At 32.2% G+C, this 288358-nt stretch overlaps 1 protein-coding gene across 1 annotated transcript; it reads right to left on the reverse strand.

Annotated features, from left to right (window-relative positions):
* Positions 1-85884: 85884 nt before the first annotated feature.
* EYS (eyes shut homolog) lies at positions 85885-222676 on the reverse strand. The gene is given in 8 exon segments (XM_033103634.1): positions 85885-86067; positions 94363-94506; positions 103525-103686; positions 126316-126430; positions 141953-142097; positions 142987-143184; positions 217589-217702; positions 221917-222676. Coding segments are annotated over 8 exon segments (1821 nt in total).
* Between the last annotated feature and the right edge of the window lie 65682 nt (positions 222677-288358).

The raw sequence follows: 288358 nt of genomic DNA on the forward strand, positions 1-288358 counted from the left end.
TGTAATACAATGATTGCACTAGTATTCATTTGATTAACGCCATCTTTTGAACAAACGTCATACTAGACATTGCTAGTGATTCAATTCAACTTTGAAAAGTAATACATAGAAAACATCTCTTAAAATGTGTACACTATTTTGGCACCCACAGTATATTTATATTGCATACTTAATATAATACAGGCTATATTCCTTATCTTATATTCATTATTATCAGACTTATGTTTTCTTTTGGTTTTTAAAATAACTTAAAATTAAAACATTTTCATGGGCTCATAAAATTACCATAAAATCCTGCACTGTGCCTATGGTGTCTGATGGATAAGTTGTCCCTGATTTATAACATCTACTAATGTCAACAATTCTGTGCCCATTCATATTTCTCCAATTCTGTATTTTTGATAAATCAAATTAACCCTGCTAAGAATATAGGGAAACAAATTACTTAAACTTCAAAATATGAATGCCTTCTGAATAAATTACTTATATGTATGCATTAAAGTATTAACATACTTGTTAAAGCCATTGAATTTGCTCCCCTCTCTTTAGCCAAAGTGTTTGAAAATACATTTAAAAATAGCAAATGTGTATTTTATGAAACTATTCTACAATCTGCATGTATCATCTCTCCACCAAACAAGTGAACATGGAAAATGACTACATTATTTAACGCGAGGGATGTACAACAACTATAAGTGCAGAATATTCCTCATACAGAAATTCTAAAAACTTCCCCATGTCACTCTGTAAGGTATACATAAGGAGCTGAAAGAATGGGGAGTGGCAGTTCATATGCTGATCTGAAACATTTGCACTGACAGAAATGGCTTGGGAAGATCGAATTAACTCTGCTTCTGCCTGAGTGAAATTCTTCATCAATGTGATATGCTATAGTTAAGTTAGGAGCTAGAAACCCTTAGAATCTAGTCTTCATTCTGGGACAAAGCAATATGGTCGACATTTTTCTCTAGACTAAAAATATTTATTGAAAATGATCTGTGGTTTTGGCGTATTATAAGTTTTGCCTTACTTCTTCTGAATTAGAGTGACTATGTTAGATTTTGTTAAATGTACATGTTTAGGTTTAACAAAGTAACACTTCCTAGGAAAATTGTAAAATGTGATCAGAATATCAAATATGTTAAATGCAATTTGACCCAATGTATATTTGTTTTGTTGTGGCTAGAGTACAAAAATGGGATGAGTATTTTAGATCGTATTAAAAACTGCTGCTACACAGACGGATAAATAACTGTTATTTGATTTTCAGCATATTGCTTTTCTTTCAGGGAACTTAGGGAAATATGCTCACATATCACCTGTGTAAAAAGGAACAATTTATGTTCTTTCAACTGTGAACACCAATCACACATAGATATTTGTAAATTTACATGAGATGGAAAACAATTTCAAGGCAGTCAACTAACCACGACAATCATTACACATGCATCAAAGCATTTGGAGACATAAAACTGACTTGCCCTCAGAAAAATCAGGGTTTACATAACTCTTGCTGAACACCACCAGTGTCCTGAACAACAGAATCATCTCTAGGCAAAGGACACTGTGAATTGATGTGCTAACAGCCTTCAGTAGGGCATTTAGGTGCCCAGGGATGCAGTTTGTAAAGGAAGGCCCTGACCCTGTGGAAATAGGTCACCTGCATGCTGCTTTGTGCCATTTTGTAAGTGCTAACTAGAAACAATCTGGCCTATCTTCAGCAGCGGATTTAAGGGTCACAGAAATTGTATTCATTTGTACATATTTCTCCCAAATTTAAAAGAGCTCCAAAATATCTATTGGTTTTGAAATCTAGTTAAGTGACCTCTCAGGTTTAAAATGAAAAGACCAATTTAAAGGAAGGAAAATAAAAGATTAAATAGTATTTTTAATTGACTATGTTAACATGCTCTCCATATCCTTCATGTTAGAAATACAGTATGCTTTACGTGTTTTAAAGATTAGGCTTTCGATTTTCACATTCGAATAAATAATTCTTTACTCATTAATTATTAGTGTAAAAAATGCAAATAAGCAATTAGAAAAATATAGCTAGGATTAGACATTTAATCACTATGTTTTTCCTAAAGTTGTTTTCTATTCTGTTTTTTTGAATGCATACTATACTTAACATATACTCTTTTAAAACTTGTCTCTATAACTTGATAATCACTAATTATTACACATTGAGTTATATTTATGTCATTTAAGAGAAAAGTAAATCTTAGCAAAACAGGGATTAAAAATTTTTAAAGAGAGAATCACATAATATTTTTTCCAATGAAAACTAAGTAAAACTGTATGAAACATATATTTAAAAATGCTGATTTGATGAAAATGCAGATTTTTAGAAATCCACTTTTTAAGGGTCCTTAATAAACACCTAATACTCATATAGTTAATACTCTGTAGCTGATGATATTCTAAAGCCTTTACTGATTAACTCAATTGCACAATAACTCAGTGAGGTAGGTCTGTTTTTATATTATTTTATACATGAGGAAACTAAAATACATAGATTTTAATAATTGCTCAGATTCACAGAGCTAGTAATTAAGGTACTCAATATCTGAACCTATATAGTTTGTTGCTAAAGTCTATAGCTGTCACTAGTTTACTATAATATCTCTTCTTTTGTAAACCTGAAAATAATTTATGAGAAAGCTTGGATAGTCCTCACACGTTTACTTATAAAAAAGGGCAACCGTTAACGTGTCTCTTCAGAAAGATGGAGTGAAAGCACAAGGCCAAAGAAAGACAGATGATATCATGATGTGTAAGTGAGATGCAGTATTTTTTTCGGCTGAAAGTTTGAAGTTGTCTTGGGAATATGAACAAGTTCTATATAACCTAGGTGATATAGGTTATATATGTTGTCATCCATTCATTTATTTGTTCAACAAATATTTACTGAGTGCCTACTCTATGTCAGGCACTGTTCTGGAAACGTATGGCATATCAAGAATAAAAAATCTGTACCCTTACCTAGTTTATGTACTAGCAGAGGAGAGAGTGAATGATCTAGTATATAAAGGGCTTATAATAATGCAGAAAATAATAGTTGATACTCTGAGGTAAGAGGTTGAGTCTTCTAGTAACCTGGGTCCATAGGTACACCCAACACAAACACTGGGTACCAATGAAATCATTGTCTCAGGACACCTGTACACCTGCGGGCAACCCAGATTAAGGTACATGCAATCACACCGCATTTGGAACTCCCTGGGAAAGAAAATATTTCAATTAAAGGTGGTTTTAAAAGAAATTTTTACTTGTTCTTTATGAATAATATAAATCAACTTATTGGAATTCATTAAAATTCTTCACCGGATTAGATGAATTATTTCCCCCAAATTTTGCAATAAATATTGCTTAGATCTAATGCCTAAATCAAAATGAATTCCTGTTGTAGTGAATTCAGAACATGCTGAAATACATTGTTTAAGCTGAAAATTTCTGAAACACAGTTTGTTTTGTCCATTTTACCTTTTTAGTTTAAGAGAAGTTTTTAAAACAAATCAAATCAACATACAACAAAAACACTTATTTTCTCTTTTTATTTTATCCTATTGCTTTGCTAAATTCTGATATTTCTATTTGTCTGAGGGTGAGGAAAACAATCTGTGAAAGCAACTTATAATTACACAGCTAAAAGAAGTAACAGAGTATTCAGAGTTATACTTATTTCATGTCAATTTTAAGTTTTAAAGTTCAAAATATTAATTTTACAACCATACTTAGAATACTTTATTCAAATACTTTATGTATTAAAATGTGATCTGGTAACTTTGGATACTAATTTATTTTATTTTTTTTCCTGTTTCCCTCTTTCCCCACTCCATTTATGCTGAAAGTAGGCTCTGTGCTGCTTTACAAAACAGGGAAATTGTGACAGGACTTCAAGAAGAAATCATTATTTAAGCAAGTTGCTCACTTTCTGATAAAGCTTTTGTCTACTAATGGCACCATATCTCAAAGGTTGGGTTTGCTCTTTTGAGAACAGGGAAGTCAGTAGAGGAGAAAAGATGCAGTACCATGAACTCAAAGAGCAGGAGGGACCCAGGCCCAACCTCCTGAAAGTGTGTTGGCCTATGGTGTTGGTACAACTTATAAAATCAATGAGCATCTCAAGCTTGCCAAATGTTTATTTTAGACTTCGATTGTTAATGAAACTTCATACCATTTTAAAGCTAGTTTCACTCACATTCTCTTGGGTGGTCTAAGTTTCCAGTGTTTTCTCTTATTTCATTTGATTACAATAACTATAAATCAGTTAATATTAGTGATTGTGAAAAATTGTCCTAATACTAATTATATAGGGATTATCGCTAATCACTCACATTTCAATGGGACAGTACCTGTAAGCTTAATTTTTGTTGGTTGTAAATTTGATTTGAATATATTTTATTATATTATGGATGTGCCCTACTTGTACGTTTTTTTAAAAAATGAAATGAACTTAGAGTTTTATCAACTAATCTTTATATATCTTTCAAAATCACCATTTGTGTTTTTTTCTTCATTTGACCTATTGAGATGATGCATTAATTAATACAATTATTTTACAATTCCATCATCAACTTGAAAGTTCTTCTGCTGGATAGTACTTGTTGAAATATTTAACATATAATGATCTACTTGTATTCATAAGAGATATTAGACTGTATTTTCCCATATATTAATATGGTTTTATTTTTATAGCTATGTGTGAACATTTGTTGATAATTTATATACTGTTTTAAAATAAAAAGTAGTAATCAAGTAATCATACTATTTCATTGTTATACTTCGTGCTTTATTTTCCCTTTTAGAAAATTCATTAATGATGCGATAGCTGTGTCTACAGAAAGTGTTAAATTGAAATTAGATTGAGAAATTCTGGGGTACTCAAACATTAGAATGCCATCTCTACTAGATATATTGAAGGGAGCTCAGCAATTTATCACCATCCTCCCTAGCACTTGGTTGAGAGCAGCCAAGCAATTTTTCATTTTACTTGTGAGTACAGTATGAGCACATCACATCCATGTATCACAAAAGAACTGTGCAAATGCCTCTCTGCCTATTATTCAGAATAGAGATCTTTTCTCTAATATTAATGGAAAAATATACCAAATAAAATTCTGTCTCTGTGTTTAAAACGACTATGAAACAATAAATCACACAATATGAATATCTCCAAAACAGACTTCTGGAATAAAAATTGCCATCTCAGAGACTAGCTCCAAGGAACATCATCAACCTAGCATGCAGTGCAAAGGAGATAATTTCAACCTACAGTGGATATTCAGTATTTTGATACAATCTATTTCAAAAGATAATTGTACACAGTTTTCTAAACAGACTATAGGTAAGTCAATAACTCTAATCATGCTATTTCACTAACATATTTTTTGCTATTTTTTGTTAGTTTGCTATAATTTTGTTCACTCACTATGCTATTATTTCACAAAAGAGTACCACTGGACCTTAAGATATTTTCTAAACAAGCCAAATTATCTGAATCATGACTCACTTTTAAAGATGAGCTACACTTGAGAAACATTATACTTTCATATACTCAAGCACAAATAAGCTTTACTAATGCCACTGTCTCTCATTTATACTTCCAGTCACCATCTATTATTTACAGTATCAAATTAAGAAAATTATATACATATACATACATATATATACATAATTATTTAGTTCACTTATTTATTGAGCAAATATTCATTAAGCTCCTAATCTTCACTCATTCAGTCAACATTCTTGAGCAACCGTTTTGTTACTCAAATACTAGGTGCTGTGGATACAACAATGAACAAAACAAATTCCCTGCCCTCATGGTACTTAAATTCTAGTGTGGAGAGAGAGAAAGCAAATACATAAATAGACCTGATGTGTTGAGAACTAGTATAAAGGAAACTAAAGCAGCAAGGGGATAATGAGTAAAGGATTTTTGGTGATGATGGTTATTATTATTTTTTTTCAAATAGATTCATCATCTATTTGATGATCTTTCTGTTAAGGTTACATTAGAGCAAGGGAGTGATCGATGCAAGAGCTTTATGTTCAGAGAACAAGTAATGAAGTAAGCTTTGTATGCTGGATGAACAGCAGAGAGCTCAGAAGTTTCACCAAACTGGAGTCAATAAGGGTGACTGTAACTGGGTTAGGGAAGTAAGTTAGTCAAATAAATGTAACATCATGCTCTATAGAACTTGTTTTGGTAGGACTTTGAATTTAATTCCACGTAAATTGAATTTTAAACACAGATGATTAGAAACATCACTCTGATAGTTTTGTGGAGAGTAACAATAGTAGATTTAGTTGTGGACACTGTTTAAAGTATATGGGAGGTTGAATACAGTACAGTGTTGAACAAGATAAAGATCTCCCTTTCATGGAGTTTACATTATAGTGTGTGGACACATAATAAGAAAGTTAAAATAAATACGTAAAAAGGATATACAAGGTAGTGATAAACACCAGGACGGAAATCAGAATGGTGTGATGAGAGTGATGATAGAAGGTTCTACTTCTCTATAAAACATCAAGTGTCTAATATAGAATTATATTTAATCTGAGACCAGAATGACCAGAAGGAGGCAGCCATGGAGAGACCATAAAGAAGAGAATTCTGGAAAGAAGAACGGCATGGAAAATAGCACTTATGCAAGAACAAAAGAAGGCTGGTGTTTTTGGAGTAAAGGGAAACAGAGGGATATTGATATTAAGGGAACTGGAATAGCAGTGGTAAGATGATATTATACCTTATAGGCCATAGTGAAGAGTTTAGATTTAACTCTAGGGTCTCTGAGAAAGCCACTGGTGACTTGTGCTCTAGGAAAGTAACATAATATGATTGATGCATTTAGAAGTTTGACTGCTCTTTGGAAAATTAATTTTGGTGGAAGGGAGTAGAAAGAATGGAAGCAAGGATGCCAGTTTGAAAAGCTATTTCATAAATCCAAGAGGGGGATTGGTGGATTAGATTAGATGGTAGCTGTGAAGGTGACAAGAAGTGAATGAACTGGAGATATATTTTGGCAGTAGAAATGACAGGACTGACTGCCTTATATTAGGTTGGTGCAAAGGTAATTGAGGTTTTTGCAATTATTTTTAACCTTTTAAACCGCAATTACTTTTGCACCAACCTAATAGTTATGATTGGGGTGGGAGGCGATGATGAGGTTAGAGGACTCAGAGATGTCTCCTATGTATTTGGTTTGCGTAAATGTGTGACTAGGAAGGCCTATTAATTAAGATGTGAAAGATACAGGTTTTAATAATTGTGGAGATGGTGTTAAAAGTATCGTTTCTCTTTCGGTAATGGCAAATTAGAAACACAAATTGGACATCCAAACAGTTATATGAGGTAGGTAGACAAGAAGACAGCGCTCCTATTCTGATTTACTCTAAAGGAACATTTGCAGTCTACTTCAGTGAAATACTTTCATTTTATTGATATAAAAAAACAAACTATATTGGTTTTATATCAATCCCCAGTTTCTATCAATTTCCTACTTTTAGCATGTGATCTAAAATATTTCTGGAGTAATATTTTTAATTTAAGACCAAGATCAGAGGTTAAGGGGTTGCTGATTGTGGCTTGACAGTTCAGGTTCCATTGTGGCTTGTTTGACTAGAGTGGTTTCTACTTTAATACTTAAACCCCTAACCAAAACTTCAAGACACTGGCCTGGCCCAAAATGGTCACTCCACAATGACCTCTCTGCCAGAAGTTTAAGTAATTCTTCTCTAAGAAGAAAGCAAAGTTTTCTTTTCTAGTTGTATAAGACATATTTTTGAAGCTTCCAATATTTATTTCATATTTCTCCAACAGCAGCAAAGTATTGAAAGCTGTATTAAAAATTGAACAAAGGCTTAGTCTTTAAAGTAGCCTAGAATTTATTTGGAAATAAAACCATCTGCTAGACCACTAAATGCTAAAAAGTATCTATCTGCCATGGCAAATGGTCTTTAAGTGATATGTTAAGGGGAACACGGATATGGGGAGTGTTCATTCTGTTCAAGAGAGTTAAACAGATAATAAAGGATATGAAGCATCTGAGATATATCTTGAAGTGAGAATAGGAATTTCTAAGGGAGAAGCAGAGGAGTGATAACTTGAGTAACAGGAACAAAGTATGAGCAAAAGTAAGAGAAAATGAAAATAAATTAATATTTTCATTATAGCTAGTCATTATTTGAAAAGCATACAGGATGCATGAAAGTTACAAGACATAAAGTTGAAACATTAAGTAGGCTACATTGTGAAAGATAATGGAATCTCATACAAAGAGCTTTGATTGTGGACAATAAAAATGAGATGAGAGTAACATAATCATATTTGGGTTTCAGAAAGAAAAGTTCATTACTTCCTTTACAGTGCAATAAAGTGGACAAAAGGATAAGATTTAAAGAAGATGTTTCAAGGCAGTAATGCATGCTCTGGACTGGATGTTTGTACCCCACACCCCCAAAATCATATGTTGAAACTCTAACACATAAGATAATGGCATTATAGGGTAGGGTCTTTGGGACATTATTAGGTCATTAGGGTGGAACCCTCATGGATGGGATTAGTGCCCTTATAAAACAGGCCCAAAGAGAGATCCCCAGCCTCTTCTACCGTGTGAAAACACAGCCAGAAGGCACTGGCTATGAATCTGAAAGCAGGCTCTTACCAGACACCAAGCCTTTGGTGCATTGATCTTGAACTTCCCAGTCTCCAGAAGTAAAAAAAAAAATAAATTTCTGTTGTTTATAATTCACCCAGGCTACAGTATTATGTTATAGCAACACAGATGGACTAAGACAATGAGGTTGAAAAGAACAAGATAGAATTGTTAGAAAATCTACAAATTTACAATTATCACAACCTAACCACTAGGTGGTTGTATTAGGTGAAGAAGACATGTCAAAGATGAACCTGAGATTCTTTTCATGTATGATTGAGTGAATGGTGATGTTTTTTGACTGGGAAAGTTAATTAGATGAAGGAGTAGTGACATTATAGGAAGAATGTAGTATTTGGAAATATGGTAGAGAGGATCAGTAAGAGATGGGAATAAAATGGGTTGGTCAAGAGAGAAATCAAAGAACTGAGAGTCATTAGCCAATACAAGAAACTGGAAATTTCTGGACTCAATGAAGTCACTAGCATACATTAAATTGAGAAGGAACATAAGCATGAAACTTTGGGGAGCCTGGACTTTCAATGGATAAGCACAGGAAACCAGAGTGAAAGAACGAGAAGGATTTATTAGAGATATCATGGAGAAAAGAAGAGGGACTAGCCAAGAGGAGAGGCGGTTGAGAAAAGCAAAAGATAAAAACTGACCATAAAGTTATCATGCGTAAATGTGTATTTATTAGGCGTATTTTTCTTTTCTCATTTTTTTAACATTTTTATTTGAGAATTTCCATCTATCTCTCTGTTCTTTCCATTGCTATAACTCCATGTGCATTTCTAAAAATCCTGAAAGAAATCAATCTCAACACTTCCTTACACTTATTTGCATTTAAGAGAAAACTCAAATAGTTAGAAACACAAAACTGCTTAAAGGACAAAAAAATAAGACTTGAAAGAGAATAAAAACTCCTGTAATTCATTTTTTCTCAAACTCAGAATAAATACATTTCCCAAAGGTTGCTTTTCATCATTTTTATGTCCAAATGACACTTTTAGAATCTTCTCTGGGGGCTCTACATATAAGCTAGATATTAGAATATAGTGATGATTTATTTGTTTTGGAGAAGCACTCTGTGTTGGGTAATTCAGTCATTTCCAAATATTTATTTATCATGTATTATCTGTTATAACATTGAGTAAGACTGGGTCTGAGCCTACAAGATATTCTCAATTTAGTGGGAATCACCTCATGACAGTGAATGGCTGAGGTGATCTACTGCTATGAAAGGTACAGATAAAAACCTGGAGTTTTCTGGAAAAAATATTATTCTGAAATACAGGAAAGAATATCTTAGCTAACATTTAAATGAAGTTATTTTTTTTTTCTTTTAATTAAAATTTATTGGGGTGAGAATTTTTAGTAAATTTACAGAGATTTCAGGTGTACCATTCTGTAATACGTCATCTATATATCACATTGTGTGTTCACCACCCAGAGTCAATTTTCCTTCCCTCACCATATATCTGATCCCTTTTACCCTCATCTACCATCCCCCTCCCCTCTGGTAACTGCTAAATAGTTGCTTGTGTCCATGAAGTTAAATTGAAATGTTAAATTTAAAGGCGTGTTGTTTTTGTGCTTATATGTTGAAATAAAGTACAGTCATGTTCTACTTAACGATGAGGATGCATTCTGAGAAATGCATCACTAGGTGATTTTGTCATTATGCTAACATAATAGAGTACACTTACACAAATCTATATGGTATAGCCTACTATAAGCCTAGGCTATACAGTATGACTTACTGCTCCTAGGCTACAAACTACATAGCATGTTATTGCACTGAATACTCTAGGGGATTTTAACACAATGGTATTTGTGTATGTAAACATATCTAAACATAGAAAAGGTAGAGTCAAATTACAGTATAAAAGATAAAAAAATGGTACACTTGTATAGGGCACTTATGAATGGAGTGTGCAGGATTGGCAGTTGTTCTCAGTGAGTCAGTGGTGAATGCATGTGAAAGTCATTACTTTACATTACTGTAGACTTTATAAACATTGTAAACTTAGGCTACACTAAGTGTATAAAATAACATAAGATTAAATCAAGCAGAAGGGAAAATGAAGCAATCAAGAGATGCTGTAAACATGAGATGCATGAGGGTGCTGCCAGCTTAACATGACATACTGTTTTATAGCAAATATTTTTATTAGTAGAAAGAATGCACTCTAAAATAAAGATGAAAATTATAGTATAGTAAATGCATAAATAATTGACCTAGTCATTTATTACCATTATCAAGAGCTGTATGTAATTATATGTGCTATACTTTCATACAAGTGGCAACGCAGTAGGTTTGTTTACATAAGCATCACCGCAAACATGTGAGTAATGCATTGTGTTATGATGTTAAGAAGACTATTACATCACTAGGTGATAGGAGTTTTTCAGTTTCACTATAATCTAATGGGACCATTAGATTGTCCATATCATATATATCATATTAGATTGTCCAATGTCATATATATTGTCCATTGTTGAACAAAACGTCATTATGCAGCACATGACTATAAGGGAATGAAAATCTTCTAATAGCCTTGTTTTGACTTATTTCCAGAGATTTTTTATTATAAGAAAACATACACAATATAAAATGAATATATCTGACATATTTTAACAATGTGATTAATTTCTTTTTATACATTAACTTAGTTATAGTTTGTAATAGTCCTGTAATGTACTCTAATTGGATAATTTGGTGGTCAGGTTATTCATTAGAGGGCGATTACATTAAAGAATTCTGGAACACTAACAGTGAGAATGATACTGTCTTCTACCTTAATATAAAAGCTTATAAAAATTTTATGATTGTTTGCTTTCATTTTTAAAATTCATATATTGTCTCCATTCAGTGTGAGTTACCTATAAATATATGTGGATTTTTTATATTAATATTATGCAATGGAGAAAGTTTGTGTTCTTTGATTTGGTTTGTTTTCCTTTCATAACCAGCTCAAAGTGATAATGTAGCCCATAAAGCTGATAATGTCATTCCTTGTGCTTCTAATGGCAGGGACATTGGTAAAGCACGAACAAAAATTTGAACCTTGGTTTATATTCTGTGACATATTTAATGCTAGAAAAATAATGTGGCATGCTAATTTTATTTTTAAAAATGTAAAGCCCATAACAGATCAATATCAAAGCAGATTAAGTACAACATATTGATATACAATATCTCGCTATGTATTTTGTTAGCTATTATTTGATATTATAATAAAAGCTGGTACAAAATAACTTGGAAAATTCTGAAGAGATATATAATTCCATTATATATGTGTGTGTATATATATTTATATAATATTATATTATGTATATTATATTATATATATTATATAGCATTATATTATATAGCATTTCAGACACATCTTTTTTGTCTTGTTTATTGTGTTGGTTAGATTCATAACTTTTATAATGGCTGATTCATGCTGACCTTGTGGTCAGTGAATGAGTAATTAGCAATCATTCAGCAATGAGAAAGAAACAAAACAGTGATTCCATAATCATGAATTTTTGTATCCACACATGGTGTCAGAAAAAATATTCATAATATCTCAGAAAAGTAGGACTTTGAAGTAAAACATGAGCCCCAATAAGTTGGAAATATTTACAAAGAAGGTAATGTTCGCCAATTAAGTTGGTGTTACTTCAGTGTCTTACTAAAGGCTGTCTGGCCCTCTGAAATAAAGCCTTGCCTTTGTTTCTTTGGGCACTTCCTTTAATGCAGGATTGCTTTAGAATTTATAAAACAGGAATAATAACTTGATTTTTTTCATAAGATGTTTGTGAGAAGTAAATCAGAGATTTGTGTGAATGATATAAACAGCAAAGCCCAATATGTAGGGAAGTTATTATTTTTATTTGCACTTTTTTAGTTGCATTTATTATTTTACTCTCCGTAAACTGAGCTAACATAACACTCTAAAATTTTTACTGTATTTTAAAAGACAACATACGAAATGGATTGATGGTAATAAAAGTTCTATCACTTAGGTTTGGCTCATACCATCCTTCTTCCCCTCTTCATACGCATATGCCCACACCCACTAATGATTACTGCTTTTCTAACACAGGAGAGAGGTACAGAGAGGACAAGTAAAGTCTCATTTATGTTTGTACCCCTAAGCCCTCAGTTTGATTCCCTGGCCAAATTAAATGTTATATATATTCATTCATCCAAAAATATTTATTCACTTAATTTCCATTGCATGTCAGGCACTGTTATTGGCACTGGGGATACAGTGGGGATTCGACAGAAAAAGTCCCTCTTCTGTCTAATGGAAGGTACACACTTGTGGGGATGACATAGAATTTAAAAACATATAACATGCATGTTCAGGTGGAGATAAGTGCAGGGAAGTAAAGGAAATTGACTATGGTGATAGAGGGTGACTGGAAGGAATGCCATATATACTGCGTTCAGGGATCATCTCTCTGTGGAAGTAGGAACTGAGCAGAGACCCAAAAAGTTGAAGAAAGTAGCCATGAGAAGATGTGGGGAAGGTAGGTCCTTAAAAGAGGGAACAACATATACATACCTCCTCAGGCAGGAAACAGATTACTTATTTTAATACAAAACAAGAAAGTGTGTATTTTTTGAGCACAAGGAGCAAAGAGAAATAGTAGGAGAAAGGAATAAGGACAGTGGGAAGTGCTCTTAGCATGTGGACCATTAGTGACTTTAATTCGGAATGAATTTGAGATTAGAGAAGAGACCAAATGCTAAATGAATAGGGGGAGGAATGAAAGTGATGGCAGCTGAAAAGAAAAGGCAAATAGAGTGAGATATGTTACCACACAATGACTGTTCAAGACACAAAAACATAAACACAGGCATAGAATGGATTTCTAAAAACTTTAAGTGCTTTAGAATTGACATATCACATTTGCATGCATAATTTCGTGTTGCATCTCATGATAATTTCAGAGACTTACTATTTCAATCTGGGTCCTTGTGGAACTGAGTGTTTGTTTGGAGTGATTACATGAGAACTTTCCCATTGGAATTTTATTTGTCTTTTCTGATTTAGGGGTATTAAATAATGAGAGACTAGGGGAAAAGTTGCATAATGTATAAATGATCTCCCCACTTATGCATGTATACATAATAGCTGGTATATTGATTCTGTTTAATGATCCCATTTAATAATTTCATTTAAAATCTAGAGGATAATTTTCAAGTGATATAAAATAAAGAGAGGCGGCAGTTACTGAGCACACTAGAGAATAGTTCCACATTAAGAAATCAATTGGCATAATCTCAAATTTGGGAACATTGGAAGGAGAAGGCAGCTTTGTAAGTGTATGGCAAAAAAAAAAAACACATAAATAATAGTGCGTGATAAAAGAAAACCACATGAAAGGAAGCATGAATAAAAAGATAATAGTGGATAAAATATAAATGTAACCCTGACAGTTGCAAAAATGGAAAATCACTTGTAGCATAAGCAATATAGATTTTGCTAGATAATTTTCTAACATTTTAATAAGATTTGAAATTTATTAGACAATAATTTTAGCTATAAATTTTTAAAATAAGTAGTTTGTACTTCAGGATTACAGTGGATCTGCCTAAAAAGCCCTCGTAGCCTCTTCCCATATTCTCCTAATTTACCTATAGAGGCAGGCACACATGCAAGTACACACACACACACACACACACACACACACACACACACACACACAATGACAAAGCACACAGTGTCCCTGAAAACTGAGAGATAAATATACCAGTCAGTGTCCAGTTAGAAACATGGAAACTACACTAGGTAATTCTAAGTAAACTGAAAATAGGGAACTGGATAATCAGATATTAAAGGGATAGGAAAATAAAAATGGAACCCTGAGTAACCAAAAATAATAACTGAGAGTAGCATTACTTCTAATGACAGGAGAACAAAGGGAGAGGTAGGTAGAGGTACCAAACCTTAAATCACAGAGGGACTCCACAGAGTAAATAGTCAGTCCTCCTAGGAAAGGGTTTCTATAGCTGCTGCGTGTACCTTTGAGGGTTTTCAGATCATATTAGGAAGTCAATGGCAAAGGAACCTGAAACAATGCAGTAAGCAGAGTCCAAAAAATGACTATCACAAAGCAAAGTATACAAAACTGGCTACGTCTCTGAGAATTAAAAGCAAAAAAACTGGAAAACAACCTATGAGCATAATATGAGAGGAATTTTTAATGAAACAAGACTATTAGACACCTGTGGTTTTACTTCATAAATAAAATGTCTAAAAACAAATAAATAATACATAAATACAGCAAAATACTTTACATGTCCTGACTGTCCCATTGTTCCAAGTTATAAGACATTTACAGGCAGCCAAGGCACTGACTTTACAAAATTTCTCTCACCAAAATATTCTTTCATTTAACCATATCCATTTGGGTAGGGAAACTATCAGGAATCAGAGGGACAGGAAAGCAAGAGTATGACTTGCTGTATGAATTGTGTCCTGGTAAACTCAAATAGACCTGCATATCCCCAGGAAAAGCAGAGACAAGAATAGTCCTAATAGCAATTCAAACTTAGGGTTGTGATTTTTTGTGTACCACAAGGCACAAAACCACAGATCCTGGAAAGTGATATATCCTACTCAATACAATAGAACTATACTAGGTGAATGCCTGGCTGGGCAAAAAATTAGACCAGGAACCCTGAATATTATCTCACTCTACTGTCTATATGAGAAAAGGCTCAATTATTACTCAGTGGAAATTCAAGAGTAGGTTAAAATAGCCTCCCCAGGTACAGTTGTTTGAGCTGAAATGAAGGTATAAAGCGTAATGCATATCCTGGTGCCTAATTTATGGACAAGTGAGTAGAAAATCAAACACCACTGTATATATGGAAAACACCACTGTTTACTACAAATCAAGGAAAAAATAACTGAGTCATAAAGACTCAGATAGAGAACGTCATCTATGCCAGATGAACAATTAAAAAGAAAATCATCAAATTTTGGGATAAAACAACAACAACAAAATAATGGAAAAATAACTGGAGATAAAGTTATATTATGATGCCATTAGAATGGAGATAGACATTTCATCAAGTATGTGGATAATTTGAGAAGTTTAGAAGAACTCAGCTAAAATGATGTGAGATAAGATGATAATTGGAAAATAAAGAATATGGTAAAATAACAGGTTTTCTACGGGAAGAAATAAAAAAGAATTGAAAGGGACAAAATAATTAAATAACAATTTAAGAAGAAAGTAGAGGGTATCTGGGATGTATGTAACCCAATCCGAAATTTTAATTACAGCTAAAGAAAACTTGAAACACTTTGGACTACTGTTTTATATTCTACCACCTTTTTCATATGGCACTGCTGCTCTAGAAAATCACTTTTAGAAAACGAGAAGAGGTGGTCTTGAGATTTATGTAAAAGGGGTGTTATCTTATTAATATGCTATGAAACGGAAACTAAAAAGAAAAGCCAATTATATTATACGATTTAACTGAGTTATAGTATACCCATAAAATTATAAACCATTTAAAACTATGATTTGGGAGAAAATGTCATTATATTAGAAAACATCCCCACAGTATGTGAAAAAGTACATATAATTAAAAATTTGGGGTGTTCCCAACATTGGAAAGTAAGAATGGGCTTATATGTATAGTTGAAGTAGTTTCAATGTATAATATCAATGCTAGTTATCTGTAAGTGGTAGGATTATCTAGCATTTCTCTTTTTAAAAATTTTTCTTATTTGTCCAGATGTACAGGTATTATTTATAGACAGATACATTATTTTATAGCTCCCATTAAAACAAGATGAACATACATAATGCAAATAAAATGAACAGAATATGTGAAATTATTCAAAATAGTATTTTGAAAGGGAGGCAGTACTGTCTGTGGAGCAATGGTGCTGACAGAACCTGTGGGCATTTTCCCTATACCAACACTTGCAGCAGATATGTGGGGGCTTGGAGTGCACTGCACCGCAGTGGCCTTCAGGGTTCTTTCCTTAGTATCTATACTAGAATTTTGAGAAAAATATCCCCTTGCTTTTACAGTAATTTGAATTCAAGTCTCTACAACTAGTATTCCTTTGTCTGTGTGGTAATCTAAAATAGATTTACAAGTAAAATATTGTAACTTTTTCATATATATATATTTGAAAACTATGTAGTGAAATGTTCAAAGTTCTTAAATTAGGGATAAAAAGCAAGATGATAGATTTACACTCATCTTTTAGTTTATGTTTACATATTTATGATCTAGATTGCACAGTAACCTATTTGGGAGGTTTGTCTTAAATGAACAAAATGTTGCTAATATAAGAGGAATGTGTGCATCTCTATACACCTATACTTATACATATATGCCTATATGACAAAAGTTCACAATATGGGGGCCGGCCCTGTGGCTCAGGCGGTTGGAACTCCGTGCTCCTAACTCCGAAGGCAGCTGGTTCCATTCCCACATGGGCCAGTGGGCTCTCAACCACAAGGTTGCCAGTTCAACTCCCGCAAGGGATGGTGGGCTGCGCCCTCTGCAACTAGCAATGGTAAGTGGACCTGGAGCTGAGCTGCGCCCTCCTCAACTAAGACTGAAAGAACAACAACTTGAAGCTGAACGGCACCCTCCACAACTTAGATTGAAAGGAAAACAACTTGACTTGGGAAAAAAAAAAAAAGTCCTAGAAGTACACACTGTTCCCCAATAAAGTCCTGTTCCCCTTCCCCAATAAAATCTTTTAAAAAAAAAAGGTTCACAATATATCAATATCTATTTACATATGTATAAATTATTAGTGTCAAGATAAACACTGTGAAACAAAATATTAATTTGCATAAATGTATAACAAATGCTGCAAAAATGTTACAAATTGTATTACAACCATACAAAATTAATATAGACAGATATATACAAATGATAGGTTAAAAATAAGTAAAATTTGTTTGATTTCTGAAACGTTGTAGTTTTAGTACTGTTTGTTACAGTGGCAAAAGCACTTTTTTCACATTAGAACATTTTGAGTAAAAAATGATACATTTCTAAAGTGTAGGAGCAAGCTTTATAAAATTCAATATAAAAACAATATAACCAACAACTTCAATATTATTACATAATCAGTACTAAATAGTACCTTGTCTATAAATAATACATCAAGATATTTTATTAAATGGTAATACTTTTTTGGCTATAAATATTCTATAATCCTAACATCTATATTAATTATAAATATAAAATTAATTTTTGAATTTATTTTGATGACATTTCTATAACCTATATATTATGACAAATAAACATTAAAATCATTTTCTAATTCATCTAACGTGCAACATATATATCTCAAAATTACTGAAATCCTTATATAAATAAAACTTACATTTCAATGAGAATTGTTGAGCCATATTTATCATTAATCAAACAACCTTTCTAAAATTTGTTGAGCAAATGCCACTCAGCTGTATTTATGGTCAATTAAGCAGGACCAGGTGAGCAAGGCAATCAAACTGTTTTAATATTGCACCTGATTAGGAGAAATAGAAGAATACTAAATGATCTGGGATCTATCTTCAACAACATATTATGCTCCTGTGAAGTAAATTAAGCTTACAGGAATGTCAGCTAGAATCCAAAGAAAATTATTCATTTTGAGCATATCACTTAATTTCTCGAATGTTTTTAAATGTATAAATTTAAGACTGCATCAACTTTAAACAATTATCCAAATCTAATATCTATGGTCATTCCAGAAAGACAGAAGTCTCATGGATAGCAATGCCTCTCTCAAAAAAAGTGATGAATTCTAAAATTCTGGAAATTATATATACTCTCATTACGCTAAGCAATTTTTACAGTCAATTTTGTACTTACATATTTAATACAATATTAAAAGTAATAATACAATCTCCAGTATTTTAGAATTTAGGTAAATATATACATGTATGCCAAGGGTGCCAAAAAAACACACATGACTTGTATTCATCTTTTGTTGTTGATATATATGTGTATATATATATATATATATATATATATATATACACACACACATATATATACACACATACACACATATATATATATATATAGAGAGAGAGAGAGAGAGTATTACAATTTTAATACAGTTTTTTCCCTTCCTAAAATATGCATAACTTTTATTTGCACCCTCTATGTGTGTGTGCATGTGTGTGTGTGTGTGCATATATATACATTTTGAATGTGCATATATATATATACATGTATATATGTGTATATATATATGTATGTATATATATACATACATATATATATATACATACACACATACACACACATTTTTCTTTCATGTATTTAAAAATCATACATTATTATTAAGGGAATTATTCTTAAAATGCCAATAAATATTTACCACACCCTCTATTAATTACTCATTTTTAGCGGAGATCAAACCAGACCTGAAACCAACTAATGTGATGGAGAGTAGCAAAGGAAGGGAGGTCTTTTAGTTAGAATTGTCATAGAAGATATTTCTTAGGAAGTGATGGTTCAGTTGGCACATGACTAGCAAATAAGAAAAGTCATGGAATGAGATATGAAAAGCTTTCTAGGTCAGAAGAATAAGGAATGCAAACAATCTTTATGACCAAAGGGGTAACGGGTGTAAAACCGAATATGGAAAGGTAAGTCAAGGACAGAACATATGGCTTCCTGGGCCATAGTAAGAAGCCTGGATTATCTGATAAGGATTCTAGTTTGCCGCTAGATTAGTAACATTGTCTGATTTAAAAACACATTAAAAACACTCTGACTGTTATGTGGAAAATTAATAATATGGGAAAGAGTGGAAGCCACTCTTTTAATCTAACTAGGAGCTACTTTTCATTTCCTCAGTTGAGAGATGTTGGTAACCTTGAAAAGGGAAGCTACCGCTGAATTGAAGAATAATGAACAGGATGAGTATATATTTTAAAATATAATAAACTGGGTTTGCTGGGGTATTTTTGTGGGAATCAAATGAAAGGAAGCCATCAAGTAAACTCCATAATTTTGTCCTTGAGGTTTTAGGTGACTTATTAAGTTAAGAAAAGTAAACATGAGAAAGTATAGTGGAGCATCAAGTGTTTTATTTCTGGCATTTTTTTGTTAAATGCATCTGCTAAATATATTCAGATAGACACTGATGATATGGAAAGAAGGCTATCTAATTGTAACAGAAGGCAAATGTGCAGGTTGGTATAGATGTAGGCATTGTATAGTTTGGAGGGGCATATGGGTAATAAATTCATGGATGATTTTCTTTTCTTTCAAAGAAAGTAGCAGAATTTAGAGGAGGGTGAAGAAAAGTGAAAAAAAAATATATTGCAAAAAGTGACAATGAGTGAAACTAAGAATTTTAGTAAGATATCTGGGAAATTTTGGGAGTCCATTTTAGATTGGGAATCATAGATTTATTATAAGATAATTTACTTTATTCTGAAATAATGCAGTTTTATGTAACTGTCCAAGTAAAAGCACAAAAAAAGTTGAGAGTAGGATTTTGCCAGAGATCTGTGAAACATTCTGTTTCCTTGAAAATAAGACCGAGTCTTATATTAATTGTTGTTCCAAAAGACGCATTAGGGCTTATGTTCACGGGCTGTCATGCTGAAAAATCATGCTACAGCTTATTTTCCAGTTAGGTCTTATGTTCAGGGAAACACAGTACCTAAATCATCAAGGTGTTTCAGAGGAGTGTTCTTAAAATGATCAAATGAGAATAAAGGAAAGGTTGATGGTTTGGTAGAAACATAGGGGTCAATGAACTATGAAAAGAGAGTATTTGTACAATAGCTACTTGAGGAATAAAGGGCAGAATACATCACAGATTACTTGTAGTTTAAACATCTATTCTTCTCATAACACAATAGAAACAATCTAAAGACAAATTAAGTGATCAAATACTTAACAGAATGAGTCACAGGTATAGTTTTTTTACTTTACTCTCATATTATTTTCTCTACATTGTATTCCTATATTTTGTTCCATAACTGGACAGATTTTAAATTCAAAATATAAAAAAATATATACAAATCATTACTGAATAACAGAGCATTGAGGCATCTACATGGATTTAGCAACTATGTAGTAAAACAAATGAATTCAATTAGTCACGTTTATCTCCAAAAGACTATTTCAATAAAGCATCATAAGTTTTAATAACTCTTTTTAAAATTAATATTACTTATTAATCCCCATGTCTTAAAAAACATTTTGAGATTGCAAAATACACCAGGTTGCTTAAATATGATTATAAACAATGCAAATTTTATTTTCATATGTCTATTTCCTAAAGTTCTCCAGATTTGAATAATGAGCCTACCTAACATGTAGAGGACCATTTCCCATACTCCAGAGCTACAATGTTGACACACAATTAAGTTCTTTTGAGTTATATCTTTTTTAGAGAGTAAGGTCTGGAATTAACTATATATCGTTTATATAAGTATATATTTAAAAATTTGCAGTAGTGATATGTGTTTCTAAACTATTGCTATTTTTGAAAAAAAAAAATATTAGTATTGTCCAGGTCAGTGATTTACTCTAAGTGATGTTTCACTCATACTACTGGTAATGATTAAAGAAAACAAAACTAAATATCAATTCATAAAGAATTTTTTAAAAAAATTCCACTTCAAAACTGCATACATGTATTTGTGTATGTATGTACTCATATATTTAATACACATACATCCAAACATGTACGTATAAACACCAGATGTTTCAAATATTCAGAAGAAAGAGATTCCTAAAACTAAACAAGACAAAACCAAAAAAATAAAAAAAGTTTATTTTAATGAAGTCCAATGGTTAAAAGGTTAAATTCTAAAATTGGCTTGTATAAAGTAAATTCCATCCTTGTGTTATTTCTCAAAGGAGATGATTTTAGAGTGATCTTTAGCTGATTACTAAATAATAATAATATAAATAATGTTGGCAGAGAAAATCATTATACAGGCTCAAAATCCATGAAGTCTATGAGTATCATAAATTTCATTTTTCTGCCTTGACCATGAATACACAAAAATGAATGGCGAGGATGAATTTGCTTTTGAGCTATTAGAAAATTATGTGTACAGGCCCATTTTTCTTCTGGAATGTGGCTTCATAATTAGATTTAATAATAAATCATTAGGTAATATCTTCTTAGTGAAAAGATATTACTTCCTTTGAAAGACTGCAATCACAGAATATATTTATGATTTCTTAAAATCTTTAGTTATCAAAGAATCTGAAACTAGCCATTTGATTTAAAGACAAGAGACATTTTTAAATCAAGAGAAGTCAAAAAATGCAAGGGATATGTGAGTACAAGCAGTTCCAAAGCGCTCTGGATGAAAGAATAAGAAGGTTTCTCCTGATGGTAAGCTGGAAAACTCATGCATCAATTAGTAAGTCCAATCTATATGGTAAAGCTAAAAGACAATATTTAATTGTCTATATTTCTTTTTCAAATGCTCTGTACTCATTTCTGCTTTACCTATAAAAGACATAGGTAAATAACAAAGCATGTCTGTAGAAAATATGGAATATTATACACAATATTCTCTATTATTTCTTTACAGAAGTTCCAACAGAAATATCCCTAAACAACCACACTCTGTGTGTGTGTGTGTGTGTGTGTGTGTGTGTGCGTGCATGTGCATCATTGCATGGGATAAGCTACCAGAACTATAGATATGAATATAATATAAAAAATAAAATAAAATACCTACATTTATTAAATTACTACAGATCATAAAAAGTAAGATAAAAATTTTTTGATTTCCCATAATTGAGGGATATTTACAGTTAAATTACCACATTTTCTTGAGTTCTGAGAAAATCGGGTGATTTAAATATTTTAATGTTTTTTGTTAATTTTTAAATGTTTTTTCCACTCTGTGCATTTACATTATTATTAATTTAGTCTTTGACTAAATGTAATGCACTGTTTAAATGCCAGTTATGGTGCTAAAATCGGAGAGTAAAATCATGAAATTTTTATATCCTTTACAAGAATTATATACAGACTACATTGACATTTTATAGAATAATAAATAATGCTAAAATGTTTTATCTAATTTTATACGATAAATATATAATACGTGGTAAAGATACTTGAATATAGTACATAGTAGGTTGCTATGCTTTTTAGTATGTATTATTTATATAGAGAGATTTATAATAAGATTTTAAAATTAAAATGTATCATTTAAACATTTAAATGCAATTATGTGTAGATATTTTAAATAAAAATATATAGGGCTAATATTTAACATCATAGGTATTAATAAAAAGTACGAAATTTATTCAATGTCATACCTAACCAATGTTTATTCAATCAACAGGACACGTCAATGTACATTTGTTCAAAGAAAGCCTTCTCCTTTAAAAACACCCAGACAGAAGCATCCAGAATATCGTTTGACTAAATCTCTGGTCATTATGGCCCAGCCAAGTTAACACTTAAAATTAATCACCACAACAGATATGAAATAAAATTTTAATCTAGAGCAAAAGGTAAATTATAAATGTATTCCGAGTAAAAGTATCACTATTTACTATAAACATTTTGATTAAAAAAAAATAAATATAACGTCATTAGATCAGAAAAGATAACTACTACTATAATAAAGCTAGGGTGTATTTCTGATGATTAAAAAAAATATATACTTCTTAGAGAAAACGGATTACAGTTCAAAATAAAGGAGATACAGCATGTGAATTATCAAACACCAGAAAGCATCTACAATGACTCTCTTCTATTATATAAAATGTAAAATTGGTCTAAATATCTGTAACAAAATGGAAAAAGACTCATATTAAAAAATAAAAAAAACTCTCTATTCATATTCTTTTTAAAACAAGTGTCTCTAACATAGCAGAATTCAGCCAATACCAAAGAAATATGGTGAAAAACTTTGAATAAAAAGAAAGCCTTGATCACAATATCAGAAAAATTATAATTTAAGGTGATATTTTTAAATGGGCCAATATATATTTAAGCTATCCCTCAGAATAATAAAGAAAGGCTGAGAGAAACTGGGAAGTTGTTTGCAATGCAACGGGAGAGAGAAGGGGTCTGTTTTACTCTTCTGAGTCTTCTGTAATTGCCATAGAGCCTTTCATTCCAAGGCAAGCTAACCCTTCTGCAGAGCTGGGGGTGAATAAATTAGTCAGGAGTGTCTCACAGAAGAATACATTATAGATCAGTGACTAAACATCAAAAGAAGATGAGGAAGTCAGAGAGTGTCACTGAGCCTCTGAGGAAGGCTAGACAGATGAAACCATGTGTTAAACTGTTACCAGCTTGAGTCACAAGACAAGCAAGGCACTAGTGATCAGATGGAGAAGAGGTATCAGTCCGGATACAAAATTAAGCACAGGCTACTGCCAATTTAGAAACAGTAATGTATGCAGAAGACCAAGAAATCTGACTTATCAAACATGTTTATCTTTTGTGGCAGATTGCATCTGGTTCCAAATTTATGTTGAAGCCCTTATCCCCATGTGACAGTATGTGGCGACTGGGCTTTTAGTTAGGAGGTAATTATGTTAAAGCATCAGGTTGGTGCAAAAGTAATTGCGGTTTAATAGGTTAAAAATAGTTGCAAAAACCGCAATTACTTTTGCACCAACCTAATAGATCCTAAAGGTCGATGATATTATAAGAAGAGGACAAGAAAAAGTTCTCTCTCTCTCTCTCTCTCTCTCCCCAGACATCCATGAGGGAACCACAATGTGAGGACACAGCTGGAAGGAGACAAGCACCTGAGAGCCAGGAAGAGAACTCTAACCAGAGCCAAACTATGCTGGTAGCCTGGTTTCAGACTTCCCAGTTACCAGAACCGCGAGAATATAAATTTCTGTTGTTTATACCACCCACTCTACAGCGTTTTGTTATGACAGTCTGGGTAAACTAAGACACCTGGGAAGATTTTGCACTTGCCAGAGGGACTGTTAAAATTTTTACATGTAAGCATATTAAAACCTGTCTGATTTGTTTTCCTTTTCTCCAATTTTTAAATACATGAATCAGTTACACATAATAAATTACATTTTTCTATTTCAATCAGATACAATGTGCCTATTTGTGCATTTACTACATAAATAATTGCACAGATACTATGAACAGTGGTTAAAGAGAAGTATGCATGGGCTGCATACTTCTAAATTTAAATACTAAATTTAAATAGATCCATCAAAGTAGAGATCAGCTGTATCTGATCAGAGAAGTAATGGATAAAGGTTTTAGAGGTAAAGGAGTACTTTAGCTAAGTCCAAAATGTAAATAGAACTCAGCATCATAGACTAGAGAAAAAAACAGCATGGAAATAAAACTGCATTTTGTGTCCTTCAAATCGTACAATTTTTACATGGATGGATAGAAGATACATAAAGAGGAGTGGTAGGGGATACGCCAAGAGAGACAGACATTAGACATCTTCACACATAAAGGACTTTACATGCTCTTCTGAAAGGTTTAAACTGAATTCTGGGTTAAGAGGAACAAGAGACTGATATAAAACATCGGAGTGAAAAAGCCAGATGTGCATGATAGTAAAAATCCTTTGGCAACAATGTGGAGATGGATTAGAAGTGTGTTAGATCCTGGGTAGGAAAATCTGAAGTATTTCAATGATCTAAATGAAAACTGAGGTAGGCCTATGCAAAACAACAACAATATTGTTGGAAGGAATGGATATGCGAGTGATTCAAGAGTTTGAAAGAGGCCAATTGGTAAATGACTAATTGGATGAAAGGAGACCATTCAAGAATGACCCCTAGTTCTTGGGGCCAGCGTGACTTTGGTTAGTTACATCATCATTGAAATAGTGCCAAAAGAAGGATATGGCTGAAAAAAAGTGAAGTTAGTTTAGGACCAGTTGGATTTCAATATTTTATCTTTATCTTCTGATATATTTTCCAGAATAAATCAAATTACCCCACTTACTTGAATTTCAGATAGAGCTTCTTACTGCCAATAGTGTTAATACAGTAAATGAGTCATTTTATATAATCTCTAGCCAGATGGCTGCTTCAGTCCCTTGTGGGTGAATCTGTCCACCTTTTCTTCTCATAGAAATTACTCAGGATTTCATATCTTCTCTTTCATATCTTCTTCTCTTACTAAAAATACCTTTGAAAGTGAAGGTAGAAAATGAACATTTCATTTTCCTTAAAAAAAAAATTCCCTCCTTTTCTGCTAAAATCTTTTATTTATTCTGCTTTACAGGACTCATTGGAAAGTTCTGCTGAGGACATGGGAGAAACACAGAAGTTAATAGTTCTCTAAGCTAGATTCAGAGCCATACATTCTCACTTTTTTCCTACCAATTTTGTTTGGATTTATTGGTGTTATTGATTAGTTTTGTTTTATTTTCATTTTTGAAAAATCAGACACAACATGGCTTGTAAACTCAAGTCGAGCAGTCAGACTAAGAGAGGGAATCCGAGAATTCAAGACCTTAAGAGCCATATGCACATGATTGTACCAATGGAGAGAACTGATGCCACAAGCCCTATGTACCCTGGGAGAAACTAAAATTTAAATAGATGAAGCGAATGCCTACACTTTTACAGAAATGCAATTGCTGTGCTTTGAATGCAGGCATGTCTATCACTTTAAGTCACAAAACTTAACCTCAGAACAAAAATGAAGCCAAGTTTTCTAATTCTATTCCAGGACTTTTATCACTAACACACAGCACCTCTCTTCCTTTCCTCTCCTCCCCCACTTCTCTTCTTTCACTTTTCTTCTGTTACTCTCACTGTTGCTCTCCTTTTCTCCCTTCCTTCCTCCTTTTTCTTTTCTTTCTCTTTACTCCCTTTTCTTCTTTCTCTCCTTTTTCTTCTTTCTTCTCTTCTCTTTTCTCCTTCTTCTCCTTCTCCTCCTCCTTCTCCTACTCTTCTTTCTTTCTTCTTCTTCTCCTTCTCCTTCTCCTTTTCCTGCTCCTCCTCCTTCTTCCTCTCTCTCTCTCTTCTTTTATCTCCTTTCTTTTCCTGCTTTCTTGTCTTGTGAAGTATCGCTATCCATTTTAATTTTCTATTTCTTAAATAATGTTGTGAAATTGCTTTTTTAGCTTTTCTTAAATAAAAATTAACAGATACAGTATTTTAAATATGAATTCTGGAGAAATATTTTCATTTTGTATTTTTTAAGCTTCCCCCGAAAGGTACCACATATATCTCTTCTCTGGATTAATAAACTGCTCAAAAATAATTATTTTATTTTCTGATAATTGAAGTCTTTCATTTTTTTTCCAAAAATACTTGAAGTTCAAATTTCTTAACATGCTGTACAATACTCGAGATAATCTCCCCATAGTTTCATATTCAACCCTATTTTTTTAAATAAACTTTTAATTTTAGAAGAGTTTTAGATTTACTGACAAGTTGTAAAGACAGTACAGAGTTCCTATATACCCCACACCCAGTTTCCCTTGTTACTATATTACATTAGAATGTTACATTTCTCACATCTAAGGAAATAATATTGATGTATGAAGGCCCGACAATTAAGTTGACAAACTCATTGCAACGATGTTGCTAACCTTTTTTTGATATCAGAGGGATTATTTATTATAAATTTGTATCAACTGGACAAACAGTTAACCAAGTTTACTACTGGGAAGTGCTGAAAAGGCTACATGAAAAAGTTAGACGAAAATGACCTGAACTTTTCACCAACAATTCATGGCTCTTGCATCACCACAATGCACCAGTTCACATGGCACTGTCTGTGAGGGAGTTTTTAGCCAGTAAACAAATAACTGTATTGGAACACCTCCCCTGTTCACCTGATTTGGCCCCTAATGACTTCTTTCTTTATCTGAAGATAAAGGAAATATTGAAAGGAAGACATTTTGATGACATTCAGGACATCAAGATTAATGCAATGACAGGTCTGATAGCCATTCCAGAAAAAGAGATCCAAAATTGCTTTGAAGGGTGGACGAGGCACTGGCATTGGTGCATAGCTTCCCAAGAGGAGTAGTTTGAAGGTGACTGTAGTGATATTCAACAATGAGGTATGTAGCACTTTTTCTAGCATGAATTCACAAACTTAATTGTCTGAACTTAAATGTTTGTGTGTGTGTGTGTGTGTGTGTGTGTGTGTGTGTGTTTGACGCGTTTTTCTTTCACTGAGCATGTTTTCAAGCTCCACCCACTGTAGCATGTGTCAGTACTATTTATCCCTCTAGTGAATTTTTTTTCATTTCAGTTAACATTTTGCATTTACAAAATCCTTGTTGTGTCTTTTTTAAATCCATCTCTTATTGATGTTCTCATTGTCATCATGCTTTTCTTTAATTATTTAATCTTAGTTTCCTTTAGTTCTTTGAACATATTTATAATAGCTGCTTTGAAGTCTTTGTTGGCTAAATCCACCTTCTGGGCCCTTTCAAAGGTAGTTACTATTATTCGCTTCTTTCCTGTGTATGGGTCACATTTTCCTCTTTATTTGCATCTCTCATATTTTTTGTTGCAGATTGGACATTTTAGATAATATGTTATAGTGCCTCAATACAGATCCCACGCTTCCACTCGGTGGTGGTTATTTTTGTTGTTTGCTTCGTGATTTATTTCTTTAGTGACTTGCCTATATTAACTCTGTGATGTATATTTTTCTTACATTCACCCAGAGACTATTAGCTAGAAGCTTTCCTCTCTTATCACTCTGTAGAGGGTACCACCTGGTGCATGTGCACAATCTTCCAGATTGCTGTAGATAAATGCTATTTTTATTTTTATGCTGGATCCTTTAGCAGTCACCCCCTAGATTAGGATAGCTAACTGTTCAGTCAATGTTTCCTTAGAAATTGTGTTTAAGCCCCTGGAGCCAGTGAGATTTCTGCCCTGTGTGGATGGGTTAGTTTGTAGTTTAGGAATGTTTTCAGTCCTACCCCTTATCCTGCTCTAATGCTCTGAATGGGAGCAACCCTACACACACACAGTCATCCCAAACCCCAGGGTTCATCGTGATTTCAGGAGGGCTCTCCTGGGCTGTCTCTCTCCCTGATTCTATTAAACTTCTGACTGCTTTGTTGTTTTCCTTGTGTTATGGACCTATTAGCCTCTTCTTAATTGCTATCCACCAAGGTCACCATTATTTTTGACAATACTCTTAGGCATGGAACCCTCCATTCTCCCTTCCAGGTAAATGTGGCACCCTCAGGCAAAGCTACAGCACTCTGTGCTGGGTCCCGCCTCGCCACGGGCAGGACCCCTTGCTAATGCACCAGAGCCGGAAGTGGAAACCCGTTTCTCTCTGAGTGAATGTCTTGCTCTAAGAGTGAGTACTGACTGAGGGAAAGTGGAGTGGTAGCCGCTGCTCTTTTTGGCCTTCTCCTTCTAGCATTGAACCTTCACCTTAGCACTGATCTGGGACATGGGCAATCAAGGCCTCAGATTTCTGCAAGCAATCCGGAAGAACCTACCATCCCTCAGGGAGATCTTCCTTCTTATCACAGGAGACTGTGAAGAGGAAGGGAGATCGCTTCCTCTCTACCACACCTGCCTGGAATAGAGCTTTGAAAGCACTGGGCTGGATGGTATGATGAGAAGCAAGGACATCTGGTTTCACTGGGAACTGGGGAGAGAGTAAGCCCAGGTCTTCATGACTATACCTGCCTGGAATGAAGTGTCTAAGGGAAAGATTCTGTAAGTAATCCAGAATTGGGTGGTAGTGGTGGTGGTAGATGAAAAAGGGTATGTCTCAAATGCCACAATTCTTGCTGTTCTTACCAATGTTTAGTAGAATATTTATAGAATATCTCTCTATTTGCTGCATATATATTTTTGGTATCCTTTTAGGACAATTTTCAGAGACATTAAATCATTGACTTCTTGTAATTTTTGCCAGCTTAGTCTCCACCAAGCTCCTTACTCTAAAATTACAGAAGTCCCAGCTGTTTTTAGTTTTTTGTTATTAATTTCAAAAAAATGATCATTTATTGCTGGTCCCAACCTCATTTTCCATTATTCTTCCTCTTGCTATTTTCTTCAGACACACTAAACTTCCTATCTTCACAAACTTCCTCACTTGTGCTCTTTCTTTCTTTATGGTTTTCTATGTTTTCTGACTGGAATGATCTTTGTCCACCCTCTACGCTTCATCTTACTCACGTCTACTCACCCTTCAGATTTTCTCATCAACAACCTTCTTTGGCCCTGCAGAGGTAAAACACTGCCCTCAGAACTTCACATTTGCTGCTTTTTTTTTTCTTTTGAATGGCTGCCTTAATTCATTATTTGTATCAGTATATTTATTTCTGTCTTCTGGTAAGACTGACAGATCCTTTAAGGTAGAAACCTTATTTCCCTTATTCTATGCTGTATTCCTATCTTTTTCCCAATCTTTATTCATTCCCAGAATCCAGTAGTACATCATAAATGCAGTGGGTACCAGAGCTAATGAGAGCCACCAGAACAAAAAGATCATATATAATGAGATTGACGACTGTCTCCCACTCTCCATCCAACCTTTGTTCTTAAAATAATAAGGATGAAAGCTTTTATCATAAAAGTCATGTCCATATGGGCAAATAACAGAATGTCTGCTCTGGAGAGGGGTGGAAAGTAAGGGGAGACACTTTCAGTGTCTCTAGCTTAATCTCCCTAAAAGAGAGGACAAATAACAAGATTATCAGAATTACTACCAGTGACCTGAAAGCTTCCCACCAGTGTGGAAACCATAATCATCCCAACTGGTATTGAAGCTTGGTGAACAATCTCTAGGTGGCCCAAAACTACAGGTGAGATAGGCCAGGTTAGTCCGGGTCATTTCGGAGTCTTTCACTGATTTGCCACGCAGGCTCACCTGAGGTCTGTCAGTTCATCTCGTAATTACACGATCCTTTATTTTAAAGTAATTGTATCTATGGATCTTGTTTACTACAGTATAGCAGAATATTATTGCTATATTTATTAAATTGATTTTAGATATCTCCTCAAATCTTAGGGCATCTGGAATTGTGATAAACCTTTTTTTTATTCATAATGATGAATTTCAGTAATCTAATGTAATTTATTTGGACACCTCTCCTTCTTTTCTCATTTTAAAATAAACACCAGGAAGATTTCTAAGAAACAAGGCACTATCAAATGAAAATATTTTTGTCTTTATCTAGCACCTTTATATAAATTTATGACTGAAATGTTGTTTTAGACATTGTTAATTTCTACTTATAACAAATTATGTAATTCTTTAAGCTCTTGGGTCAAAATTGCCATCATTTTTACAGCATTAAACGAGATTTTTCCAATTTGAGTTAGATGAATTTGTCGAAATTTTATTTAATTTCTCCTTTCTACCAAGCATTATATTACCCATTGGAAATGCCAAGTCATAGTATTTGAGTTTGAGCGATTTACAGTCTGATGAAGTAGATAGATATAAAAACTCATAAACTACATAATTTACTTGGTCAGTTAATAAGGGTAGATATGTGCAAAATGTTGGTGTAGTGTACAGATAATTGTATGAAATATTTTGGAATGAAAGAAGAACAAGCCCATAATTTGGACTACCATGAGCAAAGAAGACATATTATAGCTAGTGAGGTTTGATATGTTTTGAAATTTATGAAGGTGTTCTAAGAAATTCGGAGTGGGATGCATAGAAATGTGTGCAATTAACGATTTGGAATGCATAAAGTCACAGAGTAATTTGGAGCTTGGTGTATTAAAATAACTAAAAGTAGTTCAGTATGGAAGGAGCAAACATTAAGGATCTGTGAAGGATATTGTAAAGTGCTTTGTACCCAATCTTTGTAGCACTCAAATAGTCATAGAAACCAAGATTGCACTGCAAAAAAATATGAGTTTGAGCCCGACCTTCTGCTTTAATGTATTGGTGAAGAATTTTGTCATGGTTATTACAAAGGATGTCAAGATGTCATTCTTTAACATGGAAAATAGTATAACTGATTTACATTGTTCAAGTTTCTCTTAGATATGCAGGGAGGTTGTCATCCACGGTCGTGCTATGACTGAGCCACATTTAATCTGCTAGAAGTAAATTGAAATAAATGGAATATATATGACACTCTGAAGAGTGGAATGCATAAGTGTGCAATAAAAATATGTGGCTAAACTGCATAATAAGGCATCCAAAGGGAAGAAGCCATAAGAAAAGTAGTTAGTATGAAGGTTGGGCAATTTTTCTACTATAAGTATTTTACATATTACATTTTATTTTTTATATCATTAATAATGCTAAGGAATATAAGCTGAAAGTGATATTAAAATGAAATATGAATTAGGAGATGTGGGCCCCAGTCCCAGCTCTTTCATAACAATTTTGGTACTTCAGACAAGTCCCTAATCTTCAGAGTTTAAGTTTTAATATTGTAAATGAAAAAATCATGTGATTTCAGTAGTTTATATTAGAGATACGTTAGCAAAACTGTTACTTGTTTATATTTGAAATGTGTGTACACCTCCTAAGTGAAAAAGCAAGATATGTAACATAGAATTTTATAATAAATATTATTAATTTGTTAGCTGGACTATGTCAATATTTCTTTAATATTATTAAAAGCACCTTAAATGGAAAATTACTAAATACCCCAGTTGTTGATTTAAACTTTCATAATGCTACCAAAACTTCTACGATGTTACTTAAAATGTACATACATAAAATTAGGCATATGTTTCTAAGGCTTACATAGTTAACCATAAACTAAAATAAAATATAAATAAATATGAAGCTAATAAAATGAAAATTGTAACTATTATTTTAGCAGATGATAGTTGTGGCTACCAAATAAGTGTTTGCAACATCCGTGTGGGTTTTGATTTCAGTGGTATAGTTTCTCTAAATTTTAGTAGGTTGGCATTTCATGAAGAGAATGAATATGTCTCAATACTTTTCTCAAAGCAAATTACTATGAAATGTTTTTTTCATAAAGCAAGCTGGGACAACTTTTGATCTGTGCCTCACATAAACTAAACGTTTGTAGATTCAATCTCCCTTTATATTTTCTCACATACAATACAATTAATGTAGTTGTTTTTCTGCTAAAGTGAGTAATCATAAACACCAATTCAAATGAATATATTAAAATTGAGTAAATGGTATAAGGTGGACATCCTGAAGATCCATTTTTCTCTTCTTTTCATCTGTCAATCTCAATCTCTCTGTCTCTTTCTTAAACACACTCAAATACATTTTCCTATTTATATTAGATGTAAAATACAAACCTAAAATATAAAGAACATAATACAAAACTAGTTAAACCTGGAATAGAGAGGTTCCCAATAGTGAGCAGAATTCTTTCTGAGATGAAACTGGACTTATATAATAAGTAGCTTTACACTTTGTTCACTATATATGTATTTTCAGCTAACCATATACATATGTATATATATATACATATATATAACTTCAGCTAACCAAAGTATATAAAACTCATTGGCCTCTAATAAAGTCTGTCATCATGGATACATATGGAACTACTGAAAGCTCCAATGTATAAGCAGTGTGAAAAAAGCATCACTAATTTTAGAAAACTCTTTGGAAGCTAGAATAGTATGGGCCTATATAATTATAATTAAATGTAGTGTTCTAGTAGACATTTCATATTAGTTTCAGATACCTAAAAGGAGTGGCATTTGTGCAATTTAACAAAAAGGGAATTGAGAAACTTCAGTAGAAATTTTTTTAAAAAGTGGAGTATGATAAAGCTATATACCACATTTGTATAATTATGTGATCTTAGGCAAATGTTTTATGCTCTCCTTATCTAAATGTCTTCATCTGTATAATCATGATAATAATGGTATGCCCATCTAAGGTTATTATGAATTTTAAATGAGGCGATGTTCATAAAATGTCTAAAAATAGTGAACAAAGTCTTCTATTTAGGACTCGTTAATACTGGAATACTGTCATATATATTTTCATTTTCTGAACTAGTAATCATACATGGAATGATGCATGGGTGTGAAAGAAATAGGTATGATATACAGTATTTGATGAAAGAATGAACCACTACATTTAACTAGTTAGAATAAATAATGTCTCATTTTGGCTAGAGTCACTGCATGATAAAGACAATAAAAAATATTAAAATATCTCTAATAATCACCAAGGGAATCATGTAAGACCTTGGAGACAGAGTTCCCTTTCAATTATCAAGATTAGGTCATAGTATAATGGCTTTAGATTTCTATATATTTGAAACATTTCTTTTATACTAATGCTTAATTTACATAGGTTGTTAATATTTTAAAATCTCAGAACTTTCAAGACTGACAATATGATTATTGTCTTACAAAAAGTATTTTTCTGTTTTTTATTCATTTTATTTTAATCCATTTTTGTTACATTTTCTTTACTCAAGTAGTATTATATAAAGATGATTACGAGAAAAGGTGTATAATTTTTATAATATTATCATTTAATATTGTTATACTCAATTATAATACTGTTACATATTATAGTATTCGAGATAGGCACACCAAAATACTAATCAATAATACTAGAAGTAATTTTCATCCATTTTGAATTAATATATCACTGTATCCCTTGACAGAAGAAATAATCCAAAACAGCATCGTGATTTTGCTGAAAATATATCAGATTTTGGTATCTGAATTCCTGAGTTTGAATGCTAGGTGATGTTTACTGATTTTGTGATTTTACTCAAATTATTGGACTTCTTTGATTATAATTTTCTCTTTGTAAGACAAAGGCTATTGCCTGTGTGTGTGTGAGAGAGAGAGAGAGAGACATAGAGACAGAGAGACAGAGAGAGAGAGAGAGAGAGAGAGAGAGAGAGAGAGAGAGAGAGATTGGCTCATCAATAAATGTTTGCTGAATAATGAAAAGAGAAAGACTGTTTTTTTTTTAATATTATTCAATTATTCATGTCTTCAGATATGTCAGAGGACAAAACCAGAACAATCAAGAGGATGTCATTTGGCTGTAGACTTCTATTTAGTTTTCTATCAATAATCATAATTATATCCAGGATGAGTCAATATGCCTCACAGAAGCTCAGTGGTCCCTGGGGAAATGGCCCCTACCTACAATATTCTTTATTTTCCTTTCTTTTGTCTACACTCAATATCTTCTCATTTCCTCATATTGTCTTTTCTGAATGCAGCTGAAAGATAGTATATTTTACTATAGTTTTCTGGCATTCATATTGGAGATGTATACACACACATATTTCTCAATCAAAATTTTTAAAATATCAAAGAGCAATGGTTAAGCAGATAATCAACTTTTGGGACATCATCAACAAGCCATTACTTCAGTTCTCCCTGCTTTTTCATTCCCTGTATTCTGTGACAAGCATATTTCCAAATACATTTCTAAAATTTGAAACAGGAAAATCAAAAGCCTAAAATTAATTCTGAAATGAAGACAACTAAAGATCTCCACTATTTCAGGTTGTATTCTCAATGCCTGATTTCATGAAATAACAATATAAAGAGATGAAGTAGAAAATAGACAAATAGTTCACAGGGTGATTTTATGTTTTATATAAATGTATTCAAAAGCAGATTAATCATTCTTGTAACTGAAGCCTGTGAGTAGGATGTAAACGGGGCAAAAAAATAATCCCTGCCGTAGACTCTCTATATTTTAAAAAGAGAAATGTTTTGTACTAAGAAATACATTGGGAATAATTGTCTATGTTTTTCCTACACAGTCAGAACCAAGTCCTTAGGACAATGAAGCATTTAATAATGAAATTTTTTGTAATACTTGAAAGTTGGAACATTTTAAATGTAGGTGCCATATTCAATCTACATGTTTGCTAGTGCTTCTGGGAATCATTTAAACAAACTAAAATGTTCTAATTTAGATTCAAGTGATTTTTTTGCCCATATCTGTCAATGATTTAAAAAAGTATTTAAGAAAGTTAAAGGGAAAATAGCATTGGTTTTTAAATATCAATATTGTACGTACCCTTAAACATTAGAAAAATTCTTAGTAGACTTTACAATCATACTCCAAATCCTGTATATTGAGGCAAGGAAATAATAAATAGGAAAAAAAATGTTTATTAACTCAGCTTATTTTGATTGTTAATTTATGACCTGAAATCTAGTATCCACCACCAGAACCTGTTAGTAGGGCTAGGTCATTTAGTCATTCCACCATTTCATTAGTATGAATAAAAAAAAAATATATATATATATATATATATATATATATATATATATATATATATATATATTATCTATTTTGAGAGAAAAACAATTAACATGCATGCTCTGATTCAAGTCTTGGCTTTTCATGCCTCTATAGTACATAGAGAATTATGTGAATGAGCATTTTACTTCAATCAGCACATAAGATCAGCATCATAGTTTATGTAAACCAGTTCTAAAATTTTTCATTCACAGTGCCTAATTTTAATTTCTATTGATATTATTACAATTTACCTAACCATATTTAACATCAATATTTTTGGACATTGTCCCACAGGTCAATAATTACTTTGTACTTAAGTGCTAATTTAAAGCGACTATACCAAATTTCATGGAGGTAGTGTGAAGGTACTTTTATGGGTTTTATCAAATAATTTAGAGTGCTATTGAAAATAAGCTTTGTAATTTGGGTGTATATGTGATCATTAAGAGTAAATAATAAAACATTATTTATGAAGGATTCCATAGTGACAGTTTATTATGTTAACTTATTATTATACTTTGGCATCCAGCTCTTTGAATATAGGCTCAAAATCTGATTTTCATTGGCATAATATAATAATAATAATAATAATAATAATAATAATAATAATAATAATCACAGCAACAATTAGTGACACATATTAACATCAGCCAGTAGTATTACCCTCACTTTACACATGAGAAAATTTAAACATAAAGAGGTTAAGCAACTGTCCCTCTCCTACCTCTCCCACCCTTCCCAGTTACCTTCATTAACTAAGAAATAAAAGAACCTCACAGTATTTTGTCTTCTGCCTCCATCTCCATTATTATTTTTTTTTCTGTGCTAGTGAGCTGGATGTAAATAGAGTCATTTTCTTTGTCTCCTACTTCTAATTTAATAATTATCAGATAATACTTTAAAGACCATTGTATTTAAAGTACAGTTTTCAGTCTCTTCTTGTCCCAGCCTTCAAGGAACTTGGGGGGTGTACTTTAATTTCATCCGGTTTAGTTGTGGTCATTTGCTTATTTCACTGGAGATAGATATTGTCTTTTAAAGTGTAAATCATAGCTTCTACAATAGCTTCAAATTTCATAATAAAGAATAAAGTACTTACTATTGCCTCCAGAGGTCCCCCACCTCTCTAACCTGCTCTCCTACCACTCTTCCTTGATCACTTATGTTCAAACTTACAGTCTTCCTTGCAAATTCTTGAACACATGGACCTGTGGTTTATGTCTGGAATTTTCTTCCTCCAGATATCTATTTTCTTATTTCCTCACTTCTTTCAAATCTCTTCTTAATGTCAACTTCTCTGAGATGCCTTCTCTGATAACCCTATTCAGATGGAACCCAAATCCTCTTATTCTTCTTTATTTTTTTCATCAGCATCTTTTGATTCCTAATTTATGATAGGAATATGTGGTTTTACTTACTCTTTGTCTCCTCCATTAGAGTGAAACCTCCATTAGAGGAAACTGTGCAGTCAGTCTCCTGTTACATTTCCAATGCAGAGAACATTGTGTACAATGATGATCACTCAAAAATATTTGAAGAACCAATGAACTATAGCAGAAAATGCATTCTTATTCAATAACCACATCGCGATTTAATCTAATTACAAGACACTGTGGCAAATATATAACCCACATAAGAAAACAGGAAGATTAGAACATACTACATTTCCTTTTTTTTGCCCTCTTCCTTCGTCTAGAATCACTCCAAAATTTTTTGTCCATAGCCGTATATCAATTTTTCTTTATAACTAGTTACTCAATAACTAATATTTTTCTATGTTGGAAAGAAAACATTAAATAACAATATTAGAATACATTTTTACTAATATTATTTTTATGTTTTTATAACTACACTAGTTTGAGAGATCTCAATCATGTTTATTTTGAAAAAAAGAAAGGTTACATGTATTATGAAGTTCATACAAAATATCAAAGACTATACATTTATGGTTCTAGGCTGCTTACATTTATCCTTACAATGTACTCTTTAAAAAAAAGGAAAAGAACACTCAGATTGCTCTACGTACCCCCACGTGTTGGTTTTGGGAGCTCGATTTTAACACTCTCCAGAGAGCTCTCAGACATTTATGTGATTTAACATTCTGCTATTATGAAACCAGAGATATTTTATTTTATGTTGTGATTGCCATAACCATTGCATTAACATTTGAATAAAAAGCAGTATCACTAAGAATGTGTCAGTGTATCTTTTAGTGAATTAATCTATAGCCTTTGCCTAGGACTTTCTTATTGATGCATGATGAATGTAATAATAACAAGGATAAGTCATCAAACATTCTGGCAGAACTGCCAGGGACGGGTGGTGGGAGGGGATGCATACAGTTGAGCTTGTTGAGAGGCAGATCAATGCAAGAGATCATTGCATGTGTCATATTGTCCCACAGTGAAACGATACAGCACATAGGGATGGGATGGCCTCTTGTCAGCAATGTGTACAATTCTGGCATGATTTGAGTCTCTGGTTGTGTTGCTGGTTACTCTATATAACAACATGCAATAAATCATTAAATCAGTAGTCAAATCCTACAGGAACTGCATCATCTGGGATAGAAGAAAAAGGATGTGAAAAAGGAAAATAAGTCATATTCCCTTGTAAATCACATCTTCCAGCAGTCTATAAGTAGCCCAAAAATTAGGGTGATACATATCCACGGCAGAAAGAAAATTCAATATGAAGAAAGAGAATATGAGAACCTCCCTTTATATGCATGTTTATCTAAATATAAGAAAAAGAAAGAATCACATCCTAAAAATGGTTATTCAGTATGATGTAGGTGTACTCATTCATGCTACAGAGTATTCACGTAGCACATATTGCACACAAGATACCCTGAAAAGGCAGAAGGAGATCCGCAGTGGCTGCCGAATACCTTTGTGGTGCCCAAGCTGCTTGTTACATTTCAGTATATCATGATGCCTTTCATTGTTGAGTATGTTCAAATAATGTTTTAAAGATTTGATAAATTTATCCTTACAGACTTGACAAGCAAAAACAAAAAGGACAACTGTAGAAATAAATTACCAATAAGAACATGTGTAAAAATAGAAAGGCATTGCTGATATTTCTCAAAGTCTGTCTATAAGAGCCACATAATGGAGTAAAATTAGTAGTCTAATATGATTACAACACCAGTCCCTTCCAAAATATTCAAAACCACCACAATTTAAAATACAGATATTTATCTTAACACATATGATAAATCATGCTTTGAGATGTTAACTAATAAATTGTACAAAGCAATAAACACCAGTAAGAAATATGATGGTTTTCTTAGTTTAGCGTCTTAATATGAAAATAAAAATGAAAAAAAAGTTCAGCAATATTTAAAATTATGAAACTTTCAATTTCATTGTTTTATACAATTTCATCACCAACAATCCTAAACACTCAGGATTCTACTTGAAATTTCTCACTTAATAACAAAAAGAGATCTACAAATAATTAAAAAAACATCTATTTTTTCTTGTTGTGGTAAATGTTTTAAATACTATTAGAAAAACAATAGAACAACAAACAGAAGTCTATTGTCTGTAAACACTGACAAAGAGGATGTATAGAAAATGATAAAAATTTTGTAAAACAAGCATTAGAACAAATTTCTCGGTGTGAAAGACATGTTCTATTTCATTTTAAAGTGCCACTACTTGTAACATGTTTTGCCTCTGGCATATTGTATAGAAGACTATTGAATGAAAGATATATCTACTAGAGAAGATATATTCTTCACAACAAATGACTTCTACATAGAAAACACTGGCCCCTGATAGTGTGGTTGCTTTGACTGGAATGGAAAGAAAGGTCAGATCACTGAGATAGCCAATATGTTAAAGGAATTTATTGAATCAATAACAAACAAGAAAGCAGTCTACTGCAGCAAAGGAGTTGATAACCAAAGGGCATCATTGATGATATATAGTTTTAATATTTATATTATTAGTGGAGAGACCAATTGGGAGAATCATGCAGGAACCACACAGGAGATGTTCAAGTGTTAGGTCAAGGTTTAATAAAAGCAATAGGAGATGTCAGCATTCAGAGATATTTGAGATGGAAAGTTCAGAGATATGCTCATAGAATGTATGTGGATTGTATGGAAAATATTGTTAATCGAGGATGGCACATGGGTTGAAACTGTGTCCTGAGCAACTGAGTAGATGGTGATGCCACCAAAGGTTTCTATTAAGGGAGAATCAAACATATGTGAAATACACTCCGCTAGCAGCATGATGGATACTGGAGAGTGTTCTGGAATATCTAGAGCAATATAAATAAGTGTCCCTATCATAGTTCCCACATTTTCTTTTCCTAGTAAATTTGGCTTAAAAATTAACCCTAAGGTAAAACTATTAAGTGACTCTCCTCAACCATCATCAGTTGGTATCATTCCCACATTTATGACACAACAGCTGTAATAGAAAACATCAATCCTTTATGTATCTTCTTGGGGGTAGTAGTGAGCAGTGTAGATTGTGTTCACTAAAATTCTCACAAGAAACAACAGTGCCTTAATAAATTGATGTCAGGGTGACCACAAATCCAAGGCTGAAAATGTACTCTCTATTCTATTTTTTTGTCCCAACTTATTTCCAACCTTACATCAGAAGCATTCTCAAGCAGATAAAATGTCATAAAATACTCTCATGATAAAAATGTCGATAATATAGATAACAAAATTTAAATAGGAACACATGCACATTGTCAAAAACATTGGTAGATATTTTAGTCCAAGAAATAAATCTCTTTGTCTGTTAAAGACCACGAATAACAACATCCAAAGGAATTAGAACCTATCAGAGTGAGTCCGATTATGCCTCTGGATGGAAAGACTCAGTATCAATAATACTTTCAGTTCTCACACATTAATGTAAAGTGTTGTGCAGTTCAAGTTATAATGCCAATAGGCTTTTATTTATTTATTTTTTTGGAAGGTGGTTGGTAAATATGATTTTAAACGCATATGGGAAAATGCCTGAAAACAGACAAGAGGAATGTGAACAATAACAGAAAAAGTGAGAACTAGCCTTAACATACACGTAAAAAAGCAAAGTGTTTGTATGAATAGACACATACTGTTATAGCATTAAGAATCCTGATATAGGTAGTGTAATTAAGAAGAAATAATTAGAACTACTTAATAAATTAAAAAGACAAAATGGACTATTCAACTGGAAAAAATAATTATGAATCAGTAAATAAAATGAATAGATACCTTATAAAATAAAATTAATTTAAAATATATTCCAAAGACTGCATTAGAAAGAAAAATCATTGTTGTATGATCACATTATATAAAACAAACCTTGAAATACTGTTACATTTTAAATTAAGTATTTTATCACATGATAAAATTTTCCATACTAATGGGTCAAAATTATTTTCAATATCTTGTGAAAATGCTATCAATACCTAGGATATGAAAACAAAACAACAACAAAAATAATTGCTAATGGGAGGCGAACTAAAGACAGAGACACTGTTTTCAATAAGATGACAGTAGACCAACTCTGGTTCCATGCAACATGGAAAGCTCAATTTCTCCCCAGTCTTTCCATTGAATACAGCTATAAAACCTGGACAGAGAGCATGCAGCTACTGTTTGACAACTCATAAAGAACAGCAGGTGGGATGCGTAGAAGTTTACAGCTCAAAATATCACTAAAACAACAGGGAGTCTACCATTTTTCCTCCTGTGATATTTACAGCCTGAATGCAATGCCTGAGAATTGGGCATTAGGTAGAGACAGACAATTACAATAAAAATCTCCTCAGAGTGAGACAGGAGATTCCTAATGCTCAGAGAGAATACAAAAACCCCGCCCCCATGCCCTTTACCTTTTTTTCTCAGTCTACACCCTAGCCCCTAAGCAAGTCTGAGGAGGTGATGGTAATGGTAGCCTACCTTAGCATTAGCCAAAACTCTGAGGGTGCAGGAGGACTTTGTTTGCTAGAGCTGTGATTCCAAGAGGGTGGGGCCAATTGCAGTTCCTTTTTTTGTTTTTTTTTTCTTTTCCTTTTTCTGTCCTTTTACTGCTTGGTCCCAGATGTGAGTGCAGTTGCTGAAGTGTAAAGCACAGTAACTACACCCCAGATTTATGGCAAGAGGAATTAAAAGAGTGATTCCCGGGAAATAGAATGTACAGGGGAGATGGCATTAGAAGGAGTAAGTAAATATAAGTGAACTCATCAAATTTTTAATGAACTCCTGGACTCATTTCTGAGGTGCACAGATGTGACTCTGACTCTATTCAGCACACTAAAGACAAAGAGAATTGAATTAACAGACAAACCACCACTCACATCCCAGACTGGCCACTGGTGGCACACACCAGGACAGATCTGAATAATAAAACAAAGGCTTTGAAACTGAACGAACATTGGAAACACAACCCACAGGTTGGAACTTGTGGCCAGAACCTAACCAGATCAACTTCTTACTAAAACAAACAAACAAACAAACAAACAAACAAACAAACAAAAATACCAATATTCTCAATAGGATTTAAATAAGCAACCATTAAAAAATGCTCCAGTAATTAATATAGAGAACACTATTGAAACTAATAAGAAAAAGAAAATCTCAGCAAATAATTAAAATATAAATGATGAATCAAATGGAAATTTTACAACTAAAACAATGAAATAAAATGTTTCACTGCTTGGATTCAATTCAGAATGAGGAAGGCAAAAGAAAAGAGTGAACTTAAAGACAGATTGAGAAAAATCATCCATCTGAATAAGGAGAGAAAAAGCAGTAAAAAAAAAGTGAATAGAGCCTCAGAAACGTGTGCAGTGACAACAGAAGTATCAGCACTTCTGCCATCATAATCTCTTCACACACAAAAAGAGCAAGGAATGAAGTACTAAAAAATAAAATTGGGGAAAAAAAATGCCTGGAAAGATAGCCATTATGCTGAAAGACATAAATCTATAAATTCAAGAAATGCTGTGAACTTGAAACATAAAAAATAAACAAAAACCTAAAGTAACTATACTAGACATATCAAAAGGGAAACCACTGAAAACTAAACCCAAATGTGATAATATACATTGAGATATAGTTATACTGAAGCTCTTAATATTGAATCTCCATATAATAAATTTGATCTACTTTGATCTGGCAGAGGGCTTCGAACAAATTTTCTTATCCTGTCCTATTCATTCCATATTATATATGCTGTATCTGTTTCTTAGTTCTAAGAGAATATAGTGTTGTAACTCCTGCCATTTTTTCACATTGAAATATCTGCAAAAAGGATAATATTAGTGACCCAAGGTTATTTTCCTTTACTAATTTTATATCTTAGTAGAAAAAATATAATATATTGTAATTTTCTGTGCATTGGAATTATTTTTTTAAATGTAGTGTTGTACTGTATCACATAAAAGTAAATTACTGTGTAAATCACATATCTTTTACTGTAAATGACACCTATCATTAAAATTAGTCTAAAAGCAATATATTCATGCACTACAATTCATGAGAGTCTTCAGAAGAGAAATTATTTTAGGGTACAGTTACATTTGTGAAGCAGACTCATGAAAGTAGAAGCAATAGAAAGTTCTGGTTAATATACTAATATAAAGTTCGGCTACTTCAATAGGTTTACATAGATATAAAATTATAAATAGAAAAGGTTTCCTTTTGTTTGTGAGTTGCTATTAAAATTTCCAATATCCTACTTTTTTTTTTCTGATTTTCCAGGATCTCTGAAACTACAATATAAAAGCTACTATCTCAGACACAGATCTCAATAAAGCTTAATCTCATTGAAAAGATTAAGAGGATTTTAAAGAATTTAAGGTAGGAAGCTTAAGAGTTCTTTATAAAGTCATGTTAAGAATTTCAAAAGTTCTAAGTGTTACTAAAAAGAAGCACTTTAAACATACACAAGTAGCATTTATTTTAACAGACAGACAGGTTTACTTTTATCTCTTAGAGCATTTCAAATCACCTGGGCAATTGAGCACTGCTCTTCCCTACTCATTCCTTAACCACACACATACAGACACACGTGTGTGTGCATACACACACACACACACACACACACACACACAGACACCTTGTTTACCTATTGATTTAATGATGAAATACTTAGGCGGATGGAACAGATTTGAATAAGCATATTAATCAGACCATAAACACTCCATCTCCATCTCTTTTTAAATAAAGTAAAAAAGTCCTCAGTTAAGGTTTAAGAAGAAGGAAATAATTCCATTTATACAGAATAAAGTAGAAGCAGTTCCAAGTAATACCCAGCATCTAGTCATTTAGAAAGTTTGCTGGTTGAATCAAATATTACTTATAGGAAGAAAAATTGCTGTCTTTTGAATATCTGATGAATAAAACTTTTTTAAAAGTTTAGTAAAATGAAAAATTGATAGAAGTGGAACTACAAATGTTAGATTTCTAAATTATTTTGGAAAGATTTATTGATATTATAACATGTTTTTTTTTTTAAACTACCGTTTATTGGGGTGACACTTGTTAATAAAGTTACATAGGTTTCAACTGTACAATTCTGTATTACATCATCTATATATCACATTGTGTGTTCACCACTCAGAGTCAGTTCTCCTTCCATCACCATATATTTTATCCCATTTACCCACATCTAATCCCCTAACCCCCTTACCCTCTGGTAATCACTAAACTATTGTCTATCAGTATTTGTTTGTTTGTCTTGTTCCTTTATTGCTTTCAGTTTTATATCCCACGTATCAGTGAAATCATATGGTTTTCGACTTTTTCTGTCTGATTTATTTTGCTTAACATAATAATCCCAAGATCATCCATGTTGTTCCAAAGGGCACTATTTCATCTCTTCTTAGGGCAGAATAGTTTTCCATTGTGCATATATATCAGATCTTCATACAATCACCTATCGAAGGACACTTGGACCTTGGGTTCAAAAAGGATTTTATGAATTTGACTTCAAAGGCAAGGGAAGTAAAAGCTAAAAGAAATGAATGGGACTATATCAAACTATAACATGCTTTAAAACAAGAATGTGTTGAAATGTATAATAGTATAGAATTTTCCATATTTTTGTTGCAGAATCCAAGACCAGAAAGAACCCAAGCGGCACTCAGAGAGTTAGGAGAGTCAGCTTTATTATGGGGGTGGGGGGAGGGGGGAGGGGGCTCAGCGGGATCCTGCCCAAAAGACTGAGCCCCTAGCAAGGTTTTGAGCAAGTTTTTATGGGTTAGGGACTTCCTTGACTTGGGGAAGGGGTAGGTGTCATCTGGTGATTGGCTCAGGGGGTGGCTTGGAGGGGGTTATTCGGAAGTGGGGGGGGCTTAGGCTGGGGACCTCTTGCTCCACTCAGGCCACCGTTTTAGGTCAGTTCCACGTGGCAGGGAATCATTTTAAGGTCAGTTTCCCTATCATGTTAAAGAGCCTTCAAATTTATTACTGTTGAAAATACTACCATGTTTCCCCGAAAATAAGACCTAGCCAGACAATCAGCTCTAATGAGTCTTTTGGAGCAAAAGTTAATATAAGACGTGGTCTTATTTGAATATAAGACCAGGTATAGGTATAATATAATGTAATGTAATATAATATAATACCAGGTATAATATAAAATAATATAATATAATATAATATAAAATACCGGGTCTTATATGAAATAAGACTGGATCTTATATTGATTTTGAATCCAAAATACACATTAGAGCTGATGGTCCAGCTAGGTTTTATTTTCGGGGAAACACGGTAGTTAAAAGTTATGCAGAACTACTAGGTTGGTGCAAATGTAACTGTGGTTTAAAAGGTTAAAAATAATTGCAAAAACCGCGATTACTTTTGCACCAATCTAATATATATTTATCTAAGTGAATACTTAGTGTCATGCAGAAAAATCTGTTTCTTTTAATATTGTTTTCCTTCCAAAATTAAAGACACTGATAATTTGAAATGGTGCAAAAGTGTAGTCACAAGTCTTTACAACATGAAGGCACATCCTGTTAAATATATTAATATGGTTTCACTTCAATTTCACTTTTCAAAAGGAAAACATACTATTAATATTTTATATATTTTTAAATAAACCATGCCTGTAGTATTCAAAAATTCATGTTGAATATACCACTTGAATTACTTTGAGTAAGATAACTTTCAAGTTCAAAATGAGAAGATATCATTTACATGGATATCATTTTAAAGTAAGTAATAGAAAAAAAAACATAGTTGGAATTTAAGAATGGAAAAAAAACATTTAGAATGGACTGAAAGAAAGAAGAATAAATGCATTAGAGGATGTAGCAGCACTTTCTATTTAAAGCTATTTAGTCCACAGTTTCCACAATTTTAAGTTTTCCTGGGATATACGTGAATTCTTTTGAAAATGTGTATTACTTTTGTGGGAGTAAATATTTCTTGTGGAGTTTTGATTACTGGAAGAATGAAAATTTGCTTTTCCTATTTTGTGTGGTAATTAGCTTTACTTAATCTCAAAAGAGAAAAAAAAATTGTATCCCTTTAAACATTGGTGAAATATATATCACAAGGTGTTGGTGATACAGAGGTAGATAAGTATCCTGACCAATAAGTAATTCTAAAAATTATGGAAAATGTCTTTCCTACATATGAATAGGTCAAAAACTAATAAAATTCTTATCAGGTATTATAAAAGCAACATGGCCTGAGTCTCCTGGTACCTACAGAGAAGTTTTGTGACAGAATATGATAAATGAATGTTATTTTTAAATTTTTATTAAATTTATTGGGGTGACATTGGTTAGTAAAATTATATAGGTTTTAAGTATGCATATCTATAATACATTATCTATATGTCACATTGTGTGTTCAACACCTAGAGTCAATTATCCTTCTATCACCATATATTTGACCCCCTTTACCCTCTTTTGCCCCCATCCTTCCCTCTTACCCTCTGGTAACCACTAAACTTGTCTGTGTCTATGAGTTTTTGTTTTTTTTGTTTGTCTTGTTCCTTTGTTGCTTTCAGTTTTATATCCCACATATGAGTGAAGTCATATGGTTCTTAACTTTTTCTGTCTGACTTATTTCACTTAGTATGATAATCTCAAGATCCATCCAGATCACAAATGGCAGAATTTCATTCTGTTTTTCATAGCCAAGTAGTATTCCATATATACGTATTCCATATATATATTCCACTCATCTATCAAAGGTAACTTCAGTTGCATCCATGTCTTGGCTACCATGAATAATGCTATAATGCTAATATAAATGTGTTCATGCAGGAGATATAATGAAATGTATACTTAGAGTTTCTCAAAACCTGTGTCTACCATATATGTAAAGCTGAAAGTTGAAGGAATTATTTCTCTATTTTTTTACCATTTGTAATTAAAATTGGTAAACCATTTATGAAATGACATAATAGTACCAATCTCCTATAAAAATTATTTTGAAATTTCTAGAAAAACATAAAATGATAGAAGTAGGAAAATCCTGCCTATGGAAATACATACTGAAACAGAAAATAGAAATAGTTAACTTTTATGATGTTCTGGCTACCTGAGAACTGGTATCACACATCTATACAGGATCAGGAAGGGTGAAATATCCTATCATGAAGGATACATTCAATATGTTATTAAGAAATGGTTGATGTGTTTTTACACTGGACTATAAATTTAAAATGGCCGTGTAGAAATAGAACATAAAATGGTATTATGGAAAAGTAAAAATTCATGTTTAATGTTTTAAAATGACACACAAAAACAAAACTGTCATGTATCAAAATTTCCATTGGCTCCATAGGACTAATCAGTGAAAACGATAAACCTTTGCATGAAATTTATGTCTCAACACACCTTTCCATTTTTACTATTGGTGGGAATGCTCACCCACTAATCTTCCTGTGCTGTAAGATTTGACCAAAAGTGCAGAAAAAAGAAAGCTGGCTTAGAACTGAGACACGTGGGCAGCATTCTAGCTCTGCTTTGTGTAATGACTCACCTTGGACAGCTCACAAAATCTCTCCGTGACTATTTCTCATATGTAAAATTAAGGGGGTAGATAGCAAGATTTCTATCTATCACTCAATTCCCATGGACGACCAGCAGCTCCCAGAATATCTGCTCTAATTTGCCACACAGTGGCCCTTGTGTCTATTATTTCATTTTCCTGATCTCTCTCCCTTCCTATTTCATTGTTTCTAGGGTTTAGCAAAATTTCAAGTACCCACAAAAATGCTACTTCCTTCCTAATGCTTTCATCCTACTCTCTCATTAAAAATTATCTGTTTCAACTGCATTGACATGTTATCACTTCCTCTCTTGATATTTATTTTTTTAAAATTTGTTGATTATTCAGTTTCATTATTCAGTTTGCTTATTTAATATATGATGCATTTTTCTAAAGTCCACAATATGTGTTTAGATTAGTTTTATGTCACACAATACTATGTTGCCTTTAACATTATATATGCTCTAAATATACTTTTAAGAACAATGGATAAAAAAATACAAAAGGACCCAAAAACAAAGACAAGGAAATAAAAAGTTGAAGCAGATCTTCTATAGAATTATTTTCCTATGAGGACTTATTAGAACAGGCTCATTACCTTTATTCTATCAAGTCAAGTTATTTGTTTGTTTACTCTATTAACCCATTTTTTTCCAAATGTTATATTTCTATTTACTTTCTTTTATCTAAAACCTGAGAGCTTTTAATTAATCTAGGTCTCAGAGTTACTGAGTACTATAATCATTCTTTGGAGTAACTTTACTTGGAGAATTTTGCACTTCACTGATCCTTAAAGAACAGAGACTAACACCATTTTAAAATGCATTAGGAAAGTTTTAAGCACAGAAAATGTAATCTATATCATTCAAATTCTATTAGGTTTTTTTTTGTTTGTTTTGTTTTGGTTTGGTTTTTTTTTGCACATTACCTATTGCTATAGTGTGAATACAAAGGATGTAAGTTCAATTAATGATTATTTCTAAAGTTTCTGCATTTTGATAAGAGATATAATCTATTATTTTTAAGTTTGTGCATTTTAATAAGATATAGGTACATATACATATGTGTGTGTATATATACACATACATACATACATATATGTGTGTTTTACATGTAATGAAAATACTTACTAGGTGAGTACAAAAATAATAAAACAGAGACCATATCTACCTGCTATACCTGTGATCACTATTCCCGAAAGCTTAGGTAACAAATGTCTGGAACACTTTAAAATGACTTCTTTATGTGTGTAAGAAAAGGTTGACATGTTATCTTTAAAGAAGCAATAAACTCAATGTGGTTTGCATAGTGCCTTACAAAATGTTTTTCTCACATACTGTTATATTTAATACACATATAATAATAAAATATATAATAAACATTTTATTCATCTGTAACATTTATAAAGAAATATGAAGAGTTTAATGGTTTGCCGAATAGACAGAGAAAGACAAATACCGTATGATCTCACTTATATGTGGAATCTAAAGAAAATAATAAATGAATGAACTAACCAGAAACAGTCTCAGAGACATAGAGGAAAAACTGAGGGTTGCTAGATGGTGGGGGGGTGGGGATAAGGGGGAAGGTGAGGGGATTAGAAAGCACAGTCAGTAACCACAAGATTGCCAAGGGGATACGAAAGACAATTTGGGGAATGTAATCAATAATGTTGTAAAAATTTTGTAGGGTATCCGATGGACACTTGTCCCAGTAGGGAGACCACCTCAGGGATGATGTAGGTGTCTGATCACTGCACTGTACACCTGAAGCTGAAGTTGAACAATAATGAATGTCAAATATAATTACACACACACACACACACACACACACATATATATACACACATATATATATGTAGATATATATATGTGTGTATATATACATATTTACAAGAAGTGGAGTACAGCATTAGGAATAGAGACAGGGGAAATGTAATGGCTGTGTGCAATGTCAGAGGGGTAGTAGGTCAGGGGAGGGGGTTATCACTGTGTGAGGGATATAAATGATAAATGTGTATTACATTGTTTTGTACACCTGAAAGTAATAATTTTAAAAAAAATGATTTGCCGAGATAAAACTGTTATAAATTTTAAAGTCATGGTTTGTGTCTAAACATTTTTATTGTAATCCCTACTGCATTCTTCCTCCAATCATGAGTGGAATTTCAACATTTTTTCATTTGGAAAATTTAATATTTTTTTCTTTAGCTCTTTTAAATAGTTAATCTGACATGCTAATTCAATAGAGTTGTTTTACCAGTGTACAACATATTTGCTATTTGCCCTCCGTAATCTCTTCTTAACAATATACCAATATTATTTTGAGAAATTATCTCTTCCTGTTGAATGTAATTTGCTGAGACTATATCAAGGGCATGTCCTCCCATGAACAGTGAATTAAGCTATTCAATTGGATGTTCCCTCCGAAGACTGATTCTTATGAGGTACAAAGAGAAGAGTAGACTGTATAGAAGAGTAGACGTATAGGTCATCAAAATCATCCTGTATCCAGTCCCTAAACCTCTGTACCTGATTTATTTCTAAATAGACTCAGGTATCTTTCCCAAGCCTTTCTAATAATTAGGAGAGCTCATTACATCTTTCCATTAACTTATTTGTGCTTAGATTAGCCAGGGGAGATTTGTGTTACTTACAACTAAAGAATCCTGGTATCATTGGTCATCAACTTATTCATATTTTTTTCTCAATACATTACATGTTATATAATGTTAATCACATACTTAATAATCAACTGGGATGATTAGAAATATAAATAAATGGATTATTGGATAATGAAGTATTATTAAATACAATGTAGTCTCTGCTGAAAAGTGGAGTCATATATAACATTCAGGGACTTACCTCAAACTAGAAACACGTGAACTCATTCACTAGGAAAAGGATATCTTGATACTTGAGAACTAGAATGCATAAGATGTAATTCCCATTTGGGGAAGAAGAGTGCCTTGAATTCTATAGATAGTTTTGTAGTTTGTATAAGTATTTTTACATGTTACTTTTTCAGAGTTAGATGAAATGCCACACGCAATATTTAAAGGTAGACATTGTATGTTTGACGTGCACTATTCAGGTTTATTTAGAGCAAATGTAGCTATCTTTAAAATGTAATGGTAACTTTGAAAGATTTTAATGGGAGTCCTATATTAACAGGATGATTCGGTAGTGTACTTATTCAGTAACTATTCATCATGTCCATGATTTTACTATACTCATGAACCCAATTCTATCCTTCACTGATATTTTATTAAGTTAAATCCACTTTATAGCTCTGAGGCCTATTATGAAATGTAAAGGAACATTAAATAATCAAAACATATGCAAAGGAGATAATTTGTATAATGGGTGAGAGCAAATTTTAAACAATACAAGAAGTGAGAAATCAAATATTGAGAGTATTTATCATATTAATGAAAACAGCTGACATCAGAAACAAAATTCAATGTACGAATAAGATAAAGCATAAATACACTTTATATATAGAAAGAGCTCTTCCAACATTCCAGAACAATGAATAAATGACTGACAATAAAGAGTCAATTCAAAAAATAACATGATAAATTTATATCATAATTTGTATGTGAGGGATCAAAAGTTATTTTTCATTATTTTTATGAACATTGGATAAATAAAAATACATTTTCTATATTTGTAACATTGTGTGGCAATGGATTTAAATAGACTTATTGTGGTGATCATATCACAACATATACAGTTATCAAATCATTATGTTGCATAACTGAAACAAATTTTATTTCAGTTTGTTTAGTTTTAGTTATGGTCGTTTAATTTTGAAGGCCATTTTACTTATTTTAGTGGAATTAATGGGAAAATAGCAGATACTTAATAGAGACCTAAGCTTTAGAATTATCTAGTCCATAATTAATTCCTAAGCTATCGTTAATTCAAATTATTACGAGCAGTGTACTGTATAGATTTCCTTTATTTAAGTCATCAACTGTGTATTTTTGCCTTGACTCATACATAATGAGTCTTTCACTGTACTTAAAGGTATCATATTGTTAGCAGTGAGAAGCTATCCAATCGGACTTGACATAATTTTACTCATTATTGTTAAATGTAAAGAGAATTTATAATATTCTCATATTAGCATTTTGAAATAAAAGTCTTTGGGACTTTTTAAAATTTACCACATTATTATAAATACACACATACAAATATCTTTTGTATTCCACCTATTTGATTTTAAAATAATTTATATGAAATCTATTTTTATATATTTTCAAAGCAAGAGTGAATATATAAACAATTAGCTAGTAAATTATTTCCTATTTAAGCTATATACAATATCAGTTTAAAATCAAACACTGAAAGTTTTTAATTTATTAAGTTTTTCTAATTGTCATATATATTTCCCTTGAGGTATCTATCTACTATCTATCTGTCTATATCTCTCTCTCTCTAATCATAGATACTGAGATCATACATTTAAAACTGTGAATTTTGCCCTATTTTATCAATGTGTTTCTTTTTCTAAAAATTTTCTTTACATGCCTCAATAAGCATCATGCCAACCGTGATTTTTCAGAAACACTGTGACATTTAATGCAGATCTGGAAGCAAGGCCCGTTTGCGCTTTATGTGAGAGTATAAATGCTCCAATATTCAATTATGACTGGACAAATATTTACCATAAATATTTAGTGTTACAATATCCTTTCTAAATTTTCTACATTAATTTTCCACTGAAATATAGTAATTATCTATTGTGGGGGAAAATACCTAACCACATAAAAAATGAAGGGACACTGTGAAAGTATCACTTGCCACAGGTATCGACCATGGTCTGCCTCAGTTGAGAGGCCCAGAATTGTCATAATGATGAATTATCCAAAACCATAGTGCAATATCTGCAGGAGAATTATGCAGTGGTCTAACTAGTGTTTTCCAATGATGCTTCATCCCACACATAATAAATCATAATTTATCTGGATAGACACATTTTTAACAATCCCATTTGGTACCTATCATACAGACAGATGAATTCCAATCCAGGGTAACCATTTGACAATATAAATACCTAAACCTTAAAATCAAAGCAAACAAACAAAAATCCACTTTCTACAGAGTATGCAATATTTTTAATTATTCTATCCAAACTCTTCAACCAAGCAGGAATGTGTTTCCTGTAAAACCCTTACCTCTTCAAAAGCAGGCCATGGTATTGAAATGAATCTAACTTAGTCTCCCTCTCAGTTTCTCTCACACATACACACAGAATAGTTACATCTTTCTATACACAAGATATTAGCTAATACATAAACTGTTATATTCAAGAATGATACTTTGTATATTTCAGTAACTGATAATCTTGTCTATACTGTGGACATTCAAGAAATTATAATAAATTGTATACAATAATTATATAATTATAATTAATAAATTATAAATTTTGAAACAAATACCTATGAAAAACACTTACTGGTTTTTAGTAATAACTTTGAGATAATCTTTTCAAATATATGTGTGGAATAGATTGAAAATATGTGATTTAAGTTGATTCTGCCCATTTAATATATTTCAGATCTATGTACCAAATTATTAAAGTGATCAATTTTACTATGTAAATAATGGTTTGGATGTAGATTGCATAATACAAATTATGAATTATTTATAGATTTGGAAAAGATCATGAATATTATGTATTTAAATATTCTACTTAGGGTAGGAAAACATCTAACATTTATACTTTTAAGTATAATTTATATTCTCTAAGTTTTATTTGAGAAAGTTTACAATAAAATATTAATCCAAATAAAACTATCGATAAAATATAGGAGTTAATCACAAAACCAATGATCTGAAGATAGAAAGAAGAATGGAAATGGCTATGAAAGCATACAAACCAAGTTCAGACAATTATTAAAATTGGAAACAAAACACCTAACATTGAACTTGCTAGCAAATAAATCAAAGTAGGAAATGTGAGGGAGCTATATCTTTCTCATTATTTAGAAAGAGGAAGAACATCGGTTTATCTGGAGGAAGAAATTGGAACAAAACTCAGGATGTTTCCATTTGGGAACTTCAATTATCAGCTTTTAAAAAGATGCCAAATCTCTTTCTATAAATTTAATCTTATATTTATAATGTTTATTAATGGTCAGTTTTATTTGTTTTAAAACTTAAATAAAACTAAGTCAAATCTGTTAACTTAATTATAGTTTTGGCTTCAGGATTTATAATGTAACCTTATTATTTACTAACTATAGTCCCCACAGAGACTCAGGCAGCTCACAACATTTTACATTTATCTATAAAATTAGCTTTTCTTGTAAAGCCGTATTTTTCCATGTCAATATATTTTGGATACTGACTGTTTTTGCTCTTTGAAAGTCAATTTCAGGTTTTTTCAGTATTACATTAATGCATTCATAAGTATGTGTATTTTGATATAAATGGAAAATGTATTAACATGTTCTCTGTACAGGTTCCTAATGATTGCCGATCTTGGGTCTTGTCAACCCATATAATCATGTGAACCAATTCCTTATAATAAATATATTTGTATACTTATTCTATATATCACATATCATATAGCATATATTATTTAATAAAATTGCATATTAATTCTTTTATATAAAATATTTACACATACACACACACACACACATGCACACACCTATGTATATGTATATACAATCTATAGGTCTGTTTCCCTAAAGAATTCTGACTATTACAGATTTTAGTACCAAAAGTGGTTCTAAAGGAACCAAATTTTAAGAATGAGCATTCTTAATTTGTCTTTGGGTATCTGAAATTGGCTTTGTAATCTGATTAGATGTAAAGATACTAACTACTTTATTTCCAGTAGTAAAGAGAGCACTGATAGTCCATGATGGGATTGAGCAATAGAGACACACGAAATACCACCACCAGATACCCCTAATCAACTCCTTATAAGAAGCAAGAATCTATGAGACTGTGCAAAGTGTACTTTCAAACATTTTGCTCACACTAATGAAGATAATGGGATTGGCTGGTTGTTCCTAATGTCCTTGGACAACGTGGAAAAGAATGAGCTCTAGGGTCTGAATACCCAGGTGTGGACGGAAAAGGTGCCACATGTTAAACCTGACAAGCTCAGGAGACTGAAAATAACCACATAGGATGGCGTGAACATAAAAATTCCTAATTAAGGTGGGCCATGGCAGGAAGTCACATCCTTGGTCTGTAGCTTCCTTGACAAAGGGCAATCTTTACCTTAAGTGAGCCTGTCTGTTGTCTTTTTGCATCTAAGATAACACACCCTTTGGAATGTCAGAGTAATCCTTTTCAGGACTCTCCAGGGGGCACAACCCACCACACCAGAGCAGGAAACTACAAAATCTCTCATTGTTATCTTGTTCCCCAAGTACCATCTCTATGTGCTGTAAAATGCTATTAACTATCCTGTACCCATCGATATAAAAGAAGTGTGTGTCTCTCCATTTTGCTTTTTATCCAATCCCAAAGATTTCCCCACTTTGCTTTCTCCCACCCCCTTAATCTACAACCAATGGATTTCATGTAACCTTCCTCCTTTGATTCTAATGTATAAAATAAGTTGCAAAATGGCCATTTTCTGGAGAATTTTCTCAACCCATTGAGACTTTGCTTCCCAGCAATTGTCGTCAGTTTGGCTCAAATAAACTCTTATAAGCTTTCTCTTAGACTGGATGTATTTTGTCGACACAAGTAAAAGGTAACATTAATGTGTTCTGATGGAGACTCTTATGTCCTGTACCTGTAGGAATAAGATTTCTGAAAATCAAATACTGAAACTCATCCTGTGCCTAGCTAATTGTAAGTTGAACTTGCAGTTTCTGTTAAAGTGAGGACTGTTAAAGTGAGGACACAGATTGGGAAGAAATGGAGTCCTGCCACTTAAAATGAGGATGTGTGGGAAGACCTTAATGAACCTGGGAACACCGATTCTCTAATTCTCAACCTAGAAAAGTTCCAGGTCAAGTGGAAAAAAGTCTAAATGTCATAATTATATTTGGTAAATCATGGTTCTAATAGGGACCTATAAGGCCTTACATGAGATGGTCCCTACCTAACTCAAGATCTCTGTGTTAGGGCTTTCTCTGCCTGGAAGTTTCTTCCCCTTGATCTTCACATAGTTATCTCTCTCATTGTATCTAGAACTCTAGTTCTCCTTTATCTATTAATCAAAATAGCTTCCCACCCACCACCTCACACTCTTCCCATGACTCCTTTTTTCAGTTTGCATAGGATAACACTAGCCATTATACTAAACTTCCCCTTCCTTATTGTTTTTTGAGTCTTACAAAGTAAAATTTTAGCTCCCTGAAGGCAGAGATTCTTTCTCTTTGTTCATCTGTGATACTCCTAACTAGCCTGCTCTCCCCCACCCAGTACCTTGTCTGAAAAATAATATGCACAGTAATTATCTACTGGGTGAGAGAGTGAATAAATGAATGAGTGAATGACTGAACTACTTTAAATACTTCTGGATGCTTCAATTAATTCAGGTATCAATGTTAAAATCAATATAAATCCTTTAATTTTTAAACGTAGAATAATGTTTATATGTCTCCAGTTATGTGGCATCTTGATTATTCACAATTCACAAAATATTTTATTAAAAGAGGATGTGTTCATTCTATCATTAATATGGATTTAAATTTATGAGTTGAACATTCACTATCCTGAAGAATAGAAAAGGGTTTCTCAGACCATCTCATTTTCTTAGAAGGAAATCACTAAATAATGATTGTCTGAGGCAAGGAGGCTTTCTAGAGCATTTTATGATTTGGAAATAGATCCAGAATAGTAATAAATTACATTTTTGTAGTATCCTCTGATATCATCACTTAATAAAGTACTGACTAAAATAACCTGATTTGTATCCATTTTTGCTGTTAGAGTATCTTAATTTTACATAGTCTTAACTCTGATCTTTCTTACCTATTATTATACAGCCAGCATATAAGGGATGTAAATTCCAAGGTGTTAGTCATTCTTCCAATCCACAAATATCCCATTAGTCAACAAAATATTCTTTCAATCAGCCCTTCCCTCTATCCTTCCACTACACCAGTCCACAGCTACTGGGCAGTGTTCTCTTTAGCAAACATATGTTCTAAAAAACAAACATCTGAACATAACAGAAGTGCTGGATACATTATAACTCTAATTTTTATGAACTTATAATATCTCTATATATTAACTAAATAGAGCTGCTGAAGCTTAATAATACTGAAGGTGCCTTTTTTGGGCTAACTGATATTCCAAAATAGAATGCTAGTTTCAAGCTATTCTAATTCAAGCTATTCAAGCCATTCTAATCCTATGCAATGTGTATGATGAATATCTATAATTGCATGTTTTTCCTTGCACATTTATTTCTGATTAAGATTTCTAAGTTATTTTTACATAATTTCATTAATATTTGCATTATTTATTTTTAAAATTAGGTTTTTGGGAGATGTAATGTTTCACATATCTGTGATATGAAATTATAATTCCTTATGTTATTTAAAATATTTTGTAATACTCAATTTTCTAATACTTTATAACATAAGTTATTTTATATATTAAACAATCAATAAAGCAATGATTGGAAAATCTGGAATGATATTTGCACCACCTTTCTGACATTAAAATATTAAATGACATTATTTATATGGTGTTTTAAAAAATATTTCAGTAAATTAATTTCATATTCAACTACTCTTATTAGAAGCATATCTGTAAGTAAGACAAGTGAAATTTAAGGTAAAAGTTAACATTCAACAGAATATTTCAGATGCATTTTTATTTCATTAACAGCAAGATAACTTAATTTTATAACTCATCATGTATTTAGTTCTGATTGTGAAATAGTCTTTGCCTAGCACCATTCAATAGAATATTTCAGATGCATTTTTATTTTGTTAACACAAAGGTAATCCTTTTATCACCATGTTTGTAGCTCTGATTGTGAAATAAAGACTTTACCTAGTCACTGGATGTTAGACTTGGAAATAAAGTTGTAAAGTTGGAAATGGTGACCTGAATATGTGCATTATTTTATTTTTCCTGTATTTCAGAAAAAAAATCAATCTCAATATAATTCTGTGAATACTTGCAGCTGCATATTTTTAAATGATCAAATAAATGTATTTTGTAATGTATAATCACTCTTGTATATGACAGTATTTTATTTTAAAATCTCAACTAAGAAAAAAACAGATACTTATGAACAGATATAGCATCTGACAGACAATTATATACTTCCCCTAAGCATCCTATCATAAAGAGACAGGTGTGGATTCAGAGCAAATAGTATTGGGCAGCTTCTTCCTTTGAATAGCCACATCAAGTAAACCAGGTTCTATAGGTTCTACAGGAGAGAAATCCACTCCTACATAAATAATACTCTTAGTCTTTATGAATAATTTAGTGTTTCTAATTTCATGTGGTATTCAGGTAATTTAAATATTAAATGATATATCTATATTCAATTTCCAACAAATTATTTTCCGAAAAGTAAAATAAAATTAATTAAAATTAAAGACATTACATTAAATGGTCATTTTAATGTCTAAAAGAAGAAAAAAAATCTAATAATTTTTAAGTAAAACAAGTAAAAAGTTAATTACATGTAGCACATTTATAAGTATTTCCATCTTAATTTTTTAATCGAATCTATTGATTAGAGAATGGGAAACTCTGACTCAGGAAATATAGTCAATTTTGTTTTATAAACATACTATAATTTTACAGGCTGAATTAGATAATGCAATTTTAGTATCAATAAATGATGTCATAAATATTAACAAAAGAGCTCACCAGCAGTGGCTTTCCATAAAGACATCTACACATTTCAATATTAAATTCTAAGAACAATATTCCTAGTTGTTAATACTTTATGACTATATACATCTGGGAGATTTTTATTAACAAATTTAATAGCATTCCTATGTTACTGATTCTTAGTCTCATTTGTGTAAATGGCTTGGAGTGGAGACTTTCTTAAACTACTGCATTTCTCAGGAAGTTTCATGTAATTTAGCTTATTTTCCCCAAATGCAATTCATTTAACAGGTAAAAGGTATTTAGACTCAGCAGTATATCATTTGGCATTGTCTACATTTGGACCTCTTGATATTGATATTTTTAGTCTCTTACACTCTTCAAAATTTGAGCTACTCAAGAAAATAAAGTAATTTGCTATAATCCCCAGCTCTTCTTTGTAGAGGATTCTGAGCTTATACTACACAGACTAAGTCCTACATATACTATTATATTTCATAGCTGCCTACAAGTGACAGAATGCAGAAAAATTAGTACAGTGATAACATTTTTAGAAATGATATATAAACTGAACTTAATAATATAAATTAGTTTACTCAATTGGGAAAAGGTCATATAAATGTATATAATTTTGCTTTATTTTTTTTGCTTTAGTATGAAAAGGTTTATGCTCAGTGATGAATAGATTATTAGTACTATATTTAATCTTAAAAATATAAATAGTATCTAAATATATTAGTATCTAAAATTTGTTTTTTTTATAATTTGAAAAATAAGATGTAATAAATTTGCTACATCTTTTTTATTACAACTTTATAACTGTTGGTTTTAAAACCATTTTATCCATTTGTATAAGGGAGAGCTAAGGAGTCAGTACTTTACACAAATGTAAGTGTGGCTTTTCTGACTATTTTATAAGTTTTGTAATTTGCTGAAATATCAATCACAACTGGTAATAATATATCCCATCGGGAGGGGAAAATAATAAAATTTCTTTATTCAGATACTACACCAAAAGATAAAAAATATGTGTTATTCCTGTATTATACATGGAGAAACAGCCACAAACTAAGTAAAAATATAGATGCCAGAAACCTACAGTATTTTACATAGCCTCTGCATAGCGAAGGTTAAAGTATAAACATTGGCATACATAAACTTAAAATGTACATTATCATTTTCTAAAAAGGAATACTACCATCCTTTATGTAAAAAATAAAAAATAAAAAAATCCCCCCCAAATGGAGATATTTCTTCTTCACACTAAATAGAGAGCAATATGCCTCATTATTAGAGCCTACAAATTAATCCAGGAAACTAGTATCACATTGCATTAAACACAATAACTAAATCACCCGCAATGTCATTCATTTCACTGCTATGAATGGAGAAAAGACCTGTACATATAAATTTGCATATATTTAGATAAAGCACATATAAATGTAGCATAAGTGTTTTCTACCAAAAGTCTGTTTTACTTAATAAAGATGAGTGTTTTAATAATTCACATGCTTTGTTTGTTTTATTTACTTCAATGATATGGTGGTAATCTAGCCAATTCCACCAATCAGTGTGGCAAAGTATTCCTGATGTGAGTGCCTTCAGCCTTGCAAAAACAGACTTAAAGTTGTTACTTTTGAACAAATATTTTTCTTTTGACATAATTGATGACAGATTATCTGTAATAAAAAAAAATAATTTACTATTAACTGCACCAAAACTGTAAAGCAAAGTTGTTTCTAGGAAAATTACTGGGTATTTCTTTGGAATAGAATTAAATTGTACATTTAAAAGTTATATTTGGTAAATGTGATAATGACTCCCAGGGCAGCTGAATGTAGAACTGTTAATATGATTTTCACATAAATGTCCACTTTGATATTATTTGTCCCAGACTTGGTTTTACCTGCTCATTCTTCAAGTTAGGTAACAAAACCCCAAAGAATACAAAGGTTGGTATATGTAGAAAAGGTAGACAAATTTAAATGCACATACACATACATTAATTTTGGTCATCTTAAAGACTGGTTATATTATTGAATATGGTCTATCATCTTACTTACAAAATGCATAATTTAAAAAATAATTCATATCTGGTAATATATTACACATTCAATTTTCTCTTCTGCTCCCGATCTTTTAAAGTGTAATACTCTATACACTTTTTGTCTTCACATGTATAAAAGTATATTCCTCAGTATTATTTGTTAATCAATTTTATTTTTTTGTCAAAATTCTAAAAATACTGGACTGCTTGCTTTTTGGGGCATTGAACTTTGAAAAGAACGAGGTATTATCATCCTGTAGTAATCTTTATTTTTACATTTTTAAACTATTTTAAGCTCATGATAGTGATAATGGAGAAAATAAAATGGAATAAGCATTGCTAAGAGACTCACTTAAAATGGAGCCATGGAGTCATTGAGAAAGTAGGGCATAAGCACATCTTATGTCGCAGTTCTTGGAACTATTGTGAAGTCGCTGACCTGTTGCTAAACTCAGATCAAAGCCAAATAACAACTATCCAGTATTAGAGATTGCTGCACAGATGTATATGGAATTTGCTTCCTCCTTGTCATGGTGACCAGACCATCTGCATTCTTTACCTTGAAAGAAACAAATCCATTTTTACAACCAGAATCCTTAGTTTATATAATAAGCCTAACCAATTCCAACTGCCCTAGCCAACATCCTTCTTTTACAGAGGACCTTAATGAGAACAGCTCTTATGGCTTTGCCCTTTAAAAATCCTGCCTTTCTTTGCTCCCTTAGGAATGCTTACTTAGGTTTTTGCCTGAATCCGTGCTTCCCACAGCCATTCTTTTGGATCTCAAATAAATGATTATTGCCTCTCACTTTCACTTTTTATTTTTAGGTTAACCATAATCAATTGGATATATCATGTTGGTCTCACAGTTTCAAATTATAATTTCAATTGAACTTGGTTTATAATTTACCTTTGATTATTTTTCTTCAGCATTTGTTTTGGTTTCATTTAGTAATATTTATTATCAATATGTTGACAATTCATCATTTCTCCTATTTGTTAATTACCTCTGTCATTTTTTCTATTTGATATTTAGCAAAAATCTTCCGTATATATTCATCACATCACAATTCTGAGTTTCATAATACTAATTCTACTCTCTATTGCTTTTGATGGAAATCATGGTTCTAGTGTATTAGTATTTAACTCTATTATTTTCCTCTTTCTTTCAGATGACTATTTTTACTTTATTCTAATTCTTAATAATTTTTTTCATAGGAAATATTATTTTTTAACAGAAGAAAACAATTGTGTCAAACTAGCTTCTTTAATTTCTAGTAGATTTTGTACAAAAGTATACTTCCCTGCTTTAATATTACTAGATTTTTTTTTCCCTCCATGTTGCCCAAATTTTTATGGCTTCATATTGGCTTTATATGAAGTAAATATGTATGAGTAGAATCCTAGGCAATCTTAATATTTTCTTATAAAACAGTAGATTAATTTTATTTTTATCTTCTTGCCATTTCCTTGACTATTATTAACATCTACTTGCAAGGTCATGACAGGCTGGATAACACAAATATCTTATGCCAATAATGCACAAATACTCTGAGAAAAGTGGAGATATATCTAGAATCATTGATATTCTCTACCCTTTCCAAATAATACAAAACACATTTCTTGTGTGGATGTGGGTTCTGTTTGACCTCTGTGCTTATGCTGAGGGCTGTGTCTGCAGCCACACACTTCAGGAAGGATAGTATCTGCCAGGTAATAGAAAATCCATCTTCACAAAAAGAAATGTCACCAAATTTCATGTTTATCAATCTATTGAAAATAGCTTATGTGGAAATCCTGGTTTTTGCTATTTTTGTTTTCAATAATATATCTGTCTTCACTTACAACATTAACAAAGATATACTTTTTTTTGCAGTTGATTACAACAATCAGCAGTTGTGAATTAAGTAGACCTCAACAAGAAAAAAACATTTTGAAAATTCAATTTTTATCACCTGTGCTTATACTTAAGTTGATAAAGTTAGTGTCTATCGTAATTAGCATCATCAATGATATAAGAGAACCTATCTATGCTACTTTGAAAATATCTTGGCTTACAGATACATCCAGCTTGAATTTTGCAACTATAACTCCAATCATTAATACTTGATGTATTAATATGAAAGCTACATCCTTACTACATGTTTTTACATGTATAATTAATTCCTATGACCTTATTTTATTTGACACTCAGTGACAAGCTAAATAAATACATGTATGGAAGGATAAATAGATAGGTTGTTAGACAGATGAGTAGATAGATAGATAGATAGATAGATAGATAGATAGATAGATAGATAGATAGATAGACAGAGAATGCATTATTTTGTTAGGACACATTTAAAAATGCCTAAAACTGACAGACTATTATGAAGCAATAAACTTGGATTATTCTGTGGCTTATCATAACATATTTTATTAATTCATACTTCTTTGTGTAGCATTCATACAGTAAGACATTCTCTATTCCGAATTAAATGAAAATGCAGTGACATATTACCTTGAAAAACATGCTAAATTTTCTTTTCTCTTTAACATCTGTATACTCATTGTAGGTATTTGATATTTTCTGGTGATGTTTTAGGTCTATATGAATTAGAATAATTGCTCTCTGCCATATCTCTTGATGTGACATAGATTACTATTGCCAACCTTTTCTTTTTTCATTTCAAGGTCTCACTAACATTAATGTACTCCCTTGAAATATTTTTATCTAAAACTATTTTGATACTCAATATTTCTATATATGTACTAAATATAGTGGTAGTTTCAAAAGTTATTGTAAATTCTTGGATATATTTTCTAAAAATGTAAAGTATTTGTTACATTTTAAAACAAATAACTGGAAGATCGGAATACATATCCACGTCATTTTCTGATACGATTTTGTGGATTAATTTTACTGTGAATAATTTGTCCATTTTTCTTTGTTTTGAACAGAATTTAAATTAGAAACCATCAATTTCTCATTCATGAAACCATCCCAGGATTAACTTTAAGTTGTAGCAAAAATAACAGAGGACAGAGAAGTCACATCATTTTTTGAGAAATACAAAAAAAGCATTTTTTCTCCGTTGTATTTTTGGCTGCTGTTTTATAATACTTTTTAGATTTAGTCAGCATTTTTGAAGTTTGTGTAGATTAGAAATTTCTTAAGAAGGTCACTGACAGTATGAAAAGCTATGTTATCTTCTATTCGTAAAAAAAGATTATTTTCTAGAGGTACTTTCCTTAGCTTTTGGAAGCTTCTTTGTATAATATAGCAGCATAATAAAATATTCAGGTAAATTTTAAAAAATGAAAAATGGAAAGAAATTATGTAGTGTCTATTCATAGGAAAATTAGTAAGTAAAAATTATCTGTATATATAAATCCAGAATATTACTGGCGTTATCAAGTTGAATTATGAGTTCAGAAGTTACTCAGTGCCTGATGGAAAGAGAATGGAATTTAAGGACATCATCTAACCTATAATAGTATGCAGAAATAGCCAGAGGAAAATTCCCCAGGAATTGCTGGAACTTACACACTTTGTGTTAGCATCCTTGATGGTGAATAAATTAATTGTCACTGACTGCTTTGGCCTCCACCCATCATGAGAATGCCTGGGCTAACAACTAACATTTCCAGGGACAGCAAGTCTACCAGATGGTGCAAAGGAAATTCTGACATCCCTAAGATATTCTCCCCAACAACTTATGCAAGTTGGATATTATAAAAAGAAAATATCAAATTAGATTTCACTGCCAATAAATTAATTCTAATTTAAAAATGTTACTTCCATACCTTTTGTTATATAAAATAGTTGTTTATTTGAATCTCTATTTTCATGTACTCTAATTTGGTTATTGCTCAGTTGCTTAATAATTACAATTATTATACAGTATGCATGTATCTGTTATCTGTATACTTAAGATTCATTGGACTAAAAAAAAAACATCTACCTAATGAATAGGGATATTTATTTCTTTGAAAGAACGAAAATGCTTTGAATAAAAGAACAACAACAAAAAAATAAGTTATCAGTAACACATGACCTACTTATGCTGTGTAGCTTCACAAGAAATTGAGGCCCACATTTTTTAAATTCTTTGTCATCTTGTGCTTCTTGATATTTTATATAATTAAAAATAGTTAATGGAGTTTTGTAGTTTTATAGGGTGAGGGTTGCTTGTCTGAATGGTTGATAGTAGTTGGTTTATTGACATTTTTTTAACTTCAATGGGAAATTGCAAGAAAATGAAATTAGATAAAGCCTAGAACAACAAAGTGGATCTTAGACTGTAGCAATATTACCATTTTCTATTAATATACTGGATTCCTCACAGAAAGCTCCAGATCCATTCAACATTTCTCATAATAGTAATGTGGAGCAACTAGAAAAGGGGAAATATAATGCCAACCTATATAGTGAAAAATTCAAAAAGAAGTACAGTTCTTTATAGAGATTATTGTCTCTAGCTGAAACAGGAACGAAAACCATTCCTCGTTTAGCTACTTTGGCCCAGAGTGGACGATGTCTATGCTTATATTTCAATTGCTATTTGTTTTTGAATACTCTACAGTATACAAATGAGGTCAGAATAAATGATAAATATATCAATACAAATATATCGTGTAGATGAATATATTTAGTCATTTCCCTTGCAACATTAATTTGTACTACTTCTGATAAAAAGTTGCTCATTCTCCTTATTACAAGATGGTTGTTTTATACACTTTAATACAAATGCCAAACCTTTAGAAATCTAGTTCTTTTGGAGAAAATCCCAGATGTGCATACAATTAAAAGCAATGTTGAATATTTTGTGTTGCCAGATCACTAATTAAATTCCTGCACATAACCTTTTTCTTTCTGAAATGCAACATTTACTAAATTATTTTATAATTATGCAAACATTGTTTTGTATAGCTTTTGCATTTTAATGAGTTTGGGTGAAACCACAATTTAGAATAAAATCAGAATCTGAAAGAAAAGAGATTGTATTATAGCTAAAGAGCTGCCATCCAATCATATAACACACACAACTTTTATGGGGCTGTAATTCCTTTGCCATTTTAAAAGTCACATATATTCTATTTAATTTTTGTTTAGTCTCTTTTTTAGAAGAATTGTAAATGTAAACCCACAAAGGATAGATAAGAATATTTCAGAGTAAAAAATAACTGTCCTCTTTCCCATAGCCTTTTCTTTAATATTACTTCTCAAATATGTTTCTATAGATTTTGTTTTCTATTTTCTTGGATCAGATTTTGAAAAGCTCAAAGCCCAAGGATCAATGTAGGTAGAAATATAATATCCATCATTATTCCACTATTTTCAGCAGTATTTCAACCAGACAATGAATAGAGCAGTATGTTAATAGGACTAAATACATAATAATTTATAAATAAAATAAAATTTTGTGGCAGAATAATTGTCTTAAAATATCTGAATTATTGACTTGTTAAATATTTTGACCCTATCTTTATTTTCTGTTCTTTAGAACACAATCAGTGTACACGAGCCTCAAACTTACATATGAGGGAATTCTACATGTAAAGATCTGCAGTGAATGACTCAAGCTGTGGCATATATTTGTCAATCGAGTTCGGTGAAACATTTGGTATCTCCTAGCTTTCTGCTAAATTCTCTGTACCGTAAAATATAGGAACTGATAAATAGGAATTAAAGATATTATAGGACTAGCAATATTGTATAATACATCACACACACACACACACACACACACACACACACACACACACACCAAAGATATGCACCTTTAAATAGTTGCAGACAAGATATTTAATTTGTAGTTACAGTTCCATTCCTTCATTCACTTAAATGATCTTTTACTATCAAATATATTTTAAGTATAATGATGAAGAAAAGATACATTTAGACAGATAACGAAGCATTTAACTCAGCAGAAATGCTTCAAAGCTATGTTAAATAGTGGTTATCATACGTTTGGTAAATGAAACCTGTTGGAAGCTTGAAAATGTAGGAAGGAAATACGAGCAATAAAATAGCACAAAGTTGATAAGTCTAAATAAATATTGACTGTAAAAATGATAACAGTAATGTCTTGTGTAGTTTTAAATATATGCAGAAGAGCCTATACAAACATTCTCGTAAGCTCATATCAAAGGGTGTTAAACATGGTTAAAACATTTAAGGAATGTGCATTGTTTGGAATGTGACAGAATAACCAGTTTTTATAAAAATATGGTAAGATAATTACAAATGTTGTAATCTGTAGGGAGAGCACTTAAAGTGGGTGTAAATAATTTAAACGAGGGGGAAATGGAATGACAAAATACTTCTTCCATCCAAAAGAAAATAAGAAAAGAGAGAAATATAACAGAATAAATGAAATAATTGAAAGCAAATAGTGTGGCGATATGTTTAAATCCAAATAAAAAACAATTATGTTAAACATAAATGGAACAAAGTTTCCTCTCTAAAAAAAGAACGACAAAAGTAATATAAGATAAAGTAGTATCCTAGAAATAGGTATTAAATGGGTAAATATGTTTACTTTTTAGGAATATGGATTATAAGAAACTGCGGTAAAATTTTTCGAAGAAGTAGTTGAAACTTATTAAAAATAATTATCATTAGAGCCTCTAACGTATTTACATTGGGTGTGTGTATGTGTACACATTTATTTGTTTCTGTGTATGTTTACATTTATGAAAGTAATATAGGGAAGTGACTCCAACATTTTGCAACACATCAAAGCCACATAGGAGTCTAATATACAGAAAACATTTTGGTTCTTGAACAATACTTCCAAATATTTAGATATGCTGCATTTGTGATGGCACGTAAAAATGTCTCTTTCCAAAATATCTTTTGTGATTATTCTTATACCCAACCTGATACATAAACCATTGAAAAAGAAGAATACTCACAGGCAATGTATATTATTTCCAAATCTCTAAGTACTACTATTAAAATAACTATAATATATTAAGCCAATAAAGCAGATGAGTCATATTAATCCAACATTCCTTACTCTTGCCCTCAATGCACACACTGCTAACAAATTATAACACTATTTCTACTTGATTTTATGGATTTTTCTCAGCACCTTTCTCTCAATCACCCTGGTAGCCAACAACAGCAATCCTCTACAGTTGAAAACAATTATAAAAAATAATTTCACTTCTCTGTAATCATGCTTTCAAAATGAAAAGCAAAACTATATTAAAAAGCAATTATTGATGATCCTATTCTGTATTAATGATTCAGTGACACTGGAAATTAATAACTAAAGGATAAACAAAATTACCAAGTAACTCGGAAATTTTATCTTAAAATGTCAGAATGACTCAGATGAAATTGCAAATCAAGCCTGAAAAAAGTCTATTTAGAAAAGAGTAGAGATAAAAAAAAACTGCATATCAAATATCTAGAATACATGCAAATAATACCTGGAGTAAAGTCTACAGACCCAAACTTTTCATTATTAAATTCAAAAAGGAAAAAAAAACAACACACAGCAATTTAACCAAGAGTTACACAGAAACAAAAATCAAAGAACAACAAAAGGTAAGACATTGTGATGTTTAGTAAAGTTCGAGACAGAAATTCTATCATTAAATGTATAAAATACAGACGGAGCCAAAAAAACGTATACTTATTTTAAGAAAGAAAAACTGTATTAAACTTGTAATACTCATTATATAATAACAAAAGATGAATACAAGATGAATTTGACTTCTGCAATTACAAGAGGTGCTCAAAGTGTTACCATCAGTATTCAGACACTTCTGATTATGGTGAACTACTGCTTGAGCAATGTTGATCAAAGTGTCCAAGTGTATACATTTTTTGGCATTCCTGGTATTAAGTAAAAGGCAGAAAAAACTTGAGAATTCATAAATATATAAATAATAACTTCCTTAAAAGTAATAATGATTGTATAAATTCTAGCAATTCTATTCAGGAAATATAAGTACAAGAAGAAAACACATATACATATAAAATCAGAATAAAATTGAGAAATAAACATTAACTTAGATAAAATTATTATTCTATAACAATTAAAATTTTAAATGCCAATGATATTTATACTTATCTCAAGTTATATAAATTTGTAAATTGACTCAATAAAGCCCTGGAAGGTTTTGAGAAGTATATAGAATTAAGCTTCTTAACAGTAAGAAACAAACATTTTCATTTGTCAATTGTTAGCAAACCCTAAAGAATTTTTGCATCCTTTCAAACCATTTCATTTTAAACATTTCCGAGTATAGCATAAGGAGAAGTGTCTTCCATGTCTTTGTAGAAAATAAGCATAAAACTGTAAGATTGAAAGTAAACTTCTAAAAACACACATGAAAGACCAATATTATATGTGTATATATCATAAAAAGTCTTTAAAATTTATAAAAATGAATGTCACAGTATGAATGGCTATTATGCAATATTATTACTTCCTCTTCTATTCTTATTTAAAATATTTTAAATTAAAAATGGAAAAATTACATCTTAGGTAATACCTACTTAATATCAAGCCAAGGGCATGTTGAATGATAACAATCTAAAGCCCCACAAATCTAAAGTCACAGACAAGAAAAGGATGTCCACTCTCACTATTAGTATTGTACTTGTCCTAGAAACTTGAACAAATAGTATGCAATAGCACCATAAAACCAATTAAGTAAATAAGAAAAAAAAGATAAAATCTACCTTCATTTGCAGATAATGTAATTATTTCCCCACAAATAACAAGTGAAATTGTCTTTATATTATAAAGAACTATGAGAAGTAAATAAGACGCACTTCCTAATAGAAAAAAAAAAGATAAGGAGCCTATAAAATTCAAATAGAAGAATTTCATATTGTAAATACTTGACATGCTTTTATTGCTCCAAGAAATAAATTCAAAATAAAATACAATTTTACATTTCGGACTGGAAAAAAACGAAAACTAAATGTTTGGTATGGTGAATGTATAAAAGAATAGTACTCACACACATTTCTCATAGACATGTAAAGGAAGACAGAGGATACGGTTGTACAAAACAAAAAAAACAACAAAATGATATGCATTTCCTTTGACCTAGCAATTCTATTTCAAATTTAGTGTATTAATTTAAGTAAATACTTTGAAGACATTAAAAGTGAGGATATATAGTTATCTTATTGATTAAACAGCAATGTTCACAATTCATGTGCAAGTAAGATTAATTTTCTATTAGAGAGTTTGTTCACACTAAATGGGGAGGGCATTGACAAAGAGAAAAGAAAACACTTCTGGTGCCTCACCTCAGGCAATTCAGGAAACTTGGAAACACACAAATTTTGGTTGTCTCAAGCCACAACCTTTTCATTATTAAATCAAGAAAACAATAAATTAACTAGGGTTAAAAAGAGGCAAAAATTATCTTTGGTTTCTAGGTTAAAAAAACAATTAACGCTGAAGTGGTCTTTCTGTGGACCCCAGTGAACTCCCTTATAAAGAACAGACTCACAATCCTAAGGTACGATGAGTGTAGTCATACTCTCTCATTTTGGCAATAACATCTGAGAAATAAGCCAGTATATTGGAACAGTGGTAATTAGTCATTGATATTTGAGAGTATATAAAGGAACCTAGGTTGTAGCTGAAACACAAATTTGTTTGAAACATATTACTGAATTTCTGCAGGAGTTAACAGATAAAGAAAAGGAGATTTGTGAAAAAAAAAATAAATGTATGAAAATCGTTTTTATTGCCAAGACAACTCAACTTAGATCTTAAAAAGAATAGAAAGTTGTCTAGCAGGCATCTGGAAGCATAGAGAACCACAGAGCTGTGTGTGGCATTACAATGTATAAGACCATCAACGGAAGGCGTTTGCTTTAAGAAAGCAGTCCTCGTTTATGGAAGCCAGTTGAAAAGAAGGCTTAGCTCGGGCTCATTTCAAATAGGGAAAAGTTGGGCCTAATTTTGTAAAACAACTTGGAGCCTCCTGCGGGTCACAGAAGACCTCTCTAGCCTCTTCCAGTTATGAATATAACTGTGAGAAGAGGGAAAGGAGAATGTGGTTACTCAAGCCAAGGACCAGGAGAAATCCAAAACATTTGAAATAAAGACAAAAGCCAATCTGTATAAACATTTAGCCTACCAGCTTAGAGATCTTATTCTCACTGTAAAGAATTTTAGAAATGGCAGTGTTGAAAGTGTCAAAATCACAAGGAAAAATAATAACTAAAAGAAAAACCTAATTTTGATCCTTTGCGAAAATATCACAGGCACAGATAACATGGAAAATGCAGAAAGGCTAGCCTGGAAACACCCATTGGAATTATACCCAGATTATTAAAATCTTTGAGGAATTTCAGATAATAGCACTGGAATCAAATTTAAATCATACAGGACCCCACCCACGTATATGGCCTTACCGTATGATGGTATCACATTCACATTCCATGGGTTAGTAGTCTCCAGAAGATAAGTTTAGACCAGAAGGTTTTTCTCTACTGCGCTGAATGAGAGTTCGCATTTGAAGTTGAATTTTGCATGTTAGTATCCATATAAGCCCTCTTTGTTAATATAATGCAATGGGTTAGAAGAGTGGTTCTCAAAGTGTGGCTCATGAACTAGCAGTATCAGCATCAGCCAGACCTAATGGGCCCTAGACCTGCTGAAAGAGAAACGCTGGAGGTTGAGACAACCATCTAGGTGTTAACAAGACCTCCAAGTGATTCTCATGAGCATTAAAGTTTGTGATTCTTTGTGCTGGAGATGCCAAGACCACGTTCAACGTGTAACTTTGATTGCAAGGCTAAAAATCCTCCCAAAGATAATGGGGATCAAAAAGGAAGTGATTATACCTGATATGAAAGGTGTGGTGACACCTTACAATCTCTGTAGGAGACACACAAGTTCATGGATGGAAGAGGAGAACCAGATAGAGAGGGGGGAGAAAAAGGGGGAATATAAATCAAATGGAATGGAGAAAAGGAAAATCAGGTGAAATAAAGGTCAGGAAAAACAGATGGAAGAGAGATTGGATAAAGTGGAAGAATGCAGATGAAGGGAGAGAAAACTGATGGAGAGGAAGAAACCAACTGAGACAGAGAAAGGGGTAAGGAGAAAGAGGAAGATGAGTATTGATTTTAAACTGCATCCAGAATATTCTGCTTTAAGTAGAACTAACTTCACATCCTTTGGAAAATTTAGACTGATTAGTTCTTTCACATTTTACTGTGTGAAGAGTTTAGAAGTAGGATTGAATATTTTGAAATAAGGAAACCCACCGAGTTCTTTACAATTGAGTGAAGATAGACCACATAGCAAATACAGACCATCCTGGTACCATAGGCTGGTAAAGCTTAAATTGGGTTTAGTTTGAAAAGTAAAAGAAAAGTAATTGTTTTTTTTTATTCCTAGCTGGGAAGTGAGTCATACAAATTTACTACTATAAACCAATGGTAAGTGCTTACGTATATGTGTAGTGCAGGGGATCCTGCAGACTACGCCAAGTGTCGTGCAGGGTGTCAGGCGGGGTCTCTGGTCCCACTCCCCACATAAGAACGCAGGACATGGTGAGGCCAAAAAGGAATACCCACGGAGCCATAGGTAGGGGAGTCATATCTCGCTGGCGGCTGGGTTGGAGAAACAGGAAACAGGAGCAACACAATTCTCAACCCTCACTGCGCCGCTTGCAGGCTCAGCCACCATCCGCTTGCTAGCTCCCCCCTTTTTTCCTGCTAGCCTAGCCACGGCGGTTATATTCATGGCCAATGGCTCATTGGTTACAGCTGACGGCCAACTAGCCACAGCTGATGGCCATTTGATCACAGTCGATGGCCATTTACTACCTGAGCCAGCACCTTTCTATGTGAGGCCGAGAGCCTGGAAACTGCTTTTTGGGGCTCTGTCCCCACAATATGTCTGGTTTAACTATATGAAAAGTGTACCTATAATACATATCTAATGATCATATAATATTTAACCAACATATAGTCTTGATACATAAAATGATACATTGCTCAGTGATTATATGTATGTACATATAGTTAATCGTAAATAGTCTATGCAAACATCAAATGTCAAATGATGTTTTCTCTTAGTAATGGTGTTGAGAAGAGTTAAATTTATTGTATTCTATTTTATGTATAATTGATGTTCAATGTTACATTTTCACTGAATTTTGGACAATATCCTATATTATAAAAACAGTGTGTATGTGTGAGTGTGTGTGTGTGTGTGTATGTATATGTATATATGTATATGTATATATATATATATATTACTTTCCTAAGGCAGATACCTGTATTTCAACAATGCTAGCATATTTTATGGTATTTTACTTTTACTAAGAACATGTTTGCAATGTGAAATGTAGTGCAATGGGATCCTTTTTAGCAAGCTTACCAGAATTTGTGCTCTCAAATATACTTTCATCTTTAAAAGCTAATCTGGATGGCCATATGTCTATTCCAATGATATCGCCATTTCAATTTTTGGAACTTATCTTTTTAAATTGCTTCCAAAACTTTCAGCATATTACTTTAAATATCGGATAGGAAAAATAATACTCATTTTAAGACGGAAATCCAAATAACTTTTCGAGTAGGGTCATCTCAATAAAATGAAATATCAAATTGTATAAAACATTTTTTTCATTATTTTACTTAAAGTTAGGTGTGATTTAAAAGTCACAATTTTATTTCTTTCCTATTAGGCATCTATGCTGATTTTTATAAGGCAATTATAATATGAAGTTTTGAAATTATTATGAACAATCACTTCTATGAAAGACCATGCATACAATTGCAAGATAAATTTGAATGCTTAATTTCTTATATTTTTATATCGAAAGCTGCTCTATTTCAATATAGCCACTATGAATCTTGTCCTCCATTCCATTCCAGAGGATATATTAATAGCATGTTCATGACTTTATGGGTTTTTTTAATCTTATTAGCGCTGGGGCATAAAACTGACCTAGAAAATACTGAAACCAAGTTTTATTTTTAACTAAGAAAAAAAAATGGCACTCAATGTGCTTAGGCAGCTAAAGAGGAGGTTGAAGGGCAGCACTGAAGCTATTTAGGCAAAATTATTAGGAGGTTATGGCTGCCTGTTTTTCTTTTCAGACCTTTGACATATACATCATATTCTCAGTGGTTCAGCCTGGCCTTATTAGCCTCATTTGCATGAGCTAAGGCTGTGTAGTCAGCAATGTAATTGCCCAAAGAGGCAATCTTATTATTCCAAGTGAAGATATTTTTACTCTGCCAAATGAGAAAGCAGGCTACAATACCAATCATTAGACACATTTGAGATATGTTAAAGAAATGCATTAACATTGCCACTAGAGAATTCAATTTCTCAGGAAATACTTGCCTGTAAATCCAGGGACACACGTGCAGAAGAAATAGCCACTTAAATGGATCCTGGTTGCTCTATTTTTGCAGGACACAGATTTACAATCTTCAGTTTCTGTTTCACAGATGTTTCTTTCATATCTTTGCAGACGGCTACAGTACAATTGTGCCAATGGACCAGGCAGAGGCCGTGGATTGATGTACTCTGGTTTTCTAAGCAATCTTCAACATTGAGAATACAAAATCTATCAGTGTAACCAAGAGAACAGCTGCAACTGAAACATGCAAAAATGAAAAACCCAATTTGTATAATTTAATGTATAATTAAATGTATAACTTAATGTATAATTTAACATATTTAAATATTTATCGCATATTTCCTTAAATACATGGGCTAAGAAATATAACAGAGATGGTTGGGAGGTGCTCTTTTAAAATATGCTTGTAGAAAGTGTCCACACTTGGCAAAACTTAATTTTGCTTATTGGGCAGAATGATGTGTGAAAATAACTTTTGTTACAGACAGACCTAGATTCAAATGCAGGTTCTGCCACTTAATTGCTATGTCACCTCGGATAGCATCATTATCCCTGCTGAGTCTAAATGACAGAGTGTGTGTGAGTGTGTGTGTGTGTGTGTGTGTGTGTGTGTGTGTGTGTGTTTCAGGATTTTTGTAAAAATATCCAGTAAAGTTTTGTAGTGCGTTCTTGAAAATTAGTTATTATTATTATTATTGCAATATAACTGCCTGCCTTTAAGCTTTCGATTCCCAAGGAAACCATTTCAATGGATTTATCTTGAATAAATACATTGCCAGATGCACAACTAGATCAGGAACCAGGCTGCCCAATTCCTGAAGTTCTTTTTGGAAAGCCCTGGTTGATTGCGGTAACTGACCTTTGCACTGACCTTCTTTTCTTTTTCAGCACTTAAATTCCTGCTCTTACATACTAAATTCACAAAAAGGGTGATCCTGTGAAACCCTAAGCACCCCACCTCACATTTGACCCCAATAAAGGCAGAACCATGTCAGCTTGTTTTCTCTTTACTGGAGATGCAACCTTGCTATGTGGCCTCCAGGGTGCCATGTATTTTCTGGGATTTGTGGTAAAAACAAACATGCATTTTCAAAGTTCCCTGCTGGTTGTTGCTGACATGTGTCTCACAATCATAATAAGAACCACAAGGGCCAGACCCACCGTAACATGGGCTCTGGTGGGGGAGGTGTCTGTGGGACTCCCAATGAGGGCCCCAGACATTCCTAACAAGTAAGCAAGTGCTGCAGGCACTGCTAGCCAACAGCATCACTATCAACAGGCTGAGAACTGCACAAAACAAGTTTGAAATACCTGACCTCATGCCTAAGGAAAATGGGTTAATTACTAATGGATTCTATTGATAGTATTCATTCATTCACTCTATATCCATCCCATAAATATATATTTGCATTTTCTATGTGACTGGCATTGACCTAAACAAATTGATACGGAGACAAACAATTCTCTGGCTTTACCTCAAGGGATGCACCCTCTTCTTACCCTAACATAATGCTAGCACGTTTTATTTCAAATGCTTGAGTACCTTAGGTCTTCAGAAGCCTACAATATGAGTGCTCCCAAGGCAGGAATGATGATTGTCTTATTCATGTTGAATCTGTATTATTTAGCTTATATGCTAGTGCCTAGGAAATAGAGAGGACCCAAGACAATTTGTTCAGTGAAAAAAATTGAATAGATAAATGAGGTGCTGAAAATACACTTAGAATCTGCAGGGTAGGGGAGGTGATAAGTAGTAGAATGTAATAATCTCTTCAGTTGACTGCAGTACAGATATTCTGGGAATTCCTAAAAGGAAATTAACCTAATTTGACATGATGGGATGATAAGGCAGGAGGAGCATTATATTTTCTCTGTGTGTATATACTATTATATATAACAGATTACTCAGTTATTCACTCAATGTAAATATTCATCCAAAATACAGATGAAGGGCAATGCCAAATATTTTTAGATACTTTTTTAAAAAGCTATATTACTTTGAATTTTCAAATATCTATATCCTTTAGGTACATGAGTGCAATACATAGATTCATTATTTTGTAATTTTTAAGTGTCACTTTCAATGAATATGAAAGTCCTGGAGAGACTTTGCTTTAATATCATACTCACAAAATTAATTCCTATAGTGATTTTTATTTAGCCAATAATTTCTAGTGGTTTTTAATGTACTTTTCTCTATTTCAAGATAATTGTGAATTATAGTCTCTGTTTCATGTAAATGTATTTGAAATATTTGCAGATTTAATGGTGAGAGCCAGATTGGCTATGAAGGAATATTTTTCTAGAATTAGAGAGGCATTGGTTTTCAACCTGTGATTTCCTCATTTTGTACATACACATATCATTTCAGTACCTCAGTTTTATTAAATACATTGAACAAACATTCTTGGGTGTTTTCTATATGCTAGGCACCACCTTAAGTAATGTGGATTATGAGCCATTTTAATATTATTATACATTATATAATATACCAATGTTTATTCCTTTGAATATTGCATATACATACCTATAAAGCATAAGAAAGAGAAGGCATGAGGTGAGAAAGAAACCTAAACATAGGGATAATCTTTGGTCCACAGTAAAGTGATTTTCAAATATCCTTTGCCAGCTATTCAAAGGGCACTTAAGATAATCATATAAATATGCCAATGAGTTGAGAAGAGCAATGTCAAGTCACTTTGCTTGTTATTATTAATGAAAATTAACCTACTGAACCTAAGTCATTACAGTCATAGATTTATATGATGGTAGGTGCTTGGAGTCAGCTAGAAGTTAAACATCAATTAGTTTAAACCTTTCTTCTTGTAGTTGTGAAAAACTTAGTCATTTAATGCCATTTGCCAACAATCCCTGAGATTGTTAATGGCAGGCCGTATAGTTCATGCTTTCATATATTCAAAGCACTCGCTTTGGAGAGGGAACCTTGGTTCTAATTCTTCTTCTCTAACTTCTTTCAGAAATAAGTTTCTCTGTGCCCTAGTTTTCTCATCTCTAAAATTATTAGTACTATGTCTATTTCACAGAATAGGACTCTATTTATTCATTACTGAGCAGGTAAGTCTATTGCCAGCCATGTCAAATGTGCATATTTACCTGAAATAAAGTTATAGAACACAGTTACTTCCCTTCAATGATCTCTCACTTTCCCTGCCCTGACCACCCCCACCCCCCCCAAAAAAAAACACCTAGGTAAACTCTAAACAACTGTCACATGACATAGTCTGCCCAGACCTTGCCCTGTTTAACTGTGTTTTATAGATTAATTATTAATAGTGCTCATTCACGTTAAAAGTATTTGGGTTAGGGTGGTAAATTACATGGTCTCCCCAAGACATTTATATAGTTGTGTGCCTCAACCATACAAATTTAGTCATAATGCTACTTGTTATTCCATGAAAACAAAACAAAACAAAACAAAAACCCAAAAAACCAAAAAGGCTTCCTTCTATTAATGGATAAGACATCCTATGAGAGAATATAAAAGCCTGTTGTTATTTAATTCTTCCTAAATTAATAGCTAATTTAAGGACAGCTAAATAAACCAGGAAATGATGCAGTTATCCAGAATTATATGGTCATGGCAAGAGTGTAGCAACTTTGCAGATAGTGAAGAGTGGCCATTTCAGGATATATTTCAATATTTATTAACAGACTAATTATAGGAGGTAGGAGAAGAAATTAATTTAGAGTGACACTCTCCTTTTAGGTCTTAGCAATTTGGGATTCTAGTACTCTTACTACGAGGAAGATTTGGCAGGAGAAAAATTTGGGTAGAAACTAGGAATTTACATTTGGCCATAACAAATTTGAGAAACTTACTATACATATAAATCCATAAGGCTACTTACTGAAACACTGGAAATATGAGTCAGTATCACTATCTGGGTAGCAGGCCCAGAATGGACAAGCGGTTTGCTTACATCCGCATGCTTGAGAAAATCAGATCTCTTATTTCTGACTTTTAAATATAGTCCTCATCCCTTAAGTATTTAATTCCTTGGCATCTCTCAAAAATACTCCACAGCAATTCAATTAATATTTTCTATTTAAATTTCTGTTTTTTGTGGCACCCTCCATATTTCATACAATTTATAGATATAACCTACTAAAAAAAAACTACTAAAAAAAAATCAAGATAATGCCTTAACTCGAATATAAGAAGATATAAAACAACACTAATTTGTAACTGAATGTGTTTATGTGTAAAGATACATCTTTGGTAGAAATGACCGAACTAGAAGATATATTGATGTGCTTAGTCCATTGCATCCATACACAGAACTACCATGGGTGTGGTAGCTATAAATGGAGACTGAGGATAGCAGTTTTGCATTAGAAATTCAAGTAAAATGATACAATTTTCTGATATGATTAACAGATTCGAATAAATTTCTGCATAAAATATAATATTTCCTTGATTTACATGAAAGTTTCATTCCTGGAAAATCCAATTTTATCCAATTATTAAATTTTTGTAAAGATATTTTGTATCAGTATGTAAAATGAAGTTTATGGCTCAGATATTTATAAAAAGGGTTTTATATTTACATTAATGTATGTGGGGAATTTTGGAAATCATACAAACCTTGTATCACTTCTTTTTATCTGTAGAACTATTCTGAGCATTGAAGGATTTATAATATTCACCATCTACCACTCACCTGCTAAATGCTAGCTGTTTTAGTCAGCTATATGGAATATTAGAATGACCCCAGAAATTTCCAAAATGTACCCAGAATGCAATACCATCCCTTTGAAAACCATTGACTTAAAATGAATTTCTCCAGTTTACTAAAGCACTCATCACTTTTTAATTATGTCAAGCATTTTCATCATAATTAATAATATACATGTAAATGCTGATATATTACACGTGTGTATATGGCTACCCAGTGCTAAGATAAAGAGCTATTAAATTGAAAGCTATTCAGTGACAAGTACATCGATTTTGTAAAAAAAAATAAGTTAAGAAAATTAATATTGAATTTTTTAAATTTTCTTGTAATTTCATAGAATTTTACTGTGAGGAAATAAATTGGACTAAAAGACGTAATGGACATATTACAACCTTCCTTATTAAATAAATCAATTTGAATTGTACTTAAATTTGAAACAAGTGAATGATGTGATTGAAAGGACAAAACAGAAACATATTAGGTGAAAGTCTAAGTTAAAAAGTCTAAGTTAAATATGGTCTCATTTTTAAATATTGTGATTTAATCTTTTATTATTTAGATTTTTAATGGAAATATATTTCAGGGATAGAAGAAATTAAAATATTGCTCTATTTATTACCCTGTTTTAAGATTATAATCCATATGCCTTATATACAGTAGATGCTCCATTAACAGTTTAAATGTATAAGAATAAAATTTATTTTAAAACTGAGCTATGTTCCAGAAAATGGTCATCTTTAAGGGTCTGAATTAACAACTTCATAAAATTCCAAGTCGTAGAAGATAATTTGAAAAGCATTGCAAAAAGGTAAAACCTATAAAAACTTGTTTAGGTATTGTCAAGTAAAATAAAAATCTGGCCCAGGTACACAAAATTGTATAACATGCATACAACTTGTGTTTGATATATTAAATTAAAGCATAAAAAGTCATAGAGTTTAAGCTACAATGTAGTCAAACTTTCACTTTATTTGTATAACACATGTATTGGTTTACACCCAAAAGAAAAAGAAAAAAAAAAGGATACATGAGATGTAATTGTGTAAATATTAGCTAAGTTAGTTGAAACTTAATTATACAAAACTGCTTCCTCTAATGAGATTTATTATAATTAATTTTTAGTCTGCATATGGACATTACAATATCTACTTTAGAATTGCGTAAATGGATTAAGAAATAACCTCTACATCATTATTCTATTATAAAGCTTAAAGAAGTAAGGTTATTTCATTTTCCATGGTACAATAAAGAGGAAAAAATATATCAGTGTATGTTAATGCAATAGACAAAAGGATCTGGCCACTGGAAAAAATGTGGCTTAGTAGTATCCAGACTAACCAAAAAGAAAAATACATACATCACACATACAAACACATATACAATAAGCCACATTTATATGCAGCCATTTTCCTTTTTTTTTTTCCTTTTTTTTTCCTCAAAGTAAAATGTAATACAAAAATTTTGCTTGGGTGGCAGAAAAGTTTGAATGCTACATCTAAAATTTAAAATGTAAAGCAAAACAAGACATTCAACTTAATTTAAAAAAGGTAATGATGTGGTAGAAATTACAATAATTTAAAAAATTAATAATCACTAGACTTTCTGGTTCAGAAATAATTAAAAAAAAACAAAACTCTGATTCAAATATACTGTACTTCTGTGGCTAATTAATCTAAAGCTTTATTTATACAAACTTCCTCCTGACTCTGCAAAAATAGGTTTTGAAAGTATACCCAATTTTATCATGGACTTTTAGATTTTACACTTTGAAATAGAATTTCCTATAATTGAAAATAGCATTTTCACTATATTTAGCATTACCTGGAAAATGTGAAACTCATAAAATAGTCTGTGAGGGAAACAGGTTTAACTTAAAATTTTCAGAAAGAAAACCAGAAAATTCATTGCTATTAACACAAACTACCTGTATGTTTAGAAAATGAAAATAATAATTAGTTTAAATAGTTAATTTAAAAAGAGATTTGCTTTCTAAATGAAATGAAATAACCACGAGATGTTTTCTGAGGAGAATACATACTAATTTACCTACAGATGGTACGATACAAGAGGACAGATATCAGATCTCATTGCCACAACATTTTCCAATTAGAAAGATTTTAATAAATGTTAATAAATATATCAATGAATACATTTCAGTATATTTCTGGTAGCAAATAGGGATTGGCGACTTGGGCATAAACTGAAAGCTTCATAAATGGGTTGGTCCCACAAAAACTTCGCATCGGTGCCAGGTGTTGAGAAGTTATGATCCCATACTTACCAAAGCTGTCCTAAGTCCTGAGTGAAAAAAATGGCTGGTGGGATTCCCCCTACCCACCCCCATCAGGGTTATCCAAATTCCTAGAAAATGTTTCGGAACATTTCAGGGCAAAAATGTGGTAATGCTCAAAACTTTGTAAAATACTGCATTTACGTTATGCAATTTAAGCTGCACTCACAGAAAGTGTATCTCAATAGAAAAAGGTTTATGCATGGTCAACTGTCTTCTAACATTAATACTGTTGTATTGTTAGTGTCTTGCATTCTAAAAATATTATTAAATTTAATATTACACAGTACTATCATTGTTTTACTTTAAATAAGTTATACCTTGTGAGTTTAGTTTTAAAAGTTCTCCGTCCCAAAACCACAAAGATTTCATACACACACACACACACACACACACACACACACACACACACACACACACTCCTGGAGTGCCAAAAATTGTACACATTTTAAGAGATGTTGTCTATGTATTACTTTTCAAAGTTGAATTGAATTGAATTACGGTAGCAATGTGTAGTATGACGTTTGTTCAAAAGATGGTTTTAATCAAAGGAACACTAGCATCATTCATTGCATTTCAATTTTTAATAAGTTTTTTCCTTTCTTAAAATGCTATACATTTTTTGGATACACACACACACACACACACACACATGTATATATACATATGCACATATATGTATATACATTACTTACACTGTAATTTTGCCATTAAATTTTAGGTCTCTGAACACATTGAAAGTCTGTCTCTACATAAAGGGTAAGGCTCCAATCTAGTTTCATCCATGGTCTCATAGTGAGCCATTTCCTCAATATCATCTACTGAAAGTGATATCTCATAAATCAAGACCCCGTATGTACATGAGTTGTTCTCAAAGCTCTCTCAGCCAAATGTTTGTTTTCACAATGGCACCATGTGGGTTTTGCACTTGTCATACCAGATGATACATGAAATCCCATCCCATTACTCTTCCTTTTCAAAGATGACTTAGCTATTTATAAAATATTTTATATAGTTTTTAAAACATACTGATTGGTTTCTAAAATAACATACAATATTTTTGGTATAGAATTCAATGTGTGAATTAATGGGAAAAATTGGTATCTTGGCTAGACTAAGGCATAATATCAATATCCACGTATTATGTTCAGAACATCTATTATTTTTCTCTTTTTAATTGAAATTGATAATGTAATACAGTTTTTTCTAAATAGAGAATGAGCACTTTTTGCAAGCTAATGCTAAGATTTTGTATAATTTTTGCTATTGTAGCCGGTGATATATATTAATTTCTAGATATTGTGACTGATATAGAGAAACACTTTTGTATTGGCAAACTTTGCTAGGCTCTATCTTAGTATTAATTATGAGACAGTGTCAAGAAGCCATAAGCTAAATGATAATTTTAATTGCAAAAATTCCAAGATTTTCTGAACATCAAATTCATAAACATAAAGAAAGAAACATAAAGTCAGAAATAATGTAGTTATATCACAGAACAAAGATAACTGTCTTCAAAACAAATCCTGGAAATCATTATTTAATTAAACAAATATTTATTGAGTTCTACTACTGTTATTTGTAACTGACTTCTTTCCCAGAGAATGAAGTTTTCAAGGTTTTTCCATGGTGTGGCATGTAATTCTTATTAGTAATTCATTCTTATTATTGCTAAGTAATACAGTAGTATCTCGGTTTTCTAACATCTCCATTGATGAACATTTTGGTTTATGAACGCTGTAAACCCAGAAGTAAATGCTTTGGTTTTCCAACATGCCTCGGAAGTCGAACATTTCACACAGCTTTGCTGAGTACAAGATCCTGAGGCCTAGCTGATGGCTGTTTTCGAATATTTCAGAACTTGATCTGTCTTCCGGAATGGCTTACGTTAGAAAATCAAGGTACCACTGTATTGCATTGGTGAATGTAATGGATTTTATTTACCTATTCATCATTAGTTGATGAATATTAGATTGTTTTAACTTTTTGACTCTTATAAATAAAACTACAAACACTAATGTAGAAGTTTTGTGTGAACATATATTTTCATTTTTCTTGAGAAATTGCTGGGTTATATGAAAAGTCTATAATTTGCTTTCTGAAGAACAGACTCTTTTTCAAAGCACCTGCATAAACGATTTTACATTTCAATAGCAGTGTATGAGGTTTCCAATTTCTCCAAATCCTCACCAATGCCAATACTTATTATTACTCTTTTTTAAAGTCATATTATTGATACCACTGGGTATAAAGTATTGTCTCATTGTTTTCATTTTCATTTCTATTCTTTCACCATTAAATATAATGTTAGTATTTTTCTCTCTCCTTTTTTTTTTTTTAATTGAAATATTCTTTATCAGTTTAGGAAGTTCCATTGTATTCTTCATTTGCTGATAGTTTTTATCATGAAGGCATGTTGGATTTTGTCAAATCCCCCCCCCCCCCCTCATCTATTGAAATTATTTTGTGTTTTCTTTTCCTCCCTTTATTCAATTGATATGGCATATTACACTTATTGATTTTAGGATGTTAAACCAACCTTATATTCTTGTGATAAATCCCATGTGGTCAAGGTGTGTAACCCTTTTTATATGTAGTTGGATTTGTTGTGCTATAATTGCATTGAGGATTTTATGTTCAGATTAATAAGATATATTTGTCTGCAGTTTTCTTGAGATGTCTTTGGTTTTATTATCATTGTAATATTAGCCTCATAGATTTAATTGAGAAATATTCCCTCCTCATTTATTTTTGGAAGACTTTGTTAATAATTTCAATTAATTCTGCATTAAGTGTTTGCTAGTGTTTGCCAGTAAAGCCACTGAGGCCTAGACATTAGTGTGAATTTTTATTTATTTGTTTGTTAAATACTAATTTAATATATTACAATAGATCTATTCATATTTTCTATTTCTTCTTGAGTCAATTTAAGTCATTTTATTTTTCTCGGAACATCCCCATTTCATCATTGTTACCTAGATATTTGGATATACAGTTGTCCATAGTATTTCCTAATGATCCTTTTCTTTTTGTAATTTCAGTAATAATGTCCTCTCTTTCATTCCTAACTTTAGTAATTTGATTCTTCTCTTTTGTTCTTAATATAGGTAAGGTCTATTCATTTGTTAATAATTTCCAAGGACAGACTTGGTTTTGTCAATATTCTCTATTGTTTATCTATACTCTATTTTATTAATTTCCTTTGGCTTGCTTTAAGTTAAATCTCCTACCCGTTCCATTGTGTTAAGGTGGAAGTTTAGTCTATTGAATGAGATCTTCCTTGTTATTTTAACATAGGCATTTATAGCTGTAATTTTTATTCTAATCACTGTGTCACCTACCATCTTTTCCTGAAAATAAGACCTAGCTAGATAATCAGCTCTAATGAGTCTTTTGGAGCAAAAATTAATATAAGACCCGGTATTATATTATATTACATTACATTACATTATATAAGACCCAGTCTTATAGCAAAATAAGACCTGGTCTTATATTAACTTTTGCTCCAAAAGACGCGTTAGAGCTGATTGTCCAGCTAGGTCTTATTTTCGGGGAAAAACGGAACATCCATGCATTTTGGTATGCCGTATCCTCATTTTTATTAATGTGAAATGATTTTCTACTTTCCTTTGCAATTTTTTTTGATTCATTGATTTATATGTAGTATGTTATTTAATTTCCACATATTTATAAATTTACCAAATTGTTTATTATTTTTTATGTTTAGTCCCGTACATTGTGGTCAGAAAATAAACTTTTTATTATTTAAATCCTTTTAAACATATTGCAACTTGTATTAGCGTATGATCTATCTTGGAAAATGTTCCATGTGTATTTGAGAAGAATGCTATTCTGATGTTGTTGAGTGAAATGTTCTATAGATATCTGCTAATTCTAGTTAACTTATGTTGTTGTTCCACATTCTTGATACTTGTTAATCTCCTGCCAAGTGTTATATCCACTATTGGAGGTGACGTATTGGAGTCTCCAACGTCTGTTGTTGAATTGGCTGTTTCCCCTGTCATTTCTGTCAGTTTTTGTTTCATATATTTTGGGTCTCTTTTGTTAGATACATGTTTATAATTGCCACATCTTCTAATGGATTGGCTCTCTTATCATTATAAAATGGCATTCGTTTTCTCCAGTAACTATTTAAAATCTATTTTGTCTGATATAACTATAGATACTCCAGTTTTCTATGGTTGCTATTTCAATGATCTTTTCACAATAATTTACTTTCAAGATAATTGTAAATTTACATATAGAATGTGTCTTCTGTAGATGATATATACTTGTGTATATCCATAAAGTAGGTAGTCTGAAAATTTCTGATTTTTGATTGAATTTTTAATCCATTTGATTTTAATGTTATTATTAATATTGTTGAATTTATGTCTGTAATTTTCCTGTTTGTTTTCCTTATGTCTCATGTAATTTTTTATGCCTCTATTCTCCTTATTCTTTCTTTTGTATTAAGTAAGCATTCTCTAAAGCAAAATTTTAATACCTATAATGCTGTTTACTGTATTATTTGAGCTATTTTATTGATATCAATAGTTGCTCAGGGGCTTACTATATACATCTTATTATGTTGGACTCAACCACCGATTTAATCTACCACAGATGCTAATTTATATTCTAGTGTGATATAGAAAAATTATCCCTATATAAGTCTACATTTCCCCCCTCTTTTTGCACTAACATTATTATACATAGTGTGATAATGTGCATTATATACTATAATTTATAATATATATGTATATGTTATACTATAACATAACATAACAATACTATAACATATATGTATATGTGTGATATATAAATCCCAATATACTTAACAGGAATAATAATTAGTAAATACTATAAAACAGCCCAGTTATGGCTTATCAGTACAATTACAGCTTTTTGATAAATAGGAAATATCCTGTGCTCAAATGCATAAATACCTAGATATATTGAAGTCATCTTTATAAACAGCTTCATGTTGACACCCACTATCTTGATACTCAGTTGTACTTTCCAGATACATTTTGTTGAGCCTTCTGGGAATACATAGACAAAAATATTCTTTATTATCTTCTTCGGTCAAACAACTGCATCCACTTGCACACATCTATAAAAAATAAAAAGACTATTTTAAATGTCCATCACATAATACAATATTACATTCATTTCAAAGTTTGAATTTCATGCTTTCCTTTATATATGAAATCCCTACGTTCCTTTACCAAAGGTAAAATAAATTCAGTTTTGATTTATGTCAAAATCATGGTCAACAGTCATATTCAGTTCATACCCAAATTATGAAAGAAATATGTAAATTGTAAAAAGCTAAATAAATGAACATCCATTATACAATTGTTTTGAAAATATTTTTAAATATTATTTTAATTATATTTACATAGATGTTGCTTAAATGTTAACTGATATGGTGGAAATAGCATAAGATTCATACCAGATCTATGGAAATCCTGTTTCCTTTATCACTAAATAGTTTTTTCATCTTGAGTGATTTATTTCGATTCACCTTTGACCTAAGTGTAACATTTCACTGCATCCCTTATTAAAAATAAATAAAATTAAATATTTAATACATATTTATTTTATATTTGCATGGAAGTCATAATTTTACCTTTTATTAATTAAAGATATTTTTAATTTTACCTTTGTAAAAATATCATTTTAACTATTATGGAAGTTTTCTACAGGTATGCCAAATGAATTTACCTGAATTTACCAAAATTAAGTAAATTTTGTCATCAGAGAAGTAAACCTTTTGGGGAGAGCTTAAACCTAGGCATATATTTTTCAAGCTCTCAGAAGTGAATTTAAAACATCTATAGAACTTTAAAAACTCTTTTATTATTTTCCTCTTGATACTTTCATGTTTCCTTTTTCACATTGGTCTATTTATATCCAAAAAGTTATTTTCCATTGGTGGCAACAATGATTAAGAAATTTGGTTTCCTGATCTGATATTTTGGTGATAGATTAATCATTTATATAGGTCTAGTCTTTGTTGGGTAATAATCAACTGAGAATCTCTTTTTCCATATTTTGAATTAGTGTTCAATTCAATGAAAAAGTTCAAGTCCATTAGGAAGGAGAAAAGTTCTTTGACATGGACAGATGAGTTCTTTGCTATTTACTCTGAACACATGGCTAAAATATTATAATTAAATCTATAAGCTTTATCTGTGTCTTTATGTCTGTGATTGTACTTCACAAAAATCTTTATCCCTCAGTGTTTAAGCATGTAATCATTTCCTACAAAAAGAGAGTATTTTTTGTAATGTTTCTAAATTAAAGGAACGATGCTATAATTGACTTACAAAATTAAGTGAGATTTTACATAAGAAATAATAAATATCTGCATTTTATGACATTTTTATTATTCTCTTTGCTTATATACATGTAAATACATATAAGTACATATTGTTATTTTTGTGTTATGAAATTTGTGATTGTATTGTACTTTATCTCCAAATACTTTAGTGTGTATATTTTATTAAAAAAACTAGAATATTCTCTTACATTACTTCCATGAAATTATCAAAGTTAGGAAACTAACTTTGATATACTATATTTTATAATCTATAAACTTTATTCAAAATTAGCCAATTGTTCAAATATACTGTATTCTTAGAAAAGTATTAGTCAGAGTAAAAATTGTACCAGACAAAGTCAAAAAGTTAAAAAGTCAGGAAAGACTATTCAAGATGATTGCACTAGAGGAGAGAGAGATGAAACTCAGCTCTTCCTAAACAAAAGACAGGATGGTTTTTAAGTGCTATCAGGAGCTAGTGGAAAAGTACTGGAGGAAATTAGGGAATAGATTGATAAATCAGATGTGCAAGGCACATAGAATTATTCCTGAGTTTGCAAAGATTTTGCTCTGTGAGTAGGCCTTCTGTATTTGCTGACTGGCGCCCACGAACAGGCTCCTATTCTGTAACAGGGACTAGGACATAGAGGTACTATCTCCTCCAATACTGACATTTCAAAGAGATGGTTCTCAGGTCCTTGAAAAAGACATCCCCTGGGTTCTAAAACCACCAACAGGCTGAGAGAAGGTTAGCATATATCTCAAAATGGCAGATAAATAATTTACAATTGTAAATTTTCTAAAGTAAATTCCCTAAGACAAATGAGGTCAGGAGTCTATAGCCCAAAATAAACTTATCTAAAGGTTATTCAAGGCAAGAAAAACATTGAGAATGTCTTCGTCATATTCTTAACTAAAGAAAAATACAGTCATGTGCCACTTAACGGCAGGGATAGGTTCTAAGAAACGCAACATTGGGCGATTCCCTAGTTGTTCGACTATCACAGCGTGTCATTACAGAAACCTACTATTAGATGGTATAGCCTGCTACTAACCTAGGCTATATTGTATAGCCTACTGCTCTGTAGGGGAGGAAAAGTAATTTTCCCTGTACCATTTTGGGTTCTTGGCTGAGACATTCCTGTAATAAAGGCAGATTGACAGGAGAAAAACAAACAAACAAAAGTTTAATAACATAAACACCACCTATATACATGGGAGAGACCCAGAAAAAAGAAGTAACTAACCAAAATGTTAAAGCCACCACCATAAATACCATCTTCAGCTTGAAAGCTAAAGAAGATGTTGGTTGGGGTAGGGAGAGTCAGTTATGGGAGGTTACTGGGAAAAGCACAGTAAACAGGAATAAAATTGTTGTTCATTAGTCTTTTGCATTAATAAGACTTTCTAGAGAAAAGGTCACCCCCTCTTGCTGGAACAGCAAGGATGACACACATGGAGATTTCCCTTACAAATATAAATGTCTTTTACAAAGGGTAACTTCCACTTCATTTTCAGAGCTTTTCCCATGTCTGTTATTTCCTTAAATTAACCAGTCTAAAATAATTTTTTATGACAAAGAGACACATTTTGGGTGACAAATTCTGTTTTCCTACCGCTCTTAAGCTACAAACATGTACAACATGTAAATGTACTGAATACTGTAAGCAGTTGTAACACAATGGTTAAGTATGTGTATATGTTTTGCTAAGACTTTACAATGACTCCAAGGTCACTAGGCAATAGGAATTATTCAGTTTCATTATAATGTGGACAGAAAAGGGGCCACAGGTTAAACCTGACAAGCTTAGGAGACTGAAAATAACCACACAAGATGGTCTGAACATAAAATTCCTAACTAAAAACAAGTTGTGGCCTGTAGTCACATCCTTGGCCTGTAGCTTCCTTGACAAAGGTCAATCTTTACCTTAAGTAAGCCTATCTGTTGTCTTCTTGCATCTAAAATAACATACCCTTGGAATATCAGAGTGCCCCCGGGGGCACAACCCATCACACCAAAGGAGGAAACTACAGAATTCCTCATTGTTATCTTGTTCTCCAAATACCATCTCTATGCTATTAACTCTCCTGTACCCACCAATGCAAAATAAGTGTGTGTTCTCTCCATTTTTTGCTTTTTATCCAATCTCAGAGATTTCCCCACTTTGTTTTCTCCCACCCTCTTCATCTTCAACCAATGGATTTCATGTAACCCTCCTCCTTTGATTCCAGTGTATAAAATAAGTTGCAAAACAGCCATTTTCCAAAGCATTTTCTCAACCCGTTGATTCTTTGTTTCCCAGCAATGTCCTCAGTTTGGCTCAAATAAACTCTTATAAGCATTTTCTTAGGCTGAATGTTTTTTCATCAATATTACTCATATGTGACCACCATCTGTTATTAGCCAAAACTTTGTGGTGGAGCATATGACTGTATAGTAAAATGAATTAAAGTCCGAGTTTTTACTGACTTGGACCTAGCCAAAAATACTGAAATAGGCTAATTTGGTAGAGGTCTTTTGTATTCCAACTTTTAGTGTCCCTTTGTCTCTTCTATGTTGTTTTAAAAGCCTCCTCCATCCCTCGTAACTCATAATAATATATGATCTTGTAACTTTTTTGTAGCAGGATAATTAAAAAAAATCATTTATAGTTATGTGCTTTCCTTCCAAAAGTGTTTGCGTTTAAAAAGACCAGAAGATAGAACACTTTTAACACATAGTGGCAAGAAAAATTCTGAGTTGTCTTAAATTAAATTACACTTGAGTAGGAGAGTGAGAGAGAGACAAGAATAATTAACCACTTAACAGCAATGGGCAACTAATGAAAAGGTTGCTCAAGTTCCTGAATGTATGTTGAGACTATCTAAAAATGAAAATAATCAACCACCAGTCACTAACACATCTTTCTTATGCATGAATTTTCTGAACTCTTCCCCACAACCAATCAAAAGTAGAAAATATTTCTTCTGTGTATTTTCTAGAATTATACATCTATCGTAAAACTGCCCCTTTCACCTTTTCCCATCCTCCTTATTTATGGCTAATGTAAATTCTTTTCAAAACAACTTATAGCTTTCTTCCCCTAAACATAACATATCAAAGAGCCATCATCTCCAGATTGGTGGACATGTCTTCCGCATTAGCCAAGCTGCTGGTGGTTTCAGACTGCATGCCCCAGGACCAATTTTCTAGCTAGCATATGGCTCATTAAACCTGTTTTAGAAAAGCTTTCAGTTGTGAGAATATTTTGTTTAACAAAATAAATTAAAGAATACTTTTGGAATTTCAGTCTTTGATAACGAGTAGTGAAATGAACCTAAGGTCGCATCCTATAACGGAAAAATTCTGAGAAACAGAAAAAAAACCAACCAACCAAACAAACAAACAAAGAAAAACAACTACAACAACAACAAAAAACTATTCTTTCCTCCATAAAATGCTTGCTCCTGAAAGATAAGACTGTGAACCAACCGAAATTAGTTATTTACCAAAACTTGATCATCAAATTCACTTTGAGATTCTTACCACATTGTGCCCACCAGCACAAAGCTTTATTCATAAAATATGACACACTTACCAGTAACACATCCACCTTTTGCCAATCAAGGTTGTAAAGTGTATAAATATCTTCCCATAATTTCTCCCTTTTCAGACACTAGTAAGATTCTGTTAAAGTTGTGTTTTACATTACTGCTTAAATCTAAAAGAATTATTTTTCTTGATCAACGGAATTATCTGGCAGTTTTTTGGAGCATCAATCCTGAACACAAAATTCTGTAAAGATCCAATTAAAGTGCCCTTAGTACCAAACCTGAGGACCCCAGACTGAAAACAGTTTGCTACTCTGAGACCACTGGATATTCCTTTCTCTAACTGTGACAGTGACATAAGTACAGTATCAGTTTTGAAATCCAATTTTTTTCATCAAATTCCCAAATTCTATGTTTGTCTCTTAAGAATAAAGAAAAAAATAGGAATTATTTGATCATGTGATCCAATTCAACCTGGAGAGGCAGGAAATCTCTGTTAACATCACTTCCTGTGGTGATTCTGTAAGAAGATGACTGCTGGGAGAGGACGGAATAGGTCTTAAAACTTCATCATCCAGATGACTGAAATGAAAAATGACTTCAGATGATCACATCAGTCTGCATTCCTTGGACAAAATTTACATGGAGTCACAGTTTCAAAATCTTGTAAACACTTTTGTGAGCCTTCAGTTGGGATTGACTACTCTTGGGCAGGTTCTGAAGACATGACATTGCACAAGCACCTACGTAAATTTTCTTGGGATCCTCTCAATCTCAAAGGTTTCAACACCATGCATTACTTCCTTCATGTTGCAAGTCATGTAGATATTTCTTTAACTGTTATAATTTCTCAGACAACAGTCTGAAATTGAGTGGCTACTCTAGGGAAATTTTGACATGAACAAGATGGTTCATATGACAAATGCATTAAAACCAAAAGAGAAAAACTCTCATGAGGAGAGTCTCCAACCTGTGTGTCTAATTACTCTGTTTAATGCACAAGAACCCCTCTTTCATGTTCATGCCTCTGGAATTAATAAGCACTAGGTTTTTAATTATATGGCTCTATGAAATTGTCAAGGATGTGAGTTATTATTTAGACTGTCCATGATACTGTGTATCCCTGAAAATAAGACCTAGTCAGACAATCGTCTCTAATGTGTCTTTTGGAGCAAAAATTGATACAAGACCAGGCTTATACACATTATATTATTTTAGATGAGGCCCTGTCATATATTACAGTAAAATAAGACCAGGTCATATTAATTTTTGCTCTAAAAGACGTATTAGAGCTGATTGTCTAGCTAGGTCTTATTTTTGGGGAAAGATGGTAATTTGTTTTTGTGTTTCTGAGTGTATTTGTAAAAATGCACTTTTCTGCATTTAAGCCTCTACTACTCTTTGCAGCAAGGAGATAATTAACCTTTATCAATAATGATTTTACATCTGTCTGAAGCTTGTTCCCCTTCACTTCTTCATTTTTTTTGCTATTTGTTCCTTTCTTTTTTGCTTGGGAAATTAAAAAAGTTATTGGTCATAAATAACATCTCTGTCATTATACGTAGCAATATATTTCAGATAGTAAAAAAATGCAAGGAAAAAGAAAATGATTAACTCTGCATTTATTTGTATGTTTTTCCTTTGCCAAAAATTTAGCAGGGCAGAAAATATGTGTGGGTAATATAATTAGTCTTTTTGACGAATAGAAAATTAGTCCCTTAGAGTTTTGGCATAAACTGGAAAGTCTTGATTTTTCAAATATATTAACACTAAGATTTATTTATATTAAAAAGAGGTTATGTAATTTCCCAAAATATAAATAACTCCTCAGGCAAGTGAGAGTTATTAATTTAACCTTGAAAGAACTATCCTATCATCATTTTCTCAGATTATTATTTTAAATATATGAAATTGAAATAATTGAATTTTTAATAATAGATATAATTTAAAAGGGTTTAATCTTGTGGATTTGTATTTATTCTACTACATTGATGTACTAGAATGTTTTATTGATGATACTGCAAATCATAAGGACTTAACATGATGGTTTAAATTGCAATTTCCAATTATTTGGTCAACATCAAAGACCTCACAGTGATATTAAATGGAACTAATAAATTACATTTTGATACTTGAACAATTTTTAAGTAAGAAAAATATACAAATATTAGTCCATAAATATAGCTTAAAATTACCCTTGTTCCTTATAGAATAGAAATTACAACATGCAAATATAACTAATTAATGTACATTTATGTTTAAATATATACTCATATATTTATGTTTATTTTGCCTAACATAAAAGTTTTAAAAGTTATATAAAATGTGTGATCATGAAAAAATAAAATAGCTCCATGGTTATTTGACTGCTGTCTTTGTGTTTCTTATGAGTCTAATAAAACAAATGTTAGTTTGTTTAAAGTCGGTAATTATTTTAAAACACAGGGAAATAGAAATATGCATACAAGATAATAGATATGATTTGCTTGTGTGTTTCCTAAGTGAAAATATATAGTTAATTAGTAAATTTAATATAATATATAATGTTTTTAATATGCTGATAAAGTTAAATATATCTTAAAGATTAAAACTTTAGTTATCTATGTACATAGTCATGTATCTGTGATTGGCTAAATACATACGCGTAAAAGTATATTAAGCTTAATATCTATTTTTATGAATTTTAAAAACAATAAAATATATAACTGAAGGCACACATGAAATTAAAAGTTCTGAGGAATTGGAAATCCATTTGCTTATATTTATAATGCCTCCCTACATGGCTGTTTTTGAAGTAAACAGTATTGTTTTTTTAATAAAGTTGGCTTAAAGTTAATGGATTTATTCATGATGAAAATAGCTTATACATCTTTATTGAAAATCTTATATAAATCATATGCTGAAGATAAAATTAGAAAGATTTATTTCTATAAAATGAACAAGTTAGTTTGTGTCCAGAGAAGAGAGATTACAAATGTTTTGTTAACTCTCCAAATCTTTTGGAAAACTCCAGTCATTTGACAAAAATGTTCCTCATTTGCTTAAAATTAATATCCTAAAATTTGTGTTTCTTATTGTCATTTGTTTGAAAATATGATCCCAATTTGTATAATATGAGGGTGACACGAAGAAAGAGAGGGCCACTTTTAGTATTTTTGCATTAGGCACCACAATTGTTAGTGGTAAAATTGCCCAGGATTAGAAATCACCCAGAGATTTAAGTATATTCTAAAAGACAATGGTAATTCTTTTTAATCTTTAAACAAAAATGTGGCATGATCACAATAGCATTGGAAAGGCTTTAATAACTTAGCAAATTATAACATGAATGGAACACAAAAAGACTAAAGATTAAATTACTATTAAAACTCTTCTTTACCTCTTTATATTATACATATATGAGGTAAAATGTCTTCCAAGTAGATGTGGTTATTTTTAAACTGTACACATCTTGAACATGGAATTTGTAAACTTAACATTTCTAACTTTTTCAAATAAGTCATTTTCAAGTTAAAGAGACAGATGAGGAACTATCACATATATTTACCTTACCTCCATTGTTTCTTTATACTGGAAGCAACATACATAATTAAGGTTTTCAGATTTCTTTACATAGATTGCATCTTCAGGGCAGTTTGTAGTGAGAAAGAAGTAAGCATCAATAGCCACTTCATATTTTTCACCTCCAGATCCTTTCAAAGAGATAAAAAAAAATCACTTTTTATAAACTTGAACACACATGGAATTATTAAAGACAGTTGTCAAATTACTTGAGAATATCAATTTGATCTTTGACAATACTTACGAAAAATACGGTTTTATGTCTATATAATATTAAATTTGAAAAAGATCTAAAATAGAATAAGGCCCAACCCTCCCTTTTTAAAAGTGGCCTGAGAAATAGAGCATTAGAACAAGAAATGCTATCCAGGTCAATGCATTTTTTAAAAAGTAATCAAATATCAAATAGATTTCCAATTGTAAAAATGATGTAATAATTATAAAGAATACATTCTGTACAAAATCATTTTCATCTTTTATATATTGCAGTTGCACACACACACACACACACACACACACACTTCAAAATAAAATTTGGGAAAAAATCCTTAAAATATTTGTGATACAAAAATGATCAAGACCTCATACTAATTTTCTGACAGGAAGCAATGAAGGGAGTGTGTGTGTGTGTGTGTGTGTGTGTGTAAAGTATAGCTACAGATATGCATATATGCACATGTACATGCATACATGTACGTATATACTTTATCTGCTTCACACTCCAATTTTAGACAATATCTATGAAATTATAAAATGATTAGATTGCAAAAAAGTTAAGAATATGACCTATATATTCAGAGGAAACTTAGTAAAAACAAACACACAGATGACCCAGCTTTAAATTATTGTACAAACACTGTAAAATATCTATCATAAATGTGTTGAAGTATCTTTAGAAAAAGATTAATATAATTGGTAAACTCATAGGGAATGAAACTGTAAAAACAACAACAAAATTGAAATCCCAGAATTGTGGAAAGAAAGGAGCTAATTAAGCTGAACTGAGGACCTATTATCTTTCATCAATTGATGTAATAATACCTAGGTGATAAAAGACCATAAGTTTGTAAACGTAACTAAACCTCCTAGTAAAAAGACCAATAATATTTGTTAGTGAGATAGCATTTATTCACAGAATCATCTACCTAATATCTCCATTTTAGAATTGCTTATAGTTAATGATCCTAAAGTGTATGGCTTGTGAGGCAGGACTTCCTGAAAAATATCATGTAAGCTATGTGACTTACATCTGAATTGTAGAGATGGTTCCCAAGCTGAAATTCCCCTGCTGTGTGCAGACCTTATTTAGAAATCTCACATATAACTCTGCAAATAAAGAAAGAGGCTAGGAAGCCATGCAAAATGTCCCAGACCTTTCAAACTTATCAGTGTAAGTTGACTGCTTATAATTTAAAATTATAAAAAATATTTACTCTATTAGTAATAAAATAATCAGTGGATGGGGTTATCAGAAATGATACACAAGATAAGAAAAAAATCAATAAATTTAATGATGCCAATAAAAATCATATCTTCAATGTCCTGAAAGAAAACTCAAATGTGGTTATGCTAGCCAAACATAATCAATTAATGAATGTTCCTGGAAGAGTTTAGGTATTATTATATTTAATTTTTTTTGAATATTTGGGAGAACTTAGATAGGAAACTATATATATCCAGTGGTTTTTTGTGGATAGGTTTTTAGAAACTACATTATTCAATTATCTTAGAACTTGTAGGATTATTAAATTTTATATTTATTATTGAGTCAGTTGGCCAAGTAGTATTTTTCTAGGAATTTACCCATTTTATCTAAGTTGTTCAATTTATAAGCATAGAGTTTCCATAATGATGCAAGTGATTCAAAATTTGAATTTAACTAAGGTACTATTGCCACTTCCTCCCAAAGCCTCAAAAAGAGCTAATGAAAAAATATAAAACAAAAACTTTAACCCACAGAAAGAATGAGAGGGAAAATAATAGTGAGCAGATATTTTTAATACATTTTTGAGAAGTTGAAAAGATGATGGAAGTGCAGTGACTAAATTAGCAGAATGGCAATAATCAAAACACCAAAGCCTAATTAGAGGGCAATTTATGAAAAATAAACTGATCTACCTAGCAGAAACCAGTACTTAAAGGTTTCTGAGAATGTGGTACTTAGATGGGGTCTGGACGCAGTTTCTCTCTCAAATCACAAATCCAAATAATTATTCTGACCCCTCACTCACCTCCCACAGGGCAACAAACAAATAATTTTCAGGGTTTATTCTCAGGAGACAGAATCTTAGAGGCTCCTGCCTCAAAGATTACCAAACTCATGTTTCCCCACCGAAAAGGCAGCTGTCAGTTTGTAACTCTAATAGAGCTGCCAATCATCAAAGCCCATCTTCACATGGTAAGCTTTCAACGCCTTCTTCCATCCTCACCATTAAATATGATCAACCAACATTCGGCAGAAAAAATTGAAATGAGAAAGAACAAACCATCGTTAAAAATACTTACAGAAAACAGAAACACTAAATGGAATAGAAGAAAATTAAAACAATCAAAATGATAATATTGTTAGAGGCATAAGAAATGTTATTTTACCTATATAAAATAACAGGATGTCAAGGAAATATACAATTTAGGAAATAGAAAATTACAAACACGACAAAAACAAACAAACAAAAAATCTTCACACTAGATTTAAGATATTTTATTGGATGAATAGAGTAGAGAAAAGAATAAAATAAATAAATAAAAACATGATAAAATGAAGGATGAAATTAGGTGATTAAATATCAAATTCTGGACTTAGGCGTACAGAATAGAAAAAGAGAAAAGAACAATTTTTAATAAAATAATACAGAGACCATATCAAAACTGAAAGGTATGGTTCCAAATGAAAGGGTTTATCAAGTGATTCACAATTGAACCAGAATATTATCATGGGGATGTAAATTGGTAGTCATTATGGAAAACAGTATAGAGGTTCCTCAAAAATTAGAAATAGAACTACCATGTGATCTATCAATCCCACTTCTGGGCATTTATCCAAAGAAAATAAAAACAGTAACTGAAAAAGATATATGCACTTCCATGATTATTGTAGCATGATTTACAGTAGCCAAGCCATGGAAGTAACCTAACTGTCTATCAATGGATGAATAGAAAAAGAAGTTATGATATATACATAATGATATATATATGTATATATACATATATATATGTTATTCAGCCATAAACAAAAATAAATCTTGTCATTTGTGCCAACATAGATGGACCTAGAATGCACTATGCTAAGTTAAATAAGTCAGAAAAAGACAAGTAAAGTATAATCTCATTTATATGTGCAATATAAAAGGGAAAAAAAAGCAAACTCATATATACACAGAACAGATTAGTGGTTGCCAGAAGTGGGGGATGGAGATCAGTGAAATGGCCAATGGTGATCAAAAGGTACAAACTTCCAGTTATAAAATAATAAAAATCCTTAGGATGTAATGTTCTGCACGGTGACTATAATTAATAATATTGTATTGTATATTTGAAAGTTGCTAAGAAAGTAAACCTTAAAAGTTCTTATCACGAGAAAAAAACCTGTAACTATGTATGGTGATGAATTTTAACTACAGTTACTGTGGTGATCATTTTATAATATATAAAAATATAGAATCATTTATACACCTGAAACTTAATAATGTTATATGCCAATTCTATCTATCTATCTATCTATCTATCTATCTATCTATCTATCTATCTATCTATCTATCTATCTATCTATCTATTTGGTCCCCCAAAGTCCCAACATAGTGAAATTTCAGAACATTGGGGCAAAGAACATAGAAAAAGGCTCCCAGAGAAAATAACAGTTGAATATAAAGACTCAAAAGGTAGCCTATTATATACATGATTTTATATTATTGCAGGCCTTCCAGTCTTTTCCCTTTATCATGCATCTCATCGACTGTTATATCAGTACTGGGAGTATTCCACAATCATTTCTACAGTTATGTTCATTGTTTTGCTCAAAAAAAACAACGATGCCACTCTAATCTTGTACATACGAGTGTATTACTCAGCATGTGGATGGGAAGCATGTGATGTGAAAGCTAGGTCAAACAGTATATACATTTATATTCGGATGCATATTGTAAAATTGTCCTGTGTAGATATTAGAGTGATTTTACATTTTGCTATCAATGGATAAAATTACCAAGTTGTCAAGCTCTCAATATTTGCCAGACTTAGAGCAGAAAAAATATGTATTTATAGGTTTTTAAAATTTTTCTTTGCTCTCATTATGCGTAAAACTGAATATTTTCTCATATATTTAGGAATAATTTCTGTGAGTTTTGTAGTTTTCCTTCTCCATTTGACTGCTTCTATAATATCTTTTACAAGTGGACATTTTTGCTTTTCATGTAGTCAAATGACCAGTCTTTTCTTTCTGGTGTCTAAATTTCGATTGGAAGATACAAAGGCCATCCTCATCCAAATTTATAAAGTAATTGCGTAACATTTTTCTGATTCTTTCATCATTTTAATTTTTACATTTAAAACTTTATCAATGTTAATTTAACTGAGGTATATTGTAAGATATAAATCCAACTATTTTTTCAGATGACTACCCAGTCGTTTAACATAAATTAATGAATAGTCCCTATTTACTCTAACAGATGGAACTATTCCATGCTAAATTTTTGCATAACTTGGATTCACTTGTTAATTTTGTATTTTCCATATTTTTTTTACTATAAATGCAGCAATAACATGTTTTTCATTATTGAAGCTATATAATATGCTTTAGTATCTGGCAGAGCTAAACTGTACCTCAGCTACCCATACAATGCACTTTTTTGGCATATACCTAGCTTTATTTATTTATTTAGTTTTCCGTGTAGACTTTAAAAAATAAAACAAACATAATGGCAGTGTTGTTTTATTGAAATCTTAATAAATATATGTAATAATATGGAGATTTGAAATCTTTAATACACTATCCTCTCCAACAGCATGGTATATATTTTCATATAATATTTTTTAGATTTTGTATGTTTATAAATATCCTGTGGCAATATTTGAAGTTTTTTCAATTTTAAATTTTCTTGTCTTTGTTAATGTAAGTCCTAGGCATTTTAATATTTTAACAGCTGTTTACAGAAATTCTTTTTTTCATTATACCATTTAATTAACTCTTATCTCTATATAGAAGCCATTTATTTCTACTCAGTATATTTAATTAATAGAATTCTATTACTGTAAAACTGTTTTTAAAACATTATGTTTAATATAAGTGAAAAGTACTAAACAACATTTTAAACCTTTTTTTAAAAACTCAGATATTTTTAAAATCTTGAAGTTAGGCCCTAAAATCCTAACTTAATGTAAAAATAGCAACGGGTATTTAGCAAAAGAAGACTTGCTCAAGTGAAGCCGTATGGTAAGAAAAATACTTTTGACAATGTGTTTGCTTTGGTGATACAGGATTTTGTGCTCTCACAATAATCATTATACAATTATAAAAATAATTCAAATGAATAGATTATAATTAATGTCTTATAATATCTTCTACCACAATAATACCCACTATTTGAAAAAGAAAACAGAATTAAAACTAATACTGGTTTGCAATGTAATTCACAAATGCAATAATTACTATTCATTTAGGAAAAAAAAGTTCCCTGGAACATATTAAATGTCTTAAATGTATGTTTAATTTGGTCAAATAAACTGTAATGATCACAAGCTTTATACAAAAGAAAAGTATTCAAAAAGAAGTTGTCTCTTTTTTGTTATGATTTTATCTTTTCTTAACCATAATTCATACTCTCTTATTTCACTTCACAACTCATTATCCACTCTGTCAGTATCTTCTTTTCTCAAACCTGATAATACATATAATGAACATAGATTATGACATTGAAAAGAAACAGTGCATGTCAGCTCTTTCTCAAGTTGTGCACTGTAGACCAATTGTCCTTGAAGGGACTTCTTCTAATTAATTACCATCCTTTTTTGTAGAGCAATCATATTGGCAAGAATCGATTGGGCATGTAAGACACTTCATTTAGTTGGTAGAATATTCTCTTAATTAAAATAATTTTACTGCTGGTAAAATTAATGCACCCCATGCAAACTTACCAGCTTGATTTTAATGTTGCTCTTCAATGATATTTTATCAGGGGAAAAAAGAAATAAGATCTTAACAGCAACAAGCAGAAAAAAATGAGAATTATATAAAATGTGTAATTAATTTTACACACTTTTTTTACTTATCCTAACTAACATCTGTTTTGTTTTTAAAACAGTACTGAAAAATGTGTTGCTTTGTTGAATCCTTGTACTAACATTAAAAAGTAATTTGGGTGGCTCTACCTAAATATTTGGTGACTATTGAGCTGTATCTCACTGGCTTCTTTCACTTGGACTTCCCACGTCATTTAGAATCTCAGATGGGGAGGTCACATAATTTTTATTTTTGTAATAATTAGCTATGTGTATTAATTTCTGAATATAGATTCATGAAGGCATAATGAGTAAATACACATATTACTTTGATAATAATTGCTCAAAGCTGATTTATCCATGAGCAATATTGACTTCACACTATCCCATGTCCTAGGAAATATGTTTATTATACTATTGTCATTCATGAAACTAGCTATATCTGCTCAGAGATAATTTATCCATGAGCAATTTAATTTCCTATTAATCCTATTTTTCCTAAAAAAACACACATTTGGTATTTTATTGTTGTGAATATGTTCTCTTTAGCTGTTTTCAGTTCTCAAAGAATTTTAATGTTTAAAATTAAGTAAATGCATATACATGCATTAATCCCACTTTGAAACAAAAGGGAATCAAGCATATATGTTATACTAGTGCTAAAGTCCATCAACTGATTTGGCTGGTAACCATAGATTATGCTTCTCAATCTGCACACTAAAAGCATTTCAGGAGCCTTTAAAGATCTCCTGTGTCCACCTCACTACAATTTCAGTTCGACTTCTCTGTAGTGGAAGTCGAGTAATAAACATAATTTAAAAGCTCATCAGATGATTATAATATGTGGCCAATATTTAAAATAATTGCACTAACACAGCCCTGATGTAGTCCTGAGACCAGATATGTCAGGTAACTTCCCTAACCACCATTGTTGTTGTTCTTGTTTGTTTTGTTTGCAACATTTTTAAAATAATAAGTATTTATAACACCATCTCTGAGGTTCCATTTATCACTAACAATATAATCAACAAGCCATTGCTTTCTTCTACCACATTTGGTCTTGAGTGTGATTTGCTTAATGAACTGATAACTATTTCTGTCATTAGGGGTTGTTAATTCTCCAGAATACCATTTTATGAGCATGACAAAATAAATTATCATGTCTTCTGTTTGAAAGACTAATTGTTAGTTTACTTCAAAACTGTTTTAATGTAATGGTAGTGTTATAAGTGCAGCTGATGTCAGTTGAATAAAATAAGCCATTAGTTGAGAAAAGACACATCAATTCTACTATTTTGGTGATTAGTGATAAACCACAATGCCAAAGTATCATTGACAGAGGAAGTAGTCCTTAAAAGAATTAATTGGAGTACCATACAGTTTTAAGAATATGGATCAATTTACTTGAGCCAAACCAAAGAGTATTCAAAGTGTAATCAAAGAACAGAAAATTATGGCCATCAAAGTAGATTTTAAAATAGGCACTGCTTGTGTATAAAACATACAAAATATATTTAATGAAACATATGTTGGAATTATTTCATTTCAAGTTTTAAAGCCAGAAAACTAGGATTCCTATTGACACACTATCCATTGCTTGCGTATACAATTCATAAAACAAGAACTTCCACTTATTTAAGTTTCTATCACCTCACAATAGGCCTACCATTTCCACCTTCTCCAATCTATTTCTCCACTTCATCCTTTTTGAAAATGAGTCAAACTCTACAATGATTTCCTATTCTTTTTACAACAAAAATCTAACTATTTAACCCAACATTTTAGTTTTGGCATGACCTTCTCACCCAAGTCTTATTTTTACTCTTGTTCTAAGAGTTCCAGCAAGGCCTTCAAATGATTCCTCTCTTCTAATTTTATGTTTTTATTTTCTGTTTCTTTTAACCCACTTTACTGGGACATGATAGACATACAAAAAGTTGTAGACGTTGAATATATATAACTTGATGTGTTTGGAAATAAATATATACCCATGAAATGATAATTACAATCAACCTCATAAACTTACCTATCACCTCCAAAAATTTCTTCCCATCCCTTTTGTTTATTTGTCTTTTATTTTGTTTGATTTTATATTTTTCCTATTGTGGTAAGAGCATTTACAATATGATCTACTCTTTTAGCAAATTTCTAAATAATACACAATATAGTATTGTTAATCATATGCCCTATGTTGTACAGTAGATTTCCAAAACTTATTTATCTTGCATAACTGAAATTTTACACCTTTTGAAACATAATGTTTTTAAAAGTATAATTCCCTCCATCTGTTTTCTAAACTTCTCCAAGTCCTCTACTCTGGCCTCATTCTCCATATCTCTGTTCAAGGGTCTTTTTATCATGGAAACCTTATTTAACCTCCCAACTTACTCTCCCAATTTCCCATAATTTCTTTCTCTCTTCCTTCTCCTTCTCCTTCTTCCTTTTCCTCTTCCTCTTCCTCTTCCTCTTCTTCTTCTTCTTCTTCTTCTCCTTCTTCTTCTTCTCCTTCTTCTTTTCTAAAATGGTTATACACATTCATGGAAGGATATTTCTTTCTGTAGAAGCATTTTAGTTCAATTTACAATTACATATTTATCACTGTGGTTATTTTCCCAATAATTCCCCTGCAAAAAATAGTCAAATCTATGAAAGTAGGGGATAACTCTAATATTCTTCACAATTATATAACTTGAACCAAACAGAATTCCTGAAATGTAGTGGGTGCTAAGCAGATGTCTGTTCAAAGAACAAGTCAGAGAATAGGAATATCAAATTCATTTTTTTCATTTTGCCTTTGAGATATAAAATATTTTGTGCGATTAGAAAATGAATACTTACCTAGTAAAGGTTGAAGTGATTCAGGCAAATTAACAATAAAATATATCTATCTAGATAGATATATTAGACAGATAATGGATAGATAGATACATAGATATAGATAAATCCCAATTGCCACACATATTTAAGTTGAGGAGGATGGGAAACTTCAACTTGGCAAATATCATGGCTGATGGATCCACAGTAGCAGGGATACAGGGGAATTACGCCAACATTTTTCAGAAACCAACCTGGATTTCTTTTGCACCCTGGACTGCATACATACTAGGAAAATGAAGTAGTGAAAATAATAAATACTTTACTGAAATGTATTTCATTATATACTTTGGCTTATTAAACACACAGATAATTTTTAAAACTACCAATTCAAAAAAGTTTATAGGACACATCTCTTATCCCATGCTTTGCATATTCCTTCTATTCTTTTAATTTATTTTCTGTACCATCTTTCATCATGTTCATGTTCAAAACTCCTATGTAATATATATTTTTTTGGCTTTGACTCACTCCTTAATCTGCAACTGTGGCCCTCAATCTTCTGTTTACTGGGCTATAATTAATTTTTTTTTAATTGAAAGTAACTATGGTATAAATTAACAGACATTATTTAGAACATGTATGACCTGATAGGACTAACATCATGAAATGCCAAGGTCCTGTTTGAATTTGTTAAAATTTTAACATTTAAATAATTAAATATTTTAATATAACCAGAGCATATGTCCTATAAAATGATATGTCTATGTAATCTCTAGTACCTTCAAAGGCAGAATTCATAATTGGTTATATCAACAATGAAATTAATTAAATTTCAACAATTTCAGGTCACACTGAAGCCATCATTAAGTTTTAATACATGATCCTTTATTGAGGTGTTAGGATGACATAAACCAATAAGATAAATTTAAGCCCTAGCAACAGAGTAGGGCTTCTGTTTAGAGTATACCCTACAATTATTTCTACTTCTCCCAGTTTCCAATGAGCAAATTCCCCACAAATTTGGCAGAGGGAAGCACCGCTGAGTCATGGGGCATACGGAACCACTAACATCTGACATTTCCTTTAATGTGATTACCACACTAAATACGCTTTGTTATAATTGTCTCAAGTCACAATGACCTTTCACCTGGATTCACAATACAATTTCTTAATGGTTAGACAAAATATGACTCTTAAAATATAAGTCTCTATATTAATTTATTAATTAACATGTAACTAACTGGAATCAACACGAAAGAGAAGAAGTAATCTGAAAAATTATTGTTTAATTATACTGAATGGCTACCAAGAGAATACAATTCTGAAATACATTTCTAAGTCTTAAGTTCACCAAAAGTTTTATCTCATACCTTTATACTAAGACATAGAATTTTGACTCTTCAAATGGCATCAACGAATCTTCACTGTCAGTGAACACTGTGTCTCACTGGATTTATGATTTTCATTCAGATAAAAAAATAAAGGCTTAATAAATGTGAACTTATATCTGTACAAATACATTTAACAAAGTAGCATATAATTTGTATTGATAGAATCCTGCAGAGTCATCTGATCACTTGAAACAAAACAAACAAAAACCTGAAAAGCCTCACCTTAAACTAAGCCATCTCTTAGGGTTTTTTTGTTTGGTGGGAGAGGGGTGGTGGTGGTGGTGGTGGTGGTGGTGGTGGTGGTGGTGGTGTGTGTGTGTGTGTGTGTGTGTGTGCTTTAAACTGAAAACAAATCAGAAGCAGCTGCACCAAAGACATGCAACCCTCATTTCTGTCTCTCATACTCAGGAGTGAGGAATCCACTGAAAAATAAGACCACATCTACTGTAATAACTTCCAGAGAGGTGTATCAGTAAGGAGTAGTTGTCAGCTAATGATGACAGATGCCAGGCAAAATGACAGGGATATCATAGATCCCTGCTCAGTGGTGCTAAGGTGCTCATCTTGTTAGTTTGAATATTATGTGGAGACAAAATAGGGCTCTGACTTTTCAGGCATTAAGAAAAAAAGTCCCTCACAATAGGTTTCAAGAAAATCAGAACTATTTATCTGTTATTAGACACCTCTATCCTGAATGAGGACACTGTGAAAGTATCCTGATTTTAGACAAAGTTTGGATTTACAGGGAATTATTTAAAATGGGAATTCAGAGCTTTTATTACCATTTATAAATTATTGCAACACCAATAAATTGTCATCTGACTTAATAACCTGAGGGTTAGGAGCAATTTATTTCGTTAGACCACGTGTAGAGGTAAGGAAGTATTCCAATGCAGGTCTATTTCTGAATCTGACCTTTCATTCAAGACTTGTGTGTCCATGTGAGAATTCATACACACTACAGCAACAGTAAGAAAATCGATGTACAATATAACTTTTAAAGCAGGTTAACAGAACATGAGTAAAGGAAGATAGTGAGATGGAACAGCAGACTCTTTTAAACAAATAAACTAAAACTTCATCTCTAAATAGCTCTTACTTTCCAAGCACCCAGAGAAAAGAGAAATAAAGAAAATATAGCATAGATCTTATTGATTAGTTTTATTTTGGTGGATTCATTCTAATTTATTGGGAGAACCACCACTTTTCCAGGCAATATTCCTAAGAGATAACTGTCATATGGTGAAGGATGTCGTATGGTGAAGGACAATCATATAATGATCTTTTTGTGGAAAATTATTTACTAAGTTGACCATGAATTCATAAAGTTTTCTCTGAATTGTGCTACTTTATTCAAGTAAGATAGTTTTCAATAAATCAAATTCTTTCTGAGTATGAATTTCAAAAATGCTGCTAATGAAGGAAAAGTAATTCTGAATGCAGGCAGAATGTTGACTAATATACACTACTCATTGCCTATTAAAGTTTTCACAAACTTAAATAGAAAGAAAATTTAATGATTCAGAATCAACTGTATGGCCAGATAGGTGTTTTTGTGAAATTCAATTATTTTAAAGTGGCCTCCATTTTACAGAGATGAGAATTTCCAGTACAATAAATGGCCCTCTCTGTCATTAAGTTACCCAAAGTTTCACAATGACCTCAGGTGATATTGTGATATTAATCTTTATCCATCAATTTTATTTGGACCCACAGGGATTTAAAAAAAAATGTTTATGTGGGAATGCTCACTTAGCTATTTGATTTTTTAATCTTTCCAAACTAATACTTGGAATTAATGCTTATTTTTAATTCTACTTCCCATATAATTCATGGATTAGGTAACAGATATCTGTTCAAAAATTTGTGGACGTCTGGAAATCGACTTCAACATTCATAAGTTTCAACTTTTATCCATGAAATGGAAATATGACTGTCTTTATATATATAAAATGCATTGGCTTATTGTGCTAGAGTGGATTTTAAGTTGACCTACTCAACTGTTCGCCCGGCACTTTATTTTTTCAGTATAGAAATTCCTGTGTCCAGTGAAGGTACTTAGTCCTAGGCAAACTGGTATGGTTGGTTGCCCTAAATATATTATATATTCAAAGTATTATTTCTGAAATGAAGCAGGATGAGGAACAGAGCTGCAGTTAGCATTTGATGGAAGAGAGAAATCTTCCGTTCTTCTAGGCCTCTGAAATGTGTGTGTGTGTGTGTGTGTGTGTGTCCATGTGTGTTTATGGGGGATAATTACTACAGCATAACCTATTTAACACAAAGATCTTATCAAAAGATCCTCCATTTAGATGTGCAACTAAATTCAGTACTGAGAATTGTTTCAACTTTGAAATATTTACCAACTGCATTTAAATTGACTCATAAAATATATAGCTCATATTTCTGAAGAAAATGATTAATATTACATTTATTGAAATAAACAATAGTTGTTTATAAATTGTTGAGTACAATATACAATGACAGTAGCAGTTTTAATCTATCATGTACTTGACTGCCCTGTTTATATATAAAAATTCAAAACAGGAACAATTCAGCATTTGTACTATTTTTATTAGAAGGGAGTAGGGTTCCAGAGTGTGGGGTTATACAGAGATACATTTGGAAGTGAACATCTATCTATCTTATTGTTGACAGAGAACTAATTAACTGGCACATATTAGAAAACTAAACTTGAACTGACTTTGAACTTTTATAAGCTTGTGGAGCATAATTTTGGTAGCAAACAGTGAAATTAAGACAATGATGAACTAGTTGCACAATGACAGTAAAAAGAAGGAAGATAATCTAGAAAATTGTCCATAAAAAGAAAAGCAATCTATTTCTTATATCATATGTCAGTATATGTTACATCAGACAGGAGCAAATTTTGCAATACCAAAATTGTGTGACTCTTTTTAATTGACACAAAATACATATTCATAACAAATTTATTACCCTGATTTAACATATTATATGTCAAATGCATTTGATGATGCTTTCCTTAAGGCTTCTCTTTTTTTATAAAAGGAAACCAATTTTGATTGATAGTATAAAGAAATTTAAAACCTCTAGATGTTGATTTCTTATTTTAACAGCCTCATTTCTTAGGCAAGATAATGATTTATTTTAGATACTCTTCTTCTGGTGCTGTATTAAGCATCTCAAACTTTCTCTTGAAAAAACTGTATCCCAAAATCATGACTTATATTCATCATTGCCATATCTATTCCCTAATGATTTTATTTATATTAATTTTAAGCACTTGTCAGTTTTTATAAACTGTATAAGAATATATAGAAATATCTTACCTTTATATAACAAAGATATTAAAATAGGAATAAGGGATACCTCATCTCCCTTTCTATCTCCCCTTACCTCCCCATGTGTTTGTGTGTATATGAGAGAGATACCCTTTTATCATATATATAAACTTTACCATTGTTCAGACGAGTTCAAAAGCATTATCTTACTCATTCATTTCACTTAAATTTTCAATAGTCTTGTTACAGTAAGTCATTGTATACTATGTTTCATACTTCAGATAAGAAGGAAACAGTTATGAGGTTTTTTCTTTTTCTTTTTTAAAATTCATATACCTCAGTTTTTACAGGACTAAGATAATCCTATAACATGGGTTTCAAATCCCATCATCTTTTAATTTATTTTTGTTTCTTCTTTATCTTAAATAGAAGTAGAATTGGTGAAAGTGTTAATTGACTGAACAAAAGTATATTTCACTAAAAATCTGAAGTATAAAATCTTATAAATATGAAATTTTATTGTTTTCTGACACCCCCTACTTGCATGGCCATTTCTTTTCACTCATTCTTTTTGAGTTAGTACTAATAAAATCTTAAAAAATATATTTATTTGCAAAATATCTTGTATCTATTTTAAATAAATTTAATGATTTTTCAAAATTCAGTAATGAATACATACACACAATTTTTAAAAACTATATTCAGTGAGTGCTGCCTATAAAAGACTCAATTTAACTTTAAGAGTACACATAGACTGAGAGTGAAGGGATGAAAAAAAATATCAAGCAATTGGTTACCAAAAGAAAGCAGAGGTAGCTATACTAATATCAGAAAAAATAGTCTTTAAGCAAAAATGATTAAAAAAAGGCAAAGATAGTCATTATATAATGATCAAAGAGTCAATCAATCAAGAAGACATAACATTTGTAAATATTCATGCACCCAGATTTGGGGCACCTAAATATATAAAGCAAATGCTAAAAGAACTAAAAGGAGAAATGAATATCAATATAATAAATACTAGGGGACTTTAATATCTCACTCTCAACAATGACTAGATCCATTCAGAAAATCAATAAGAGAACAACAGATTTTTGCAAAATTATAAACCAAATGATTCTAACAGACATACATAGGGCATTCCTTTCAATAGGAGCAGAACACATGTACTTCAAAGCACACATGGGATGTTTCTTAGGATAGATCATGTGCTAGGCTGTCAACAGGTCAACAATTAAAAAAAAAAGATGAATTCTATCAAGTATCTTTTATGACAATAATGGTGTAAAACTAGAAATCATCCATGAAGGAAAGCTGAAAATCCACAAATATGTGGGAGTTAAACAACAAATTAATGAACAACCAATGAATTAAAGAATAAATCACAGGGAAATAAGAAAAAGTATTTTAAGACAAATGAAAATATAAACACAACATAATAAAATGTATAGGATGCAACGAAAGAAGTTCTAAGAGGTATGTGTGTAGGAATAAACACATACATTAAGGAAAAAAATCTCACATAAACAACCTGATTTTATACCTCAAGAACTAGAAAATGAAGAATTAACTATGACCAATGTTAGCAGAAGGAAATAAATAATAGATTAGAGCAGAAATAAAAAAAATGGACAATAAAAAATTATTAGAAATGATTAACAAAACTAAGATTTGATTGTTTGAAAAAATAAACAATACTGACAAACTTTTAGCTGCACCAACCCAGAAAAAAAGAGGGCCAATAAATTATAAATGAAAAATGAGACATTTTAACTTATACTGTACAAATAAAAAATCATAACATTCTATGAAGGGGCTACACCAACAAATTGACAACCTAGAATAGATGGATAAATTCCTAGAAGCCTTCAATCTGCCAACACTGAGCCATAAATAAATAAATAAATAAATAAATAAATAAATAAATAAATAAATATCTGAATGGAAAACTAAAGAGTAAGGAGACTGAGTTAGGCAAAAACATCCCCCACAAAGAAATTCTCAGGATCAAATAGTTTTACTGGTGAATTCTACCAGACATTTAAAGAAGAACAAACACCAATTCTTCTCAAACTGTTCCAAATAACAATAATAATAATACAAAGATGGAAACACACGCAAATTCATTTAATGAGGCCAGCATTACCCTGATACCAAAACCAGACTAGGCTACTACAAGAAAATGAAACTACAGGCCAATATCCCTTATGAATATACATTTTAAAAAATTTGAATGAAAAATTAGCGAACCAAATCCAACAGAACATTAAAAGATCATATATCATGATCAAATGAGATTCATCCTTGGGACATAAGGGTTATTCAACATATGTAAATCAATATATGCGATACACCATATTAATAAAATGAAAGATAAAAATCATGATAATCTCAATAGATTCATGAAAAGCATTTGACAAAATGCAATGTCCTTTAATTGTAAAATTTCTTAATAAATTAATATAGAAGGAATGTACTTCAACATAATAAAGGCCATATATGACAAGCACACAGCTGAAATCATGCTGAATGGTGGAAAGGTTGACAGCTTTTTCTCTGAGATCAGGAACAAAACAAGGGTGCACACTCTCACCATTCTTATTCAATATACTACTGGAAGTCCTAGTCAGAACAATTAAGCAAGAGAAAGAAATAAGAGATATCCCATTTGGAAAGGAAGAAATAAAATTCTTCTCTGTTTGTAGATGACATGATCATATATATATGTATGTGTGTGTGTGTGTGTGTGTGTGTGTGTGTATTCATACATATATATACATACATGTATAATATACACATATATATGTATATATGTATATGTATGTATGCGTGTGTATATATATATACACACGCATACACACATATACAGAAAATCCTAAAGACTCAACCAAAAAAATTGTTAGAAATAATAATTGAATTTTGTAAAGTTGCAGGGCACAAAATCAACATACAAAAATCAACTGTGCTTCTATTAGGTTGGTGCAAAAATAATTGCAGTTTTAAAGGTTAAAAATAATTGCAAAAACTGCAATTACTTTTGCACCAATCTAATATAAACTCACAATTAATTACATTAGGAAATAAAGAAAATCTCAATTACAATAGCATCAAAAACAAGAAAATACTCAGGACTTAAGTTAACCAAGGAGATGAAAGATCTGTACACTGACAACGATAAAACATTGATAAATTAAAAGAAGAAAAAATAATTGGAAAAATATCCTGTGCTCATAGATTGGATATTAAATATTATTAATATGTCCATATTACTCAAAGCCATCTATAGAACCAATGCAATCCCTATCAAGATTTCAATGATATTCAAGATTTCAAATTTTGAATCCCTTTCAAGATATTCAAGATTTCAAATTTTTTTCAGAAATAGAGCAAATATTCCTAAAATGTATATGGAACCACAAAAAACCCGAGATAGTCAAAACAATCATGAGAAACAAGAACAAAGCTGGAGGTATCACACATCCTGGCTTCAAATTATACTAGAAAGCTACAATAATCAAAACAACATGGAATTGGCAGAAAAACACACATATAGACCAATGGAAGAGAACTGAGAGCCCAGAATTAAACTCACATGTATATGGGCAAATAATTTTCTACAAAGAAGCCAAAAACATACAATGGAGAAAAGAAAGCCTCTTTAATAAATGGTGCTGGAAGAATTGGAAAGTGATTGTGCAAAAGAGTGAAACTAGACTGCTATTTGTCACCACACACAAAAGTTAACTCAAAATAGATTATATACATAAATATAATTTATGCTGCATTTCATGGTATAGGCAGACATATTTAATGTTTGCCATCCTAGGAAGAGTGAATACTTACTAGGCTAAGAGTGACTTAAATATCCATTTTACTTGCATTATGACTTGAAAAATAAGTATAATAGTTAATCATTTATCTCTTTTAATGTAAATCAAATTTTGGTAGCATTTTGTTGTATTACTTCAAACCCATCGATAGTTGGCATTTTGCCATTTAAATATTTAAATTAATATTTTGTTAAATATTTTTCATTTGTAAAAATATGTATTGAACTGAATCTTTCCCCCAAAAAACTTAAAATTTTTCCAGTATCTTTTTTATATAATCAATCTTTACTTCACTGATTTCAGTTTTACATCCAGAAACTTAAATTTTAAATTTGTTTCCCAAATAAACTTGAGTATTTTTATTAAATATCCTTTATAAGTCAATTTCTTAAATAATTTTTTATATGTCACATGAATTCTGATTTTTTCTATATAATCTCTGTAACTGTTAGTTATTCCTTCTAATGAATTACCACTGGAGTAACATATGGTTTCCCTCAGACTAAATGGTTCTACTTATTTTGTTTCAAATTATGATAGTCATATTAAGGCAGTTTTTTAAAAGTAAATTTTCTAGATTATTTATAATTAAATTTTTAAAAAAAGTTTGGAACTTTGATTTTCTTGCATGAGAAATATTAAAATAATAATGTATAAATTATATTAGTCATTAAGTACAAAACAATTATAGATATGCTAAATTAATATAGAAATACAAAAATTAATAAAACTGAAATATGAAATTTGGCAAGAGTTGAAACAGCCTATTTCCTTGCTGGATATGAGTTTAAGTCTTTAACTCTTGTCTCTCATAAAAGAAAACAAGTTGGACTATATTAAAAGTACTAAAATTCACCACGAACAACTCTGTGGTGATTCTAGGTAATTGTATAATTCCTTCAGGTCCTTTCTTATATCTACCTTTTATATCAGGAGTTTTAATGAGGAAATTAAGGGATAATATGCTTCTATGAGTCAATTAGGGTCATTTTAAAGTTCAGCTCATTCACCCTGGATGACACCACTGAGCTCTTAACAATCATTACGCAAAAGATATAATACATGTATTAGAAATATGTCTTGGCCAATTAGAACTCTGTGAGGTAAGAGAAGAGAGGCTCCTAATTTTTTAAAATTGAAATTTAATTTATGTTTCCTGATATCTGTATTCACTGTTCAGAAAAGATGAATATTTTTAATTTTATTTGTATGAAATTTAACTGTGTGATATCAAGCCATTTTTGTACAATCATGTAACTAAACTTTGCATCTAATTGTAAAAATTTCTAGTTATCAGCATATTGTCAGAGGAATTTTTTGTAAGTTGAGATAGGTTGCTTGCAAAAAGACATACGAACTCTCATAACGGATGCAAGTATAATTAGGGACTGCCTCAGATCTGGTAATAATAATCGTGTTCAAAATACAATGGCAGCAACCAACAATGACAAAAATAAAAACTGTCACTCCTATTCTTTCGGGACCTACAACATTCCTATAGTGGCCATCCATCTGCCTGTAATTCTAAGTCCCTAAACTGTTCCATTCAATGACAGATTTAAGTGAAAGAAGGTAGAAAATATACTTAATATATTTAAAGTATACTTAAATATGCTTAAATATCTGTGGATCTCTCTCTCTCTCCCCCTCCCCCCCGTCAGTTTGAGGAAACAATTTCTCCATATAATAGGAGGACACTATTATCAAACCTCAACTTTGAGTAACTATTGTAAAGCATGAGATAGGATCATGGTCTGTCTTATTCAACGGGTGTGTTCCAGGGTACAGAGTTTACACAGCGTGTCATTTCAATAAATATTCTTTCACTGAGAACAACTACTGATACGGCACAAATAAGTAAGCAAATAAATCTAAGAGATTAAAAAAGGACAGATATTTTTCATAAAGACACCTGGCTAAGGATTTCACCAAACTTATTGAGGAGAATGACAATTAGTTTCCCATGGACCTCTACAGTACCTGTGATTATATCTACAATCAAGACGGTAGCTGCATAGTAAATTACATGTGGTTCGTAGTTCGTATTATCTCATCTTTAATTCATGTTTTATTGGTCTCTTAGAGAAATAGGTGAAACCATTACTTTACAAATTGTTAAAGATAACATCAGAATCATGTAGATCACAATTTATAAAATTAGATTTCCATTTGGGGAAGAACAGAATTTAAACATTGCCTGATGTATAAACCAGACCTAGGTCAATGCCCATTATAAAAACAAAATAACTGATAAGACCCCATTTCGTTCTTCAACCTATCATGTGTAGATGATAAATTAGTAAGTCACATACGAACGCAGACTATGCCAGTAGCAGGGGCTATTTCTGTCTGAGTAACGGGAAAGCAAAATGTTAAAAGACAAAATCTCACTTTATAAACATGCCTGCTGCTTCCCTAAGTAGGTTACAAATGGATGCCCTGAACATGCCCGCCATTTCAAAGTAAATGGGGAATTTTAACCGATGAATGATTAGTCCATTCCTTTTGAGATACAGAACCAAACATTTGCTGCTTTTCTGTTTTTCTGACTTGCATGGATTCACCTGTGTCAGTTAGTACAGATGACCCTAAAACTCAAACTAGAAATGACCACTAAGAACTAAAATAACCAGGATCAAATATATGGTGATAGAAGGAGAATTGACTCTGGGTGGTGAATACACAATGTAATATACAGATGATGTATTATACGATTGTACACTTGAAACCTATGTAATTTTACTAATCATTGTCACCCCAATAAATTTTAATTAAAAACAAAACAAAACAAAAAATAACTAAAGTAACTTCTTGCTGTGTTTTACTGAATATCTTTTAAAGAGGACCGAACACCATTCTATAATTAAATTTATGTGTTCAGTTAGAGAGTTTCTCTAACCATTTTAATGCATGCAAATTTATTTTTGTGTGAAAAATAAATTTTCTTGAATCTCTGTGTATTTGTTTTCTGTTACTGTTGTGATAAATTACTACAACCTTACTAGTTTAAAAACATTTTTTTCCCTCAAGTTCAGAAGTCTGAAATCACTCCTACTGGAATAAACCAAGATTTCAGAAGGGCTGGTTGCTTTTGCAGGCTCTCAGGGGAGAATCTGGCTTCCGTGCCTTTTCAGCTTGTACATGCACCCTTTGGCTTATTGACGGTTAGTGCATCTTCAAAGATCACCACTCAAATCTCTGCTTCTGTCATCACAACACTTTCTCTGTCTCTGACTCCTTCTGTAGGCCTCTTATAAGGATCTTTGTGATCCTTTTTCTGGATGATAGAGGATAATCTCCTCAAATCAAGATCCATGTCTTAATTACATCTTCAAAGTCTCTTTTTCCACAAAATATATCATGAGTAGGTTCTGGGAATTAAGATATGGGCATATTTGGGGTGCCATTTTCCAGCCAACCACACTCTGGTTTCTCAGAAACTGTTCATGAAAGTATGCTTTCAGTTTAGCATTTACTTTTGATACCCCTTTTTAGTTATTGAGCCTTAGCATTACTATAGATATGATGGCTCTAACTCCTGTTAATGAGTTTTTTTGGAGAAAAGTTACCATCTTAACGATCCAAAGAATAATATGACGGAGATTCACATAAATAACCACAGTTTTTATTTTTTTATTTTCAGTTTCACCAGTAATTTCTCCTTAAGTATAAGAGGCAAATTTTTTAATTGTAAGAACTTCTTAAGGCATGCTTTTTTTTACTAATCATCTTTTAATTTCATTATTAATGAAGAATTATTGGCACCTTCAGTTTCCCTAAGGCGTTAGGCGTGAGAGAACATTTTGAATATATTCATCCTTTAAAATCCACCTCTTAAATTTCTTCCCATTACATGGCTAGTACTAATTATTATAAACAATCGATAGGAAACATGTGGAGTACGAAGTACTACTTATTACAAACTATTTATGATACAGAAATGGCATTGACATATAGAAGTGAAACTGACACTTGCATATAGAAGCGACACTGACATAAGCACTAAGCCATGAGTATTTCTATTTTTGCTCTACTTTGTATACTTTCAGTATACTTTTGTATACCTTCAGTATACAAAGTCCTTGACATAATAGAAGCAGTGTGGTAATTTCTATTAATCCTCTAAATTGGAAACATCTGTTGCTTTATTATTGCTTGCTGTCTAGGAAGGCCAAAGTCAAGAGGACCCAGATAATACTATGTGAGGTTGACCATAAAGAAGTTTCTACCACTTTTTGTGACTAACAATTGTAGAGCAATAAAAGCATTTGAGAATTGCTTTAACATGAAACCTAGGGAAGACTTTGTACTGTGTTTTTTGAAAAATTTCTTTGAAGTGAAAAAATTGTTTTTGTTTGCTGATTTACAATATGACAGTGTTACAAATGATTAAATATATTGAAGTACCATATAACTCAGCACAAGAGGTCTGAGAATTAAGTTTGCAAACTCATCCAAGAAAAAGTAATGCATACCTCATTACTGAATATAACTACAGTCACCTTTGAAGTAATCCCCTTGGAAGTTATGCACTGAGGCCAGCGCCTAGTCCACCCTTCAAAGCAATTTTGCAACTTTTTTCTGGAATGGCCATCAGAGCTGTCGTCCTATTACCTTTGATGTCCTAAATGTCATCAAAATGTATTGCTTTCAATATTTCCCTTATCTTGGGTAAGAAAATAGTCATTGGGGTCAGATCAGGTGAGTAGGGCAGGTGTTCCAATACAGTTATTCGTTTACCAGCTAAAACTCCTCAAAATCAGTGCCATATGAGCTGGTACATTGTCATGATGCAAGAGCCATGAACTGTTTGGTGAAATGTTCAGGTCATCTAACTTTTTTCACGCAGCCTTTTCAGCACTTCCAGATAGTAAATGTGTTTAACCTTTGTCCAGTTGGTACAATTTCATAATGAATAATCCCTCTGATATCAAAAAAGGTTAGCAACATTATTGCAACGAGTTCATAAACTCAATTGTCAGACCTCATATACCCAAAAAGTCTGAAGACATTTATCCATAAAGATATTAATATATGCACTCCAATTGTTCATTGTAGTTTATTTACAGTGGCCAGACGTGGAAACAACCAAAGTGTCCCTCTATAGATGACTGGATAAAGAAAATGTGGTATACATACACAATGGAATTCTACTCTGCCATAAGAAAAAAATGAAATAGTGCCATTTGCGACAACATGGATGGATCTTGAGATTATTATGCTGAGCGAAATAAATTAGACAGAAAAAATCAAGGACCGTATGATTTCACTGATGTGTGGGATAAAAAACTGACAGCAACAAAGGAATAAGACAAACAAATAAACAAAACTCATAGACACAGACAGTAGTTTAGATAGTTTAGTAGTTTAGTAGTTTAGTAGTTTAGAAGTTAAAGGGGGAAGATGGTGGTAGATGAGGGTAATAGGATCAAATACATGGTGATGGAAGGAGAACTTGAATCTGGGTGGTCAACACACAATATGAATATAGATGATACAGAATTGTATACCTGAAAACTATGTAATTTTTCTAACCATTGTAGTCCCAATATATTTTTAATAAAAAAAAACAGAACTTGAAATCAAGAAGTAAAATAATGCACACGAGAAAGACTAGAAGCTAAAGCTACTGTGAGGATGCTATCTCTTTCAAACACTATTTTAGGCAAGAATCACCTTGCCTACCAAGGACCTTGACAAGAGCTGGATAAATAATTCAATAAATGAAGTAGAGTCAGAAAACCATTAAGAAATCCATCTCTGAAAGACAAAGAAGACCCGAGGAATAGTATGTCTGAGTAAAATCATGGATCAGGAGATTATTGAAGTGGATCCTGATTGTATGGCATTGCTGAAGCTACTTCAAGCAGTTCAATGATTCTTTAATTTAGGTATTTTATGTTAATAAATCTGGAATCTTGCCCCCGCCTCCTCCTCTCCTTAAAACATGTAGAAAGAGCTCTCTCTTTTTATTACACAAGTTCATACTGTTTACTTATTACAACTCCTTCAAATTTTTATTGAAATATACAATAATGAGAAAAAAAATTCAAACAAATTTAAGTGAGTATTTCAGAGGGAAAGATTGAGAAGCTGAATTTGTTACCAAGTAGCACATATTCCTTTTCTGAATTGATAGTACACACTCTGTTCCAACAACTGAAGGAGAATAATAGAAAAGCGATTTGACTTAACCAACTATATGCACCTAACGGATACAGGGCCCGCATAAAACAGAGAAACACTTCTCAATCAGCAACTTACGCTACGGCCTGCTAGTTTGAGGCAGGCTTATTTAAGATTTGAAATTCTTTATACTTTCATAAAGTCTATTTTTTTCTATCTGTGCACAAGTTTTTACCATTTCCAACTTCCACAGCCTATAATTCCTCTAAGGGCGGCCACAGAATAGTGTCTATTTTGGATCTCATAGTTCTCTGGTAGGGAAGCTGGCATGCACATTGTAGGATGCTGAGATCCAATCCTGGCCTCCACTTACAAGATGCTAGTAGCAGCCAACCCCCAAAATTTCCTCTAGATATTGACAAATTGCCCTGGAGGGCTCAGTCACACTAGAGTGCGCTAGGGGTTTCCTTGTACCTGATCTTAACTATTCTTGTCCAGAGATGACTGTGTGTATGGCACATACTATGGTCTTACCTATCCAGTCCTACAGCTGAATAAAGTGTCTCTGAGCACTCATAAGAATGAAAACATCGGTGTGTTTATCTGTGGGGGTACAATCAGAAGGTGTCTTTGGCAGCTTAGAATGTATTACTTGGGCTAATAAGAAATAATTTCAGCATTTCTGTCCAATTTACTTTAGTACCAGATCACAGTGTGAATTTTAGGTTTTTTCATTTTGTATATATGTAAACTAATATTCTGTGTTCATAACATACTAAGCTTACTCAATCTCCCTTTTATTGACTTTTACAATTTCTTTAAAAACCATTATTGAAAGGTACTTTGTACATCACATAATTCTTTGTACCTTTTACCAAAATGCACCTCTCCCCAAATTCCATGTCAAGTTAGCTTTGACTACCTCATTTCTAAGAGGTTTCCTGTTGGATAGTTTATGGAGGCTGCTTGTCCTACGTAGAAGTACCCTTCCAAATAGGTTCCCATCCACTACACTTGTCATAGCTTGCCTTGCTAGAATTCTGCTGTTTTCTCTGGAAGAAAGTTAGTCCTATACAAAGAAACGAAGATATTCACCTTCATAGAGCTTACATTTTAGCCTAATACAACATCACATACAATACAGAAAAGACACATGAAGACATTTATTGTCATCAGGAAAGCAGGATGGCGATAGTTGTCAAGAGAAAACATAGAACAAGGAGATGATATGTATGGGCCTGAAGGAAGTTTTTAACATTACGGATTGAGTGTCTATGGAAGCACTCTCCAAGAAGGTAAACATTTGAGAAAATATCTAAACAGAATGAAGAACCCCAAAAGTGAGAAATTTGGGTCAAAGTATTCAAGACAAAAGGCCCCGAGATAAGAGCATCCTTGGGTTCCTCTAGAGACTTCAAAGATGTCTTCGTTGCTATTTTAGTGTGAGCTAGAAGGAATATGATCACATGGTTAAATGGTTACCTGGTCTAGTCCCTGGAAGGTCTAATTATGTGAGTCTTTAAATTTGTGTGTGAGAGTCTTTAAATTTGTGAGAGAGAGAGGGAGATGAAGAGGGAGAGAGGGAGAGAGAGAGAGAGAGAGAGAAATCTGCTGAGGTTTTCTGTTTTTGCAACTAAAATTCTAAAACTCTAAATCCTATTCCAAATGCAAATTTTAGTCACATGGAATTCTAATTTTAGCTTTGCTTCTTTCAGCGTGAGTTTGCATAAGTCACGCTTGTTGAAAATAATTGTAAAAAAAAAAAAAGATGGAGAATGGACATAGAAGAAAGAAATAAAACAGATGGCAAAGTTAAACTAGATAAGGGTAAAGGATTTGTTGTTGTTGTTGTTATCGTTGGTTCCCAATGAAGACTTAAAAAGATGAGATAAAACATAAACTGCATCTTTATATCTGCATCCCTGAACCAGTTGTAGAAGAAGAGAACCAAAAGAGCTGTGTATAAATCTCTCATGGCATTTTCTTTGATGGTATAAAAAATAGCAGCCAACAATTCTAAGTCAGAACATCAGTAAGTTATAAAGTATTTGGACAGACACAAATCAGAAATTAGGGCCCTATGTGCATTATCTACTAAAATTTAAATTAAATTTATTAGTAAATCATTAAAACTTTGCTAAGAAACAAATTGTGAACCATTGCTGTGAGGCAACGTAAATAGTTCTTAGATACATAATGCCTGCATTTTTACTTTACATTGTGAATAATATCAATTATATTTTTTATTGTCATGGATGCCATTTATTCATTTTTATAAACATCAGATGATAGTAAGAAACTTTTTTTCTTTTTGCCATGAGCTCTTAATTTCTTCATAGATTTATTCTTACGCGGTGGTTATTAGAAATCTGACTCGCATTTGGGAAGTTACAATTGTTTATCATGGGGGCCATTTATATGATTAATGTTGAGGAAGCAATTGACATTGTAGAAGTTCTTGATCAGAAATTCCTCATCACAATTTCAATTAGAAAGTTCAGCATCCTTATGCTACTTTAATTCTAAAGAACATGAATTGAAAAATAGAGAAATTTAAGTCATAATGAAGAATATGGTTTAGAATTAATAAGGCTTTGACCTTTGAGGTTTTTTATTTAACCCCTACTATTGTCCAGCCTGTTACATTTAATATAACCTTCTTAACTTAAGTCATTATGGAATGCTTTATTCTTCATGTTACTTCAATTAAATATATTTTAAAAATAAATGTTATTTTGCTCTGATTATAATTTTAGCCTAATATCATTAGCAGGAGTAAACAACCATCAGATTATTGATATATTTCATTTTAGCTTATGTCATGTGCATCTGTATAATACACATACTATCCAGGTCCAAATGTACATTCTTTCATGGCCATTCTGATTAACCATGGAGTTAATTAGATCGTGATTTTAACTCAGAACTTTCTGTGGTTCCCAAAGCCATTTCCCCCCTATTCTTTCTGGCTCCCTGCTTTTTGTTCCTATGTATTAATTTGTCACTTGACTGTATAGGTCACATCTTCATATACTTGTTTCCATAAAATCATTCAAATATACAAGGGGTAATTTACATTTATTAAAATATTATCAAGTCTTGAATGATTATATATAAAGCTTTCATGGAATTTTCTTTGATGGTATGTCAATTTATGCTACTGTATTTTGAAGCTGTTATTAAATGCATAATTTCATTTGATAAGCTGACCACTTATGTTTATGAAATAAATTTCTTATCTTGATATTTTCTTATATTGAAATCTACCTTATAATAAAGCTACACCAGTATGTATTTTACTGTTATGTGATATATCATTCCCATGATTTTACTTTCCACTACGCCTATATCTTTTCATATAAAATGAGTCTCTTTAAACACGTGATTAAATCTTGCTGTACATGACATTAAACAATTTTTATCTTTTAACTGAAGCGTGTAGTCAATTTTTATTACTATGATCCCAGATATGGCTGGATTTAAGTGTATCATTTTACTATTTGCTTGTTTAATGGCTTCTCCCTTCTCTTTACCTCTGAATGTAAAATCTATTTGCTTTCTCTAATAGGAGAAGTAATAGTTTATATCTCTTTGTAAAATATTATAGCTCAACGAATAGTCTCTTTGAAATTAGCTGACATATTCAAAGAGTTAATCATGCAGAAGAGTGACATCAGAAACATGGTGGTGTAAAGGATCCTTCTTGATCTCTCCCCTTGAAGTTACAAGTTGAACAGCTATAATTCAAAAAAGGATTCTGTGCAACACACAAATAGATCTGAGAGATCAGTGCATTGAAACATCTGAAAGTAGGCAAATCACGGTGATCAGAGGAGGAGGGAAGACAGAAGAGCAGAGATGGTTGCACAGATGTAGCCCAGAGCTCAATGCCTGGGATGCAGTTGGAGCTCACTGCGATCCTGAGACAGGGGAAGATTCAGAATGCAGGTGCCCTCTCTTTTGCCCAAACATTCCTGTCTGACTAATCAGCATATAATATGGCTGAAGCCAGTGATCAGGGCAAAGACCTTGGGACAAAGACTGAATACAGAAGTGTGACAGTTGTGGTCTAGCAGTCCTCCCTGTCAGGCAGAAAACAAAGCCACAGAGATGGCTGCCTCCCCCCATCTCTTAGAGTTTGTCTCAATGCACTCTCTCAGAGCTAGCAGCAGGCCCAGCGGAAAACTGCAGCTGTGAGTATCAGATTAAAGAGCAGAATATCTACAGCCCTAAGACCTAGAGAGATAGCTCTTGAGGGGCAGATGCACACTGTGGCTAATCCCAGCGACAAAGCTGGAAACATAGGGGTGAGGCAGCTGTGGTCTGGCAGTCACCAGTTCTCAGAGGAGAATAAAGCCATAAACACACCAGGGGCTTCTCCCAGCCCACCCTTCCCCCACCTTTCACAGCTGATCCCAGCAGGGGGCACCCAAGATTGCTCAGACAGTGCAGCTTTGCATCTGGCTGCAGCGGCTGCACTGGGATTTCAGGGGTTCAGAATGTTATCACCTACCACATTCTCTCACGGGGTTGGCACCGTGAGACTGAGATGACCTGGTCATATGGGAGACGAAGACCTTACCAAGGAACCTTCCACTGCAGAAAGTGGGGATAGAGCAAACAGAAAAAAAAACGCTCCAGCGGTACCTACTGGAAATCAAAAGAAAGACCTCTTCAAATCAACCTGCAGCCTAAGAAGAGAAAGAGAAATAATCCATCAAATACCATGGACCAAAAAAAAAAAAAAAAAAAAAGAAACAAAAGAAAAATCTCCAGGAAAAAAAAGTTAAGACATAGAAATACGTGACTTAAGTGACAGAAAATTCAACGTTGCAGTTCTGAAAAAAACTCAACAAGATGCAAGGAAACTCAGATCGGTGGTGTTAATGAACTCAGAAATAAAATCAATGAACATAATAAACACTTTATCAAAGAGACTGAATTGTTTTCAAAGAACCACATCAAAATGTTGGAGCTGTAGAACTCAACAAAAGAGATAAAGAATGAAATAGTGAGCTTAGGAAATAGAGCTGACCAGATGAAGGAAAGAATTAGTGATATCGAAGATAGGACTCTGGAAATAATGATGATGGAAGAAGTGAGAGACTTCAGAGTTAAAAAATAAAATAAAATAATTCTACAAGAACTATCTGACTCCATTATTGTCAGGCAATAGAAGAATAATGGGTATAACAGAAGGAGACGAGAGGGAGAATGTCCCAGAAACCATATTGAAACAAATAGTTGATGAGAATTTCCCAAACCTATGGAAAGCGCTTGATCCTCAAATCCAAAAAGCAAATGGAACACCTAATTATCTTGTTCCTAAAAGGCCTTCTCCAAGGCATATTATATTGAAACTGTCAAAAATTCATGAAGAGAAAAGAATTCACAAGGCAGCCAGGGAAAAGAAGATACTGTAACCTACAAATAAAAGCCTACTAGATTATCACCAGATTGTTTAACAGAAACCCTACAGGCTAGGAAGGAGTGGAATCAAATATTCAAACTATCGAAAGAGAGAAATTTTCCAGCCAAGAATAATACATCCAGCAAAGTTATCCTTTGGATATGAAGGGGTATAAAGACTTTCCAGACATACAGATGCTAAGGGCAATTTTCCACCACAAAGCCTGTGTTCCAGGAAATGCTTAAGGGGTTATTCTAACCAAAAAACAAAAGACAAAAAGATACAAAACTTTGAGTAAGATGATCAACAAATAGAAGCAGGAAATAGCAAATGCTACTCAAATACAGCACTGTACACTTCAATATATAATAACATAAAGGGTACAGGGATATAAAAATGAGAGAGAGAGAGAGAGAGAAGGAGAGAGAGAGAGAGAGAGAGAGGAGAAGGGAAGGAGAAGGAGAAGGAGAAGAGAAGGAGAAGGAGAAGTAGAAGGAGAAGGAGAATGATAAGGAGAAGGAGAAGGAGAAGGAGAAGGAGAAGGAGGAGAAGGAGAAGGAGGGAGATGGCGCAATTTGCCCAAAGCAGTATCAGATTTAATGCAATCTCCATCAAATCCTATGGCGTTTTTTAAAGAATAGAACAAAAAATCATCAGAAGGAATCACAAAAGACACCTGACATAGCCCAAGCAATCCTGAATAAAAGAACAAGGCCAGAGGTATTACACTCCCTGACTTCAATTTAATACTACAAAGTGACAATAATCAAAACAGTTGTGGTTTGGCAGAAAAGCAACACACAGACCAATGGAATAGAATTGAGAACCCAGATAGAGTATATATATCTGGGTTCTCTCTCTCTCTCGTTCGCTCTCTCTCTCTCTCCTTCCCTCTCTCTCTCTCTCTCTCTCTCTCTATATATATATATATATATATATATATATATATATATATATTATATATACACACACCCATACCACACCTATCACATATCAGCAGATAATTTTTCACAAAGGAGCCAAAAACATACAATGAATAAAAAAAAAAAATCCTCTTCAATAAATGGTCCTGGGGAAATTGGAAAACCATGTGCAAAAGAATTAAATTAGAGTGCTATTCGTCACTGAACACCAAAATTAATCCAAAAGGGATCAAAAACCTAAATGTAAGACCTGAAACAATAAATTACAATAGAAGAAAGCATAGGTACCCCAACTTATGGACCTTGGGTTTAGAGTGGATTTTACAAATTTGATCTCAAAGGCAAGGAAATTAAAGTAAAATAAATAAACGGGATTACATCAAACTAAAAATCTTATATACAGCATAATAAACCATCAACAAACAAAGAGGAAATGAACTGAATAGGAGAAGATATTTGCAAACAACACCTTCAAAAAGGGGCTAACATACAAATATATAAAGAACTTGTACAACTCAACAACAAAATAACAAACAATCCAGTTCAAAAAATGGGCAGAACGACCTGAACAGACACTTCTTCCAAGAAGACATACTAATGTCCAACAGATACATGAAAAAATGCTCAACTTCACTAGCTATTAGGGAAATGCAAATCAAAACCACAATGAGGTACCATTTCATACCTATAAGAATGACTATTATCAACAACACAAATAATAACAAGTGTTGGAGAGGCTGTGGAGAAAAAGGAACCCTGATACACAGCAGTGTATGTAACAATGTAAATTGGTACAGCCACTATGGAAAACAGTATGGGGGTTCCTCAAAAAATTAAGAATACAATTACCATATGACCCAGCTATCCCTCTCCTGGGTATCTACCCAAAAAAGAAAAAGTGAAAACATTTATCTGTAAAGATATTTGTACACTGGTGTTCATTACAGCATTATTTATGGTGACCAAGACATGGTAACAACCAAAGTATCCTGACAGATAATTGCATAAAGAAGATGTGGTACATATATACAATGGAATATTACTTGACCATAAGAAAAGTTGGAATGCTGCCATTTGTGACAACGTGGATGGATATTTACATTATCATGCTAAGCAAAATAAATCAGAAAAAATTGAGAACCATATGATTTCAACTCATATGTGGGATATAAAACTAAAAGCAACAAACAAACAAAACAAACAAACAAAATCTCATAGACACAGACAACAATTTAGTGGTTTACCAGAGGGTCAGAAGGGAAGGAAGGAGGTGGTAGAAGAGGGAAAAGAGGGTCCAGTATATGGTAATGGAAGGAGAACCACATATTTATCCAATCATCTATTGAAGGACACTTGGGTTTAACCACTTTTATAATTCCATGGTATGACTATGCCTTGATATATTTATCCATTCTCCTACCCATAGGCTTTAGTTTGTTTCAGATTTGGAATGAAATTCTTGTATCTGTCTCATTCAGTAGAACCTGATAATTTCTCAAATAGACATACCTGAAAATAGAATTGCTGAGTTGGGGGGGTATGCCTTAGCGTTGCGTAGCACACGTACTCTGTATTTGTAAAATAAGTTAAAAAACTATGTACCAAAAAAAAGCTTGTTTTTTAATATATTCTAACAATTACCAGGCTAATTTTATTCCTCATCTAGTCAAGAATTTAAAGCATTAGTAACTGTGGTTTTTATATATGGAGAGATATATCACCAGTACTCAATTAGCTACATACTTATTTTATAATAAAAAAAAAAATTTAGCTAGAACACTTATTAGTGCCCTACCAACATAATTCTTAATAAGTTAAAAAATCTCTATACTGAACTTTAGATAACATGTTTAACTATACATACAAGGATATATTTGTCTGGCTTAGATTAATAAAACATTTGAAATACAGACTGCCTGAAGCTGTTGTGTTTTAAGGTGCTAATTACTTTGCCATGTATTAATTACTTACTCTGAATCTTCCAATTATATTGAAACACCATCCTTCATTCAGACAGTTGTTGCTGAACAGTCTGCAGTGGTCAATTACTTTCTCACAGTTTTTTCCAGTAAATCTTGGCATACAACTGCAAATACATCAGTGTAAACAAGAAAAAGTTGCAAATTAAATATTTTCACAAAAGTCTATTAACAGTCTGCCACAAATAATAACACTTTGTTTAAATTACATACAACACATATTATTATGTTATATTTTCAATGATTAATTTGTCCATGCATACTTATGTTCTTAGCAAAGGAGAAAAAGATTTATATATTTAGAGAGAATGAGAGTAAACTACATTTTCATTGAATGGTCTTTATATTATCTTTTGAGACTTTAAGTGTAAATCAACTTTGGTCTAAATGGATATTTAAAAAGAAAATATAGGTTTTAGAAAACTGTTGGAGTAAATGAGACCATTATTGAAAGGTGAAAAGAAAAACAGAGACAGATTAGATTTTTAATTTCTAGGAGCAGTATTAGACACTGATGATATGGTATCAGGAGTTGATGACACATGAATTTCAGACCGTGTAGACTTACCATGGACAATAATAGTAGTCATGTTTGGACTAATTACAGAGTTTTGTTTGTTGTCATTTTTATATTTTTTATAAAGCAATGTTGTAGTATAAGTGCCTGACAGAAAGGTTTTCTGACTGTAATGCAAGTGCCTGCTATTAAGATTTGAATGTTGAGGCATGCATTCCAAAGACATGCATCTGGAATAAACATATCGGCAGCTTTAAGACAGCTATCAGCCACACCACCAGATGAGTGGCCTCCACTACGCATGAAGTTTCCCTTTTACAAAGCCCTGGTAACCTAGATAACAGACCACTTGAATGACCCTGCTTTTCCTCTTCCTACTCCTTAATTCCTGCTCTTATGTTTTAAATTCACTAAATTCTAATTTTTGAGACCCTAGTCGCCCCACTCTAGACTTTAATAAAGGCAGAACCCCAGGTCGGTGATCTCTCTCTCTCTCTCTCTCTCTACTTGCTACCTGGCTGCCTGGCCCTCGGGGGTGCGATTTATTCTCCAGGACCTGGGAGTAATAAGCCTTGTTTCCTCAAGTTCTCTGATATAAGTGCAACTCATCATTATAACAAGAACCACAAAACTTAGGCCACAACATTGCTCCAGTTGAAGAAATGTCTGTGGAGGCAGCAGGGCCCAGGGGAGAGTCCCAGGCATTCCTAGCCGGAGGAAGACAGGAAACGAACTTGGGTTCTGCTCTACTGCATTTCATTAACTGCAATCAATAAGGTGCTGGAGAACACATACTGGTGTTTTGGCTTCCTTTGCCCTCACTCGCATTAATTTGTGAGAAATATTCCTGGATGTTAAATCACATTTAGTAAACCAAATGGGGTACTAAATTCAATGACAGTGGTTCTCTCTAAAGTAAACACCAGAGAATTAAGACCCAGAATCATACTTCTTAAGACTAAGCTGTTACAAGCTGATTTAATAATGAGTCAATTACATCATATGTTCATAATTTAAAATTTCTTATAAGAATACAGGATATTTTATTAAAGAAGAAATCAAAAGCTATGTTGACACAGTTCAACTGAAATAGCATCAGTAAAACACTTGTAATTTCCTGTTGTTCAAGGCACCATTTTTGCACTTTCATCTTGTAGAATTGAATCATTCTTTTGTTTATATCAGTAATAACCATCCTTTTTTTCCCCTCTTCAGCACCTACTATATGCCAGCCACTAGGCTAATTACTTTTACACAATTTTATTATTTCCCAATATTTATAAACCTTCTATGAGATATATTTTTACCACTATGTTATAAATGAAGAAACATAATCTGAGAACTTAAGTTAATTGCTTTGTTCAAATCACTAGTTTTAGAGCTCTTATTAAAATTAATTACAATCTAATTTTTAAATGTATTGTACTCTGATATTCATTGATAAACCTGTTAAGATATATTTACCTAATTTGTTTCATTCTGAGGACCTAACCAGAGATCTAGAAATCATTCCAAATACCACTTTGTTCTGAAAAGTATCACTAATCCCCTTTCATATTTGGGGTAGGGAGTGGCAGGAAGAAGGGGGCACTAGAATATGCTAAAACTTTGGCTATCATGTCTCAATTTTCTTTTAGAGTGGGAATGAATTAAATTGGCCAAGATTAGCTAAGGACATGTGTGGTACTTGGATTTATATTTTTCTGGAGTTGGTTTCCAAAAAGGAGGGTCAGTATAATGAATCAAATGAAGAATTGATATTAGTCATTAGTGAGATCAGATCAACAGGTTGCTGAATGAAATTAGGCAGCAACAACGCTGAAAAAGATGTTTCTAAACAAAGCAGGGTTTATTGATCATTTAAAAATTGGGCCAAAGTATTAACATTTTCATTACATACTAAGGAAGAACACCATCTGTGACACAGGCCCAGGGAAATTTAACTCAAAGGCAGAGGAAACACATAATTAGAAAATCATCCTGTTGTGTTACAGGCTATCAGTCCTCCATGCCTCAGAGACTCCTATTCATGGTTTGAAATCTAAAAGAAGCTCCTGAATCTTATCCACAAGGAAAATGACATGCTATCAACCCAGCCTGCAGTCAGGGAAACAGGAGACTTAAATAGTGTTCTTGCCACTGAAGAATTTAAACCAAAGAAAACAAAAAACAAAGGAAAAAGAAAACAAATTCTGCAACAACATGGACCTTTTGAGAAATTTTGCAGAACAACTACAAAAGAACACCTACAATTTTCACTCAGTAAAGATGAGACATTTATGAAGGAAAAATATCTAGAAGAAGAGAAAAATTTCAAACACTATCAACATTTAGACTCAATAAGTTAAACATATATAATTTTTATGAAATAAAACATCAAAGTTTATATGGTAAAATAATATGTAAAAAAGGAAGGTGACTTAGTGGCGAACAAAATTTAAGTGGAGTCAAATGAGTTAAGAAAGGAATATTTTGAAATAAAAGTAGATTAAAATAATATATATCCAATATGAACAATAAAGTCAGAATTATCACTTCACCACCCTCCATAATATATGTATATATATAAAAACAGTGAACAATTTACTACAGTGTACAATACTGCAGAAAGTTGAGGAAAAAGAAAATATAAAAATGAACATTTAAAACACAGTGATTGAGAATGCTTGAAAAGATTGATAAGAACAAAGATATATCTTAAAGGAACTGGTCCTATAAATATCAGAGCCCAATAAATTCTATAGCTAAATTTTGGCAATTTAAAAAATTTCATACTTTTTAAATTTAATTTTTCTACTCTTTCTTAATTTATATGTCAAACTTAATAAAATAAACTGCAATAGTCTAATTCATTACCTATGACATTAAAATAAATGTAAATATTAAACAGAAGTGATTTTTTCCAAAAGTTTTTTTGCCCCCCAGGACACTTGCAGTACCCAATATTTTTATATTAAATGAAGACTTAGTGTAAAATTACATTGACTACATTTCACAGCAAAAGAAAAGTACTACGATTAACAACGTCAGTCATTAATTTAAAGATCATGTGACATTCTTCTTGAATGTGTAATTAAGAAGCCATAATAGAGAATACAGATATACAAAAATATAGATTCAAAAGAGAATATGAGGAAAAATAAAGGCTGATAACATTAGATATTCATATGTATAAATATGCTAAAAAGTTTTTTTCAAAACATAAATTGCCAAAATTGAATGAAAATAAGGATCACTAAATAAAACAAAACATTTGGTGGGAACTAACTCAAAAAGATGCTTGACTTAGTCATTTATATAACATAATAATTAAAATATCTATGAAAGGGATGATTCTCACGCTATTTAAGTACTGATACTAAGAAAATTTATACTAGTTACCTATTAATTATAACAAAATTAGAACTTTGATGCAAAAGCCTCAAAAATACAACAACATATTAATAGTTACCCAGATATCATCTCATTATCAGTTTAGATTTACCTTTGTTAGTACATGTGCATGTATGTGTATGCATGTGTGCACATACACACAGATTTTTTTACACCTTCCCCTTTTCTTCATATTCCCATTTTGAGGTTCCCATTCTAGTCAATTTTATATTTAATAAGAATATTTATTTTCTTCACATAGACTCACTAGATGATAGGTTTTCTCAATCTTTGTATGCATATAAATATTTCTCTCAATAACCAATATATAGTAGTCAGACATAATATTTTAGGGAGATAATGTTTTCTCTCAGTAGTCTATAGAGGCTCTGCACTGCTTAACAGTATTAATAGATTATAAATACTATTTCACTGTCTTGAAGCTACCCATATTACAAATAAACAATGTGATGCCACTCTGATTATTTTTTCATTTGTAGGTAAATTGTCTTTTCAGCCTTGAAGCTTGATAGATATTTCTCTATCCATCAACCTAGCTTGGACAGAGAGCCTTTTTAAATATGCAGACTGAGTTATTTCTCCAACTCAGAGAAATATTCTACAACTTGATTAATTACTGTTTTTCCTCCTTATGTTCTTTTTACTCATTTTAGAGCTGCTATCATTCACAGATTTCCTTGATCTATTCTCCAAGATACACAACTTTCTTCATCATGATTCATTAACTAATTCATCCATTAAGCCCTCAACAAATACTTCTTGACTTCCTACTGTATTTATTTTTCTAGGCATATTTCAGTAAACAAATTCCTTTCCCTCATGAGGTTCATCTTTTAGTGGAGAGGACAGGATAAAGTGGATAAGTGGTTGCTATTTTTCCAAAGTTTTCCAGACTCAAATTACTAATTCCTAAAACCAGAATAATTTAGGGTGAGAGTCCTATATGCACATGAAGATGAAAGCACATCCTCATTTCTTTATTTTTTTCCTTTACTTCAAAATACTTCTTCATTAAAATATTTTAGATTTCCATAATTTGAAGCGCCATTTCCCTTGTAATTTTTCAACTAAATTGTTTCACTGAAAAGTATGTCTTCTAGCTGTAGTCTTGGAATATAGGTATGTGTATGTGATCTCTTCTTGAATTTCTAATTATTTTGACTATAGTTATCTAACTTAAGTTGTCCTATCTTCCAGAGACTCTCAGACCTTCAAGTTGTATTCATTTTATTTTAACTCATTTTTCTCACTTCATTTTCTGGCCCCTCTTGCATGGGACATTTTTCTTTGCTAACTCATCAGGTCTTAGGGCTTGTTTCTACAGTGTCCTAAGTGGGGCATCTTTCAGCGAATGGAAGGCCAACTGGGCCAAGAAAGTTAAAGCAGTGGGGCTACCAGTCCTCTCCTTAGGGCCAGGGACCTGGCCTCCTCCTTGATATCACTGAGAATACTCCCACGCTCTACAGCGGAGAAGCTTCAGTTCTTAAATTCGGAACTTAGTTGATTCTTTCCGGCAACAGGAACAAAAAATGCTAAGGGTGCTGACGTTGACCTACCCTCAAATAGTCAAAGTATTTATACTGATTAAGTGTTCACTATTCTCTGGTTATTGTTCTGGTGTTCCCTTATGTTAATTTACAAATGTTTGCCTAGCTCACAGAGCAAGAAAAATCTGCAAACAGTTCTTCTATTAAGATAGTCAGAGAGGCTAAGACCTAACATCTTAGCTGCTCAACGTGTCCAACAGCCATTTTTGTCAAAGGAGTCAGTACATATGAGGATGGGAAAAAATACCTTTTAGATCAACATGTTCGTTTGAGAGGCAAAGTATATAGTTATACTTTTGTACGAAACTATTCTTTTATAATAAACATGAATGTATTAAGAAACAAGGAATATTTTTGTGAGACTGGAGGGTAAGAGGGGCCTAAATAATGGTGACAGAACTGTTTAAAGTGTCATTTTTAGTGGTAAAAGGGAGATTATATATAGAAAAGCAGAGAGGGGACCTGAAAAGATACACAGAAGGGAAGAAAATAAAGATAATGAAAATAAAATAAGTGGAAAAGCAAGGAGAAAAGACATTTTTATTCTCTTCTTTTTTTACCCTAGAAATTATCTCTTATAACTACCTTAAATATCTATTATTGGGTTGCAATTTGCTAACTGGGGCAATCTTTATCGAAGAATTAGCTTTATTTCTTTGATAGAGTATCCCAAACTTTGTTCAATGACCTATGGAATACATGCAGCTGATTTTAATGAGAAGTGTCAGGCTCTGTTGGGGACACAGCATTTAATAAAACAGAGTAATGACAACAATACCAAAGCAAAATTTCATCACTAGCACTTTAAGAAATACAGTAGTTCATATAATACAGAAATACTGTATTACGAGTATTTTTAAGTATAGAGACTTCACCAAAAAAATGAAAATCAGTGAAACTAAATATGTAGTATATTTTAAATATAATTTAAAAATATTATTCAAAATATCAAGAATACCCTAAATTTAATAAAATTAAAAATTAAATGTGCAATGTCATTAAAATATAAATGATTGGTGGGAAATTATTAAAGTAATGTATTAAAATAATGAAATAACCACTCCATAATACAAACAAAAAGTGGAAATTGAAATGGAAGTAAACTTGATTTTTTTTTAAAAAGCTAGCTTCAAAGATAATATGTCAACAGTGCCAGTTTGGGATAGGGAGTATAGTCTTACTTAAAATTTTCCAGCTCTGAAATAGCTCTTTCAAATTATGTACTATTCTAGGAAACGAAAATGAGATAGTTATAAAGTAACTCCAAATAGTTTTCCCTGACTCTGTTATCTCGAAATACTCCCATGGGTTGTTTGAAAACTTGACAGAGGTTTTCGGTATTTTTTTTTCCCCCCAGGGCTTGAACAATTCTAAGTGAGGTAACTTTTTATCTTAAAGAAAGCATTTCTTTAAGTAGTTCACTTTTGCCTTTTTTTAAATTATTTTTATTGCGTATAAATGGGGATTCTGATGAAGAATTACTTCTATCAATTTCAACACTGTCATGTACCCATTACACTTCTTAGAAAAAAGCATTTGAAGTAAACAAGAACTTATCCTTACAACAGAAGCTTTGCAATACAACTATATGCTTACTCACTGTCACTTGTATGGTGATAGGTAAATGTCTAGGCTTAAAGACTACTCATTTCATCAATTTATATTTTTTGCATAAATTGAGCAACTGAGTCTGGATCTCAAGACATTAAGATTCTCAAGACATTAATGATTCATATTTCATAGTTCTTTAAATCTTAAAATAATATTAATGGACAAAAAGATCTGCATTTTTGGTAGTTTACATTAGCATGATACACTTCAATTCTAGAACACAGAGTTTCTAAATTGAAAAATACTCAAATACAAAATTCTCTACTGTAATGTATGCTATAATATGAGAGAGGGAGAAAATTGTAAACCCATAAAAATATAATGACAGATAGTGATAAGTAGTATAAAAATAAACAAATAAAATAGGTTAAAATGGAGAGAATAACTGAGAAGAGGTATTTTAGGAATGTTTGTCAAGATTGACAAGAAAGATATCTTTGAGAAAATGCTTACCTGAACAAAACCCTGAATGAAATGAACATCAAGTTATTGTAGTTTCTGGGGAAAATGTTATTCAGATAAGAGACAACAAAGACAGGCTTGAAGCAGCAGATGCTTGATCTATTCATGAAACATCTCAAAGACCAAAGTCGCAGAAGTTGCATAACCAAAGGGAAAGTACAGTGGAGAGATAAGCAGGAGCAAAATATGGCTAGTCAGAGAAGCATTTTAAATATTTTAACTTAAATGTTATGGGAACAAACCCATTGAATGGTAGTGGATGGGAATAACATGATTTTAAAACACATACACTCTCTTGTGTGGAAAACAGATGATAAGGAACAAACCATTTCAAATTTGTTTTATCTGTAGCTTTTTTACTATATAAGATGACTACAACTCTGTCTTCTAGTTGCTCTGGCCAAAAACTATAGGCCGAAAACTATATGTAACTTTTTTTTGTTTTGTTTTTAATCCTATCCAGTATATCCTTATAGGGTAGTACCTTATACTGGATTATCTTATCAAACCCACATATATATATATCTTATATTTATCTGATATTTATATTTATCTGTAATCCAACCTCTTCTTACCATGTCCTTTCTCTCATCCTGGTCCAAATCACTATCTTATCCCATCTAGATTACTATATTAGCTTCTAACAAATCTCTGCATATACATAGGCATCTCTACAGTTTCTTTTCAACACAACAGCTAAAGCATCATTTTTAAATGTAGGTTAATATCACTCATTTGTCAACAACACTGCAATACTTCCTATTTTACTTAAGAGTAAAATTAAAAGGTATTAAAATGGTCTGCGTGGTCTGCAACAGCTCTGATCTCCAGTTTCCTATCCTTGTGCTTTCTACCCCTTGCTTTCTTCAGACCAGTTACACGGTCACATTACCATGACCCAAATAGCACAGGGATTTTGCATTAGATGCTCTCTCGGCCTTTGACATTCTTCCCTTAGATAGCTGCACTTCCATCACTGCACTTAAATTGCTGCCCACATATTAGCTTTCTCAATGAGGCTTTTGTTCACTATTATACATATACTAATCTTTACAAATGGGAAACATTGCCCATTGCATTAGTAAATATTAGAATAGATAAGTGTGCATGTCTCTGCATGTGTGCCTTTGTGTGTGTGTGTGTGTGTGTGTGAGAGAGAGAGAGAGAGAGAGAAAGAGAGAGAGAGAGAGAGAGAGAGAGAGAGAGAGAGAGAGAGAGAGAGAGAGAGAGAGAGAGAGAACGCACGCGCAATATTAGGAGTGTGGTCAATGATAGTCTTAAAAAGCCCTTGTGTGTTCTTGTGGTACAAACACTTCCCACTCTGGTGTATAGTGAAGAACACAGAATCCTGTATGTCAGGTCATAATGTTTTTCCCTCCACTATCTCTGTGTCTCCATCAGACAGGTGCTCAGGGACTCTAGAAAGCCTCATCAGAGCTGCATTCTGCAGTGCCCTGGACATTACTGCTCATAGAGATGAGTGGGGCCCACAGAGTCCTGCAGCTTCAGCATCACCCTTGCAGGAGCTTCTGAGTGCTATCCATTGAGCCCTGTGAACTCCTGATAATCCCTCACACCCCTAAGTTAATGCCAACAATTGCAGGTGCCCCACTATGAGCTACCTTCAAGGCTATCATGGTTAACCACTTACCACAATTTACCTCAGATACCCAAGAAGCCAAAGGCTCCCAGGTCATTCAACACCTTGTGAATCTTTACACTCAATTAATTTTGTACACAGTTTTCATTTAGATTGTAATCTCTTAAGTGGTGGCTATTCTCCGTCCCTTATCCCCCACATTTCAGGATCTGACTATTAGGTAGGTGTCCTCCTGTTTTCTCACTGTGGCTTCAAAGTCAGTTCCTGTCTTCCTCCTTAAATAAGTCTCAGTTATTAAGTCACACTGCACAGTATCTCCTCCTATTGTATTCATAGCTGACCCTCCTGGGCATCATCTCTAATTCTAATTCTTTAATATTTCACACGTGGTCATTACATTTTTCTTTTTAAAAAATCCAATCTTACTTATTTCAATATCTTAGTTGATCCACTTAAAACTTTGGCTTCTCTCAGAAGGAGACCATCTCAACTCAAAGATCTCAATCTTCCTCCTGACTTCCCAAACTACTCCCACTCTAGTATTCTATACACTACCATAGCATCATGCATAATTATATTCCCTCCATATTCATAACGTTCTTAATCTTATCTTCAATATCTAATAATCCATCTACAACCTAATTTCCCTTTCCAACTCCTTCTAGTCCTTTTTTCCCCCACAACAATTCTTCAACCCCATTGACCCTATTCATTCTTCAATATGTCTCATCCTTATTATATTCTTATTCATTACTTATGTGAATTAAATTACATGGTCCATTTCTGTACTCACTTCTTGCATACCCCCTCCAATCACTTGCCCCTTTCCCTTCATGATGGTAGCCCGGTTAAGATCCAACACTAGTTTAATTCAATACTCAAGCTATTTCATGTGGGCATATGAGTAACCAAACATGGTTTGAGGATCCCAGACTCTACCCTAGACTGAACTCAGGTATGTTAGTTTCCATTTTAGAGGAGACATCTAGGCTACATATATGCATTTGAAAGACAGTGACATAGACAAGGCATTTAAAACCAGGGAATGTAATGAGACTATCATGTAGTGCACCTAGACAGGAAAGTAAAAAATTTACACAATAACACCTCAGACACTCTTATACATAAGGAAATTAATGGATATGGATATGAAATAAAAAAATCAAAGTCAGTGAGTTGAGGTAAAAAATAAACAATAGGATCATCACAGAAACTATAAAATATTCTAAGAATACTAAGACAATGCTAGACTGTCTCAGAATATGTGGCTTGATCTAGTTAGAAGGAAATGAGAATGTATTTTTGTAATTGGCAATTGGAGATAATGGTTTCCTTAAAAAGAAAAGTTTGCCAGAGAGGTGGGGGAGAAAATACTGATCAGATCCAGTTCATGAGTACATGGAAGGTAAAAAGTGTGCTTTTCCTATAAAGGGGAACAGCAATAGAGAGTAATGGAGTGGCAGCTGAAGAAAATTCAAGATAGATCATTGTTCAATATTAGGGGAAATCGGATGATACATAGTACACAAGCAGTGGAGTTGGCTTAGACAGGATGGCAGACATTACATCAATTATAACAGGAGGAAAAGTGAAATATTAGGATTGATATAGGTGTATTGAATATGTGCTGTTGAATCATTTGGAAAGTATCTTCTAATCGTTCTATTCCTCAAATAAAATAAAAAGCAAGGTGAGATGAAAAGTTGTGAAATAGCTACCCAAATAAGTGGGAGGGAAATAAAGTGTTATTGATACACAGCAATAAGGGTCTCCTTGAAGTTAATGACATGAACTTAAAGTGAGTTCAGTCTGGACAATTTTCCCAAGAAGCCATACAAATGGCCAACAGACATATTTAAAAATGCTCAATTTCACTAGCTATTAGGGAAATGCAAATCAAAACTACACCTATTAGAATGGCTATTATCAGTAAGACAAGAAATAACAAATGTTGGACAGGATGTGGAGAAAAAGGAACTCTCATACACTGCTGGTGGGAATGTAAATTGCTATAGCCTCAGTGGAAAACAGTATGGGCGTTTCTCAAAAATTTAAGAGTAGAGTTACTATACGACCTAGCAATCAGTCTTCTGGGTATCTACCTGAAAATTTTGAAAACATTTATTTGTAAAGATTTATGTACCCCTATCTTCATTGCAGCACTATTCATGGTGGTCTAGACATGGAAACAACCCAAGTGTCCTTCGATGAATAAAGAAGATGTGGAACATATATACGGTGCAAAACTATTAATACTCAGCCATAAAATAAGATGAATCACTGCCATTTGTGACAAGGTGGATGTATCTTGAGAGTATCATGCTGAGCGAGATAAGTCAGATGGAAAAAGACAAGAATCCTATGATTTCACTCCTATGTGGGATATAAAACAGAAAACAACAAATGAATAAACAAAATAAAGACAAAAAAGCTCATTGACATAAACAACAGTATGATGGTTACAATAGGGAAGGGACATGCAGGGGGCGTTGATGAAGATAATGGGGTCAAATATATGGTGATGGAAGGAGCCTAAACTCTGGGTGATGAGCATGCATTGCAACACAAAAATGATGTTTTATAATATTGCACACTTACATTACCTTACTAACCAATGTCACTGATAAATTTAATAAAAAAAAATATGTGATAAAATGAAATAAATGATTTACAAAGATCTCCAGTGTGTTAATTTGAAAGTTTTCAGTTGGAAATAACATAATCCCAATTCAAACAAACACTAAATTGATGGAGGATTTATTGACCCATATGATCAAACTATTTAGAGGAAGTCCTTGCTTCATGAAGACTTGGATCATTGTTCTATCTCTTTTTAATCCTCTCGACCCTGTACTTATTTGTATTTTGGCTGAATCCCCTTGCTGGATTTCTTCATGATTACAAGATGGCCTCCAGTAGCACAGCTACCTGCTGCAAGACCAGTTTTTAATGTCACTGTAGGGTTTGACTTTCCTTTAAAACCTCTGAAAGGAGATTCAGTGTCACTGAAGTGCAGACTTTCTGCCAAATGGTTATTTAAAGTACCAAAGGGCAAAAAAAAAAAAAAAAAAAAAAAAAAAAAAAAGCCAAACAACCTTAAAACAATTCATTTGCTGTAGCCAAAAACAAAAAGTGGGGGGAAAAGAATCTCTCCTCTTTCACTTTAGAAGACAGAGAGGGATGACAGTGGAGAAGAATTCTCTGGTTCTTATTGTCCCATTTCTGTGCAAAGCCCTAGAGCTGGAAATGGGCAAGGGTCTCTATACCTCAAAATATTCACTGCAAAGGACCTTTCTGACTCTTGAGCCACACATGCTTACGTGGCTCCTAAGTCCTTGTGTATTTGAGAGTCATGAAACTCAGAGCACAACATTCTCATGTCATGATATTATAATTATACTTAGAGTAATTGCTGCCTCTTGGAAGATAGATAAAATATTCTGCTTCTCAGCATCCCATAGAAAGGTAGACATCCAACCCATTTTAGTCTCTGAGAATGTCTCTTCCCTTTTTCACACCCTCTAGAGACACTGATCCTTCCTGTCACTGTACTCAGGTATGCTGACCAATGGCTTCTGCCTGGGTCATACTAATGTGATGTACCAACAGGTCAGAAGGTGGCAGAATAAGTGCACATGTTTATTCCCTCTTCTCCCTCATAGCCAGGTTGTAGGTTGGCAGTAAATCTATGTTCATCTTACTGAATCTACGTCCATCTACATAAGTTAATAGTTCATTTCAGAATGTTTTATACTACAGCTGTAGTTCTGGTTTCTATTAACTGCCTTCCTAGCTTGCCTTTTCAGCATAGGGAAGGGAAACAGGTCCCTACTGTTTCTAAACCCAGGATGATTAATCGTGCTATTTTGGTTCCCCTTAACCTTTTCATACCTTTTAGTCTTTTTATTCAATTTTTCTAAATTTCTCTGAGTGAGCCATCCCTTTCAGTTTCCTGGCTGAAGCTTAGCTGATTTCCTTTGAACATTAAGGTACATTCCTCAAGTGTTTTTCTACATAATTTTTTAAAATTTTCTGTAATAACTGTATCTCACAAAGTTCATTTATTTTCAAATGATTAGCCAAAGTATTGACACCCCCAAGAAAACATCCTTCAGTCATTTCAAAGAATCACCAAAGTTGTGTTCCACTCATCTGATAATTCAAAGATATCAATTATCCCTCATCCTGTTCCACCTGATTCTACTTGTGTCCCACCTGCTTGCAACAATGTCACTTTTGATACATCATTACTCTTATTTACTGCTATTAAAAAATAAAACTTTTATGCTAAGTGTTCATAGACACCTAAAACTGTCATTCCTCGAGGTGTTAAGGCAAATGCTAGTTTGTATGCACAGGTAAATTTTGACTCCTTTCTAACACTGTTTTTCTTATTTGATAGATATCAAATAAGTTCTCATAAATATCATTTCACTGTTTTTCCCAAGGAGGTAACTTTGCTTCAGTTAGTCTCTCATGTAATCACAGGGGTTTAGAGCTAGTCCATATGGTCAAACGGAAAAACTGATATCGACTTTATATCCTCCTCTCTTTATTTTACTCCTTTCCTAACCCCACACTTTTTTCTCCCAGATTCACAATAGAAGAGTAAATGCTTGTTTTAAGGGGTGTGGATATAGCAATAGGAAAGGTAGAGGAGGATTTCTGCATTGATGCTGTTTGAGTTCAGCCCGCCTTCATCAGTGAATCTCCAAGTATGGTCTCAGCTCAGCAGCATCAGCCTCAGGTGAGAATTTGTTAGAAAAGCACATTTGCAATCCCCAACCCAAACTTACTGAATTAGAAATTCCAGGGAAAGGCAAAACTATTTGTGTTTTAAACAGCCCTTCAGGAGATTCTAGTGCACAACTAAAGTCTGGGGCAGCAAAAGTGTAAGAATTACTGATCTAGAAAAAACATACCTTCTAAGATAGCAATGCACAAATACATTTTTAACTTTAAGGTATTTAAGTAAAAGGGCTTTTATTTTTCGTATTATTTTCAATGATTCCCTTAATCTCCTTTGAGAAAAGAAAAATAGACTTCAAGACTAATTTTTCGTCATTGTTTCAACTTCATGCTTTATTAATTTATATTGACTATAGCTCCATTACTTCATCTGAGTCAGACTTAGCAATTTGTTTGACTGTCAGTGGTTAGTTTGGGGAGTGGAGTGGCTGAGGACTGGAAATTCTGCTTGTGTGTTCCAAATTTTTACCACATTCTTATTGATTTTGGAGGCTTTGGTTTTCACTCATCATTCAAATTAGACTATGTGTTATTTCTGCCTTGTTGTAGCAGTTTTGCTTTTATGTTCCCGTTACTTTCCTTGTAGTTTACCTTCTATTAATCAGGAGTCTAATTTTCCCAAAGGAGGGGACAATGTTATAGAAATAAAACAAAATAAATATTATGTGTGAATGTTTACCTATATTTATCTAATGCTATACATTTTTTTTAATGTTGACCACTTTTCTAAATAGATTCACAAATATACTAGTCTAGCTGCGAACTAGACATTATAAATTAAAAAGTCAGTATTTTTATAAGGATAATAATTGGATTTATTAGAGAATTAATGTAAGTTGAATATATGCATAAATTTGACTAGGTAGGTTAGATCTTTCAGTATCTTGATTAATGATGAAATTCATTTGCTTTTGAAAATGTCACATTGAAAAATCTTTACGTTTTTTAAACTTCCATTTAGATTTCTTTCAAAATGATGAAAATCTTGTCCATTGTGCATTTGTGCTATGTCTGCATGCTCTACGTCTCTTTTCAATATATTTTAAGACTTCCCTTTACCACAGCTTTTAATTTTCTCCTTTTATGAATATTCTGAAATTTGAGCCTATTTACTGCCCTTCAATAATGCCGAACAGAACTTATTTTAAGCAGTCAGATAAAAATCAAACAAGTGTGAAGAGAACAAATTGTACTTCTTAATGGGGTGAGAAAGTATCTATAAAGCTATTTAAGATGTACTAAAATTATAGGCCCGGATAACTAGGTCACTTCTGTCATTTACAAATGGATAATTTTTAGCGAATTCTTGTTTAAATAAAGCGTTGTTTCCTAAAAAATGTCTGCCTACAGACCCTAACTGAACACTATTAGCTGAAGTCTATAAATTTAACGAAAAGATGGTTACTCTATACTTTCAAAATACAATATTAACATTGTATTTGTATAATCGAAATAATACTGTGGGTAGTTAACACTTATCTTTTTTTTCTAGACCTTCAAATATTATTTAGTTATCGTAAAGAATCTCCATTATAAAACAATGTATGTTTTACAACTATATGCCCAAATATTTATTTAAAATTAATACCACAACAAACAAACAACCCATAAAAAACACATTGAAAAGGTTTGCTTTAACTTGGAATAGAATATTATATTCCACTAAGTAAAATTTACACTTTTCTTTTGACCACATGGCTTTAAAATCTGTGTATTTTATTTAATAAAATAGGAAATTAATCAATTATACCTACAATGATAATTTTTCTCATATTTCATACATGTGACATTATTCTTCCAAGGAAATGACTTCTGTGTTGTTTGAAGTCTCTTACAAAGCTCATTTGGAAATATTGGTGAACAGATACATGTGGTATCCTAGGAAAGATTAAAAACTATTTTCTATAAAAGTTTTTAGATATTTCAAAGATAATGAAAAGACTATACCTAGAAATTATTTTCATAAACATGTAGAAGTTTTCTGTGAAACAATGTGGAAGATTCTATTTTCCAAAATGCCACAACAATGTTTTCCATTTCAAACATTCTGCCTACTATGTAAATTCAATACTCCTCTAATTGAGATTTGGGGACTATACGCGTATTTTCCCAACTTGAATGTAAGCAAGCTCTGACTGTAGAGAAAGTGATGCTCTCTGGCTTTCAAGACTAGATTTAAAATGCCATGCAGTGTCAGTCTAACTATCTTGGAACCCAGTCCCCATTCTGTACGCCCAAGCCATACAGAGTAGTTATATTCAGGATTATTACTGATAACTCCCGCTGAAGGCCTTGTTGATAGGAAGAATGACACCAGACATGTGAATAAGGAAGGCTTTGAGATATAAATATGAATTCACATTATAAATTTAAATATGATTATTAAAATAAAAATATAGTGATTTGTGGAAACTATGAAATTATTTTATAGTATTTATTTAAATGTTAAATTAAAAGTTAGAATATAGGAATATCACATAATCAAATAATTTAAAACATTAAAAAGCAGAAAGTAAAAATTAAAAGTTTACAAAATTCCATTGTTCACAAGGGAGAATTCTGGTGCAAGAGCAAAAATAAAACTGAAGACTGTTTTTAAAATTGGGGTTTCTACTTAAAATGAGAAAAATTAAAATAAACAAGTATTCTCTCGGATTTTCCTGAGTATAAAAATTATAGTATGTTAATGAAAACTTCAATTATTTGTATAGTTTTTATTATTTGAAATAGTTTGGTAATGGTAAAAAAAAATTTTAAAACCATTCTTGTATGTTGGATTCATACTTATATTTGCAATGTCAGTGCAGTCAACACCATTTTGACATGGCATTGATGAACACTGATTGCCATAAATTTCATAGTCTTGATTGAGAAACCCATTTGGACATTCACAAATGTAAGAAGAACTTTTATTTTGACAAATTCCTCTTTTCCAACAACAGGGAAAAACACAGCATTCCATTGACTCTTCACAGAATGGACCTTAAAAGATCACAATCATAAAAAAAAAAAAATTATAGATAGATAGATATAGATAGATACAGCTAGATATAGATATATAGATATAGATATGTATATAGATAGATATAGATATGGAGTGAAATACATTATAGAAAAAAATCTCTATAGTTCACAGAATATTTTTTCAACAGATTTTTCATTGTATAATTTGTATATCAAAGAATTCAACCTTTGCAAATATATACCTCAATAACTTTTGCAACTCTATAAAATGATTCAACTATCAGCACTATCTGATTTTAGCACATTTCCATGACCCAAAGCAGAGCTCTTTTATGGTCACAATGTATGTAACATTTTGCTTATTCATTTATCAGTTAATGAACATTTGGGTTGTTTCCACTTTTTACTTTTTTTATTGAGATATAACTGACATTTAATAGTATACTAGTTTTAGGTGTACAACATAATAGTTTGATATATGTAAATATTGAGAAACGATCATCCCAAATCCAGTTAACATTCATCACTTCATATAGTGAAAATGTGTGTGTGTGTGTGTGTGTGTGTGTGTGTGTGTGTGTTGAGGATATTGAGAGAAAGAATGTACATCTTAGAGGAAGTTACTAAGATTTCTGGTCGATTTATAAGGAATTTCTTGAAATTACTGAATTTCATTTAAAATGAGACCAGGAAACATGGTTACAGGTAGGCTGCAAAAAATTAAGGTGTTCCTGTGCAGGTGTGGAATAAGTAGAGATAAATACAACAGGTTTGGGATTTTGTAGAGGGGGCATACGACGGAGAAAGGCATGAGTAAGAAATTTGAAGGTGTGGGGAAGTATAATGAAGGACTATATAATTTATTGCGTAAGAAAGAATGGATGTCATAAGGGGTTAAGAAACAACAAATATATGATAAAGATTCAATGTATTTTGGTTCTTTAAAAAATGAAGAATTCATATAATTTGTAATCCAAGAAGGAATAAGTTAGAAATATGGGGAAGGGTTGTCGTCCTGGAGTAGAATGCTTTAAAATTATGGTGAGATTACTCTTATCAGTACAGTACCTTTTTTATAGTGAGAGAGCGTATAGCATAAATAAACAAGTAGCCATTTTTAAGAAGGTATTCATGATGAAGTAACAATTTGCCAGGTATCAGTAATATAAGCTCTGCCATTTTATTATTATTATTATTATTATTATTATTATTATTATTTTAATGTAACGCAAGTATGACTGACTTAAGCTTTGATTGCTAATGCATCCATGTCAAAGAGGCATCCACTTCAAAGACAGCTATCTTAAATAAACACATTGCCTACCACACAAGTAGATAAAGAGCTGGCCACCTCCCACTTTGGTTGAGGCTCTTTTGTTTTTGAGATCTTGGTTGATTTTGATAACAGACCATTTAGGCCACTTGTTTCTCATTTCCCCAGGCTTTAAATTCCTGCTCTTCTGCTTTAAATTCACCAATAAAGAGAGAGCCCAGGAAACTCTATGATCAAACAGATATAAACAGAATCCCAGGGCTCTGGACTCCCATTCTCTCTCTCTCTCTCTCTCTCTCTCTCTCTCTCTCTCTCTCTCTCTCTCTCCCCCAATGGCCTCCCTGTGCGGCCCAAGGTGTGCTGTGTAATTTCCAGATATTATAAATAATAAGCTTTTACTTTTTTTCAAAGTTTCCTGATGATATCGCTGGAGGGTATCTTCCAATCATAAGAACACCAAGGTCCAGTCCGATTACAACATTGGTCATTGATAGGTTGAGACCCACACAAAACAAGTGATTATTATTTTTTTATATCGAAAGATAAATAAAAGCAACACACAAACAACCATACCCATATAACACACATAATTCAAATAATTTAAACTAGGATACTTAAGAAGAAATCCTATTAAATCATCTAAGTAAACTTTACTATAATGAAAATCATAATGGGGCTTCTATAAAACTGGCTCTGCTATCCTAACAAGGTGCATATATCTATAAAAAGTCACAATAAATGAAAGATCATTTTAGACTGCTATGGTTTAATACAATTTTAGTAAGCTATTTTGGTCAATCCTTTAATGAAGTGTCAAAATTTTCTAAAGCAACTCTGCATAAAATAAAGCCCTGCTGTTAGTCGAACATTTTATCCACGTAAATTCATTTTAGTTTACTTTCATGTAAGAATGAAGCTATTATACCCGGAGGATAGGCAACACAAAGCCATCACCAAATAAGAGCGTAATTTGCCTTTCATTCCTATGGGAAGAGAAAGAAGAAATGGTTGTTAGGAGCTGTGCTCGAGGACTATAAAAGTGAAATAAGCAGCAAACACAAGTAAATTAAAGAAAGTCAGCTAAACGTGTGACTCGTGTTTGATTACAGTTTTAAGACTTTGGCAAGATGAAGAATCGCTTCAAATTAAGAAAGGATATTTGATACGAATACTCAATATTCATTTATGTGTTGATAATTTGGAAAACTGAAATGACTATTTTAAGTTATTCATTTTATACATACCTTAACAAATACTATTTCAGGGAATTTACTCTCATATTATTAATTTCATTTCAACCATGCACGATATGAAATTTTAACAGTTACAAATATTGACTGGGTTAAGTTTCTAACGTGTGGTGCTCAGGACTCTGCTCTTCCACTCACATTAGCAGGATTGAATCCGGAGCATATTGTAAGGAGATGTATACCTAATATTTGCCTTTACAGCAGGGATTGACATTTTTCCTTTCTCTAAAGAGCCAAGTAGTAGTTATTTTAGATTTTGAGGGCCACAGAGTCTCTTGAACTATTCAGCTCTACCATTACATCATGAAAGCAGATGTACACTGTACGGGTATGTCACTGCATGAGAATGACTGTGTTATTTTGCATTACTTATTTGACAAAAATAGACAGTTCTTTAAAACAGTTTATTGGAATTAATCTAGAAATTTTGTGAATTATATATTGCCGTTACACCCATTGATATAGACTGAATGTTTCTGTCTCCCCCAAATCCATATGTTGAAACCCTACCTCCAATGTGATGGCATTAGAAGGTGGGACATATTGCAGGTAATCAGGATTAGAGGAGGTATAAAGATGGAGTCCTCATAGATGGGATTAGTGTCCTTGTAAAATTCCTGAGAGAACTTGCTTCCTCTCTCTGCTCTCTAATCAAAAGATACAAGGAGGATACCACATGTGGATAAAAGGAGAAGTCAGCGAAGCGGTCTGCAACTGAAGAGGACCTTCAGCAGAATCTGAACATGCTGGCACCCTGAGCTTGGGCTTTGAGCCTCCAGAACAGTGAGAAATAAATTATTGCTTATAAGCTACCCAGTTTATGGCATTTTTCTTATAACAGCCTGAGCTGACTAAGATATTCAATATAAGTGAGATAGCAGAGGCACATGGAAGATAGTTCAAGAAATATACCAACTCTACATCATGAATCAGAAACTTTGAGGAACATCTCTGCAAGAAGCACAATATGCAAGACTGAATTTGGCATATACATTATGTGTAGAACAAAACAAAGGGTACATAAGGGCAAATGAATATTACCACTAAAACAAATATATCCACATCCCCAAACTATAAGTAGCAGAAGGCAGAAATCAAGAAGGTTCTTAGAACATTGTGTTAGGGTATGGGAAGAAACGTGTGGTGGAATCCAAATCAGAATTTAGGAGTGCATCAATTGCACACCCCAGCGTACAAATTTATGTTAGTATATATGAGATTAAGTACTGTCTATCAGCCACAGTTTTCATTTAAAAATTGAGAGATTTTCTACATTTTCAATTAGAGAACTAATTTGGAGCAATGACAGCAAATTGGTATAAACAAAAAACAAGTGAGAAAGAGATCTGTCATTAATACTAACAGTACCTGCTTCAAGGTAACAATTAGTGTATCTCTTACTGAATGGCAGATAAAAGTCTCTATAAAGTTAATTTCATATTCATGTTTCATCAAAGCCTTAAAGATTTGAACAGGGATCTGCTTAAGCTTTGGCTGAATGCACCTCAAAACTCAATAGCAGACAAACGGATATTTCTCAGTGAAATTGAGAAAACAGAGAAATGAAATCACACACATTAAAAAAGTATTTCGAAAGAAGAGATGAAAAATAGGGCAATCACCAATGTTTGGACCACAGATACTACTAGAAGGAGAATAGGACAGAAATCTACAATTCATAGTTTAATAAATCAAAACATGAGCTGTTTCTTTAAAAATAAAAGTAAAACCTTGAACACTTTGGTAACACTTACCAAAAAATGAGAGAATATATCTACTTGATATTAAGAATATTAAAATAGTGACATATATGTGTGTGTGTGTGTGTGTGTGTGTGTGTGTATAAAGGTGACTAAATACATAAGAGAATATTTAATTCTATGCTACTGAAAATTTAAAACTAAAAGACATTTACCAAAATTAATACAGATAAATAAAGAATGGCTGAATATGTCAATAACATAAAATATAATTTGTAAAGAAAGTAACCAGAACTATCCTTGAAAAGATCATTGGGACTTGAATCTTTAAAAATCTGTGAAGAATGTAAAATTCTATTCATTACGTTATAGAACAACCCTGTTCAAGAGAAATATATGTCATATGCAATTATAAATTTTCTAATAGCCACATTAAAAAAAATAAATGAAATTAATTTTAATGATAGATTTCGTTTACCCAATAGATCCAAAATAAAATTATTTAAAAACATCATCAGTGTAAAACATGCATTATGAATATTGTATTTAAACATTTTTATACTAAGTTACTAAAATACAAAATGGGAAAGTGTGTATTTTGAACTTATAGCATGTCTTAACTTGAAATAGCCACATTCCAAGTGCTCAATAGCCATAAGTGGCTAGTGACTCTGTATTGGATTGTATATTTCCAGAGCGCAGAAAAAAAATAAATCTTCCAACTCATCTTACAAAGTTATTCTAAAGTTGATAGCAAATATGTTACTAAGAATAGAATTAAATTCCAGTCTCATGACTAAGTATAAAATAATCCTAAATAAAATATGAACAATTAAATTTCAATAACATTGAAAAGTAGTAATAAAAACAACCAAGTAAGGTCCATTCTAAGACTGAAAATATTTAGAAAATCTATGAATACAATTAGTCACATCAATAGAAATAAGAGCCTATAAATCTGAAGGAAAATGAATTTGAATAGTTTTAAGAATGGCCATTTTAGTAAATTTTGCTGAATTAATTATATATCTATACTAAAAAAAAAATCAACAAAAGAAAATTTCCTAAGCCCTATCTCATATTTCATAAAAAGAGTCATCAATTCAGTCGCATTGCATAGTTCAATGTGGAGGGTAAAACAATAAAAATTCCAGAAATACGATTCCTTAGACATGATGCAAATCTTTAAAATTTCATTAAAAACAACACCGTCTACTTATTTAAAGACACCATTTGGAGAGTGAAAACCAATCCAGAGAATGGGACAAAATATTTCTAACACTAATAACTAGCAAATTCAGGAGACATATTAAGAGTTAGGAGTTCATACAAAACAAATAAAAATACATAAATTATATACAGAGGGTGCCAAAAAAAAAACCAAAAAACACGTATACATGTTTTAAGAAAGGAATAAATTGTATTAAAATTGTGATACAATGAATGACGCTAGCATTCATTTGATTAATGCCATCTTTTGAGTGAATGTCATGTTACACATTGCTACCCTAATTCAATTCAACTTCAAAAAGTAATACATAGATAATATCTCTTAAAATGTGAACATTGTTTTGGCACCCCCAGTACATACTTAGAAATAATGGACAAAAATCTAGGCCCTTCACCAAAGAAGGTATCAAATGTCCAATAAACATTCAATATTATTAGCAAACATAAAAATATTAAACCCAAAGGAAATGCTGCTACATACTTGCCAGAGTAGCTGAGATTAAAAATGGGTAGCAGGCAGAGTGGTGTGTTCATATAGAGCAAAAGGACATTTCTTACATTGCTACAATATTTTTGGAAACAATGTGTTATTTACTAACATTTAACAGAAGTATGAACCATGACTAGAATATATATATATATATATATATATATATATATATATATATATATATATGCATTCATATGTATACATGTTTACACATACATATGTATGTTAGTATGTATATATCCCTACAAAGGAGCAACAAGACAAGTACAGATAAGCTTATAGTAGCATTGTTCATAATTGGCGCAAACTAGAAATTGCCTAAATGATGCTGATCATAAGTAGAATAGATATACATTTTGACATGCTCATACATCAAAAATCACACAGCCATGTATTTAGCTAAAGCTAAACTAAACATAATATAGATGACTCTCTCTCTCTCTCTCTCACACACACACAAACATGAATAAAGATATCTAGAGAGAATAGAGAATACACTGCAAAATTCCATTCGTATAAAGAGCTACTGAAGGAGAACAAAACAATTGTAAAAATTCAGGATAGTCTTTACCTTTGGGAGAAAGGGGGAGATAATTACAGGGAAGGAATAGGAAGACAATTCCTGGGATGCTTGCAATATTTTATTTCTTGATCTATGTTGTGTTTATGTGGTATTTACAGTGTGAAAATTTTGCATTCAAAGTTAAATGCAATTAAGAAATACATGTGATTAAATCCATGCACCAAATTAAAAGGCAAACAGCTGGTTAAAAAATAACTTCTATTATATGTGACAAGAAGTTCTTCCTTGTTTCTAGGTGTTTGCTTGTGTCATTGGTAACCAAATGTTAGCTAACCTCAGAGTCACTGGAGGACTTGTTAAAACACATTGCTGGACCTCATTTCCAAAGCTTGTGATTCAGTGGGCCTGCTTTTGGAATCAACAATCGAGAATTTTTATTTCCAACAGATCCCAGGTGATGCGTATGCTGTTGATGCAGGACCACGCATTATAAACAAGTGACTTTTGTTATTCTCTTAGAAATATACTTTCCTCCACCTTTATAGTCACCCGACTTACTCTTACATTCATTCCAGTTCTAGCAAGTTCACTGTCTAGTAAGTTTCTCCCAACCACAATTAGGACCTTTGAGGACCCTCTTCTGTACGCATCTTTTCCTTAGAAATTTAGTTATATATTGTATCTCTCTGTCTACGTCTAATTTCTCCACTAGGTGTGACATTCCTCAGGTTTTATTGTATCCCTACACTGTTTTTTTATTATGTATGTAGAATATATAAACAAATCCCATTGAGTTCTCAATTTCCTGAATGGTTTTACATTTTTCTTTTAGGTTCTTGTGCTTCTTGTCCCTATTTCAAAGCCAAATTAAACTCTGGCTTTCTCAGGGCCCCCTTCCTTCTATATCCCTAATGTGCAAAGGATTTAAGATAAAATTGTGTCCAGACAGGCTCCTGCTTCACTAACTCGGCCAAAGATTGCAAAGGTGTTTCCATATGACATTTTTACTTGCCTCTTTCCTGGTGGGGTGCACCATTCTTCTCTCAAGTTGCCTGAAGATTAACAATCCATGGCACTCCTTTCCTTATGCCTCCTAGCAATTTTATTTCTAGTTTCCTTCTCCCTTTTCCTCATCTGAACTTGCGCTTAAGATTTGTCTGATGGCCTGTGAATTGTCTCATTATTTTCTCTATTCTAATTTTACTTTCCACAAAACACTTTCAAAGAAAACAAATATTTCCCCTACATTATTCACCCTGTGTTTCAGAACAAATACTTCCTTTACTCTGTCCTTTCCCTTCTCCTTTCTGAACCATCAAAATCTGTTTTTAATACACAATAATAAAGACACATATCTTAAACGTAGAAATTGTTTTGAATTTTGTTTCTGTCATAGATGTATTCAAACACTCTAGTATCCAGATGATATGCTATATGTTAATTTAAGCATGCATGGGTAATGGATCCCTCACCTTTGCCTGAAGATGGCAGAATATGATGTCTTCAACTACCCTTGCACCTATAAGCTATCATTAATAGGGAAGCTTTCTCTGCTGTTCAAAGTTCGAATGCATATAAACTATCACTCTATAATTTCGGCTCAAATTAAATTCATGCCAGGAAGGTAAATCATAAATAAAGTTACAGGCTGGTTTTCTTCTTTGGAATCTGTGTCTAAGAATGTTATTCCAGATATTTATAACCAATGAAAATCTAATGGGTCATGTAATTAAATGTTTAATTCAGTTACAAAGTTCTCCTTTGACCCACTGTCTTGGTCAGTTGCAAAGCCTTTAGTTGTATAAATGGATATTTGATTACAGAGGTCATGTTGAAAACTGTGGTTAGTTATTCTTTCAAAAGGCAGGAAAACGTTCCTTTTGTGTATGAATAATGACTGAAAAAATACATTATAAAACCTGAAATTACAAATGATCTGCCCTGTATATGTTCTTTGTAAACAATGAGGACAATTTTTATAGTTAATTTGACAGTAAATATGCAAAGATACAAGTAATATTTTGAAATACGGTTTCTGGTTGAACACTGTGGCCTCCATTGGTATTATTTTCTTTATCTTTCGGGAGCACATGAAAATGATAGCAGCATTTTACTCAAATATTAAGGAATGCCGGTAATTAATGGAACCATGAGAACAAACAGATTGAGTTGGTGATTTCTTTTTGCTTTTCTGTAACTGTTGGGGAGAAATTTTCTGCCTTATAACAGAAGATCAGTTTCTCTACTAGTTTGTGTTTTAAAGGTAGAAACAGTGTTTAAAGTGTTTAAAGCAAATTTGGTTTGTTTTGATTTTTTTCTTATGCAACTTTCCTTCTTCCATAAGAAATCTGAACCTTAGCAGAGACTAAGAGCCTTTTTACTTTCTGTAAAATTCTGGCTTTGTTGGGCAAGTGTTTATTTATAGTTCATGGGGCCATACTTTTGATGCTGTTTTTCAGTCTTTACCAAAGTTCATGTATATGGCTGGGCATCTCAGCAGATATTCGAGCATGTGGTGGCTTCATGGCAACACATTTTTCTTTTTGGAATACTGATGGCATGTTAGATGTTCTGTAGCTATATTTACCCACTAAACTCAAGTGCCTGTAAACAAACCGGAGATTATAATACAGAGATTTCTTAATACATCAAACAGAAGTCCTATTTTATTTTTATCATTATTACTTTTATTATTATTATTTTAATTTGCCCTCCTTGTATTGAAACAAATTGCTATTTCTTTGGTTGGTTACTACATAAAATATAGCAATACCCTTGCATTTAGTGGCTATCCTGTATGGAAGTAAATAAATAGTTAAGTAAATTCCATTCTTATTGTCAAGTGTTAAAATAACATGGGAAAAAATGGAGATTTCCGTAATCTGGATCACAGGCAATGTGGCAAAAATCCAACTAGACCTGAGCTCCCGCATTCGTGACAGCTGTCCATGCGTACCTGAGTGGAGTGGCCTGCTAAAGACACTTCCACTTTGCATCTTTTGCTATGTTTTAAATGATAACCCTCCTAACAGTGTTGTGATATGTCATTGTGGTTTGATTACATTTCCCACATGAGTAGGGATGTTGAGCACTTTTTCATATACGGGTTGGACATCTGTGTGCCTTCTTTGAAGAAATACCAACTCAGATGTATATGTTTTGCAAATATTTTCTCCCATCCCATAGGGTGTCTTTTCATTGTGTTGACTGTTTCCTTTGATGTGCAAAAGCTTTCCAATTTAATGTAATCACTTGTTTATTTTTGCTTTTGTTGTCTCCACTTTTTAAATTGTTCTGTTTCTGTCTCTCTATCAAAGTTGATTTTATGAAAGTGAGGAACATAGATAATGTTCTGAATAAATTGAATTGTGACTTTATTTTACTGTATGTACTTCTATAATATTATCTTTATTAATTATATACAACATTTAAATATACACACACGTATATATTAGTGTAAGAATTTTATTTTAGGGGATAAAACAGAAGCTAATACATTTAAGCCTTTTCTTACAAATTTAGATGATTAAATAACCTAAATACTAATCTTTTATTGTTTACATGTATTGAAAATGTGCTCTATTTTGTGACTGTTTACACTTTATGTTGTTTTAATTATTAGAAGTTCTTAATGTCAATGTAGTAAAATATATCAATATTTTCTTCTAGATTTAATACTTTAAATGTATAGGTTGGTGCAAAAGTAATTGTGGTTTAAAAGGTTAAAAATAATTGCAAAAACCGCAGTTAACTTTTGCACCAACCTAATATGTAGTATTTTTGTGTGTGTGTGTGCATGTGTGTGTGTAAGAAAATATTCCTCATAATGAAATCACAGTCTTATACTATATTTTTTAATAAAAGTTTTACAGCTTGACCTCCTTTGTGTCCTTTAATTGGTGTAGGTATAACTTTTGCAGCCCTACTTATGCCTTCACAATTGGTCTTGACAAGTGAGAGGGCATGTCACACCCATCATTCGGTCTACCAATAAAACTTTGCAAGCATCTTAGTGAATATTTTGGCAAACTGTTTTGAAATATTGATTAAAATTACACTGAAATTACAGTCAAATTGAAAATTACAAACATAATTTAGTCTTGTGAATAAACATGCTATTTCTCTCAATATACTTAGACTTGTTTAAATGTTTTAAAATACAGATACACTTTGCTTATCTCATTAGATTTGTTCTATAGTTAACACATATTTTTTATTCATAGAATATTTCTTTTTAAACTGTGTGCTCTAACAGCCCATTAATGCTGTATAGAACATTAACTGTTTGTTATATAAGATTATATCCACTCCCCTAATTAAACTAGCTTAGAAAATAAACTATTTTATCTAATTTATATTTTTAGATTCATTTATGTTTTTCATGTAAAAAACATCCCATATGGGATTTTTAAGTATGTTCCCTTGCATCCCATATATTGCTCCTGGGATCCTTTCCTTTACTCTTCAGTGTGTATTTTGGAAGTCCTTATTTAAAAGTGTTATAATATTTCCTTTTGTTGTTGTTGTTGTTGTTTTTGTTGTTGTTTCTCTGATAATCTCTCTCTCTCACTTTCTTTCTCTCAATTACTTTTTCTTGAAAAATACAGTTTTTATGTGTGAACAATTCTATATTAGCAGTAAGTTCCTCTCAGCACACTGATCATATTATTCTACAACTTCCTAACTTTCATTATTACAGTTGAAACAACAGCTGTTATTTTAATTTCTTTATAAGTTTGCTGTTTTTTTTCCTAGCTCCTATCCCTTTCCTTTATTTTTGAATTATTTGTTGTAATTCTTACATACTTGAAAAAGATACTGGAATCTAGATCTGACTAGAACATATCCTAGCTGTCATTAATTTTTGACCTTGGATAAATCCCTTAACGGGAAAATAAAACTAATATTGAATTTATTATTAGGAATATGCAGGCATTTTCACTAACATGTTGTTCATAAATTCATATGTATAAATTAGGAACTTAAATAACTTTAATCAGTAAGAACTCCAAATCTGAGTCTAGGTTTTCTTACTATTTACCTGGTAAGGGAGTGATACTAAGGAGGGCAATTTTACTGTTTCCATAGTCCTTCCTTAACCATATATCAAACATATATTTTTCTCTTACAAACACTGCTAACTGTATGGTTAGGTCTCCTTAGCTATCCCCACAAAATCTAGATAATATATTATTTTCAAACTATAGAAATTGGAAAATTGTGATTACATTAAAGATTTAAAATACATCAATCACAGATTTAGTGTGACCTACTGCAAATAAATAAAAAGTATTTTTAACTCAACTTATTGTGGTCCTCATTTCACAATATGTACATATATTAAATCATTATATTTTACACCTGAAACTAATATACTTTTATATGTCAATTACATCTCCAAAAAGGTATTAAACTGACAAAGTGGTTTAATTATAGAAACAAAACATAAATAAATAAGATTTTTCTAATAAAGATTTACATAGGACCCAGTGGTAAGATAAAAGATTGCTTAGGGACTCATCTACATGTTATTTTTCCATAAAAGCAATGCATTGAGAGAGTCTTATGTCTCTTTAATAGCAATTACAATTCCCAGAAGATAGAGCGACTTATAATATGAAATAATTTCTGAACAAAAGGAAATAAAATGTTTGGCAACGTGGTACTCCCAAAGTAAAGGAACTTCACATATTGTTCAGATTATTAGACTAAAACCAACAGGATGCAAAATAACAAAAAATGAATGAAAATTCCTAGCCTTAAATTTTAGTATTTATAATAGCAATGGATGGAGCGAATATGGACTGACAATAGTTTTTGTGAGAAATCCAAGGGGATTTTAGTAGAAGTGCAATATGATTAAAATAGAAACAAAATTACCAAAACTCTAGAGCAGCATTAGAAGTAGTAGCTACTATAAGATTACAGCTTACTATTCACAGTAGTAACAATCTTATTATTCACATGGGTTCTCCCATCTCCTTCCTAGAAATACAATTTTCCATGGGAAATACCTTACTTAGCAAACTACTTATTGTAGAAAGTTCTTCCTGAGTGTACGGATATCAGCAGGAGCCAAGGCAATAATGAGGGTAATGAAACTGGTCAGCTGAGACAAGTTCCCCCCACCACCACCCCTGATAAAAGAGGCCAAGGAAAGGTAAAAGAAAGGAGATGGAGTGAAGTCAGAGAAAGGAGCCATTGAAGGATTCTATAATGGAGAGACCAATGGAAAGTCCAATGAATTGAAGCAAATGAACGACTCTCCAAAACAGGAAGTTATACTCAATTATAAGAACGATTAGCACTGGTGCATATAAATTCTTTTGCACCCATTTCCAAATCTCTAACAGTTCCTCATTCAGAAATGGTGTGTTTTTTATACTGAGAAAACTGTTTCTGCATTTGATACTTAGGTTCATGCATTAAAGAGCAGGGACTTTGTTCATTACACTAGGAGCTTAACCCATGTAAATATAATTGAACTAGCAATCTGACATTTTCTTCAAACTCCCCAAACTTTTACAAAGTAGGAAAGAAGCATTCAAACTAATCATAGCTAGATTCCATGAGGCCCTGCAACAACTGGGTTATGTTATGAAGCAGATATTGTGGTATCTATTTTGTATATATGATCTTATTTGATCCTTATTAAAACTCTGGAGAGAAGACATGTTTATGTCTAGTTACCAAGTGAAGAGTCTGGTGGTCATATTACAGATATTCCCAGTGATAACAAAGCTAGTAGTGCAGGACCCTAGTATAGAGCCAAGGTCTCTTTAGCTCCAAAGATCTCATGCTTAACCATGAACAGGTACTTTGAATGAAGTTTTTAGTTGTATACATGGATATCATCAAGATCAAAGCTCACAAGCACATTTCGTTCTGGAAGATCAAGCATATAAATATAGTGTATTCAGAATTTTAAAATTCCAGAATTATATAATATTAATTTATGAGACTAGAACTTTTTAACACTGAAAGCTAAAAATTTAGGGATACATATAACTATTTTTAAGTACAGAAATCAATTTATACATAAAGTATAATTATTCAGTTTCATTACAGGGGTAGAACTAGAATTACTAGTTAGGATAGGTAGCACATTTGCGTCTATAACACAGACTCCACAATATACTCAACAAGTAGGAATGTTCAATAATAAAATAGACTCAATTATGATGTAGTGATATACTATTCAATGCTGGATGTAAAGCACTCATGATTATCTCATCATCTATATCGGAGGTTGCAGAAGAAACTCCTTCAGGCTTGAAATAACTTTAATAGCATGGAGGTATATGTAACTTATTATACTCAGGATACTATTTATGAACTAACAGTAAATGAAAAAAAGATTCAAGATTATATAATTCCATTTAAGTATGTTCCCATTTAGGTAGAATATACTGAGATTGGCATATGCAATTGAAACAAAATATGCATAATACATTTTATGATCAGAAAACAAAAATAAAGTGAATTTGTTATTTCATTAGTAATAAAATGCAAATTAAAAGAACAGTAAGATATTATGCATATCAAATGTGAACTTATACTATCTACTTAGCAGAATCATTTTAATTTTCACAATGATATTAACCATGTTGGTGAAGTTTGTGTATAATGGTCTCTTTTATATACCAATTTTAGGATCATAAACTTGCTTACCAAGTCTTAAAAGAAATTCCTTAGTATACATGTCAAGACTCTTAAAAATATCCATACAATATTCCTTGTCTATGGACTTAGTCTAAATTTTACTCCAGAAATAAACAGTGGTATCCTCAAAGATTTATATTATTGAATTATTTAGAATAGTAAACTTTTAAAGATAAATGTGCAAATACTAGAATGATAAAATAAATATATTGTTATTATAGAACACTAAATAGCTACTAATTTTTATAATTACGTCAAACACTTTCATACTATTTATTATGTTCCAGCCACTGCTACAACATTTTACCTATATTAACTCATTTAAATCTCACTTCTTTGCAATGAAATAGTCACTGTCATTAAACTCACTTTTTTAGAAACGTTAAGTGTAATTAATTACCTAAAGTCATAGATAGAAATAGAATTTATGTCAAATCTATGCTACTTTCCCACTATTTTCCCTCTTAAATTTAAGAGATAAGATGGTGAACTGACCATTTTGTAGACATAGAATTCTCCTTTCCCTTAAACTCCACACGTACGTTTAGGTCTATAATAAAATTAAGAAAATTCAATAAAATATAAAAAATCCTTCACCATTATTGAGAACCCAGAATCACCGAAAAATTTCTATTAAACATAATGCAAGTTGGATCAAATTTGTATAAAGGTATCAGAACCCGTAAAATGCATCAAAGAGAAACCTTGCTTCATTTGCTAATAAATCCCCCTCCTGAGGCAGCAAGATGGAATTGTAGGTTATAAATAAAAAATGTTCTGGTACAAGACTTCTGGCAACAATTAATTGGAAGAGAAATTACTTGGGGCCAAAGCATGGTGAGCAAGCAGAACACACTACTTGGAATCTCCTTTTAATAGCCACTAGAGCGCAATAATGTTGGAAAGCAGCTTATACCAGTCTCTGGGACTGGATATACAAAGTTAAAAAAACAAAAACAAACAAAAATAACAGTGAGGCAGAGTTAGTTGATACCTTTTTCAGTAGTCACAGCTATGAAGCTGTGTGTAGTCGAAGAGAAAGCTAAATACTGAAATCTGACATATCATCCAAGCTCCACTGTCCATAAAGAGAAGTATCAAGTAATAAAGTACCCTTTCTAGGATGCTCACTTCTCTGGTCTCATTCTGACTCCTCAACACTGCTAGTTTGCTTTGGTATCAACAACACTTCAGTTTACAACCTAAAATGATAGGCACTTGAATAGATAATAAGGTAAGCCAATGAGAATAATTGGAGAAATACCAGGGATAAAAATTAATTTTTTTTCTTAGGATGAATTCCCAGAAAGTAAAAATAATGTGAAACTGATCAACATATCCTGGGGAAAAAAATGAAGAAAATAATACATGATAGGCAGAGAACGGACATTTTAAATGATTGTAATGATAATACTAGTTAATATTTTACAGTATCATTTTGTGTTTACTATGCCAGGCCAAGTTCTACTAGCTTTACATGGGTAGCTGCTTTAATACTTCACTCCATAGTTATAAATGGAGTTATACAAGCCTTGTGTTACACAAAGGGGACAATCTCTATGCCCTGCATTTGACAATAGGTCATATTAATTTTTCTTGCACCTCTCTCAATTCTGCCTTAACTTGTTCTGTTCATGGACAAATTCCTTGAAAGAATTTCCTATACTCACTGCCTCAAATCTCGATTATTCCCCCCACCATTCCAAGTTCCCACTAAGATAGGATCATCGACATCATACTCCAGAATCCAATGGACACTTTGTGTTTTGTTATTGACTTGCCAGCAGAGCAGAAATTAAAATATGGATTGTTCCTACTTTTGAAAATTATGAACACTTGAGATGTAATTAAGATGTAACACTTGAAACCTACATAATTTTACAAACCAATGTCACCTCAAAAAATTTAATAAAAAGAAAGAACACTTCACATGAAGTATACTATCTTAACAAATGTTAAATGTATAGTGCAGTATTATTAACTATAGACATTATGATTTATAGCAGATAACTATACATTATTCATCTTGCATAATTCAAATTTTATAGCCTTTGGGGGAAGAAAAAAACAAAACCTCCCCATTTTTCACTCCCACCAGTTTTTGGAGACCACTATTCTACACTCTGCTTCTATGAGTCAGACTATTTTAGATATCTCATATAAGTGAAATAACACAGTATCATTTTAATATCATTATATCATTATATTATGTCCTTCTTTGTCTCTTATGACAGTTTTTTACTTAAAGGCTATTTTGTCTGATATAAGTAATGCCACTTCTACTCTCTTTTATTTATCTTTTTTATGGATTGTCTTTTTCTAGCCCTTCCCTTTCAGCCTGTGTGTTTACTTATATATAAAATAAGTCTCTTGTAAACAGCATAGAGTTGCTTGTTATATACTTTTTTAATCCATTCAACCACTTTACATATTTGAGTGGAGAGTTCAATTTATTTATTTTAAAAGTAATTATTAATAAGAAATTACTTACTATGGCTATTTGGTTAATTTTGTTCTGTCTGTCTTGTTCTTTTGTTCCTTTTTTCTCTTTTGCTATCTTCCTATATGTTTTATTGATTTATTTCATTATATGCTTTGATTCCTTTCTCTTTTTCTTTTGTGAATCTTCTATAGGTATTTTCGTTGTGATTCTCATGAAGGTTACATAAAATATCTTATGGTTATAACAGTCTATACTCTTGTCTTTTAACTCTTATACTAAAATTAAAAGGGATTTATACACTAATATTGAATTACTCTGTGTCTCTCTATATATTGACCTTTATCAATGAATTTGATACTTTTATATGCTTTATTATTGTTGTTTAACATCCTTGCTTTTCAACTTTAAAAATACCTTTTAGTATTTCATTAAAGCGGTTCCAATTTTAATGAACTCCCTCAGCCTTTGTCTGGAATAATCATTTTCTCTTATTTTTGAAGGACAGTTTTGCCAGGTATCATAATGTTGTTTGGTAGCTTTTCGTTGTTTGTTTTGTTTTTGTTTTTCGCTTCTTTCAGTACTTTGAATAACTATCCTAGTTGCTCTGGCCTACAAGGCCGTTATAGTCTTACCGGGACTCCCCTGTGCATGATGAGTAACTTTTCTCTTTCAGCTTTCAGAATTAACTTTGTTTTTGACTTCTGACAATTTGGTTATAATCTGTCTCAGTATATACTCCTTTTATTTATTGTGGTCCTTTGAGCTCATAAATCTGGTGTCTTCCTCCCTCCCCAGGCATGGAAATTTCGGGGCACTATTTTTTTAAATGAGCTTTCTGCAGTGGTCTCTCTACCCCTTCTGGAACTCCCATTTTGTGTATATTTGCTCATTTAAGGTATCTCAGAAATCCCTTAGGCTTCCTTTACTCTTTTCATTTTTTTTTTCTTTTTCTTTTCTGATTAAATAATTTTAAACAATGTGTGTTTGAGTTCAATTATTTTTTCTTCTATTGAAGCTATCTATTGAATTTTTCAGTTTGGTTATTGTATTCTTCAGCTCTAGAATTTTTTCCCCCTTCTATTTCTTTGTTGAATTTCTCATTTTTTTCATGTATCATTTTCCTGATTTCATTTAGTTGTGTATTTGCATTCTCTTATAACTCACTAAGCTCCTTTAAGATGATTATTTTGAATTCTTTTTCAGGAAATTAATAGATCTCCATCATTTAAGGTTGATTACTATTTTTTTATTTTGCTTTTATTATGTTATATTTCCCATACTCTCCATGTTCCTTCTAGCTTTACATTCATGTCTGCACATTTGTAGAAAAAGGCACATTTCTGAAACTTTATAGACTAGCTTTGACAGGGAAATAAAAATCACCTGTTTGTGCAGCTAAAGATTTTGGGAACCTCTCAAACTTGTTCTATGAATTTACATGCTCCACTTCTTTCCCTCCTTGCTGGAGGAGAAGTCTAAGGTTTGTGTGCCTTCTTCCATTTGCATGGAGTTGTAGTGGTCATAGTAAGGTGCCACCCCTTTTCCTCAGGGCCGTGTACTGGAAGGCCAAGGATGTTCATTCCATGTTCCACTCTCTCTTTCACCCAAGGGAGAAATCATGGATCAAAGTGATCCTCTTGGCACTGAGCTAACTAACTTGGGAAAAATGTTGATGTGGGTAAAGTGAAATTATTCTTCTTAACTGTTTTATTTGGTTGTTCTCAGTTTTGTGCTCATCATGGTAGCACAACTTCTTAACTCAAGTTTGGAGGTGTTAAAAAGATATTTTCATCCACATGTTTTTGTTAAATCAGTGTCACTACTGGGGACAAGGACTAGCATTTCCTATTCTGCTATCTCTCCGAAGTTATTCCCTACACCCTAATTTTTAAATGATGCTTTTCCTTGACTTCCTAATATCACTGTCTACATGTTAGGTTGCTCCTAATCAGTGTCTTTCATATCAGTGTCTCTGTGCCTCATACTTCATTTTCACTTTAATTACTGATACCCCTCCGTAAATAGTGCTAAAGACAATTTTTTTCTATTCAAGTTTTCTTCTTGAGTGATACTGCCAGATCTCAGGAGCATACATCAATTACAACAAAATTAATAATATGCTTTCACAATATTAGCTTCAGTATTCCTCTTCTGAGCTTTTTTTCTTCAAATATGTTGAAAATATTATAATATTTATCTAAAATATTTGTTCATTAAATATGAGAGTTATTTATTATTGGTGGAAATATTCTTAAATATAGAGAGAAATTTTGATCAGATTGTGTTTCCAATCACATGCTGATCTAGAAATAAATTTTATTAGGTTATATCTGGATCAAATTATCTCCAAATGCACATTAACATTATAAAGGAAATGAAGTATGAAATCAAAATAAGCTTTGAGAAGCTGAGCTAGTAATTTCAGTAATAATGCCTATTTTAAACTTAAACTCATTAAGAAATATCTATAAAAATTGTCTTTAATCATTTTATAAACTAGTCTGAATTTTCAAATATAAATCTTTCACAACGTTTACACTTGACAAGATTGAGACAATATGACTGGGGAGTTGTTTTTATTGTATTAAAAATATAATTTTGAATACAAAGAAGAAAAATCCCTCACCAGATTCCTTCTGGAAACAATAGAACATGCAATAATAATGGTGTACTCCAAATCCAGTTAATCAAAATCTTCAGCTCTATGAAACTAAGCAGCTAAGTATTACTCAGACTAGTAAAGGGGCCATTAACGGCATAGTGTAGTATTCTTCAGAGTAAATATTAAGCATTTCATAAGATACCCAAAATTTGAAATAGCAATTTCATCAATGATTTATTTTCCATTGTTACTTATTGGTATGTTAAACATGAAGTTATTATGTGTCAGATGCTATTTTTAGACACTGAAGATAGACTAATAAAACAGATAAAAATGATCCCTTTCTTGAGCTTATATTCTGGTAGAATAACACATAAAATACATACATACATACATAAACAAATAAGTAAAACAATGATTATCACTATTATAATTATTACAATACATAGTTAGATAGCAACAAGTATTATGAGAAAAAAAAGCAAAAACAAAATTGGAGTTCTTGGATGGGGACATAGAGTTTATTTTTAATGTGGTTAGGGAATGCCTAACTATAAAAAACAATGTCAGTATGATTGCAAAGGAGTAAGAGAAAGACTAGAGAGATGAGATGTGTTCAGAGGTGGATGGACACCAGACCACCTACATCTATGACAGACAATTTAAGGGATTCTATTTTTAGTGATATAAGCACTTACTAAGGGGGAGGGTTTAGCGCAGTGACACAATGTGATTCACATTTAAACAGAATTTTTCTTGCTGTTGTTGGAAACAATGCCAGAGATACAGTAATTAATTAGCAGAGCATGTCAGCAAACCAAGCTAAATATGATGGCATTGGGATGGTAGCAATGGAAGTAGTGAGAAGTGGTCAGATTTAAATTGTATTTTATTGGTAGGGCTTTCTGAGGGATTCAGATTAGATGTAACAGAAAAAAGAAGTTAAGGATAAATACTAGTCTTTTGCTTTGACCAACCGGAAGAATATACTGATGACAATTAAAACGGAGGTGGAGGAAAGAATATAAGGTGTTTGTGGTATGCTGAATTTAAGATGCTAATGGACATTCAAGAAAACATATCAAGTTGGCAATTAAATGTAAAAGTTTTGTTTATATGGGAAATTTCTTCTGGAGGTTAAAGATATTAGCCTGGACAAGGAGACCAAGGCAATGAAAATAAAGAAGAAATAAATTTAAAAAGCTGTGTTTTGCTTCCTCCTTTTCTTAAGTGTCAAGAACTTGAGGAGATAAGGAAGAACAAAGTACACAGTGTTGGAGGGGCCAGTGTATAGCGTGTTGGAGTCCAAGTAAAGAGAATATTACAAAGAGGAGAGAAGAATCAATGTTGTAACAGTTACTAACCATACTAGAGTGTCAGTTCTTTGCTCTGAAACACCAGGAATTGGAACATTACTCAATAGATTCTGAAATTATTCCAACCCCAACATTTTATGGGAATCATGAGGATGTAAGATTCAAAAGAAATATAGTGATTCAACAAGATTACATATTCATAGGAAATGTATTTAGTGCTATAAAATTGTGACTTAGAGAATGTTTGATGTGGAAACATTACAGAAATAATTAAATCAAATCCAAACTTGTCATGTTAGAGATGAAAGTAATAACACTCAGTCAGGTTCAGTGACTATGAAACATCTAAAAATCTGAGTCATTCTATAGGCTTTTAGGGACAGATATGATACATTTTCTAAAGAGAAAAAATAGAAATATTTCAGAAGTTGTTAATGAGACAATGACTTTATAAGGATATTTTCTAATGAAAAGTTGTACCAGAGCGAACTTAATAATAACTTAAAATTTGAATACACACTATGTTCTACTTTAAATAGATCTGGATTTATCTCTTCAATTTATTTCATTTAGTTTTAATTCTTGTTTTGGCCAAGAGAAAAAAAAATAAGTTGAAATGGCATGTTTTGTTTTAATTTGACAATGAGACCTGAGGTAGGAATTACACTTCCTCTTCTAATCATTTCAGTAGTTTAGATGATATCACAGTCCTCTATTCCCTACTGCCTTAGTCACATGTCCTCTTGCAAATCAGACTTTCAACACACACCCAGCTGATCTCAGCATCTTTCCCTATGTAATTGGCCCTCTTGAGTGCATAGCACTACGTGAAAATGAAAAAGGGCCAAGTGGCTGGGGAGCAGTGTGAGTGGCGAGTGGAAGGTCACCTTGGGAGCCAAGCATTGTTAAACATTATGGGCATTATTGAGGAGATTGTGGGAATAACCAAACTAAACCCAATGATGATTATTTACTAACAAACAACAACAAACCATTTTTCATGGTGAAGCATTAGAAACAATTTCTTTTTAAATCAGGAGCAAGAGAAAGAGTACTATGATCACTGCATCTATTCAATATTGTATAAAATAGTCAGACAGAACGATGTGATGAGAAAAAAAAAAGAACAAATGATGTTATGTCTATTCAGTGCTTCCCACCATTTTTCACCTCAAGGAATACACAGAAATTGCTTAAAGAGTCAGATCAATATCTTGCCATAATTGTAACTCATTTGTGACAGTGTTCCACTATAAATGGTTGGAAGACCCTGTTCTATAAAGCAAATCCATGTAGTGAAAGACAATCTTTTGGAAGAAAGTGTTTATCAAGTTTGCTGAATTAAAATAATATACAAAAGAGAAATTTCTTATACACTTTTAACAAAGAATTTGAAAAAAAGATGCTTAAAACACATATGGAGATAATTATAAATCCTTCTTGCAAAAAGTATTTACATAAATGTAGAAATAGAGATGGATATCCTAGTTAATATTTTTATAGAACCCATTCTCCCAAAAATGAATCTATAAATTCAATTAATTTCTAATTAAAAACCTACAGTTTAATACTGAAAGGCAGAGTCAAGAATAACCAAAACAACTTTGTATCAAGCAAGGAAAGAGAGACAGCTCTTATCAGATATTTAGAGTCATAAGCTTTGTAAATCCACAGTAATTAAGAAAGTATGGTATTTTGGAGAAAGGCTGGTTAAAGATCCGTGACAGACTAGCTTACAGTAAAGGTGAGACTACAGTTCTATTAGTCTTTAAAACAATTGTTCTGATCTGCATTCAACTCTATACTGGTGACTCCTAAATAACCCTCAGTGGAACAGGGTGTTCTATGAATACAGGTTTCCAAAATGAAATAGCATGTTTGCTAAATTCAATATTGTATCTCTACTTTGACCCATCTTGTAGATTTATAACACATGCTACTATGTAAACAAGCGGGAAGTCCTCCAATAAAATAAAACTTTTAACTTTAACACATTTTCTAAACTTTTCAGAAAATTAAAAATTCCCCCATTTGGAATACCTATTATAGTATACATTTAAAAAAAAAAAAAATCCAGGGAATAGAGCTTGGGAAATATGACTGATAAGGTGTGCATTCTTACGATGTTTTTTACTTTATGGCTCACATGCAATTAATTTCTCTAGTCTTGGATGAGCCTTTCCCACTTCACAAACATCCTCATCATGCTTATGCATAAAGCTAAAATCTCTGCTTGTACTCACATTATATACTTGTACAATTGAAGCAGTTATAAGCTATCTTTTAGAAATGTCTTCCAATGACATTATTTTGTACTCCTTTGTTTCACCAGAAATACAGACAACTGTCTAAGGGACACTTCTTATTCATCTGAGTAGCCCCAAATATATATAACAAAATGTTTAACATATCGTAGGAACTAAATACAAGCTTTTGAAGGAATGATAATACTAATTGATTAACTTACTAACAACTTGAATTCTCCTGTTTTCTAAACCAACGGGCAGTAGGAAATGTATCCTTTGTTGATATTTTTTGCCACATACTATATTTATTTGCATTTATGAATATCAATGTTTAATATAACATTAACTTTTCTAAGCTTTACTCATTGTACATTATTCCTCTTTAGCATTTATATGTTTATATTTTATATCACATTTAACATTTATATTTTTGTAAATAACTTCTGATTTTTTCACACTATATTTTGATACATTATATGTATTTGCTGTAGATCTGCTTTACATGAAAAAGCCCATAGATTTTTCCAAATTTCTAAAATTCTTATTTGAAAATATGTTATGCAAGAACCCTATCTGAAAAATCATGAATACCACGAGATAAAATCAAAAACATATCTGGGATTTACCGAAATGAACTAAAGTAATTTTGTCCTTCAAATATTCTAGGTATTGAAAGACAACTGTAAATCAAAATGGTATAAATTTTGGTATGATTTACATATATTGAAAGATTATGTAGCTATAATTTTAATGCATAATATCCTGAGGAACACTATTTTCCTTAACACAATTTAAACATGCTGTCTATGAAATAAGATAAAGTAAGCAATACAAACATAAAAATAATAAGACTGTAAAACTTAATATACATCTAGTCTAAATTGTCTTATTGGTAGAGAGAAGTGCACTGAGATCCAGAGAAATGAATTGAACTTTTCAGTATTTCTGAAGAACATTCAGAAATACTACTTCCTGAATCCTGCTTGGGAGTAGCCAGCCAGGAATGGACGAGCAAGGCCAAGGCAAAAGTCACACCTGAATCTGTTAAACTTGCCTGTTTGAAGACCTAACCATAATATCCTCAGAGAGGGCCTCACTGAGATATTTTTTTTTTTCCTGTTCTGTGACAGCATTCACTCTCAAATACTACTTTTGTAACTGAAAACTTGGTTTATTTTCTTTATAAACCCGGTAAGAATTTTAATTATTTTATTTCATTTTTGCTTTCTTTTTGACAAGGAGATGGCCATCTATCTCATAAGACTGACAGCTCTGTCAACACACACTAACTCTTGTTCTCCACTATACCTCTGTTACCAGTGCCTAGAACAAACATGATAGGGACTCAATAAATATTAATTAAATGAGTAAGAATGTCTATACATTCAATGCTAATCTGCTTTTTCTTAATGTTTATAATTACAATTGAAGCAAATATATATTTTCCTTAAAACCAGTGACAGCATTGTGTTTTCCTCTTAATCCTACAAGACTACATAATTTCCCCCACTCATTAGAGTGTCTTGTTTATGGGACTGCTTAGCTCAGCATTTCTCAGAGTGATTCATGAGAAACCTGATGCTCTATTCTATACCTAAATATCTATCTTACTATAGATTGTCAAATTACTCAGTTCCACCTTAGACCTATTAATTTAGACTACCAGTTTAGACTACCAGGTGTAGTAGGTTAATGGGCCCAGAAGTCTAAATTTTGAAAAAAGTTCTTGTGCATTCTGAAGTTTAAGAACCTAGGTTTTATTCATTTATGATAGAGCTATTTATAATATAAATAGCTATTTTACATTAATTCTGAAAATTAATATAAGAAAATTTATGTTCTCTTACTATTAAGAATATTCATCAAATATGTCCAAGTCAAATGTTGAAGTCTGAAGTTAATCCTGGTTAGTTTCTGAAACTGTTTCCTTATATTCATAGGATCAGAAGACATTTTTAATAATCTAACTACAGAAAAAAGTAACAGTAACAATAAATTTTAATAATATTAATTAAAGCATGGTTTAATGGTTCAAAGTAAGGTTCCCTATTTATGGACCTGAAATTTAATAAATTAAAATTAATTAGAAGGCCACTGATTCTACGCCTATTACTTGTTTGTTCAGTCATTTTCTTTAGACATACATTTTCCCATTGTACACTAGAGTCACTTTTCTTCAATTAATTTCAGATCCTACTTTTAAAGTTTATCTTAAATAAATCTTTGTACAGTAAACTGGCTTTGTTGATTTAAATGCAGTATCTACTTTTTATTTTAAACTGGTATGGTGTAGGTTTTAGAAACAAATCATCTAGTTTAGAGATGATTTAATTAACTTATTTTATTCTCCCTCCACAAGAAAGGAGATTATACAGAAGAGCATACACAAGCGGGATTTATTGCGCAACAAAGCCTACTCATTTGAAGAGAGTTGAATGTTGTGCAGCTTAGTGAAAAGGTGGATTTGGGCTGGGGGCTGGATTTAAATCCCTCTCAGGCACCAACAAGCTACCTAACTTTAAGCAAGTTACTGAATATTTCTGACTTTTTTTTTTTGTCTATGAGAAAAGGAATGATATCACTTACTTAGTAACATCATAATAAGGTTTGAAGGAGATAATTTAAGAAATATACATAATAGCTGACCACGTCTGGTATCAATATTAACATTTTTATAGTATAAAGAAAATCACACAAAATTTCATCTATGCTTCCCAGCATATGGAGGAAAACATTCCGCTACGCGATCTACCTTAGGTATTCTCAGTTAGAACTTTCTACTCCAGCCAATATTAACATTTTAGTATAATTATTATTAGTTGCAATTATAAAATGTTCAGCTATTAAGCCTATTAGACCATCTTTCCCAATCCCTTTACTTCATAGCAATGTAATAATATGAATAAAATGTCAAAATATATAAACATTTGATTACATTTTTATGGAGATGCCAGAACCAGTATATGTATATAGTCATATATATATATGACATATAACATAAATATATTCTTCCTCTTCTCAATAATGTATTCTATTCTCTCTCTGTTTTCCTATCTTCTCTGGTTTATTGCCTGTCTACATCTAAGGACTTATCTTGCTTTACTATTAACATCCATATATGTTGTGCATGTCACTTGCCAATAAAAATGACCTTAAGAATAGATTATGCTTTAGCAATTGAAAATTAGTTTAATTCCTACCAAGTCAGTCACGGAAATGTGTCTATCTCTCCTTGGGTAGTTTTTATTGTTAATATTTTGATAATTACTTGAATTAAGCTTATTGGGCTTTTCCTAATTTAGGAATCCAAGGGTCCGGTTTCAGTTATCCACCATGTTTGAATATTTCTCAAGACTTTTCAACTAGGTGGAAATGATTGCTTTTATAAGTTATATGCATTAATCACATGAAAAATATCTAAAGCTTACTTTTCACCAGCTCATATAATAGTTTAAGTAAATTTATTATGGATGCATCATAATATTCATCTATAACATCTAACTCTAACGTTTCTCATAACTAAGTAAAGAAGACAGAAAAATAAATGAATTTCACCACTCATTTTTTATAATACCATAAAATTAAATTTGTCTTCTACTTTTTTTTTTTTTTTTTAACTTACTAAGCTTTTAATCCTTTTTGCATCTAATGGTTTCCTCTTTGGTATGAGTTTAGATTCACTTACAGCTATTTTTGATTAGGAAAAAAGTTTACCTTACAGGAAAAACATATATTTAAACAGACTGAAAAAATTGCAGAAGTATTGGTTAATTATTAATATATGAGATGCACTAAGACATAGTCTTAATAATGCAGCAAAAAACCTGAAAAAAAAGTTAAATAAAATCTGTGCATTCATATAGAAATACCATGTCATTTGTTTCATATATGCCCACCTCTGGAATCCTTAAATTGAGCTGTTTATTCCAATCATAATCTGTGAAATTTATTTCTAAAAGATAATCTTTTTAACAAGTTAACTTATTGATTTATTAAAGGCCTAAACCATTGGTTACCATATTTTATGCCATGATTAAACAAAATTTTCCATAATAAAATCTCCTAATTGGCTTATAACATCTCAATACGATTTATGATTACTACTTATAATTTACAGGGAATAAAAGCTTAGGTCCAAAGCAGTAGAATTTGAAAACTTTCCCATAGTATAAATAACATAATTTTAATCCCCAGTGTTTTTAAATCAATCATGAAACTGTTTTTCTTTTTGCTCCAAAGTAATTTTCTTTAATTCCAGTTAACTGACTCAGTTGATCACATGATTCATCAAACATATATCAAATTTATAGTTCCTCTTTCATTAAAAATGTGTTAAGATACAAGAGACAGCATGTGAATATTGATAAACACTTATAGCAGCAATGTTTTAGAAAAACAATGAAAATGTAATATAATTTTAGTCGAGATATGGATTTTTCTTTAGTAAAATAACCTTCAAAAGTTACGCTTAATGAATACTTTTCATCCAGCAAAGTTTCAAGTATTGTGTTTAGGGTATATTAATTTCAAATAGAAAACCGTCAGAAACAAAAGGATTTTCTAAGTCTGAAAGTATGAATACCAGTTATTGAGTATATGCATTTTTAAAAATGCTTTGATTTGAAGAGGTACCAACTTCTGCTTCCATGACTTTGATTCATTGCTATATAGACAGAGTTAAACTCAAGATAATACTGAGAGGTGTATGCTAGCTGTTAACTTCACAGTGATTAATGGCAAGACAAGATATCAGGTATTTAAGAGTTGAGAAACTATTAACTTGGGAAAAAGCTGAAAAAGCTAGAGGGAAATAATAAGTCATACTAACAAAAGGCAATGAAAAAGCAATACATGGCTCCTGATTGTATTTTGATATATTCTTGAATCCATGCTAAAGTATCAAAAGACATTTTAAAGCAGTGTTCATGTGGTCTAAATTTAAACTTGCATAGTAAATAGAACAGGAACTAATATATCATTAGAGCAAAATTTAAGAAATAATATATGAAACATAGTAAACATGTTTTCTATATTTTTGAGTATAGAAAATCATAAGGATATTTAATTCTTACAAGATCTGCAGGTATTTAAAGTTAAAACTTAATAAGAAAAAGTCCAGGCAGAATAAAAACATGCTAATAAAGATGTGTATAGCTTTCATATACTATTAGTTACCAGTTACTGAATACCACCCATGTTCCAGAAAATTTCTTAGGACTTGACATAATCTATCTTTACCCTCACAGCATACTCACCAGGTAGGTATTTGCTTTATTTTGCAAACATTTTATACATATCATAAATGTTATAAATTGAAATTCAGATATATTAAGTACTTTTTAAAGTTTGAACAAAATTAAGTACTGGATCACAGTTCAAACCAGTAATTAAACTTTGTTTTATTTATTTGCTTAATCATCTGTCTTTCCCAATAGTACAATATTTGTGAAGGTAGATCCCATGACTATTTTTTACTATTAAATATCCAGCAACTTGTATATAACCTGACTCAGTATATGAAAATTAAATATGCATTTAATAAAATAACTTGAAAATCTATGCGTGTCTCATTATGAAATGATAGTTCTTTCTTTCAAATAATAACAAATTATTTTAACACTATTTCCCCAACCTATATAAAAAGAATATTGCAGTCCACAGCATAGGCTAACAGCCTAAGTTAAACTGAACAACTTAGGAAAAAGTAAACACATTGCCACCTTAAAAAATTTGTAATCTTCTTTGGTTCTATATATTTTATTAAACAAAATAAATTTAAAACACTGCCTGTACACTGCCACACAGCTTCATTTGGAGTACAAAATATTATATATGAATATTTAAAATATAAAATTCAGTATACTATATTGTAAACTTTTTTATATTTTTCTGTGTGATTCTCAAACATAAATGTGATATTTCTTTCCAAGCAGGAGCACTTTCCCAAATCTAACATTGTAACATATCTTTCAGGAAATTTCATTTGCTTATCTTTTACATATGTTTATTTACACATTCATTTACTCTGTTATTTTTTTATTCAACATTCATTGGGCATACAGTAAACACATATCTCTCAATATCCTGGAGTCTTTACATGCGAAGATGAATAAGAAACATTCATTATCTAAAAAGAACAGTCTGTAAACATGTAAAAATCACACAACCAGGGGTGCACATAGCATTAGTGGAATGAAAGATCTGGGTTTTGTGCATGTGGAGAGAGATAAGTAATGAAACATGAGGGAAGTAAGAAACACTTTGGTGAGAAGGCAGCATGTGGGCTGAAATTGGAGAAACGGGTTAGTTGGCTAGCATGGTTACAACAGGGAGTGGAAGAAGAGAATAGCATTTCAGGAAGGGGAATGGCATACTATGAATTACATTAAAGAAAAGAGGCTGTTTAGCTTGCCTGGGGTGTAGAGTATGGGAACTAGAATGCTTGGATCTACCATGTTTCCCCGAAAATAAGACTTATCCAGAAAATAAGCCCAGGCATGATTTTTCAGTATGCTCGTAATAAGCCCTAATACATCCTTTGCAGCAAACATTCATATAAGAGACGGTCTTATCTTCTGGGAAATGTGGTAGGGCTTATTTTATATTATGAGCATCCTAAAAAATCATGCTAGGGCTTATTTTCCAGTTTGGTCTTATTTTCGGAGAAAATAAGCTTAGAGAGATACAGTCAAGTCAGATTCTGATCAGATATTCTTCAGCAGAGGCACCACTGGCAACCTGAGGAATTCTTTGTTGTTCATGAGAATTTTGGGGGGACTGATGAACATCACTGGCCCCAACTCACTAAATTCCATTAACACTCCCTTGTCCTTGCAATAAGATCAATCTCCTTCACCCCAAGCCTGTCTGTCACCCCAATCAGCATTTTTCCAGGTGCCTCTTTTGCAAATTGCAGTCACACACACATACACACCCCATGGTGTTGAGGGTCACTGTGGCATCCTGAAGAATTTGGACAGTATTCAATGGAAACTGAAGATAAAGAAGATGTAGATGACTAACATGACCACATGTGACTTCATACTCTGATATCATACCGCATGATAGTACTGTGCTGTATAATACTGAAAGCATAATTCACCTATGTGATGAGGAGTTCCAATTGTAAACGAAAAACAGAAATTATCCTTAAAGTGTGAAAAGCTTTATTAAGATTCAGTAAGAACCTGCTTATGGAATGTGCTGATTTTCAGGTTGACAGTTCAACACTAGTTGATTACTGCTTCAATGCCACGAAACTGCATCAGGACATTATCTTTATTTTATTAAGGATTCTTCATGGTCTTCAAAGATAAACACGACAGGATATTTTATTCATCTACACACATATTTACATACATACACACTCACATACTCCCAGACACACTGCCTTATGAAGCCCTCACAAATACAGTTTTGAAAAGGAAACTTTTAATTTCTTTGAAGTGATTTTTTGTAAGTTTTCTTAACAATTTGGCAATTGCAACTGCAATGTTGTCAGTAACCAGATTATGAAAACAATAACAACTTACATCCTGATGAAGATAGTGGTTAAAATAAACTCAGTCTATGTTTCGGTCAAATTGCTTCATTTAATAAAACTGTGACCACCACACAACTCTTTTCAACTTTATTATACAATCTAGCTCAATGCTCATTATGTTTATATCTTCCCGATGTGTCATGTTGAGGTTGTGTATAGTTTTTAAAGTGTGTTATTAGTGATGAAACTATGATGGCTTCCTGTAAGCAGGTTAGAAAGTTAGAAGTATCATATGCCTTTCTTTTTTTCTTCATATCCAGGTGTGAAGGTTTGTTGTTGTCTTGTTTTATTTTGTTTTCTAACTTTCTGGAGAAGAGTAGGTTTGACTCAGTGCTGTTCTCTCCATTCGTCATTTCTATTCATCAATGATTAACATTTGAATGGCAATCATATGGTATATCATCTCGAAGCAACAGAGCTAGTTAGATATGCTAGTTAGAAACAGCAGTTCTGATTAAATGTTAGGTTTGTGAATTTGATTCTCACCTTAGGAAACTTACACCCACATCCGTATGCACCAGTTAATTTGTTCCCAGTGTGTTTGCTTTTCATCATAAGCTCTGGCCTAAGAACAAAAATAACCCAGTCCAAAAGATTCTTGGGACCATCTGCTCCACTTTGCCTTATGAGATTTCTGTTGTTTTTCTTCACTAAAGCATCTTTTGGTGATGTTCTCTATGACAAATTGTTTTCCTGTTGTTTATTTTGGCTTTCTTCCTATAAGGAATTGAGAATTATCTCCAGCTGCCTCCAGATTAAATAGTCAATTATACAACTTTATCCTTATTGGGTGCATATGGGATAAGTGAAGGATTTTTTTAATTAAAATCTTTGAGTTGTCAACAAATAAAATAAAATAATTTCTTATGGGATTTTTCTGAAATTTTATAATCATAAAAACGTATTAAGTTAACAACTTTCTCAACTCTATTCTTCTGTATTGGAATGTGTACAATTTAAAACAAAGCAAGAACAAAACTAAGAGTAAAGTTGGTATACATTGTTGCCTGTAATTATTAACTATTGAAAATAGAAAACAACTAGGAGCTGATTTGAATTTCACTGTTCATATTCAACTGTGAGGTAAACTGAAAAGAAATACAACTTAATTCAATCAGATAAACAGAAAACATTTTCAAAATCTTGTTTGGAAGCAAAGTCATGAAAAATAAGCCTTTCAAAGAATGAATTTTGTATATTTCCTTCATTTTCTTTCCTCAGAATATTTTGTGTCTTTCTTTGGTTCTCTAGTCTCCATCTCTGTTTCTCCATTCTTCCCTTTTCTTCTTTGAAGTAATTTTCTTTCTTTACTTAGACCTCTCAACTTTTTGTCTTCCTTGTTTTTCTTACAGCTTCTCTGGGATCTCTTCCTCATTTTAGATGCTAATTAGCACTTGCTAATTGAAATTTTAAAAGCTGAGTATTATAGGTACATTAGTGCATCACAAAATTCTGTGATCATAGGCAGATTTAAAATAGTTTAGTGTGTAAAGTACGAGATGCTAAGGACTGCTGTCTTTTAAAGAATGTGTGAAAAAACAGGATATGTGCCTAAATTTTACACTTGTTTTATTTTTGCAGTGCATATCTAATTCTGCCATTCTTACACAGTTTGAAAACAAACCAGGCTTCTACTGGTTTCTGGCTTGTGTGATTAGTGTCTCAGAATCCTGGCCTATTAGTTCCTTCAAAGGCACCACATATCACAGATTTTACAATATTAACTCCAGATTCTGCTATGTCTATGACTCATAGGTTCTTATAAAAAAATAAATATGAATAAATATAATAACAACCTAGGTCCGAGGAAAAAAAAATCATTCTTAGGAAGTCCAATTTCATGTGCCATTATTTTTTCCTGTTAAATTGTATTTATAAGATGTTATAGGTTGGATTATTTTGGAATTAGATGTTTAGATAGAGTTTAGTGTCAGGAAGGGAGGAGGGAATAAAGTATTCCAGAGCACCATACCAGAGCCTCTGCTGACTCAGGGATTTCTGGATCTGAAAATGGCTGATCATAGTGGTCATGCTTAGAGTGGAAACGGTTGGGCTTTTGTGCTCCCTTCATCAATATTGGATATGCACTGCCCTGGGGAAGGGTGTGACCTTATAGTTCAGCTAAGGCAATTTCTGAGGTGGCTGCCTGCTGATGCCTGTCATCAGCCACTCCCACCCAGCCGCTGGGTCAGTAAATCCCTCCTTGAGACACGTGGGTGATGCATCTCCACGTCCAACACCGAAGACAAATTGCACATCTCTGGACTTTTGCTGATGAGTTTTGTTGTAAAACATGACACGTTCTGAGCTCATCATTGTTATAGACATTTATGATACACTGAAAATTCACACTTCTTTGGCATTTTTCCTTTTACTGAAACTATACTTTCATTTTTATATGCCAGACTGATACTTTGGTATATACCTGATTTTTGTTGACAGATTTCTTTTCCCGGTTTTTTTTTCCCCCCGACCTATGGAAGTATTTATAAACATAATTACTGGCAAAATTGTTACTATTCTTTTTTTTTTTTTTTACTTTCCTTGTGCATTTTCTACGTTAATTTGAAAAAAAAAAAGCTTCATTATAAGTGATGTAGTCAATTCTATGTGGGGAAAAACAGCCTTTAATTCTGGCTCAAAGTAGAGAAAGATAAGACTTGTGTTTGTGGTGTTTCGTCACAGCACAATTTAAACTAAATTAAAGGATAAATGAGAAAATGCCTTTAATTTGTTTATATAACACACACACACACACACACACACTTTCACTGTTTTAATTGTATTTTAATTTAAGAGATTTATGTAATGAATTAATTACTTCAACAAAAATCATTAATGGACATCCCAGTGATAACTCAGAAGCTTCTTTAGCACTACCAAATAATTCTCATTCCACTGTAAAAACTCAACAAATAAATATTTTAATGATATAATAATTTATCACAGATCTTTAGGGTTAAAGAACATAGTTTTGTTACTAGCTTAAAGAGTTTGTTCATATACAATAAACAGTGAGGTTAGAAAACATAGTCAGTTGAGTGTCAAACCCTTGTTATTCAATTGCCTCCTCCACATAATTAGCACTGCCTCTTAAATATAGGTATTGATTTCTACCTTTTCTTTCTTTTAATTAAATACATATTTTAACATGTTTATAAAGATTTAACCTTTATAAAGATTAATGATTTCAAATTAATTTTTCATATTATTTCAAAATGCAATCAAAGGTGTGTTATTAATGAATAATTTATAACAATGCATTTAAAACAAATAATTTTACATCTCCTGCCTTATGAAATGTTTAGAGAAAAATAAATATTTTTTTGTTAATTAGAAAATTATTATCAGAAAATTAGGGGAGCTTTACTAGTCTGAATTTTCAATACATCTACATGCAATCCTTAATACAAGTTAGTAATAATAATTAAATGAGATAATATATGTCATATGCTTATAAGAATGCCTAATACTTAGTAAGTGTAAAATAAAGTTTAACTCTTATTAACAGCAATTAAATAAACAAACAACTAAACAGAGTATGATAAACCTTTTCAGTAATAAGACTGTCAAATTCTAAAATTTAAGGAGTATTTTTAATCATTTTGATAGAAAACAATCTATTTTGATTGTAGTAAAACAAAAAAAACTTTTGAAAGAACAGAGATAAGAACATAAAAAGATGACTGTTTACAAAATTAAATTTTTCTAAATTAAATAATATGTACTAATATTGAGCAAGATTTATCTGCTTGAAATGATTAAGTTTCTTAGGGCATATCAGACATGTTTATAGGAGCCACTGAGGTAAAATTAATTATATCACAGCTTGTAATGTATTACCTTACTCAAGATAATAATATGTAATTAGTTGAATTCATTGGACATTTTCGATCTGTATTCCTAATTTAAAAAACTGCATAATTGAAACTGACATTTGTCTATGGTCAAAATATTATTTGGAAGATTTGCAGACTACGAGAAGAGTCAATGAACGTTGCCTGTAAGTCAGATCTAAGACAAAGTGTTGCAGTGAAGAGCCTTATATTATCTCAGTCTAACGGAATAATGTGTTAGCAAATATTTTTCCGAGTCTAAGATACTGGTCTTCTTGTAGACATGGCCATATAATAAATTTTACTTGCATATATCAAGCTATAAAGCCCAGGGAAATCTTTATACAAACACAAACTGGGATTGATAACTTGCTCATTTAGATTTTTTTCCAATCACATGGTGTAAGCACATTCTGCTCTGACAGAAACCAAAAAGGCAAACAACGCATTTCAAAGACATGTTTGGTGTGTGGGTACATGTCAATGTTCAAAGTCTATATACACACATAGTGTATATTTAAATATTCAAACAAACTATACCTACTAATTACACCATTTATAGAGCAACTGACTAGTAAGTTTATATACAATTTTGAATTTTATCCTCAAATCTATAAAGAACATCAATATTTTCATTTGATGGATAAAGAAATTTAGGCATGGCTGATTCTGAAACTCAAGTATTTCAGACTTCAAAACTATTGAAGACATTAGTGCTGTTTACCAGTATTTCTGTTTCTCCTTCTGAGCATGTGAGAATATATATTGAACGTCTACCTCTCTACCTTATATATGGCCTTGTGATTAGTTTTCACCAAAGAAATGTGTGCAGATGGACACATGTTACTTAAGGATGAAAGCAATCAATTGCCAGTAAAAGCCTTTCCACGGCTCTCTTTCAATGCAACAACAATCTTGTTTGAGTGGAAATGTAAGGCTGAACTATCCTTTGCTTGATGCTTGCCCTAGAATGTCAGATAAACTTGAAGTTGTGCTGTGTGAGCGAGAGATAAATCTTTCTTGTTCTAAGTCACTGCTACTATTTAGTTTGATTGGTTACCTTGGTATCACATCATATTCTGATGAAAAAAAGCAAATTCAAGCTTACTCCAGTGTGTTTCAATGTCAGTGAACCAAGCTGAAAGTTATTTCAGAAAATTAACATTTTCACCTATAATCAAACCTAAACATACTTGTATATCTCTAAGCCTAACTAGGCTTGTGCAATTTGAAAAATAAAAACAAAAAAATCATCAAATATCAGTCAGCTCATGTTCATGGGATGCACGAGTCTCAAGCTCAGCAATTATAAAGTGAGTTCATTATTTCACTCTACCCTTGAACCTGCATCATCCACTTAATCATCTCAATGGGAAACTGGGAAGCAATCCTGATTCTGAACCCTCCTGCATGCCTTGCCTCACATGACCAACTACACAGCAAATCACACTGATTCTTAACACTTGCCTGTATTATCGTCTCTCTCATTGGCCACACTTACTTCAGGCTGGCATTTTTGGATTATAATAACCAGGCTTATTGCAGCCTTCTAAATTCCAAACTACCCTCATGTTGATTAAGATATCATTCTGAAATTCAAATCTGTTCATGCATAAAGTATTTTAACGGACACATGTTATAGAACCCATGAACTTCTCTACTCTTCTACTACATATCTTCTATTATAATTTCTTTTTACACATATTTTGACTTCTTTCTCCACAAACCTGTGACTTGCTTGAGTGCAGAAATCATAGATTCTTCTTTTCAACCTCAGTTCTCAATTTACCTGCACTCCTATTCTCTCACTCCTGTCTCCTGTTTGGCCACCAGCCTAACCTCAAGGAATATTCTATGAAAACCCTGGCTGGCAAGTGAAGTTGAAAAGAATCTCTAATATAATTGATCTGAATAAGGCACCCTCAGAAATCATTCCAAAACTATGACAAATTTTCCAATTCCTATTTATCACTTCAAAGCAGAAGAAAAGTCACATATTTTTGTTAATAAACTTACTCAGAAATGAAAATTATGTGAAGTTCAAAATTTTCATAACTTAATTAAGTATATGCAATACACTTAAAAATTGGAATTTAAGGCACATTTAGTATAAGCAATAGATATATATTTTTATATTAGTCTACAAAACACACAGATATTTACCCAATATAACTCTTAAAAATAGTTTGGGCAGACAAAGATTATTACTTTTTTATTGCCAACTAGAAATATTGTAACTCGCCAGGCAGTGAGGAGGAATTAAATATTTCAAGTTAAAAACCATTTTCAGGGCTGTTTTAAACCTAAATAGCATGTAAAAAGGTGTATTTACTCATATTTGCTTAAATATGTATATACAATCAATTTGAAATAATAGAGAAATTTGCTAAGTCAAATCTCTGTAATGAGAAAAATACGCATGCAAAAAGATTTCACACAAAAAATTAAAATAAAAAATATACATTTTAATAGGGTTGATGTTTGAGAGGGTTCTCAAAAATGTCTTTCATATTTTCTTTGATTTAAGGAAATCAGAAGGAACAACTTTATGTTATGATAGAATTATATATACAGTTGTGAGGAGCTGATAACTCCTGCTAAGTGAACTTTGCTAAAATTAATTGAGCAAGACATACCTACTGGTTTGGAAAGCCACATGTAAGAATATATGAAAGAATGACAGAGAAGATGTGCAGAGTGTATATGTCATGGAGCCTGGGACTATTCAATTAATATTTTCGCTTATTAGAAAAGATGAAGCAGTTGATGTAGCTAGTGATGTTAAATGTTAGTGACATTAATTTGGAAATGCTCTCATTATCTGTACGTCATTGTGCATAGGCAAGTGGGTTGAATATAGAGACCTTGATAATTTAAGTGTGAAATAAAATGACTAAAGAAACAATTATAGTATTTTTCAGCCTCAAATAATCAAAAATAAAATTAATATTTTAAGGATATGTAAATTATTAATATAGTAAAACTGTATATGATAATGAAGACAATTAGATATTTTAAATTTTCCAATGTAATGAAAAGGAAGAAAATGCAATATTCTTGTACAGTTTATTTTTTCAAAAGGGATAAGGAAAAAAAATGCCTGATACATAGTAGATGCTTAATAAATACTTGTTACATGAATGAACAGAAGACCCTCATAGTATACTCTTCCAGAGATCTCAAACATTTTTACAGAAAGCTAAGTTAGAAAATAAACAAACAAACAAAAAACTAGCAAATATTCAAAAAAACTAAAATAGTTGAAAATATCCTACAGTTAAGAGGTAATAACAATATAATAAATCAATTTCTAATTCCTGGGAAGTGGTCACTGTATTATGGTTAATTCTTCCTTAGTGATGGTCTAAATTTCAAGGGTTACTGTCATACCTTCTTTCCTTCATTTTGTATACTTTTTCTCATACACACACACACACACACACACACACACACACACACACACACACACGGAACCCTTACCTTCACAGAATATGTTCCAAGTTCCCCATGGAATGCCTGAAAATAACAGGTAGTACTGAAAATTATGTATACCATGTTTTTTTTCTCCTATATACACACACCTATTATAAAGTGCAATTTATAAATTAGGCATCATAAGAAATTAATAATAACTACAATTACAACAAAAATAGAACAATTACAACAATATACAGTAATAAAAGTTATGTGAATGTTTTCTCTCTCTCTCTCTGTCTCTCTCTCTCTCTCTCTCTGTCTCTCGCATCCTATTTGAAAACCAAGATGGTCAGCAAGTGACTAAGGGGCACTGTATCCACACTGAACAGAGGGAAGATTCACATCCAGGTAGGATGGAGTAAAATAGAGAGATGTTTCATCATGCGACTCAGAGAGGCATGAAATATATACATATATATATTTCCCATATTCATATGCTTCTTAGGATAAAAGAAGGAATGGTGAAAAAAAGAGAAGATATCCATGGGTTATGGTGTCTACTAATCACATCTTTCTAAATGTACACTTAACTTGATAAATCCACAAAGTAAATAAACATGAACACAAAGTCCCTTTTATGTACAAAATATAAATACTTGCCATATACAAATATTTACATTTCAAAAATGCAGAATAAAATGTGACTTTCGTCATCATACCCACAAATACATTAAAGTTTTTTAGTTCTCCATCTTGATGATCATTTTTCTCTATTTGGGTTCTATATGGTACAGAAAGCAAGAAGAACTCTCCACGGTTGTGACACTGTTTAGCTTCTCTTATCAGACCTGGAATTTGTTCATTATCACCAAGTCAGTTGTAAATAATTTTTCTGTTAATAATATGGTGAAGGAATTTAAATAAATATTAGCTCTATTTACTCAGCTCACGCTAACCCAGAGCCAAAAGCTGGTTTGAGTATACCCAGATTTTCCTTTGGCCACTTCCTTAATCAAGTACACAAGAATTTATTCTGGGGAAATCTAGTAGGATTTTTGGCCCGCTTAGCTCAATGGGTTACTAGGATTACTACAAAGGACACCCAGCTGTAAAATTTGCGGTATGTATTATTTAACTGTGCTCATGTGCGTGCGCGCACACACACACACACACACACACACACACACACACTTCTACAGCCTTAAGCTATACTATTAAATTGACAAACTATTCCTTCAACACACTGCATTCCTTCTAAACACTTGGAATATTTGAATTTCTTAGCAAACTCCTATTTCCATCCACTTCTAGAGAAGAAAGTTTAATAAACAACCAATAACACTATTTTCGCATATAAAGTTCAGATTTTGTTTCTATATCAAACATTAGGGTAGAAATTACCCAAAAAATGTATTTCATTTCCTTATCTTCCAAGTTTAATTTCTCCAAATATTAGTAAAATGTTATGAATTTCTGCAGAAAGTTTATTATATTTGATTCATGATTGACCAAGTCAAATGTTCCCTATATAGCTCTACTTATGGTACTTCTGTAATATAAAACAGCCAAACATGGCTTGTTCCCTATGTTGTTTAGTTTTTCACAGTAAGGTGGGATCATTAGATTAAAAGTCTACCAGTGCCAAAATCAAATTTTTACACATGCAATAGCTATATATATATATAGTAAGACATACCCTGGGACTACGAAACATCTGAACCTGTATGTTAGAGTCCCCTGACCTCGAGACTGTGCAGCTGAGAGATATCACCGAGACACTTGAGTCCCCTTCCCATTTCCTCTCCTACTCTGGAGTTCCTTTGCCCTCTTTGTCTTCTTGGCAGTGAATGTGATCTCCAGTCTCTGAAAAGTCTCATAACATGAGGTCTTCTCACATGTAATACAAGCCAACTAAAATAATGCTCTCTATGTGCCAGTGCCACCTAGTGATCATGGCTTTTTCCTTGACAGCCCTGAAATCTTGGGACTCACTGCACCCTCTCAAGTTTCAAGAATATTGAATTACTTTTAAATGTAATTTCAAAAATATCTTGTACCACATGAGTTACTGTTGCACCATTTTTAGAATGGCTAAGAAGAAAAAAAAATAAAATAGAGAAAGCTTACACCACCAATGTTAGTAAAAATGCCAAGTAACAAGGACTCATATACTACTGGTGGGAAGTGGGAATACAGTATAGCAACTCTGGTAAACAGTTTGGCATTTCCTTATAAAGTTAAATATACACTTACCATATGACTTAACAATGCTACTCTTGGATATTTGTCATAGAGAATGAAAGATTATTACCTTAGAGAATGAAACACAAATCCTATACATGAATGCTTATAGCAACTTCATATAAAATCGTCAAAAATGGAAATGACTCAAATGTTCTTAAATGAGTGGATACATAAATAAACTTTGGTCCATCTACATAATTGGATACTGCTCAGCAATAAAAATGAAAGAGTTATGACTATATGCAATACTTGGATGGATCTCAAAGACATACTTGGTGAAAACAAAGAACAGTCTCAAAAGCTTATTAATGTATGATTCTTTCATATGATGCTCTTAAAAAGACAAACTATAATGACAAATAATTGATTGACTGTTGTCGAGGTTTGGGATGCAGTAGAGTGTGACTGTAAAGGGGGAAGCATGAGGAGGTTTTAGGGAGACAGAACTGTTAAGAATCCTAATAGTGATGGTGATTATACAAATCTATGCATGTTGTTTAAATTCATAGAACTACAAAACACACTTAATCAATTTTACTGCACTCTGCTTTAAAACAATTAAAATCACTGAATTTAAATTATCATTTGCTCACAACAGATATTTTAATTGAGATATATTACTTACACTCTTAAAATATGTATACTTTCTATGATTATTATGTATTGTCAATACGTATGATGTCAAATTTTTAACATATGGACACTTCCCAATCTCATTAATGTTACAGTTAATTTTGCTGAAAGTTTCTGTCCTATGATTCAATAATTAAATGTTTTCCTTTGGTTTGCAAATATTCAAAAATAATTTTTATAAAGAATTTTTTTCTCATCTGGATTATTGCAGGAAACTTTTAAGTGCTTTCCCTGCTTCAACTTGCCCTCAGCCCTGGTATATTTCACTAAGCACAATAGTTAGAATGATCCATTCAAACAAGTCATACCACATTACTCCTCTGCTCAAAACTCTTCAATGTCTCCCTAGTTCAGTGTCAAAATTAAAGCACTTCAGATAACCTCTGAGAATGTCATTCTTATTTATTTTTCTGACTTCATCTCATGGTACTCTCACTCTTGTAATTGCACTGCAGACACATTCTTATTTTAGGGACATTGTACTAGCTGTTTCCTTTGTCTAGAACTTTCTTCCCCAAACATCACGTTCTTGATGATGTTTCTCCTGATCACATTGAATGAAATTGGTAAACTCAGTCACTCAGCATTTGTTGATCTTCTCATGCAACTTCGCTATTTTCTATTTTTATTCATTTATGTATAAAAACATTTATTTACTTCCTTTATTTTTAGTTATTGTTTCTATCTCTATCAACTTGAATCTCTATGAGAGCAGAGATATTTTTCTATTTTATTCACTGATATTTCCAAATGCCTTAACACAGAGATGTCTGATAAATATTTGTTCAATGAAGGAGGAGAAATGAAAAACTAATTTGTGCATAAAATATTTCTATATGCATATAAAATACAATAGTTTATGATTAAATATTGAGCAAAATGTTTGTAAAAATAAAAACGGAAAGTTTGCTTTCTAAAATATTGGTCAAAATAATACAAAAATCTGTAGTTAAAATACAAAAATAATATAAAATTAAAAATACAAAAACATATATAAATGACAACTGAATCTAAAATATTTGGGATATACTTCAAATGACCTTTCAATTGTGTAATATGCTTTTAAAAACTTTCATTCCATGCAACCATTCAATTTGGTTTTCCTTTTTTATCCTGGAGAGAAATCAACCTATTATTTTTCAAGTTTCAGTTATAATTTCAATATTTCTAGCATATTGAATTCCCACAAATGGACATAAATTGTCCTCTAGGCTAATTTTACACAATAATTGAGCTCCCATTTTTAATGTACAGATGATTCAAAAGTACACATCTGATGCATTTTACATGAATTTTTAGACACACAACCAAGAACAATTTTAGACATACAACCATGAAGCCAAGAGTTTTGATACAGCTTATTGGGATTAGATGCACAAATGCACAGAATAGATACTTCTAATGTTTTCCTTGACTATTATTTATTCAGCAGTTAAATTTTATGGACCACAAAATAGACAATTATATTGTGTGGCTTAAATGATGTCTGAATTATAATGAATGATAAAATATTCCCCAAATCCTGTCAATATATATGTGAAAAGTGAAAATAAGACTATAATTTGTAGCACTACTAAATCTCAAAGTGGAATTTCTACCAACAGCAAGGTTAATAAGACCAGGATAAAAACAGTTTGTCTTTATGTTACCTAAAAGAAGACAGGAAGGCATATCATTATTTTTTTAATGTTTGCCACTGAAATTGGCAGCTCAAAGCCTGTACTTACGTGTAGCCTTTTCATAGATCACAGTCCTATCTCTATTCAACCCCTTTTTCTCTCCAATCTTGTCCATCTCTTCAGAAACGATAACTCCTAACAAAACTTTTTGAGTATGTGAGTACAGAGGAGAATAGTATGAAAATTTTAGTTTTTTATGCACTCCATAGGGTCAGAGTATGAAAGTAAGATCACTTGGTGAAAGGAGCAAATTGAACACAGTAGTGAAGTTTTTGTAAAGGCATGATAAAAACTATTGTCCAGGTTGGGAACTTAACTTTTGCTCCATGTGTGGGAGTGAGAAATGTATTTGGGCATCCCTGAAATGGCAATGTTATTGGCCAAAGCAATAACATGACGTGACAACTACAATTTTCTGAATAGGGGTAACTTCTATTTAAGTAAGGCTGAAGTAAAAATGGCAATAACTTATGAATAAGTGATGCAAAAATAGAGAAAAAAACATTGTCTTGACTACTATACTGAAAAAAATGACTTAGAAAATAATATACTATATGAAGAAGAAAAACCTCTTGCTATATTCAAGAACGTATGATATTTATGAAATAGAGAAAAACATCAATAGAAAACAATGAAATAAAAAGCAGAATGAAGTGAAAATGGAGAAGGATGACATATGTTAGAATTCATGGACCAATAAAATTAGAGTTAAATTGTGAACAGAGTCAGAAAGAACACAATTAGCATTGCAAAAAATAATTTTTTAGAGACAAACTGGAGGAAATATTTCCAGTATCAAAAGAAAATGATACAATTTTGAGAAAACATGTAATAAGATGGAAAATTATAAAGACAATTTAAAAATTACTTGTATTGTCCTAGGCAAAATGGTATATATAATAGACATAATAAATTGAAAGTTTTTACTATCTAATTATTATCTTATGATGTATAATTATTATGTGTTTATTACATGATCCTAAGTAATATTAATAAGAGGAAGAATCAGGACTTTGAAAGATAATTGAGTTAATGGAGACAGTAAGTATGAGTTAAATATTTTATTGAAGAATTTTTTATATATTATTTTTATTTTTTGGAGATGCAGTGAAAAAGGTGTTTCACTGTTGACAATTAGAAATTAGTAGAGTTTTAAAAATTTATTTAAAAAGAAATTAGTAGAGTTTTAAAAATGTATTTAAAAAACCCCAAACAAATTAGTAGAGGATTAAGTATGTGATGAATTATTTCCAAAATGTGGCAAAAAGTCCAGGAAAAAAAAAAAAAAAAGCAAAGGAAACAGACTGAACTTAAAAACAAAAACAGAGAACCTGTTGAAATCAAGAATATAAAATATGACAATAATGCAAAGGGGTTAAAAGAACATAAAAATAATATAAACTCCTATGAAGAACAAATTCATAAGTTCAAATTCAAAAGTTGAAAATAAAAAAAATGGAAAAAATATGTTGATCAATGCAGATATCATATAAAATGGAGAATTTTAGATAAATTACCTTCAATATCAGAAACATGGTTAAAATCCCATTACAACTACTTATTAAAGTCCTTGAGGTCTTGATCAATGCAATAAAAAAGATATATATACAACAGAGTGTGTGTGTGTGTGTGTGTGTGTGTGTGTGTGTGTGTATAGTAGAATATGAAATGTGCACGTGTTTGAGAAATCTGGGTTTTGATCAAAGAGAAATATATGGGCACCAGAGGCAGTAGCACACAACCAACTTTATTGGATGGTGTTTTGACAGGGTTGCCTGAGAGAGGAATCCCCTCACACAGAAGACCATTTAGAGATTTAAATAAATAGGATAACCATCCAGAAGAGAAGGAGTGCTAGCGAGTTCCTGGGAAATAGAGGAATGGGAAAGGGTGCTGCTTTTCTAAGTAACGTCACTAAACAGCACAATGGGGAGTCTGGGTCAGACAGCTCCAAAAGGCAGTGGGAGCTCAGAATTTTTTCACCACAAAGCTCCACCATATCAATGACCAACAGATGCTGGATATAGATAGTTTCACAGGTTATGCAGAATAGGAAGACTCTAAATGATTAAAAATCTGCATGTTTAGGCTATTTGTAAATTATTGGATATGTGAAAACATTAGTTTGGCACCAAAGAGCTTTTGACCAAAGGGATCTCAGCCAGAAGTAAAGAAATAAGAAAACTAGGGGATAAATATACACAGAGACATTTTTATCTTATTTATATAACCAGATATAAGACTCAAAGGGAAATGTTAGTATTATAACTATTTGTAGAGTAGGTAATTACTGTCTACCAAGAAAATGTATAGAAAGAACAGATAAAATACTAAATGAATGAGTTTCATGAAGCAGCAAGATACAAAATAAATGCATAACACTCAATGTAATTTCCTAACACAAATACTAAACAATTATACATACAATCATAAATAAGATATTCATTAGAATAACAAAAACTATCTGGAACACATGACTTGCTTAAATACACATACATATGCATACATGTACCTACACCTACAAGACCCTTATAATAAAGAACATTAAGAAATTTGAATAAATGAACCACTACCTTCCCTTGCAGAACCAAAAATTGACACACATTTCTTATTTTTTCTTTTGTCTCTCTTTCCAAAGCCTCCTTCTCATAATTTCTTGGGCAAGAATAAGGATGATTTCTATTTTTCATCCTAGGTCCTTCCCTCTTATTACTACTACCCATTTGGGATAGCTGACAAATTTAGTAAAGGAATATTCTGTACACTAAGGCAGAAATCTATAGCTGAGTCCTTCAGGATTAATTTATAGCAAGACATTTAATTTACGGCATGTTTTTTAAGGGTATTTATTTTTTTGATGCATAACTCTATTTTGCATATCAGAAGCTCAATATAAGTTTCTTTCTCTTTTTGAGCCCTGTGTATTTTAGTCTCCTCTTAAACAGTTGAATACTTTGGAGGAACTAGGTCAAATGTTACCTACTCAGAAAGAAACAATAGGAAAATATACATCACTGTGTCCATATGATTGCAATGTAGATTTATCATTATTGGGACTATGGAGAAGGAGAATTGTGAAGGAGCAATTTCAGTTCTCTGTGACTGTCAGGTTTCAAGAAAAACACACCAAAACCAAAATTCTATTCTTCCCCACAAAAGTGACTCATCCAGGTCCCTGAAGGATATCATTAATATCCCCCACAGCTGTTAAAACGTTAGAGCCATATGTGACATGGAATCAGGGATATTTTAGCATTTTAATATATTAAATATTTCTGTGCTTTATTTGGAGAAACAAAACTACTAGAGTGATCTTGGATACTTCTCTTTACATCTTTGATCCAATTTATTTTCTAAAATAAAGGATAAACAAAATCACTATTCAGATTCCCTTCTGGGGTGTCAGATAATATACATAACAAATGATAAGTTCTGGATTTCAGATTTTTTTCCCCAAAATAAGTACATCCTATTCAAACAAACAAACTAACAGATACAGACAGCATAATTGTGGTTCCCAGAGGGGAAGGGGGTGGGGAGGAGGACAAAGAGAGTGAAGGGAGTCAAATATGTGCTGACAGAGGGCGACTAGATTAGACTAGACTTTGAGTGGTAAGCACACAATAGAGGATACAGATGTTGTGCTACAAAGTTGTAATTTATATAATGTCATATATAAATGTTACTCCAATAAACTTAATATTTTTTTTAAATCCCATTCAGCACATGAAAATCCATTGTTTATAATTTAAATTTAACTGGACTTTTGTAATTTTTTTTGCTAAATCTGGCAAACTTAATATTATACTTCAAATTCTATAAATCTATGAACCCCATTAAGTGTTATATTACAAGCAGTATCATACCACCAATATTTTGATCCTTCAAGTAAATTGTACAAAAATGGTGCTAATATTGTAGGTAGTTTTGACATAGAAAGTCTAGGAAAACATTTTTATTTCAAAGGAATCTCTCAGTCACATATTTCAATTCTTTATAAAATGTTAAAATGTTTTCAAAATGATAAATGTAAAAATATATATATATATAATGGAGGTGCCAAAAAAAAGTATACACACGACTTGTATTAATCAGTATTAAATATTACCATTTTAATACAGCTTTTTTCCTTTCTGAAAATGTGCATACTTTTTTGGGCATTTTTTGGATATATATATATATATATATATACACACACATATATACATATATATGTGTGTGTGTATATATATACATATATATGTGTGTGTATGTATATATATACATATATATATATGTATATATATATATAAAACGTGTGTGTGTGTGTGTGTGTATTTCTTTGATTTCTTTTCAAGATTATCATGTCCCTGTTTATCTTGTTACTAAACATTCAGAAAATTTAAGAAATAGGATTAAAAATAAAGTATGAAAAATATATATATTTTAAAAGATTTATCAGTCACATAAACTTCCTTGGAAAATGCAATGCTATTTGCCTCTGAAATTCATTATTTTTTAATTTTTTTTTATTTCTTAAAAATATTGCTTTGCATTTCACAAGGGGTGGGAGAATTTTCCATTAACAATACTGAATACTACTGAGAATGAATACTACTGAGAAAAAGAAATTAGTTGAAATAAGCCTGAAGAATTTAAACCTCTCACTATCCTCAAAGAACTTTCTTCCACAGCTATACATAGCCACCTCTTCTGCCAAGCATCTGTTGAGGAAATGATGTAAGTAATCTTCCAAAGATTTGAAATCCTTAGCTGTAGCCTAAGTTTAGAAATTTCCAGATTGTACTGTGACTTAAAATCATATCAAAGAAAAATGAACAAGTTTCTTCCATTTGGCATTTACAATTTTACTTATGGATTTTTAAAATTGTATATAATATAGATTGGATATGAAATAATACTTTCTCAGGAGATGACTGTGATGACACCATCTTCTTTTAAAAATACCTGCTTTTAAAAAACAAACAAACATACAAACAAACAAACAAAAAACTACTAACAAACAATAGAAGGCCTGTGCAAGTGACTTAAATGCTATTTTCAACTGAGAATTAAAAAGTAGAAAAATCTGCTAATATCATTAATCTTTAAAAACCTTCCGTGAGTCCAGATTCAACCTTCCAGATTCAAAATAACAGAGTAGATAAACAATCTGCTTTCCTCCTCTAGTGACCATATTAAAGGTACACCTAAATCATAGAACAGTCAATATGGAGAACCATCTGAAGTCTAGCTGAACTGAAGTTTTATAACTAAGGGTATAAAAAAGAATCCATGTCAAGACCGGTAGGAAATGCAAAGATATGGAATGGGCAGTCCCCACACTTACTGTGGTAGCTGAGAATTGGGAGGGCTATCTCACCTGCAGAGGTCCGCCTCCCCCCAGAGGAGCCATGGATGCCAGCCCCTTGTCAGGAACACCAGCCCAGAGTACCAGTGCTGGGAAGAGCAGCCCCGACAACATCTAGCTGTGTAAACCAGTGGGGATTCTGACCATATGAGAGGACAGAAGGCTGCAGGGAACCCAAACATCCTATTAAAAGGCCAACCCACAGATTAACTTGCTTGCAGGCACTCGCCCTGGGCTCCAGTGGAGGGACAGTGACTCGGGAGGCACCAGAGACATACAGGGATAAACTGAGATGTGTGGCTTCAAGGAGCAGAATGGAGAGACAGTCACCATTTTTTCCTGTGTAGAATAATCCTCCCATGCAGCCAGAAGGTGGGCACCATCTTTCCTGTGTTGAACCACCCCCAACACAGCTAAATCTGTATCTGAACTGGCCTGGTGAACTCCGCCTGCTGCATCCTGGTGAGTCCATGGTGGGAACCCAACCCAACCAACTCACACAAAGTCAAAGGCTGTTTCTTGACCAGCAAGCCCTGCACGCATTGCACTCTATCTTGGACAACTCTTGGGGATCAGCAGGTTCCAGGAAGGTGGCAGCTGGTCTCAGTGTGCTCTGAGACTTTTGCTGAGTAGCTCCAGGCTCAGCATTGGCACTAAACCAAAATCTAATTTAGTGAACAGCACTCATCCCATCCTGGTAAGGCCCTGAGACCCTGCCCCACCCAAATTGCATACCTTATGAGGCTTTATCAGCAGCTGAGCCTCAAAGGAGCTGGGAGGCAGGATTCGGCATCAGTGTATCCTAGGCTCTTGGAGGAGCTATCCCAGCCCTGATACTGGTAGAAGCTATCCTCAGTTCACTATGTGGCCTCTCCAATGGGCCTCCTTATCTAGCATAGGCAGTGACCAACTGCGGATTGCTTTGTAGCTACTACCATGTAGTTCCTGGCCAGTGACAGGCAGTGTCTGACCTGGGCCTGCACTGGAGCCTCTCTCAAGAGGCCCCAGAACCAACATAACTGGAAGTTGACTTCAGACCATAGCAGAACAGTACCCAATTACACCCCAAGCAGCACACCCGAAGGGCGGTCTCAACAGGCCCCAGAGCCTAATAGGCAAAACCCACTCTGTGGGGTAAACACCCTAGACAGCAGCTCATAAGCTGTGGACATGGCCAAATCCCAGTCAACATAAGGGTCAATCTCACCTACTGATGTGCAGTAGTGATCAAGGCTCAACTATAACAGGAATGCACACACAACCCACAAAGGAACACTTCTGGAGCATCCAGCAAAAGTGTCCATGGAGACTGTGACACTGGGCCCCACAGAGCATCTACTACATTATGCCACACAGCCAAGACCTGGAGACATAATATATGGAAAAAAAAAAAGAAAAAGAGACAAAGAAATATGTTCCAAATGAAAGAATAGGAGAAAACTTCAGAAAAATAACTACACAAAATTGAGGCAAGTAACCTACCATGCTTCCTGGAAAATAATACTGGGTCTTATACCATATTTCCCCGAAAATAAGACCAGGTCTTATATTAATTTTTGCTCCAAAAGATGCATTAGTGCATATTTTCAGGGGATGTCTTACTTTTTTCATGTACAACAATCTACATTTATTCAAAAACAGTCATGTCATCTTCTTCTGGAACATCGTTATAACATACTAAATGCATCCGTCTGGCTGAAGATCTTAACTGATGCTTATTTTCAGGGTAGGTCTTAGTTTTGAGGAAACACAGTATTAGTTACAGAGTTCAAAACAATGGTTATAAGGATGCTCAATGAACTAGGAGTAGAATAGATGGACTCAGTGGAAACTTCAACAAAGAGCTAGTAAGCATTAAAAAAAATGATATAGAAATCATAAAAAAGAACCAGTCAGAAATGAAGAATACAATAACTGAAAGTAAAGGTACAATAGAAGTAACCACAGACTAGATGAAGCAGAGGACTTAATTGATAATTTGAAAGATTAAAAAAAAAATCTGAATCAGAACAGCAAACAGGAAACAGATTATATATATATGAATGGTTTAAGGGACATTTGGAGCAACATCTAGTATAATAACATTCATATCATAGGGGTAATAGAAAAAAAAGAGAGCTAGCAAGGGATTGTGAACCTATTTGAAGAAATAGTGACTGAAAACTCTCCTAATCTGGCAAAGGAAATAGACATACAAGCCAGGAAGCACAAAGAGTCCCATACAAGATAAATCCAAACAGGCCCATAGCAGGGCATGTTATAATTAAAAATGGCAAAGGTTAAAGACAAAGAGAAAATCCTAAAAGGAGCAAGAAAAAGGCAACTACCTAACAGGGACCTCCCATAAGATTGTCAGCTGATTTCTCAATAGAAACTTTGTAGACAAGAAGGCACTGGCATGAAGTATTCAAAGTGAAGAAAAGCAAGGAACTGCAACTAAGAGTACTCTACCCAGCGAAGCTATCATTTAAAATTTATGGATAAAGAGCTTCCCAGACAAGAAAAAGCTAAAGGAGTTCATCACCAACAAATAAGTATTGCAAGAAATATTGAAGGGGTTCTTAAAGAAGAAGGATAAAACAAAAACAAAAAACACAAACATAAAGATATATAATAAAATGGCAATAACTATGCATCTACCAATAATCACTTTAAATGGAAATGGTTTGAATCCTCCAATTAAAAGACATAAAGTAATTAAATCGATAAGAAAACAAGACCCATGATGTCTGCAAGAGACCCACTTCAGTTCAAAAGCACACACAGACTGAAAATTAAGGGGTGGAAAAAGATATTTCATATGAATGGAAGCATAAAGAAAGTTGGGGTACCTATACCTATATCAGACAAAATAGACCTTGAAACAGTCTATAAAAAGAGACAAGGAAGGACATTGCATAATAATAAAGGGATAAATCTAACAATAGGATATAACCCTTGTAAACATTTATGCACCTAGCATAGGGCACTGAAATATATAAGGCAAATAATGACCAACATAAAGGGAGAGACTGAGAGTAATATAATCACAATACGGGACTGGAACACCCTATTGACACAATGGACCGATCTACCAGACAGAAAATTGACAAAGAAACAGTGGACTTAAATGACACACTAGATCAGATGAAATTAATTGATAGTTTTAGAACATTTCACCACAAAGCATCCAAATATACATATTTTCGAGAACACATGAAACATTTTCCAAGACAGACCACACGTAAGGCCACAAAACTAGTCTCGATAAATTTAAGAAAACTGAAATTATATCAATCATCTTCTCTGACCACAATGGTATGAAACTAGAAATCAAATACAAAAGAAACTTGAAAAGCACACAAACACATTGAGCCTCAATAAAATGCTACTATATATTGATTGAGCCTACAATGAGATTAAAATAATAATAATAATTACAAAATAAAAAAATATACCTTGATACAAATGAAAATGAAAACATAACAAAAAATCTATGGGAAACAGTGAACACAGTCCTAAGAGGGAAATTTACAGCAATACATGTTTACCTCAAAAAAAACAAGAAAAAATCTCTAAACTTACACTTAAAGAAACTAGAAAAAGAGTGGCAAATAAGGCCAAAATGAGTAGAAGGAAAGAAATAATAAACATCAGAGGGAAATAAACAAAATAGAGTCTAAAAATCAATACAGAAGATCAATGATACCAAGAGACAGTTCTCTGAAGATAAAAACAAACAAACAAAAAAATCGGTAAACCTTGAACCAGACTCATCAAGGAAAGGAAAAAAAAAGAGAGAGAGAGAGGACCCAAAGACCCAAATAAATAGAATTAGAAATGAAAAAGGAGAAGGGGTAACTGACAACACAGAAATACAAAATATTATGAGAAAATATTACCAACAATTATATTCCAGATTTGGACAATCTGGAAATGGATAAATTTCTAGAAACATAAAATCTTCCAAGACTGACTTAAGAAGAAACAGAAAATCTGAACTGACCAATTACTACTAACAAAATTGAATCAGTAAGCAAAATATTCACTACAAAAAAATAAGTCCCGGACCAGATGGCTTCACAGGTAAATTTTACCAAACTTTCAACAAATTAACACCGATTCTTCTAAAACTATTCCAAAAAATGCAAGATGAGAGAAGACTCCCAAGCTCATTCTACGAGTACATCATTACCCTGATTTCAAAACCAGACAAAGATATTACTAAATAAAATAAAAACAAAAAAAGAGAAAGAATAAAAAAGAAAATTAAAATTCAATACCCCTGATGAACATAGATGCCAAAATCCTGAACTAAATATTAGCAAACCAGAATTCAGAAATACATTATATACAAAATTCAGAACTACATTAAAAAGATTACACACCATGATCAACTAGGATTTATTCCTGGGATACAGGTTGATTCAATATCCACAAATCGTTTAACATGATACATCACTTAAACAAAATGAAAGACAATAATCATATGATCATATCAATAGATGCAGAAAAAGTGTTTAACAAAATCCTGCATCCATTTGTGATAAATCTCAGCAAAGTGAGAATTTAGGGAACATACCTCAACATAATAAAGGTCAGATATGACAAATCCACAGCTAACATCATACTGAACGTGGAAAAGCTAAAAGCATTCTTCTAAAGATGAGCAACAAGACAAGGATACTCACTTTCACCATTTTTATTCAACATAGTATTGGAAGTCCTAGCCAGAGCAATCAGAAAAGGAAATAAAAGGGGTCTAAACTAGAAAAGAAGAAGTAAAACTGTTGTTATTTGCAGATGATATATATATATATATACACACACATATATATATCTCCCAAAAGTTTCCACCAAAAGACTATTAGAACTGATAGATGAATTCAGTAAAGTAGCACGATATATAATTAATATTCAGAAATTGGTTGCATTTTTTAAATACCAAAAACGAACTGCCAGAAAGAGAAATTAAGAAAATAATCCCATTTACAATTGCATTAAAATAAAATAATACAATAAAATAAATAAAATAAAATGCCCAGGAATAAATTTAACCAAGGAGATAAAAGACCTATACTCAAAAAAAAATCTGTTAAGACATTGAAGAAAGGAAGTGAAGATGATATGAATAAATGGAAGCATATATTGGGTTCATGAATAGGAACAATTAACATCTGTTAAAATGTCCATACTACACAAAGCAATCTACAGATTCAATGGGGTCCCTATCAAAATACCAATGGCATTTTTCACAGAACTAGAACAAATAATCTTAAAATTTATATGGAAGCACAAAAGACCCCAGGTAGTAACAGAAATCTTGAGAAAATAGAACAAAATTAGAGATATCACACTACATTATATCAAACTATACTACAAAGTTATAGTAATCAAAACACCATAGCACTGGCATAAAAAGACATACGAGGTCTGACAATTAAATTAATGAACTTGTTGCAACGATGCTGCTAACCTTTTTGATATCAGAGGGATTATTCATTATGAATTTGTACCAGTGGACAAATAGTTAACCAAGTTTACTATTTGGAAGTGCTGAAAAGGCTGAGTGAAAAAGTTAGACGACCTGAACTTTTCGCCAACAATTCATGGCTCTAGCATCATGACAATGTGCCAGCTCACACGGCACTGTCTGTGAAGGAGTTTTTAGCCAGGAAACAAATAACTGTATTGGAATACCCTCCCTACTCAACTGATCTAGCCCCCAGTGACTTCTTTCTGTACCCAAAGATAATGGAAATATTGAAAGGAAGACATTTTGATCACCTTCGGGACATCAAGGGTAATACAATTACAGCTCTGATGGCCATTCCAGGAAAAGCGTTCCAAAATTGCTTTGAAGGGTGAACTAGGCACTGTCATCAGTGCATAGCTTTTCAAGGGAAATATTTTGAAGGTGACAGTAGTGATATTCAGCAATGAGGTATGTAGCACTTTTTCTAGGATGAGTTTGCGAACGTGATTTTCCGACCTCGTATACGTCAAGGGAACAGAATAGAGCTCCAAAGTAGACCCTCTCTTATATGGTCATTCTATCTATGACAAAGGAGACAAGAACATACAGTGGGAGTAAAGACAGTCTATTCAATTAATGATGTTGGGAAAACTGGACAGATATGGAGATATATATATATATATATATATATATATATATATATATATATATATATATATATAATTGAAACTTGACCAACTTCTTACACCATATACGAGAATAAACTCAAAATGGATTAAGGACTTAAATGTAAGTCCCCAAACCATAAAACTTTTAGGAAAAAACATAGGCAGTAAGTCTCTGACACTGCTCTTGTGATAGTTTTCTGATACACCTCAGACAAGGGAAACACAAGAAAAAAAAACCAAAAAACAAATGGGACTACATCAAACTAAAAAGTGTTTGCATGGCAAAGGATACAATAAACAAAATGAAAAGACAGCCTACTAAGTAGGAGAAGATATTTGCCAATGATGCATCTGATAAGGGGCTCATATCCAAATTTAAAAAGAATTCATATAACTCAACACCAATAAAAACAAACAATCCAATTAAAAAATGGGCAAAGGACTTGAATTGACCATTCTCCAAAGAAAATACACAGATGGCCAACAGACATACAAAAAATGCTCAACATCAGTAATCATCAGAGAAATTCAAATTAAAACCACAATGAGATATCACATCACACCCACCAGGAGGGCCATCATCAATAAATCAACAAACAACAAGTGTTGGCTGAAAGAAGGGAACCCTTGTACACTGTTGGTGGGATTGCAAATTGTTGTAGCCACTATGTAAAATGGTTTGCAATTCCTCAAAAAATTGAAAATACCCAGAGTCTCTGGGTAGTGAACACACAGTGTGATATGTAGATGATGTATTACAAAATTGTAGACTTGAAACTTATGTAACTTTACAAACCATTGTCAACCCAATAAACTTTAAAAAATAAAAATAAAACTACCTATGGCCCAGCATTTCTGAGTATTTACCTGAAGAAATCCAAAACACTAATTAGCACTCCTATGTTTATTGCAGCAGTATTCACAATAGTCAAGATATGGAACTAACTCAAGTGCCCATCGATAGACAACTGGATAAAGAGGGGATGATGTATATCTATATCTATATCATCTATTATATCTATATTATCTATATCTATAGATGATATAGATGTATATATATACATGCAAAGGGTGTCAAAAATGTATATACACTTTAAGAAAGAAAAAAACTGTTATTAAAATTACACTGATGGTAACCACTTTGAGCACCTCTTGTAATTGCAGAAGTGAAACGTGACTTGTATTCATCTTTTGTTATCAATATATATTGCGTATTACAATTTTAATAGTTTTTTTTTCCTTTCTTAAAATGTGTATACATTTTCTGGCACCCTCTGTATGTATATAATGGAATATTACTCATTCATAAAAAAAGAATGAACTCTTACCATTTGCGTCAACATGGATGGACCTAGAGGGCATTGTGCTAAGTGAAATACTCATAAGTGAGTCTGAGAAAGACAAATACCATATGATCTCACTTATATGTGGAATCTAAAGAACAAGATAAATGAACAAACAAAACAGACTCATAGATACGAAGAACAGACTGATGGTTCCATAGGGGAAAGGGAATGGGGAGCTGGGTGAAAAAGGTGAAGAGATTAAGAAATGCAAATTAGTAGTTAAAAAATAGTCACAGGGATGTAAAGTACAGCATAGAGAATATAACCAATACTATTGCAACAACTATATGTAGAGCCAGGTGGGGTAGTAGACTAATTGGGGGGATTACTGCATAAATTATATAAATGCGTAAGCACTATGCTGTACACCTGTAACTGATATAAAATAATATCGAATGTCAAGTGTAGCTGAGAATAAAATAAATAATTAAAAACAAAACAAACAAACAAAAAACTTTCCTCTACCACTAACTAGCTATGGTTCTGAGAAATTTTTAATCTCATGAAAGTTTTCAGAGCTTCCTTTTCTCTAATAAATACATGTAAAGGGAAATATAATAACAGTTATTATATAGTATTGTTTTGAAGATTATATGTAAATAATGTATAAAATATGGTTACCATAATGCCCAGCCTATATTAAGTAATAAATAATAGCTGACATTATTATTAGTACTAGTATTAGTATTAGTATTTAATTTACATGAGTTCAATATATTAGATTAGTTTTAAAATTTATGAAGCTTGTTCAATTTTCATGTTTTCCAAATTTTTTTCATTAAAACAATATTCATTTAAATATTAGATATTAATATATAGTTAGCGTTATGCTAGTCTAGAGACACAAAAATAATTTGAAATTCGTAAGCAACTGAATTAATATGAAGTATGATGTTATATAGTAACATAATCAAATAGAATGAATCATAAAACTCTAGTTTTTGAAGTGTAATCCACTTGAATGTAAAAGTTATTAAGTGTGCTGTTAAGAAGGAAAATTGTTACCTAGATGCTAAACTGATATAGAAGATGGATGTGGATTTAGTGTGCTGTTCTGAAAGTAAAAGTGGAGAGATGAAAATGATGGCATGGAAAGTTTGCAGGAGCTAAAAATAAATGAGGATGGATATAGATTAATGCTAGAAATAGGGTTGTAAATAGGATTGAGAGAAGGAGAAAATTAGTGGTTTTCAGGTCCTGGACAACTTGTTTAGCATATCACAACCAGCTCTTCACTAACTCAGGCTTTCATATCATTGTAATTTATGTTGAAGTCTACTATGATTCAGAAAGAACATTTACTCCAAAATTGAAAAAAAATCAGGATATGGTACCATTCTCACTGAAGCCAGAGCAATTAGGAAGAAATACATTCCTGGCTACAAAATAAAATTGAAGTTTTCTGATTTTTGCCTTCTACTTTCAATCATTGTTTTTGTGTTTTGCTCTTAATGGAAATCATGTGATTAAGTAAATTACTATTTGATAAGTAACAAAATATTTTAGAATTTTTTAACCACAAAAGAGTGGTAATGCCATGACACTTAAGCAACAGAATACTTTAAACTCTATATTTCATATAATTGTCTTTATCATTTTACCTTTACATGGAACATAATAAGAAACTAAATATATAAACTAAATAATATGAGATTTGGTCAGATTAGGCTATGTTTTATGCTGTTAATCTTTCTATATGTAGTTTAAATATAGATGATTATATTAATTCCCCATATATTTTGTCTTCTCATTATTCAATTACTAAATAAATAGTATATTTCTTTGTATACACCTAACATTATATTGCTAATTTTCATATACTTTGAAGGTAATCAGAGACATACTGGAATATGTCTTTGCTTAATTATTCCTCTAAAACAAAATCCCAGAATTGGATAATCCTTAAATAGAAGTAGTGTACTAATATGGATATGAAATACAATTTTACTTTTTTCTAAGTTTGAATGTCTAATAAACATAACCACCCTGGAAGAATTTAGATATGTTTGTAACATCCACATTTTCTCTTGAAGATAGTGTGTGATGGTCATAAATGAGGAGATATTTTATAAATATTTCACAAATTATATTGTCTATTTCTAAGATGAACAAGTGCTATAATTAAAATTTCAGAAACATATATTCTTATGGGAATGTTTGTGGAACATATTTTGACGTAAAAAATTCAGTACAAGCACTTACAAATTTTAATAAGCTTTTGAATAATGTCTTGAATATTTTGAAGAACACTTCATTGATGATGGCTCATTCACAAATTGTTTGAAATTAACTAGATTATGACACTCAATCTTGTAGCACATAAATGGAAATATAAATTATCTTATTTGTATAAAAATGTGATTTCATTTACAGGTAAAACTGACAGAAGGGATGCAGTCCAAAAGAGAAAATGTTAAATACTAAGAAATTGTTTTATTTACCTTGAAAGCAATTACCCAATTTCATTACCTGATTGATTTAGTCATTTTTTTCAATTAAATTTTTTTTTCTACTTAATGCCAAGACTGACTCTTATAAACATTGTCTTATAATATTGTCTCTCTCCTAAGCTTTATACTTTCTTAGTAATCTACTTTTAACTAGTATTTCTTCTCTTGTATGCTAAAATATTAAAACAAATTTACCCTGCATCCAAACTCCTATGGGCCCTAGGCTGTGTTTTCATAAGCAATAGGAAGGTCTTATCAAATAAAACAGTTCTTCCTCTTTGGTAGTCTACCCCCATTAAGCAAGATAACTTAATTAAGTACAGTTCCCTTACAAATTACAAAGAACATATCAAATAATAAATGTGATTGGCCTAAATGCACATATTATATTAGACTATGGGTAATGGGAGGAATTCAGGTCAGAATGTTATTATCATAAATAGATACATAAAAGTAAATAAAACTAAAGGAAAGGAGGTGAGGAATTATGTGTTTACAACAAATAGTAGAAAAAAGTTGATGGATATCATAATAGATACTTTCTCTGTAGAAGATAAAAAAAATCTGTATGGAGATGGAATGAGTGAAGCTTTACGAAAGAGGTTGAACAATAACAACAAAAAATTTTGAGGTTTTGGAAAAGTAGCAGTAGACAGTCAGAGAGGTTCCTGTTTAAGTACCTAAAAAGGAAGGCAGATGAGTTTTGAAGGTATCGTTGAGTTTGAAGTCTATAGATGTATTTGTATAGCCATACAAACTATTGGGATTTTCTCTACCAGTGGCAAGTAACCTTGAAAAAGAACAGGGAAAACACATGATTTGAATACTGCAAACATACTTATGTGCATCTTGGGCATATTGGAAGTGATATTTAAATCTGTTTTTTGATTAGTTATGAAAAAAATACATTTTGCAGGAGGAAACTAAAAATATTCTAGTGCCTTCTAAGTGCTCGAAACAGTATTTGCATTTTATATACAAGATCTAACTCACACTTTAAATGTTTTTCGTTTTTTTTCTCCTGTACTGTACATGGAAAAGAAAAACTTAGCTTCATAAAATTTAAAGAAGTGTCTTGGTTAAGATTAATAAACAGCAGGAATGGGATCATATCTATGTCTTTGAAAAAAAAAGGGGGGTTTTTCTATCAAAACAAATTGCCTCCTCAGGGAGGGAAATATCTTTTTAATTAGGCTCGAAAAATTAAATGTGGAATGATTCAGAAAGGGAGAGAAGTAAAAGGATAACAGTATTTCAGAATGATGATGGGGTTCTTGGCATCTTTGTGGGTGTGGGGCTGCTATAGTGCAGTGATTGTGATATTCCTTGCAGTTAAGGAAGTGAAGAATTTGAAGTAATATTTTAAAATAGTGATGATAGGATCTTCAATGGAAAGATTATATACTAGGTGCTGGTTCAGTCAATTAATGATGAGGAACCAAGAAGACAGTAAATGACAATTCTAAAAGCAGTAGCAAATCTGATATGAATGGCATGAAGTGCTTAGGAGGAGATTTTGAAACATAGGGATAGAGCAATAGCTTGGTAAATGCAATTACTGGCTAACAGGGAATAATGATGGTCTTTATGTGATGCATGTCACATAGTAGAATGAGTAGTTTTTGTGACCAAAACTGAGGAACTCCTAACTATATTTGTTCAATGTTTTGAAGTTTGTGCAATATTTCTTTATACAGATAGCATCCAATGCTTATAACACCCTATTAGAAAAGAAATACAATAATCATTAAGTATAGTATATATTTTATATATACACACATATATTTTATATAAAATATGTTTAGATACACATTTGCTATCATGGCTGAAGAGGAAATCTGTGAATCAAATAGGTTTCCCAGTAATAAAGATATTTAAAAAGGAAGCGTTCTATGCTAAATTATCAAAAATGGCGGTAGCAGTATTTCCAACCGATCATGGTCTTCCAGGACATTTTCCCTTCCCTTTCATCTGAGCCGACTTTTATAACATTGTCAACAAATAGAAAGTAGAAATAATTATTTTATGTCACTTCTGAAGCTAGGTCATGAAAGGTGATACAGTTCACTCTTCTCTCTGGAGGCTTGTTGTGGATCCTGATGCCATGTTGAGACAACCAATATTACTCAGAGAAGGTACATGTAAAAGTTCTATCCAATAACACCAGCTCATATCTCAACTAAGAGCTAGAACTGTGAAGTTCTAACTGAAGATTGTTTAAGCAATCTCCTCATAATTCTGAGGAGACTGGCAACTGGCTTATGTGCCACCCTCAATGACAATTATCAGGTCAAAGACAAAATCAAATTGCTGATTAATGAACACAAATAATTTTGTCATTGTTTAAGCTACTAAGTTTAGGGTTAGTTTGTTACACAGCAACAGGACTAGTAAAAGCTCTGTGAGGTAGTTATAAGTGTAAGGCCATAGAATTAAAAGTGCTGAAAGAGTTTGAATTGGACAGTAGAGGAGGAAAAATTAAAGAAGCAAAAAGGGAGATGAGGGGTCCTGAGAATACAAAAACAAAAAGTCTTGCATTTTGTCTGAAGATGGGAAGAACATAGGTCAAAGGCATAGAGAAAAAAACAAAACCATGCTTGTAATTATGGAGTAGAAAACCAAGAAGTTCAAGCAATTGATAAAAGTCAGAGTTTTTTTGGTTTCTTCGTCTTTAAATAAAGTGGTTTATCAACATTCAAAAGAAATGTTGCTGCGAAGTTACAATGCCTGTCTTACAAGAAGTAAGCAACTCCTAGTCAGGCACTGTGTATCTAACCATATGACATATATATGTGTGTGTGTGTGTGTGTGTGTGTGTGTGTGTGTGTGTGTGTGTGTATTATATATATATAGCATATATATATATAATACATATATATGACATATATATATAATATACATATTATCATTAAGTGTATATATATGTATATATACACTTAATGATTATTGTATATATATATAATACTTAATGATTATTGTGTTTCTTTTCTAATAGGATGTTGTAAGCATTGGATGCCATCTGGATAGAGAAACATTGCACAAACTTCAATTTTGGAAACAAAAACAAACTATTACAGGATAGATTAAAAAGGTACTAACACCTTTCATTTAATTATTACTAGTCATATTCAATCTTTCTGTCATTGTCATATATATATATATATATATATATATATATATATACACACACACACACATCCAGTGGAGCAATGAGTTTACTCGTTAATATATTTCAAAGTTCTGAAGTAAACTATTGAAAACTCCAGATTATATGGCTAAATTTCAACACAATGCTATACTGTCAACATTTTGTAAAGGGTAAAAGAAGTTCATTTGAATCATTTTATATTTAATGGGTGACATTTAGCCAGATAGTGAATTTCCTTTGACCAACTACTGAAAAGAATAAGGCAACGTTTGAAGTTAACATCTCAATCAGATTTGATCCAAAATTTATTGGTGTGTTAAAATAAAGAGTAACATGACATATGTTGCTAAAGCTTACCAAAAGTTTAGACTCATTTTACAAAGGTCAGTACCCCCACACCTTCTAGATATCACATATTAATGAAACAATTTAATTTATTCAAGTATTATATTCCAGACTCTGGTAATAAGTAACTATATATAATATCATTGACTTGATTATATGAATTCAGTAAACTAAAAGTGATGTTTGTTCTGCAGTTCTCAACAGAGCAAATTAAATTATTCAATATACATATATAATGTCTATTAACAGTGCTGAGTTAAGGAACATTTTTTTCAGGTGAAAAATATCAGGATTGCTATCTTATAGGAGTAGTTGCTTCCCAAGAAGCAAGTTTAATGCGATTAGAGGAGCTTCAGTTCCTTGCAAACCTGCACCTCAAGTGAAATCTCAGTCCGTAAACAGAAAAACGGTAAACTCGGCTGCCATGATGGATGCTATTTGCATTCTTTCAAAAACAGAATAAACTCTGTGAAGGAACTCTTTAAAGGTCTAAGTTCAAGTATACCCAGTATATCAAAAAAAGCCATCATTGTTGATTTTCCAGAGATAGGTAGACAAACAGACACCATTAAAATGAAATCTCATGCATAAGTGACAGAAAAATAAATTACAGTTGACCCTTGAATAACACAAGTTTGAACTGTGTGGGTCCACTTATCCATGTTTTTTTCCAATAAATTCATGTAGTACTGTAAATGTATGTTCTTTTCCTTATGGTTTTCTTATAACATTTTCTTTTCCGTAGTTTATTTTATTGCAATACAGCAGGTAATTCATATAACATATGTGCTAATCAACTGTTTGTGTTATCAGACTTTCAGTCAACAGGAGATTACTTAAGTTTTGGGGGACTCAGAAGTTATATGCATATGCAGTTTCGACTGTGTGGGGGTTGGCACCCCCAAACCATTTGTTGTTCCAGGGTCAAGTCTGCTTTCTATCCAAACTTACTTGATATATCATTAAATGTACATCTTAGTTTAATTTATTCTCATTATTTTTAAAGGTACTCTTTAGCTTGATGAAGAAGTCCACTGATTTTTGGCACAATTTGGTACGAAAATGTGTTAACCATTTGCAAATATTTGTTTTGAATCAGGATATGCATATCTGCCTCAGACTACTTATAAAACTGCTCCTGAACCTATAAAACATGGAGTTGATAGAGTTATTAAGGTAAGCCTATCCATAATTAAGTAGGTTGAAAAATTGGAATTTTTGATCACTGTAATCAAATCAGCGTATTAAAGAAATCAAGTATGATCATATCTACTGAAAGTGATGTTTATAATGATACTTTTAGTAATTCCTGCATTGGGATTTTGTAGCCAGCATCTAAATCTGTAATATCATTGACTATCAAAGACAGAATAGAGTAACCAAATTACCCATAGAATAAAGTTAAAAATTTTGGCCATTTCAACGTTTTAGACTCTCATTTTCAAAAATTTTCACTAAATAAAAGTTGAAACCATATGTTCAAAAATGTTCCTGTATCTAAAAAAACAAGTTTATGGCTTTTCCCCATAAAACACATTTCAGTGTCCCAAGATGGGGTAATTACAGAGTTTCTGCACGGAATTCTATAAATTGTCACACCTGTTTACTTGAACAAAGACTGAAACATGCAGACTTCGACAGATTTCAAGGACTCATTAAAAGACTTACACTATACCAGCAGAGATTACTTAGTATAGGAAACACATCAGTCATTTTCAGGCAGCCATCAAGTGATTTTAAAGTCATTGAAACTGATGAATCAGGAGTGGACAATTATCACAATTGTATAGGCAGTATTATTGTAATGTATAGAGCATCTGTCACTAATGATAACCAATTCAAAATTCTACAAGGAGAGGTGTCAGTGCATTCAATATCACAAGGCTAAAAGTAGCTATTACACATTTTTTTTCCACTTTAAAAACAATGTAATCATGCCATTTTCATAGCTGGTATGAAAATTCAACACCCTCTGAGTTAAAGATAAGCAGGTTTTCATATTATTCACATGGCCATTTCTTCCGAGACCATATCTTTCATTATTAAGAGATGGTGTATCCCTTTCAATATCCCTACCAGTGTCCTAATACAACACAAAACTAAAATATGATGCTGTTCTTTCTATATGTGGCAACACAGATGTACAATACTCAAATACAATCCTACGACTCCAGATTGGAAAAACAGATTGCTTCATACCTATTCTAGGGTACATCTGTCAGGAAAAAACATCATAATACTTTGAAATCCCCTTAAGATTAATAACAACCCTCGACTTAGGCAGGTTAGTTAGTGTGACATCAGGCAGTTAGAGACTCGTTGGTAGACTGAGCAAAAACAGAATAAAAACAGACCACCAGGCAACCATAGCAGTTCAAAAATATCAATCATACTCTGGGGCAAATGGGTTTGTCTCAAAGGCCTCCCCCAAGCTGAGCAGTAGATCAAGTCTGGGAAACATTGTATCCATAGGCACCCATATCCCAACATCCCCCTCCCAGGTAGAAATAAAGGTATATAAACACAAGCTTTGCCTTAGCTAGTGGGCATCTCAGCTTCAGGTACCCTCCCGCTCAGGAGCTGTTACTCTTTGTTTGCTATAATAAACTATCTTCCTGTGCCACTCTTTGCCTCTTCTTGGTCCATGTATCCATTCTTAGACTCCACGAGACTACAAACCTCAGCATTCACTAAGGAACACCGTACATCACTATCGCTTATTTTCTTGATTATGAAATATTTATTCAATATCTACATTTTCTATAAGGTGATAAATTGGACTAGATTGTGGGCCTTGCTGTCAAGGACTCTGTAAATCAGTAGGAAGAGTGAAGGAAGTGAGTTTCGGAGAAGTAAGGGAACATTATGAGCAACAGCAGAGAAAATGTGAATGTGTATGACTTGTTCATAACACAGCAATCTCCAAAATTATTTGGTTAGAGTAGATGGTTGGTTTAGAGACATATTAAAAAATAAGTTTATTAAAGTACATAGAAGCAAGGAGACTGGACTTGACTATATTAATTGAATAAAAGAAATAAACATTAAATGAAGGGTTCTTATGTTAAGTAATAGCAAAAGTAACAACAGCTAAAATAATTAAACGCTTGCTGCGTGTCTGTTATTTTACTAGGTACTTAACACAGACTGTTTCATTTAGTCCTCATTAAAAAAAAAGTCTATGAATGAGTATTGATAATTATCAAAACTTTACAGATAAGGTAATTAAATTTAGAGAGCTTAAATAACATTAAAAGGTCAGAGAACCAGGGAGTTGTAGAGATGGTTTTGGAACACAAGCCAGCTTAACATAATGGCAATGCTATATTAGCCAAACCCATGCTATGTTTCTTATTCTACATAGCAAGCAGGGAAGGTGTGCAACATTTCCTTCATATTGTAGATGAAGTAATTGAAGATTAGTTGACTGAAATTTTTCTATAACTGTTGCAGAATCTAATAACCAAACTTAACATAACTCTCAAGTCCATCTTTCTACTATGTAACATAAGCAAAGGGAAAGTATTTAAAATATTTTGCGAAAGAAAGTAGTGTTTACAAAGGTATATTTAGAAAATTAACTTGATCATATTGGGTAAAATTATTTGGGTGGGACATAATATATTTATCAATTTATCATAACTACTCAATTATTTTTCCTCAAAAGTTCAGCTTTTTGATAGTGCTCCACTTGCTGAAACTGCCTCATTTATAGTTGTGTTTCATTTTAAAATAATTACCATATAAAGTGAAGTCATGATCATCTTGCTAGAAATTGATCTTTATGCCTAATTATACATACTTGATGCTTAAAGTGACATGTATCTACCCAAAGTTCCCTGTTTAAGGTCCTTGCAAATTTATCTCTTTCAATGTATACAGAGAAAAGTGCTGGAGATTTAAAAACAACAAAACAAAGACAAACAAACAAAAAGCAAGACAGAGCAATTGTGCGAGAGAAATATTGACATTTCTGATTTTGGTACTGGTAAAATAGCTTTTGTTCAGATCACCTCTCTCACAGAAAAAATAATATATAAAACACAAACAAATCAAAACTACACAAAGTCCTTGAAGAGTGAACAAACCAGGCAGAAGCAGAAAGCATTCAGTAAATCAAAAATTAAATGAATACATAATCAAGAAGAATTAATGGGAAAAAAAAAACAGAGAGGGAGAAAAATGACTGAACTAAAATGAACAGTTCCAGAATGACAAGTAGGAAAATAATGATGTGTATATTACACACATATGTGTAATTGTAGAGAAAAAGGACAGAACTGGGCAAAAAGTAATTGAAAACAATGGTCTAAATCTTTCCAAACAAGGTGAAAACATCACCTTACACATCCTAGAAGCTTGGCAATCTCTAGGTAGGAGAAATACAAAGAAAATTCACTGTTAGGAAGAGGATAATCAATATTTAAAATATAATGTCATTAAATCAGCTAGAGGAAAAAACACATCAAAGGGACAATACACAAATTTAACTGAGTTTTTATGAGAAACAACAAAGGCCAGAAGACAGTGTTATCGTCATTTAATTACCTTTATATTAAAACCAGAACACATGAGCAAATTAAACCCAAAGTAAGTAGAAAGAGATAATAATAATAATGAAAAGCAATGAGTGAAACAGAAATAGGATAAATTTGCTAAGCCAAAGTTTGGTACATGGAAAATATCAACGATATGGAGAAAATCCTAATGAGATTAATAAAAGAAAAAGAGAGAGAAAACACACATTATCCATTTAATTAATAAAAGAATAAACATTACTTATGACCCTACTGATAGCAAAAGAACAACATGATAATATTATGAATATTATTCCAAAAATTCAACAACTATTATGCAATGAACAACTTCCTTGAGTAGTACAACTTCTGAAATCAGGCAAGATTTGGAAAATATAAATGTCTCTATTTCTGCTAAAATAATTTTATCAGACACCTTCCTGTAAATATATTACAGGCCAAACACTTTCACTATTGAGTGACATAAAACATTTAGGTAGGAAAATAACATGAAACCATACAATGTCTTTCACAAAGTAGATGCCAGCTTAACCATTACACCTCAACTTAAAAAAATAATAATAATATATATAATAATATATATATATATGTGTGTGTGTATATATACATATATATATATATATATTTCTAGAAAACTATAGATCAACATCCAACATGAATATAACTGAAAAGTTTCTTAACAAAATATTACCAACTAAATCCAGAGCACATAAAAGTAATAATTTATTACATCTAATTGAGATTTGTCCCATGATTGCAAAGTTGGTTTAGATATGAAAATCTGTAATTCATTAATTAACTGAATAAAAAGGCATCATGAGATCATCTCGGTAGGTGCAATAAAATACTTGACAAAATTCATCATCCAATCCTGACAGGAATTCTCAATGGACTGTGAATAGAAAGAGATTCTCTTCATTTGACAGAAGAATCTCTGTAAAACTTACAGTTAATATCATCCTTAATGATGAAATACTGAATATTTTCCTTTTAACATCAAGAAAAACAGAAGGATGCCCCTTTATTATTAACATTGTATGGAGGGCCTAGCCAGTGCAATAAGACAATAAATTACAAACATAGGTATAATATTAGAAAGTAATATATAAAAATAAACTTTAAGGGATCAAATATATGGTAATGGAAAGAAAACTGACTCGGTGGGGAACACACAATGTTATATATAGATGATGTATTACAGAATTGTACACCTGAAACCTATGTAACTTTACTAACAATTGTCACCCCAATAAACTTTAATTAAAAGAAATAAACTCTATTTACACACAATAAAATTTTTAGATAGACAATTCCAAGGAATCTGGGGGGAAATTAGAATAAATGCATTTAGCATGGACTTAAGGTACAAGGTAATAGAAATAGCATTTATATTTCTATATGTAACCAGCAATGATTAGAAAATAATGTAAAAACAATCGTCAAAAAGATTAATATACGTAAAAATAAATATAATAAAATATGTGCAATTCCCCTCCCTGAAAACTACTAGTATACTAGTATACTGCTATATTAGTATACTGCTAAGAGAGATTAGAAAAGTTCTAAATAATTGGAGGCATATATCACATTCACAGATTAGAAAACTGAATATCGCAAGTGGTTATCTTTCCAGAATTGAATGACAGATTTAAAACAGTCCAAAGTAAAACACTTAGGAGTAATTTTTATATAAATTGGAAAGTTGATTCTAAGATTATATGGAAATGCAAAGGAAACAGAATAGTAAAAAAACAAAAAAAAATCTTGATAAAGAAGAGTTGAAGGACTCATACTACATGACCTCAAGGTTTAATATAAATCTATGCTAAGAAAGAGAGGGTGTTATTGGTTAAAGGAAAGACAGATGGATGGATAGAGAATAGATGAATGAAAGAGAATAGAGTATAGAAATACACATGCACACGTATGTTTAATTGATTGTTGACAAAGAGCCAAGCAAATTCATGAGTAGAGACTCCCACAATGATGCTAAACAATTGGATCTCTATATATGAAAAAGAAAAATGAATTTTGATCCCTACCTTATACGAATCACAAAAATTAACTTTGAATGAATCATCAACCAAAACAGAGGGGCTGAAACTATAAACTTTCTGGGAGAATATGTAAGAGAATATCTTTATGACTTTGGAATATGCAAATGTTTCCTAAAGACACACAACACCCACTAAACATAAAAAGAAAATTATAAATTGGATTTTATCAACATATAAAATATCTGCTCATCAAAATGCATATATTAAAAGATAAAAAGACAAGCCACAGACTGAAAGAAGTATTTGCAATATACATGCGTCACTAATTGCTTTCATCAAGAACTTATAAGTTTTTTTCTACAAGTGAATAGACAGACAACTTAAAAATGGCCCAGTGAGTATGCTGTACTGGTTCTCAAAGTCTATAAAATACTATGGGGATATACACATATACAGTGACACTATCTCATTGCTAAATAGTTATCATTCGAGTAAAATAATCCAAGCTATAATTCTATTGCCACCATTTCCTCCAAAGGTAAAACAAAATGAGATTAACTATTTCATGGACTTATTTTTTTAATAAAAGAAAGGCACATAATAAATAGTAGTTAATAACTATTCATTGAATAATAATAAAGAACATTCAAATTGGTACAACATATATGTTTTATAACTTTAGTTAAATTATATGCTTTATTGAGCATTCAAGCCCTTTCATTTGTATTCAATTTATGCTCTCATTCACTAACTCAAAAAATAAAAATGTTCCTGATTATCCTGTGATCTCATAATTATTAATAATTTATTAAATGGATAATATATACTATATACTTAATAGACTCATGCATTGCCTTGAGACAATCTTCAGTGTGGTGGGGAACACTTGGATGCATATTTTACCAATCAATCAAAGGAGGATTTATCACAATGGAAGACAGACTAATCAGAAGGCACAAAAGAAGCTTCAGTTCTTTATCAGGATGGAGTAGAGAAGCAAAGGGAACCACTCATGTTAGTAATTGGATACAGGACCTTTACCTTTTAGTGTTATATCACTGTGGGTCAGATTGTGCTTAGAACTTCAGGTCACCTCCAGTGCTGATAATGATCACAGTGACCAGTGACCAGAGAATCAAGAAGAAAGATACCTCAAAGTGAGGTTTGACAATGTAAAAATAATAGCAGTCCAGAGTAAAGTACATAAATTCCTTTCTAGTTGATACCTAAAAAAAATTACGTATATCATTAAATGTATTAGATTAACTTGTGCAACTTTTTGCCATAATTTTAACTACAAATTTTATAAATGCTAAGCCTTAGAGTTGATTGTACATGTAGTGTGCTGAGTGGCTCATGGAATATGATTAACTATTCACAATATTTAACAAATTACACTTATGAGAACAAGAACTAGTTCAATTCTCTAAATGGCAGGGGGTCCGAGATAGAATTGAATTGACTGAGATTAGTTTTCTAAACCTCTATCAGAACTGAGTTTCAAAATAGGATTAAAGTTCAACTATTAAAAATTAATAAAAAGTTATATATGATTTAGATGCTTCTAGCATTTCTTTCCATGGACAAATTACTATTCTCTATCAATTCTACCCACTGGTAAGAGGTTTTCAAAAAGGAGAAATAGACTTACATTGAAAAATATCCTGCCCACTTTTTGATTTAAACTGCTAATAGAATGCCTTACCGTATTATTGACTAGTCAGATTGGACTTCTTGTTACCTGTCTGAATGACTCCTGAGGTTATCCCATTCTAAAAAACAAGCATTTCTCCAAACCATGCTGTGGTCTCTTTGAATCAGTCATTTTGGATACAGAGATCCCAGCATTCCTTGTAAACAAACCTTGTTGACTATTGAAACTAAAATTACTTTTTGAAGCTTAAGTTAGTCTTAGATTAAATCGAAGAGTTTATTTTCTGACAATCACTTGTTCCTATATCAAACTCATATTTGAAAAGTTTTGAAAATAAGTCGGGAACTGACCATACCTAGAATGAGAATGTTAATGGCTCTTTGAATTGCTAAAAACTATGTATATTTATATATATATATATATATATATATATATATATATATATAAATAGATAGATATAGATATAGATATATTTATTATATATGTATATTATATATATACATATTATATATGCATATATATTATATATACATATATACTATATATATATGTATATTTATTTATTTATTTATTTTGGCAATGATCTTTATGAAGTTATAAAATTAGAGCAAATTATTTTATAATGGATATATACATTTTATAAAACATTTTCAAATTTTGAATTACAATGAAGAATACATTTTCATACAGTTTTAGACTAGCCCTTCAATTCTTAATTTTATTTTTATAATGTCTGAGACTTCGTTTTGGCCTCATGGCTAACTATTCTTTTTCATACTCCATCATAATATTTGAGGTGTCTTATAAATCAGGAATATATTTGTTTGTTTTTTAAGTCTCACTAGTTTTCAAATAGCATTGGTGTACTCTTCCTTATTTATTTCTATTTTTTTGCAGTCTTGATTTAAATTTGCATAAGTTCTATTAAACTGTTTCTAGCATGATAGCTATAACTACCCAAAAGACATGACTTCCAAAATTCTCAGTTTGATGTGAAAATCAAGAGCAAAGGAAATTTAACATAAAGATTAATTTATGTAATAACCACTGTTTGATAAGTCATTGAAAATGTAAAGTTTCTGGACTTTTTGAAACATTCTAATTTCAACTTATTTATGAATCCTGTTTCATATAGCATATTAATATGCACAGATCATCATAGTGGGAAAAAAGATTATACATGTATTTGTTACTGAAGGTTTTTGAAAAAAGCAATAGGAAAATATGTGTAAGATAACCAAATAGATAAATGGATAGGTAAATGCATATGAGTAGATTGACTGATAGATACATACACACATACGTATATACTTACATACATATTTATAAGTTTTTTAAAATGTGATGTTTCCTGTACATTTTTGACTAAGGCTTTATGTCACAGAATTGTGTAATAGGTACCAAAAAAAAAAAAAATCCAAAGTATTATAGTTATTAGATCTTTTAAGAATGACATCATTCTAGTTTGCCCATGATAGCACCACTTTATGCTCATGGAATTTAAAACAAAATGTTGCTATCAGTTCTCCCCAGTTATCAAATTACCATTTGTCCTGTATTTTCTAACCAAGTATTATTATTCACAGCTGCATTTAAAATAAAAAAGGATAAGTTTAACTGATTTCCACTTTGTAATTTCAATTGTGCCATGATCTTTTCTAGGAGTGTGGGAGCCACATAAACAGTATGTTATTTTAACGTGAGGATAAGCTAGCAAGTTAACCAGTGGAAATATACATCTTTTTTGTCAACCTTTTTCATATTTAAATCTCTCATTTGAGGACAGCTGGTGGGATTTTGAAGATCCAAGCAGCCACAACTAGCTGACTCCTTCTTTGCTAAGTTAGCAGGAAGAAAAGGATTTGATAATTCTTCCTTGCAGCACAAAGCTGCCTGTCTCTAAGCAAGCTGGGTCACTGGGAACCACAGGAAATGATAATTTATGTCAATGTTTCATATTACAGATAAATCGAGGCCAAGCAGTCCTGTCATAGAGTTTATAGACAGTTGTCTATATGTTCTTGTTATAGAAGTTTGGTCATTTATTGCATGGTATAAATCAAGGATTGATAAACTAAAACTGTGAGTCAAATATGATCTTGCACTCATTTTTGTAAATAAAGTTTTATTGGAAGATAGATACAGTCATTCATTTACGTACTGTCTGGGGCTGCTGTCACACTACCATAGCAGATTTGAATTATTGTAATTGAAGCCAGATAGCTCAAAAGTCTAAAACATTTACTATCTGACCATCTACAGAAAAGAAGTATGTGAGCCTCTCTATAAACACACAACTATTTACATATTTTTACCTTGGGCTGATATTTCTTACTTCGTAATAAATATTTAAAATGAAATAAAATAAAAAAGAAACAATTTTCAGTTGAATAAAAATATTTCACATTTATGCTTCCCTATTGATGATGAATATGTAGTTTGCCTTTAAGCTATGTTACTATTAATGATTCACCACAATGTATTAGTGACATCACTATGTGAAGACCAGAAGATACACACTGTTTGAAGAATCATCAGCATCTATTTTAAATGTTAATTATTTAGAAGATTGTCTGACAGTGATGAGTTAGGTGCAGATGCAGGAGTCTTTCCATATCACTCTGTGAAGCATGGCTTTTTATTTAGATGAAATGACTGTCCTAAAATTATTTCCCTCATTTTCTATTGCAAGTTTCTTTACAAATACAAAAGTGAAAGCATCCTTATAAACGTATTGGCTCCATTAGCAGAATACATTTACACACAGTTAAAAGATGCCAGACTGAGACTAGTAAAATCAGAGGCTTCAAATAGATAGTTATTTTAACTGATGGTTTGTTTTTTCCATCCAATTCATTGAATTCAAAGAAAGCTTTACAAGTTTATTCTGTTGAAGGCAACGATGCTGACAAAATTAGGCATGCTATTAAAATTTAGTAAAAATGTTGAAAGTTAAAGTTTTTTTTCTTATGGTAAAATTATACATATAAATTTTGTTAGGTATATAACGATATATGCATTGTTTGGATTAAGTTGAGAAAACGATAGAAAAATGTACTTGGATTTTATTGTGGTGCATACATAATTCATATTTTAAACTAAACTACTTGTGATATTCACAAAAGTGGATAGTTGCAAAATTCACAATAAGTTTAAAAATTCACCTAAAAACAAACTAAAGTTTTCTGTGACAAGACTGTTAGTGAAAAAAAAAAAAAAAAGTGGAACATGACAGAATATGCTTTCTCTTGCTGCTGTCCATGAACATTTAGAAATGTTAAACTTTTGAATAACTTCGAAAATAAACAAGTGTTTCAGGGAGGTTTTTACATTTTAGTGAAAGAATCCTCTAAATTTTGGCTACAGTTTGTTCAAAATCAGTTATAAGCATTTAATCAAACAATAAAGTAAGTATAAAAATATCAGTTTTGAAAGTTTCAGTGAGGTGTACTTAATTTTAAAAAGACATTAACATTTATTCCTGCACAACACAATGAGAACACTTAAATTCATTAGTTGAAAAGTATACAAAATTATAAACAAGACAACTGTGCTTTGGAATAGCTGCATGTGTGGGAAGCAATATGAGAAATTTATGTGTGAGAACATAATAGAAATTGAGAAGGCCTTCAATTTTGCAGCACTTAAGTTTGGCCAACCATTCAAGGAATCTTACGTGGAGAACATGCATTTCATGAGGATTATCATTGAAAATGTCAAAGAAAGTAATTCTGAATATAATAAAAAATATGAGTCTGACAAAAATATTTGATCTATGTATTTTATACAAAGAACAGAATTTAGAATACTTTCCATTTAGCAGATTTTCCTTTGAGATTAATAGGAATCTCAAAATGTGTTCAAGTAAAAATGTCTTCAATTAAGAATGGCATAGTTTGGAAAAGACTCAATTAAAGACATTGATAATTTAAAACTTATTATTCATAAATGCAACTTTGAAGAGGGTATAGATAATTTTATCTCAAATTCAATTAGTAAGACCATATGGAAAATATATTCATTCTTCCGAAAAATACTAATAACAGAATATTAGAGAAAAATATAGCTAACTGTAGTTTCTGCTTATATAATTTTGTAATGTTCAGATAATATAAAGTATGTTTTAAAGTTGTCTTTTGATTTATAGAGATCAAGTTAGAAATATTTTCTTTGTAAAGAATTTTATTTAAAAATAATTTTTGGGTAGAGCTACTTTATACATCTGCCCATTTAATGAAACCGATTTGCTATCAATAAATAAATGTTTCAAATATATGTAATTGTAACTGCTTTAGTTACTTCTTTTGCTCAAAATTCATGATTTGGAAGAAAAATTATATGATTTCCATACATATGCAGGATATGGTAAGAAACTGTAAAACATCTTTCAGCTTATTATCTGTTCATATTTCCAGGAAATAAAAGACTAGAAGAAAAAACAAAAGACCTGAAAAGGTTTATTTGAAGACAGTTGTTGGAGTTGTTAATAGCTGCATTGTTACCAACCCCTTCTCCTCTGGGGCAGTGAATGATTGTACTCTACCAAAAAATTCAAATCTCCCTCAACTCTGGTAGAAGTACCTGTAGGAGAAATACTCTTAAGATATTATTTGATTGGAGTAAAAGTAATTGCGGTTTAAAAGGTTAAAAATTGCAAAAAACGCAATTACTTTTGCACCAACCTAATATCATTCTCTGTAGCTTGGGAGACAATCATCTTTTATTTCACTATTCCCTGAAATGAACTTTTTAGGTGTCTGATTATGGCTGGAGACACCACTGCTTGAAGACATTTTGAAGAGGGGTGGCCATACTGAAAGCGAGCTTATTTCCCAGAAATTGGAAAACTGTAGAAGAGTGCAAAGATAAGGTGGGAATGTTTTAAACAGATTTTCATCATTAAAACGTTTAATCAAACATTTACTATTACTGGTTTAAATTATTATTTCATTTTACATTTTTAAATTCATGTGAGAATAAAACATTTTTATTCTTCGTAAAAGGAGCTTTGTCTGTAATGACATGTTATTTAAGGAAATGAGTTAGATATAATTCTGTAAATTGTCTGCCAAATGTTCACTATTTCAAAAGTGTATTAGAACTTAAGAACAAAATGTATTTATCATAATAAAAAACTTGTCAACTGGTATATTCAAATTCTTCATATATTATGGAATATTTGGCAATTAATTGTTAGCCAAATAGATTTATTCAGCTTATCCCTAAAAATAAGTCAGAGTATAGAACCTCTAAAATTGTATTTTTCAGCAAAGAATGAAATTTTTTAAATTTAATTTGAAATTAATAAGAAAAAATAAAATTATGTGCATATATATGTATATATATATATATATATATATATATACATAAACATGCATTTTTACCTGAAAATGTTTCATCATATTCACAAATAAAACTATTTGAAGTAATATTGCTGCCATTCCCATGGAAACACATATGTGGTTGATAATGGCCAATTATTTTTGAACAATTTATGCCTGCAAAAGTGAAAAAAAAATGTTTCAATGATTTACATTGTATATAAATAGTTAATTATGGTCACTGATTTTCCCAAATTCTTCAATAATGAGCAATAAAAAATATTGACAAGGCGCGGCCAGATGGCTCAGTATACTAGAGCGCGAGCTCTCAACAACAAGGTTGCTATTTCAATTTCCACATGGGGTGGTGAGCTGCACCCCCTGTAACTAAAATTGAAAACAGCAACTGGACTTGGAGCTCAGCTGTGCCCTCCACAACTAGATTGAAGGACAATGACTTGGAGCTGATGGGCCCTGGAGAAACACACTGTTCCCCAATATTCCCCAATAACATTAACAACAATATATAGATAGATAGATAGATAGATAGATAGATAGATAGATAGATAGATAGACAGATAGATAGATATAGATGTAGATATAGATAGATATAGATAGATAGATATACAGGTATATCTATTGATCAATCGATCGATTGATATAGATATATAGACAAAATGTAATTCTAATTAAGAAATAGTGCTCCATGATGATGTATTTAAATGGAAACGATTAATTTTAACAAATTTTACATCAGTTTTTCAGTCTTCTAACTGACTAATAATTTAATAGTCAAATATTCTTCTGATTATTGATATTTGAGCTTTAGTTAATTTCTATGATAATTTGAATTTATTAATCATGTCTTGATAGTTGATAATATTAACACACTTAAGTACCAGTTCTTCAATGTTCACTGGTAGCATTACAGTGGTAATTTATAAACTGACACATTCAAATGTATATTGTGTCTTAGCTCTATCACCTAGTCAAGGTAATGATTCAAAATGCAAAATCATTATACCATCAGAAGAGGAACCATGGCATAAGGTTTTAGTTAAGCAAGATGAATAAGCTCTAGAGATCTTCTGTACAAGATTGCACTTATAGTCAACAACAATACATTGTACACTTAAAATTTTGTTTAAGAGGGGCAGGTAGGTTAAGTATTCTTTCCACAATAAAATAAAATATCAAATAACATTTAAAATTCTGGGGGGAAAAAGAGGAAAGGCTGCTTGGATTTTTAAAAACTATGCATAGACTTCTTAATTCTACACTTTCCTCCTCTTGCTGCTATATCAAGTTTTCTAAATCCCATTTACATAAACTATTGTGGTCCTACTATATCACATACCATAAGTTTGCATAATATATTTTTTATGCAGTTAATCATCTCATAATATCTTTCATGATATACTTCAAGAATATGCCTCAACAATTTCAGGGCATGGCAAATGGACAAATGTTACTACAAAAGAGTTGCACATAATTTGGGAAAAGGACTCCCCCCATTCTAATTGAATTGTTAATTTAATTTCTAAGCAGATTTTGCCATTGTCAATAATGCCTTTCAAATTCCTTAGAGACTGACATTCCTGCCTCACTAATGCAGAACACTCTTCCTTCATTTACCTCCAAACAACCTTTAATACAATGAAAATATAAGTAAACAGAATTATTTGTAATTGTATAAATATTTTCATCATAAAAACTAAATTAATAGACCATTTAGTAGGTCATGTCTTATTTTAGCCTTAGTGAGTGTATTGGGATAAATTGTGACCCTCCCTGTCCCCAAATTAGTATTTTGGAATCCTAACTCCCAGAGATTCATAGTGTGATTATATTTGAATATAGGGTCTTTAGAAAGGTAATAGAGGTTAAATGAAGTCATTAGGGTGGGTCCTAATCAAATATAACTCAGGTCTTATAATAAAATAAAATTTGGACACACAGACACATACAGAAGGAAGACAATATGAAGACACGGGGAGATGGCTCTCTATTGACCAAGGGGAGAAACGTCAGAAGAAACCAGTCCTGAGAATACCTTGATCTTAAATAATTAGCCGCTAGAAATCAGAAAATGAAATTCTGTTGTCGAAGCAACTTAAAATGTGGTACTTTATTAGGATAACACTAGCAAACTAACACAGTGAACATTCTCAGTTTTTTTGGATAATTCTATATATTCTGTATCTATCTTCTGAAATTTAAAATCAAAGTGTATTATAATTAAAGTGGCATAACGTTTTATTCTCAATGTTTTAAACAATAAATCAGTAATATTCACTACTTTTATGGTGTTTAAAATTTAGTGATTCAAATGATCTATGGTTGTATTTCTAAAAAATAAACAAGCAAACAAACAAACATCAGCTAAGAAAAAAAAACACTGCAGTTATATAAATTCATTGAAATAATATTCCATGATATATGACTGACATATAAGTCAATATTATTGACATATATGTCCATATTCTCATAATGGCAGAAACTTTCTGGCCAAATATTCTTTAAAATTCTTTGGACCTCTTAAAATGTATGCTTTAGAAGCTTCCAATTAAATTGATTTTTTATTACCCCAAATCAGCAGTTTGAGTGCTTTCACTTTTTAAAAAAACCTGTCTTAATTTTAACTGATATACTCCAGAATTAGTAGGGTAACATATCTATTATCACCATGCCAGTAGAGTCAAATGAAACTTTGATCCCAGTTATAGAGAGATTATATTCAGTGGATATTGCTCAGATTAACTTCTGAAATGGCCTTGGTACTTGCCTACTATAGAGTCTAAAATTACTCTTTGAAAGATTGGCTTAGGTGGATTTTGGAACCTACAATAGTTTATTGAGGTCTTTCATTACATTTTATTGCACAGCCTCTTCAAACTTGGTTCCAATGGAGTCTTCCCAGGCTTCATGGAAAAAAAAAACCTATAGCCTCCCTTCAAAATTAGTTATATCTTTGAGTCCCATCTGCTCATCTTATCTACTGCTAACTCTCCTTCCTTTCTCATGACCTAAATATTCTACTAATCCGCTATTTGTTTTCCGGTATTATCGTTGCCAACAGCCCCAAGTATTTCACTTTGTTAGATAATCCTTGTCTTACCTATTATCCTTGTAATTCTCCACACCAGATCTCCAAAACTTTCATTAAAAAACAAAACAAACAAACAAACAAAAAAAACACAAAAAACTCTTTCATAAATTTCTAAACTTTAAATATTCCCTGCATTTCTCAATGTTTCTTTTCACTTTCTTCTGATGACCCAAATTTTCTAGTAAACTTTCAAATATAGCTTATTTTCCCTCAAATTCTTACTTCAGCCTCAGTAATATAATTTACATTGTTTTTAGATTGCCCTTTTCTGGTTTCATCTACTCACCAAATGTCTTCCTTGTACAACCATTTCTCATCATCACCTATCCTTTGACTTGTGACAGTTATTAATTATTTCATGCTTTTTCCTTCCTTGTCACTATTACCTATCTATCACTTTATAGGTGCCACACCAACATCCACTAAGGATAATGCTTTGGGTCACAATTTCTTTTCCTCCCCAACTCTCCCAAGTAACTTCAATGTCTTCTCCTCTAACCACGTGGTTCCTTCCCTTCCTCAACCCAGATCCACAACTGTTTAGCCAAAATATCACAAGCTTGGGAATTTCATGTAATGACTTAAACATATTATTCTGATAATCTCATTTTTCAATGAGACATTGAAAGTGAATTTTGGGTAATGTAAAGGTTTTGTAGGGCATCAGATGGGAACATGTCTTATTAAGAAGAACACTTCATGGACAGTACAGATGCTTGACCACTGCACTGTACACCCGAAGCTGAACTTGAGTAATATTGTGTCAACTATAATTTTATATATAGGATATAAGGATATATAGGATACTCCACAGGATACGGAGTACAGCATAGGGAATGGAGTTAATGCAATTGTAACAGATATATAAGATGTCAGAGGGGCAACATATTGGGGGAAGGGGTTTATCACTTTGTGAGGGGTGAAATGTCTAACTATTGCGTTATTTTGTACACCTGAAACTAAAAAAAAAAAGAAAAAAAAGTTAAAAAAAAGTGAATTTTGGGAAAGATGTGAAAATAAGCATTTCACGATTCCTCTTAAAATAAGCAAACGACTTGTTTTAGAAAATGCCTAATAGGATTATAAGATATCAAGAATCCAATTTCATCTCAGTCCAAGAAACCTACAAAAAGGTTAAAAATATATTTTGTTTTTTGATAAATGGCAGTGTATGAATTCAGTTTTTTATTCCTGGTAAGACTGTTTCTGGCAAGACTGTTCTTTCACCGTCACATTTAGTCGAAGTTCCAGTTGGCAAAGTTATTTTAAAAAGCAATTTTACCTGTAAATGGTCGGTGACAGATACATTCATATTATTGCTTTTTCCATTTTTCTCTTTTATTAACACAACTGCCATTATTTTTACATGGTTTATAAGAACATGCATCAAGTTCCTGGCAGTATTTTCCAGAAAATGGAGGCTCACAATGACAATTGTATGTCTTGCTCCAAGCTTCAGTAAGACGTTTACATTGCCCAGAGCAAAGTTCTGAACTCAGATGTTCCTGGCAAGACTGTTCTTTCACTTTCACCATCACATTTAGTCGAAGTCCCAGTTGGCAAAGTGCAAGGCCGCTTGCCTTTACTGTGATAAAACAATGGGTCCCAACACTCAGCCACTGAGAATTAACAGTGTGCATTCCTTTCCATTTGCAACCAAAAAGTAATTGATCTTTAGCTGTGGTATTCTGCTGACAGTCAATGAATGATGCTTCAGAAACATTCATCAAATATATTTCCGGAGATTGAAGAGATGGTTCAGAAGAAATTATAAGGATGTCTCCTAATTGAATTTGCAAAGGGCAAATCTAGGGAACAACTTGATTGCCTGAAGTGTTCATTTTAGTATTTACATCCCCAAACCAGCAATCTCCATATAGGTCCATGCAGATGTTTTTTGTTAATGGGCAGTTCACCACATATGATGATGAGGATTGTGTATGCCATTTTTCCACAAATTGCCATTTACATGTAGCTTTTCCATTTATAAACATGCTGTGAAGAACCACCAGGTTCAGAAGCATAATTAATTTTTTAGTCATTATGGGGAATTGTACTTTATAGTCTATCATGAAAATGTCATAAAGAATTGCTCAAAATAAATGGGCTTTCAAATTTTCTAGAAATTTCATTCAGGGATTCCTGGGAACTAGCTTTTCTTTTTTCTTTTTCTTTTTTTTTTTTTTTTACTACTCCCAAAGTGGAAGTGGATTTAATGACTGGATTTTGATCAAGAAAGTAGAGGCTAACTGGTTTCAATGTTACTTTAAAAAGAAAAACAAAAACATACATTGTTAGTGAAGATTTCCTAAATTACTTAATCATACAAAAAAAAATTCTTAGCTGTTGGAAGGCATCGTTACTCCCATAAGGAAGGCAGGAACCCAAACTGGGATTTTGAGATTCAATATACTGACTCAATTAAAAAAAAGTAACTACCACTCATTGAGAGTTTTCTCTATGCAAATAACTATACTACTTGATTAACAAACAAACTATAAACTTTACAACAAAACTCAAATTCTGACAACAAAGATAAATGGTATAATAGAAAATCTATTACGGATCTGTTATGTTATTTATTCATTCTATGTTCTTAGATCATATGAGCTTTAATTTCCTCCACTCTTATATAGGTAAAACTACATTAAATATATCTATTTAAAGAAATTAACATAGTGGTATTGAAAATTAACAAGGTAGTACTAAAGATTGAATTAGACTATTTAAATATATATGTCATTCAATAAATGGTAGCCTTTATTATTGTCCAATTTCACTCAACAACTAAAATCCAGGTTTGTCAGGTTAAAAATCCCAGCCTTTCTAAGATGCCTTAACTATCAATTAAATATTATTTAAATGATTTTATGCCATTATGTTATGTAATTAATTTGGTAATTAATATCAAATAAGTGTGGTAAGGCTAACATCTTAATGTCTATTTTAGATCATGTAGACATTGAATTTGAGTTATAAATTACCTCTTTGCAAATTCAGTTGTGGATATTATAAATCTATAAAATATGAATTCATGTAAGTAATATATTATCTTAATATGCACACAGAAAAGGTTAAATTATAACTTTCTTAGAACTAAAAGTTCTGTATGATCTTGGTCATTTGGAATAAATCAATCATAACTTCTGGATTTTAAATTAATAATCTTGCTAAGGTGTAAAGAATATTTTAAACAAATCTATGCGATCCTAATCTATGTGCATGATGATATGCTAGTACTAAGAATTCATCAATGACCAAGTGAAATTAGAACTAAAAATGTAGTGAAGGAGATAGATTGTTAGGCAAGCGACATCACCAATTTGCTATCAAAAATATAATTTAGAGAACTATAAGAACATATAGCATGGACATTTAATAGGAAACAAGGATAAGCTTGGACAATGTAATTGAACCATCTGGGAAAATTGCCAAGGAGGGGAATTCCTAGAGAAAACATCTAGCTAAAGATTTTGAAATGTGTTTGATACTGGATACCTTTGAAGAAGTAGGAGAGGTTGAGCTTTTAGTTGTAGAGGGAAAAGAAATCATGATAAAATATAAACTTTGATTTAAATAGAGAGTATATCCAGAAGGGGCAGGCATTGTAAGTGAAGGAGCTCATAGGGAAATGGAGAACCTCTTGAATATTTTATGCAGGAGATTAACAAGAGAAAATTTTATTTTAATGACATGACTTTCATTCCAATGTAAGGAATGTACTAGTGGGTACAATTGGGAGAGCTGAGACATACTTGACTATGGAGAAGGCAGTAGCACTAATCTAGTGAAACAATGGTGATGGCCTGAGTAATACAGTAGCAGTGGAAATAGAGTAACACTGGTGGAGTCCAGAAATATTTAAATGGTAGAACTACACAATCTTGAAGGTCATTGACCTAAAGAGAGAGAAAGAAACCTGGGAGGAGCAGGTGCAGAAACAAAATCGTCAGGGAGAAGGGATGTCAGATCCCTTTTACATACATTGAATTTGACGCCTGTCTGTAATTTTCTTGTTGAAGTATCCAGACATCAGTGACATATACAGATATGAGCATATATGATCAATCTAAATCAGATCATATTAATCATGTATTTTTATATTTCAATATGTATGTAAAGATGCTAGAAGATTGTTGTAAAATGTGAAAGACTTGATTTCATTTAAAGCATGAGAAAAGGACACATAGGGAGATAATAAAGCTGTATAGAAAAAGAAAAGTGGCAATGAATATAGTGCAGAGTAGGAGGAAAGAAGAAAGATTATTGTAGACTAGTAAGGTTGTGACTTTGGTGGCAGGAAATTGAGGCATTAATCTTGTGGGACCTTCTAATTTCTCTATGAAATATGAGGTGATTGGTGGAGATGGTGTGTTTGAAGGGAAGAGATTGGACAAGATTTGAAATAAATTGTGAGGAAAATGTGTGAGAAAGTTAATTAAGACTAAATAGAAGGATGACTAGACAATACTGAAATACCTTTGTGGCTGTAAATCACAAATTTACAATAGTATCAACCTGCACAGGCACATTATTTTCCCAGTGGCCCAGTTGAAAAAGAAATAGTAAATGGGCTGAAACAAACATAGTCACCAATGTATTTCCACACAGAAATGCTAAAAACCAAGTTACATTTGCATTGAAGCAGAATTAGGTCTGTGTGACATTTTTAGACTAGCTGCAGATGTGAGCTCACATTACTGTGTGGACAATCCCATGCTTCTCAGAATTCTCTGGGTCCCTAATTATCGTGCATTTATATTTTCTAAGAGAAAGTGACTTGATGTATTGCATTTTCATCTCAAAAACATTTAAATAAAAATAGCAGCATAAAAAACCCAGCAAACTTCTATGAGTTCAATTTGCATCTGTATATGCTGAATACAAAATGCTTTGATTTTTATTAGAAGATTAATATAAATATCACATATGGATACTTTTGAATACAGAGCTGTAATTTGGATTCAGAAGGTAAGTATGATAATGTGCGACTCAGTTCTTCATTTATAAAGACATGGTTCAAATCCTATACAAAGTAGCAAGCAAAATGGCATTCTGCTCACTTCTAAACACACACACACACAAACACACACACACATATACACACACATATATGTTCATAGTATGTTTAAAGAATTGAAATAAGAAATAATTTTCATCCCATGTGATGCTGACGTCTTAGAAATCCTTGAGCCAAGTGCCTAGATATCCAGGGATTGTGACGGAGCCATTCATGGCATTCTACATAATCACAACCACATTATCACTTGACAGCAATGCCACTGTGATGACATTTCAGAGGAAAAATTGCCAAGTAATTTCAAATGATGTGAGCTGTATCACTTGTGTATTAGCTTTGTAGTTAGGTTACTCTAACAAGTAAAGCCCAATTCAGATTCCACATAAATCTATGTAATAAAACATAGATGATATTCTCCCTTTCAAATTGATAATCTTCTTGAATGACTTAAAACATAAGGAAATAGATTCACATAAATAAATCTTATGTTAACAAAGAATGATTTGAAAGCAATGTGCCTATTATAGTGTTTGGATTATAATAGGCGTCCAATGAAAGACAGCTTAGTGAAGATTAGAGATAATGTGTGTAACTCGCTTGCATTTGCCCAACGCATCACATCATGAACTGTGGAAGCTTTAAATTAATTTGTAGTTGATTCCGTATACCAGTGGTCTTTTACAATTTTTACCCCATTATGAAGTATGACTTCCAAAATAAATAGGTATTTACTTTTATAAATTAAATATTACACTTGATAAAATATACACAAAAAATGAATCAGAAATATAAGAGATAAAATTAACAGATATAAAATACTAATGTTTTGTGCCTGAGCTCTAAAGACTGCAGAACACATTTTGGATACCACATATTAGATTAAAATTGTAGGAGGGGAATGAAAATGTGTGTTTACGAATTGCCAATATGGCCACCAGTAGCATGAAGGATAAAAATCCTAGCGGGGAGTCCAGAAAAGGGCACAAATAGTAAATTGTAACATTAAAGTTGAGATAACAGCAATGGAATGGAGACAACCAATTTAGGAAGAATATTTTAAAACATTGTTACCAAGAAGACATGAGATTAGGCAAAGGGGCTAACAGGTAAAATATGACAAAGATAAAATTCTTAAAGACAATAATGTTCATGAGATAGGCGAAAGAAAATATCTCAAAATAACTTCACATTCTGTTAAAGAAAACAAAGGAGGAAAAGGTCTTCAAAATTTTTAAAGAGTTACTACTTACATAAATTATGAAGTGACTTTACTAAATTTGATGATTACAATGCAGTTTAATTGATGAAATAGCAACAGAAAGATTTAGAGTGAAATGGTGGGTTAATAGGAGTCAAGGGATAGAAAAATCAAATGTAGAAAACTCGTGGGGAAAAAAAAAATTATGAAACACAAAAGAGTAAACAAAGAAGTAATGATATGTAAATATTCTTCTTCATTCTAGTCCCTGAAAATCATTTTACTTCTATCCCTTACCTTTCCATAATTCTAAAATGAAGGAACAGTTAAGAATGGAGTGAATATAGGGAATGTGTAGGGGTCAGTGATGGTAGGAGACAGGATGAACCACAAGGATGAGTGTAGAAATGAAGCATGTGATGGGATTAGGTTTAGGGTTGGAATAAGGTCAGGCCTTTTTGTTTTGCTCATTCTCATTTACTTATAAATGTATCACTTTATGATACTCTTTTAACATGCTGAAATGGCTAGGGATTAAATTTAGTCAGCCATTGTTTTAAAACTATTTTCCGTTTTATTCCACATGCTCAATGAATAAGCCTCAGCATTTTTAAATAGCTATTATTTTAAAAGTACTTAATATATCATAAGAAATAGAATTTGTCTGGTGTAAATTAAAATATGTTTTCTGTAAATATCTAGGCTAGAAATGATTTGCAATAGTATCATAATACCTCTGTGTGTGTGTGTGTGTGTGTGTGTGTATGTGTGTGTACCCTTCAAAACAATTTGACTAATCAGAATGCATACGTATCATCATATCTATTCCAATTTTGCAGATGACTAAAATGAGAATGTAAATGATTACATCAGGTTTCATTATTTAACTCTTTCATGATAATATGCCCTATCTCTTTACTGAGATCTTTTTATAACACAATGAGAAAAGCTGCATTTAAGGAAACCATTTAAATTATACTTGCTGTAATCAAGTTAGTGTATAATATCTGGGTCAAAGCTGGTAATGGGAATGGAAAGAAAAATCAATGTATTATAATTAAAATTGAGAATTAATGATTCCTGGAAACTAACTAAATATAGATTATAAAGGAGTCACCAAATATGGACTATCACTTTAACTACTATTATGGATTTTACATTAACTTTTCTGTCTTGTGATTAAATTGTATCAAAACATTGCATTTTACATACGACATTGTATAGAGATCATTGCTGACATATCAGAATACACACTATGGAATAAGAAATTAATTAGTAACACTCTAATTTTTCATTTGAAATAGTACCTCAAGAAGATTGCAATTATCTAGCGGTTGAAAATATTAATATTAAAAAGCAAATGATTTAACAACATATTTTACCAAGATGATTATTTGCTGTTAGGAAACAGAAATGGTTTTATAAAATAAAAAGTTTGGATAAATTATGCCTTATTTTAGGCTTCCCTTCTCTCCACACTTCATTAAGAATATTATTTTATAGACTGTCCCTCTTTTTTTTTTTTTTCTCAATTTAGGTGAAACTTTCCTTCCATTGTCTATACATTTCAGTTTCCATAAAAATTTTAAAAATGTTTATTTTTGTTAAAATACTGGCCTGTCATTAAAATTTACAAAGCTAAAATACATGAAAAGCCAGAGGCTATATTTGACTTACAGCCAAAGCTCTTTTGAGTGTTAAAACTATTTTGCCAAGTTCAGGTACCAATCCTTGCTTTCTAAAATATATTCCTTGGCAATGTTAAATGCCACCGAAGTGACAGATTTTGCTACATCTTTTTTTGTATATGCTAGAGATATAAGTATTCCTTGCTAAGGTCTTTAATAGTGATTTTTAAGTCTTGTGAAATCTGCCTGAGGCCCACATTCTTTAAAGATCTGAATGTCTAGATGAGTAAGAAAATAATGGCTGTGGTGGAAAAGGTCACTGGTCTGGGCAAGGTCCAAGGTGGCCCTTTCCTTAGTCATTTCAGTTCCAGACTGGAAAATGTAAAATTAAGAAAATCCTGTATTAATATTCCCATCTGATATGTTAAAATAAAACTTATAAATTATAATTTTGAAAGGCAAAACAAACTATATAATTTGAAATGTTCACTCTTCAGATGAATGAGGGATTCTATTTGCCATGAATTTACATAAAAAGAAAACAAAATGTACTGTCATAGAAACAAACTCAATATGACTCATACTTCTTAAATGTTTTAAGGAAATTAAAAGGAGGGTAATCTCTAGTCAAGAAAAAGGTAAAGGAGGAGGCAAAACAAAGTTGCTGGAGAAAAGAAAGTAAATTGAAAAGATAGTGAAAGTGAAAAAGAAAGGATTAAAACATACAGACAAGAGAAAAACAACAACGATAAAATGACATTGACAGAAGACAGATAAGTGACCCTAACATATCCAAAACAAAGTGCCATCTATTTAAGTGACGAAAATGTAGAATAAATTACATTCTTGAACCTTTCAAAATTTATTAACCTTAGTAAAATTCTATTTTATTATTACTAAAGTTTTAAAAATGCAATAATTTAAATAATTAAAATGTTTCATGAGGGATTTAAGATGTGAAAGCAACTATCAATGTCAAAACCATTATGTATCTGTCCAACTCCCGATAGAATATAAATTTACTGTTTAATCTCGTTTTCTCAAGAAATTACTTTTATGTTGCCAAATATACATAAAATACATATAACACAATGTAAAATACTATATACAGTATATATAACACACATAGTACAATATAAAATATACATATACTTGTATTTAATCTTTAAATCTAGGTGTGCTTTTTTATCATTTTAAATGCGTTTTATAGAATTAGAGGTAGAGTACAATGTGTTCTTGTACACATCACATCATCCAGTTTCCTCTATTTTTAATATCTCACATTAGTATAATACAAGTTTAACAATTAATGAGCTAACATTAGCTATTTAACTAACTTTAGTTAATAAGTCCATACTTTATTCAGATTTCCTGTTTTTACCTTATGTCCTTTCTGTTTTCCAGGATCCCATCAAGGCTACTGCATCATATATGATAGTCATAGTTCCTTAGGCTCTTCTTGGTTGTGACAGTTTGTAAGACTTGCTTTGTTTTTGATGACATTTTTTTAAAACCAGTCAAGTATTTTGTAGACCGTCTCTCAACTGGGATTGGTCTGATGTTTTTCTCATGATTAGACTGGGGTAATACATTTTAGGGAGGAAGACCCCAGAGGTTCCATTTTCATCACATCATATTGAAGGTGCATAGTATCAATATGACTAACCACAATTTATGTTAATTTTGACCATGTAGCTTGAAGTACTGTTTGGCAGGTTTCTTCACTTTATATAAGTTACTGATTCCTACCCCCCTTCCATTTCCATATTTTATTGTTTGGAATGTGGTAGGATGTATAGTTTTATTTAAAAAACTGCCAAACTATTTTGCAAAGTGGCAGTAACATTTTTTAATTCTACCAGCAATGAGTGAGAGTTTGCATTACTCCGCATCTTTGCCAGTAGTTAGTATTTTAAGTTCTTTGGATTTTAACTATTCAAATAGGGGTTTAGTGGTATCTCATTGTTGTTTTATTTTTGAAATCCATAATGCCAAATGATGTTGAGTACTGTTTCATATGTATATTTGTTATCTGCATATCTTCTTTGGGAATGCGTTGGTTGGTTCGGATTTTAATGTACATTTTTTTAATCGGGATACTTTGTTTTATTATTGTTGACTTTTAAGAGTTCTTTGTATATACGGATGCAAATCCTTTATCAGATATGCATTTTGGCAGTATTTTCTCTCAGTTTGTGTTTTCGTTTTCTTAACAATGTCATTTGCAGAGCAGAAAGTTTTAATGTTAAATAATTCAATTCTCAATTTTTTTTCTTTTATGAACCATGCTTTTGTTGATATTAAAAAAATCCACTGCAAAGCTCAAGATCACCTAGATTTTTTCTTTCATGTTTCTTCTAAAAATGTTATAGTTAGTTGTTTTATATTTAGGTGTATAATTCATTTTGAGCTAATTTTGTATGTGTGTGTTGTGTGTTTTTCTTTTTTTTTTTTAACTTCCGGATATTCAATTATTCCAAAAGCAATTCTTGGAACACTGTCCTTTTCCCACTGAATTACCTTTGCTCCTTTTCAAAGAGTAGTTGACTACATTTGTGTGGGTCTTTTACTAGACCCTCTATTTTGTTTCACTGACCTATGTGTACATTCTTTCCCCAGTAACACACGGTCATGGTTACTTTTGCATTATGGTAAGTCTTAGAATCAGATAAAGTAAGTCCTCAAATATTTTCTTCTTCAGTATTGCGGCTATTCTGGTCTTTAGTCTTTCCATACTTTAAAATCAGATGTCAGTGTCAACAAAATAGTTTGTTGGGATTTTGGTCGGGATTGTGCTGAATCTATGGATCAAGTAAGGAAGAATTCACATCTCAACTATATTAAGAGTCCCAAACAACAAACATGGAATATCTCACATTGATATCATTTAAATTGTTTTTATCTGAGTTTATAATTTTCTGCATCTAGGACTATAAATATTTTCCTAGATTTATATCTAATTATTTATTTTTCTGTGCTATTATAAATTGGATTTTTTCATTTAAATATTAATTTTTCATTGCTGTTACATGGAGGAGTGATTGATTTTTGTATGTTAACTTGTATCGAAGACTATTCTATATTCATTCATTAGTTCCAGGAGATTTCTTTTATGTGGGGATAAAAACAGCTGTAGTTCTTCCTTACCAACTTGTATATTTTTTTATTTGCTTTTCTTGTCAAATTATACTAACTAGGAATTCCAGTACATACTGAATAGGAGTGACAAGATAACATTCTTGCCATGTTCCTGATGTTAGGAGAAAAGTATCTCACTTCTCACATTAACTATGATATTAACTATAGATTTATGTAGATGTTCTTTATCGAACTGAGGATTTCCCTTGGTATTCCTAGCTTTCGGAAAGGTTTTGTTTTTTTTTTGTTTGTTTGTTTGTTTTTTGTTTTTTTTTCTTCATGATTAGCTGTTGGATTTTGTCAATTGATATAATCATATAATCTTTTTTCTTTAGTCTGTTGATATGATTAATTATATCGATTAATTTTAAAACACAGAATCAACCTTATATGTGGAATGCCAATTATTATTCTATTTCTCGTTTCATTCAGTTGTTAATATTTTGTTGAGAATTTTGTGTATATGGTCATGAGAGATATTTATATATAGTTTTTTCTTTATTTTAATGTCTTTGTCTAGTTTTGGCATTAGGTTAATACTGAGTCAGAGAAAGAGCTAGAAAGTGTTCCCTTTGTTTCTATTGTCTGAAAGAGATTATGTAGATTAGCATTATTTGATTCTCGAAAAGCTGGTAGAATTCACCAGTGACATCATCTGGGCCTCATGATTTCTTTTGTGTGATGGTGTTAATTGCCGAATAAATTTAACAGATATAATTTTATTCAAATTGTCTATGTTCTTTCATGGATTTTGAGAGTTTATGTATTTCAAGGAATTGGTTCATTTTGTCTAACGTATCAAATATTGGGACATAAAGTTGTTTTTAATATCCTTTTATTACCCTTTTAATGTTCATAAGAATAATGTTGACTTGCATTTCACTTATGATATTGGAAATTCATGTTTTTTCTCTCTCTCTCTAGTTTCTGATGAGAAACTGTAATTGTTATCCTTGTTCCTCTCTAGGTAAGGTGTGTCAATTTTCCCTCTTGCTTCATTCAAGATTTGGAAAGTTCTCAGCCATTATTTCCTCAAACATTTCTTCAGTTCTGGTCTCTCTTCTGCTATTCCAAAGCACACATGTTATAGCTTCTGAAATTGTCTTACAATTCTTTGATATTCTGTTGATTTTTCTTTTCCATTTTTCCCTCTTTGTATTTTAATTCTGGAAGTTTCTATTGAATACATTTTTAAGCTCACTGATCTTTCCTCAGGTTTTCAGCTGTGTCCAGTCTACTAATGTACTATCAAAGACATTCTTTGTCACAGTGTTTTTGATTTTTAGCATTTCTTTTTGCTTCTTTGAGTTTCCATCTCTCTGCTTACATTACTCATCTGTTCTTATACTCTTCCTCCCTTTTCCATTAGAGTTCTCAATATATTATTCATAGCTATTTTAAATTCTCTGTGAGGCAATTACAACATCTCTGTCAAATCCGAGTTTAGTTCTGATGTTCTTTTTGTCTTTTCAGATTGTGTTCTTTCTTGCTTTTTGGCATGCCTTGAAATTTTTTTTGTTGTTGAAACCCATGCATATTGTATCAGGTAATAAGTACTGAAGTAAATGGGCCTTTAGTGTGAGAATCTATGTTAGTTTGACTGGGACTTGGGCTTTACTTAGTGTTTGCCGTACCTATAGGTGCCAAAGGCTTCAAATTCCTTTAGTGTCTTTGTATTTAACTTCCTTCTTGACTTTGACTTTCCTAAGTACTTTTCTACAGAGAATGTTTCTCTTTCAGTTGCAATCTACTACTATTATGTTGGAATCCTGTTGGTTTAGTGGTAAAGTATAAGGGTAGACAAGCCTTTTACAATCTTCAAGTTAAATCTCAGTTTTTTAAAGGTTTAGTGTGTTTAGACTGTGACCTTTACAGTGATCCTTCTTATACAATTTCCTCCTCTTAGCTGAAAAAGAAAGGCTAGAGGGAGCTGGAGTGTGAGGGATGTCCTTCCCCACTGTCCTATGACAAAACTCTACTAAAATTTTCCGCCTGGAGAGTTAAGTTTTTGTCATAAAGAAGGTGAAGGTTTATTTCAAAAGAATTACTCTTCCCATCCCCTTGCCTGGGTCCTACTTGGATCATTCTCAGATGTTTATAATAAGAACTTGGTGGATATCCTGAAGGTAAAGCCCAGGGATGTGTGGGGGTCCTCCTACGACTGGTTCCCAGGAATTTCTAGTCCCCATTGCCTTGAACAATTGATTGAAATTCCCATTTAAGTGTTCCTACCGGTTTATGCCTCCAGTAGTTTCTGCTCTAAGTAAACATATATCTGATGTGATTCTCTCTATCCACCGATCTCTCCAGATTTTAAGGTGGCCGTTTGCCCTGCAACCTCAGTTTTCTGGTGGGACAGAGAAAAGTCATTGAATTTCATTTCCTTCAGCTTTATCTTGCATAAGGATGGGAACAACAACTTCCAAATTCTTTATATGTTGGAACTGTAACCCAAATTTTACACTAAATTTCACTGATTCTTTTTTGTTTGTTTGTTTGTTTTTTACTTGATTTTTCACATATATTGGTGGCCATCTACTATGCAACAGAAGGATTTTGTATACTTTCACTATGAGTAGTTCTACTGAGTAGTATTCCATTGCATGGACATACCATAATTTGCTTATCCATTCATCTGTTGATGAACATTTGTGTTTCCAGGTATCGTCTATTACAAATAAAGCTTCTATAAACATTCCATTACAAGTCTTTTGTGGACATGTTTTTTATTGATCATATCTGGATGCCTAGGAGTGAAATGATGAATCAGATGGTTGGTACATGTTTATCTTTTTAAACAACTGCCAAATGTTCTCCAAAGTTGTTTTACCATTTTACATGTCCATCAGTGGTTTTTGAGGTACCAGTTATTCCAAATTATCTACAAAACTTGATATAAGAAGTCTCTTTCATCCCAGTTGTTCTAACACAATATCTCATCGTGATTTAATCACTAATGATCTTGAGCATCTTTTCAATGCTTATTTGCCATCTGTATACGTTCTTTGGTGAAGTATTTGCTCAAATGTTTTGCCTATTCTTAATAGGGCTGTTGGTTTTCTTATTATTGAATTTTGAGAGTGCTTTACATTTTTACACACAAATTCTTTGCTAGATATATGAAGTACAAATATTTTCTGCCAGTCTGTGACTTAAACTCTTATTCTCTTAAGATTATCTTTTACAAAGCAAATCTTAATTTGATGATGCCCAATTTATCTTTTGTTCTTTTCTCAAAGCTCTTGAACTTAATATTAGACTCCTGTAAATATGGTGAAATATAACAAGTAATCCCTTTCTCGTTAGCTTGTTTGTCTCCCCCCTGTAGACTTCCATCTTGGATCTTGGCAATCTGGACTGACTTCTTTCCAGATGGAAGCCCAGTTGTCCTTCTGGGACTTCCTATCATGCTGCCTATTCCTTTTGCCTCATTATCTGTTAGATCCTTGTTTCCTGGAACACATATTATTTCTCAATCTGATCTCTCATTTTGGTGGAGAGCATTTTCCAGTAGGTCTTTCAGCAAGGGTGAATGGGAGAACCATTTTTAAAAACTCAACTATCATAAAATATCATTAGATTTCACACTTTTGATTTTTTTTTTTTTTTGTCTGAGTATAAATTGCTTTGTTGAAGATCATTTTCTTGCAGGAAAGGCATTATTTCATTTCCTTCATTTTTGGGTATGAAAAGTCCGACAATATGTTATTTCCAATCCTTTGTATATGATCTTCTCCCGTGTTTTTTTTTTTTTCTCATAAACATTTACCTCTGATGTTTTAAATCTTTCAATGATAAGACTTGAAGTGTGTCATTTGACATTTATTTAGATGTAGTTAGGGGTGTGTGTGTGCACGTGTGTGTGTGTGTATGTTGGTGTTATTCAGGAATTCATGTCATTTAATTGTAAAATAATATTATTCAAAGTGATTATTTTATTTAATGATTAATTTCTTCCATCGATAAACATGGTGCAAACAGTACTGGATGATGAGCATGATATTCTCCATTTGCCTCTTATTTTCTTTGAGGCTCAACTTCAGAACATTTTTTGAGTGTACTTGAGGTATTTTAATGTTAATGCTTTTATTTGCGAGCAAGGAACACTTATGTACTAGTTCCTGAAGGATATGTATTTATCTTGTTACCTACAAAGATTACAATTTAATTCTGGTAGTCATGCAATGAAATTGATAAAAAGTAACTAAACTATGCTGCTTTTATTTTTATTTACTTATTTTTTGCAATAAGAATACCTTATGCATGACATTACTTAAAAGCGCTGTAGGAAAATAACACACCTGCTTATTTTCCTACAAATGGTAAATTATGTTTTTATATGCTAGACAGAAATTTTCCTCTAACTACTATTAAGTAATTTTACCTTAATCCAAAGAAAATTATTAATTAAAATGATTAACTTCTTCATGCATACTTACAGCATCTATTTGTCCTTACAATCACTATATATTGTGGAAACCATATGCCCTAAACTAGAGCAGGGAACTTGTTTTCAATGGTTATTTCAGTGTTCCTAGGTAGGCATTATTTTTTCCAATCTAAAGATGAGCAAAACCGGTATCAGAAACATCAAATAATTCATCTGAAATCATATAGCTTGTATGTGATGAGCTGAGGATTCAAAACCACTCTAGTACATCAGTTACCTTCAGGTCACCATTTCTATGACACTTTCCCCTAAATTCCCCTGTCACTCTTAGACATTACTACCTATAGTTATCCACCACGCCTTTTAGATACTTTTACAAATATGAGGAAATAAGTATATTGCTGGGTAATTTTAATTGTAGGAGTCTTTATTTTAATATTCTAAAACTCTGCTGGGGTACAAATATATCACGCTCCTTAGCACATATTAAGGCTGAAAAATATTTATAGAATGGTTATAGAAAGGGAGAAAAAAGAAGGAAAAGAGGAAAGGAGGGAGGGAGGGAGGGGGGCAGGGAGGGACGGAGGGAGAAAAGAAGGAATTAAAGAAAGCCAGATTTAAGGCATAAAGATGCTGAAACCATTAAATAAGATGATATGTATTAAGATCCTTAACACAATTGTGGCACATACTAAATTTTATAAGATGTGACAGATGAAATCCGTATCCTGTTTACAAATATGATAAAATGTATTTAACATGCCTACTCTATATGTGAAATTACATATTTCTCATGTGAATGTATCCACTTCTAAGCAATTAGTCCTGTAGGTAGACAAAGGTCACTGATAATCCCTACAGACATTAAAGCACATTTAAGTATGATGAATTTAAGGTTCCTAAAAATGTAACCTTAACAATTAAAAGAGGAATTTGGGCATGCAAGAGACTCTCAGAAGTCCTATTTAGGTTTAGGACTAATAAAATATATTGAAAGCATGGATGGTAATTTATGTTTCAGAAGAAAATGTAAAGATATAGGAAAATTGAAATTTCAATATAAAGTGAAACGATTTCTTAAAGATGTCAGAATAAGAGTTAACATTTTATTGAAGGCTTAGTCTTCATCAGGCTCTATGCTAAAAGTTTTGTACGTTTTATTATTTTAATCTTCAACCTTTGAAATTAGCATACTTATTAATATTTATACATGGGAACACAAAACGTACAAGGATGCACGTTGTTACTACCACCTCTTTCACCCTATTTCCTTTAATAATAATTTTCTTGGAGGTAATATAGTGTAAAAGAAACAAGAGTTTATGAGGAAATAGTAGAACTAATTCTGGTCCAGACCCTGCCACTTACTAGTCAGAGTAAGTACTTACTAGCCAGATAACTCATTCTCTTTCAAAAGAGTTTAGATGTAACAATCTTTCATGTACCTTTCAGCTCTAATACTGTAACCTGCTGTCATGCTTTCTTTAAAATAATAAAAAGTACTATTTATGATGGTTAATTTTAAGTATCAAGTTGATTAGGCCAAGGGATAAGCAGACATCTGGTTATTTTTGGGTGTGCCTGTGAGGGTATTTCTGGAAGAGATTAGCTTTTGAATTAGTACAAGACGTAAAGCAGATATGGGTGGTCACCATTCAATCAGTTGGGGGCCTGAATAGAATATGGGCACTGAATGTGTGAACCAAACCCTGTCCTTCCTTAGATGAAGCTGAGAGCTAGGGAGACTCTTCCTGATCTTATGACAGTGGACCAGGGACAGGAACACTGTTTCTGGAATTTATACAGACACACACACACACACACACACACACACACACACAAAATGTCCATGAATTATTGCTGAGTCATGTTTATATGATGAAGGAGGGTATTGGTTTTCCAGCTCTGCCATTTTTCTGACGATACACTTCATGGATTTGAACTGTACATGATATACATCACTATCCTCCTCCTTCTCATCCTCCCCCTCCTTCTTTTCTGTCTTTTATCAATTAAGAGACATGAATAATTTACAATGGACAAAAGGGGAGAAATCCAATGTAAGTTTTACAAAACTCATGGATGTAGTATTTAAATATAAGGTATTTTTGTAATCACTATACATGGACATTGCTAAGATAGAAAGTCATGGTTTGGACAGGACCATTTTCTTTAGGATACAATAAACATCTAAATGTGTGTATATATATATGGAATAGACAAGAAGAAAGATGAATTCATCACAGAGTGACTGTAATATCAAATCTACTTATAGTATTTCTAAGCAAGTCCAATTTCTTTGTTTGCAAATGCTTCTGCTCTCTTAGCATCAACAAGGTTCATCAATTTTACAGGATGATAATTTCATTAGACAAAGGGCATTCTGATTGTAGTGCTTCATTGCACATCCAAATGTTCCCAGACATAACAAATATATTGCAATCCCCTCTTATTATCTGCATGTTTTGATGCTACTTCTTTATAATTGGAGAGGTGATTAAAGATCAAAGATAACAAACAGCATACTCAGGATCATAAATTTGGGGACAAATATAAAACTCTGACTAATGATGACTAGGATTCACATGTACTAATACTCTGTTTGCAAAAGTGATACCAAACAATTATAACTTTTTGTGTCACCCCAAACTGAAGCATAAAGGAATATATTTGCTGCAATTACAGAAAAAATATGATTTGGTCATGCTTAATTAGATTTGAGTTTCTTATCAAAGTTTATTCCAGCATAATATAAGACAAAGGATAAGGCTTTCATTTAATACATATAAAATATACAATATAAAACAGCCACCTTTTCAAACTTGTATGATGTGTATTGCACAAAATCGACAATGCTTGAGCACAGGAACTCTGGAGTCAAAAAGCCTACATCTAATTTTGGTTTCCTCACTTTCTACCCACCCTATACTAAATGTGTTTCCTCATCTGTAAAATGAAGGTAATAACTGCTCTTATATCAAATAATTATTGTGAGAATTAAATGAAATAAACTATGAAAATATTTTTGATACCTCAGACCTTTCAAACATACAGTCAGTGATTTTGTGTGTGTGTTAAATAGTACATAAGTGGAGAAGTCCAATAACCAGATTTCTTTAAAAATTCCCTCTATCATATTTCTTAGACTAATTTACATAGTCAAATGCATCTGAAAGGTCACATAAAATGTCAAAATTAAGGAAAGCCAACAATTTGTATAAGGTTAACTATGGAATTAAGTCTTCTTAGTATGGAATAAAGTGACTCATCTGATTGGCGAAACTTACAATAACCACTCCCTCCAATATTCTTTCATATTATGCCATAGACCAAATGTCTGTGTCTTCTCAATACTCATATGATGAAGTCCTAATCACCAGTGTGACAGTATTTCGAAATGAGGTCTTTGAGAGGTAATAAGGTTTACATGAAGTCATGGAGATGGAGCCCTCATGATGGGATTACCTTTAAAAGACGAGAAAGAGACAGAGCATGCTGTCTAGTACCCTCCTTTCCTCCCTTCCTGCTCCCCTTCTGCCCCCCCGTCATGTGAGGACACAGCAAGAGAACAGCCCCCTGTACACCAGGGAGAGGCCTCTCACCAGACACTGAATCTGCTTGCACCTTGATTTTGTACTTCGCAGCTTCAAGTACCATGAGAAATAAATAACATATATATAAAGTTTAGACCACTCAATCTGTGGTATTTTGTCACAGTAGTTCAAACTAACTAAGACATAGTATTTATCACAATGACAATTAGAGGACTGTAGACAAATTTTTTTTTTATTTAATGCCAGTCTATCCCAAAAGTCGTCAAGCTATATAAGGGCAGAGATTAAAATCTCACCTATTCACCAAACTATTCCCATATTCCCAGTGTCTAATAGTGCCCTTTACATATAACGGATGCTAAATACATACATACATACATACATGTCTATATCTATATCCATATATATATAAATATGCATATACTTATATAAATATATAGTATATATATGTATTTAGCATCATATATATATATATATATATATATATATATATATATATATGTTTATTTATTTATTTTTTTAAATTTGATAACCAACAAAACAGTGAGTCAATGGTGGTATATAACTCATTTTGGGGTCATTAAATTAGTTTATTTTATAGAATTTGGGGAAATTTTACTTTCAAATTCCCTTTGTGTTATTTCTTTACAAAATACAGTGTTATAACATTATAACAATTCTGTATAATCTTAATACTATTTTATATTTTTCTTAGCACTTGCAAAATTGTAACTGGGGAAGTACCCATAAAATAAGATGTGTAATTCTACCATCTCAACTTTAGATTTTATTATACTTGAATTATTTATCTGAAGTTTTTAGAGTGATTATCTGGTAAAACAAAAATAAAAATCTACCTATTCTAACCTCTGAGAAATTATATTGCTCTATAGCAGAACATCATCTTCATAACTGCACAAATTGATAAATTAGTGAAAGCACTTTGTGGGGAGTGTTCTTAAGTTTTGAAATACACATTCATATATATGTAGCAAAACACATGCTAGCATATATATATTTTAAGAATTTCTATCCCTCTTTCCTTCTAAAAAATGTGTGCTAATTTTTATTATCCAATTTGCATATTTCATATAAATAATTCAGTCTTCACTGTAAGACTGTTGCATATGTATTTAATTTAATTTCATCTTTCTTGTAATCATTCTCCCACATCTTAATACCTTTTGTAGAAATGTGCTGTAAAATCTAATGAATTCTGAATTTTTGGATAATAAATTAACTTTTCACATTATATCAGTAATTCTGTTTTTTAACCTTTCCTTAGATCTTCTAGTTATGAAATATTTAGTGTAACATTTAAGTGTAATGTTTCAGAAAATAACAAAACATGAAAATGAAACTTAAATCTAATATATCACATTTTAATATTCCAAACCACTTCAGTATTTAGTTTGATTGCTGATTATGTCCTGGGAATTATGTTTACAACCAAATGTAAATGGAATCCTCATATATATATATATATATATATATATATATATATATATATACACACACACACACACATATATATTATATATAATATATAATAATTATATAATATAATATATAATATATTTATATATATAAACAGAAAGAAAAAATAATATTTGTTGATGTTATATAATACATTAGATCCCAAGAATAGCCCTGTCACATTAGATTTTTTAAAAGGGTTTATATATGGCTAGATGGCAGATGGCTGGCAATTATATAGCTAAATCAGAGGCAGTGTATATTAACAGATAATAAGCTCTCCATTATGGGAAGTTTGCAAAAAAAAAAGCTGAACGATTGTTCCTGAAGGATGTTATAAAATGGATTACTTTACTGAATGTTAAGTTCAACTTGGTGATTTCTAAGGACTTATTTCTAGTGCAATGCAAATATTACTGACTTATGATCTCTGTCAATAATACACCCAGTTGTCTGATGATGTGAGCATTTGATTCTCCAAACTCCACGAGAAAACATTTAGGTATCTATGAAGATGACAGAATTGTTATCTCCTTGTCTAATGGACAGAGATAAGCTCTGACATCAAGAACTTAATTTCCTTTGTGTTTCCTTTTCCATATGACAGTAACAACCTCTATTTAACATCACAAGGTTGCTATAAAAATAAACAAATCAATAAATGAAAAAAATGCTTAGAAACAAAAGCATGCCATAATTACGTAATGTAACTATAAGACTGCAGATACCTTATAGGTAGGCAGGATCTGTGTTTCTATAATATTATGTCTTACCCCTCAAACTAACTGACGTTCACGCCTGATCAAAAAAGAAAAGTCTTCCTTTGCTTATAAATCATGCATTAATCTCATCTTTGCAGGATGATGTTTCTTCTCCTCAATACCTGCTCCGGCCTCACCCCTGACTTTCTCTAGACTGACAACCCATGTCAAGAAACAGCTTTGCCCTACCTAATAGGTTAAAGCAAGCACAACTTCAAAAAAGAAAGAAAAAACAAATCCTATAAACCAGCAAATTTCAGGTTCACACTAACATGTATTTGCAGCAACCAGAAAAACTCTAATAGTAAATCTTGAGGTTAGAAGAATGTGGAGAAATGGAATCTAAGGACAGATCTTTGAGAATTATCATTAATGTAGGAGCATCTTCTTTAATTTAGCAAAGCCATCTGTGAGTGGTCCTAAGGGGATGACTACTTAAAATCTAGACTCAACAATGATCCAAAGGAAATTAAGTAGAGATATCAAAATTCCAGGCATAGTTTTGGAGTTTTGTGAAAGAGGGAATATTGGAATGGAGCTAATATGCAACCTTAGAACTGATCTAAGAACTGACCACCTGAGTAGGATCCCACAGAAGGCCAGAAGCTATTCTCTTTACGGAGGCAATAAAGAATGCTCCATTGGGAGAGACATTTGTAACTTTGAGCAGGTCAGTAGTGGGCATTTTCTTAGGCTATGACTGTTTTGAAGATTGGGGAGACTGCCATGGAATTTTGCTTTCACATATGAAGAAGGGGTGCTATAAAGTTTCAGAATATCAGAAAATAGGTGGGTACAATTGATCTATAGACCCACATCTATAGTTATTTCTACCGTTACCAAATATATAGTTGGGAGAGATATGCTAAGTACCTGGCAGAACATTTACATGAATCCATGAATTGTTAATTACAGGCATTATGGAAAGAAGATACAGGGATAAACCCTTTTATTTGTCCTCCATACCACACATTAAGATGGAGAATCAGAAGAGTTGAAAAATACTCTGTTGGTTATGCGTATCAAATGCACAAACAATTCACCTGCTTGGTCCTTGTACAAACCAGCTAAACCATAGGGAATAATGATGGACTGACTTAAGAAAAGTAGGTGGTAACTCAATGGATAGCTGCTGTGTCACATGCAATATTGTGGCAGCTGTGAAAATGCACCTCACAGATCTCCAAGTATAGGAAGTTTAATTAAACAAAGACCCCAGCCTCTGAGCTCGGAAATATTTCACTGCATTTGCACTAAGGCCATGATTCCCCTGGGGTGCTCTCATCCAATAACTGAACATGGTAGAGATACTAAGGCGAGTTCATTCCTCAGAGAAACAGCATTCTTCTGGTGGCCAACTTTGGCTTGAGGACTTCCAGATGGCTTTGCTGTTATTTTTCTTTGATTGCAGAGTGGTCTAAGATGCTTTCACCTAATCATTATTCTTTATCAAACCCTGTGTTAGTCGGCATTCTCCCAAGAAACACAACCAGTAGGAGATATATCTATATTTATTGCTAGTGCTATCTCTATCTCTATAGATATACCTATAAATATCTACAGATAGATTTAAATATAAATAGATTACCTATAGGTAGGGTAAATCCACATGTAAAGTAATTGTATTCCAGTTAGAACAAAACATTGCCATTTCCAAGATGGAAGAGGTCCAGTGTAATCAATCTGCCGTCAGAGAGCTGATTGATCACCTCAGAGAGTGGTGCTATATAGGGGATTCAGTGTTGATCTCTGTTGCTGCCAGATTGGACATTCAGCCATGGCTATAATAAGATCAGCCTTTGTGAGTGGAAGCCTGTGTTGCTGAGCCTATGTCACCATCGTCACTTATTTATTTATTTATTTTTTTGTAACCTATGGGTCAGTGACTAGAGTGGTTGAACAAAGTGGTTGACTGGTATCCATAGAATGTGTTATCTTATCCACTTGATAATTATATCCCTCCTCTGCTGAGGTAACCCTTTGGTGAACTTCCACATGGGACACAAATGTCTTCACATTTTTTTGCTTCTTCAAGGAGGTCTATTGGCATAGCTCTTCCCTATATTTCACTGTCACCAATTTTCCAATCATGTTTCTTCTAAGTCCCTAACCATCCATCAAAACCTGGAAGGGTCAACTTACATCACAATTGACAGCACTGGCAGCTTTCCGACCTCTCCTCCAATTATTCTCAAGCGTATATTTCTAATAAAAATCTTTGCATGTTTAATCCTATCTTCGTGTTTGCTTCTTAAAGGATTCAGACTTACAATGACATCTTTACTGGATAAGAACAACAGAGATTCTGGTATTTTATATGAAACAACTTACTAGTGAATCTTTTCTTATTCATATCTATAAGCCTGGGGAATCAAACCAGTTCACATGTACTTGACATGGACAACAATGTATCTTAACAGTCTTGCATCAGCGCTGTTAAATTCTCCTACTTTAGCTCACTAAGTAGTCTGGAGAAAACTTGATTATTTTGGCATTCCACAAAGCAGCACCCTGGTTCATTTATATCCTGTTCATTAGACTGCTGATAAATAAATAGCAAGTGCCCTAAGTGTTCTGATAACTAAACACATGACAGAGAATGAGTGGAAAAAAACATAAAGATTCAGGAGTCAACTAGTAGTGAAAGTTTTGGGAAGTCCGTCTGAGGTATCTGGGAATATCCTCTTTCTGGTAAAAGATGCCATTAGTCTTCACATCTCTCACCACTATTCATAACACATAGCATTTGAAGGGTCTCTTTGGATTTGTAGAAAGCAAATGTTTGAAACACTTATCTAATCGATTTTTCAGTTGACTCAAAAGGCTGACCATTTTTGGATTGAGTATAATCCCAATGAAGAAAGGGCAATGCAAAAGATCTAAGTGGCTATTCAAGTTTCCTTGACACTTAGGACAGATGATTCCCATATCAGTATTTTATGAAGCTACATGAAATTGCTGAAATAGGAGTCTTTGGTAAACCAAAGTAGATATGCTCCTAGGTTTCTGAATAATGTCCATGCCATTTTCTGTTTCTCAACACAGACACACACATACACACACACACACACACACTCACACATGCACACACACGCGCACACACACCCAATAAATAAATAAAAATTAAAAAAAAAATAAAACAAAAAAGAAAAAACAAAGAAAGCCATGTTTGCTATTGGACCATAGTGAAAACTCACCAAACTCAGTGACTTTCAATGAGGTGGGTGTCTATAGGTATATAAAGTCTGGAAGTTGGGCAGTCTTCAGCAGCAATCTATTTTGGGATACTACTAGTATACTCTGGCCAGATTCAAGGAGATCTAGAAAGCATTATAAATTATAGAATCCCATATCACCTCCCTTGCTTCATTGAAGCCTCTTAACTCACACTGTATCCACAATGGGAGTTCCCATATGACTAATTTACAGCAGAGGAAAATATTTGGGTATGAATCATATATGGGTTGGCTTATGATAGCTCTTTCCAGAAATGGATTTCTTCATGACAGCTCCAGACAGGACAATCCTACAGGATAATGGTGAACAGAAATTCTCTCAAGGGACAGAACCCTAAGCACTACACTGATCACAACTTCCAAGAGAAGAGATGACACAACTATTAGAACCTATCCAGCTTCTCTCCAGATCATCCCAGTGTTAGCACAGAAAGGTCATGAATGTCATGGTGGCAGGAATGGAGGCTATGAATGGGCCTAAAGATACAGACTCTTTCTCACCAGGACTGATACAGTTATTTCCACTGGTCTGTGCCTGACTTGTCAGTAACATAATAAGATTCTGAGGCCTGATATCACATGGTTTCTCAGGGATACCTGTCAGATACTTAGTGTAATCAAAACATTGGCTCTACCTTAGACGAAAGTCATTAATCCATAACAGAATTGATAATTAGCCTAGATCTGGATTTGATTTTCTTCATATACATAGTACCTCCCTAAGAAGCTCCAACTGAAGTTTCACAAATACCTTATCTATAAACATAATGATTCATGATTCATACAACATTGCCTAAGACTAAGGGACTCATTTTACGGAAAAAAAAAAAAAAGTTGGTGTAATGCGCTTGTGATCATGGGATTCACTGGTTGTACCATGTGTGATAACCTAGAATCAGTCTCAGAGAACTGTTAAACAGATTACTAAAAACTTGGCTGAGGTGTGAGCACAGTTACAAACATACATATGTAGAAATACTGGTCAAAATATGAGATTGTGGCTTCACATGAGTCTGGGAAATAAGTATGAAAATATAACTTACATATCTCTCATCAAACAATCCACTGATGATCTGCTGTCCTCACAACCTTGGGATATGTTTCTGGTTCTGAAGGGTAACATTTGGCCAGGGGAACTTAAAAATCATTTCACTGAAAGAGAAGCTGTAACTACAATCTGACCACTTTGAAGCTGAGGTAGTATGTTTGATATTGCCCAAACAATTGGGGAGATTTATATCTAGGACGTGGAGGATTTACTCAGCATCAGTTTTTCCATGCCCCTGGAAAACTCTCTATGGGGATTTCCTCAGTAACAATCCAACAAGAAAATTATTACTAATGGTTCAAGCTTTTGAGAGATGAAATTCTAGATTTCTTTTCTAGGCAAGCTTCTCAAATGAGTTTAAATACTTCTGTAAGTCTTTGGGAAGTACAGAACGGGTGATACAGAAGGAAGATAATAAAAATCAATCAGTGCTTCAGGAGCAAGAATTATAGATTGTTTCACCAGACTTTTTGTTTTAAGTTCTTTGAGACATTACAATTAGCCACTATTTTGAAGAGGATTATAGTTGATTAAACTTGTAGATACCTTGTTGGGGGCTTACTATTACTTTTAAAAAATGTAGTACAGGAGCTAAGCAAAATGGGAGGGCATTATGAGCAATTCTGTATAAACGATACAAGGAGTAAACTATATCAGACACATTTTATGCAACATTTAAAAGTACCTCAACTGGAGTGATGTTCTGGCTTTTGGGTGCTTACCTCCTCTTAATTTTGCATAATTCTGTGACCCACCCTGCTAAGATCTGCATAGTTTTACTAACAAAGGCTAATATCTGAACCCTCTGAGTTCAGATAAAGTACAAGACAACATGAGGTGGGATCTAGCTTCGCTAATTACTGCCTAAGATACTAGGTGATTCAATTGGGATATTCAGGAAAACTAAAATCATATGGAACAAACTTTGACTAATGGTATACAATACACAGGAAGGCTGACTAATAAATTCCCTTTCTACATAGCTTACAGAGACTAAAATATTTACTACTTAAACTCCACAGAACAGTTAGCAGACTTTTGGTTTAAATGATAAGTGAAAAATAATTATTTTTAAAGAAGCTTAGAGAGAGAGAATGTTTGTGTCACTACAATAAAAATTGGATTCATGCTCTTTGTTTCCCATGCCACATTTTTTTTTTTTACTGGTAACAAATAATATATTTTCCACCTTGACAGAATCACTTAATTAATCTCAGTCATGTTATATAACTGCTTTACACCTCTGTTTCTTCGTATATGAAAAGGAAAACTTGGAAAGACAGCAAGCATTTCCACTGAATACTAAAGGAGATCATTTAGATAAAGTGCTTAGGCAGGGGAATAAAAATGTGTTAAGGCCATTTGGTCTGCATCTTTTTTCATTTCTTGTATACATAATAGGCACAGAAAATAATATGTCTGCCTCATATTTTTATCTTCAAAAATTAAAGTAAATATATTTTGCTAGAGAAATAAAGAAACCAGATTGTCTCCAAAACTTCCAATATTCTAGTTAAGATGTTAAGTCTCTCCTTTATTAGAACTCTAATGAATGATAGAATTTTGATTCTTTTTTTAGATTCCATCTACAGCAAAAATTTATATGCACAATCGTGTTTCTTATAGCACAATTAAAAGTGAGGTTAACCTTACTTTAATTTAATTAATCAAATTTTTTAAACTCTTTGGTCCCTGATACTTTATTGGTCCTGGATCAGAAAAAGAACAAGGAATGCCAGCAGAGTTCAGGATAAATAATTTGACAGAGATCAAAGTTCTGCAGATAAGGAAAAAAAATGAGCAGGAGTTTATTATAGAAAATGGCTCCAAGAGATATGGGACAATGATTATGTTATCATTATTGCATCTGCCACATTTAATGTAGTGTGAGTTCCATAGAGCATGCTTCATAAATTTTTTTCAATAACTGAATGAATGAGTGAAAAACAAAGGAAGGTATTAAGTTCAGGATTCAGGCTTCTGTAATTACCTGGAACACTATGTAAAAAGAAAGACAGAATGTGACATATAGGAGTTCACTATAATCTGACAGAATCAGAAAGGCATAGCTCACTGAAGGTGTGAATATCAAAATTCAGATTACGTGGGACAAAACATTTAAGTTCTAGTATGCAGATAGAAGCATTATATCAGAGTTTCAAATGGATAGAGAAATCAATATAAATACTAAAAACTGCCATAAATACTAAAGCCAGGGCAGGATATGTTTACTATTGATTTTATGCTTGCTATTCAGTGTTTGCAAATAAGGTTAGTATGTATTTGTGGGATGGGTGCTGGATCCAAGGGCAAGAATCAACAGACACCTCCTGCTGCTGACTGAGCAGTAAGGAGAGCTAAAACAGTTAAGAACTATCTAATTGAGAGCCCCTATCAGAACCAAATGATAAATTAATCTTTTGCTTCATCAATAAGATTTGGAACATCTTGATTTTTTTATACAGTTAATTAACCTAATAAATGAGATCTGCTTTGGTGATGCAATTTCTCAGAACTAGTCTAGAAATTGCTAACTTTGTGTAACTTGCTATGTGATGCATTAAATGATTTAATACATGTAAAATACTTAGAATTACACAAGGCACTTATTAAACACTTTATATAAATTATTATTATTTCTATTACTATTTTATGCAAAGTATATAAGAAACTAAAATAGACTTTTGTAAGACTTTAAAAAGGTGGTGTTTTTAAATTTTATTTTATGGAAAAATAAAAATTAATTAAGTCATCTACCTAAAATAAATTATATATAATGATGCGCTTAAGGAAAATGAACAAAATAAACAATACTTTAAAATAAAAATCCTGAGATTATAGTCAGTATTATAACACAAAATATAACAGAGCCAATATTTATCCTGGTGCATAATTTAAGGCCGTCATATTCCTGTTAAATCTGAACAATCTAAAGCTGTAATATTTTCTTTGATCCTAAATTGTTTGATAATCCTATTATGGGACATGATGTTAGAGTACTTGCTTTTTTCTCCCATAGTCTGGTTAATTACTTATATCTAATTCTTCTTGTTCTGATTTGGACTTGCTTCAAGATTGGATCGAATCATGAAGTATTACAGCTAAAGTCCTACTTTCATTAGTTCAAGAAGCAATGTAACATGACATTTGTCATTTGTTTTATCAAGCTATGTATCAAAAATGCTTTATGGTTAAATGTGGAAAAGTGAGAATTCTAGTAAACATCCCAAATTTCACAGTGGGAAGGACAATCAGAATAATTTCCTAAATTCTGCTGCCCTGGAACACAAGTCTAGCTAACAGGGAAGATTAGAAATGATTCTGACACATCCTCTATCCATAGTCCCTCAATAGATATATACTAAAAATCTTTAGGGTAAACATTACCAACAGTAAAAACAGTATCAAAAGTTTATTTTTAGATAAACTAAAGAACATTCAAGTATTGCCTACCACTACTTTCTAAGGTTTCCATATATATTCCCTTTTGGTGGAAATTGTTTTTGGATCTTTAAAAAATATGTCCAAAATTTATTAATTGTATTTACTCCCTCAATTTAATATTTACAAGTGCCAATTTTATAGTTTGATTATACTGAAAACAATAAAAAAGGAGAAATGCTATCAGTTTTTAAACACATGTGCAAGCTAATATTATCTACTTTAAAAATTGTGGAGCTCTTTTGTGTGTAATTAATTTATAGCACTAAACAGGAAATATCTCTTTGTAATCATAATGAACAATTTATAAAAATATTAAATTAGAGAGTTTCAATTAACACTACTGCTTTCCCAGGCTAACAGCCTTTAATCAAAGCCAACCCGAAGCCCTCCTCTTTTCCACAGAAAGCTTCCCTACTCTTCCACCTGCTTTGAGTCACTGTCAAACATAAGTGATGGTTCCTGGCTCCCTTGGTATAGGAGGTTCTGAATAAATGGCTTTTATTTTCTCATTTGGGTGGTAGAAGTAGAACTGTGAACCCCCCAAATTTATATGTTGAAATCCTACTCGTGCCCCTCGGTATATCAAAATGTGCTGTATTTTGTGACAGAGCCTTTAAAGAGGTAATTAAGATTGAATGAGGCCATTACTATGGTTCCTAAACCAATATGACTTGAGTTCTTATAAGAAGAGGAGATTATGACACGGATACATACAGAGGAAAGACCATGCAAACACACAGAGAGAAAAAGGTCACCTACAAGACAAGGAGAGAGGCCCTCAGATAAAAAGCAACCCTGTCAACACCTTCATCTTGGCTCTTTTAGCCTCCACAATCACGAGAAAATAAATTTCTGTTATTTAAGCCACCCAACCTGTTGTACTTTTTATACAGATCAGACTCTAGGCAATTCTAAAATGGAATTAAAAAAAAAAATCATAGGGCAATTAACCAAATACTTACCACTTGGGAAAAACTAATAGAGATACAAATGTGTAATCCAGGAAATACCAACTTAGCCATGAGATCCACAATTAGGCCACTGTTCATTATGCAGGAAAACTGCTTACTCTGCAGAAGTTATTAATGATATCACCTCTATCCTAGATGAAATAAAGATCAGTCTCAACTCATTGGCATGAGTGGTGATGGACAATAACATTAGTCCATATTTTTTGTTAGTTAGTTTTGGTAGAATCTGTGCCATTGCTAATAGTTCTTATTGTACTTGGCTCAATGAACCAGGTAAGGGAACAGGCTACATATGAGGTCGGACACTTAAGTTTCGCCAACTCATCCTAGAAAAAGTGCTACATATCTCACTGCTAAATGTTAACGGTCACCTTCAAAGTACTCTCCTTGGGAAGCTATGAACTGACACCAGTGCCTAGTCCACTCTTTAAAGGAATTTTGGAACTCTTTTTTCTGGCATGGCCATCAGAGCTATTGTCATATTACCGTTGATGTCCTGAACGTCATCAAAATAAATGTGTTCCTTTCGATATTTCCTTTTTCTTTGGGTAAAGAAATATGTCTTTGGGGGCCAGATCAGATGAGTAGGGAGGGTATTCCAATACAGTTATTTGTTTGCTGGCTAAAACCTCCCTCACAAACAGTGCCATATACGCTGGTGCATTGTTGTAATTCAAGAGTCATGAATTGTTGGTGAAAAGTTCAGGTCATCTAACTTTTTCACGAAGCCTTTTCAGTATTTCCAAATAGTAAATATGGTCAACTGTTTGTTCAGTTGGTACAAGTTCATAATGAATAATCCCTCTGATATCATAAAAGGTTAGCAACATCATTGCAACAAGTTCGCAAACTTAATTGTTAAACTGTGTGTGTGTGTTTGTGTATGTGTGTGTGTTAGAGGAGATTCTGGGAGAGTAACACCAAATTGTGACGATGGATCTCTCTGAAAACTCACTGGGTTGATGGTAGTATAAAAGGCCTCTAGCTTTATCTGTAATATCTTAGAACATGAACATATTCACTATTATTTGGGAAATTGAAAAATCATTTTAAAAAGATAAAATAGAAATTGTAGAAGTAGACATTATAGGCTAACGGATATTTTAAGAAGACTGCTCCTGAAAGAAAGGGGGGAAATAAAGCTGAACAGAAAAGATGTGCAGATATATAATATACTAGGGCATGCCCGGATATTGATAGGAACGAGCCGTTGGAGAGTTAGAGCTGAAGAAACATGAGATGAATAATGGAGGAGTCAAGATCCAGAAAATGTGAAGAGGGATTAGACTTTGTTGAGAGCACAAACAGTGCAGGAAGTGCTCATGCTGCTAGATTTTCAAATTTGTATTGAGAAGGGAATGATTAACATAGTGCATTTTTGGGTCAGATTGTCTGCGTCTGAATTTCCTGCTGAATCTCTTACTAGCTATGTAACCCTGGCAAAGCTACTTACACCTCTTTGTGTGTCATGTTCCTTGTTTGTTAGGTAGCAATAAAAATTGAATGTAATTTAAAAGGTTGTTAAGACTAATGAAATGTAGTTTGAAAAACTCCTAGTGTAATAAGTGGTTAGTAAGTGTTGTAAACTATTATCTTTTTTTTTTTTTTCATTCCACCAAGAAATATGTGGTAAGGCCATCAGATGTTTGAAAAGCTAAGCATTTTGAGAGAATTAAGAAAGCGAGATGAATGGTTGAAGAGTAAAAGAGAACAAGAATGACAGAGAAAATAATGATTGTTGGACAATTACAAGTGTCCACTAAACATTGGTAATTGTGAATTTCTAGTTTAGCAAACTGTCTAGGTATAATACCTCCATACTTCCATATATGAAGAGATTATTTACAAGTGTTCAGTACATGTTTATATTTAGCATTCCCTTTATACCACTTTCAAAGCCCTTCACATATTAGCTGATTTAATTCTCAAAATGAATTGCTATATTAAGGGAAAAAAAATCAAGAAAAATAAAACACGAGTAATTCCAGCTTCAGCTGCCTACCCAATGTAACATTTGGGGTAACATCCCCCCAAAAGTATGTTCTTAAGCAGTGGACTCACCATAATATATTCTAACATTAAAATATAGAACATATAGCTGTGGTCTATTCATGACACAACATCCATGGCAATTTTTTCAAAGTTTAAAGAGATTATATCATTACTTTGTTCCACACCCTTCCATGACCTCTTCCAGCATTCCAAATCCCATGCCTTAATAAAGTCCTACATGATTTAACATCCTGCTAGGTCTGTGATGTCATATCACTCTGCCCTTTCTCAACGCACTCCAGCCATGCTATAATATTGCTACCCATTGAATGTTGTAAGGATATGATCCAACCTCAAGGACAGAAAATATAACTTCTTTTACAGTTCTGGCAAAATGTGTAAGGTAGTTTAAAGAATAAGTGAACTAAATGAAAAATAATGAAAATAAATAAAAAATCTATTAAAATCATCTTAAGTTAAATTAATCTCTATTGTATTTAAGTTGTTCCTTCATGGATTTTCCCATCAAGATGGCAGAGAAGATAAATGCTGTACTGTCTCCTCTCACGACCACATCAAAACTACAACTAAACTACAGAAAATCAATCACTGAGAATTGCCTAAAGACTAGCTGAACAGATGTCCTATAGCTAAGGACATACAGAAGAAGATACTTCAAAACTCGTAGAAGGGGCAGAGACGCAGAACAAGCTGGCCTTACTCAATGTGTGAGGGTTAAGAATCAGAAGGTATATCTCAGCTGTGGAGATCCCCCTTGGGGATCAAGGGGTCCCAGGCTCACACCAGGCTCCCCAGTCCAGGGTTCCAGAGCAGGGAAGAGAAGTTCCCATAATTTCTGGCTGTGAAAACCAGCAGAAGTTATGGATGATGAGAGAGACAGCTGGTGGAGTCCCAGGTGATCCTAATAATGTGCCCATACATGGAATTACTTGCTGATTGTCTTACTCTCTCTGAGATCCTGAACTGGGGCAGTAGCTCAAAAGGTGCCACGGACAAGCAGGGATGAACTGAGCTATCTGGCCTCAGGGCGAGTGCTGGAGAGGCAGCTTTCTCCTAGACAGAGGTGCTGGCAGAAGCCATTGTTCCTTTGTTGAGCCCACCCCACCCAGTGTGCAGGCACAGTCTCAGAAGCCATATCTGAGTCTCCATCAACTTGGAAAATTCTGTTTACCCTGCCTTGGTGATTCCCTGAGACAAAGCCCCACTCAACTTGTGGGCTCACCCAAGCTGTTCCTAATGGCTTTTCCTTATTAACAAAATCTTGGCAGTGCCCTGAGAGCCCTGGCTGTGTCCAGGAGGTCTGGCTGTGCCCAGAGAGAGTGGCAGTGCCCTGAGAGGCCCTGACTGTGTCCAGGAGGTCTGGCTGTGTCCAGAGAGAGTGGCAGTGCCCTGAGAGGCCCTGGCTGTGTCCAGGAGGTCTGGCTGTGTCCACAGAGAGTGGCAGTGCCCTGAGAGGCCCTGGCTGTACCCAGGGAGACTAGTGGTACCCTAAGAAGCCCAGGAAGTCTGGCTGTGCCCAGAAGTACTGGTGGTGCCTGAGAAACCCTGGCTGTGACCAGAGAGCTTGGCTGTGTCCAGGAAATAGCATTCATCTCCAGGCTCCTCGCACAGGAACCCTCGTGGAAGATGCTTGTCGTGTAGATTGTGAGGCGAGACCCTGTAGGGGTGGAGTGAGGTGACAGAGCCCCAAAAAGCAGTTTCCAGGCTCTCGGCCTCACATAGAAAGGTGCTGGCTCAGGCAGTAAATGGCCGTCAACTGTGATCAAATGGCCATCAGCTGTGGCTAGTTGGCCGTCAGCTGTAACCAGTGAGCCATTGGGCACTAATATAACTGCCCTGGCTAGGCTAGCAGAAAAATGGGGGCTAGCAAGAAGATGGTGGCTGAGCCTGCAAGTGGCGCAGTGAGGGTTGAGAATTGTGTGGCTCCTGTTTCCTGTTTCTCCAAGCCAGCCGCCAGCGAGAGTGTGGTGGTATGACTCCCCTACCTATGGCTCCATGGGTGTTCCTTTTTGGTCTCACCATGTCCTGCGTTCTTATGTGGGGAGAGGGAGCAGAGACCCCGGAGACCCCACGTGACACCCTGCTTGACAATCACTGAGGAAATTCATTTTCCAAAGTGATATGGGAATAATGTTTCTCAGAAAATATTTTTGGAAATGCTGCAGGAGAATAAGTAATTTCCCCACTCTGCTCTTTATTTGATTTGGAATTATGTGACTACATAAGGTAAGAACATAGCCTTATTATTCTGTAAAATTTTCTAAACAAACGTACAACTTATAGAAGAGTGGTTATTCAGATAACACTTTCTGAAAATTCCTGAATAAATTTAGTGATTTATGATCAAGAATGCTATCAGCATGGGAGAAATTAATGCATCAATATCATTAGTTGGATAGCCATTCTGAAACTTTTAATCTATTCACACATATGGCTGCTAGAGGGAAAAAAAAAGCACACTAAGGTGTCAAACAATACGTATCAAAGAATGAATAATTTAGGTATTACAGTAATCAAATCTAAATTATTCAATGTAAACACCAACATGACAGAAGGAACATTTTGGCATTACATCATCTATGCTATTGAATTTTGGGATAATCTTCATTAATATGAGTTTTCATGAAATGATATACTACAATTAAAGTCAGGGATGATGAAAATAAATTTTGTTTTTCTGTGTGTGGGCATTTATCCATCCCTGAAAGGTAGAATCAGAGAGAAAGACACCATGAATTGGAAAATGCATTAGAATTCACATAGTCGAAAGATCTCATGTTACAGATGAGGAAACTGAGGCTGAGAGAATTGAAGTGATGGGCCAAAGCAAAGGTCTTGATTTCTTCTGCTCAGTCCAGAAATATCAACCATGTCTTTCAACCTATTTTCTAGTCTTTCAACTGTCCCTTTTATTTGTGTGTATTTAATTTATATTTTTGTCCTCACATACACAAACTAACATACACTTCCCATTGCAGTCATGACTTTCAAAATCAAAATGAGAATTAATATGAAAATATACAGAGTGAAACACTATAAAATTGTCGGTTGTTTCATTTTGAGTATTTTGACAGGACAACCTTGTGTACTGGAATCCTGGTCAGCCAATTTCTAACTGCGTAGCCTTGATCAGGTGTTTTAATCATTGTGAGATGGTCCCTCATCAATGCAAGGATAACACATCTTATTCATACACTACAGCGTTTTTGCAAACATCATATGAGATGATGCATGAAAAATGACTTTGAAAATCATAATGTGCAAAACAAATATAACTGACTGAATTATAGAGAATGATGATTGAAACCAAACAAAATAGTAAAACATGAAGTAGTTATAATAAATCAAATTTGCCAATCAGTACATTACAATAATACTTCAAGATACCATGTTAACTTATACAGGCAGGCATATATCATTATAATGGTGCTTATATGTACCAAGTATATACATATTGTCAAATATAAGGGTCTCTATCGTGTTTCCCCAAAAATAAGACCTAGCTGGACGATCAGCTCTAAGGCATCTTTTGGAGCAAAAATTAACATAAGACCCGCTCTTATTACAATACAATATAATACAATACAATATATTATATATTATATAGTACTGGGTCTTATGTTAATTTTTGCTCCAAAAGACGGATTAGAGCTGATTGTCCAGCTAGGTCTTATTTTCAGGGAAAGAGGGTACTTATTAAGAGTAACATAAAACTAATGTTTGAAAATATAATCGCTGTCTGATGTAGCTCCATTGTCAACAAAAATAAATATTATGGTAGATTGCTATAAAAAAATGAAAACTATGCTTTCAAATTAAAATTGATTTGAATTAAAATTTAATTCTTGAAAGTATTAACAATACTCTATTGATTCAATATCTACTAATTCAATTCTCTCTGGAGTATAGTTCTCCAAATATCTGTCATGCATTCGATCCAAAATGACAGGTAAGCTTATGCCACTGGAAACCAAAGGGAGGGGTGGCTGGTTAGAAAAGTTGGTGAGAACACAATGCTCCCAACACCAGGGTTCCCGGTTCGATCCCTGCATGGGCCTGTGTGAGCTGGACCCTCCACAGCTAGATTGAAACAACTATTTGACTTGGAGCTGATGGGTCCTGGAAAAACACACTTAAATAATTAAAAGTTAACAACAACAACAACAACAACAACAACAACAACAACAAATTGCAAAGGAAGAAATCTCCTAAAGCTTTGCAGCAGCTAAAGAATGAAGCCATGTGTGGAGACTCATTTTAATATTATTGCTTCAGTAGGTGTTTTTGTTTGCATAAAGAAGTTCAGATTGATATATTTCTGTTTTTACACATAATAAACATTTACATTAGTAATAAAGAGGATTTTGTTTTTCCAACATTCTCACTCACATCATAGACCCAGAAGGAACATAAGAGCAGAACTGGGTGTAGAATGAGTTTCCTGGCTCCCAACTTTTTTTCTCCTTAAACCATTGTTTCAATAATAAGTCAATTGTGCTTTAAAGGAATGAACCAAACTGTCTAAGCTGCCCCAACAATTAATTTCAGTGGTGTAAATTCTTTGTGGGTAATAAAGAAAATGAGCTAAAGGGGGTTATGAGGAGAGGGAAGTTTCAACCTCAGAACTGATGTTTTCATACTTCCACAGCTATGCCGTATTTGTTAAATGAAAGTCAGCTAAAACATGTCACATATTCATGCCAATTTGTGCTTCTAGAATTCAGTATTGTAGTGTCCATTGATCTGACTGAGATAATATTTATTAGAAAATTGATTATTTAAACTGATGCTAAACATACACAAAATTATTCTAAGTATGCATGTTACCAAGTAACAAAGCACATTTAATAACTGAGCACATACTTTTATATAGCAGAGAGAAATATTCTTTTAAAAATTCACAAAAAATAACTTAAATCTCTAGTACTACAAAATTAAGATAAGTAAACTTGCATTAAAGTTACTTTTATTTAGTATATTTATTCTTTCATTTTAGTAAATATAATTCCTTATATGGCTCAGATAAATTTATCCACAGCCTCAATCTCCCTGCTACTTATTTTGTATGTTGGCCTCATATTCCTTTTCTGCAAATTTTCCAGTAATATTTTCCTTAAACTTGGGTGGTATACTTGACAACACGCACATTGAATAGTACAAAATAATGTCTTATTCATCTAATACACACACACACACACACACACACACACACACACACACACAGAGAGAGGGTGCCAAACAATGTATACGCATTTTAAGAAAGGAAAAAAAAAACTGTATTAAAATTGTAATACTCAATATACACCGATAACAAAAGATGAACACAAGTCATGTTTCTACATTTTTTTGGCACCCCTGGTATATATGTGTGTATAGTCAGAGATTGCAAATTAACTTAAAAATTGCCACTAAAAGTGTGTAACCACAGGTGAGTAAAATACTTTTCTGAATAAATAAGTTTGATTGTCAAAGATTATTGAAAGTTACTGACAGCTGTTAATGAATAACTATTACACAATTTGTATTTTTTAGAAGATAATCAAGCCGAATTTTGGTGTAAAATGAATGATTCTGAATCTTTTGCATTTTAAAATCACAACTAAGTCACCCATTATTCTGTTATACTCCATATTACATTTTAATCCTTCAACTTAACTGCTCATTTAATTTGAAATTTAAATATTGCCTTTTCTATCAAAAAACCTTATCCGCCTTTCTCAGATTGAATTACCAGACATATAACATTGAACATTTTCCCTGAGGATGGATTTAAGCTGTTTTATAAATGATCCTGTCCTTGCCCCATGAGGGCAGTAGTGTATTTACTGAGAACTGTAGTAAGAGCTGGTTACAGCCCAATAACATTGCTTCAACTAGATATATAAATTATCTCCTTTCTCAAAATGAAAGTGTGTCCCCAAAAGATCCCTTTGATGAATGCCTACAGAACACTGAAAAAAAATCACAAGATTTCATATTGGCCAAGTACTCACTGTTGTGGAGAAAGGAATGCAATTTCCCTGGAATCTAGAAATATAGGGGCTTCATTTTCTGATAAGCTAAGGGGCTGGTGGAGCATAAAATCTGAGAGACAAACACGGTTGGAAAGCTTAGACAGAGTTCATACAAATCTAATTAACAATATTTTCATTTTCTATAAATATTCTTGATATACATGCATCGATGTGCTAGTAATTTGTACTTCATACTTTACATGTATTTAACTTTATTTATTTTGAATATAGACATATTTGACTACCTTTAGCTGTTTTGATTAAATAGTTATGAATGCTAAAATTACTTCCAACTATCTGATTATATCCAGACACTTCTTTATTTCCAATTGGTTTTAAATGAATTGCAAGAAATATTTCATAAAACCAACTAGAAAAGGCATCTGTCTGTCAATAATAAATAGCATTTGAAAGAGACTTAACAGATTAGAAAGCATTTTAAAATTATGATTGAAGTTGTGCTTGAGTCAAGTTCTTATAATTGTTGGACCTTCTCTAATTTTGGAATACCTGATATTCTTTTCCAAATACTAACATAAATTGAGAATTCTCACAAACTGTGATTAGAGATAGTAACAGAATGTGAGTGTGTGAGTGTGTGTATGTGTGCACGCACGTGTGTGTATAAAATCATGTTTTGAAATGTTGAGTATATCAATCACATGTGAGCTATATAAAAAAATAATAATTGGCTTTTACAATAACCTTGATAACATTCTATATTCCATTTTTCATTATGATCTTTTAAGAAGACTAAAAGCTGATTTATAAGATTTTAAAGTACTTAGGGGAAGGTGCAAAATCTTACACACTTTGTATCCCCAACTCTATTGTCATGACTTAAATATCTACTACTTGACAAACCTTGACACAGACAACATTGTAAGTGATGGTGGTAAATACTGTTTCAACATTACTTTTGCAAAAGCGTACAAATTTTTGCACTAAAATGCATTTGTACTCAAATATATTTTTATTTTTATTCTAATATTAGGTGTTTTTTGTCTCAATGGGAATTAATAAAATTTATCTGCTTCTAGCAAAGAGAACTCTCAGTCCAGATCTTTTCAAGATTTTGTTTTCTTCCAATCAATTTATTCTGTATTCTGTGTTATTCATTAATCTTCTCCTTCTCATGCAAGAGCAGATTCAGCACTGACCTTCCTGGATTCTGTTTAAAAGTTCAGATTTAGGTAAAGAGTCATAACTATATATATTCCTGTCTTTTGGTTTAATGTTGTGACTCACAACTTGCTACTTTCTAAATTAAAATAACCAATGACACTGAGAAGAGCGACTTTAGCTCAGTAAAAGTCTGCTGCATCAAACAGTAAATGGCCTACTTCCCTCTGCCACAGCTGGAGTGAGGTGTGTGAGGCTGTGGTAGACATGGCCTTAGCTTCAGGTAGGGAGTGAAAAATGGCAGTGTGAGCAGTGAAACAAACTTTTCCATTCAGAGAGAGAGAGAGAGAGAGAGAGAGAGAATGACTGACATCTGGCAGAGGCTATGATGTTTCTTTCTTTTCCCTTCCTTCCTTCCTTCCTTCCTTCCTCTCTCTCTTTCTCTTTCTCTCTTTCTCTCTCTCACCCTCCCTCCCTCCCTCTCTCCTTTCCTCCCTCCCTCTCTCTCTCTCTCTTTTTCTGTCTCTCTTTCTTTATTCATTTAACTCTTTCATGGCTACATGTGTGGCTGTTGCTTTGTAAATTGGATATAATTTGATGTCGCACATTATATTTACTGGCAATAGCTTATGCGAGAGATTTATTCATGACGACATGTGGAGTTCTTAAACAGAAATTATTTCTTTCAAATTCATCAAACTTTTTTTTTTTGCACAATACTTGTCACTTTATAATGCATATTTTCCAATAAAATAGTTGCAACTCGTGGGTAACTTTGGCTCAAATTATTTTTAAACTAAAAGACCTCATATATACTGAGTAAAAATTTCATGTACAGAAAAATATGGAAAACATCAATACTTTTAAATGTGAGATTTCATGCAAGTTATCCAATTAGTTTGACAAATTTCTGCTTGATTTCTCATTGAGGCGAAAAGTAGCTAACATGATTATCATAACAACCATAATTTTTATACATTACATTATTCTAATAAAAGTACATGTTCTCAAAAATCTTTATAGAATAATTTTAAACAACTGATAACCATCAGCAAATTATCTATTAGTATTTTTTGAAAGTTGTATAGAAAAAAAACAATTGTTTTATTAAAAATATACTAAGGAGGTTGCTTGGGCACTGAATTAATTTTACCTAAGAAATTATAAGAAAAACATCATACTTTAATGGAAAACATAAATTAGATAAAGGACTTCTCAGTTCTCCTACATGCATTAGTTTAAACAAAGTAAAAGATGGTAGGGAGAAAAAAGTTGCCTCTAAGTGTTAAAATAAAGGGTTGTTTAGCTGGAATATATGACTGGTGGTGAATAGGAACTGGGTATACTAGTATATATTGCAAACTAATATTAGATAGTAACTATTTTTTACATTAAAAATCATTTTATATAGTTTAATTTGAATAGATAAAATCTCATGACACTCATCTCAAAATCAAAATGTTTTTTAAGACTATTAAAAGTCAGTTTAAATAATTTTTAAACCAAACTTTAAATAAATGTCAAAGAAATCTAAATAAATAATCTAAATTAATACTTTAAATAGAGTAAAAAGAGAGGGATTATTTCATACACTGCATGTTGAACATTTTTGGTTAAAAAGCATACTAAGCTTGCATATATAAATATATGAATAAACATTACTCAGATGTTTATATACATATGACTAAACATTAGAGTTAGGTTCAAATACATCCTCTTGTAACCATCAACTGTCCTGTATGCCACCCACTCACCCATTCACCCACAGGCAGTCTTTCTAGCTTTGTTTCCTCTTTCCTCATTTTCTATTTGGCTTTGAGAAATGTATAGATCTCAGAGAATTCTCCCTAATGCAAGAGTCTCACTCCTCCTATTGCCAGTAGCCTTCCGTCCTTTTTTGTAATAGTCTTTTTGAATAAAATACCTTCTTACCTAAACTGGATTTTTTTTTTTAATTTGACAATATTTATTACAAGTAACATTGAATTTTCTTTTTTAATAAATTTTGCTTCTGGCATTCCCTTTGGGCAATCTTTTGTGTACTGGGTAGGCTATAATATTATGAGAATACCGGGGGTGTCGAAAAAATGTATACACATGACTTGTATTCATCTTTTGTTATCGCTACATATGGAGTATTACAATTTTAATAGTTTTTTTTTTCCTTTCTTAAAATGTTTATACATTTTTTTGGCATCCTCTATATAATGGAATCCTCCTTTCCAATAGCTCAATGTTATCCTATTTCTGTTTTCTTTACTTCAGTGAAACTATCATTGTTTAGAAAATAGCTCCATAGGGAGTAAAAGAATGTCTTCAGGATGGAAATGTGGAAACCAAACTTAAAAGTACAGGTAAGAATTCTACAAGGTGTTATTATGGACTTGGGACTTTGGAGAGAAATGACAGAAATAGCAGAAAAGTAGAATAAAAAGGCAGAGGCTTGAAAAATACATTTGAAAACAAGAGTGGTGAGAACTTCCCAATAGTGAAGTAAACAGAGGACCTCTGCACACAAATGTGTAACTGTTAGTTGTATTTCTTTCTTATATAGTGAACTTTCAGTGTTAATGAAATAACTCAGTGAAGTTTGAGTCAGCCAAATAATTCTATGTGTTTCTGTGGCAGTGAATTGCAGGAGAGGGACAGAAGGAAAGTGCGATCTCCTCTTCCTCACTTTACTGGGACCTAAATAGAACCCACAGACTCATATTGTAAAGGACAGTGAAAAAGGCAGGGCTTCATGGCAGTGACTGACAGGAGCAGAGGAGATAGTGATCCAAGTGACTGTTCTTCTAATTAAAGAAATTACAATCTAATAAGGGACGCAAAATATGAAATCAGGGAAAGTTACTATTAGGTAAATAACTAAAGGGGAGGAAAAATAGTATCCCTCCTACTCTTCTAGGCTCTTATCTGAGATCTCCTTGTAATAAGAGAGAGAGAATTGAGATAAGAGATAGATTATCCTTGAGATAAGAGATAGATTAATAAGACAAAAACAAACAGAAGCATGTATACATGCGAGAAACCCAGGAAAACTGAGCAATTCCCCCAAATGGGCCAACACACCACTTTAAATACCATCTCCAGGTAGAGAAGATGGTAGGGAAGGGAGGCCAGTTATGGGAAGTTACCTGGGAGGGCACAGTAAACAAGGATAAAGTTTTCATGCAGATTTAAGTTGTTGCCTTCCCACTGATAAGAATTTCCAGATGTACAGTCACCATTCTCTTCCTGGTACAAAGAGGGGGAAACACAAATAAAGACTTTCTCTTTGTTACAAAAGAATAACTTCCACTCGGGTTTCAGAGCTTCTCCAGTGTCTGCTGCTTTTAAGAAATAACAGCTCAGAATAATCCTTACGCCAAAGAGGCATATTTTGCTTCCTTCGTGCCAAACAGTTTAGACAGAGTGCATAAGTACTGAATGGCTAACAACTAATTATTTTCCAAAGACTTTACCAAAAATAAAAAGTTTTTTAAAAAAATTGTAGTTGTCCTGAATTATTTTGATTACAATATTTATATTCTTATCCAATTTTCTTATAATTATTTAAAAATAATTTCAAAATACAATTTATTTTATAATACAAATTTTAATAAAATATTTCATTACACATATTTTATTAAAAAATATGTATGTATTTCAGTGCAAAAGTTTCAAGGATACATAATTTGAGTTGTATGGAAATCTCAGTAGAACTGCAATCAAACCATATTATGCCATCTGATAAAGCATGAAAGCATTTAGAGAGTACTGAAGTTACTAATTATTAACTCTGGTCTTTTATATTCAAAACAGTAGATCTATATTTGTAAAGTACAAAAGTAAAATAAATGTATTTAATGATTAGTTTAGAGTACTTAATAATACCATACATATTATCTAAGTATTGATTCCATCTTAAAGGATTTCACATTCTTATTGGTAGAGTATTATTATTTTAAATTATAAAAATACTGTTGTTATCTATAATTAAACCATAACGTAAAATATTTTAAAATATTTTCTACAAAAAACTAAACTAACATGATCACACTTAATTCAGAATTTACTGATGAAAGATACTTATAGTATATAGAGATGGAATATACTTTCATCACTGTGGTTCTCTATCTTAGGTTCTATTTAGCTAAACTGAAGCTAAACTCTGTAAAACTTGTTTCACTTAATCAGTTATGTCAGTATCTTCTTCAATTATTAATATTATGGGAATATGGAAAAACAAAACTAGTGAAAGCTTTTAACTAATTCATTTCATAATAATTATGGAATTCTATAAACTTAGTATAGTACCTCTTGAAAAGATAATGTAACTTATATCAAGTTATTAAACTGACAGGGAACCACTCAGTGGAAGTTTAGAAGTCCGCACAACTATGCAATCTGTTCTTTGTCCCCCAATCCATTCTAAACAAACACAAAAATACAGTATTTGTCTGATTCCAGGATCTTAGCTCCATCTCTTCTCCAAGATTCTACCTCTACCAATTTTGAACTGGTGATTCAAATCTATGCTGTTCCTCATGAATCTCACTTCAATTTTCTGCAGCTGCTCCACAGTATAGGATTTCCTAAGTATTAAACCAACACTGTGCAGCTGTGGCTCAGAATCCTCTTCTGGACACAATGCACAGCCAATCTACCTACCTAATTCCTGCTCAAAGACAAATCCAGTTCCATGATTGAGGAAGGAAGTGCTCATGATGTTCAGTAGCAGGTATTTCTGGACTATTATCATTTACTCTAGTCTCGGGCTGCTTTCACTCTACAAAAGTAAAGTTGATGATTTTCTATAGACACTTTACCTGCCTTATTCACAGGACTGTCTTCGTGAGCATGTGGCCAGTGCAGTCTGTCACAAAGGGTTCTAGGCACAGAGGGGCTTGCCTTTAAGGTTTAATTCTCTGTAATCACAACCTTGAAATTCTTGAAAACTTAATCTTTGAATTATTGTTTTGTAAAGTGTGTTAGGACAACAGACAATAAGCTGGGGGCTTGGTGTCATAGCACATGTTTCCATTCACCTCTCTCCCAAGGAAGGATTCTCTGACAGCTATTTCTTGCCAACCCTGACTGTCCATCCTCTTCCTTTCTAGACCTGCCCTCCAAACAGGGAAGTGACAAGGTTGTCTTGGTTGGGGGGGGGTCCATTTTCTACCATCCAGAGGGCCCCAGGCTGGCAGCACCATCGTGCATTTGGCAAGGAACTAGGTAGGGGCTTCTTGCCCACCCCCATCCAGGTATGGAGCCCTCACAGCCCCAGGTTTGAAATCTCTGGAGGGATGCCCTTTCACTATCAGTTGGGGCAAAGGGTAACTGGGTAAGGACTATTGATTTCCTCACCTCCAGCAGGTGCCCGGTATTTTCATTTTGCACTGAGACCTACTAATTATCTAGCCAGACCTGTTTGCCACCTAACACTGTCAGAAGAGTAGATCTATTACCTCTTCATGATAAGAAACAACCTCGGGAAAAAATGGATTCAGATTCAAGTCTTACCTCTGTCTCTTTATCCTTCCATGACATCTCAAACTTATCCCTACTTGCTACTTTCTGTTGTCTTTAAAAAGATTGTTTTTTTGATATTTGGGGGGGAACTTTTTCCATGGCCCTCAGCAAAAGGGATCTAAAACTATTAGGAGTAGATCTCCAATTTGTATACATTTGAGAATTTAACATTGTTCCCTTAAAAGCATTAAAACCATTTTAACAGCTTATTTTTTTTTAATCATCTAATAGTGATACTTAACATGAAAGGATTGGCTTGATGATTCAGATTATCTTAAATAATTCTACTTTGAATTGTAATTTTCTTTTCAAACTCTTTGTGAACTATCAATTCAGTAGATAGCATTTGAAAGCCTGCAGACTTTCTCATACATCCAGAATGATACCATGTGCACAGCTGATGCTGAAGAAATATTCTGAACTTTTCAATTCATTAATCACTTGAAGATGCATTCTATTTGGCAAGTTAATTTGTTTAGCACCCAGAACAGATGGATAGAATCAAAGAGATGGTTAATTTTCAGATAAATTGGAACTTAGCATCTTCCTCACTAGGGGTTCAAAATATTTTTATAATTGAATTTACTCTCAAATTGATGATATTATTTATACTCAATATGATTATATTAATATAATTACCTGTGTATCTTACCTAAGGTTGACAATTAAAACAGTGACCAAAATTGCTCAACATTTATACTCATGAGATACAGGATAGCCAGGATTTCTGAGCCACAGATTGCTGATCAGAGGCATAGTCCACTCGATAATATGGTGTTTATTTAAGAAAAAGAAGCCACATATTGAGAAAGTTGCATTAATAAATATTTCCAATATTTTTTGTCTTGCTTTTTTTAAACAAAAAATCAACTGAATCTAGTACTTTTGTTAGGGGAACGTAGTAGTATTGGAATTAGAATCCCATCTGAATCTGTATAATGCAAATGATGGCAGATAAATTCATTGTGTTTAAGCTTCTGTGTTCACAGCTCTACTGAAATCATTCTGACAGAAATCACTAGAAAAATATAAAATCACTTCTATAGTCATGTCTTCCCCAAATTATGACTGAGATATATTATTTTACTAAAATTAATCTGAAATAGTATATAGTAGCATGAAAGGGATTCAATAATCAGAAACAGTTTAGAAATGGAGAGGCTGTGGGAAAAAAGGAACCCACATACACTGTTGGTGGGAAGGTAAATTGATACAGCCGCTGAAGAAAACAGTATGGAGGTTCCTCAAAAAATTAAGAGTAGAATTACCATGTAACCCAGCAATCCCTCTACTGGGTATATACCCCAAAAATCTGAAAACATTTATCCATAAAGACATACATACTCTTATGTTCATTGCAGCTTTATTTACGGTGGCCAAGACATGGAAGTAATCAAAGTGTCCTTCGACATATGATTGGATAAAGAAGATGTGGTATACCGTGTTTCCCCCAAAATAAGAACTAGCCGGACTATCGGCTCTAATGCGTCTTTTGGAGCAAAAATTAATATAAGACCCGGTCTTACTTTACTATAAGACCCAGTATAATAGAATAGAATAGAATAGAATAGAATAGAATAGAATAGAATAGAATAGAACAGAACAGAACATAATATAATATAATACAATGCAATATAATATCAGGTATATTTATATTAATTTTTGCTCCAAAAAATACATTAGAGCTGATTGTCCAGCTAGGTCTTATTTTCAGGAAAACATGGTACATACACAATGGAATACTACTCTGCCATAAAAAAAAACGATGAAATATTGCCATTTGCAGCAACATAGATGGAATCTTGAGATTATTATGCTACGCAAAGTAAGTACAACAGTATAGTGGTTACGAGAGGGTAAGGAGGGAGGGAGGTGATAGCAGAGGAAAAAGGGGATCAAATATATGGTGATGGTAGGAGACCTGACTCTGAGTGGTGAACACACAACACAATACATAAATGATGTATTATAAAAATGTACACTTGAAACCTATGTAATTTTACCAACCAATGTCACCCCAAAAATTTAATAAAAAAAGAAACTGATGATCTCAAAACCTTTAACTATTTTTTTATATTTAGTTTATGCATAGTCAATTGTTACTAAATAACCATATACATTAATCATAACACATAAAACCTTTGAAAATATATGTTGATGGAAAGTTACACTTTTCTTCTCCACAAGAGTTTTCTAGTGATTCATTATCCAAAGGGTATTCAATAATATCTTTGTCACCTAAATAGGAATTGTTTTACTACATCTTTCCCAATGCATCTTTGAACATGTAGTTCAATAATCTCTTTCCCAAACTTCCATCCTCTCAACTCCCATCTTTATATCTTGGCCTACTTATAATCAATCAAAAAGATGTCCCCATTTCCTTTAGGGATCCTTCTCTAACTCATCTTGTTTGGGTAAATGCCTTTCCTGTATGCTCACTCGATTACAGTTTCCATAGCTTTGCTCATGATGTCATATCCATCTGTCTCCCTCAGTAATTACTGTGTTTCATTTGTCCTCTCTGTCTTAATCAACATTTTCTCTTTGAGACTTAACTCAGTACCTGGACTGTTGCTGATTGAAGCTCCTGGGTAAAATAGCAATGTCCTACCCAAAAGATTATCAAGTAAATAATAATTGACTGATTTCTGATTTATAAAAGGGCATAAAGACTAAATATGTCAAACAATGTCTAGCCAGAAAGGAACATAATATATTAAAGTCAACTCAGAGAGCACTCCAGTCAAACTTAGTAACAGTCTGGATATCAGCAGATATTTCACATTAAAACTCTCTAATTGTCACACTTATGCATTAATATGTTGTTTTCAATTTGTGCTTCATTCTACAAATATTGATTTTGTTTTGTAACTTCGCAAAAATGTAAAGATTAAATTCAAAATGCATTTAGTGTAATTATATCACAAAAACTGGTACAAAGCAAATTTCAGAGTACTAGCCCAAAACAATAATCAGACGATAGAATTTGATGGCTATAGTCTCTATCAATCAAAAGTAATAAAAGTGACTTCTGACTGAATAGTAAAATTTATGTTTTCATTATCTTTATGGTACACCTCAAATGACCATGAAATAAACTAATTCATTGTACTTTATGGAATAAACTGAATTTATTTCACACACCATCACTAGCAATTCCACTTTAATAGATTTATAAATTGCCAAATAACATTCCTGAAAGTGTTTTAGAAATAAATTTACCACCTATGGTTTTATTTCTCTTGCGCTGTCAGAACTATTGCTCAAATGTTTATTTGGACCTTTATTTAAAAATTCTTTCATAATATATTAATTTATATATTAACAATATATATCTAATTATCATAAATAATTCATTCAAAACCAAATGTCTAAATATTTAATTGTCACTTTAGTTAGAACTACACTGATACTGTTATTAAAAAGGACCTGCATTGTCATTTAAAGTAATTAAAATGTGAACTTTGATTATCCACAGAAGCTGATTCAAATATTTTTCATCCAATCTTAAAACATTAACATTGTATTGTTGTCTTGAAAACATTTTTTAAATAACTGTTTTGTAATTTTGTAATTAGTTTTTATGAATCAAGGTCACTTTCTAGGTCTGATTTGTCCAATACATAATGAACAGTCACATGTCGCTAATTGAGCATAGTTCAAATTGAAATGTGCTGTAAGTGTGAAGGTTATACAGAATTTTGAAGACAAAAAATTAAGAATAATGTGAAATATATCATTAGTAATGGAATTAAAACATTTTGACATATTGGTTTAAATCAAATATATACAGAGGGTACCAAAAAAATGTATATGCATTTTAAGGAAGGAAAATTATTAAAATTCTAATATTCATTATATACTAAAAACAAAAGATGATTATGAGTCACGTTTGACTTCTGCAATTACAAGAGGCATTCAAAGTAGTTACCATCAGCATCCAGACACTTCTGATTATGGTGAAATACTCCTTCTTGACCAAAGCATTGAGCAATGTTGGCCAAAAATGTCCACTTGTATACGTTTTTTGGGCACCCATGGTATTTAAAGTTAATTTACTTATTTCTTTTACTTTTCTTAATGTAGTTACTAGAAAGTTTAAAATTACATATATGGCTTGCATTTGCAATTAATATAAAATAAATATTATATTTCTATTAGACAATGCTGTTATAGATTTTGCTCAATGGCCCTTCTGCACATTTTTCTAAAAATCTTCAAATATTTTCCTTTTCTTTTCACCTGAAAACTACTGTGTAAAAAAATGCCATTTCACTTCATTGGTGCAAACCTAAAATACTTGAACTCTTAAAATATGCCTTTACACCTCCCCTGTTTGATGTGAGGAAGGATGTTACCGATTTGTGTGTGTGTGTGTGTGTGTGTGTGTGTGTGTGTACATCCAGGTGTGTGTGAGAGAGAATTTTGAATGTTTAACATATGTCTGTTCTCCTTTAGTGATATTACATGAAATGTCTCATTTTAATCAAACAAGGCCCATTATTTTCCTATTTTACAGACAGACTCTTGAGGAAGATTGAGTAACTTGTCCAAGATGCATTTTTCTAAGGAAAACAAATTTTTTGAGAAAAATCTTTACATTGCAATATTAAAACAGTTATTTTCTGTAAAAAAATAGTAATATCAGCCCCTTGGGCATTATACATTTCAATATTCAAAATATCCTTTTAATATCTCTCTAGTTTTAACAGATATTTCTTGACTTAGTTTGACACGAATCACTGAAGGCTACTGCTACTTTGATTTTATCCATTCTTTTTCTATTATGTTTTCTGTATGACTTATTTCATGTATACCATGTTTGAAAATCGTGTCTAATATTACATATACTTACTATACAAATTGATAGGTAGTTTGGATAATGAAAGCAAAAAAAACATGTATCAAAACCTATTTTGGAATCAGTCTAAACAGAATTGAATCACTAAAAACACACAGATAAAACCGTTGTCATTATGTAAATGCTGATGTCCAAAATAAATTATAATAAGAATAAGCATAAATCCTGATTTAGCACCAAGAACGGGATTGAAAGAAATCAACACTCTATTGGACCACAAGACAACACTGTCTGGTCATAAATCTTGAAAACGCATCAGGCTGGCTGGCCTGTGTTTGGAGAACACATTAAAGATAATTGTATAGATGTCAAATGTAGGTTAGTCTAACTCTGTATTTTGTTTTAAAACTTTAGAAAAGTCACAACTTCACTACATCCTAGTTTCCTCATTATAGTAAGAGAGAATTTGATGAAATAAAATATTTTTAAGGATCTTCCAAGTTCAGGAATGTCATAATTTTTTAAAATCATTTAAGAAACATCAAAACCTAATATTAAACACAATCTAGAATACATGAAATAGAACACTGGGAAGGAGTAATAAATAAAAACCTAGGCATAAAAACAATCTTTTCCCCTTCCAGTCACCCTCAATATATTTTGATTAAATTATTGGATCATTTCTTTTTCTGTAGATATGGAAATGTTGGCCACATCTTCACTGGAAGACTAGGCTATAAGGCTGTTTGTGCATAGATATAGTTTTTCATCTTTGTCCCTTAATGTCACATCCCCAAACAAGAAGAATAGTCATTTGACTATTGACCAAACAAATCAGTTCTATGTTTTTAGCATATTTTATACAAGTATACATTTCAACAATTTTCTGATTAATTACTATATAAATACCATGTTTAATTACATCATGAAATAAATCTCCACATACTTTGACAATTAAGGTAGTTTTATACTTTTTTCTTATATGGTCTCCAATTTTTGAATTTATGATACCTAAAATACTTTATGTCTAATTTTGATGTACATATTAGCTTATAGCTTTTGAGCTTACTGATTAGATTATGTTATCTTTGGAATCCACTGAATTTAAAAATTGTTTATAAATGACATCAAATAATGTATTTTAATTTTGTTTTATCAAATTATTTATAATGATGACATCCTACATTATATCGTTACAAAAAATGGTGACAAACTGTAATCTGCATTCAGCATAATTCTTCCTAAAATATTAATATTACTATATTTTATAATAGCACAAAATTCATAATGTGTATATGTTGCAGAAAACAAAAAAGATGTTAGATTCTTCTTTGTGTTCATAACTTTATAATTTCCACTTTAAAAGTGTGTGCATGTGTGCGTGTGTACTTAAGTAAAATATTTTATCCATTATGCAGAGAATACTGTTCAACTTGCACTGTAAAATATTTTATCCATTATGTAGAGGATACTGCTCAACTTGCACTGGAAGTTACTATTCTTTATCTTTTTCTCATTCCTGAGTTTCAAGAATCTGAAAACATATGATATTAATGACAATGGGGTGAAATAAATATATATACTTTTGGGCCCCATATCCAGTTCTTTCTGATTTGGGGTATGTATTCTTGTTATTGTACTTTTCAAAGCTTTCAAGTGATTCTAATTTTCAGTCACAACTGAAAAGCACTAACCAACCATAGTATTCAACTCTGAAGTTCCTGCTTGAACATTGTAGTGGTCTTTGAGGCTTTTTTTCATTACTGCTATCTCTTAGTTTGATGGTTGCTACCTTATTTAATTCATGCATATTAGAAGTTGCCTTTGCTGTTGGACTGACTCTCAGTCTTACACATTATATTAATAAAATATGTTTGAGAAAGTCCTACAGTATAAATGTTATTTCCTGTTAAGTTTAGTGATCAACTTTTGTCTTCATTAGCATGATTTTTCCCCTAGGCAATTTGGGGACAACAGTCAGCTTAGCTGGCATCCACAGGAAGAGATAATTTACAACTGTCTATTGGACATTTTCATGTAAATTGTACGATTAATACTGCACAGTCTATAATCCAAAATTTGCATAGGAAAACTACTGCCATTCATACACCAATAAACATTTAATGCTCCCAATCAACTGAAGAGATTTCTTTTTTCACCATTTTATTCTATCTCACAGCTTCCTCTATCAGTTTATTACTTAAGTATCTGTAGTTTATCCCCCTTTTCCTATTTCATTTGTCACGGAGTTCAGACCCTCATTCTCTTGTATGTGTTAATCCAGATGTTACCTCCCAGCTGTATCATTTTCAGGTGTTTTGTTTTGTTTTTCTAAATGGATGATTGTATGCATTAAATGGTTAAATATATATTTTTATTTTTAATAATTAATAGGTTTATTTTAAAGTGTCGATATTTACAATATTTGGAATTTATGTACCTTTCAGATATTTAAACTAATAAGAAAACTTAGGTGGTGTCTTGAAACTGCATGGAGAGAATTTCTCAAAATGCTTCTGGAGTTTAGAAATACAAAAACAATCAAGGACCTCTAACCTAATTTTATTTTAAATCTGCTAAAATACATGTTTTTGTAATCTTTAAAGTACTGATTCATACTGTAAATGTTACTTACTTTAATAGTATTAGTAAAGATAATTTTACGTAACACTTTTTTCATCAGAAAGTAATTTTCTAAATTATTTATTAAAATAACCATGCAAAATAGAATATTTTTACATAAGTATTTCATATTCTAGTTTTCTCACCTAATTTTCTCATTGTAATTTTTTCTTTCTATATTTTCCTATGCCACATTAAATCCCTTAAGAAAAGATACAAAGAATGATTATAAACATGTATAGCATGCATGTTTAGTGGAGACAAAAGAATTACTGGTTTACTATGTGACCACTGTATTTCCTCTGGAAGAAGCTATCTTTGTTAAATATAATTTCATTAATATTTCATCTTTGCAAAATCTTCTCAGTGAACATCAGAAATTAACAGATGTGGAAGTGAACTAACAAGAGAAAAGAAAATGTCAAATCAGAATAAAGCAGCTCAATAATAATTTCTATAGTAGAGTCAAAATGACCCATTTGGGGTTATAGCCAAAGATTTCAACCAGGAAGGGTTAATATATTTTGATTGTTACCTGTAACATATTGTAATATATTTCATACTGTTGTCTATATTTTGATTGTTGTCTGTAACATATTGTAATATATTTCATACTGTTGTCTAAAATTCTTGGTGAATATAAAGGAAGAAGGAAGAAATAAAATAACTGAAAGAACCGAAATATTAGTACCATGAAAAATTAAGTAGATGTAGGAATCTTGAACTTAGTACACTATACACCCTCACATCCCCAAAGCAACACTGTCTGGAGATATTTGGTTGGGGTGCTCAGTTTCTGAATATATATGGGTTGCACTTTGAACCTATTTTATTTTAAATTTCAGGAGACAGAGAGCCCTCAGTAATATAACTTAGGTGTAACACACCTTATTGAAATGAGATAGAATGAATATTATGTTAAGTTACTCTTAGTAACTTAGTCAGTTACTATGTTTCCCTGAAAATAAGACTTAGCCAGACAACCAGCTCTAATGGGTCTTTTGGAGCAAAAATTAATATAAGACCCGATATTATATTATATTATATTATATTATATTATATTATATTATATTATCATATTATATTATATTATGTTATATTGTATTATATTAAAGACATGGTCTTACATTATAGTAAAATAAGACAGGGTCTTATATTAATTTTTGCTCCAAAAGATGTATTAGAGCTGATTGTCTGGCTAGGTCTTATTTTCTGGGAAACACAGTATAAAAGTTTCCTTTGGTAATCTAAAAAATAAAATTTGTGATTTTAACAGTCCTCTGCATGAAGTACAGTTTAAATACTTAATTTATAAAAATGTGGTAATAATTGGCTAAGATTGTCAAGGCAATTTAATATCTGTGGGTGGTTTGAAGCTGATGCTGATCATTGATGCTTCATCAAGTTTAATAAAATGATACTGCATTTTTGCCTGAAGAAATTCTAAGCAGGTATGTAGTACTACTATTTCAGCAACACTTATGGAATTTATACAATGTTAGTTCTGAAAGGATATTTCCTTTCATTTACCCGCTTCGTTTTACTAATAAAGAAATTGTGGTGTGGGGAATTTAAATAACTTGTCCAAACATTTCTATAACAAGCTTCAGCTGGTGAGAGGCATTTGAATTTATGTCTCCAGCCTTTCTCTTTAGTCTATATTCCTTTCATAACAAAATATTGCCTAAAATTCAGTGAAAAAGATATTAATGATTCATCACTAATTTTACCTCTAAACACAACTGAATCAAAATAATACTGTAGTAATCTCATTTGGAAAATACTTTATAGTTCAGAAAGTCAATAGAATATCAATAAGTATTTATTCATTCACTAAATACATAATTAAACCATAGTTTTATAGAGAAATACGTGTTTGAAAATTATAAGTTATATTTCAATTTTTCATTAAATTTAATGATTAAAATATTCATCTAAATTTTCATGTGTGACTCAAAATGTGTTTCTTATAGAAAAAAATCACTAATTTAAGTAATACTTCATAAAGCACAGCATCTTTTTTGAAATATGTAACAAAATTAAGACTACCTGAAAAAAGTTAATTATGAACTTATTTCCTCTAAAGAATATCCCATTTTCAAATTAATGCCCATGGTAACAATGTACATGGGGGATATGGAAATCTAGTTAATATATAACAATTAAAATTTTGAATCAAATTCAAGTTTTTCAAAGTAGAAAGAACAGAATGTTTTAAAAATGAACTCTAGATGTTAGTTGTCATCATACACTAGCTCTATTATCTTAAAACACTACTTAAGCTGCTAGAGACTAAATTTTATCATCTGCAAAGTGAGAGAACTACACATAATAAGTCCAGAGTTTCCATCTTGTTTGTTTGTTTATCCATTCAACCACTCTATGTCTTTTGATTGGAGAATTTAATAAATAGAATACTAAATAAATAGGATAAAATAGAAATAAAAATATTTTCAATTAAAATAAATGTTTCCAGAATATATGTATATGGACTGGCCAATATTCCATCTAAACTTTATAGTTAGTATGAAAACAATAGGCAATAACCTGTAATAAAAAATTATACAGTGTTTTAAATAATGCCAAAGGATAGCTGCATATGTTCCAATCTGCTACTGAATTATTGTTTAACAGTACCAAAAGGATTATTTTTTTAAGTTTCTAGGAGATGTGTTTTTGTTTGATTTTGATATTTTCATTGAGGCCTCAACTCAGTGACACTGTATATTAATGTCTAGAGTTGGAATCAATTAAAAGAAAATCTGTTCAGTAGATCCCCAAAGGGATTTAATGTTCTGCAGGGCTTTGAGCAGTTTCTTATCTAAACTAGCCATCTTATTTTAATAATCTTTTTGAACAGTTTCTGTAATTTCTGGTTCCTCAAATGATCTTGGAACTACCTGATTCCCTCGTTAATTAATGAGTTGAATAAACTCTTTGACAAGTTAATGTTTTAAGTTTTTGAAAATTATACTTTAAAAAAAATAGAATACAAGACAAAAAAAGTTGACATGATTTTCAATGGCAAATTTAGGTAGGCTAATTTCTATGCAGTCTTATCTTCCAAGTTGCTTTTGTTTTATACATTGTTCATTTATTTTTGTTTTCTCAGGGAAAAAGCTTGAGTAAAAATGTGCATCTCAGAGTGTCTTTTCTAATTGTTGACCATATTTCTTAAGTTTGACAAAGCTTACTTGTGACTCATCTCAAGAATATTGAATTGAAAAATTAGAGATGAATGAATACAAAACATTCCTAAAAGGGTGTGGGAGGAAAAGGGTTTGGGTAGGCAAGAGGAGTCAGGAATAGAACATAGATTCAAATATTCTAAGTGTCCAATTTTATTCCGACCTCAATGCATAGGTATGTTTTAGAATCTCAAAAAAAAAAAAAAAAAAAAAAAAGGAAGTTAGTTGTTTTTCTCTAGGAAAAAAAAGTAAAAGGCATTTAAGAGGATGGATTTTATTCTCCAACTCTGCTTATATAGTTGAGATTATTGAACAATTTCCCTACCAACTAAATGAAGTATGCAATGAATGAGTAGAATCTAGAACTTATCTTAAGAGTGGCAATAAATTGGCAATAATACCTATATATGAATTATGCAGAAAACATGCTAAAATTTGCTTAGCAAATAGTTTTTACATCCTCCTCAGTGATGTACTAGGGTCTTTTTTGGGAACTCATCAGCAAGTCATTTTGAAGTTATCATCTTGTGATTAACTGCTGTGCCACTTCTCCCCTCAAAATTCATGAAAAATGCAGACTTCCTACCTATTTCACCCATTGTATGAGTTTCACAACTGATTTCATCATGATCTCTCATGCTGGGTTTATAGATTGCTTGAGCTGGGGGTGAGAACTCCTGCTGATACTGTTACCTAGCAATCTAGTCAGATGCTTCTAAGTGAATCTGTTAAAACTGTCAACAAGTAACAGCCATTAACTTTGAAGATAAACAGATATGGACTCTTTCCTTTAACATATCTAGAAATGGAAGCTGAAAAAATATGGTCTCAAGTAAGATAGAGAAAAGTTCTGTTTGTTTTGTTTCCTTTCCTTTCCTATTATTTTTTAGATTGTCACTTGAAACTTAAATCTCAGAAATAAATATACGTTATTTCCTTTTAATCTGAATGCCTTATAGCAGGTAACTCAATATGTTTTTAGATGCACTTTTTAGTTGTTTCTTTGTTTATATTAAAATATATATATATATATATATATATATATATATATATATATATATATATATATATATTTGGGGATAATGTATTTATAAAGATTCAAGTATACACATACAGTTAATTTTCATTCTTTGCAGTAGTTGTGTTCTATAAAATTGTCACAAACACTAAATTAGTAAATACTGAAAATTACTCTTGGGAAAAACAATTCATCCTGTTAGATTCTCATTTATTTTATAAAAAGGGCAAAAAAACAAGTTTCAGAAGTATTAAGTGATTTATCTGCGGCTGCCCACTAACAGGGGCCAACGCTGAGAGTCAAACCCTATCCAGCTGGCCCCAGACCCAGGGCTTCTTACATCACATTAAGCTGCCACTTCCTCTTTTCACCTGTGTGTGATAGTTGCAACAAGACATAGTCATGTCACCTTGTTCAGCTACAGCTGGGGATGTGCATGTAAGGGGTCTCAAATATTTTATTGCTCTGCATATTTCGGCTAATGACTATGAAAGCACTGCCAATATTGATTTGGGGGTTACAAAAATTTTTAACAAAGAGGATAATTTTGAAATAAGGAATCCACAAATATTGTGGATTGACTATAGTTTGTCTAGGTGGTCCAGAAAAAAATACACACACACACACACACACACACACAAATTTTGTAATTATAATTTTTGTATTAAAAGGATAACAGTCAACTTGATTATGCATATTCTATGGATAACCAGTGATTACACAGTAATATCTCTTCACAAAAAAGTGTGAATCCTTATCCACAAGAAAATATGTGAATAAGTAATATAGAGCTTTATAGAGAATGACAGTTTGGAAGAAAGAGGTTGTGAATAACAATTATTTAAATTTTTTAAATGATCAATATTTATTAAAATAAAATTGTATAAAACATAAATATAAATATTTCGCTTATCTTATTTATTCATGATTAGCATTCTGGCTTATTTGTATTAAATTTTAGATACTAATGATACTTTATGTTTTCATGATCCATGATCTCTAATTATGGCAATATTAACAACTTTAAAACAAAGAGAAAATATTTTCAACACAAAGAATTTTGTGGGACCTCGTTTTTCACAAACCCAGAGATTGCCACACTCTCAAATTAATAATTTGATTCTAGAAATTTGGACTTCAGAAGGCTAATTAGCTATTGCAGAAAGATTATGTCACATTCAATTGATGTTTCTTTCTTCATAATGACTGATCACCTCCTGAAGATTTCATTGCATCCACATATAGAGTCATGTTAAATCATTCAATTCTTATCTGAAAGGATGATTGTAATCTGTGATTATAAACTAGGTTTAACTACTATTTTCTTGATTGTTTGTAGAATGATGTAAAAGACTTGGCTTAATTACTACACCTGGAAGATTTATTTTTTTTTGGAAAAAAATATATTTCCTTGAAATAAATTTTGAACAAATTGAACTACAGATTGTGTCAGTCAATAAATTTGTTATATGATGAATTAATTTTCTGTGCATCATTTCTTACCATATTCACTCAGTTTTTATCCTGGATGTGGAAGTGGGATAGCATCTTAAATTTCCTTTGGCATAAAAGACCATTCCCACTTGGATTTGGAGCTTAGAATTTCAAATATCCCATGCTTGGTGCCATGAACTTCCATTTAGTTCAGACCTTTCCACAGTCTTAAAAACTGTTTCATATTCTCCCCAAATTTCCAGCAGATGATATAGCCTTTTACCTCACAGATAAAATGGAAACTGTCAGATGATAATACCATCAACTTCCTGCCACCAAAAACCCATATTGAACTGCCTCCTCATGCATCTTTATTAAAATTGAAGAAGTATACTCTGAATCCTAAATTCTCATTTGGTTTTAGTAACTTCAATCTCCCAATAATTTTTATAGTCTCCCTTTCTCCTCCCACCTCGACATTTAAACATGCTCATATTCCTCTCATACTATAGCAGATCCATTGGGTACCACTACACCTGTATTCTCAGCTTCATTGTTAAACTCCTTGAAAGGCTTGTCTGATTCTTCACCATCTGCTTCTCTTCACACTGCTGTGACTTAGTATATTCTGTCACCACCATTCATGCCAATTCTATTTTTATCTTTCTGCTCTAAACTCTATGTTTATTTTTTAATCTTTAACTCATCTTTTGGCAATATTTTCTCGACTGTTCACTCCCTCCTTAATGAATGTTCTCTTACCTTCCAAGACCCATTCTCCTGATTTTCCTCCTGTTAATACGCCTGATACTTCTCACTCAGGTTTGTAGGTTTCACCTTGTCCAGCTCTCCTTGAATATTCAGTTATTCTTGAGTTAAGTCCTATTTCCTCTTCTGTTCTCATTTGATACATTTACTTTGGGTGATCTTAGTTATTTCCATGACTTTAATTATTATCTATATATGTTTATGACTCTCAAATATAAAACTACAAAACACATCTGATTTCTAACTTCCTGATCACTACAGCCAATTGCCTACTGAAGAGTTCTATTTGCTTATATTGAAGGTATTCATAATTCACCATCTCCATGCATTAAAATGTAGCTTCAAACATATAAAGCAAAACTGAGTGACTATCCCAAAAATTGAAAAACCAAAATGCTAATAGAGAAGTTTAAAATGAGTATTGAAGTGATTGATAGATGGAACAGACAGAAAAATATCACAGAAGAAAGAAGATTGGATCAGCAAAATTGCCAAATTCATTTTATAGCCAGATTTAGAACGCTGAATGCAGTTCTTAGTTAATATACAATCCTATCAATCAAAGATGGTGCACTTACAGAAATTGTCCATGAAACTAAGCCATAAGAAGTCATTTCAAATAATTGATATTAACAGATCACTAATTTCTAAAGACATAATCGTTCATTTATATATATATATATATACACATATACATATATAATGAACTATTATGAACTATTTATGGACTATACATATGTGTGTGTATATATATGTGTATATATGTGTATGTATACACATACACACACTTTTGGAGAAATATTAAAACATTATATGTCAAAACATATATGCCAAAGTAATTATAGTGGGAATTAGAAAATACATATGCCTAAATATGACAAAACTTATTGTGTGGTAAACTTCTGGATTGCAACTCAGTAGAAACACATGATTTTATGTTTAAAATAGGGAAAAATGTGACATTTAGTGAGCTAATATCTGTTCTAAAAGTTTAAAATAATTAATACTAATACAAAAAAAAAGTACAGAGAAACATACAATACATTACTAAAATAAAAAAAAATCAATGATGTTCAAAGTTGGTTCTTTGGGAGAGATCCAAGATAGTGGAGTAGATAAACACTGTGCCTGTGTTCTTCTGTAAACACATTAAAATTATAACTAAATTATTGAAAAATCAACCTGGAGACCATGTGAAGTCTAACTGAACAGAAGTCCTAAGACTAAAAACATAAAGAAGCATCCATGGCCACAGACTGGTAGGAGATGCGGAGATGCTGAACCAGCCTCAAACCTCCCTGTGGCGGTTGAGAATCAGGAGAAATATCCCGGCCATGGAGGTTCCCCTCGGAGGAGCAAGGGACCCCAGCCCCCCCATACCAGGCTCCCCAGCCTGAACTACTGGTGCTGAGAATAGGAGCCCCCACAACAACTGTCTGTAAAATACTGGGGATTCTGACCATCCAGGTTGGATAGAAGGCTGCAGAGAACCTAGAATTCCTATTAAAGGGCCTATGCACAGACTCACTCATTTGCAGACACTCACCTTGGGCTTCAGCAGTGGGACAGTTATTTGGGGGCTGTTGAAGGCAAATGGGTACAGACTGAAATTTGTGGCTTTTATGGGGAGGAAAGGAGGACAGTTGGTATTTTCCTATGGGGAATCCACCTTCCTGCAGCTGGCAGGCCAACACCATCTTCCTTGTATCAAGTCCATCCCCACCATGGACAAAACTGAAACAGATTGGCCTGGTAAGCTGCACTGATCCAACTTGCTGACTCACTGGGACCCCACCCACCAACACCATAGGCATTTTCTCTGGAAATAGCCAGCCCTGCCGGAATTGCACCCTTTCTTGTAAAACTATCGTAATCTGGCAGGCACCCAGCAGATAGTGACTGGCTTTGGTGTTCTTTAAGACTTTTGCTGAGTAGCTCCAGGCTCAGCACTGGCACCAAACCAGAATGTACATTAACCTGGTGACTAGAGTTTTCCCATTCCAGTAAATTCCTGAGACCCTGCCTCACTCAAATTGCATACTGCACGTCTATATCAGCAGCTAAACCTTAAGGGAGCTGGCATGTGGCAGTAGGCCTCAGGGTGCTCTGGCTTTTTGCACAGGCCCAATACCCATGGCAAATGTCCTCAATTCATAGCATGCCTCCCCCAGGCACCTCCAGATTTTGCACAGGTACAAATAACTGCAGATCACTTTGTAGCTCTTAAGAGGTAGTCTCAGAACAGTCACTGGCAGTGGATGACCTGGGCCTGCACCAGAAACCCTCCCAAGAGTCCCCAGAACCAACAAGGAGGTTGGCTTCAGATCACAAGAAAACACCACCCAGTTAGCCCCATAAGTGTCACACATAAAAGATGGTCTCAACAGGCACCAAAGCCCACTGGAGTGAATCCCACTCATGGGGGTAAGCCCCCCCCCCACCCCTACAAAGCAGCCCGTAGGCTGTGGATGTGTCCAAACAACACAGCCAATCAGTCTGAGAGCCAATGCCACCCACTGATGTGCCAATAGCAATCAAGGCTCAACTATAACAGAGGGCACACGCAACACACACAAGGGACACATCTGGAGCAGCTAACCAGGAAGAACATGCCACTGGGCTCCACAGCACACCTTCTCCATAATGCCACCTGGCCAAGACGGGGAGACATAGCAGATCTACCTAATACATAGAAACAAATGCAGAGAGGCAGCCAAAATGAGGAAACAAAGGAATATGTCCTAAATGAAAAAGACAGTGAGATTAGACTAATGCAAATGGCATTAGAAATACTTCTAAATTTTCTAATATAATTAAAGGAAAAATTATGTAACTTAAAAAAAAGAAAGTTGGTTCCTTGAAAGATGACTAGAATTAAAATTATTTGTCAAGCTTGATAAAAAAAAGAAGTATAAAAGTATATTGAAAATTAAAATGGACTGAATTATATATTCAGAGAAGATAAGAAGAAAATCACATATCATATACAGTAGTACCTAGGTTTTCAAACGTCTCCGTTGAAGAATATTTCTGTTTATGAATGCTGTAAACCTAGAAGTAAATGCTCCCGTTTTTAAACATGCTTTGGGAAGTCGAATATGTCACGCTCCTTCCGCTGAGTGCAAGATCCTGAGGTCTAGCTGTCAGCTATTTTCGAATGTTTCAGAACTTGAACAGTCTTCCAGAATGGATTACGTTAGAAAACTGAGGTACCACTGTATAAAAATCATATTTTAAGTAAAATAAAAACTATCAACAATTTGCTCAATAAGAAATTAAAAAAAAAATCTTATAGCAATCAAAATAAATTAAACATGTTTCATATTTTACGTGAATAACACCATGCTCATAAATTCCAATCTTACATAAGCTTTCTAATCATTGACAAAGAAGGAGCATGTCCCAACTAATTTCATAAAGCTTGTACAATCTTGATTCTAAAAATCACATAAAGATGCATTAGAAAAGGAAATTAAAAACTAAATTACTTATACTGGTGCAAAATTTGAAGTAAAATATAATCAGAATATAGTAAAACATATAACCATGAAATAGGTTTATCTCAATAATGCCAACTTAGTTAGGAAAGAATGTATTTTTAATGTAAAGTAATGAGTATTACTATAAACATTTATTTTTAGAGTTAGCAGCTATTAAATAAATTTACATACAAATGTAAATATAACCTGAGAATCGATGCAAAATCCCTTAAATAGGTAAAAGTTATTTGTAAGAATCCTACAGTAATATCACTTTAATGTTGAAACGTTTTTTTTAATGGGAATATTAAATAAGATATAATACAAAAGAAACTGCTACCATCACTTGAATTGAAATTTTGTTTTATGAATAATCCAGCTATAGAGAGAATTAGAGAAAAGAAATGTTTGAGAACTATTAAGAAAGTAAGCAGAGAATATGATTCTCTATATAAAATACCAAGAACATACATATATAGTATTATAATTAATTATAATATGCTTCAATATGCAAAGACCATCTGTATTTCTAAATATCAAGAATAATGGGATAATGAGATGTTTTTCAAATATCTTGAGAAGAATATATAAATATAAATACAGACTATGCACAAGACATTTATAGAAAGATAAAAAGCTATGAGGAACAGTAAAGAAGATCTAAATCAATGAAAATATATGAATACTTTCATTCATAGATGGAAATATTCAATATATTAAAGATGTCACTTATCCTTAAATTGATATATAGATTATAAAAAATAAAAATTCTGATGGCATTTTTAATAGAGATTTTGTAAAATTTGAAAAGCATGTAATGGAATACATATGTAAGGCAGACGTTCATGATTAGGGAAGGAAAAAGAAAACAACAACCTTTTTTTAAAAAAAAAAACATTACCTAAGATAAACAAGGGAAATTGGCCCCAGCAAGTATCAATATCTGTAGCTATATATTTATCTATATCTATATATCTATATCTGTGTCTATATATAAAACCTTTATAAGAATAATGTAACATCACTCCAGGGATTTCTTTTTAAAGAACCAATGGAACAGAACACACAGTTCTATTATTTAACAAATATGAAAGTGTAGATCAGTAGAAAAATTTCAGACTACTAATAGATAATGCTGGGACAACTGTATATCCACACAGAGATAAAAAAAAAATGATATAGGAGTCTTTCACATTTGGAAAAAAATCAATTCCTAATAAATTAAATATAAATGTGAAATTTAATACATTAAAAATCTTTTAAAGTATATGTCTTGGTTCTGGACAAATATATATACATATATATTTCTTAAAAAAAAAAAAAAGAAAGAAAGAAACACACACACACAATTACCAAACAGAATAAAACACATTGTTCTTAACTTGCAATATAAAAAATAATGACACAGCTAAGGAAAATAAAATGATAAGTTTCAAATTGGTAGAAGATATTTTTTACTCATATGTGAACAATAGAGGGAGTGGATAAATCATATTTATTTGCATTTATTTAGTTATGTGTGGGAAATAAACGGAAATAAATACACATATTTTATTTTTAAAAAAATAGCCTCTATTGAGTTTTAAGTTCTATACATGTTTATAGAAAAATTGGCAAAAAACATAAATAGGTATTTCAAAATTAGTATCCATGTATGGTTTATAAAGAATTAAAATTTGCATTTTTCTCCTTGTAGCTCAGACCTGCTATTCTGTAGATGCAAACAAAACAATGAGCCATTTTCTTCAGTGAGCTGAGGAGGGAAGTTTGGGTAAGCCTTTGAAGATTTGGTATGTATGCTCCTGGAACATGTGTAATTTAGCCCTTATGATTGTTTTAATATAGGCTTTCAGGATCAAGAAATTGGACTCAACTCCTACACATTTAATTTGGGTATTCTAACAACATAACCTCAATATAAATTTAAGAGTATAAATATTTAATTAATTCTCTATAGGATGTTCTTGCATATTACCCATGCTTGTCACTACTAAATATGGATAAAAGTTACAACATATCCCATTTTCCTTTGGTCCTACAGCATTTAGCTACCTGATTAAAACCCTATTTATTTATACATTTCTAGTTGAAGTAATTTCCCAAAGCCATGTGATAATAAGTCCAGTACAATAAACTTCTATCATCATCTAGTTTCTCTTGCTCTAACTGGATTACATTTTCTTCAAATATGCCAGTCATCTAATCATGATAAACTCAATTTTTACTAATCAGAACTTTATGGCTGTTATTCTTTTGATTATATATATGTCTTTTCTTATTTTATCTTCCTTCATCTCCTTAAACATAGGAAGTATTATGTACCCAATGTTTTTTACTTTTTCCCCTCCAAAATTCATGTGCTAAAGCTCTCACCATTACTATGACAGTATTTCAAAATAGAGCCTCTGAAAAGGTGATTAAGGTTATATGAGATTATAAGGGCGAGGCCCCAATCCAATAGGGCTGATGCCCTTATAATAAGAAACACCAGAGCTCTCTCTCTCTCTGCCATGTGAGGACACAGCAAACAGGCGGCCCTCTGCAAGCCAGGAAGAAAACTCTCACCAGGAATTGAATTGACTGGCACCTTGATCTTGGATTTCTTAACTTTCAATGTGAAAAATAACTTTCCATTGTTTAAGATACCCAGGCTATGGTATTTGCTTTGACAGCCCAAGCAGGCTAATATAGCAAGTACCTAAATAAATAAATAAATAAATAAATAAATAAATAAATAAATAAATAAATAAATAAAATAAAAAAGAAGAGAGGCAAAACTTATAATCATCCTAGTTAACTTGAAATAAGACAGCTATATACCTCTATACATTGAAATAAAAAGGTTTCCAAACTATAATTTCATAAGGACAAATATGTAGTGGGAAACAGTATGTTGGTTTCCAAAATACAATTTTAGAAGGAAAAATAGGGAGTGGAAAACAGTATGTCTATTTTCACATAGGGAAAAAAAAAAAAATATATATATATATATATATATAATTTATAACATATAAATTATAATACATATATACATATATATGTATGTGTGTGTGTGTGTGTGTGTGTGTGTGTGTGTATAAAATATATAAAATACTTCTCTGGAAGGATATGCCAGAAACTACAGTAGTTTTTGTCTCCAGGAAGAAGATCTGTATAGTCAGGAGAAAAAAAAAGGGAAATTTTCTCAGTCTCTTTTGTAATTTGTATTTTTTTTCCTATGTGAGTATAAAATTTAGTAAAGCTACATAAAATTAAAATTGTTGTTGCATATACACAAACATGTAAATATTAAGTATAGCTGTCACTGTCATTTTACTAAATAATATGCTACCATATAATTCAATAACTTTGTTCTATAGACATAAGGCGTACACACCTAACTTTGTTAGGTATTGAAAAATTAGTTACAGAAGAAAATCTGTATCCTCAGTAAAGAACAACCAAGCATAAGATTATTCTCAAGTCAACAAATAAATTCCAATATTACTTCAGGAAATGGATAATGTATGTAGTAAGATTTCAAACATTCTATTTGAGAAAAAGATTGGTATGAAATAAAATTAAGTACATCCAAAAGAAAACAACTATAGATATTAAGTATATAATCAGTGAATTTTTAAAAATATGGCAAAGGAGCACTTATTAAGGATTTAGATTCCAAACAAAACTCATTGGATCTAAAAACTCTACTACTCCGAAGACAATGGAATTTGTAAAAAAAAAAAAAAAAAAAGAAGATACAGAAGTCTTTAAGAGACTCATAAGATTTAGGCTAATGAATATAAGATATCCTCTTTTAATTGAAAATCTAATTCCATAGGTTTTTTTGTTTTTTTAATGAAACAATGTAGTGGTAGAAAAAAATTAAAACAGCGTTTCTAAACAGTCTTCACATAGCATTTTTTGAAGGAATTATTAGTGATCAAATAATATCTTACTCTGTTCTCCTGTTTGAACATCATAGTTCTGTATAAAAATAAAGCTAAATGGGACACAATCCATTCAAAAGGGTATAATACATAATGGGATACAAATTTAACTTAGATTCTATTCTATTATATAGAGTTACTAGTTCAAATTAATGTAGCTAATGAGCTAAACCATATATATATTGAAGTATTTAACACTATATATATATATATATATATATATATATATATATATATAGTGTTAAATACTTCAATCTAAGATTTTAAATGTCATGTCTCTCCCTGATAGAGAACAAAGAAAGCATTTTTATTCTGAGGTAAGCCTGAACTGCAAATAATACATTAATACCCCAATATTTCAACCGGTAAGCATTAAAATGTCACCTAGTAATGAATTTTGTGGTTAAATATAATTTGATATATTTTAATCTATTCAAATGCAATGAGTAATTTTGGTACTTTGTTTAAAGTTTTTCAAAAGTGAATTTTCATAATAGATTATCTACCAATATAGTTAGAATTAATATGTGTTATTCATAGCTTAATCAAAAGATTGTACATTAATGTAGAACTTCATTGCAACAGCACTATGGATCTAATCAATGATATTTCAATTTTCCACTACATTCTCCCACCCCATCCTTCATTAAATATAAAAAACGTAGCTCTGTGGACTAGGACTGGGTTCGAGAAGAGTTTTAAGAATACATGGTTGAAAAAGGGATATAGAAGGAAAAGCATAAAAGTAGAACCTCTGGTTTATTGTACAGTGATTCGTTTTCCACAGGCCACTTGGGAATTATCTAGTCAAACAAAAATCAAGATCATGTTAGTTCTGTTTCTGCACAATCCAAAAGTAGTAATCAACAGATCTCTCAACTATATTGGCCAGAATTATTCTCAGTAGATGTCCAAAATTTCAGAGTAACATTTCTGCTAATGAAAGATACTAATTACCAAATTGCAATGCTAAATGTGCCAGTCAATGAGGGAAACATAGATGTTTCACAACAAAGTCATATAATCTTAATGTGTTTGTTAAATATTTTGTATAAATCCTATGAGCTTAGTTCTTTAGGGATCCTTCTATTAACTAAAATTACTATGTATTTATTTAAGTAAATAGCAATTATATTTACCTAGACAAAGACTTCCATACACTATGATCTTATTAGTGAAATTAGTAAACATTAAAATCGTTTATTAAAAATAATAAGATAAAATTTTGTGAAAGAAAAAAATATATTTTAATAGCAAAACAAATCCATCATAACTCTATTTTTTTTTTTTTTTTGTATAGGAAGGTCTTTAATGCAATATCTATATACTGATTCATGATTTTTCAAAAGGATTTCAAAACCTAAAAGCTTTCTGAGTATACTTATCTTTTAGTAACATTTTGATGAAAAAGTAGATATACTGTTATTTTATTTGTAGCACATACTTTCTGTTTCTCATGGACTTGTGGACTAACATATTAAGACATCACCATAGTCATTAATTATGTCTACCAGGTAACATAAGGAATGGAAGCTCAGTTTTAAGCTTGTTCAATGAATTTATAAATTCCCCTTCAGTTATGTTTGCAGAGGCTTAAGCAGCTCATCTTTCAAAAATAAAGGCCAAATCTCATGTTAACTGCATTCATTTTTGCATAACAACTTGCACCATGGAAATATGTAAAACTGGTCTCTACTTTTAACTGAGAGAGCTAAATATTACTTTCCTATCATTGAAAATAATAATAAAAATCATCTTTCGCCACCCTCAATAAATGCAAACACATTCTCCCATCACGATCAATACACAAAGGAAAAAAAAATCCATTTAGGCAATTCCAACAGAGTAACTTCACATACTTGGCATATTACAACTAGGCAGTTTGGAAGACTCCTGTGCAAACAAAGCAGATTATATCTGTAATAAATGAAAAAGAAAGACAACTAAAAATTGTA

The sequence above is a fragment of the Rhinolophus ferrumequinum genome, chromosome 3, assembly GCF_004115265.2.
Source record: "Rhinolophus ferrumequinum isolate MPI-CBG mRhiFer1 chromosome 3, mRhiFer1_v1.p, whole genome shotgun sequence".
In the NCBI taxonomy this organism is placed as follows: domain Eukaryota; kingdom Metazoa; phylum Chordata; class Mammalia; order Chiroptera; family Rhinolophidae; genus Rhinolophus; species Rhinolophus ferrumequinum.